The sequence below is a fragment of the Diabrotica undecimpunctata genome, chromosome 4 (assembly GCF_040954645.1).
Source record: "Diabrotica undecimpunctata isolate CICGRU chromosome 4, icDiaUnde3, whole genome shotgun sequence".
Lineage (NCBI taxonomy): Eukaryota > Metazoa > Arthropoda > Insecta > Coleoptera > Chrysomelidae > Diabrotica > Diabrotica undecimpunctata.
Window position 1 is genome coordinate 117,705,366 of NC_092806.1, and position 218,884 is coordinate 117,924,249.

At 33.2% G+C, this 218,884-nt stretch overlaps 4 protein-coding genes and 5 long non-coding RNA genes across 11 annotated transcripts in view; 6 read left to right on the forward strand and 3 right to left on the reverse strand.

The window, feature by feature from the left end:
• LOC140438362 (uncharacterized) overlaps positions 1 to 1,121 on the reverse strand; it is a 14,399-nt gene extending 13,278 nt beyond the window's left edge. For both annotated transcript variants that reach the window (XR_011950511.1, XR_011950512.1), the window contains exons 1-2: positions 931 to 1,121; positions 656 to 837 (exon numbers count right to left, since the gene is read on the reverse strand). This is a non-coding gene — a long non-coding RNA (uncharacterized lncRNA). The remainder of the gene's footprint in view (positions 1 to 655; positions 838 to 930) is intronic.
• Positions 1,122 to 9,013: 7,892 nt separating this feature from the next.
• On the reverse strand, positions 9,014 to 109,384 carry Top3beta (DNA topoisomerase 3-beta). The gene is made up of 11 exons (XM_072530078.1): positions 109,167 to 109,384; positions 108,706 to 109,113; positions 104,863 to 105,211; positions 102,822 to 103,022; positions 98,551 to 98,651; positions 47,135 to 47,358; positions 42,293 to 42,565; positions 41,394 to 41,611; positions 27,737 to 27,961; positions 24,552 to 24,707; positions 9,014 to 12,616 (listed from the first exon to the last, which is right to left on the reverse strand). The coding sequence occupies exons 1-11, from the start codon at positions 109,255 to 109,257 to the stop codon at positions 12,295 to 12,297; spliced, it is 2,568 nt and encodes an 855-aa protein (XP_072386179.1). The 5' UTR covers positions 109,258 to 109,384; the 3' UTR covers positions 9,014 to 12,294.
• LOC140439907 (uncharacterized) lies at positions 51,715 to 54,195 on the forward strand. Its single transcript, XR_011950750.1, has 2 exons — positions 51,715 to 51,842; positions 54,036 to 54,195. It is a non-coding gene; the product is annotated as an uncharacterized lncRNA (long non-coding RNA).
• LOC140439906 (uncharacterized) lies at positions 61,764 to 65,570 on the forward strand. The gene is made up of 2 exons (XR_011950749.1): positions 61,764 to 61,920; positions 65,427 to 65,570. It is a non-coding gene; the product is annotated as an uncharacterized lncRNA (long non-coding RNA).
• Positions 79,875 to 89,757, forward strand: LOC140439908 (uncharacterized). Its single transcript, XR_011950751.1, has 2 exons — positions 79,875 to 79,979; positions 89,552 to 89,757. It is a non-coding gene; the product is annotated as an uncharacterized lncRNA (long non-coding RNA).
• Positions 109,385 to 109,620: 236 nt separating the features above from the next.
• Positions 109,621 to 129,115, forward strand: Ids (iduronate 2-sulfatase). Of its 2 annotated transcripts, XM_072530079.1 has the most exons (5): positions 109,621 to 109,955; positions 110,801 to 111,284; positions 121,764 to 122,036; positions 125,857 to 126,125; positions 128,766 to 129,115. In XM_072530079.1, exons 1-5 carry the CDS (start codon positions 109,764 to 109,766, stop codon positions 129,084 to 129,086), a joined length of 1,539 nt encoding a protein of 512 aa, XP_072386180.1. In that variant the 5' UTR covers positions 109,621 to 109,763; the 3' UTR covers positions 129,087 to 129,115. The 2 variants fall into 2 exon arrangements, with proteins under 2 accessions (XP_072386180.1, XP_072386181.1); XM_072530080.1 differs by lacking the exon at positions 121,764 to 122,036.
• Positions 114,766 to 116,758, forward strand: LOC140439909 (uncharacterized). The gene is made up of 2 exons (XR_011950752.1): positions 114,766 to 115,389; positions 116,445 to 116,758. It is a non-coding gene; the product is annotated as an uncharacterized lncRNA (long non-coding RNA).
• Positions 129,116 to 146,896: 17,781 nt separating the features above from the next.
• Positions 146,897 to 217,930, forward strand: LOC140439910 (uncharacterized). Its single transcript, XM_072530081.1, has 9 exons — positions 146,897 to 147,226; positions 182,866 to 183,175; positions 183,820 to 184,030; positions 187,933 to 188,109; positions 191,593 to 191,760; positions 195,555 to 195,887; positions 195,948 to 196,126; positions 196,181 to 196,336; positions 216,596 to 217,930. The coding sequence occupies exons 2-9, from the start codon at positions 182,891 to 182,893 to the stop codon at positions 216,866 to 216,868; spliced, it is 1,782 nt and encodes a 593-aa protein (XP_072386182.1). The 5' UTR covers positions 146,897 to 147,226; positions 182,866 to 182,890; the 3' UTR covers positions 216,869 to 217,930.
• On the reverse strand, positions 211,902 to 216,214 carry LOC140439911 (uncharacterized). Its single transcript, XM_072530082.1, has 3 exons — positions 215,397 to 216,214; positions 213,004 to 213,278; positions 211,902 to 212,661 (listed from the first exon to the last, which is right to left on the reverse strand). The coding sequence occupies exons 1-3, from the start codon at positions 216,061 to 216,063 to the stop codon at positions 212,071 to 212,073; spliced, it is 1,533 nt and encodes a 510-aa protein (XP_072386183.1). The 5' UTR covers positions 216,064 to 216,214; the 3' UTR covers positions 211,902 to 212,070.
• Positions 217,931 to 218,884: the final 954 nt, after the last annotated feature.

The window sequence follows — 218,884 nt, forward strand, 5'->3', positions numbered from 1 at the left end:
ATATATATATATATATATATATATATATATATATATATATATATATATATATATATATATATATATATATATATATATATATATATATATATATATATATATATATATATATATATATATATATATATATATATATACATATTATATCTAACTACTCTCAACTGACTAGTAATGATAAAATCAATATTTAAACAATACATTCTCAATCTAGATCAAAGCTATATGCAGAATTTGATGGATTAAACAGCCAATGTGTATTTTGTATTTTGTTTTGTAAATATGTTGCTTACCTGAAAGTCATAAAATCATAATAAGTATAATATGCATTATCAAAATGTAAAAATATATTATACAAACTCAAATATAAATTTATTGTATAGGTAGAATTAATTCATTATTTATATGTAGCTTTATTGCATTATTACATAAACTTTAATCTGAATTTATGTATTGCTTGGTATTACTTACACAAGAAAAATTGTATTGTTTTACTCTATTTTTATATTTTCTTCATTTTTCTATTTATTTTTAAGCTACAATTTGTTTTACAATAAAAACTATTACAGTGGGTTAATTTTAGCATTTAGTCCCAGCACTGATAAATATCAATTACATCACATACATTACTAAACACTAATTTTACTACCTGTCTTACCTGAGTTATCTTCTGGTTCATTTTTAAGTGTTCCAAATTTACTGATGTGAATAGCTCACTTCCTATACATATTTCCTTATATTCAACAAACTCTTCCTTAATTTCAACCTTAAACTCCATAGCTAACACATAAACTGAATAAATATAGAAATATAGTTTATATGAAAATCAAGAGGGTGATCCTACAATTAAAAATGTAGTGATGTATTATTTTATGACTTATAGAATGTTTCTTCTTTAATAAAGAGTTGTAATATATTCTTTCCAAAACTCACCGATTTTGTTAATTCTAGGGATAGAAAACCAAAGTTGTGGACTAAATACTCAACAGTTCCACAGAGTTTTAAATATATAAACCAACGATGTAATAAAATCTAAAATCTAAACAATTATTTTAACCATAGATAAAATTAAAATTACACACTTAAATTTATTGGCAAAAGTATAGACAAACAAAAAAGAGGTTTATAAGAAGCGTCTATATTCTTTGGTAATAGACAAAGTGCCGATGAAATTAGCTACAAATGAGGGACAGATTTGTATTTGGCAGTGTTGCCATATCACAAATAAATCACGAAAGAGCATGCGATATAATATTAATTAATGTTACTAAACATTCTTTTTAAGTTTTTAAAAGAAGTTTAATTAATTTAACTTTATTATAATTTAAATTAACTTTAACTTTTTAGGCTTTTAAGTTCTTAGGTTTTTAAGGTATTCAGGTACCATTTCATCCCAAAATTATAAGAAAATACTCATAAAATTGAAATCTGTTGCAATCTGGCAATTAGTGTTTGCAAAGTTTTGACAATATTGCCAAGTTTATTTACTAATCCACCAAAGGCCAATTATAAATTTTTTTCTAATAAATAACTGCAACCAATATCAAAAGAAACAAATATTCTTTCGTTTGTGTTTTATATAAATTTAAAAATATTTAAAAAATACCCGATTTCATAAAATAATATAATAAAAATGTACTGTTTCAAAGCTTATTTGAGGCATAAAACATATACAAAATAAGGACATGGCAACACCGCAATCACATATTTTAGGGATCATTTGTACCTAACTTCATCGGCACTTTCTTTATACTTTTGCCAGAGAACAACCGAACACAGAGAAGCGACAGTCCTTTGAAGTTACGTGGCCAAGCCGTCAATGACAGCTAACAACCAGAAAATTAATAGTCAGTGGGCATATCACACAATATAAATTCTTAAGAGCGTAGGCGCAAAATTTCGGGCCAATGTTTTTTAAATGCATTCATTTTTTTCGAATCCTGAAAAAACTAATAAGTATTTTTGAAAAATTTAAACGCAGAAGGAAAGACTACATTATTACTGAGGGCCGAAAGTCCCTGAAAACTTCTATAATGTTTATTTTAATAAGTTACAGGGGTGAAAAAAAAAGAGAAATTTTAGTGTGATTTTTAATTTCAAATATCTCATTCAAAAAAACTTTTTGTTTATTCTAAGGGACTTTCGGCCCTCGGTAATAATGTAATCTTTCATTCTGTGTTTAAATTTTTCAGAAATATTTGTTAGTTTTCTCAGGATTCGAAAAAAATTATTGTATTTAAAAAGCATTGGCCCGAAATTTTGCGCCTACGCTCTTAAGCGAAACAAAGAAATTACTAAAAATCTTAAAATTACAACAGAACAAGACTTCAAAATTGCAAAAACATGGTTGCAAATAAACAAACTTACATTAAATTATGAAAAAACTAAATAGGTACCTACTCATCTACTTTTTGTTATATACAAAAGTTGTCTGCCAATTTTTAATTCGTTAAATATAAATAACAAAGATCATTGAAGGTACTACGTCATGTGCCAATGTTTTTCTTCTATTTCCTTTTACAATAACATTATCTTCAAAATGCAGTTCACAAATCCTATAATTATTATAAAGTGAATCCATTTTGAATAACAAATCTTCTCGTCTGCAAGCTTCTATCCACACTTAGGCACTACAAATTTTTAACAGAACATATTTTAAACAAAGAACTTTTTCTGTATTTATAAATAATACTTTATTACTTACAACTATAAGAGTATTAGTATATTCTAAGTATATTGTATGTAATGAAATATTTACCTTTTGTCAATATCTAATCTTAATAAATTTACAGTTTTCTCCTGACTAAGTCACAAAAATGTCACTAATATTGAGATATGCAACAAATAAAGTTTTAATATTTTTTATTTGTAATTCCCATTTAAAACTCCTAAATATTTTATGTACTTCGATCCATATATTTGATCTTTTTTATTTATATTTAACGAATTAAAAATTGGCAGACAACTTTTGTATATAGCAAAAAGTAGATGAGTACCTATTTAGTTTTTTCATAATTTAATGTAAGTTTGTTTATTTGCAACCATGTTTTTGCAATTTTGAAGTCTTGTTCTGTTGTAATTTTAAGATTTTCCCAATTATCGGTCTAATTATGTTTCCAACAATTTTTAGTTTGAGCATTTTAGTAATTTCTTTGTTTCGTTTAAGAGCGTAGACGCAAAATTTCGGGCCAATGCTTTTTAACATTTTTTTGGAATCCTGAGAAAACTAACAAATATTTTTGTAAAATTTAAACACAGAATGAAAGATTACATTATTACCGAGGGCCGAAAGTCCCTTAGAATAAACAAAAAGTTTTTTTGAATGAGATATTTGAAATTAAAAATCACACTAAATTTTCTCTTTTTTTTTTCACCCCTGTAACTTATTAAAATAAACATTATAAAAGTTTTCGGGGACTTTTGGCCCTCAGTAATAATGTGGTCTTTCATTCTGCGTTTAAATTTTTCAAAAATACTTATTAGTTTTTTCAGGATTCGAAAAAAATGAATACATTTAAAAAACATTTGCCCCAAATTTTGCGCCTACGCTCTTAAATCAAATATTCTCGTGTATAAAACCCTCTATATATTTTTATTTCTTAAAAATACTATATTCGTATTGTTGTCTTCGAGCGCGCCGACATTTGGCCACCATCTGTTGATTTTTTGACCTGAGCCTTCGGAGACTTGCGTCTTTCAATAAAAGAAATAGCACTGACACCAAATTTAATGTTTTCATTTTGAACTAGGTATCCCTTGGCAGACCAAAGTTAATTTTTTTATAGCTCGGACAGACACGTCGGCGTAGGCTTACTGTTCGAAAGTCAAACCAATACTATTATGTAATTAGTAATAACTAATAATAATTACAAAGCAATAGTAATTACCTGTTATTATTCTTAGGAAATCTAAATAAACTTATTCCTTTTCCTGTCACAGATGAACATCCGCGAATCGCACAAATATATCCAGACATTTTAAATATAAATTAAACTTTTAACTATAAACTATAACTATAAACTTATATATTTAACTATAAACTATAACTATAATCTTTTAACTATAAATAAATTATATAAATGGTCAAATGCACTTGTTGTGTCGAGTATTTACCATAGACGCCTACGGACTATCGAAAACAACCAGAATTAAAGAATAAGCACGTGTTTTTGACAGTAATACAACCAGAATCGGGCATGCGTATACAAAAATGGTACACGCTTTTGGACCGCTATGTCGCTTCTATGTTTTTGCCTCTCTATTGGAAGTGGAAGTGTGTTGTGTGCAGTTGTGTGCCAAGGACACTAAACACGTTTTCTTGGAAATGTGTTCCATAAAATCTAGTACATCTTGCATCAATAAAAAGTCAGACATAGATAAACTGAGCAACATTTATTGTTACTTACTGGAAAAACATCCAAAATAAAATTAATATCTACCTGTACCCACACAAATTACACTTATGTGCATAACATGTTGCATACCATTAAGACAGGTTTAAAAATTAAAATCACCTAAGATGGGCCTCTAGTATTTCTTAAAAAGAAATATAATATTAAGTACACCTAATTACTTTTTAATAATAGGATAATAAAGAGAAACGAGTGGATAAGAGAGAAAACAAAAGTGAGGGAAGTTAGACAAGAAGTTGCAAAATTGAAATGGAGATTTGCCGGACACAATATAAGACAAAAAGAAGACCGATAGAACAAAATTCTTATAAGTTGGAGACCGTGGGAATATAAACGAAGCAGAGGAAGGCCCCAAATGAGATGGGCAGATGATATCAAGAAGCACGTGGGCTCTAGGTGGATGACTGTAGCGACAGACAGAGAAGAATGGAAAAGGATTGGGAAGGCCTATGTCCAAAGATGGACTGAAGAAGGTCAATTAGATAGATAGATAGAATTTTAAAACTCGAGTTACTAAACTTAGCACGGTGTCTTAAAGATAAATATATTAAATATGTCGTATATGAAATGGTGCGAGAACGAGGCGTAATTGTAATTCGATTGCCGCCATACCATTGTGAGTTAAACCCGATAGAACGTGTGTGGGTTTAAATAATAATGAAGTAGCAAATAACAATGTTACTTTCAAATTCAATTATGTAAAAAAATCTGCTCAATAGTGCCTTCAGCAATGTGGCCTTACAGTTGTGAATAAAATGGAATAAAATAGAATGACTTCCGGTATAAGCAATCCCCCACTTGCCGACCAACGGCTTAGGGCGGACGAGTTGGTGGGTGGTAGGGCACTCTTTTGTCCTGGGGCTGAGAAACTGGCCCCAAAGGAGGAATAATCAGTGGTTTGGTCAACGGAAGAAGAATATAATAAGAGAAGAGAAGAACATGGAGAAAATATATATCTTGGGGTGGACCTACCGGTAGAGGACCCCAAAATAGACGAAACATTGCAAGCAATTAACAAATTGAAGAACGGAAAAGCTCCAGACTCTGACAATATACTCGTTGAATTCCGTAAGTACGGAGGAGAAACTCTACATAGACAAATACACAAACTAATAACACTTATATGGAAAGAAGAGAAAATACTAACAAAATGACACAAAAGTGTAATAATCCCCATCCATAAAAAGGGAGACATAACCAAGTGCTCTAATTATAGAGGCATCTCCCTATTTAATACGGCATATAAAATCTTATCGAACATCCTATTAAGTAGGCTGACACCGTTTGTAGAAAATTTCATGGGGGAATACCAAGCCGGCTTCAGAAAACATAGATCGACCATAGATCAGTGTTTACTCTAAGACAGCTGCTTGAAAAAGGATGGGAATTCAATAGAACTATTCTTCATAGATTTCCAAGAGAAGACGTTATTATAAGAAACCTAATAGACTATATATTTGTTAACAGAAGATATCGAAATAGTTTTAACATTGTTAGAACCTACCCAGGCGCTGATATTCAATCTGACCACAATCCTTTAGTATGCGTGTATAGAACCAAGTTAAAGAAAACAAGCGGAAAAACTGTAAAAAAACATGACATGAGAAAACTGAAATGTAGTGAAGTAAAAGAAATAGTCAGCAAAACAATAAATAGAAAATTCAAAGCAATCGATAATACAGCGGAAAGAACAGAAGAGGAGATAGAATCCCTTAATAAAACGATAGACGATATTAAAGACAATTTTATGAAGAACGGAGAAGGTAAGAATAAGACATGGATGACGACAGAGATTCTGCAGCTAATGGAAGAAAGAAGGAAAAACAAAAACAATAACCCTATGTATAAATCATTACAACGAGATATACAGAGAAAGATCAGAGAAGCCAAACAGAAAGAACTTGAGAAAAAATGCCAAGAAATCGAAATTCTACAAAGTAAATACGACGACTTCAATGTGCATAAAAAGGGTAGAGAAATTAAAGGCAAATGTAAAAACAGAAGAGTAAGTAAACTTGTTAATGACAACGGAGAGGTAATCGTGGACATAGAGAGTAATGATAATACTTGGAAAAATTACATACGAAATTTATTTTTTGATGAGAGAGAAAACCAGTCCGCAATACCTACGGCAACAGGACCACCTATACTAGTGGCTGACATAAGAGCAGCCATAATATCACTAAAAGAAGGAAGAGCTCCAGGACCAGACCAGATATAAAGAAATATTTAGTGGACATGAACATGGAATCCTTTTAAAAAAAGAACGCCTAAACAACATCCGCTATGCAGATGACACCGTTATCTTTGCGGACTGTTTAAACAGTTTACAGCAACTAATAAACAAAGTAAATGAAATACGTGAAAGATTTGGACTACAAGTAAACATATCAAAAACTAAATTTATGGACATCAGCAAAAATAAAATTAGAGACGCCCAACTGCTTATCAAGAATACTCCAGTGGACCGAGTAAAATAGTTTACCTATCTTTGAACAATAGGAATGGGATCACTCACAAGAAGTAAAATGTAGAATAGAGAAGGCTAGGAGTGCATTCAACAACATGGCCAAACTTTTTAAAAGCCACAACTTTAATCTGGATATAAAAGTAAGGCTCCTACGATGTTATATCTTCTCGATATTATACTACGGAGTTGAATTCTGGACACTCACTGAAGCGATGGAGAAAAAACTTGAAGTCTTCGAGATGTGGCTATACAGAAGAATCCTAAGGATATCATACGGACAAGATAACTAACGAGACTACTATGAAGAATGGGGAAAGAAAGAGAAGTGATGTATACGATTAAAACGAGAAAGTTAGAATATCTCGGACACATAATGAGAAACCGCACTAAAAACAGATTACTGAAAATAATCCTTCAAGGCAAAGTATTCGGAAAACGAGGAATTGGGAGACGAAGAATATCATGGTTAAAAAACCTGAGGAAATGGTTCTCCACAACAACTAATCTATTTAAAGCATCAGTTAATAAAATAATTATAGCAAGAATGATCGCCAATATTCGAAACCAATATGCACCAAAAGAAGAAGATAAAATAAGAAAATAATTTTTATGACAATCAATTCGTTCTAAACTCCTGATTATTTTTTAAATAAAAACCGCATGCCTTTGACTCATCGATTTCCTTTCCCCTTAAACCCGCAAAGGTTTGAAAATATGTCACTTTCTACAATTCTGGTACTGTGATATAGTGTATCTATGTGTACATGTGTACTGTGATAGACATGTGTATTACACATGTTTAACCTATTAAATCTTCTTTCTGGGCTTTCATTAGGGGCATTACTTGGATGATATGGAGGGGATGGAATCGATTAGGTTAGTTTATGTTAGGTTGGGTTAAATTTGTTTATAGGGATTTGGTTAAGTAAATCGTGAGTATAAACAAAAATAACTGGTAAAAGACAAAATGGAGCTTATGCTATAAAGGGCGGTATAAATACTAATGTACAACCTCGAAAAAATAACTCTATTATGATAGGTATTAATCAAACTTATGTAGTATTTTTAAATTTCCTCAGTATGTATTGAAATCCCCTCGTATTTGTCAAAGCAACGAAGAATATTTTCAATGTATTTCTCTTTACTTCAATTCATCTTAGCGTCACCGAGGTCGAAAATAAACCATTTTAGAGTTTGTTTATTATTTCACAGATGTGTATTTTCTCGGCATTCTTTGATCGTTTAACCGCTCGATACTGCGTTTTAAATAAATATTCCCGTTTAGTGTTTTGTTTATACCAAGTTAAGCGAATGAATTTAAAAGATAATTGCTCACTCTCGCTGAGGCGTTGTCAGCATTGACAGCTGCTTCTAGCGTTTGTGCAAAATTCTACGTCGAATTTGTATTGTTTTCTCATTCTTCGCCCTTCTCATGGAAATCTAGTGTATAGTGAAGTCAAGTATCAGTTCAATATGTGGTTGCAGTCTAAGTGAAATTTTGAAGATAACCACATGTTGCCATTGCGTTCAATTGTACCTGCTCCAATCTTTTAAGGAGGCGAGTTTTCCAGTGTCCCAAGTTGGTATTCCAGTGCCCCAAGTTCCAACTTCAATAATTCGCAGTGTGATATGCAATTTTTGTTCGTGTGGCAGAGATTTTAAGCCCAGTTCTCCCAGAAATTGTCCAGTGAAGTTTAGTTTCCACCCCCAGCATTTTTGTGTAAAACCCCAGTGCAATCCAGGTAACTTTTACGTTTAAATTTTAAAGGAAAAGTAAAAATAAACATTTTGATTAATAATTGCTTTCATCATTAAAAAAAAAATTTATTTGTAATAATTTATTTGTGTTATAAATTATAGCCCAGTAACAATAGTTGTTTCTCTTTGTTATTTTTGTATTTACTTTTGTAACTATTCAAATAAGTATTTTTGTATTGTCTATTTTTGAGTGTTTTTGTATTGTCTATTTTTGTAACTGTTTGTGGTGAGACAACAATAAATGTTTGATTTGTTTCTCTAAACCATTTCTTTTATTCATTTAAAAAAAGTTTATAACATCTTTTCCATTCAACTTTCAACCCCCATAATAATACCCTATGTGGTAGGCAAAATATTACGTTACAAATAAAGGACATTTTTTACTTGCTTGCTTGATTTATTCTTTATAATTTTTTGTAAAAAGAAAAAAAAACAAATAAACCGCAAATTTATTACCGTACTGATCAACGAATTTTCGTTATCATCTAGTAATAAATGGTTAAATAAATTAATGGTTAAATATTACATAATCCTGAGTTATCTTTAGTAAAAAGTAAAAAGCGTACTTTTTCTCTTACAATATGTGTTACCAGTAAACGTTTGGTTGATTTGGCGCGGGATAATTTTATAGCATTCGTCTTAAATATGCTATATTACATTTATGTGTCTAAAGTCTAACCTTTTTAGGCATACATGCCAAATTTTACACACAATTTTACATGACGGCTCATAAATTTGACAAGTTTGGAAAATTTTTATGGAGAAAAACGATTTTCGATCTCATTAAACATTATTATTTAAAAAATAAAACGGCAGTGAAAACAAAAGGAAAGTTGGATAAATATTATGAGACTAATGCTCCTTCAGATTACACTGTCAAATGTTGGATCCGTGAATATGGTAGTGACCATATATCCACACTGGATGAGCCACGTACTGGACAGCCCTCCAGTACAGTTACACCGGAAAATATGAAAAAAGTCCATGAAGTGATTTTAGCTGATCGTAAAGTGAAGGTGCGTAAATTGGAAATTCGAACTGCGCACTAGTCATATTGTGAACGAAGTTTTGAATATGAAACAATTTGGACCCAAACATCTTTTGGCGTCAATTGGTAACCGCTGATGAAACCTTGATCGACTATTACACACCAGCGAACATAATAAACGCATGGCAGTGGACTGAAGCGGCCAAGAGTGATTCCATAAATCGGAAAGGTTATGGCCACTGCATTTTGGGATTGCAAAGGCATGTTAATTGATTACTTTAAAAAACGTAAAACCATCATTATTGTGCATTAATGGTCAAATTGAAGCAAGAACTCAGTGAGAAACGACCCCATGTTCAGAAGAAAGAAGTGTTGTTTCTCCAAGATAATGCACCGGTACATAAGAGCGTTAATGTTATGTATTTTGGTACCGATGCTAGTGTCAGATATTCCTTAGGTTGGTAATATGTCAAGAAGGGCTGTTGTGACATGGCGGCCAGTAGACTTAGAAGTTTAGTTGTTACTGTTAGTTGTACGGTTTCAATTTAATATTGATTAAATGGTGTTCTCGTCAACCACTTATTTTATTATTACACAATATTCTGGCGACGAAGATAATATAGTTTGTGCAGGGTGAATTCGGAAGTTTATAGAAAATGGCGTTAATCGGCAATATAGAAGCATTCGGCGGGAAAGCTGAAGAATTCAAGATATACCTGGAACGAATTGAGCATGTTTTTGCGGTGAACAAAGTAACGGAAGAAACAAAAGTCTCAATGTTTATCACGCTAGAGCTAATGTGTATCAGACACTGAAAAATTTATCGGCACTTAAAACCCCAGGTGAGCTATCATATAGGAAAGTTGTAGAGCTTCTATTAGCACATTACTCACCACCTGTATCTGAAATTCATGAACGATTTATTTTTAACAAATGCAATCAGAAGATAGATCAGTCTGTTTCAGAATATATCGTTGAAATTCGTAGACTTGCGAGCACGTGTAACTTTAAGCAATTTTTGGATGAAGCATTACGAGATAGGTTTGTATGTGGGTTAAGATTGGAAAATATTCAACGAAAACTATTAGCAGATGAAAAATTGACATTTCAAAGTGCCTGTAAAGCTGGTCAAGCAGCAGAATTGGCTGAAAAACAAGTTAAAAATTTGTCTGAAGAAACTAGTGTAAATAGTGTAAACACCAATTATAATAGGACTCATAATCAGCTAAAAGTGAGGGGATACAAAAGTAATAATTCGTTCAATTTTAAAAGTGGTGAAGGTGAAGAAGTTTGCAACAAATGTAATCGTCAGCATGCCAAGGATAGGTGTCCAGCCAAAAGATAGAGATGTTTTTCCTGTCAGAGAGTTGGTCATGTTAGAGATGTGTGTCCTATGTCCAAATTAGCCAACATTGGTAAACAAAATCAAGATAATAGAGTTTCTAGTGTATATAGTGCAGATCAGTTTGAAGAGGTAAATAATGATCTGTATTTTTTAAACCAGGTATGTAACAACAGAAACCTGGGAAATTGGTTTAACAGATTCTCTGCATCTCTTTTCCGAGCTGTCGTCAACAAAATTACTAGAGCCAATTTGATAGCCAAAGCTCGATAATCGAGCTCGGCACATGAAGAAGATGTAACAATGATAATTCAGCTCATTAAGTGAGGTTAATAGTTAATGAAGTACCAATACAGTTTGAAGTCGATACAGGTGCTTGTAAGACTGTAATGGTCCACAAAATGTTTGTTGATTTAATTAATGTACCTCTAAATAAAGTTTCATTCAAATTAAATTCAGTTTCAGGTCAAAATATAGTACCAATAGGAAACTGTAGGGTCTGTGTATGTAATACAAAGGATAAATTTAATTCGAATTTAACAGTCATTGAATTAGACAAGAAATTTGTTACTTTACTTGGTAGGAATTTGGTTAAATATATTATTTCCAGATTGGCAAAATATTTTTTCTATTAAATATCTGAAATTGTCAGAAAAATCCAAGTTAATTGGGCTATTACAGGATAAATTTAAGAATGTTTTTGATAAAAATTTATGTTCTCCATAAAGAAATTTGAAGTTAAATATAAAGGATAATGTAGTACCTATTAAGAAATCATATGATATGCCATTTGCGTTGAAACCAAAAGTGGAGCGAAAACTTGAACAAATAGTGTAAGTGGGTATATTAAAACTAGTTACTTTTAATGAGTGGGCATCACCCATTGTTATAGTACCCAGGAAAACCGGAGATGTCAGGATTTGTTCAGATTTTCGCACTACCGTAAATAAAATATTGAATGTAGATCAGTACCCATTGCCAAAGCCCGAAGGTATTTTTGGTAGTTTAGCAGGGGGCACTATTACAGTATTGGATCTTTTTGGAGCATATCAACAATTACCAGTACTTGTTAAACTGTTTGTTCGGGCTGTTAGGCCATTGTCTTCTGAGATTAGTTCTCGACGTTTCGCCAACACTAGGGGTTGCATCTTCTGGAAATGTTACTGCTTGGCTTGTAAGTTGAAACTGACCCTGACTATTTGTTTATAGAACTAGATGTGTGTAAGTAAAAAATCAGATAATATTCCTCCACGTAAAAATCAACCTAACCTTTACGGTATGTTAATTTCCCTATAATAGATATTTATGTTAGTCCAAAAAACTAGTTTTAGACAAAATACGCTGCTAATTGTGCCATCTTATCTTGAGGAGCTCTGCCTCTACCCCCTCGACCTCCTCTACCTCTTCCTCCAGCTGTTTTACCACCTCGGAAAACGCGCTGACGTGAAATGACTGCGGTTTTTGGCCGATCAACTAGTCTGGAGAACTGTGGACTGCAGAAAACACAACCTTTCGCTTCATTAGAGCCTTCCAATTTATTTTTCTCCTGCTTATATTCTACTTGAACAAATTGTGAGCCACAATCGCAATTGTCTTCAAGGACTGCTACTTTTTGAGCTCCGTCAAAGAGGTTGATAATTGTATCACACCTAAAAAATAATAGGAAAATAAATGAAACGTGCTAGTATTCCAAAACAGATTAAAAATGTTACAAAGATGTCACAAATAAATAAAAATCAGATATAAAAAAACATGTAAAATGAAATTTAACGGTATAATAAAATAATGTATAGTGTAGGAAGCATGTAATATTAAAATGGCATTAAATCTAATTCTTGCAAATGAAACAGACAGAGACTATTTTATATCAACAACAGCATATATGAGAAGAGACCTGTTATCAATTCCGGAAAGGTTATTTCTCGATCAACTTTATACTCAGCAGTTTTAATTTTCGTTTTAAAATTGACCAAAATAAGAAAACAATAAAATAAAACATATCGATGAATTTGGTTGTGATAATCTTTATTCTAAATTTGAAATAAATGAATCATCTGTGAGTAGTCAAGAGACGTCCATGAAACACTGTTTAGTGCATGGACCTTGTGGGTAAAGTGAGAATACAAAATAATGAACTACTGTGGTGGTGTGGACTAAGGAGGGCCTGTGGGAGGGTGAAGATCTAAATGTAGTCGATCCCAACAATATATTGACAAAGCGCCCTATGGTCCTTACCGCTCAATTATCAGGAGCCATTTAAGAAAACAAAATCAAGACTTTAAGATGAAAGATAGGTTGCTAAAAAATTGGAAGATCGGAAAGGACCCGCAAATTCTAGTTTACACGATCGACGACCTCCCCTACACAGCAGTGAGGGCTGTTCATTTCAAGGCGTACTACAGAAGGAAAGGTACCTATCCTTAAAACTATCAGAGACATTGATGGCTCAAATTAGTCTCAAAGAGTCCTGCAGGTGAACCTCCACCATACTAAGATCGGCAGAACTTACAGTTGTTATTAAAATATTCAATGTAGCTTTGATACAAGAACCCTGGATTTATACAGGCAAAATAAGAAATAGCTGATCTGCAAAATCCCAAGGAACTCAAAACAGTGCCGTGGATGAATCTTTATTCTCAGGATTTAACGACAGTAAAGATGAAGACCATAGAGGGATTCGGTATGATGGAGTAAATTCTTGGATTAGCATATCTCCCATATGATGATCTCGAACAACTACCACCAAGGGAGTTGAAAAAACTAGTGAGAGATTGGAGATTGAGACAACAATAATTGATCATCGACTGTGATGTGTTGTGCACGATCTGACCTGGAGCAGTACAAACACCGTTAAAAGAGATGAGTCATTACTAAATGAATACCATATAAGCGTCTTTCCCATTTCAAAATACTTCAGCACCCTTAACATTAATCGTTGTTTTTCTTTAGGAATAAATTGGCGCTTTTGGCATATGTACTTTAATTGTTAAAAAAATCTAATGAACAAAAAACTTAAAATCCAAAACCTTATCGTAAAATTAAAAACATCACTGTACGACATTGAATATTGCATGTCTAGACGTCATGAAAGCGTCGTTTGCACTGAAAGACAGTTTTCAATTCGCACGATTCGAACTTTTACAATCGTATTCTAAATTACAACCAATAAAATAAGTGTATATAAATAAGTATTGAGAATATATGAATATACAGAGTTGGTATTAAGTATGGAACCAGGTAAATATCTTGACGAGAAAGAAAAAAAAACGAAAAAGACGACATTCATAAAAATTTTTATGCACGTACATTAGATGCCATATTTTTTGATTTGGTTTCACCGAAAATGTACCTACACCCTATATAATTTTGCAGATTTGTAAAGAACTTGTTATTCCTAATTCATACATAGGTACCAAGTTTGGTAGAAAAAATTTATTATTACAAGAAACAAATCACTTCAAGGATGAAGAATAGGTAAATTACTAAGACCATTGAGAATAATAATTTAAAAAAAAAACGGGCGTGGCAGTCCAGTGGGACTGCCGGTAGAAGTTATACTTGTATACACGCGTTCGCCGTTAAAAATTTATATAGGAGTCAATCTGCACAATCATTACATATGTTATAGCTATATATATATATATATATATATATATATAAATATATATATATATAAATATATATATATATATATATATATATATATATATATATATATATATATACTCATGCTATAGGTAAGAGAGAGCAGAAAGAGAAAAATAATTAGTTATATAGGTATATGGTGCATCGTTTGCTGTATATAAACATTTGACCTGTAATAGGAGTATAGTAAATGAAGGATTGTATCAATATTTTAATGAAAATATATATTTTGATTTTTATATATGTATAAAAGGAGTTGAATACAAAACAAAATTTTAAACATACTCTGCAGTAAAATTCATTGTTTATTTTGTTATTAATATAAAAATTACAATACAATAAATACACTGCAACATAATTCAATATAATATTACAATATAAATTAAAATGTAATATTCATAAGTATTTAAAACTGCCAATATACATAACTTACTTTACGAAGATAAAAATAAAAAACCAACAACTCGGATTATGTTGTAAATTTTCATTTTATTTTAAAATTTATGTTTTTTGCGTATATTACATATATTTAATAAGATTAAGGTGAGGTTTTTAAATATTTTAAAAATAAAAAAGGAAATTCATAATTGGGATTTGAACTCACAATCACCAGCGTATGAACCAAACACGTAAAGGATTTGCCAATTAGACATGACACTAACGGATTTCAAAATTGACAGTTCTCGGTAAAACAGTGATTATTTTGAAATACAAAAGAATAAAATAATTATAAAGGTTTAATTTTAAACTAGCGGACCAACTCGACATCGAGTTTTTTAAATGAAATTTTTATTTTGCGAGAAAAATTAAGAGATCAATACAAACAATATAAACAAGAATATACATAACATTCATCAATAATAATGCAAAACCGGAATGCCATTTTTAGTTCATCAAATGTCGACATGGATATCATTTAGCAGTTAATTTTGCATTCTGATCACGAATCCGGTGTCAGATTTGCTCTATCTTGACGTTTTATGCGCGTTTCGGGTCACTTCCGGTGTTGAATCGCAACCGGAAGTACATATTTAGATTCGTCTCGATGAGACCTTTCGATCCATATATACATTGTGGGGTCTAAAACTTAAAGTAAATTTTAACTTCCGGTCATCTCAAAACCGGAAGTGAATTTTTGTACCAAAAGTATATCTTGACAATCTAATACGTAATACTAACAATATTCCGAAAAAATATTTTAATTATCTAATATGGTTTTTGAGTAAAGTGGTGGACAAGAAAAGGGCTTAGCGTTTTAGTATATAAGAAAATACAAAACATATCACATAAATAATAATATTAATACATATTATATTAAATATATATATATATATATATATATATATATACAATATTATATATATATATATATATATATATATATATATATATATACAATATTATATATATATATATATATATATATATATATATATATATATATATATATATATATATATATATATATATATTGATACGATTAGGGTTTATAGAAAATAATTTATAAGTTATATACTACATAATATTAGATATTTGGTTGTTTTAAATAAGTTATATACTAGAGAATTTAATAAAAATTATTTATGTGAGGGTATTTTTAAGAAATTATCATATAATAATTGTAAAAAGTTGTATTTTAATGTTGTAAATATATTTAAGTGAGCCATGTGCATAGGCAACCAAAAATACTCTCGAAGTGACAGATAGAAATTAAGAATTATAGGGAATATAAAGTGGGGTTATAATAATATATTGTTTGAAATGTGTATTTTATTAAATTAGAGTGTTAGTTACTAATTTGAATGTTTATTCTGATCTGAAAAGCCTAAATGTCAACAAAATTATCAATGGAACATTAACGAATTCTCCAGAGTGCAGAGTGTGACCATTGTTTACGGTCGAACATTCTGGAATAATGATTATGTCGGTGGATGGAACAGATATTTTTTCGAGAACATCCATATCGAAGAAATAGAACGAAATTGGAACATGATCTCTTACCAGATGGTTCTAGAATATCCAAAAAGATATAAATACCCGTGATTTGGATTCAAGATGGAAGTTTTTAGTCAGAAGTCAGGCCAGTTCATTATGAAAGTTAGTAGACACATTTAGTTAGTGAATAGTGAAGTAAATTGTTCAGAATTTTCAAGAAGTCAGTCAGAAAAGTTTAGTAAGAAATATGAAAGTTAGTTGGAGTCAGTGAATCAGGTACAAATAGTCAAATTGTTTAATATAGTGAGTTAAATGAAGATTAAAAATTATGCATATAATTTAATGCACATTTATAATTATACACAAATAATTATTGAAGATAAAAAAAGGTATATTGGAAGAAATTAAATTATATTATGGTTGGAGATTAGTATAAATCAACTTATAATAATTGGATATTGGTATATTGAAAAGAAGAATAAATATAAATGCTGTTTGCTGGTTTGGTTGGTGGTGTATAAATGCTGGTGAAGAAAACTATATCTTAAATTGGTAGAAGCTGATAATTGGAAAAAGTAATTTCACAAAAAACAAGGATAACTGAAGTACGAAGACATTCAGTGGTGATTAGAATCTATATAGTAGAAAACAGTTCATTTAGGCATTCAGTGAAAGAAAGGTACAAAATTTTGTTAATATAATTTAGTTAGTGTCATAACAATTTCAATTTTGAAGATAGTTTTGTTTAAATTTTAGATTGTCTATAGAATTTAATTAGTTTTATAAGAATATCAATTTAAAGATAGTTTATTTTAAATTTACATTGGCTAGGTTAGATATATATATATGTGTTTTATAATAGTTATAATAAAGATAATTTAAAAAAGTACTTACAAGCTAATTCTTTGAGAACCGCGATAAAAACCCTATATATTATATTATTAAAAATACTCATTTCTCATCATTCAAACAAACAATACATCATAACAATATATATATATATATATAATATATATGTATATAATATTAAATATATATACAAAAGGAACATTTTTATTCTCGAGAGAGGAAGAGAGAGAAAATATATCTTCTGTCTCTCTCTTACTCATTATCTTACATATGTAATGGTTTCACAGATTCACTCTCATGCAAATTTCCAACGCCGACCGTGCGTATAGAAGTATAACTTCAAAAATCACTTGAAATGTTCACAAAATGGCAATCATTCATCTTCTAACAATATGCAAGTTTATTATTAAATTCGTTTGTCACTTTTTCCAACACCTCTTCACGTATTAGTTCACATTCATCAATAATTCTTTGTCACAAATCCTGCAAGCATGTTGGTCACCCCGTAGAAACACGTGATTTTAGATAACCACAAAAAAATGTAACTGATTATTGGTCCAGAGAACGAGCAGGCCACTCTATGAATCCTCTACGTCCAATCCATCGATTTGGTAAATTTGGATTAAAAAAACTCGTCAATAATAGTGGAGAGGTGCTCCAAATTGTTGAAACTAAAAGTTTCCGTCTATGAAAAATGGGCATATAAGTCTATTTTGGACTATTCCCTTTGTTAGGATTCTCATTGTTATGGCGGTTAACTGTTCCATTTAATCAAAAAGTTGCCTTATCGGAGAGCTTTATATGTCGATTAAAATCATCATCTGAAAATCATTTAACCAATTGAATCTTATCACATCACTTCATCATGAGCTCTACAATCACCATAACCCATCATCATTAATATTTTTAATCTATAACATATTTCTGTCAATTGGTGTGGTAACAATTACCTACTAGATAGTACTCGTTTATTTCTTGCTACATTGTTTTAATACAAAAAACATCTAAGACACTAGTTTATGTTTTTAATCTCAATAGACTAGTCAATAAATTAATAGGCTTACACATTGTTACGATGTGGACTGCGAGCATTTTGAACATTTGAGGTGATTTTTTTTAATTATTATTCTCCTAGTAAATTACCTATTTTTCCCCTTTAAAGTGATTTATTTCTGGTTTTAATAAATTGTTCTACTAAACTTGGTATGCGTAAATTACGAATGCACAAATTACGAATAACAAGTTATTTTAAAATCTGCAAAAATATACAAGGTGTCCCATTTAAATTATAAATATGGGGGTATTTCCGGTAAAACCGGAAGCGGAGTAGTAACAAAAAATATGGCATCAAATGCGTTACGTGCCATTGTACTTTAACTCTATTAAAAAGTAGTAAAGCGATAAAAAAAAGCAAAGAGAAGAACTATACCTCTATTTGTGAGTTATATAACCATGTGTTGCAAAAAGTTTAACAATTTTAACACTTGCTTAAAACATCATTCATTACTTAATTAAAAAATGAAGGTTTTTTGGATGAGATAGCAGTTTTAATTTAAAAATATTGCACAAACCTAGTGTCTCATACACCGCGGGCTTTAAGACCGATGAAGGAGTTAGACTTTGAGTATACTGAGGAAAACAAAGACATAGTTTTGTGAAAGAGCTCCACTATCTTCCAAGCACAAATTTATGCTATAGAAAGAGATGTGTCTGCAGGAACTAATACTACAAAAGACACATACATAGGCCCAGAACCTTTCGTTGACATAGGAAAAATCATAGCCAAAACAACGATATCGCACTTGGTCGAACGGATGAAACTTGTATCAAGTAACCACTGATACGAACAAACATGTCTTAAACATTCGAAGGCTTTTATACGTGAATCTTGAAAGTTGACTAGGAATGATTTGCGAATTATCGTAGGTCTCATAACAGGATCCTGTCGCCTCAATAGGCATATGAAAAAAAAAACGGACTGAGAGAAAATTCGGATTTCAGATTTTCTCAAGATAAAGACGAGACGGGAGAGCACTTTCTATGCAACTACTCAGGGTTGTATATAATAAGCCTGAATACATTTGAGCACTATTAACTCGAGCCCTTCGACTTCGTAGAAGTATCATTAAAGGCCCTAATAGACTTAGATAAAAAGGCTGGGCTGAAAGGACAAGTTTAAACTAGGAATGGGCCTCTTAGATCGAGTGTAAGAGTCGTTAAGCGCCCACTCACATAGAACCTAACCTAACCTAACAAACATAGTGTTCTACTCCAATTTAACCGTTGTATCAATGGAATATTTTAAAGCAGTCGTAACAAAGTGGTAATAAGCATAATGGTTGTCAAACTTCCTGTCTTATGACAAATCTCTAATGACGATCTATTTGGGCATAATATAGATTACCGGATAATTATATTCATACGATAAGAAATATAATTGAATAAATTTAAATTAGAAATTCGTGTGTCATGATACCAGCCTCGTTAATATTCATAACTTCAATGTTAGTTAAAGTCTTATCAACGTGTGGAATATTCCAATTTTTACATAAATTTGTAATGTTTATGTATTTTAAAACTTATGATAGTTTTTTAAGGTGCCTGATTAAACTGCAGGTGTTTTTTACCATTTAAACACCATAACCATCATTACCAATAATCTTGAATGTATATTTAAAGAGAAGTTATATTTAACAAAGTTAGATAGGATTTTATAAACATTATAAACAAAAACTTACAATTCTGTATATGAAAATGGAATCAAGTTACTACATATAAAAAATAAATTACATGCCTTTTATACCTAAGGGGATTGAAGTTTTTTATTGTTATTAGTGATCAGTGTAGTAGTGTCTGGGAGCTTGGGAGACTGAGACCTTGAAAGCCATGAAGAAGACATCAGAGAGGATGTCGAAAGCTCGGCGCAGTAATAATCGACGCGATTCAACCCGGAAGCCTGTTGAGATTACACACACATATATATATATATATATATATATATATATATATATATATATATATATATATATATATATATATATATAGTCCAAAGTTTTTTGACTAGTTTGGAAAAAATATATGTAAATACTTTTTTCTTTTTGGGTGTGGTAGTCAATAAAAAATAGAGCTTTGCTAAGGCGTACTATTTATTCTGAATCCAAGCTTTCGGTGGTTTTTTGCCACCTTTATCAAGGTCTACAAAGAAAATTACTATGTTGTAACAAACTGAATGGTGCCAAAAAGGCTGTAAAAAACTATAAAAAACTTACCCGAATGTAAGATTCGTGGCATAAACAACAACGTTAAATAACATGATAAAACTGAGGTTGCAACTAAACTTAAAAATGTTACTGTTAAAAAACACTTTAAAAATTACTAAAAACGTTAAAAGTTAAAAACAAAATGAAGGACGACATGTTGAAACAGTCGTCGTTGCAGGCTTGATTTCACGAGCAGAAAGAGAAAGTGAGTGGATAATTATTGTTTAAATAGTTTGGAGAAAATACAAAAAACAACTTTGAAAATAACGTCTAACAGAATACTGTTAGTGAATTTTTAGTACTGCCAACTGTATTACCAACTTGAAATTAAGCGGGAAATTAAAATTGTAAATTATAACATAAGCAATAGAAAGAAAATAGTATTTAGTAAATAGGTTTAGAAAAAACAACTCAAACCAAAACAAAACTGAATTAGTAATTGCAGTTTGATCGTAAATATTCAATTAATAATGAAATTTCAAAAAAAGGAAAGAACCAAAGAAAACTCTGAGATGCAAAATAGCTCAGTCAAAAGTCAATATAAAATTGTAAATTTTGCTAAGATTCTGGATCTCAGATCTCTTATTAAGATTGTTATTATCACTCTTGCTGATATGTACCATCTCTAAGAAAGTTCTCTTGAATTTATTTTTCTCTCTGGCTAATATTTTTACATTGTTGAAATCTATCTTATGGTCTAGATCGATAGTATGCTCTGCCAAAGCACAAGTAGGTTTGTTTAATCTACAATCACTCTTATGAGAAATAATACGGCTAGACAGATTCCTTCCAGTTTCACCAATGTACGTGGATGGACATTCAGTACATTGAATGCAATAAACAACATCTGTAGTCTCTAGAGTGGTTAGGGGTTGTTTTATTTTGCTATACAGCTGACGTATGGTTTTGATGTTCTTGTTAGCTATTTTGATATTCTTAAAGTCTTTAAAAATCTTAGTGAGTTCAACGGTTAGTTTCGGAATATATGGAAGGGCATAAAAATACACACTTGTTGGAGCAGAAATATTTTGTGCTGAGGGCACTGATTGTGACATAGTAAGTATGTTGTTTCTATTAACAAAGGGGACATTAAAAATTAATTTATTTATCAGTCTTAGAGGATATGAATTTTCAACAAAAATATTGCGTAAGAGGTTGAGATCATGTTGGAGATAATCCGGATGAGACAACCTTTTGACACGTTCTTTCATCGCTAGGACTAAATTAGTTTTCATCCTCGGGGGGTGGTAGGAGTGGTAGCTTATGAATCTATTGCTACATATGGGTTTTCTATACCATTGTGTTTTCACAACATTATCCTCACATCTATGCAAACTCATGTCAAGGAAAGGCAAAGATCCCTCCCGCTCCTCCTCGCACGTGAATTGCAAGTGTGGGTTTTGTTGGTTGAACACATTTAACGTAGAGTGTATGGAGTCTGCAGGTAGTGCCAAGATTAAGTCATCCACATATCTCTTTATGAACGGTATTTCAAAATTGATTTGTTGCAAACTATCTTCAATCAAATCATCTAAGACATAATTGCACAGTATTGGTGAAATACTGGAACCCATTGGAGTACCAAAGACTTGTTTGTAGTAACAGTCATTAAAAATAAAAACATTAGAGTCAAAAACAAAAGAAATGAGTTTTTTGATATTAGCTAAGTTAAGGGTTGTGTGTATTGATATGTCATCCCAGTGTTTCTCAACGCTAACCAATATTGTGTGTAATGGTAAATTAGTGAACAGAGACACTACATCAAAACTAACGAGCTTATAGTTCGTAGGTAATTTAAAGTTATTAATAAAAGAACCGAAACTGAAAGAGTCCTGAATGCAAAACTCGCTGTTATTACTGTACGTTTCTGTGAGAATATTAGTTAAAAAACTTGCTATGGGGCCATTAGGTGTACCTATTGAGGACACTATTGGTCTCATAGACAGAGTAGGTTTATGAATTTTTGGGAGAGCATAAAATCTAGGAGCAATTGCATTGTAAATTTTCAAACTTTTACCAACTGATTGATCTATTTGATTCTCCTTTACCAAATCAGAAACTAGTTTATTAGCCTTTTGTTGCAAAGTACACACGGGATTATTGTTCAACTTTTTATAATATTTAGTGTCAGTGAGTAAGTCTTCACATTTTTGTATATAGTCCCTAGTGTACATTGCTACAGTGACATTGCCTTTGTCGCTCTGGACAATCTTGATCTCAGGGTGATGTTTCAAAAAAGTTTTGCATTTGATATAATATTTATTTAAGAAATGGTCTTTTTCATCTTTGTTGAGAAAGTTAGTAATTATATTAGTGCATTTGGACCTCAGAATGTCCTTATCGACATTCTCAATTGGTCTTAAAATGTTTTCGATGTCTGCCAACAAAGAGGAAACTTTAAAATCTTTTTTGTTAGGAAGTAAAGCGAACTTAGGGCCTAAAGCCAACAACTTTTTAACTTCTACAGGAAATTCTAAGTCTGTGAGGTTTTTAAACCAACTCTCCCTGAAATCAATACTGTCAAAACTATCTAATCTGAACTTATTAAATTTATTGATATTGGTTCTCTTAATTTTATGAAAAAGATTGTTATAAATTACTTGTTGTCTACGTTTGAACTCAACATATGTGTAATAATTAAGTATAGATTTTGATTTGGCCTGGAGATCTTTTAGCTTATTTTCTAAATGATTAATATCAGCAAAAGTAATCTTAATTTCTAGATTGAGAGAGTTCTGCAATTTCCAAAAAGACATATTCCAAAAATTGCTCTATGGGATTAAGGTCGGAACTACGTGCTGGCCAGCCCATTGTTTTAACGTTAATTTTCAAGAGGTAGTTTCGAACTACCTAATTGCATTGTAATGCGATTAAGGAAAAAATGGCCAATATAAGGGGAAAAAGGCACTACATGATTCTGAAGACTATAAAATATATAGCGTTGAGCAGTAAGATTTCCATTATTTGATACCATCAAGTCGGTGCTTGTTGCTAATGAAATACCTACCCAGACCATAAGCGAGCCTCTACCAAATAAACTGCTATTGGTTATACACTGTGCATATCATTCATTTGATATGCTCAAAACACGAACTCGTCTAGCACACTCGTATACAAGCAAAAGCATGCCTCATCTATCCACAGAACTCGATCCCGTTCGGCTTCTTCCCAATTCAAGTTTCTTGTCAAAATTTAACCGTGCTCTACGATGATCTTTTGTTAATCCTGAATCTTGGGAAGCATTACGAGGATGCAAATTTTCTTCTAGAAAACGTTGTCGAACTGTTTCCAGGATGCCACTTGTGTTTTGGAAGCTCAGCATGCAACTATCCGGTTGGTACAAACCGTTGTCTAAGAGTGGAAAACCTTAACAAACGATCTTGAGCGGGGGTGGTGACACGGTTTCAGCCTTTCACAGCTCTTCTAGTATTTTTACCGGTTATCCTGTATCGTTCAACCATTCGCGATACTGATGTATGGGACACACCGAATCGTTTACCTAGTCAGCGATAACTCCAACCTTCTTCTTGTAATAAAACGGCTTGAGCATATTCCTTAGGTGTTGTCTTTCTGGATTCTAGTTGCATCTTAATAGTTTAAACAAAAGTATTCCGAAACACGTAAAAATCAAACCTTAAGCTGACTTAAAAGTCGATTTACCACTAATGGAGTTTAAAAAAGTACTGATAAAGATGAAAAATTGAACAGCAAACAATTGTATGCGTCGTTTAAAACGTCTTTTGTTGTTACGAGGAATATTATACAGGGGACTTTCAAAATAGAGTACAATATTGTACAACTTATTTAAATTAGTTATAATTTTCTAAAAATATTAATTGGTGCTTTAATTTCTTGGAACAATGTATACATAAATATTAGAATATTAAAGTCTTACCTATTACACCCTAACTTCCATTTCGGGCCAGATGACGGATCCAAAACTAAGACTCCATATTCACATTCCGCACAATTACATACTCCATTAGATGTTAAACTGTATGGACATGTGGGATGTGAACAAGAATTGCAGCCATTGCCTTTCCTCATATCTCTAAAAAATAAAGCATTGAATATAAGAAGTGTAAATAATGTATACCTTTTTTGTATTATTATTATTAGAAACAGCAGAGATAAAAACCATTGGAAAGAGCCATGGTAAGACATTATGGCACAGAGCTAGAAGTACAGATATACGACGGAGATGCAAAGTGGGGAACATCAAGGACTGGGTAAGAAATAGAAGAGTAGAATGGATCGATAATATAAGGAGAATGACAACAAATAGAGTAGTAAATATGCCGGGACACGGATCCCCAATATGAAGACCTCGAAAACGATCGAAAAAAACGAACAACAACTTACTGAAGACACATTGAAAAACAGACAGAATCGTGTTTACATAAAAAGAAAGAGGAAGAATATTTTTTTGGAGGACCTTTCAAGAACCCTTGAGTTCTTATCCGTTATCGATTATTACTAGCACATTTATCAGCAACACATTCTTTTTGATATTTTTACTGTGAGCAACTACTTATTAGTATATACATATTCAAAAAACAAAACTTCACACAATTTTTTTTTTGATTTGTGGTTTGTTGCAAGTAGTATATCAAATCTGAGTAATCTCGAAGAGTTTTGGAGAAAACTTTGGGAGAAGACTTTGAAATTGTACTTTTCATATTTTCATGGTATGAAAAATGAGTCTTTATTTTTTGGCAGATATAAATAATGCATCATCAATTTTTTTATTGGGGTCACTGGTTTAATCATTAAAATAATAACAAAAAAGAAGACAATGCAAACAGAAATTAAACAAATCAACACAGTAGAAATGATCTAGATTTAAAGAAGAGAAGGCGCTATTTGGTTTTAAACAAAATCAATCGCAAGCAAGTGAAATTATTGATAATAAAATGAAGTAATGATAGTAGAACAAAAGAACTGAGTTGAAAAGTATGATAAAAGTTGAATAAACATAATTCCCAAAAATCAATTAACACAAAAATGCAATACAATTTTAATAAATAATAAAAGTAATCAGTTGAGAAAATATCAAAATATTTATATAGGTAATAAAATAATGATATTAAAAGTGGTTGTATTAAAAATTGTAAAAGGGAGAAAACAATTTAAAAAATTGGACGTAATATGATCAAATTCAATTATGTAAATTAAGTTAAAATGCAAAAAATGTATATTGTCGAAGGACCGATTTCAAATAACGAATTAAAATGAGACAAAACTTATTAAATCATTAAAAACAAAAGTTATAATTATTTATTACTATACGGTCGAAGTGGCCAAATGTTTATGTAAAACTTCTTGTACAACGAAAGGCCAGCGGCGGCTCGAGGCCTAAAAAAGTGGTGAAGATGAGGACAGCTTGCCGGAGCCAAAAGGAGTTTTGGTACCTACTTCGCGCCAAAATCTCATTAAAAATTCGTTAAAAAAATGTATAGAGTTTAGGGCCCTAATAACTTGAAAACAGTTTTTTAGGGCACTTATACTAGATACGATTCGTTCTGCTTGCCTGGGGTATTTTAGTTCTGAACCTTGACATTTCATTGGGGGTTTTTTGGCGATTAAAACACCACGCCTGCTAAAACGGGTTGGTGAGTTCCGCCCACCCTGAGTCAGATGCTGATTGCAGCCGACCACTCTGGATCAGACGCAGATGTTTAAAATACTCGTTGGTCGACCATGTAAAAGAACATCCCTTTTATCTTCATTTTTCCAATGCCTAAACGGAGTCTCTAATATATTACACACCAAGTCATTAATTTAGCCACCATTTAATATAGTCTTTTGCAGGTCATCATGTAGGTCATAATGCAAGACTGGACAAACATGACTGTAGACGAATTATTCTACGTTGCAAAAGACAGAGAAACTTTTAGAAATGTCGTCGCCAACCTCCATTAATGGAGACGGCATAGGAAGAAGAAGAAGAAGTCATTAATTGGATTCATGTCTGTCTAAAATTATTTTTGTCCAAACGACATCCACAAGAACACTTTATATCCGAAATCCGAAACAAACCACAGAGAAATGTATTAATAAAGTGCACTAAACAAATAAAATTAATACTGTGACTAAACTAAACTAATAAATACTATACTATACACTATACTATATAAAAAATATGTATATAATAGACTAAATTTCAAAATATTGTCGCTGAGAGAAATTTCCGAAAAGTAGTAATACCAAATACACATCCAACAATGGGTGAAGACGGATAAAGTATTTTTAGACGGAACTTCACTCACCAGTTTTCTCAGCTATCACTAAGGATAGGCTGACGTCACGTTGCCATGGCAACCGTGAACGCTTGTGCAGATGGATTTCGCATTTCAAAAATTATATTCACCAATTCCTGAATCCTACACGGCTAGTGACACAGGTCAGGACTTGACCGTCAAGTACGTACTGCTAATAAAGCTAGTTGTCTTTTTTAATTTTTAGATTAATTAAAAGAGAATAAATAATTTATTTCAGAATTTAGATATAATAATGTTGCTTTAATTTTTTATTTATTTGTCTCAATTTAATTATATTTTTTTGGTGAACCTCACCTTCACCTACTTCACCTGGCCGGCTGCCGCTGCGAAAAGCACTTACCCTTTGAGTATGGTCTACAGTAGGAAAGCTAGTATGGTTTAGTGCCGAAGATGACCCTTCTATGGACAGCATCGCACCGCCGAACCTTTTGTCATAAGCTGCCATACACCATACTCAAAGAGTAAGTGCTTTTCCTTGTACAAGATAGCATTTATGACTTTTTATTTTATTTACATGTATACCTTTTTATTTTTAATCAATTGCTAATTTATTCAAAATCACATAAGTTTTACATAAACAGTGGCATTGTCGGTTCTTATAACCAGTTTATATTATGTTGCATGATTGTTATAAAACATCTGTACGTAAGTAGCTCTGATGCATATTTTTAACATATACAAATTTTATAACAAATTTTATATGTTCTTTACTGATTTGATCCTTTTTTTTTTAAGTGGAATAAAAAAAACATCTGTGAAATTGATCAAAAACGAAATGTATTCTGATATATGTACTTACTTAAACGGAGGATTATTATAACAGTAAGGGCAAAATACGAAGCTCTTTCCCTTGTTCCCCATGGTCCAACATAATAACTCAAAATCATCCAGTGGACACTTCAATTCCTTAAATAATTTAATAGTTCCATTTTGGGGAAGACTGTAAGTTTCATCGCATTGTGGACAGTGCAACCTCGCCGGTTTTGCCTGAATGTATTTCATGTATCTTCGACATTTACCGCATCTAGAACAGGACTGTATTTATACTTTAACCAATAGGGAACCATTATGTATATATATATATATATATATATATATATATATATATATATATATATATATATATATATATATATATATACTCAGTGACATTAGAAGTGTTACACCCAGAAGGAATTATTTCTTGAACTTAATTTTTTGGCAACAGAATGACTACATTTAAAACATGTTATGATAACAATACCAATGTTTTATCTTTTCTACTTTTTGTAAAAAAAAGTTTTATCTTTCAACTTTTTTGTGAAGAGACCGATTTGTAAAAACCGGTTCGTATAGAAATTTTTAGTTATTATTCTTGTCTAATTGTATTCAGTGCAAGAAAATGCCTCGAGTTCGAAGACAGTAAAATTACCACCAGTTAGTGATTTTGACAGGGGAGAATTATTGCGTATAGAGATATGAGTTTTTCGAATCGCGAAATTGGCCATCGCGTTAATTGTACGGCAATGACGGTTATGCGTGTCTGTCGTGTGTGGACAAACGAAGGTAGAGGAACACAAAGAAGATCAACTGGTCAACCAAAGCGTACCACAGAGCGTCAAGATAGGCACTTTAGATTACTGGCTCTGCGAGACCGTTTTGCTACTACGCGTCAAATTGCTGACTAATGGTTTTAAGTAGCAGGTAGACCTGTTAGTATGCGTAGACTATACCGTCATATTCGAGCCTTTGGACTGGTTTAATTCCGCGCACGACTAGTGGTTCCTTTGACTGCGGACCGCTGTCATCAACGTTTGAATTGGTGCAGAGAATGACAGCATTTGGTGGCAGAATGGCGTAATGTAGCATTCAGTGATGAATCACGATTCTGTTTAGGAATGCATGATGGTCGTAGGATGATAAGACGCCACCGTGGAGAGCGACGGGATATCGGGTTTGCTGTTGAGAGGCATGTACACAGAACAGTTGGAGTAATGGTTTGGGGGGCTATTGCCTATGGTAGTCCATCACTACCCGTGTTTATTCGAGGCAATATGACAGTTGCGCGTTGTGTTGATGACATCTTACAAACCACTCTATTGCCTTATCTCGACGGCCGTCGAGACGTCCTTTTTCAGCAAGACAACGCGCGTCCCCATATTGCCCGTAAAACTATGAACTTTCTATAAGAAGCTGGAGTTAATGTTTTGCCGTGGCCGCCCCGTGTTCCGGATTTGAATCCTATCGAACATGTATGGGATATGACGGGAAGGAGACTGTCCACTTTGTACCATCTTCCACAGACTCTGGCACAGTTAATACATTAAATTCAAGTTGCTTGGAACGAGGAGGAGCCACAGGCAGACATCGATCATCTCATTTTGTCAATGCCTAGACGTATACAGGAGTGTATTCAGCTACGGGGTCGCCAAAGACATTATTAATTTTTTTTTGGTTACTTGTTATTAAAAATTCGTGACAACGTTATCGTTTCATTCTTGATGTAAATCTACCATGTTGCCAAAAAATTAAGTTCAAGAAATTATTCCTTCTGGGTGTAACACTTCTAATGTCACTGAGTATATATATATATATATATATATATATATATATATATATATATATATATATATATATATATATATATATATATATATATATATATATATATAGGGTTTTTATCGCGGTTCTCAAAGAATTAGTTTGTAAGCACTTTTTAAATTATCTTTATTATATCTATTATGAAACACACATATATATCTAACCTAGCCAATGGTAATTTAAAATAAACTATCTTTAAATTGAAATTCTTATGAAACTAATTAAATTCTATAGACAATGTAAAATTTAAACAAACTATCTTCAAAATTGAAATTGTTATGACACTAACTAAATTATATTAACAAAATTTTGTACCTTTCTGTCACTGAATGCCTAAATGAACTGTTTTCCACTATATAGATTCTAATCACCACTCAATGTCTTCGTGCTTCGGTTATCCTTGTTTTTGTGAAATTACTTTTTCCAATTATCAGCTTCCACCAATTTAAAATATATTTCTTCTTAAGCATTTATAAACCACCAAGCAAACCAGCAAACAGCATTTATATTTATTCTTCTTTTCAATATACCAATATCCAATCACTAAATATATTATATAATTTTAATATTCAATTAATACTTCTTCCATTATCCAATCACCATTTATACATAACATAATTTTTAATCTTCAATAATATTTTCTTTATACTGTTTCTTAATCTTCATTTAACTCACTATATTGAACAATTGGACCTTCTGACTGACTATAATTGATCTGACTTCTTCTTACTAACTGAATGGCTTATTTCATGCTAATTCTAACTAACTTTCATACTAAACTGGCCATCTTGAATCCAAATCACCGAGTATTTATACCTTTTCAATCTTCCAGAACCATCTGGTAAGAAATCCTGTTCGATATTGTTCTATTTCCTCTATATGAATGTTCTCGAAAAAGTATATGTTCGATCCACAGACATAACCATTATTCGAGAACGTTCTACCGTAAAACAAAGGTTATATTCTGTATTCTGGAAAATTCTTTAATTTTCTATTGAGAATTTTGTTGACATTTAGGCTTTTCAGGTCAGAATATACACTTAAATATGTAACTAAAACTCTAATTTAATAAACTACACATTTTAAACAACATATTATTATAACCCCACTTTATATTCGTAAAAATTATTAATTTCTGTCTGTCACTTACTGTATAGTTAGTTGCCTATGCACATGGCTCACTTAAATATATTTACAATATTATAATTATTAAAAAAAAAAAAAAAAAACTTCTTACACTTATTATATGCTAATTTCTTAAAAATGCCCTCACATAAATAATTTTTATAAAATTCTCTAGTATATAACTTATTAAAATAACCAAATACTTTTTATATCTAATATTATCTAGTATATAACTTATAAATTATTTTTAATCACTATTTTTCTTTCTCCTATATCATATCAATATATATATATATACATATATATATATACAAAAAATATACAAATACATTTTAAAAATCTTTCTTGGGAATAGGGTCACTTAAAACTAGATATTATTTAAAGTTTTTTATTTATTCATAAGTTGACATTTCGACAGGTATTCCATATCTTTATCAAAACTATATCATAAAACGTAAATTAGTCTCTTTATGGTAAAATCCAATAAACAGTTATTAAAGTATATAAAACATTTAATATTCTTGGGTGGTTAGTCTGTTAATTCAATAATCACTTTTAAACATTTACAAAATGGAAAATAGCCGAAACGTTTGAGCAACAATCAATTGTTTTATTTACAACAGACTGACAAACCCAGGAATTAAAAAGTTTCTAATTAAAAATTCACGGTCAGGAAATAACAAATAATACAAAACATATACCTCAAAATACCAGAGAATATATCTGTACTATCTGGAAATTTGTTCCAAACATTGGATAATGCCTTCCACAGAAACTAAATCCGGATATACACCTATTAGGCTAGCTTCATTTCTTCTAAAAAGTATGGAAAAATACTAAATACATACATAAGAAATGAATACTTGACCAGAGTGTACCGCGTGAAGAAGAACAATCTGACTGTCAACCAGTCAAATCCACCATATATGACCTGCTTTGTCTTGTTAAAGATCTTAAAAACGCCATCTTGCTAATAGAAGTGGCACTATGTGCTCTCATAGACATAGAGGGGGTATTTGATAACAGCTCACTGAAGTCTATTAAAGCTGTCGCAACAGAAAAAGGTATACCACCTCCATCATCAAATGGATTCAATCCATGCTCAATACTGGGAAAATAATTATCTACCTAACAAGTAGGAGTCTTATCGCCTCTACTGTGGTGAACAGTGGTTGATAGTATTATTGCTGGTTGGATGCAAGTTGCCTTAACCTACCTAATGTTCGAAAGGACTTTCAGGAAATCCTGATAAAGCAACACTTGTTTCATTCACAAATAGGAGGGAATTAACAATTCAACCTCCGACCATGCATCCTTATAAGCTGTTGCAATCACTATTAATAGTGATACAAAAATCTCAATATGCAACATTTATATTCCACCTAGTGAATTTTTCAACCGCCGTAATTGATGAACTACTTCAACAGATCCCATCTCCCCGTATACTCTTAAGAGATTTTAATAGTCATAGCCCCTACTGGGGATCCAAATTGCGATCATTAAAAAGAAAAATGCTAGACTAATTACTTGACAATAACAATTAAAACATCTTGAATACAGGGAAACCTACAAGATATAATATACAAACAGGAGAAGCCTAAGCATGTACGATCCGCTCCTACAAACATCTTTAAATTGGGAAATCCACCCCTACTTGTACGATAGTGATCACTTTCCTCTCCTTATAACTCATCCTTTCAAAACTGCCTCAACAACTCCTTTCTCAAAATGGAAATTGGACCAGGCAAATTGGACTCAGTAAATTATGTACAGTTCTCTGGGGAGCTATTATTGGAAACAGGGCACAAAGCAGTCGGAAAAATCAAAACTCTAAAAACTCACACGCCAGTACCGTGGTGGGATGACAAATTTGAGGAAGCCAAAAAAAATACAAGCGGGCTTTCAACAAATTCAGACGATGCCCTACTATACAAAATCAAATAGAATATAAAAAATTAAGAGCTGAATCTAGCTATAAGATTATTGGCATCCGTCAACAACTCCACCCCCCTGTCTGCAATATGGGGAAACATTGGTCAACTATCTGGAAAACAGTGATAACGCCCAAATTAGTTTTTAAACATGATGACAAATCAATTCACACAACCTTAACAGAATCACAGAAACTGTTGCTGACCTTTAAGAACAAAATTCCAGCACTAACAACTACTCTCAAGTTGTCTTTAATATAAATTTAAAAATGAAAGGAAGGAGATACTAAACGCAGAGAACACGGATGCCTACATGAACTCTTCAATTCTTCAAACAAACGCTAGATTATACCTACTTAATGTTTTGTACCAAATGCTTTCACTACTTTCCAAAGTCTTGTTCATAATCATACATATGTTATCCCGATCCCTAAACCTCAAAAACCAAACATAGATCCCAAACCCTATAGACCAATATCCCTAACCTCGTCAACTTGTAAGCTATTTGAAAAGCTTAGAAACCAGCGCCTTACATGGCGTTACCTTGATTCGTTTTTATAGAGATTTTAATATATTCGTATGCTATCGCAGATAATGTATGTTTTCTAATCTGTATATAATTTTTGTGTTCGCCTCCAGGAATAAAGTTTACGTGTGCTTTTGTTATCTAAACTAAAGTTGTACATAAACAATAAATTATAATTGTATATTATACATTTCATGTGTAAATACTTTAGATAACGTACAATAGGTAAATGAAAACTTTTTTTATACATAAATTATTATGCGTGAAATCGTTTCGGTATGAGTTATTGCGTCACTTGTCTATTATATCAAAACTAAAGTAAAAAAAGTTTCCTTCCAATAAAAACCTTTAAAATAGTACCTATAGACATAGAGGGTGATGGACTTTTATTACATTATATCAGTTATTATAGGATAAGAGATACCAAAAAGTGGTTTAACAAAATAGGAGGTAGCTGTTAGCTTCTCTTATTCGGCTGAAGGAACTCTTATTTAGGTGGGGCCATGAAGCAATAAACCTACCAAATGTTTGCACTTGGCTGGATCTCAATGAAACTTATTGCATTCGATTCGTTAGAGTGCCTGGAAATTTTGTGAACAACAATGATGACGTGTAAACGAAAATTGCATTATTGAACAAGGAAAAACAAAAAATGATAAATTTGTAATTCGGAAATAATTGACGGAAATGAATTCATTATTACTACTCGGAGGTAGTCTCTTCTACATAAATGTAGACTTCTACATAAATGTAAAAGACGTTTCTGTTAGAGGCATGGTTACGAGGAGGTGTCCACAGGGAGGGGTGCTATCACCACTACTCTGGAACATAGTTCTAGATACCCTGGTTGACCAACTCAGCAGCAACGGTTTCTACACAATAGCCTATGCAGACGATATTGCTGTTCTGCAAAGCGGTAAGTTTGAGAGCACACTATGTGAGAGATCACAAGTTGCTCTTCGACTGATAGAAACATGGTGCAAGGAACACTCATTATCTATAAATCCTAAGAAAACAGAGATGGTCCTCTTTACCAGGAAAAGAAGAATCACGGGCTTAATACCCCCAAGGATTCTAAACTACAGTCTAAATTTTTCAGACGAGGTGAAGTACCTTGGTATTACCCTTGACAGGAAGTTAACATGGAACTCACACTTAGATGGTAGAGCTAAAAGAGCATATATTGCCTATGAGCAGTGCCGACGAACGGTCGGACGCACCTAGGGCCTCACGCCCAGGGTAATCGCCTGGGTCTACACCGCTGTCATTAGGCCAATGCTAACTTACGGAGCTATTGCTTGGGTACCAAAAGTGCTTCAGGCAACAGCGATTAACAAACTAAACCATATTCAGCGGATGGCTTGCATAAATATAACAGGTGCCATGAAAACAACACCAACTGCTGCAATGGAGTTGATCATTGGCATCACGCCTCTAGATATATATGTCAAAGAGGCGGCGCTAGTGGCAATGATGCGACTGCGCTCAGCTGGTGCAAACCTTGATGTAGGAATGGGACAATTGAGAACTCATTTCTGGCGGGGAGAGCTGGATGCGTTACCACTGGAACAGGCAGGCTGCGACTCAATTGAACCAAAGTTTGTCTTTAACAAACCCTACAAAATTGAAACAAGACAGTGTATGGAGACAAACGTGGCAAATGCCTATTGCATATACACCGATGGCTCCAAAATGAAAGAAGGCTCAGGATGCGGGATATACTCCAGATCACTGAACCTAAGAATAAAGTGAGGTATGGGCAAAAATGCCACCGTAGTTCAGACAGAACTGACTGATATCTCCATAGCCGCAAAAGAGATAACCCAAAAAGGTATAGCAGGGAAAACTATAATGATCTGCACAGATAGCAGACAAGCGCTATTAACCTTGAATAGACCACGTGTCAAATCAGGTTTAGTAATGGAGTGTCACGAGTCACTAACTCAAGCTTCGGATGGTAATACCATCATCCTGAGGTGGGTTAAAGGACACAATAGGAATAAAGGCAACCGCATTGCTGACCAATTATCTAGGAAGGCGGCAGGCCTAAGACTCTTAGGACCTGGGGATCTTTTTGGTTGGTCAACTACAACAATCGCGGAAATTGTCAAATGTCACTCCCATACTCAAACCGTAAAAAGATGGGAAGAAGGGAAAGGATGTAAACTTGCCAGGGTAACACTAAGTAACCTTGAGGAGTCAACATCAAAGAAGTACTTGGGAATGACCAGGAAAAATCTACGTTTTGCAGTTGGTTTTTTAACTCGTCGTTGTCAACTAAGCAAACACCTCCACACACTGGGGCTAGCAGACACACCTCTATGTAGGAAGTGTGAACAAAAAGACGAAAGCTGAAGAGATGTCTCCTGGTGACTTGTCCACCTTCCTAGAAATGGCAGGATGGACAATGAGCTAAGGGTGACAGCTCCCTGGGAGGATGCACAATGGGTCAATTGTGGCCTAAGTGGTGTGAAACTTAACTCGCCCTCTCTACTCTAGAGATACAGATACTACTCGGAGGTTTTTGGGGTCACTCGACAGTAATATCATGTCGTAGATGGTGTGTTGGCACCTGGTGCCCAGAAAGGGGCTCGTCTCCTAGAGTTTTCTGTAAATTCAATACAAAATTAGTATAAACTCGTCACTTAAAGGTTTTTGGGAATATTAAACACTAATATCATGTCTGCGATGGGCAACGGGGCACCTGGTGATTAGGACTGGCCTCGTCTCCTGAAGTTTTGTTTAAATTCGATATAAAATCAGTGAAAACTCATCACTCGGTGGTTTTTGGGGCCGCTGAACACTAATATCATGTCTGCGATGGGGAACGGGGCACCTGGTGATCAGGACTGGCCTCGTCTCCTGAAGTTTTGTTTAAATTCGATATAAAATCAGTGAAAACTCATCACTCGGTGATTTTTGGGGCCGCTGAACACTAATATCATGAGGGTGATGGTGTACGAGACACCTGGTGCACAGGAAGTTTTGTGTAAATTCAATAGAAAACCACTGTAAACTCGTTACTCGGTAGTTTTTGGTGTCGCTGAACACTTATATAATGTCGGCGATGGTCTTCGAGGTACCTGGTGCATAGGTGGACCTCGTCTCCTCAAGTTTATACATAGGAGTGCATTGGAGACTGATTGTGTATCAAATTTCCATAAAACTCTAGGAAGCAAAGTCCTTCCCGGATACAGGTACCTCACACCACATCACCGACATAATTTTAATGATCAACAATCCTAAAAACCCCTGAGTAGCGAGTTTGCTCTGATATTGTATCGAATTTTCACAAAATTCCAGGAGGCAAGGTGTACTGAGATAAAGATTTTGATATAATTAATTAATTCATAAAAATCCCGAAAGAATATTTATTATTAATTACGTACTACTTAAATTAGAACAATTAGAAACTATAACATGCGTATTATATAAGTACAGTGTGGCTTGTTTCATAATACTTTTGTTACAATTCTAGCCTTGTATACTCAGCACTTTTGTATAAACATTATTTGACCTAATAACCAATCATATATAATCAGAAACATAAAATACTTAATATAAGAAGTAAAGTTCAGTCATTTCTTCCAATACTTGTATTTCAGCCTATTCGGTATTCCTAAAGTGAACACGAACTAATATAAATAAGTAATGCTATCGATACGCTATTCCTTTAAATAACCAATAAATACATACATCACATCAAGTTTAATATATTAATCAACCTCTCCAATAAACAAGATGTGGTCCCATCAATAATAAGGAATAAGTCAATCTAATTTAAATAATTTAAATATTATAAAGGCCCAGGTACACAGGTGCCTCGGAGACCATCGCTGTCATGATATTCATGTTTAGTGATCACAAAAAGTAGTAATATTGAACTTATTTCTGAATTACAAATTTATAATTTTTCGTTACATCGAAATTTACTTTGGAAAATGTATTTTCCTTGTTCATTAATGCAGTTTATATTTGCACATCATCATTTTTATACACAAAATTTCCTGACACTTTTATGAATCGATTGCAACAAATTTCATTGAGATCCATTCAACAACAAAAATTTGGTCGGTTTTGGGCTAATTACTGCTTCATTGCTTCACCTAGTTATAAACTAATTAAAATTCAAGCAGTGTCAAAACAATTTTACATTCAATTTAAAACTGAATTGTTCATGTGTGAAACATACCTTGATAACAACTTTGATTTTAATGACATATGAACTCATTTGAACTATACACAGCATACAATGAACCCGAGATCATAACATCCATAAAGATCGGACGTCTGCGCTGGATGGGCCATGTTGAACGAATGTTGAAGACTGAAACACCAAAACATATTATGAGGCAAACACCAGTAGGAAGAAGGTCAAAGGGAAGACCCAAACTCAGATACATGGAACAAGTGGAACAAGATCTGAAAACACTTAAGATTACCAACTGGAAAAACAAAGCAAGGAACAGAACAGAATGGCGGAAAATCCTAGAACAAGCCAGGACCCAGAAAGGGTTGTCGAGCTACTGATAATGATGATGATGAACTCATTTCAAACGCCTTCTCTAGTGACAATAACAATTTCTTTATTTAATTTTTTTGTGTTTCTTTAAAAAATAAAGTAAAGAAAAATAATAAATTTAATTCATGAGATACTTATTTTTCCAATACAATGTAAAATATCTCCGAAACTATTCAGTATAGACACAGAAAATACTTAAGACAAATTAAACTACATTGACTTTAGTTTATCATGGTGATGTAAAATAAATGTGAAGCTTTCAGATATGTCCTATTTTTATAAATAACGTTTTTTGTCATCCACTATAACAATAGATACCGTACGTGAAATTTTAGATATACACACTATAAATGGTATAAACACTGCGCCCCGTCGACTTTCCACGAACCTCCGTTGCCACGTCGCTAATAATTTGTTATTATACAGTCGTTGTTTAAAGCAATAAGAGCGTAGATTTTTAATCTATTTTTGTAAACAACATATCTGTTTATACGCCCGCAGAAAAGGTTCAAATAATAAAACGGTTTCTTAATATTGTTCTGAAGCTATTTTCTTGTGGCATTTTAAATTAATTACTATTTAAATGGGAATAAGCCACAATTAAAGGTTAAAATACGTTTATTGACGTTTCAATTTCCACTTCGGAAATCGTTCTCAAAATACAAACGATTTAATTTAATTTAAAAAATACAAAATAACGTTTGTATTTTGAGAACGATTTCCGAAGTGGAAATTGAAACGTCAATAAACGTATTTTAACCTTTAATTGTGGCTTATTCCCATTTAAATAGTAATTAATCAAATGGTTTTATGGTGGTAATTCTGGACAACAGTGTGTAGATTTATTTTCTGTGTTTTTGAGGGGAGACCAATTCCTTGCGTACATTCAGTTCATAATATTGTTAAAAATTTTAAAAGTAGTTGTTATTGCCTCAAAAATTGCAGAAAATGTCACGCTCAAGAAGTGTCACCAGAAAGACGTCTGCGCTGGATGGGCCATGTTGAACGGATGTTGGAGACTGAAACACCAAAACATATAATGAGGTAAACACCAGTAGGGAGAAGGTCAAAGGGAAGACCCAAACTTAGATACATGGAACAAGTGGAACAAGATCTGAAAACACTTAAGATTACCAACTGGAAAAACAAAGCAAAGAACAGAAGAGAATGGCGGAAAATCCTAGAACAAGCCAGGACCCAGAAAGGGTTGTCGAGCTACTGATGCTGTTGATGACAAATTTGTACAACAATCTAGGTAGATTCAACACCTTCAAGTAGAAACGTTGCTAGAGAGTTAGATGTTAACAATGTTAGTGTAACGAAAGTATGGAAAAAGCACGCTTACAAAAAGAAGCAGCAGCTTTATCCAGACGACTACTTTCGAAAAAAGCAAAACAAAAATCGACACATACGGACGGAGACACATATCCCTTGCGTTGTTATGTGTTAGTGTTACTAAATGGTTCTCATTTTCTCGTTTTTTGTCTAGGAGTCTAAGGCTAAGGTGTCGGAGCAAAACTTACGTACTGTATATTGACGTACTGTATAACGAACTTTTTCACAAAAGTTGATCACCCGGTAGACGCAAACAGTAAGCACTAAGGTGTTATGGCGCATTATCATTAATTAATTCCCTTAGATAAAAATTAAAAAACTGTTTATTGCTAACGACCATATATATATATATATATATATATATATATATATATATATATATATATATATATATATGTTTAACATAAACCAACTTTATCTATGAGACCAATTGTTTCATCTTTATGCCCTCCTAATGGACCAATAGCACAGCTCCTCACTGACATCTTAACTAATGCTTATAATTTAAATAACAATTTTTACATTAAAGATTCATTTGATTTTAGTTCTTTCATTAATAATTTCCAATTACCACAAAATTATGTTTTAGTTAGTTTTGATGTAACATCTCTTTTTACTAATTTGCCTTTAGATTGAATCATAAGTAGTGTTGAAAAACATTGGAATGAGATTTCGCAACACACTAATATTGACTTATTACATTTCAAAACACTTATCAACTTTGTTTTTGATTCTAATATTTTTATATTTAATGGTGTCTTTTATAAACAAATTTTTGGTAGTCCTATGGGATCTAGTCTTTCACCCATTCTAAGTAGTTATGTCATGGATGATGTTATCAGTGATTGTATCAGTAATTCCACTTTTTTCATTCCTTTTATTAAAAGATATGTAGATGATTTAGTTTTGGCACTTCCTAAACACAAAATTCATGAAACAGTCAACATTTTCAACAGTCATAATCAACATATACAATTTACAATTCAGAATGGTTCAGAAAACCCATATGTAGTAATAGATTTATAAGCTATTACTCTCATCATCCAAATAAGATCAAAATGAACCTTATAACATGATTAAAAGAACGTGTTCTAAAACTTTCTCATCCAGATTATATACAAGAAGATCTTCAATTATTAAAAAATATTCTAATTGAAAACTCTTATCCTCCAGATATGCTACATAGGATGCTTTTTTCTAATATTGGTAATATAAATAACTTTTTTTTAATAAACACCATTTTTTGCTAAATCTCAAAACATTGTATCTAACAATCAGAACATCTATTATCATTCACTACCTTTTATACCATCATTAACACCTAAATTAATACAAACACTAAAGGTTATTGACAATATAAAAATAGCAACAAAGAACATCAAAACTATTTCATCAATATATTCCAAAACTAAATATCCTATAGACAAATTTGAAAAAACGAATTTAGTATACAGCATTAGTTGTACTCAGTGTGAGGCTGAATATGTTGGTGAGACCGGAAGAAATCTTTCAAATCGCATTATTTCTCACAAAAGTGATTGCAGAATTAAAAAACCATCTTGTGCTTTGGCAGAGCATGTAATCGATAAAGACCATATTATGAATTTTGATAACATTAAAATTTTATGTAGTGAAAGTAATAAATTTAAAAGGACTTATTTGGAAATGGTTTGTATTAGCAAAAGTGATAATAATTTAAACAAAAGATCAGAAATTCAAAATCTAAGCAAAATTTATAATTATATTCTTTCTTTATGATTTATATATAAAACTTGTAAAATGTCATATTTAATTCTCCATATATCTGTTACATTTTTTCAGACATCTGTCAACGGTGAATAAATCTTCTTCTTTTTTGTTACTAAACAAAAAAGAATGTTTAAACGAAATTTTACTTTTGGCAATATAATTGTCAAAAATAAAAATTTTATGTTGGCATTTATGACATTGAGGTTTATTTGTAATTGGTTGCTATTTTAACTTATTTATAAATTCAATTATTTTTGTATTAAAAAAATGTTTTCAAAATTATAAAAATTTTTCAGAGAAGCATTTATTAGATTAAGACATTTTAATATTAATTATTTTTAAGATGTATTCGCAGCAATTTTTATTTACTAAACTAATTTTTATTTGGTAAGTTAACAAAAATTGTTTTTTCTTTCTAGTTCAACCTTGTAAGATATTTTGTCTTTTTTATTTTTAGCTCTTGATAATAATTGTAAACACAATTAAAAGCTCGAGATTAAAAAAATAGTTAACCAATAGCCCTTTTATTGACTCCAACCCATCCAAAACAGTTATATATATATATATATATATATATATATATATATATATATATATATATATATATATATTTTATAACATAAACTAATTCTGTATATTAAGTGAAAAGAAATTAATATTAAAGTCAAAAATAATACAAAAACAATACCTTGAGTGTGCCTTCCCTGATGCACTTAAGGGTGAAAATGTTACTTCGAATAGTTGGTCCATACAATCGATATTTTTGACAAAATATTGAAATTTGAGTTTAAATATTTCAACAGTATGTTTAAGAACATCGTGGAAATTTGCTTTACCTACAGCTATTAAATTTAGCTGTTCTTCTACGGCTGATCTCATGGTGGGAAGTACTAGTTCGCCGTCTATCTACAAATATAAAGTTCTTAATATTTTTGAGACAAATTATTCCTCAATAAATGACTGAACAGACTGGGTTTTATAAAGCAAATTATACTTACAATGTATGGAACCAAATTTTGTTGAAAAATTGCTGGATTGTTGATATCAACGGTTTTTATTTTAGTTTCCAATCTATGCTTTAACAATTCCCTGTATTTTGCTGTAATTTCCCTGTATACATGAATAGTTGTTCTTTGGTCTCAGTAAATTTCCTTTATTATTCTTCTATAGTTGATATCGATATTCTTATTCTCTAATATTTTTATTAGTTGATCATGCTTTACTTTATCAAGCACCTTTGTATTAGTACATTGGTGGCAAATAGTACATTTTTAGTTTCCAAGTTATTTCTGAAACCAAATTGAGTTTCACTAATGTCAGAGAGTAATAGACATGTTGCCAACTGCTAAAAAACCTTCCCTTCCTCCCTCTCATTTTCCTTCACTGTTTTTTGTTCTGCTTATTCTTTGTTTCTTAGAGGAAATTCTCCGCATGTCTAAAGCGCCAAATGTATTAATTCAACTTAGTTTTTGTGTCCAAATTGTTAGTACAAATAAGCATCGACCGAATAAAGTATAGCGTTTAGTAGTTTAGAAACCTCATATGAATATTAATATCCAAATAATGAAAACAATTTCACCAACTTACCTTTTGATATCCATGAACTAGCACAATACCAAGAGATGTCGGTTTTAGCTTCCTGCCACTTATTACTGTAACGTAATTTCTTTGACATATGTTATTAATGTGAACTGGAATGGATGCATCGGTACCAATACCATGCTTTTCCATCAACGTAATTAGTTCAGCTTCAGTTAAGTAATCAGGAGGCTGAGTTTGATGTTCTGTAATTTTGGCCTCAGTGATTGGCACTAATTCGTTTGCCGTCAAATCTGGAAGTATTTCGTTTTTACCAAGTGCCTAGAATAATACAGGTATAGTCATATAGGTATATCAGTCAAACCATTCAGAACTGAGGTAAGCAAGATCAGAACTGCCATGTTATTAGCCAATGTTCGTAGCGGACAGGACACTTGAAGAAGAAGAAGATATCAGTGGCCAAAATAATAGAGATATATGTATGGCTACGGTCTATGTTCTCAAACAGCCAAGTGTTTTACGAGTTAAAACTGGTTTTTTACTACAACAATCTCTTAAGAAAGTAGCACCACTCAAGGCAAAGTTGTGATCAAGTCGTACTCGTAGTAGGAGCGGCAGAAATGACAAATCCGAGAAGCTTGCAAAATAAGGAGCAAGAAGAGTTACGTGCCTTTTGTACGAACACAACTTTGCTGTTGACTGGGAACATAATTAACTACAATTTTACTACAAAACCACCAAAAAACTTTGTTGTAAACCCATTGCCTGAAATCTCAAATTGCCTTTAGTCCAGTCGTCAGAGATTTGACCTCTAAAAATCATACGAACAAGCTGAATTTTGCCGAGAATGTCAATTTTGGGAGCTCAAAAATGATGCAAAAAAGTTTACCACTTTTACCCTAAGGCTTCCCGCTAAAACCTCCACTCGTAGGTGGGGAAAAACGGAAAAAATCGTTTTACCAAGAAGCTGTACCCCGTAGAAAAAAATAGATAATATAGCTAAGATAATTTTGAATAAAAATTTTTATTAGTATTTTTTGTGTAGAATTAATCGTTCTCTCAGGAACAACCCTTCTTGAAGCGACCGGTGATTTTTAATGTAAGGTACGCGCGCGAAAACAATTTTAAATAGAATTTGTATCAACTTGACGGTAAAAATTCGATATCTTTTGATAAGATAAGATGAGACATCTGAAATATGCCCAAAAAAACGATGAATTTAAACATACACATCACAAACAATCAGATGTCACAGGAACTGTTTCCACGAAAAGAGTATTAGGTGGAATTTGTATTGTGTAATCAAAAGAAGCAGTTTTCAACGTTTTAGATCGTTTGTAATGTGAAAGTTTAAATTTACCGTTTTTTAGGCATATTTCAAATGCCTCACACTTGTTGCTAAACCTCAAAACCGAAATTTCAGGCTATATGTTTTGAATAATGGCATCTAATAATAAAAATTCCATAGTTTCCGATCAATAGAAGTAATAAATATTATTGATCTCATGAGAATCGCAAAAAATGGTAAAAATCGCTAAACGTTTATTTCACACATTTATAGAAACTGTCCTTCATTTGCGGCAAAATCCAAAAATTGCATACAAAAGCTGCTCTCTTCAGCTTTAAAACGCATTTTGATTTTTGTCAATAGGATCAAAATATATCGAATTTTTACAGTCGAGTTAACCTTCGTCCTCCCACGTCGGTAAAATTACGTGGAGTCCCATGTGGGTTTCATTTGTACCACGGAGAAAAAAATGCGTATATTTAATTTTTATTATAAGGAAATGAAATAAAATCTTAAATTAACACATTTTTATTACATCAAAGGGTATATCGAACAAAAAAATAATTTTCATCATTTAATTAAATTAACTGTAGGAATAAAAAATAAATCTTAGGACCGAAAACTAGTCTGAAGTTTCTTGGCATCGGGTGCAAATTACTTCCTGCAGTTCCTGTGTTCTGCACATACAAAATTTTTACACTGCTTACAAAATTGCCTTGATTTACGATCTTTATTTCGACTACATAAGTAGCAACGTCCACTTGAAGATCGTTCACAGGCTGCTTCCATTTGCATCTTGACCAGCGCCAACTCTGGAACGGCATCTTGCATGTACTGCTTCAACGTGTTACTCAATCGTACTCCCTCATTATATGGCCTGGTAATATTTTCTTTTACTAAAGCTTCTCCTAGATTTAGTAAAAAATTACGTCTATCATCTTTTTCTCTAGATGAATCCGGGTACTTGATACACCATAAGATGTAAGCGTTCAGGTGAGAAATATCCAATATTTGGCCAAACACTGCCATTGGCCATCGGTTGCATATCCTACGAGCAGAGTATTGCTTTACCACCTTATCTGTGGTATCTATTTCGTTCGATGTTCTGTTCTTAGACTTGCGAGATGCGGGTAGTAATTTGCAAAGCCACCGATAATACAGATGACACAGATTCCCACGCGGGGTACGACTGTACCCCAAGCCGATCATAATTTATTTGTTTTTAATTTGAAACATCGTTACTGATTTTATGAATAGGATACTATTTGCAATACCCTAATGGACACAAAATAAAATTAGCCAAACGAAACAGGCGCTAATTTCAAAAATATTACAAAAAATGTGTATCTGGGGTACAGCTGTGCCCCACCCGGGAAGACGAAGGTTAATATAAAATTTATTTAAAATTGACTTCGCGCGCGTATCTGATTTTAAAAATCACCTGTCGCTTCTAGCGTTGTTTCTAAGAGAATGGTTTATTCTACCGAAAAAGTGCTAATAAACATTTTTATTCAAAATTATCTTAGCTACATTTTTTATTTGGAACATTTTTTTCTATAGCGTACAGATTTTTTTTAAAACAATTTTTTCCGTTTTTCCTCCCGTACGGAGAGGCGTTTTAGGGAGAAGCCGAGGGGTAAAAGTGGTAAACTTTTTTGCATCTTTTTTGGGTGTCAAAATTGACATTCTCAGCAAAGTTCAGTGGTATTTTCATCTCTGACGGCTGGAGTACCATGAAATAAGCAAAGAAATATTAAACTAGTTATAGGTTGTGCAACTTGACGCTATGCTCTAAGATACCATCTCAACACAAGTCAGGCAATAAGTATTGTTGTTTCTGCGAAAATGAGAAATATATACCAGAGCATACACTGTATGACTCCATATCATTCTTCTGCAAGCCTAAATTCCTCGAAGGAGGTACTCTTACACCCTTTGTGCCAAAAAAATATATTTTAGATAAAATAAGTATATATTAGTAAATGCATTTACTAAATAACTGGCGAATATTAAATTATTACTACTAAATAGAGAAACAAGTCTGGCTAATTGGCTCTGCCCAAGCCATTTTTCAGAAAAAGAAAAAAACTAGAGAAAACACGGAAAGTTCATTGATCAGTGCAGGAATTAGATAAGGAAGAAATTACTTTCACCTTAGTAGCCATCGTATTCTCGCTATAATCGTCTCATCTGTTTTAATAATTTAATTATAGTATATTAAATTAAGTTTTTTAAACTTTCCAAGCGATTCAGCATTTCCAAAGGATACCTCCAGTTAAGATAGACAAAATGCCCTTACTCCCAAACTTAATTTTTTTTTCATTGTTTTACGTTCTATGTGAAACCAGTTTTTTGGGTTTTTAAAGGTGGCACAACTAACGGAAAAATCTGGTAAAAATCAGAAATATAGTTTTGTATTAAATAGATAAAATAAAAAAAATTAGACCTGCAGCCATCTCCAAGAAAAGTTATACGCTTTTTTCGAAAAAAAATGTATTTTTCGGATATGTGCACTCAACATACGGGTCTATAACAAACAGAAAAAAAATTTTTTGTAAAAGCCTCAGCTATGCGTGTAAATTTTTTAAAATTTTTTAATTTATTGCAACCCAACGAAAAAAAAAAAAATAATAAATAAATAAAAACTAAAAAATGAGGTTTTTGGGGGTTAGGGGGACGGAGTGGCGGACTAAAATTGCGCTGTGTCTTATTTTTTATTCACATAAAACGTAAAAAATAAAAAAAATTGATTGAAGTTGTATCGATCTCAAAAAATATGATTAAACCCGCAAAAAAATCCTGAAAAAAAACAGGGTTTTTTGGGGTTTAAAGGTGTTTCACACAATTTTTGAATATCCTAAATGACCCAGTTACTTCAAATTATATATAACCTATAAAAAACCCTGATTTGATCTATTTTAAGTCTATAAACTGGAGAAAATCTACAAAAAAACAGTTTTTTTGGGTTTTTAAAGGTATCGCACCTGACGGAAAAATCTGGTAAAAATCAGAAATATAGTTTTTGATTAAATGCACAAAATAGAAAAAAAGCTAGACCTGCAGCCATCTCCAAACAAAAGTTATACGCTTTTTTCGAAAAAAAAAAGCATTTTTAGGTTATGTAGACTCAACCTATGGGTCTATACAAAATACACAGGTTTTGTACAAGCCTCAGCTATGCGTGTGAATTTTTTGAAATTTTTAAATTTATTGCAACACACCGAAAAAAAAATGTAAATGAAAAAATGACGTCTTTGGTGTTAGATGGTGTGGGGAGGTGGGTGGCGGTTTAAAATTGCGCTGAGTCCTATTTTTAATCACAGAACGTAAAAAATGAAAAAAAAATGGAATTCTGGGAGTGAGAGCATTTTGCCTGTCTTAACGGTGTGTACCCTTTATAAATAAATTGAATCAGTAGGTTGAATGATTTAAGTCATCGCCAGTGTAACATTCTACACTTCATTTGTGTTTTCCATCAAACTGATTGATGGAAACTGAACGAATATTTACACCCGTCTTCAAGGAACATACACCCTAGAAAATCTTATCAACTTCGCCATGCGTATTTTTATTCTAGAGTTTAACATAATAAAATAATGTACCTGCCAAGGCATCACCGTCGTAAATCCAGGTTCCGTAAGAGCTTTTCCAGTTACGGAAAATTCTTCATTATTTATTGTCATAAGTGCTGTGGTTGTGAGATACCGACAATCTTTGGCTAGAGTTCCGATGAAATGTCTAGTGATATAATCGTACAGTTTCCAAGAATCTCCGTCCAATTCATTCCTCGAAGCTGATTTCATTGGAGTTATAGGAGGATGGTCACCTTAAAAATAAATTAGATAATAACTATCAAAAAATATAAACTATTTTTACAATATTTCGGATTTTTAAATTCTAGCAATATTATGGTAGTGAATAATTACACTATTCTTGAATCGGAAATTTGTTAAGCGTAATTCGAGGATGTTTTATCCGATTGCGTTAACGAGTAATGAAGACTAAATATTAACTCAACGAAAACGATATACATGTGCATAGGAGGAGTTGAAAACGATGAACTAAACTTAGAAGATGAAAATGTAATTTCGTCTTGTTCCGTATATATCTATTTGGTGGCAAAGATGGAAAGAAATTGGACGTCTAAAACAGGAATCGAAGAACGAATCATACAAAAGACAAAAAAAAAAGAATAGGCGCACTTAACTAACTACTTTGATCAAAAACTATCTCTACACGGAAAAGAATAGACCTACATAACAGCGCATTTTTAAAAGTGTTGTACTTTATGGATGCGAAACCTGGCAACCCACTAAGAGAACCAAACAAAAGCTCCTTGTTCTGGAAATTTATTTTTGGCGCAGATCAGCAGGTTTATCTAGAATGATGCACGTATCAAATGAACGAATAAAACAAATTATGGACATAACCCCATCATAGAAGAAATACAGCAAAAAAAATCTTATTTGCATGTATAGAGAATGACAGACCATGACATATCGTAGGTAATATTCGATTGGATCTTCGAATCTACTAGATGGATTGTAATTTACCAACGTTCGTTTAAAAGGTTTTTAACCTGTTTCTACAATTTTTTCCTCGTTGGTTTAAATTTTGACAATTAACTGAAAATCATAAAATTTTGTAAGTTTTCTTTTCGTTCTTATTGACCTATAAAATAAAACTTATCTTTTGCGGTTTTGTAATTAATTTCATCAAAAAGTTGACATTATAACAACAAAAAGAAACCTTGTGAGTTAAAATCGGGCGACTGGGCTCAGAGATATAGCTCTTCAAATAAATGGTAAAAAGGGCTATTTTTGACCCTTTCGAGGGGCATCCAGAGAGGTCCAGGGGCACCTAGAGGGCTACTTTTTAAAGATAAAATGTGACACCTGTTGTTTTTAATATATTTGCCTAAGTTGTTGTATGTGGCGACTACCCAAAAACTTACATCGGTCAAACTGGTAGAACTTTTAACAAACGTATAGCAGAACATAAACGGGTTTTCAATAATAGGTAAACAGATTCTACATACGCACTTCACCTTCTAGGTCATAATCATTCTTTTAATGACGAATTTTAAATTCTTCGCATCCAAAATAAGGCCCTTAAGCTTCTTTATTAGAATCTATGGAAATTAACAAATTCAAAAACAGACATAACTCTGAATGACAAACTTGAGACAAACAGATCTCCCCTCTTCAACCTATTTCGTTAAAGACTATAAATTGTAAACACATCCAAAAATAGATCACTTGAGAAAGGCACTCTGCCGAAACAGCTGTTGTGATAAGATATTATAATAAATTTTGTGGATGTTTTGAAAACAAAGTTTTCAGTGTTTTATTGTTATATAAAATGAATTTCCATCAAGTAACGATCGAATCCATCACTTATTTCATTAATTTCGATTCTATTCCCCGTATTCAGATACCATATCTACTGCATTCTATTCTTTGCCATAGACATATATAAAATGTATATGCCCCACTTCAAACGACCAAATATATTTGTCAATTAGGTACTCGTATATTTTATTTACCCTAAAGAGAACTGGTTGTTAATGTTTATTTTTGATCGAATATCGTTGTATAATCATTATATTACTTTCACAAATGTAATATTAATAGATCAGCTTTCCAGTATTTGCCATAGTCTACATAGGGGTATTCTATCATAAGCTTTCGTCAAGTCCACAAATAATAGATAAGTTGGTCTATCCCTGGCCATTATTTTCATTTAGTTGGGTTATAGTGTAGATGTGGTGGATGCAAGATCGTCCAACTCGAAATCCTGCTTGCTGCTCCAGCTCAAGTGGTTTATATTAGTTTTCGACTACTGAGATACAGTGGTAGTTCTTGCAGTCTGCCTCATCTCCTTTTTTATGGATCGGAGTAATTCATCCTTATTTACAGCTTTCAGGTATATTATCTCCGTTTAGGTATCTATTAAGCTCTATCAGCATATTAACAAGCGTTGGTGTAGCAGTTTTTAAAAGTTCAGCAAACATTCCTTCTGGTCCATAGGCTCTTTTATTTTTCATGATTTTTATGAGTTTGGCAGATAGGTAGTCTCCAATGTGTATTTCTGGTCCATAAATTTTGGTATCTTCTGGGTATTTGTTGGAGTTATTCAGGTCTGGACTTTTGTAGTTCTTTTTCGTAGGGACTATTAAATATATTCTATTTATATCTTCTCTACTTAGATTTCGTATGAATCTCCAAGCCTCCGAAGACTTGCTTCCACATATAACAAATAAACTACATAAATATCAAATGATGGTGGCATTATACAAAGAACGCTACAAATTAAGAACAAGTAAAGAAACAAAAATGGAATTCTACAAAGTGATGGGAGCACAAATATTGACATGCGGAAGTAAAACTTGGGCACTTCCAAAACAAGACGTAATCAACGTATACAATCTTCCGAAATGAAATTTTTAAGAAAAACAAAAGGTTGGGATCACATAAAAATGACGGGATAAGGGCCGAACTGAACATCAACTCAATTAACGATACAAGAAATAAACATTCTTTAAAATGAAGAGATCACATTGAAAGACCGAACACGTGTCAGCGGCGGCCGGCCAGGTGAAGTAGGTGAAGGTGAGGTTCACCAAAAAAATATAATTAAATTGAGACAAATAAATAAAAAATGAAAGCAACATTATTATATCTAAATTCTGAAATCAATTATTTATTCTCTTTTAATTAATCTAAAAATTAAAAAGACAACTAGCTTTATTAGCGGTACGTACTTGACGGTCAAGTCCTGACCTGTGTCACTAGCCGTGTACTGAATCTTAGTATTCAGGAATAGGTGAATATAATTTTTAAAATTCGAAATGCATCTGCACGGTTGCCATGGCAACGTGACGTCAGCCTATCTGGTGAGTGCAGTTCCGACTATAAATATATTCGTCTTCACCCACTGTTGGATGTGTATTTGGTATTCCTATTTTTCGGAAATTTCTCTCAGCGACAATATTTTGAAATTTAGTCTATTATATAGGTATTATAGTATAGTGTATAGTATAGTATTTATTAGTTTAGTTTAGTCACAGTATTAATTTTATTTGTTTAGTGCACTTTATTAATACATTTCTCTGTGGTTTGTTTCGGATTTTGGATATAAAGTGTTCTCGTGGATTTCGTTTGAACAAAAATAATTTTAGACAGACATAAATTAATGGCTTCTTCTTCTTCTTCCTATGCCGTCTCCATTAACGGAGGTTGGCGACCACGTTTCTAAAAGTTTCTCTGTCTTTTGCAACGTGGAATAATTCGTCTACAGTCATGTTTGTCCAGTCCCGAATATTTCGCAGCCATGATTTCCTCTTTCTACTTATTCCCTTTTTGCCATCGACTCTACCCTGCATGATGACCTGCAGAAGACTATATTAAATGGTGGCTAAATTAATGACTTGGTGTGTAATATATTAGAGACTCCGTTTAGGCATTGGAAAAATGAAGATAAAAGGGATGTTCTTTTACAAGGTCGACCAACCAGTATTTTAAACATCTGCGTCTGATCCAGAGTGGTCGGCTGCAATCAGCATCTGACTCAGAGTGGGCGGCTGAATCGAAACTCACCAACCCGTTTAAGCAGGCGTGGTAATTTAATCGCCAATGAAACCCTCAATGAAATGTCAAGGTTCAGAACTAAAATACCCCAGGCAAGCAGAACGAATCGTATCTAGTATAAGTGCCCTAAAAAACTGTTTTCAAGTTATTAGGGCCCTAAATTCTATACATTTTTTTAACAAATTTTTAATGACTTTTGGGCGCGACGTAGGTACCAAACCTCCTTTTGGTCCGGCATGCTTTCTTCATCTTCACCACCTTTTTAGGCCGCGAGCCGCCGCTGGGTAGGCCCCAGAAGAAGATGGCCAAAACGAAGACTGAACAGACTGCAAGCCTAATCCTTGAAGTGCAGAAGAAGAAGTTATGTAATCGATCATAATCGAAGTTATGATGAAAATTAGAAGATAAAAGAAAGATCAATGAAGTTAAAATATTGTACAATTATGTATGTATGTATATATTTATGTGAACATTCAACTCTTGAATATTTTAATTTATTATAAAAGAATTAACGATAATTTTTGAACACTGTAATTATTTTATACTTTTCGTTTGAATAATATCAATACATTACATTATATTAGTTACTCATACTAAGTCAACCGAATCTGCGATGAATATAAATATGTGATAATCATCACAGAAACCATATTCAGTCTGATTTGCCAACAATTTACAATGGATAACTCCGCATACATTCTAGCAATCTATCTGTTTGTAGGTAAGTTTACTGTTGTTTTATAAATTTGTTACGTTATAGACCACCTTTACCTATTTCTCCTCATTTGTTTAGTTTATCTATTACTACAGACTCATCATCATCAACCAGTGTTTTAACAGTCAAACGCAATAAATTCGTTATAATGTCATGCATAAAGACGAAATTATTCTCTAAGTATGGGCCAAATTGAACAACTGCTTTTGGTAAAATATCCTCTATATACCGACGAACATTCAGGTACTACCGATGAAAAGAAGTTCAGTTCGAGATTAAAATTGAATTTGCCTGGCCTGGCAAACAGTTTTATTGAGACATCTTCTATTTCTGTTCAAGGCATCATTTTCTATTTGCCTACTATTCTTTATCCTGGAGTTAGGTCCGTCTAAATATTAAGCCAGCTTTATTTATCGATCCGCATTAAGTGCCTAAATTACTAAACTGCCTTCTATCTTGTCTAATAAAGTATGCTTAGTATCTATTATTTCACTGATATCGTTTGTCTATAACTTTGGCACTTCTTCTTACGTAGTCTATAGTCGTGATATTTCATTTTTATTTTAGTATTCCTTATTCACATTGCACTCCGTAGAAAAAGACTAAAACAAACATACTCTTAACAATAGGTTGTTTTAACTTTATTCTTATACTTTTTTCCACTATATTCGATTAAAACTATATTGGTTGTGATGCGGAGATGTTTTTACACACTTTTTGATTACCATAATAAGGTTTGGATTTATTTTTAAATCTTATAGCGCTTTTCATTATGATTTTATGTTTAGATCTGTACGTTGGGATTAATACATTTATATTCATACATTTTGTCAGATATTCTTAGGGTTCGTCTGTTTTCTTTTCCATTAGTTTTCATGTTTTTAAGACATCTCTATACTTTTGTTGAATCTGCTCCTTCTATCATACTGTCTATGCCTTGACATTTGTGTTAACATGCAAAAATAACTCATTTTGTTTTCTTGAAGCTTTTTTACCATTGTTATCCATTCTTACATATTCAATATAATTCTCAGCAGATCTGTTGGAAAACCATTTACTATAAGCTCTTTTTTCCTATGGCGTCCTCTCTAATTCTATACTTGTTGCGTTTTCCTTGTTGTAGTTTTTAATCCTTCTGATTTAGCTGTAATAACAATTTGGTACTTCATTGTTAATTTTGTAAAAAAATAACATGTTATAGAGTCTGGCTATAATGTCAACTAATAATTCTTTAATATCATAAAGGAAGCATTAAGGAAATTAAAAAATAGAAAATTGCCAGGAGAGGACAGAATACCGAACAAATTCCCAAAGTACGGAGGACCAGATCTGGCCAAACAAGTATTAAAACTAATCCAACAAATAATAGAACAAAACAGAATTACTCACGAATGGAGATCAAGTATCTTGGTGCCTCTCTTCAAAAAGGGAGACATATCATATCCCGAAAATTACAGAGGAATTCATTTATTAAACACAACACTAAAATTAACAACTAAAGAGAAAAAAATAGACTAAATGAAATTATAACACTAGCAGAAGAACAACAAGGATTTAAGGTCGTGAAGATCATGCACCGACGCTATATTTATAATGAGGCAAGTGTAAGAGAAATCATTAGAATACAAAAAACCGGCATATCTATGTTTCGTGGACTTAAAGAAGGCATTTGACCTGATCAAATTAAAGGACCCTATCCATTTATTATACGCAAGAGAGATACCTCTAGGAATAATCAAAACGATCGAAAATATCTACCAAAACAACACAATTAAAGTAAAAGTATAAGAAGAAGTAACTGACCCTATTGAAGCTGGCAATGATAGGAAGAAGATTCCCTGAATAAGACAGGAAGATTCCCTGAGCCCTCTATTGTTCAACGTTATTATGGATGAAATAATAAAAAAAAGTAAGAACTAAAAGAATGTAAGAACTATAATCGCTAAATGATAACAAATAGAGTAGTAAAGAGGGCAAGAGACGATCAGTAGGAAGACCATGAAAACGATGGAACGTTAACGTAATGTCTACAAAAAAAAGGAGAAGTAGAAAAAGAAGAATAATTCTTATTGTATTTTTCTTTTATTAGATTAGTTTTCCTTTCATTTCAGCTTCCAACTACTGAGGGTTGTTAATATTGATTAAAAAACAAAAACTAAATATAAAATAATTTTATTAAAATACTTTTGTTATTTCCAGGTTTCTTTGCCCAAATTGAAAACTCAATTCTTCCATCACTTTTTGGCAATTCAACAGATCCATTAGCTATAATCAATAAAGTTATTTCTCAACTTCCTTAATGCAACGTATAAAATGTAATATCAAAAGTTTGTGTAAATATTAAATATGTGAAAGCAAATTTTAAATTTTTTTTATATAACAGCTATTAGAAGTTTATACACAAAATCTTCAAACCGACAATTATAAACTTGTATAAGTAACTCATACTACAATCCTTCTAGCATATAGGATACTATCTCATAAGAATTACGGCGATATAAGTGAAAGTATTGTATATCCAGTGGCGGATCCAGAAATTTTTGTCGGGGGGGGGGGGGGGGGTTAGAGCTCATGCGTCTTGAGGGTGATTTTCTCCCTCATGTAAGTTATTAAGGTTGCAAAGAAGGGTGGTACAACTATAAGGGGTCTTAAACTTAAACAAAAAAAAATAATTTAAACCCACATACTCTATGACAGTAAAAACAAGTGTACAAAACTGTTAAACCAAAGGAAAGTTATTAAAATATAAATACTGAAAAATCAAGGACTGTTAATTTAAACTAGGTAACAAAGTTAAGTAATTTAAATGCAATAACTCGATGTAACTGTAAGCATTAATTAATGTATTAAACATTCCTGAAACATAACATATGGAAGACGTTATGAGGAAATTACAATGGGAAAAACGGGGTATTAACATAAATGGTTAATACTTGAATCACTTAAGATATGCAGACGACATTGTATTAATAACAGATAAAAGGGAAGAATTACAAAATATGATGGATGAATTAAATAGCGAATCAACAAAAATAGGTCAACAAATGAATTATAACAAAACGAAAATTATGACCAACCAACCAGAAGAATTATTAATTACAATTGCACAAACAACTATAGAACAAGTAAAAGAATATGTATATTTGGGACAACTAGTTAAATTATCTGAATGACTTGACTGAAATTATTAAATAATCTGAATGACTTACAGATATTAACAAATCGCCTAACAGAAGTCAGCAATAGATACGGACTAGCTCTTAACATGAAGAAAACCAAATTTATGACAATTAATAAAAAACCAATACTAAACGCTCAACTTACAATCAACCAACAAAATATCGAAAGAGTCGAGCAATATACGTATCTAGGCACCAATTTAACTAGTCAATGGGATCACTCAACAGAAATTAAACAGCGAATAATAAAAGCAAAAGCAGCATTCGTTAGAATGAGAACCATTTTCAACAGTCGAGACATATCATTAAAAACAAAATGCCGTCTATTGAACTGCTACATATTCACAGTTCTGCTCTACGGAATGGAAGCGTGGACACTGACTGTTGCATCTATGAATCGGCTCGAAGCTTTCGAAATGTGGTGTTATAGGCGCATCTTACGTATATCCTGGGTTGACAGAGTTACTAATGTGGAGGTCCTGCGTAGAATGAGGAAAGAATGTGAAATTCTCATGACCGTCAAAACTAAAAAGTTGGAATATCTAGGACATGTAATGAGAAATCAAGAACGTTACGGCCTTCTCCAGCTGATTCTCCAAGGGAAGGTAAATGGTAAGAGAGGACCGGGAAGAAGACGCATTTCCTGGCTTCAAAATTTACGAAAGTGGTATAACACGACTACCACTGAACTGTTCCGCGCTGCAATAAACAAAGTAAAGATAGCCGTGATGATCGCCAACATCCGGAACGGATAGGCACTTTAAGAAGAAGAAAAGTTAAATTAAATAAAGAAAATCAGACCGGAGAAATAAAGAGGATACGGTTGGCTTGGATATCCTTCGGAAAACTTTCCTATATACTAAATAATAGAAAATACCTTACCTACGGTTCTCAAACTTGGACGTTTACAAAGGAAAACATGGAAAAAATAGCAAAGACCCAAAGAGCCATGGAAAGGCAAATGCTGAACATCAGGCTATCAGACAAGAAAAGAAATACTTGGATCCGCAACAAAACCAAAGGTGACCGATGTATTAACGCAGGTAGCAAAACTGAAGTTGAAGTTCGCTGGACATACCATAAGACAGAAAGACGACAGATGGAATAAGATGATTATACACTGAAGACCATATAGTTACAAACGAAAAAGAGAGGGCCACAAATGAGATGGTCAGATGACTTGAAGAAACACGCAGGCCCGAAGTGAATACAAACTGCCTACAATAGAGAGACGTGGAAGAAGGAAGAGGAAGCCTATGTCCAAAATTGGACAGCAAGGGCTGTATAGATAGATAGATTAAACATTCCTAATAAACTCTATCTTATCTCGTTGGATATTCGATATCAATTTGTAAAACCCTTCATTTATTCCTTATACGGAGTGGCAACATGGACAATGGGATTTACGAGTATGAGGCGTGTAGAAGCCTTTGAAATGTGTGTTTTTTGAAGGATGCTGAAGATTTCGTGGACAGAGCACGTGAAAAACAACGAGGTGCTGAGAAGAGAACTCCTAAATATTGTAAACAAAAGAAAAACGAGTTATCTAGGACATATTTACAGAGGAGAAAAGTATGACTTTCTACGACTCATCATGGCTGAAGAATATAAGACAGTGGACACGCATGGACACCCATTCGATACTAAGAACAGCTCAAGATAGAGAGCAATTTGCTGTAGTTATAGCCACCCTTTCGTAATAAAGAAGGAACCTTAAGAAGAAGTGTAAACAGCATTTTATTTAAATTAATTTATTCAACAAAAAACATAATATAATTTAAAAATAGTTATTTCTATAATTAGGCATATTAGGCTACAAGTGAGTGAAATATTCTTTTACTCGGTATTGAAATTTTTCTCACGAATTGTCAGCAACAGCCGGCAACGAGGAGTAAATAAAAGTTCAGTGATTAAAAATACTATAATGATAAGAAGATAGGTAAATATTATATAATTTTATAAAACTTATTCTTTTCGATTATCCGATTTAGCAAATTGCTCTATGATTGCATCAACATCTAGAGACATTTCAGGATGCATCTTGATAAGTGCTAAACCAGTTAACCTTTCCTCCGAAGTTCTACTTCTGAGCCAAGTTTTTAGACGCTTAAGCGTAGAAAATACGCTCTGCTGTTGCTGCACTGACTGACAGTGTATCTAATATTTGCAGATATATTCTCATATTTGGATACAATATTTGGATACATATGAATATCGCAGTTTTCTAATACTTCTAAAATATAACCACGAAGTTTTCCATTATTTTGCACGACTCTTTTCCACTTTTGAATCCACAGTGAAAATTCTTGTTCTAATATGGAATATGCAGTTGATGGTCCAATAATATCCTGGAAGGTGTCAACAATTTTTTTTAATGCAACTTTATCTTCTGGTGTGTTATCAGTTTTAGGTAAAACAACTCGAAGAATAAATAGATTCATAACTTTCGGTGAAAGTCGTTCTTCTAAATCAGGTAAGATATTGTCTAAAAGGGGTAAATAAATAGATCTTCGGAAATATTCTTTGCAAGAGTTAACAGGTTGGTTTTGACGACAGGTTCGACCAGAAACTATACGTGGCATCTTCAATTCAATGTCTAGTTGTACAGCTATTTCCTTTACTTCATGGTAAAGTTTGCTAAAAACAGATTCAGCATTTGATCATTTATTTTGAAGAATGCATTTAGAGTCCCCTATGGCCTCAGTAGCCTTCTTCAAATCTAATTTTAGTGACTAAAGAAGACGACTAAGTGATACAGTTGTACCTAAAACATCACTAAGACAAACTATTGAAATGAAAAATTTCCTGTCCTACCACGTAGAAATTCTTTTAAGAGCGTTGTATATTTTGATTGATTGATTCGCCCTGGAACTGAAGATGACCTTCATCCCTTTCAACCCAACGATTTTCACAAATACCTTGGACAGTAGCCCCCAGTTCCTTTATTTGTATTCATTAACGTATCAGGCAGAGCTAATGCAACAACAATATTTACTTTGATATTTATTATAGATAAATTATAAAATGTAGCACACAGTCTCAACAATGATAATACATATTCAAATTACAAACAACCAATTCGTAGACAAAGCTGAAGATAAGAAATACCTAATACAAAATAAAAATGTGCTGACTTCCTGCGAAAAGTCATGTCATGTACAATGAACGAGCAATAATGTGTGGGCGGTAATTCTATTTCATCAATAATCGATTATCTTTCACTCAAATGACGAATTGACAAAATTTGAAAATAGCGTAACTCTGAATTCACGGAAGACGGGGTAGCGTTAGTCGAGGTATAACTGTATTCAGAATTGTTGATTTTTTTAAAGAGCAATGTAAAAAGGCTTCCGCATAATTCTACACTTACTTCTAGAATAAATGAGTTTGAATCAATTTAACTCTTAACTTCCTGCTTATAGGGTTGATAGGTTTTAAATTATTTTTTTAGGATTATTTGATTGATACTATATTTTGTTTGGGGGGGTCATGACCTCTCCTTTGGATCCGCCACTGCGTATATCATGTTTGTGGCTTTTGGTTCATGAAATTGACGGGTCCACAGCATAACGGTATAATAATAAAAATATAACATATTAAGTATACAACAGAATTAAGAATAAGCGTAGAAGTACAGATTGTAGTATACTAGGTTACGTAGGGTTCGATAACACGAAAAGACCCACCAAAGCTACAGGCGACAGTAGGTATCTGGTATGAGTGAATTTTTCCCTTACAGGGAGTGAGAGCCGCATTCCTCACAACTGGATAGATTTTTACACCAGTCTAGAAAACGAAATAGCTGAAAAAAAATATTACAGGTACCTGATCTATCTTAGGGGATATAGATAATGAAAAATACGTATGAGGGTACCTAGTTCGGCTCTATTTTTTTTTTCTTAGAAATAAAGGCCAAAGTCAGAGAATGTAATTTTTTTACCGTCCCATTTTTTTGATTTTATTAGAATAAATTTTTGCATTGAGAAATTTACAAGTTCAAATCCATTGATATTGTTTTAGATCAATAATTACTATGTAAGAAATTCTTACAAAATTACGTAGGTCCAGCACAGAATATTTGGAATGTTCTTTAAAAATGTCATTTCCAATGCAAGTAGTAAAATTAGATTAGGATGGATGAAATAGAGAGATGTACAGAATGGTGTGTAATAGAAAGTTACCAATAGAACGAAAAGGTAAGTTCTATAAGACTACCGTGAGACCAATTATTATGATGTGTGATACTGAAGTTTGAGCAGTAAAAAAGAATTTTGGCGTGGAAATACCAAATTACATTTTCGAAATAAAAGACGCTAATCACATTTCTAAGAAAAGCTAATCCCTGCCTGCTATTTTTATTGTTGACATACATTCTTGCATTTGTTGACATTAACGATGTTAATATACAACGAGTATATTACATTCTTGGTCGACATTCATTTCGACTGTTCGCGGTGCATAAAATCCTGAACATGTCCAGGACAAGTTTACGTTGAGGCCTGCGTCTTGAAAACTAATCCCGAACTTATTCGGAACATGTCCGGGGTATGCTATAGTTTCGCAACTGTATCCCCTCATGCCCGAAAACAGACGGCATTTCTGACTTACATTAAAAGAAGATGACGTAGAAGACTTAATAAACTTCGAATAGTTTTTTTAATATTATTTAATTAACTACGATTTTTCTTTTTCTTTATGTGAATTACATTTTATTTGATTATACTACCGCTTTGTTCTCCATTTTCGTTTTATTTTCAAAACCGATATTTACATACAATAGAGCTGAAAATTCTACATTTACTGAAATATTATTTTATCATTGTTAGGGCAAACAACAGTAACTTCTGAATGTTCAGCTAAAAACTAGTGTTGCCCAAATGCAAGAACAAGACGAGACTTAGACAGTCTTGGTCTTGGTCTTGCGCCAATACACCTGGTCTTGGTATTGCGCTCCCTGTCTTGGTCTTGCAGCAAGAGTTTTGCAAGTTTTGCAGTTACCCATTAGCCTATTGCTATTTATTAAACGTTACTTTAGCTCTTAGAACAACGTAACAGAGTAAGTACATTTTAAGCTTGAATTAACATAGCCATAATAAAGACCAACCAAATTGATAAATGTCTAAACAACTGACACCAGGTGGGGTTTGAAGCCACTATCTAAGCGATCCGTGCCTATGCTCTAACTCACTTAGCTATCTACCATGCCCCACGGAAGTCAATCTGTTTCTTAATAAACGTTTGCATTTACTAAGCTTACATGTGCTAAAACATGATTAAAATACAAAAAAAAAACAAATTAATGACATAAGCATGCCTGTATTTTAAAGAACATTATCTGGCTAGAAAGGGATTGATGGACATGATAGGCAAAAAATCCACATACATGTATCAAGGGCACAGATTTTTTAGGTGATAAGATAACAAACTATAATCCACTTATTAAAGCAAAATAAATGTTTTTACCAATCTTATCTCTACTTTTATATAAAAAATTAACTTGAAAGAATAGGTAAAAAAGCAATGATAATCAAAAGAAGTTATTTTAAATTAAGGAGATACCTACTTAATAAATACATTAATTTGCCAAAATAAAGTAGTAGGAACATAATATGTAATTGGTAATAACAAAGTTTAACCACAAACACATTTTCTTTTTTATACTATGGTAATAAGGTAATAAGTAGATTTTTTTTTACATCTAAACTTTTTCCAGAGGTTATTAAAAAGCTTGTGATATCTCCACTGAATTTTGGTTTTTCAGGAAGAAATATTTGTAATTCCTTTTTGTGAAAAGATATTAGATGCTTCCTGGCGTGTTTCTGTTGTTTATTTTCATTTCAACCTTTCTATGTAGGCACAATTTATACAAAGCAATTTGGGATGCATGAATTATTTCGAAAAACTCATCAAATTTGCTTATAGGTCAATTAGATCTATAACTCCAACGCTCACTACACCGACTAGAACTATTTAAATCTTTGTCCCTCATGTCAAATTGTAAACTTGTCACTCCGGGAACAACAAGGATTAGATGAAAAATAAATTATTACATTAGACTCAAAGGAAAGCTCAATTGGGAATGAAGTTAAGTAATATCGAAAAAGTAACTACTATACTACTAATTACTTTATGTTCGGTTACTATCCAATACCCTAAGTATCTAATAACAAACCGAGAATTATATATCGTTACTTCATTATTCTAAATACTTCGCTATTTGCTTTACACGGTAGGCGACATTATCTGTTATTAATAATTTGTCTCATTAGTTTTGAATATTAGCCGCGCTCTTTCAGCAAATTTTGTTTAACCGAATGATCTCATCGCACACTCAGCAGAAACAATTTATAAATAGTCTTAGGTCCATAAGATTTGTTTATTTAGATTCCTCCTGACTAAATTATAATGGGCAAAAAATTGAATTATTAAGTGGGTGTCCATAACAATTATATTTTTTATTAGCTAGGGTAACATATTTAAAAAATATTGATACGACATTACTTGCGTCTCAATGTCGCAATGCAAGAATATTATTTTTATGATTAGAGTGCTCTGAATACAGTGACGTAGCATATCATGAAAATTAAAAAAAAATTGTTAAATTATATTTATTATGGTTTTCGTAATTTGACATTGAATTAAAGATTTTAAAGAAATAACTTTTAATAAGGTGATAATATTGATAAATAAATACAACAGTAATAACCAACTTTATCTAGCAAATAGACAAATATTCATATTAATAATTTGAATGTGTTACATATTAATAAAAATAACTGCTCAAGTATGTCTTTAAATGGTATAAGTACTAGACCATCAGTATCATAAGCACGATTAGTTCCTGAGTAGGCAATTAGTTACAATGAAGTACTTAATCAGTTTGCTCGCTATTTATCTGTTCGTGGGTAAGTTTATTTTTATATTAGTTTTTCCGGCAACGTTTTAAATCGTCAATCCATCGTGTTGATAATATGCTTGGGTAATCATCATTTTTGTCCATTTCTTATCTGTCATTTGGGCCACGTGACTGTCTAGTTTCGTTTCAGTGTTACTATTCTCTCTTTAGCATCAGCTACTCCTGATCTTCGTCGTAGCTGGGATTTTGACGTCTTGTCTTGTAGAAAAATGGTTAACATAGCACGCTCCATAGTCCTTTGAGCCACACGGATCTTTTACACTGTTCTCTTTGTCGTGGTCAACGTTTCTGCTCCGCAAGTCAACACCGGCAACAAAAATTAATTAAAGATTTTTCTTTTAAGACATATTGGGAAGTCTGATGATTTCAAAACATGACTTAACTTTCCAAAGGCTGCCCAAGTCAGTCTGATACAACGGTGAAGCTCAACGATTTGATTATCTTTTCCTTTGCGAATCGCGTAACCTAGGTATTTTTATTATACTATGCATATATTATCACTGACGACAAGATTTATCACCATCTGGATTTTAAACATATTAATTTTCAATCACCCTTCTAAAGAAGCAAGGTAGAGCTAATTTAGAAATTCTTTAATCCCATCTATCCCATCAGCTATTAGCACAAAATCATCTGCAAACATCAGATGGCTAAGCTTTTCTCAGTTCATATCTATGCTCTTGTTAGCCAGATTTGCCCTTTTACATAGATATATATTAAAAAAGCGTAGTGAATCGTTTTGGGTGAAATTGTGTCCCCCTGACGTACTCAATAATGTACAAGGAATTTTTTGAGTTTGGCAATCACCCACTCTAACTGTGGTGTGTTGGTATATGTCTTCTTCTTCATGTAGTGCCTATCCGTTTTGGATGTTGGCGACCATTATGGCAATCTGTATTTTACAAACTGCGGCTCTAAAAAGATTTGTGGTTGTTGTGTTTAACTACGTACGTAGATTTTTCAGCCATGAAATTCTTCGCCTTCTTGGTCCTCGTTTTCCTTCTACTTTTTCTTGAAGAATTAATTGCAGCAACCCATATCTTTCGCTGTTCCTCATGATGTGACCGAAGTATTCAATTTTGGCTGTTTTTATTGAGGCTAACAACAATATTCCTTTTTGCATTCTTAATAAAACGTCCTGGTTAGTAACGTGGTCCGCATAGGATATCTTCAAGATTCTACGATAAAGCCACATTTCTTGCGGGTAGCGTCTGTGAGAGTCCAGGACTCAACTCCGTACAACAGTATAGGAAAGATATAACATCGTAGTAACCTGATTTTTATGGTTACTTTTATGATACATTGGTATATGTGTTTAATTATATTTATATACCGATAGTCAATTCGGCGTTATGTCACTATTTCCAACATTTTTTGTTAGTTTATGGTTCGAATGGCCTTTTCATAATCCACAAATATTAAAGGTAGTGGTTTATTATATTCAGTACACTTTTCTATAAGTTTTTTATTACCACTAGATGATAATATGTTCCACAGCCTTTTCTAAAACCCGCCTGTTCGCGCACGAACTGATAAAATTCCAATTTATTTTCTAATTTTAATTATTATTTGTGTAAAAAGTTTATAAATATGGAAAAGTAGACTTATGGAGATGTACTTTTTGAGGTCGATGGTATCGTTTTTTTATGAACTAGAAAAATGTCTGCGTTATACCACTGAGTTGGTGTAACTGCTTCCTGCAGACATATATTGAATAGTTTGGCAAGGGCATGCCATATTCCTCCTGAAGACTTACTGATTTTCATTTCTTGCACTGACTTCGAACTTCATTTAGTGGTATGTCCGATAAAATTTCAGATCCCTGATTAATTATTTTGGTAATGGTCAACTCTGGATACATTGCTGTCCTTTTTGTAGTTGGCTATAAAAACGCTCTACAGTGTTCATAATCTATCTAAATTTTCAGTGAATAGTCCCTGTTCATTTCTTAGTTTGTGGATGTTTTTTCTTCCAATGGACATGTGTGTTCTGTCTGAGTACTTTCAAACTTTTCTTTTCTATAACACTACATATTTCCATCGTGTTGTACCATATCAGATCAGTTCTAACCTTGTTTTTAATTTTCTTGTTTTAAATTCTTAGTTCATTTTGTTATGATCCTGATTTTCTCTAAGTGTTCTTCTCTCTTGTAGAAGATGTTTTGTGTTGTGGCTTAATTTTTTTTTTGTTTTCGGCTCGAGGATAGCATTTTTTTTTCAGCTTCTTTCTATTTTCAATTAGCTGCCTTATAATAATAATTACACATTTTGTTCATTTTCCTTTCATACCCTTCGGATATTCCTATGATTACTTGATCATCCACGTAATTCAGCGTAAATAGATGTCCTCCAACTGTTCTTGTTCTTTTCCAGTTTTCCAAAACTCTTTTTAAATACATATATGTCAAATAAAAGTCGAGAACTACACCCCTCTTGCAAGTACTTTGTTGGTTGTACTGGTTGTGAAGAGGAGCAGACATTCTTAACATACGCCTGATTTTTGTGCGTGCAATGTTTTCATTACTATAATAAGGCTTGGATTTATCTGTATATCCTGTAGCATTTTCCATATTTATTTTTAGATCGATCTTTTTCTAAATCGATAAATGCCAGATGCATTTAAGTTTTTTGAGGTCAGTTTATCTGTGTCAGTTTCCTTTAAAACAAACAGACTCTTTACTTATATTTATAGGTTTTGTCATGCTTTCCGATTTTCTTTTAATGATTGTGCTCTTCTTCTTCTTCTTCTTAACATGCCATACACCAAAGTGCGTAGGCGACTATCTCATTACTAGAATTCTGTTCTTGGCGGCGTGACACAGCTCGCCTGTATTGTGTATTCCTGTCCATTCTTTAATATTTCTTAACCAGGATAATTGTTTGCGGCCGGCTCCTCTCCTACCTTCGATCTTCCCTTGTAGGATTAACTGAGGTATTTCATATTTTGCTCCTCTCAATATGTGCCCAAGGTAACCAATCTTGCGTTTTTTAATTAATTTAAAGAGTTCTCTTTCCACGCCGGCTCTCTTAAGGACGTCATCGTTTCGAACTCTATCCACCCAAGGTATGCGCATCATTCTTCTTAATGACCACATTTCAAATGCTTCAAGTTTGTTGATAGATGTTTTTTTCAAAGTCCACGTTTCCATGCCATAAAGCAAGATGGACCATATGTAGCACTTGACCATTCTGTAGCGTATTTCGAAATGTAGGTTTTGATTACATAGAAGCGGTCTGAATTTCACAAAAGCTTGTCTTGCCATTTGTATTCGGGTTTTTATCTCTTGTTGTGGATCCGATTGGTCATTGATTGTGGTATTGACACTTAGATCTCCGTGATTGGATCTATTTTATTTTCTTGGTTGGTGTAATTTCTAGAAGGGTGCTATAGTGTTATAACCATATAGTATTGTTTCTTCATACGCCATAGTAAAGTTTTTAAATGTAATATTAAAAAAAACAAAAACTAATTACAAAATAATTTTGTTATTTCCAGGTTTCTTCGCCCAAACTGAAAGCTCAGTGATTACAACACCATTAGGCACTCTCAATTTGACCCAATATGATCCAATTAGCTTAATTAAGAACTACATTCCTAGTCTTTAAAATATTTGTTAATATATTAAATATGTGAAATTATTTTTTATTTTTTTATTAACAGCTATTAGAAGTTTATAGAAAAAATCTTAAACTGAAAATTAAGGTGGATAAACTTGTAGTTAGAACAGAACAAGATCATAAAACAACAGAATTTGCAAAAATAATGCAGTCATAAGTATATGATATGTCGGCATGAAAATATACCTAGCCGAACAAAAAGTATAATAATTATCCTTTGATTACTGAACATACAACATTTTGGTTTATGCATAAAAAACAAAGATAACTCTGAAATACAAAAAGATTGGGGGACATACCCTAGACAAAAAACAAAGCACTATAATGCACTAAATACATATGGAAAAAAAATTAAAAATAAAATCAGGTATATTTCCTTCGTTCACTCATTCAGGTTTTAAATTAAGTTAATAAAGCCTTAGAAAGAATTCTGCTTATTTTCATCTCGCCGGCACCGACTTTAAACTTTATTTAACTAACTTTAGACACTTAAAACTCGATTTCTGCTTGGCTGCTAAATGGTATTTCTTTAAATGAGAATATTAACTTGTGCACTTAAATGACTGTTACACTTAGCTGGTATTATCAGACATTTCTGATAACCTTTTTTCCAGCTTTCACCGATAAGATCACCGATCTTTTTCCCTCCGCTTTCAAACCAAAAATGTCTTCCGATCTGAAATTTCTCCCACAACGAGACACACTCTGGAGGAGTCTTAAGTGCTTTATTTTTTTAATTCGTAGTAAAAAGAACAGCCAATCATTTGTCTCCCTTATTCGGAATTGCGCAATTATTTTTTAAAATTTCTATAGGCAGAACTAGGACAAAACGAATTGAAAAGTTAGATGGTAATTTAAACACGGAAGCTACACTTCATAATATAAACAAATTTAAAGTTGTTAATCCTAATATTTTTAGAACACAAAAGGATATAAACCAGTTTCGGTTCTTAGGATTAAAAGAGTGAAAAGAAAACGCTACAACCGATAAACAGCGTCATGTTAGGACTGCAAACTATGTAAAGGAATCGGATAATAAATATAGGTACATGGGACGTACATACCCAAAATGATAAATGTGATTATCCACAAAGTTAACAGAAAATATATCTTACTATAACAAAGGAAATCAAGAAAAAGGGAGGAGTCTCAGAAAACCTGGGACAAGACAACCATTTTTTCTCAGGTGTTCCTAAAGAGACGCGAGCAAAAAATGGAGTATCTATTATAAAACATAAAAATTGCGTAAAAAGATAACTTCGTGGGAAGCAATCTCTTAAAGAATAATTAAGACAACGAGTGATGACGAACATATTGCTACGAAAGATACTTTTATCAACAGCTAAATACTAAACTAATTTATTAAGATAAGGACAAGAATGGTAAAGAAGCAGGTAATAAAAATGGAGAAAGACATATCAATATGTACTCAAAACAACTTCATTATCATAATCTTTGGCACGACAATCCTCTGTGGCCTGCTCTACGGCAGATCCTGACCTGATCTAAGATTCTGTTCGATTTCTGGCAACATGTTGCCATCTTCTGATGTCTAGTATCCCTAAATCGGTCTCAACTCCATCTAACCACCTAATTCGCGGTCGGTCTCCACTTCTTCTTTCTATAGGTGTGCCTGTTGTTTTTTTTTTGTTGTTTAATCATGTTTTTAATGAACGTTACGACATCTGGCTCACTAAAGATTTGGATAAAATCTAAATTAAATATTTTGCGCTACTGCCCTTGATCGTTTATAACTTTAAATATTTTGCTGCGGAGTATCTTACGCTCGAAAATTCCCAGATGTCTTTCATTGTTTTGGGTTAGAGTCTGTGTTTCCGTCCCGTATGTGAGAACCGGCCTCAGCAGTGTTTTGTATATAATAATTTTAGTTTTTCTTTGGATATTACTTCTGTTTCCCATTCCTCATTTGCTATAGGATCCTTAGTAACCAACATGTACTTGGTTTTGCCTTCGTTGATGACTAGACCGACCTGTTCCGCCGCCGTTTCCAATTCTAGGAAATATTGCTCAACATCTCGCTTGCTACGTCCTATTATGTCAATGTTATTAGCGTATGCTAAAGGCTGATTTATAAACTTTACGTTGGCGTTGGCGCTGGCGTTCGCCGTTGACCTTGGAGCTGGCTATCATAGACTGAATTTATAAACTTTCGGTTGGCGTTGGCGTTAAAGATCACATCTAAATTTCTAACCTTATATTTTTGATTTGGTATTATTAATTTTTGCTTGAAAATTAATACAATGGAAAATGAAAATGCTCGGCCTTTGTTAGGTGCAGTGGCACTTCTACTTTGTATTCGAGCAGCACTGAGCGTTCGAAATAAAAGACAACGTCGATACAAATGGAGGCCCATTAACCAGAACAGAAAGACAAGAGATAATTTTAATTATTATAAAAATATGAAAAACTGGGAGATCCAGCAGTTTTTTAAATATACCAGGATGCAGGTTCCAGTATTTGAAAAATTGCTGTAAATGCTAAAACCATTATTAAATTCTATCTTAAAATATATTATTAAATAAATATAAATTATTTAAACTATTTTAGTTTATAAACACGTGGAAACAGAAACATTAACAAATAATTTAGTTTGATTTGTTTGACAAACCTTGTCACTTTTTCGGTATTGCTATTGGCTGCGATGACAAAGATAGTTTTTTTATGTTCTGTGATCGTGACTACAATCCCAGAAGGGTTGGTGTATTCTGTGCTACAACGGCCAACGGCAAAAGATAAAGTTGGTTCATCTTGAACGGAACCGAACGCCAACGCCAACGGCGAACGATGTTTATAAACAGACATACGAGTTTCCCATTTGACCATGTTGTAATGTTGACCATGTTGGCGCCAGCGCCAACGCCAACGTAAAGTTTATAAATTAGCTTTAAGATTTGTATCGATCTATTGTAAATAATACCGCCGTCTCTAATTCGTGTGTCTTGGACTGCCTTTTCCAACCATCCATTCGTGTGTCCATCATTTATTTCGACTGATTGAGAATTTTCTCCCTGTATCCTCACGCTGGCGTTTTAGATAGATATTGTCTCTTGTTAATCGGATAAGTTTTTCTGATATACCAAACTCACGCATTAATTGGTATAGTACTGTTCTCTTGACTCAAAACAACTTAAAAATGTTAAATGATTACTTCCGATAAAAAGAAATATCCAAATATACGTGGAGAAAAAATCGACCATTGATTACATAGTAGAAAAAAAGATCCAAAATCTAAAATTACAAAAGGAAAAAGAGTTTTTAAGACTAGGGGACCGATCAGCGATCACTACCTGCTTAAAGCAAAGACATATGTCAAAGGTACAGGACAAACATACATGTGAAAGCGTGGAAGCACAAAAATAATACATTTAAAGAAAATATCAACTTGGCTATATGGGAACTCGTAGGACATCAAGAAAACAAAACAAAAAGCCTTATTTATGGGATGAAGATTGAACAATACATAGAAGATAAAAAAAAGTACGAAACAATTTTAGGTCGAAACTTCACAGAAAGATTGCCCAGAACAAAAAAAGAACGAAACGTAGATAATACCTGAAAGCAGATACGAACTCATCGCTCATTATGTACCTTACCCCCATCTAGAATGACATACTATAGTCCAGTCGTCAGAGATTTGACCTCTAAAAATCATACGAGTATGCTGAATTGTCAATTTTGGGACTCCAAAAAATATGCAAAAGAGTTTATTACTCCTACCCCCATCTTCTCTCTAAAACGTCCCCTCAGAGGAGGGAGGAAATGGAAAAAACCAATTTACCAAAAATCTGTACGCCGTAGAAAAAAATGTTTCAAATAAAAACTGTAGCTGAGATAATTCTGAACAAAAATGTTTATTAGCACTTTTTGTGTAGAATGAAGAGTTCCCTCAGAAACAACGCTTGAAGCGACCGGTGATTTTCAATGTCAGGCGCCCGAAATTAATTTTAAACAAAATTTGTATCAACATCTACGGTAAAAATTCGTATCAACATCGACGGTAAAAATTCGATATCTTTTGATCACTGTTCTATAGAGAAAAATAAAAAGCGTTTTAAAGCTAAGCGTCCATAGGTCTACATCGGATTAATTTTTCATACTGTGTCCACTGTATCAGCAGCGATCGGATTTGTCGACGCGAGTATGCCGGCTTATTCCCAACTTAAAATTTTAAGTTGATTTGACAAATAGATTATTATTATTAAGTACTAATTTGTAAAATTAAAAGAATAATTCTTATAATTTACGTGTTTTATTCACTTTGTAAATATTCAATTTTACACTTCTCTCAGTAACATCATTAACAACTCTAATAGGTGTAATTAGAAAAATGTGTTGTTTTTTTAACGAGAATAATTTTCAGAGTAAGATACTTAAGATATCTTGAGAAAGACCAATAAACATGAAAAATTAATAATATTTATGATATTAATCCCCATAATAAACTTATCATGGCATGTAATATATTTTTTCTGAATATACCTATATATAAAATAAAAGTTAAAACTGGGTTTTAGAGATGTGTAGTTCACCATCGAAATAGTTCAAATGAACGATTCTTTCAACTGAACTAATTGAACTAGTTCATTAATTTTCATAGAACTAGTTCACTGCGAACGATTTGCATTATAAATTGTGTCTGTAAACTTTTAAAGAAGAAAATAATGAATGAATGAGATCATATATTTATTATTTTGAGAATGGGATGGACTGACTAGTTTAAAAAAAGAAGTGTCGATTAGCCTCAGATAGATCATAATTCTTATGAACGTGAGAATAACATAAACAGTCTTATCTTAATATCATAATGGTTCGGATCTTATGCCCATGTATTGGCTTGAACGTTGACATGCTGTGTTGTTTCTCGTATTGTAATTTTGAAATAACAATTTTAAGTTGTGGTTAAAATGATTGATGCATCTACATAAAATATAATTTTATGTAAAAGTGAGAATGAATATGTGTTACTTAATGTTCCTAGAAAATTCACTGATTTTTTTTGTAAGGTTCTTTTAGAAATAAACTAATATAGATACCTATGAGTTTAAATATACGTAAATATAAAAATAAATCATACGTGAACCATATTTATATTTAAAACGGTTAATAAAAAACAAATCTTAATAATTTTTTGCAAATAAAAAAAATGTTATTTGCAAAACATTTGAGAAATAAATTTGTTGTAAAAACAACCTGTATATTGTAATCGTCAGCTATCGTGTTAACGTGTGTGCGACTGACTCCCTATATCAGGGACCCGCTCCTCCCCCGCTTTATATAACTTAGGACTAGGACAGACAGTGCCAATTTGCCTCTCGGCAAGAAAAGGCCGTGTGTGTGTGATCTCGAAAATGTGCATGGTGCGTAAGCGATAAATGCGCTTGTAAACCCGGTGTTTTGTGTTAAAACGTATATAGTTGGTCTCTCTCAATTTTATCATTTCATGTATATCTGTTACTGCCTCCCCGCACTCACTGTAAAGCTAATATTTGTATAACTCTTTATGTAACTGTCAGAATTGCGATAATTGTCAATGTTTGAACCAGCCCTTAAGTCTATTGTGTAAATAAATCGAAGGAAAATACATTTTAATTGTTTTATTGCTTCAGTGGTCCTTGATAAATATTTTGAAGCAATTAGGTGTTCAAATACGCCTCTCTTAAATGTGGATAGTTTGGCAACAAGGTTTACCCTTTCCACCATTTGTGGTCTCTTCGAACCGCATATTGTTTATCGCAATTCCTCTTCCGATTTATCTTCATAAATCAAATTAATTTTCTCTTATTTAATTCTCTTCCCGTAAAAATTAAAATAAATATCGTTACTGAGTGCTCTTCACAAAATAAAACGTATAAGATAAACAATCTCACGGCACATGGAACATTACGTCACCACGCAAGTGTTTGAAGTGTTTCCACCCAACAATCTTAGATGTTAGATTTATCGCTCTTCGAGGTGCATCTCAAGTGAAATTGCTGACAAGAAACATGTGATGTGACTATGGATTTTTATGGATTTTTTAGATTCATGTCTATTTGGTGAGTTCGTTCCAAAATATATTTTTATAATCACGGTACAGGGACATTCAAAAGTTCGAACGCATATTATTAGTATACAGGACGAGTTTATATTTCGCAGGATTCGTACAGACATTATTTTCTGAGACTCTTGTTTATTATACGGGGTGGACTAAGCTGTATTTTAGACTCTAAAATTGTTTATTTTTCGTGTATCTCTCATAGATAAATATCTCGCAAAGCTTTCGATACATCTCTAACCGCAATGGATCAATTAAAGAAACAACGCAAACCGTTGAAATCAAAAATCTCTCGTATCTCTAATTGGTTAAGGGATAACTCTACTCAAGAAACGGATCCCTTGCAGTTCCAACTCCGTCGTACTGAATTAACGAATTGTTACGCCAAATATGATGACCTCATGGATCAGATTGAGGAACTGGACGAAGACAACACTGAAGAACGTGATAGGGAAGAAATTGAAGAAAAGTACTTCTCAACTCTGGCAGGTCTTCAACATAGAATGGAGATGCTCCAACCTCCTTCACACCAGTCCAGTTCCACTTCTCCACGTTTAGCTAGTGCTAAAGTGACTCTTCCCGAAATTAAAATTCAAATTTTCTCAGGATGCTTCTCAGAATGGAGTGCATTCTATCAGCTCTTCGAGACGTTAATTATTAATAACCCGGAACTCAACAACGTCCAGCGCTTTGTTTATCTCAAATCTTTTCTACGCAACGAACCTCTCCAGTTGGTAGAAAACATCCAAGTTTTAGAAGAAAACTTCCAAATCGCGTTATAGACTCTTCGAAATCGCTACGAAAACAAATCGCGCGTAATTAGTTTGCTTATACAGCGTCTTTTGAAAGTTCCATCCTTAGTCAAAACTAATGCAAAGGCCTTACGTGAATTTTTGGTCACCGCAAAACAGACCTTACTCGCGCTAAAAAATATGAATGTACCCATCGAGCATTGGGATCTCTTATTAATAGAAATATTTTTGCAAAAAGTGGACTTTACTACTCACCGGTCTTTCGAATACGAGTTAGGGTCAAAAGATATTCCTACGCTAAATCAATTCTTTGATTTTTTAGAAAAAAAGTGTGACATTATGGAAAAGTTAAACTCCTCAGATAATAACGATAAAAAAGTTATTAAAACAAACTCTAAAACGGTTCTCTTCTCTTCGGCAAGTAATAAAAATAACTCATACTCCAAAACATGCGTATTTTGTAATAATGCTACACACACTATTTATGCATGCACAAAATTTGCTAATCTTTTCTTACAGGATAAGTATAAATTTGTTAATGAAAACAAACTATGTCGCAACTGTTTAGGAACTAAACACTTTTCACAAAATTGTTCGTCTCAACGTTTATGTGGTATATGCAAGAAAAGGCATCACACACTCTTGCACAATGACCATGAAAATAGCTCTTCTTCTAGTAGATCTTTTCAACGACAAAATCACGCAACCTCTCGCAATGTACAAAACACTTGGTCTGATGGTGAAGCCGGTCCAAGTAATTCTGTCTCTCTCTCTGAATCTCAAACCTCTCAGGTGTCAAATGTAATGACTTCTCTTTCTGCTCTGTCAATAAAGCAGGATGTTCTGCTGGAAACCGCTCTAGTCACTATTTATTCAAAGCATGGCGTACCCATACACGCTAGATGTATTTTAGATAGTGGATCTCAGTCGTCATTTGTCTCTAAAGATTTGGTTCAAAAATTAAATCTCTCTCCTTACAGCAAAAGGTTACAAATCTCTACTATCTCTGAACATAGTTCATTCTCGAACAAAATGGTCGATCTAGAAATTTTTCCATACAAAAGAAATGGTAATGGTTTCAAAATCTCCTGTGCTATTTTAGACAACATAACTTGTAGACTCCCCCAGGTATCCATAAACAGAAGTAAATTTAATATCCCCTCTACAGTCACTCTCGCAGATCCCACCTACTCTGTCCCTGGAAATATAGATCTTCTTCTTGCCAGTGACATATATAGCGAATTGTTATCGGATGGTTTAATACGTTTAGGTAAAGGACTCCCTGTTCTCCAGAACACACACTTAGGGTACATTATGTTTGGTTCTTTACCTCCTTACGCACTTCACAAAGGAATTTATCGCTCACAGTTGTCTCCTACACACTCAAATGTCTCTTTATTTGTCCAGTCCACATCTGAGGAAGATAAGCTCGATAATATAATTCGACAATTCTTCGAAGTCGAAGAAGTGACCCCCTCTGTTAAAATCTCCTCCTCTGAGGATCTGGCTGAACAAATATTCACTGAAACAACTCAAATTCTACCTTCTGGTCGGTTTCAGGTAAGGCTTCCTCTCATTTCTGAAACAGCACATAAAATGCTGGGCAATTCTTACAATATGGCTAGGAAAAGGTTTATTAGTTTAGAAAATAAACTCTTAAAACACGAAAATGTATACTCTCAATATAAAGCATTCATCAATGAATATGTTTCTCTTGGACATGCCAAAAAGGTTCCTCTTTCTCTCACAAATGTGCACTTAGAAAATAAATACTTTTTACCTCATCACTCTGTCATAAAAGAAGAATCATTAACTACCAAATTACGGGTGGTTTTTGATGGCTCCATGAAAAGTTCCAGTGGCTATTCTCTTAATGACATCCTGTTGAAAGGAAAAACTCTTCAGCCTGAACTTTTCGACATTCTCCTTCGGTTTAGATTGTATACCTATGTCTTCACTTCCGACATACAAAAAATGTACAGGCAGGTACAAATTCATCCTGATCACACATTCCTCCAGAATATCCTCTGGCGGGATTCTCCAGAACAGGACATCGAATGTCTTGAGCTTCAAACCGTAACTTATGGAACAAAAAGCGCAAGCTTTCAAAGTACTCGTTGTTTGATGGAATTAGCTAAAACTCATCAAAACAACTCCCCATTGGCTTCCGATGCTCTCTTAACAGGCTGCTATGTAGATGACATTCTATATGGGGCCAATGACACGCAAACTCTTCTCAAGGCCCATAATGAGATAACTGACCTACTCAACAAGGCATGCATTTCTCTTCATAAATGGTGCTCTAATTCAAAAATGTTTTTAGAAAATGTTTCTACTCTCTCTACAAACTCTGCCTATGTTATTTCACCAGAGAATGCTTCTAATAAGGTTTTAGGTCTCTGTTGGAACCCCAGTACTGATACATTTTCAATTTCTGTACCTCAATTATCAATAAAGGATAATTACACAAAAAGGGAAGTACTCTCTATTATCGCTCAAATTTTTGATCCACAAGGGCTCATTAATCCCGTAACTGTTCTTGCTAAAATTATTATGCAAAAAATTTGGATTTCTAAAATTAATTGGAATGACTCCGTGGATTCAAATATTTTAAATGAATGGTTGAAGTTTATAACTGATCTCGCTGCTCTCAAAGACATAAGCATACCCAGATGTCTTTTCTCATGTCATGAAATTTCTTCTATTGAAATTCACTCTTTTTCTGACGCAAGTTTGAAAGCATATGCTGCTTGTTGTTATATACGGGTTATCTACAAATCAAAAAATGTCTCGTGCTCTCTCATTGCTTCGAAAAGTCGTATTGCTCCTTTAAAGACCATAACGCTTCCAAGGCTGGAACTTATGGGTGCTTTATTGGCTAGCAAGCTCACCACAAAGGTGGTTGATATCATAAAGGATAAATTGCCCTCTATTACCTCTATAAACATGTGGAGCGATTCTGAGATAGTTTTGGCGTGGCTCAGATCACATCACTCCAGATGGAATCAATTTGTCGCCAACAGGGTAGCTCAAATTCAAGAAAATTCTTCTCACTCTCATTGGAGACACGTAAAGTCTAAAGACAACCCTGCTGACATCCTCTCCAGAGGAATGATGCCCTCTAACATACTCAACTCCACTCTTTGGTTTCACGGTCCTCAGTTTTTGCAAACATTTGACCTAAATTTGTCTGAATATAGTCCGAAGTTTAATTCTAATAAATTACCTGAAGAAAGAAAAGTTGTTCTTCACACTCGAAGTGCTCAATTTGATTTCTTTGTCATGCTTTCTGAAAGGTTCTCCAGTTTCACGAAATATGTAAGGACTATAGCTTATGTACTCAGATTTGGTAATAACGCAAAGTCTGGCACTCAAAAATTATCCGGTGCACTTGAAGTATCTGAACTTCAAAATGCCGAAATGAAAATTATAAAATTATTGCAAAACTCAAGTTTCTCCTCAGAAATTGCTGATCTCAAAGGCAATAAGATTATTTCTAATAAGTCTCTCTTACAATTTGCTCCTTTTCTTGACAAAAATGAAATGCTCCGTGTAGGTGGACGTCTTAGGTATTCCGAAGTTACCTTTGATCAAAAATATCCTCTCCTCCTCCCCTCGAAAAATCATGTTGTTCGTCTGATTCTCAAAAAAGAACATCTTAGGCTCCATCATGCAGGTCCTCAGAATACTCTCTCTCAAGTTCGCCTCAGATATTGGCCCTTGAATGGTCTACGTGAGATTAAGAGGATAGTCCACGAATGTCATGTTTGTTTCAAGTTTAATGCCAAACCCTTAGCTCAAATCATGTCTGATTTACCTAAGGAACGCTTATGCTCTGCTCAAGTTTTTGCTCATGTAGGTTTGGATTTTGGTGGTCCCTTTCTAATAAAGGCCTCTAAACTTCGTAAAGTCCCTTGATAAAGTCATACATAGCTCTATTTGTCTGTATGTCCACACGTGCGGTTCATATAGAATTAGTCAGTGGGCTCACAACAGAAGCGTTTCTTCTTACTCTTAAGCGCTTTATCAGTCGAAGAGGTCTCCCTCAGACTATATTCTCTGATAATGCGACAAACTTTCTTGGGGCTAAAAACCAGTTATTCGAACTCTATAATTTCTTGAAAAATAAGGAAACTAACTCTTCTATTCAGGCATTTTTAGCCTCCTCTCAAATTCGGTGGAAAACAATACCACCTCGATCTCCTCATCATGGAGGACTCTGGGAGAGCGCTATAAAGAGCGCTAAACATCATATCTATAGATTGTTGGGCAATCTCAAAATTACATTCGAGGAATTCAGTACCGTACTTACCCAAATTGAAGCCGTACTTAATTCTCGGCCCATTTGTGCCCTCTCTAATGATCCCTCCGATTTCACATATCTTACCCCTGGTCACTTCCTAATTGGAAGGTCTCTCACCTCGCTACCCGACCAGGAGTATACATCTATCCCGGAAAATAGACTTAGCATCTGGCAAAATCTCTCTAAGCTCCAGCAACTTTTTTGGAAAAAGTGGTCGACTGATTATCTGAATCGACTTCAAAATCGTCCAAAATGGTTTCTCCCATTCAAAAATTTAGAACCCAATGACCTTGTGTTAGTTAAAGAAGATAATCTCCCTCCTCTCTACTGGTCATTGGCACGAGTGATGGATGTCTTTCCGGGTAAAGATGGCCGAGTGAGAATTGCATCTGTTAAAACTAAGGATGGGATTTTCAAACGCACGATAACAAAATTGTGTCCCCTTCCTAGTGAAGGATTATGTTAATGTTATTAGGTTTAGTACTTTTACTCATATGTTGTTTGTATACTATTACTCATATTGTTTTTTTTTTATGTACTCTTTTCTTTTTAATGCTTTTTATAATGTTAAAGCTAGTGCTTCAACTGGGGGCAGTATGTTGTAAAAACAACCTGTATATTGTAATCGTCAGCTATCGTGTTAACGTGTGTGCGACTGACTCCCTATATCAGGGACCCGCTCCTCCCCCGCTTTATATAACTTAGGACTAGGACAGACAGTGCCAATTTGCCTCTCGGCAAGAAAAGGCCGTGTGTGTGTGATCTCGAAAATGTGCATGGTGCGTAAGCGATAAATGCGCTTGTAAACCCGGTGTTTTGTGTTAAAACGTATATAGTTGGTCTCTCTCAATTTTATCATTTCATGTATATCTGTTACTGCCTCCCCGCACTCACTGTAAAGCTAATATTTGTATAACTCTTTATGTAACTGTCAGAATTGCGATAATTGTCAATGTTTGAACCAGCCCTTAAGTCTATTGTGTAAATAAATCGAAGGAAAATACATTTTAATTGTTTTATTGCTTCAGTGGTCCTTGATAAATATTTTGAAGCAATTAGGTGTTCAAATACGCCTCTCTTAAATGTGGATAGTTTGGCAACAAGGTTTACCCTTTCCACCAAAATTTAAAACATTTAAACCTAAACATACGATCGAAAGAAATGGTTCCAAACCCGAACTACTTGTACGGTAGTGAAAGAGTGAAAGACTGACTGAAAACCAAAGAAAACGCGCGGCCGGCGCCGAGCTTGTGTGATGATAAGACGAGACATCTGGCAACCAGTTATGTTAGGGTTGGATTTCGATTTCGGTCCTACAAATAGTTCTTTCGCGAACTAGTTCACTGAACTAGTTCATTTTTGTGAAATAGTTCTCTTGAACTAGTTCGTCTAAAAGAACTAATAAGCACACCTCTACTGGGTTTACTTCTTTGATTACGTACAAAAAGTTATAGATTAAAAATAATTAAAAATATCAAATCTTGTATTAAAAATCTGGGGAGATCGAACACCTCAATAAATAATAAAATAAAATGTAGAATGGATTCTTCTTCTTTGTTCATTTGCATAATTAGGGTGTGCTAAGTTATATACCTCTCTTATACTCTTGCACAAATGTAATTAATTGTGATGCGTCCATAATGCAAAAACAGGTGTTGACAAGATAATCGTCAAATGCAAATAGCTGTAGATTAGCTCCCACTGGACCTTGGGATCATGCGAAATTGCGAACAGCGAGCAGAGTGCGTTTACTGATCGACACTGATCGGAATTCCGTATGACATCATCGGCACACATCGCAAAAGTTGCCTCTAGAAGCAACGGTTCGGCATTGCCGATGAAGCCGTCCGTACGATGCGGATCAGTGGACTCAGTTACATAAGTTTTTATACAAGGCACACTAAAATCCGATGCGTACGATGCGTCCGATGCGGACCTGTGGACGCTTACCTTAAAGGTGAAGAGTGTAACTTTCGTATGCACTTTTTGTATTTTGCCGCAAGTGAAGTCAGTTTTTATAAAGGTGTTAAATAGATAAACATCGCGTGATGTTTGTCATTTTTTACGATTCTCATGAGGATAATAAAATGTATGACTTTAGTTATAAAACGCAGACATTACAAACGATCGTACGTCACGGGAAATAACTCCAAGAAGACGGTATTGGATGGAGTTTGTAGTTGAAGTTGTGTAATTGAAAAGAAAACGTTTTAAACGTTTTAGATCGTTTGTAACGTGAAAGTTTAAATTCAGCGTTTTTAAGGCCTATTTCAAATGCCTCACATTTATTGCAAAAACTTAAAACCGAAATTTTATGCTATAAGTTTTGAAGATTAGGCTCTACGTATGGAAACTCAATAACGACTGGTTAATGAAAGTGATAAATTGTATTGATCTCATGAGAATCATAAAAAATGGCAAAAATCGCGCAACCTTTATTTACGACCTTTATTAACACCTTTTTAAAACCGACTTCATTTGCGGCAAAAAAAAACAAAAAAAAACCTTGTATACGAAAACTACTCTTCACCTTTAAAACGCATTTTGATTTTTGTGAATAGGATACTCTGATCAAAAGATATTAAATTTTTACCGTCGAGTTGATATAAATTTTATTTACAATTGATTTCGCGCGAGTAACTGACATTCAAAATCGCCGGTCGCTCCAAGCATTGTTTCTGAGAGAACGGTCCCTTCTACATAAAAAGCAATAACAAACATTTTTATTCAAAATTATCTAAGATATATTTTTTATTTGAAACATTTTTTTCTACGTCGCAGCGTACATATTCTTGGTAAATCGATTTTTTCCGTTTTTCCACCCCTACGAGGGAGGAGTTTATGGGGAAACCGGAGGTGGGAGTGGTAAATTTTTTTCCATATATTTTGGAATCCCAAAATGGACATCCTCAGCATAATTCAGCTTGTTCGTATGATTTTTAGAGGTTCAGTGGCATTTTCGTCTCTGACGACTGGAGTACTATGAGATCACGACTAGAAATAAAGGATAAATAATTTGGAAACAAAAAACACAATTCAAATAATTTTTAAGGGCTATTTTAGTCCACAATAAATTAATATTATTATTAATAGGAATCCTTAAACTCAATTTACGTCAAAACTTTAACCAAACAGTTGATAAATATGAAAAATATTAGGAATATTTATATAAACCCTATTAATTATTAATGTAGATGCCTAATCACTAATTATATTCAACAAACAGTATATAACCGAATTGGCTTCAAAATTACCATTACTACTTCAAAATTATCAAAATGAAGCCATTGGTTTACTTATTTGGCCTTTTCCTATTTCTTGGTAAGAAATTTATTAGTCTTTCAACTACTATTTACTAATATTAAATATCATTTCCTGTCCCTCTATTAGAATTATTCAGTTCTAAAGTCTGTTAAAGAGTAGCAGAGTAATACATTAATCTTTAATAGGCGTACCAAAATATTTTAGGTAAAATTATCATGATCATCAGTCCGTTTGAAGTCCACTTGATGATATAGGCCCCGCCATTTGTATCCAGAGTGCAGTATGGATCCAATTTTTCGTCATCTTTGCAGATTTTCTTACTGTCGTGTAGGTGGTCTTCTTCTGTTTCGTTTATCTATTATTGGTGTCCATTCGATTAACTTGCGTGTCCATCTTCCCTACTTCATCCTTGTTAAGTGGCTAGCCCTTTTCCATTTCATGATGTAAGCTCTTTCCACAACATCTGTAACTCTGGTTATGTGTAATAGGTCTTCGTTTCTGATCTTGTCTTTTATTGTTTACTCCTATCATTCATCTTTCTTTGTGCTATTCTTAGATTTGAGGCAATGTTTTTTTTTGTTAGTTACAGTGTTTCCACACCGTAGATTACTGACAGAACACATTGATCGAAGACTTTCTTTAAATACATCTTCTTCTTCTTAAAGTGCCTATCCGTTCCGGACGTTGGCGATTTAAATACATAGTCTTTAAATATGTTTTGAAGAGCTCCATATGCTGCCCATCCATGTGCTATTCTTCTTGATATCTCACCTAATTTTCTACAGGCGGTTTCCAATTCTTCTTACATGGTGTTGATTTCGCCTAGGTCAGCTCCTATCAAAACTATGTTATCAGCATAGCTTAGTGCAGTCTTCTCCCGCCATTTAAAAGCACGTTCTATGGCAGTTAAAAAGCTTTGGCGATAGTGCGTCGCCCTATCTAACACCTTTTTGAATTTTTATCTCGTTAATGCTTTAGTGTAACTTTATTATGTTTGTCGCAATTTCCATAAATATTATGTACTAATCTGAAATAGCGGCTTAGCAATGCAACTTTCACTTAATGCTTCAATTACACTATCTAAGTTTTACCGAGTCAAACGCTTTGTGCAAATCTATAAATACTAATACCAGAGATCGGTTACATTTTACGGATTTTTCAAAGAGTTGTTTTAACGCTTGCATGTGGTCGCTGGTGCCAAACTTTAATCGAATTCCTGCCTGTTCTCTGGTTTAGTACAGGTCTAGTTTTTGACTCAATCTTGTTCTTATGAATAGCACACCACTAAATTTAGATAGGTACTAAATTTAAAAGGTGAAATTTTTGGTGGTTATAAAAATAAATAAAAACTAAAACCTATTATATGGCTGAAATTCTAATCAAGTATTACTTTTGTCAAGATGACCTGTATAAAAAAATGGTATTAAAATAAAATAATTTATAATGGATGTTCAGATTTCTATGTCACTTAGTGTACCTGTGCAGTATTTGTTTTTTTTTCTTTTCTTTAATTCACTTTATATATATATATATATATATATATATATATATATATATATATATATATACACACACACACATATATATATATATATATATATATATATATATATATATATATATATAATATATATATATATATATATATATACACTCGCGATCATAAAATCCGGGTCGTCTTGAAAATTTCAAGTTTCTTAAATATTTTTGCCTCTGTTGCAGTAATAACCTTTTTTTTGGCTAATGTATTTTTTATTTGTCATCAATGTTTGTTTTGAAAGAAAAAAAATGGTTTATTATTGTTTTTATTGAAAAAACAGAAAACAAATCAAATTGTTGATAAAACAGACATACGAAAAAAAAATGGAAAATACAGAACGTGATAAAAAATCAGTGAAATTTCAATGACCAATATCGTGTATTGCCTCCCCTTGCTCTAATAACCTCTTGCAGACGACGGGGCATACTCTCAATTTTTCTCCGGATTACATGTTGTGGTATGTTATTCCACTCTCTCACTAACAAATCCTTAAGCTCCTGTGCGTTATTAGGAGGAGGTGTATGGGTTTGAATACGTTTTTTCAAATCGTTCCAGAGATGTTCAATGGGATTCAGGTCCGGAGACCTAGCTGGCCAGGGTACCCTCGTAATTTCAACTTCGTCCAAGTATTACATACTGATTCTGGCAACTTGCGGTCGCACGTTGTCCTGCATAAAACCGGCGTTTTCTCCAAGCCCTGTCATGTTGGGCATGACATGTTCTTCCGGAATCTCCGCAATGTACCTTCGTGCAGTTAGGGACCCATTTTCGATGAAGGGTAATTCTGTGTGGAAGTCGGAAGTTATACCTCCCCAAGCCATGACCGAGTCTTTACCAAATGGCATTCTTGGAGCAATGCAAGCTTGTGAAAATCGTTCACCGGTTCTCCTCCAAACTCTTACACGTCCATTGGATCCAGTTAAGCAGAAACCGGATTTATCTGAGAATAACACTTTGCTACAATCGTTAATTCCCCAATGCGCGTATTGTCGAGCAAAAGCTAGTCGTGCAACTCGAGGCACCCGGCGAAGTGGCGGTCCTCTAGCCATTACCCGAGAAGATAGTCAAGAAGAACGAAGTCTTCTTCTGACTTTTGCAACACTAAAATTGCGATTTCGTACTTCCTCTAGACGATTTTGATGCATAACCTCAGTGGAGGTCCGGTTTCGTAAAGCCTGAAACACAAGGAAACGGTCATCTAGTACCTTGGTCGTTCTTCTTCGTCCAGAGCCAGGTCGCCTGGTTAGCAAACTTGTCTCCTGAAAGCGTTGAAGCACTCGTTGAACCGTAGAAAGGCTTACGCCAACAGTTCTTGCGACTTGCCGTTGAGTGTGACCGTCTTCCACAAGTGCAACAATTTGTGCCGTTTCAACAACAGTCAAAGGCATTTTTGTCAAAAAATAAACACTAATAATGGCACTAATAAACACTAATGGTGGCAATAATAAACGTTTGTCCATTGCATTTGAACAGAAAGTCGAAGTACAAACGAGACATTTAAAACAAGCGGAGTTACAGGTAGCGTTTATTTTGGGAAGTGTGCACTTTACCGCGAAATCGGCACTATTGGAATTCTTTGTTACAAAGGAAATCGCAACAATTCTCAGAAACATGGATTAGTTTGTATTTGTGTTATTATTATTTACGATAAAGCTCGTTAAAAATAAAATATCGGTGATTTTCAAGGTGACCCGGATTTTATGATCGCGAGTGTATATATATATATATATATATATATATATATATATATATATATATATATATATATATATATATATGTGTGTGTGTGTGTGTGTGTGTGTGCGTGTCTGTGTGTAACATAACGCTTCGTATCATATTAGTTTTTTAATCTATAAACCGTCAATCAGGCCTTGAAATGAGGTTCCACTACCTTGAAATAGAAAAAATAATCTCTGATTTATGTCTACCGTTTTCTCCCTCTTCTTTTTTTTGCACAGTACTTTTAGTCTTAGTTGAAAAATTTTATGGAAAATTACGAAACATACCATGGGACGCTAAAATAACAAACAAATATACTCGAACAGGATGGAAAAGGAAAGTGTAAAACTCTCTTAAAAATCTTTAAGTAGGTCGAGATAAGAACTGATTTCTTTAAAATATATTTTACATAATATATGGAAAAGCACATGATTCGAGGTAGTATTTGAATACATTTTAAATTTATCCTATTATTATTGTTAGTGCTATCATATTTCATAAATATTTATCTTGAGGAACCTGATTAACTAATGAAAATACCGTATTTTTTAGTTAATTAGTTCATTTAAATACTAAATATGAATAAAAAAGGAATCATGTTCTTTTTTTGGAAGACCTTGAAATCATCAAAAAAAAAAAACAAAAAAGTCCAAATTGTGTTAATCGCCATGTCTCACTCAATCAAGACTTCCTCCCACTCCATCGCCAATTATTCTCATAACCCACATCCTTAATTTACTTCTACAATAAAATTTACATTTATCATTATTCGTTCGTCAATTATTCATCTTCCTTAGTTCACTCCAAAACCTCTTCTCAATAGATCAAAATCTCTATCTTTACCCACTCCTTTCTATTTAACCTACATTTCAGGTCTGATCCCTATATTTAATGTTCTCCTTGCTTCTTTTCGACACAATTAATCTTTTCAAAACTTCCTCTCCTCACAATTTTTTAAAAACATCACATTTTTCATTTTATTTTTAATTTTCAATTTTCTTTTTACTTAAATTTATCAGAATCATTGCAACCATTCTACTTTTGCAGCTCTTACACGTAAGGTCTATATACACCAATAGTCTATCAACTTTTTCCACCCACCTCAAGCTCGTGAACTTATAACTTATCCTTTTTACATTTCTTATGTACCTAGTGTTGCTTTATAACAGATATGGCCTTTTCTCCTTAAGTTATAAGTCGAGTCCACCTATCACAAAAACCACCCATATATCTGTTTAAACAAGATCATCATCTTTTCATTCTTTCCATCCCTCATATTACTTTACTTATCCATATAGCTCCCTCAGGATTTGGTTTTCGGATCTCTGGAGACCCCAGCTTCCTGTAGAGTCTTTCCTCTTCTCAACAACTTTTCAAAATTACTCATTCTCCCTTTTTTACTTAAATTTAACAGAGCCACCTACAAACATTCTACTTTTGCAGTTCTTACATATCTTGTCAATATACAACAACAGTTTATTAACTCTATCTATCCACTTTAAACTCATGAACTTATAACTTATCCTTTTATACTTCTCATGTACCTAGTGTTGCTTTATAACCGATAGGGCCTCTTCTTCTTAAGTTATAAGCCGAGTAACGTCGGATCAACTTATTATAAAACTACGTTTCAACCATCAATTTCTAATCGTCTCATATAGTTGTTAACATAAAACAGCTAACCAACTGTATCCAATAACACATAACCAGTTATTTATGTTCATGAACTTGTAACTTGAGAATTCTTTTATATTTACCAGATCGCTCCATTAACCTTTGAGTGACTTTGAGTTTCGCCTTTATCTATTTCTTTAGTGTCCTAAGTTTAGCTGCCGTATGTCATGATTGGTAGTATACACTGATCGAATGATTTTTTCTCCAGGTGATCAAAAGATGCCCAAGTCAGTTCCATTCTTCTGTTGATTTCTGGGAGCAAGGAGCCAGATTTATGTATTAATTGTCCCCTCGTCTACTGTCTCAAGTGCAGAGTTGTTTATTATTGCATCTTGGACATCCACTATTTCATTTTTAAGCCAACTTCATTCTTCTTCTTGTAGTTCCTTCTCCTATCGAAGATTGGCTATCATCACAGCTATCCGTACCTTATTGGCAGCTGCTCTGAAAAGATCTACTGAGCTGCAACTATACCACTCTCTTAGGTTTCTTAGCCAGGAAATTCTTCGTCTTCCTATGGATCTTCTACCCTTGATTTTACCTTGCATTATGAGCCTTAATATCTCATATTTTGCCCCTCTGGTAATGTGGCCTAAATATTCCAGCTTTCTTGTTTTAATGTGCTTTATATCCTCGCAATCCCAAAGTCGAGAACACGTAGCATCTTAAGGTTCTTATCCCCAGTTCCAAAGGAAGGTCTCGATTAACAAACATTGTTTTCATTTTTATAAATGCTTGTCTTGCAATTTCAATGCGTGTCCTTATTTCTTTACCTTGGTCATTGTTTTCATTTACTCAGGTTCCAGATATTTGTAGTTATTCACTCTTTCTACTTGTTTTCCCTCAATATCTAGCCTCCTACTGTATGTGCTTAGAAATAATCATGCTCTTGGTGTCGTCTGCGATCTTATGTTGTTCAAGATTTTTCCGTTTATTGATATACCCTGTTGTTCCTCTAATATTGCTTCCTTAAAAATAGCTTCGCTGTACAGATTGAATGACAATGGGGACAGCACGCAACCCTGTCTAACACCTCTTTTGATTTCTATAGTTTCTGTATCCGCATTTTCGATTCTAACCTTTGCTTTTTGATTCTATTACAGATTGACAATAACCCGTATATCTCGACTATCCACATTCTTTTCTTTAACAGTTTTACGAGTTTCTGATGTCGTACTCTATCAAAAGCCTTTTGATAATCTATAAAACAGACATAGAGATCCTGGTTCATATCTAGTCGTCTTTGCACGAGAACGTTAAAAGCGAACAGAGCCTCTCGTTCCTAGTCCTCCTCTGAATCCAAACTGGGTGGTATCTATATATTCTTCTATTTTTTTGTATAGTCTTCCATGTATTATTTTGAGAAATATCTTAAGTGTGTGGCTTATTAAGGAAATTGTTCTGTACTGGGAGCATTCTGTCGCATGTACTGACTTTGGTAGTGTTACAAACTTGGACAGCAACCAAACTTCTTTCTTCGTCAATGCATTTAATTAGGCTCAGTGGGTATCAGATCTGGACCTACTGATTTTGCGGTCTTTGCATTTCTAATTGCTTGTTCAAATTGGCACATTATTATTTTCGGTTTCCAACTTCATTGCTAGCTGCATTTAGTTCCCTATAAGTTAATAAACAATCAGAACGATGTCGTCTGCAAATCTTATGTAGATGGCTAAAGTATCTCCATCAATGGATAGGCCTTTGTTCTGCCAGTTTATTTGGCTGAATTTATTTTCTAGAGTTACAGTGGCGAGCTTTCGTGAGATTGCGTCTTCTTGTCGGACCGCCTCTGGTAGTGTCTGTCAATGCATTGGTTGGTCAAAGCTTCTATTATTTCCTTGGAGGATATGTAGAATCGAAAGCCGTCTCAAAATCTATGAAGGTAATGCTAGCGGAATTTCATATTCTTTAGCTCTACTCATTAATTCTCGTTGCCATCTATTCCAGCTGCTTTACCGCTTTTCAGTTTTGTAATTATCGATGCTACTTCTCCGGAAGGACTTCTAGTATATCTTCTTGGTTGCTGATTGCTTCTTCAAGTGTTTTAGGGGCTTTGTATAGTTCGCTGTAGGAATTTAGTCACGAGTTATATTATTTTATTTGTCTGTACTCTGGTGTTTTCGTTTGTTAAAGCAACGATTTGCTTCTTCCCAATGACTAAAGCTTTTCTTGTTTTCTTATATTTTTTTTCTGTGTTCTATTGCATTTTCTACCAGTCTTTCATTGTATTTTCTTACGTCTTCCTTAATATTTTTCCTTATTATCTTACAAAGTTCCGTGTATTGTATTCTATGTATCTTGCTACTTACTTTTGTATGATTTTGTATGCTGTATGAAACAGCGTAATTCTCCGGTAGTTTACACATTCCACTGATTTCCTTTTTTATGTAATGGTACAATTATGGCAGTATCTATTCACTGCGGAGCTGCTTGTTCACTCAAACATTAATTGATACCTCATCTATTGAATTCAGTAGTGAGTCTCCCCTTCCTTAATCAGCTCAGATGCTATTTGGTCTGATCCCGGTGCCTGGTGATAATAATAATACCGATTTTGATGAGAATGGAGCGGTGTTGGTTAAGGGAAAAATCGGTCATGACCTTTCTTAATGTTGGTAGAGGTTGGTCTTTGTCGTCGGTGGTAAGAAAACAAAGATCAGGGTTATACTCCTCTTCAAGCTACAGATCTAAAATGCCTCTATCCTTGGCGTCCACTTGGCTGACCACTCCAAAACGGACAAATCATTTTTGTCATTTTCAGAGTACTTCCATATCTCATGGTGACTGTTAAAATCCCCTACATATACGCTGGGTGTTCTAGGCCGATTTTCTCAGTTTACCTCGTGGATGTTGTTCTTGATAGAAGTGAACTTGCTACACCTTATGTTCTATCGTAGGTAGCACAAAGTAGATCATAGCCTGGGATTTTTTCCTCTTGAACTCAATTGAACTTCGTTTTCCGTATGCGTTTCTTGTATTGCTATCAGGTCGGTATTGTTTTCTTTTAAAAATTTGTGCAAAATTTGGCATTTTGCTTTACTTATGCCTTCTTTATTAACTTGGCAAACTCCTACAGTGGGTCGAGTTCCTTTGTCAATTGGTCTTTAAAAGGTCCATTTGTTGCAGGGTCATCTTAATAACTTTGTATGACTACAACTCATCTCAGGGATGGTGAGTTGTAGTCCGCAAGAGATGAGATTTTTTTTATTAAAAAAAGAATTTTTTTAAAAATTCTCTCGTTTGTCCAGAAATAAAGCCGACTTTACTTAGTAACAGGGCAATTACTTAACACATACACAATGCACAATAAGCAAATTGGCTGCAGTACGATAAACAAAAAACCAGTCAAGTATTCTGTTTCTTCTTTGTTTTTCTTCCATGCCTAGGACTTCTTAAAATTACTACTTAAAATTGTGGTTATTTCGCATTAAAATAGTAGATAACTCAATAGTTCAACTCAAAAACTGATTCATTAATTCAGTATTTTTAAAAATACCCTAATACTAATAATGGAGGGCCATTGATAGCAGTAACTATTGAAGATAGGTAGATAACAATACAATAATGTTTAGCAATATAAAATTGAAACAAATACACAAAAATGTTTTATGGTAATAGTAATTATATTTTTTTTTCAAGCAAAATTGTTTTGTATTTAAATTTATTAATAAAAATTTTTCATTATAATGCGTGATTTTTTGTAATGCGTGATTTTTTGTCATTGCAGTTTTCTTCATTTATATCTGAACAGATATACAATGAATAATCTTATCATTTCATAATTCTCTACATTTTCAGCTATTCTGAAAATTCGGCAACGCTGTGCAAAAACGTCAACGTAAGTAAAATTGAATGACGTGCAACGCACTTATAAAGACACGACCATTAATTAAGATTCTACGTATTTCGTTTTTTGCTGGGGTAGTGTTGATTCATGAGGCAGCTTTTTATTAAATATATTCCATGAAGCGTTGAATATATTTTTTCTTCTTCAAGTGCCATCTTCGTTCCGAAGGTTGGCGATCATCAGGGCTATACGTATTTTCGAAACTGCTGACCGAAACAATTCGTTGCTGCTACAGCTATACCTACAGCTATATATTTTTTACTAAATTTTAAGTGGATTCTTTATATAATTCATCCTTACTGACATTTTGCAAGCTCTTAAGAGGTTCAAATAGGTTTTATAATACATTTGTACAAGTTTTAAAATAGGCTGTAAAATAGATTTTATAGGTCCCTGTTGATGGTAATTTTGGATATTAGCTCCACTAACCCACAAAACTGTCCTATTTTAATATTTTGTGATATTTACGGAGTTCATTTTGCTTACTTTCGCTTCTATTTCTTGAGTCAGCTTTTTAATTAAGGTAATTCTGTATAAATGTACTGATGTGATCTTTAATACGGCAATTAAAAAGTTTATGGCGGATAATGTTGCAGTTTTCGATGCGTTATAAAATACTAGAATTAATCATTAGAAATGAGCATGTTGTGATGAAAGTCTGCTGATGTTTAACTTCAAAATAGATATTTACGACACAGTATTTCAGCTATTATGTTTATTAAATTCGAAATAAAAAGTCATTTCCTACATTTTTTGAAAAAATCGAACTGATAAATTTTGTAAATTTACTTTGAATTTACTTTACGTTTGTCAAAAGTCGTTTAGGAAAAAGTTTATGATTTATTTTAGGTTATTTACACTACAGCGAAAGTAACCCACTAATAAGGTTCGATAAGAATCAAAAGATGGACAGGAGCCAAGTTCCAAAGGAAATTTTACAGGCACACCCAATGGATCCTATTGGCTGGTTTAAAATAACGGGTTCCTTTGGTAGCTATAAACTGTGATAAAAAATTAATATCTAAGATTTTTTTGTAATATATGATTTTGAAATATTTTTGCGTTTTTTTACCTTTTTAAGGATATTAATGCAACAAGAACTAGAGCGTCTAATAGAATTAAGATATTTCTGAGAGAGAAAATATAATGCAGAATAAATACAAGCTAACAAGCTTGAAAAACTTACGAGTTTATATAAACCACGATTTGAGTAAAAAAGAAAGGAAAATGTAGAGCATAATAACACAAAGAGCAATCAAGAATGAAAAACTGGAAAATAAATAAAAATGGGAGTTAGTAACATAGCAACAGAAGGAAGGGTATGAAAATGAAATAGAGACAATGAAAAATTAGAAGAAGCAAAAAAAAAATATTAGAGCCGATAGGACTGATATGAAGGAAACGACCCAAGCAACGCAATGATCACTGGTTATAAGTTGAAAAATATAAAGAGGAAAAATAACAGAAAGGAGGTAAAAAGGGAGCTGTTAGGGAAAGTTAAAAAGAGAAAATAACTAGATGATAACGAGATGATACCAGCGACCTGGAACATTAAAGGGTTTTTTTATGAGTTAACGTTTAAAAGCTAACCAACGAGATAAAGAAATACGAAATATATGTTATGGGTTTACAAGAAACTAAACAAATGGGAAATTAAATAACGGAAGTTGAAGGCACAGCGCTATTTAAAAGTGGAGGGAAAGACAAGATGCCGAGAACAGGTTTCCCAGTTGCAAACAATTTTAAAGAGAAAGTTATGTCTTGTAGCAGAATGTGAGCAAACGAATGAAGGAAGAAAACAATATATAAGCATAATTAATTTTCACGCCCCATCCTAGCAAAAAGATGATGAAACAAAAGACAGACTACATACATCTACAGCACTACAGCATCTACATCTACCAAAACATGATATAAAAATAGTAATCGCTGATTGCAATGCAAAAGTTGGGAAACAAGCTATGTATAACGTAGTAGCTGGAATACATAGCAAGCAAGAAGTGACAAATGATAATGGCTAAAGACTAATCAGTTCTGTGATAGACAAAAATATGGTGGTGAGGAACACCCAATTAGAACGAAAAGAAATACATAAGGGAACTTGGATATCTTCTCGTGGAAGGACGGTTAACCAGGTTGATCACGTAATGATGGAAAGAAACCGAATGAAATTTATAAGAAATATAAGAAGTATGAGAGGACTCGAAATGGATTTGGACCATTTTCTGGTTAGAGCTGTATGTGGAATGGCGCAAAGATAAAACACTGAGAAAAACAAATTCAAAGAGAAATATCGATGTGATATAGAAGAGCTAAGCAAAGTGGAAATAAAAGGAAAGTATATCAATGAAATTAATGAAGGGCTATTATCTCAGAAAGACGAAGAGAAACTAGGTAAGAGCAAGTGTAGCAAACTACAAAAGAGGTGATAACTATAGCAAATGATAAAATTATTCCACAAAATATCCAAAAGAAAGCACAGAAGAATTGGGTTGATGAATAAAGATTAAGACAATTGGCACTAACATATAATAATGATTGTATGAACCAGAGTTACAAAGATCAAAGAAGAATAATGAAAAGAATATGTAGACGACAGAAAAGAGAATATAACAAAAAATTATAAAAGATATAGAACACAGATTTCCGAAAAAATAGAGTCGTTTTATCAAGAAGCTAAAAAAATTGAAAAGGGATACCAGAATTACAATTCATACATGAAAAAAGATAGAACACTCATGAGTGAAAAAGAATTAGTGATGGGTATATGGCAGACATATTTTAGTGAACTTCTGAACGAACAAAATACATGTGAATGAAAATTTTCTTAAGAGGATGATGGAATAATAATAAAACTGCCTAGTGAAGAAGAGATTAAAATTATAATCAATGAGCTCAAAAATAACAAAAGACCGGGAGAAAACTAAATAGCTGCGGAAATGCTAAAGAATGGAGGGGAAGAACTACAAAAAAGGATGTATAGCCCTATCAAGAGGATATGAGAAGAAAAAAATATGCCTAAAGATTGGACCAAAGCTTTATTATGTCCCATATACAAAAAGGGGATAGATTGGCATGTGAAAATTACAGAAGTGTTTTTCTGTTGAATAGTTGCAAGGTATTAGCCAGGATGCTATGAGAGAGACTCAACAGATTTGCTGAAGATAAACTAGGTGATTATCAGGCCGGTTTTAGTTAAAAGATCAGTGATAGATCAGGATTTTACACTAAGAGAAACCCAGACTACCTGCTATGAACATAAGGTAACCCTTCGTGCATTGTTCATAGATTTTAAACAAGCATAGGATAGGATAAGAAAGATTAAAATGTATAAAGCACTAAGCTCCTTGGGCATACCCGCAAGTTAGGTTAGTAAGAATGACTCTGAATAGCACACGAAATCATTTAGTATGGAGAGGATTATCATCTGATGAATTTGAAGTGAACAGAGGTCATACAAAAGAAGATCCGTTATTCACGGTGCTTTTTAATTTGGTATTGGAAACAATAAACAAAAATAGTCGAGTTAAAACCACCGGATCCATCTTCATCAATGTCTGTTCGTTGATAATCTTACTATTCTAACGAAAACAAGAAAAGAATTAAGAAATGTTATAAAAAGATTATATTATAAAAGGTTATTATAGAAGAGAAAGGTCAGGAAGAATGGGAACTGAATGACAGATTAACAAAGGAAAGTAAAAAGATATAAAGTCTCAGACCACTGATAAAATCCAAATACGTATCGAGAAAGATAAAGTTAAGGATACATAAAACAGTAATAAAGTATGGTAGTGAAGTATGGACAATAAAAATAAAACAAATACGGAGAAATTGGAAGGATGAGAAATGATAATGCTCAGAGCTATATATGGAGACAAAAACAAGGTGGAAGGTTGGGTTCGACGAACAGTGAGCTAGACGAACTGTATAACGAACCAAGCATCCGTCGCTGCATAAAGGCACAGAGAGTGAGATGGACGGGGACGTGATGAGAATGGAAAGGAAGAGGATACCAAAGAATATCCTAAAACGGGGCCAATCACGAAAAGAAGGAAAGGGCTGCCCAGACAAAATTGGTTAATAGTGTAATAGAAGATCTCAGAAAAGAAGGAAAAGATGGTTGGGAAGAAATAGCAACAAACAGGAATAAATGGAGGAGAATAGTAAGTCAATTTAGTAGACAAGGAACATGATGGGCAAAAAGCAACCCCACTTTATACGAGTTTTGTAATGTATAAGTATTATATTAATTGTATTTTAGTCATAGTTGAGGTCTAGTTTAGCCCTGTTGAGATTTGTAAGTAAAACTAGTGTAAAGGACCAGCAAAATTATTGTGCGTCCGTAGTAGAACACGTACATCCTAGATAACGCTTAGAACTGCTACATACTAGCAGTCAGATAGTCTAAAGATCTACTGGTTACATTCAACGTTTAAAACCAGTTCCTAGCAAAATTTTTAAAAAATGATAGTGATGAAATGATTGAGCCATTTAACCCTTTGAGGACTAGTGATTACCGCTGCTAACCACAGATTAAATTATTTTTCTTTATGTTCCTGCTGCTTTCTCACCAAATCCGTTCTGTATAATTGGTTGCCTATGTACCTAACAATTGTATTTCAGTAGCGATTTATACATATCCCGGGTCTTCTTCTTCAAGTGCCATCTCCGCGGCGGAGGTCGACAATCATCATAGCTATTCGGACTTTTGAGACGACTGCTCTGAAAAGTTCATTTGATGTACATCCGTACCACTCTCTCAGGTTGCGCAGCCATGACATTCTACGCCTCCCTATGCTTATCTTTCCTTTTATCTTTCCCTGCATAATCAGTTGGAGCAAGGTGTACTTCTCTCCACGTGTAATATGTTCGAGATATTCCAATTTTCTTGTTTTAATTATATTTAAAACTTCTATTTCTTTATTCATCCTCCTCAGAACCTCTGTGTTTGTGATGTGTTCTGTCCACGATATTTTCAGAATTCTTTATACACCCACAGCTCGAATGATTCCAGTTTTTTCATTGATATATCCCGGGTAAAAAATTATTATCGTCATATTTACAAGAATGGTACATTGACAGTGACATACTCGGTGTCTTGCTTTGTGTATTTATTTATTTCGAGTGTTTTTCTTATAAAAAAGCGTCTCAAAAATGTCAGGTGGGTAGTATATTGTTTAGAAAATGTAATAATAACATAAAAGCAATAAAAAGTGTATCTTTTACCTGCACGTTTTATTGCCGGTTTTGATTGGTAACCACTAGGCACTTGGACTTATTTTTTTTTTCTAGAATCAAAGACACACTTGTCCGAGACTTAGAAAATATGAATTCACTCCATTTTGAGGCATTAGAATAAAATACCAAGTGATGCTGTATCAGTGACTTCAGATTTTTAAAACGTGATGAACTATGAGCTGGAAGTTTTAGAAAACAGTAATCCGAACACAGAAAATATTGTTCCTCAGCAAAACAAAGATGGGGAAAGTGATGACGACTTGCCTCTGACTCAAAGTCAAAGTAAACTCCAAAAAGAGATCATAAAATGGGCACTTGACGTTTCACACGTGAATCAAATCAAGGAGTTTCAGGAAGAAACTAGACCAAATGTACCCGAGACACACATTAAACACATTGTTTTCCAAACTAATTTGTATGTTATACAAAAAAATGGTGGTATTAATAATTTTGTGTCAACGACCTGTGAGGAAATAAAAATATTCTTGGGAGTCAATTTGCTCATATGGCGTAGAGGGCTGGACACTCAAAACGAGGGATATAAACAGATTAGAAGCTTTCGAAATGTGGCTCTATCGCCGTATCCTAAAAATACCATGGACAGCGAAAATCACAAATATAGATGTCCTTAAAAGAATAAAACAAGAACGCCAACTTTTCGAAACCATCAAGAAAAGGAAAACGGCGTATCTAGGTCACATCATGCGAAATGAAAAATACCAGTTCCTCCAACTTATAATCGAGGGTAAAATTGAAGGCAAGAGAGGAATGGGACACAAGAAAATGTCCTGGCTCCGAAACATAAGGCAATGGACAGGGATTAACGACATGCAATCTCTGATACATATTGCAAGAAATAGAGAATTAATGGAAAATGTGATCGCTAACATCCATTAGTGGATTTGCATCTGAAGAAGAAGAATTTGCTCATGATTCTGAAAAAAAAATGCCCAGTTTCAGAGACTATTGGTCGTCAAAAGAAGAAATAAGAGATTCCTTTATCAGCAGTGTTATTTCCAGAGACCGATTTTCCTGGCTTCCTAGTAATATTCATCTCAATGATAATTCCGTTGAACCGAAGAAAAATAAGCAAAACTACGATAAACTCTACAAAATTCGAGCACTCGAGGAGCATGACTTATGATTCAGCCATTTAAGAATGGTCGCTGTAAAGTATCTAGAATTTTAAACAAAACATATCTATCAAAACAATTAAAACAATTTATAAAGCGACCATTCTTAAATGGCTGAATCATACGTCATGCGCAGTGGACCAGTGAGTCATTGAGCGCGTTATTTAAAATTTTCCTATTCGGAAATAATTTTTCTCCTTAACACTTATTTTTTAATCAAGAATAAAAAGTATTATGTGTCACGTACTATTATTTACCAAAATCTGAAAATATTAAATCAAAATTTAGAAAATGTTTTAATGATCCTTTATATTAACATAAATATTAACTCTTAATATAGCATAATATAACTCTTTTTTACGAATTTTGGTTTTTTTCCAGGACAGAGAAAAGATTAAATAAATATAGAATTGTAGTAAATCATTTTGTATTATTTTGCAGGTGTAATAATTTATAACTAATAAATTACAATTGTGAAAATTGCAAGACAATGATTTTTTTTCAATTACTTAAGATATTTAATAGAGCTTTTCATCATGTAACAAGCGCTGCGTATTCTCCATATTTTTCGTACCGATTTGATCAACAATTGAGAGGTTAGGTATCATTACTTGTCAGAGATATTTTTCTTTGTCAGAGATATTCTACTTTTATATAAATAAAGGCTTGGAAAGTATATAATATAATATGTATTGTCTTTAAATGATCTATTATATCACTCTTATTACTCCATAATGACACCGCTACGTTGTTCCTTTTCGTGCAGATATCACAATAATAATCAATTAAAAAAATTGATTTGCTAATTGAGGCACTTTATTCTTTATTTCCGTATTTTTTTCAATAACTTTACCTTCTTAGTATTTTTTTATCTTAATTATGTGTTCCCAGGTACTATGTTGTTATTTATATTACTAACACCGAACATGGTTGTTTACACTAAACAGTAAGAAAAAAGATGGACGTAAAAATTTGTGATGAAAAGACCTATTACAGTAAAACCTCCCTTAACCGAAACCTTTTTAACCGAAACATCGTTTAACCGAAACGGCTGACAGTTTCAATAATTTCGTCAATAAAAAGTAAATGTTTGTAGCAAAACGTAAACAATTCCGTTAATTTCACTCACCAGTTGATGTCTATGTGTGTTGGGAAATCACAAAAACCAAGAGCTCTAAAAGATATTTCCGAAAAGGCATTTTAAGGTATAGAAGCCAAAAAAGTTCATGGATGTCGACCACTTTATTTTTAGAATGGTTTGAAAATGAATTCGTCTCAAGTGTAAAATCCTTTTTAAAATCAAAAAACCTTCTCATCAAAGCATTGTTGCTTGTTGACAATGCGCCCTCACCCTCAAAATCTACAAAATGGTGACAATTGTCAGATTTTTGCCACCGAATATCACAAGCTTAATCCAGCCGTTAGACCAGGGAGTCATAGAGACATTCAAGAGACATTATAGAGAAGGCATAGTGGGCCAAGATCAAATCTTCAACTTTGGAAAACTGCTGGAACAAACTTTTTGATAAGATTTTGATTGACGATTTTGAAGGAGAAAATGGTAAGAAAACAACAGAAGAAATTAAAACTTTCATTAAAAATTTGCCGGGACATGACGAAATTAACTAAGAAGAGATACGTGACTGGTTAGCAGCTGATGACTCAGAACGTGAATTCATCGACCAGGACATCATTGATATGGTTCTTTATCAAGACATCCTGAGCATATCAGATGACGAAGATGACGACCCAAGAGGCAACAGGCAGCACAAGACCGTCGACGAGATTTCCAATGCTTTAGAGGAAAGAATTTTATACAGTAGGCCTAATTAGTTAGGGACACGACTAGATTCTTAATTTTTGTTGTCATTACATAAAGTTTTGTCCTTTTCAGATTGCTTTACGTTTCGTCGATCAATCGAATGAGGCAAACTCATGACGTTCTGCAAATTAACGATGGAGGGAGAGAGAAACATTGTTGTCAAACGAAAACGCAAAAAAAATAGCAGAATTTTTTAAAAAAGCATGTTACACTTGTTCATTTTCCTTAATTTTATTACTTTATTTTGGATTTACTTATTAGAAAACATTACGAAATCAACTCATAGTATTTTTTAATACCAATACTTTGATCAAGAATATTATAAAAAACAATGTTATTTTTAACCGAAATTCTTGTTATCCGAAACGGCCTCCCCCCCAATTATTTCGGTTAACGGAGGTTTTACTGTAATTGCTGAAAAATCATATTAAAATACACTATTTTAAGTAAAATTTTGTAGGGAATCCAAATCAGTGATCAGAATGGCATTTGGGTTGAGAAAATAATATTGCCCATTCAAGTTGTTACGATAAATGTGAGTCATACCCTAAGCGGTAAACAAGGGTCCCCGCTTATACCTGCTATTGGAACTTTCCAGATGAGGATCGAATAATATCGTTGGTGTCCCGGTCAAAGGTTAACGAAGCAGGCAGAAATTTCTAGATAAACAAATCAGCTATAAAACGGACGATTTGAGATTTAAAAGGACAGTCGAAAACAAGTGTCGATTAATAAATTGTTCGCGCGGCTATTTAACTTGTAACCGGTGTGGATGTTTTAAATAAAGTATATAAGTGTAAATAAATTAATATTTAAGTGTCTCTATGTAGATTAAATAAATAAATGTATGTAAATAAACTCATAAAGTGTAGAACATTTTTTATAATAAATAAAGTCAATAAATTAGATTTATAAAAACAGTTCAAAGTGAATGTAATAACATTATGATATAACAGCTGTACTTATTTTTACCTTAAAGTATATACTTTTAAACAACTTTTCCTAAATTTTGAAAGAAAATAAAAAAGATATGTTTTTGAGATGATTTAGAAGAAAGAGTTTTTCGAAATTCCTGACTTTTTCTTGACAGTTGGGCTAATTTTAACATCGGGATAGTGTTCAGCTAACAATTTTACATCGAAAATGTATTTTTGGATATTTTTTTGAGCATCTAAGAGCACGCGATGTAAGAAAAATATGTTGTAAAATAAGGGAAAAAATTACTTGGAAAAAATTTAATTACTTACATAGACGGCTATTTTCGACCCATATTTTATAGTTTATAATACGCCTGTAAAATGTAAGCCAAATCGAGAGGGGCTCGCCTGACCCACGCGGAATTACCCTGTTACAGGCTACGGAAAATTAAATTCCAAGTCATATAGACATTTATAAGTTTACATTAAATGTGTGCTTAGATTGTGGGGATGTTCAACTACTAACCAAGTAGATCAGCTGCATATTCTTGAAGTTTATTACGCCTCATTCTCGATTTCTGACTATTTTACTTTTAGATTGGAACTGATATGTGTATGGATACATATATGAAACGTTTTGTATCAAAAGGGTGAAGTAAAAATATCCTTGTTTTTCTTCTTAACTCCAGTATATCAACTCACTATATACTTCATATTTACATCATTTCCACTTACCTGCATCATGTCCTGATTTAGGTCTATTGATTCCACTTTTCAGAATTTCTTGAACTTCCGCTCCCCACTCACTGCTGTTCTGTTGCTGCTGTAAAGTACCACTAAAAATATAGACAACACCAATTAGAGGATAATACAACAAACAATAAATATAAAGCGGACTAAGTAAATTGCCATTGCTATATCGTTTAGATTTTCTATTTGGCCTAGATTGCCAATTACTTATTAAGTTCTTCTCAGACCCTTCTTTCAGTCGCGACGTATGTTTGAGGTATGTCGATTACTAGTGCGTGAAAATTGACAGTTGTCAGGATTGTATTAGTCAAATGTACACTTGTTATAAAATTAAAGTAGTATTTTATTGCTTTGTAAATGCTGGAAGGGAAAGTATGTATATATATATATATATATATATATATATATATATATATATATATATATATATATATATATATATATATATATATAAATATTAAGGTTATTAACCACCACATATCAAGTGGTGATTCATGAGGATGCAGTCTAATTGGCCCACAAGACAAAGAATACTTGACTTACTGTCAAGCTTTCGAATTTATTTTCAATTCTTTTTTAAGACATCTGTTGATAACAAATAAATATAAAAATTATGTAGTTATAATAATTAATTTTCTTCCTTACTAGTCGTGAGATTACAGATAAGTTTGACTTTACAAAACGCACAAACACACACATATTAAAATTTTTAAAAAAATGTTAGGTTGATTAACGTACATACAGTTATTTTATGTGGAAAGCAAAACCAGTAACAATAGTTTTTATTATTATTAATTTGATTGTCGATGAAAAATAAATTAGTCAGTTTAGCTTAAGCATATATGAATTTTTCTAATGTTGGGATGTCGATATAAAATGAGATTATGATGTTATGCCAATTGTTTGTTGATATGTTAATATGTAACAATAAATGTTACTTAATTTGTCAAAACCTGATTTTTAATTTATACATTTTTGGTTTTTCTGTATATGTGTCATTTCTACAAATAACCGCTTCTGTTTATTTGTCTCCCTCTCTAGAATTGAAGCTTGTGAAAAATTAAAAGTGTGATTTAGATTAATGGAGTGGTCGGCCAATGCACAAGCTTGCGATTTGTTTGTTATTATATCACTTTTGTGAGAAATGATTCTGCTGTGTGATGTACGAGAAGTTTCTCCTGTATAAACCTTATCACAGTCGGATTATTGCAGATATGAAAGCCCAGAACAGCCTGGGCTCCAGGCTGTTCTGGAGCCCAGAACAGCCTGGGCTCCAGAAACGCCGAAGACTAGGTCCTTATGGGCCTATTCCGTATGATAGGGATGATACAATGGACCTGGTCCTGACCAATAGACCTGAATTAGGAGGTCTAAGTCTCTGAAGAGCTCATAAATGGGCCCTGTCCCCCTCTATCATAACCATAATAGTATGATACACCATTAGAAAGGACAGGGGGTAGCGAATAGCTTGAGACAGAAAAAACACAATGATGGCATCATATCTCCCTTGTTATTGGTCCGTTTGGACCGTTTGATGCGTTAAATGAAAGGGGAGGATATAACGAATAGATAAAGATAGAAAAAAACAATAAGGCGACTACCAAACGGGCACTACAGAGCATTTTCGTTATAATTAACGTATAGCGACATACCAGATATCATAGAGCACTATGGATACAAATAGATACAAAAACTTTAAGACAAAATTTGATTTATTGACTTAATTAAGGCCTCTGCCTGAGCATAAAATAAACAAGTGCTCGAATACTAACACGCGACATAGCAAATGAAAGGGGAGAATATATCGAATATATTAGGAAATAAAAACAAACAAGGCGAGTACAAAAAGGGCAATACACAGCATCTTCGTTATTAATGAACATATAGCGACATAAGAGATATCACATGACACAATAGATGATAATAGACACACTGTAAGGCAAATTTTCTTTATTTACCTGAAGAAGGCCTCTGACTTAGTACAAAATAAACAACTAGCCGAATCATATCATATGACACATCCAATTAAACGACTTGAGACGTACAGTACAGATAATGTATATAGCGTGTCATCAATATATATATATATATATATATATATATATATATATATATATAAATGTTTTTGATGGGTTGGAGTCAATAAAAGGGGCTATTGGTTAACTATTTAATATCTCAAGCTTTCAATTGTGTTTACAATTCTTATCAAGAGCTGCTAAAAAAGACAAAATATCTTACAAAGTTGAACTATAAAGAAAAACATTTTTTGTTAACTCACCAAATAAAATTAGTTTCGTTAATAAAAATTGCTGCAAATACATGACAAAAAGAATTAATACTAAAATGCCCTTATCTAATAAATTCTTCCCTGAAATTTTAATAATTTTGAAAACATTTTCTTAACAAAAAAATAATTGAATTTATAAATAGTTTAAAGTAGCAACCAATTACAAATAAGCCTCAATGTCATAAATACCAACTTAAAATGTTTACCTTTGACAATTATATTGTCAAAAATAAAATTTTATTTATAAATTCTTTTTTGTTTAGTAACAAAAAAGAAGAAGATTTATTCACCATTGATATATGTCTGAAAAAATGTAACAGATATATGGAAAATTAAATAAAAATGTGATATTTTTCAAGTTTTATATATAAATTATAAAGAAATAATATAATTATAAATTTTGCTTAGGTTTTGAATTTCTGATCTTTTGTTTAAACTATTATCACTTTTGCTAATACAAACCATTTCCAAAAAAGTCCTTTTGAATTTATTACTTTCACTACATAAAATTTTAATGTTATCAAAATCCATAATATGGTCTTTATCGATTACATGCTCTGCCAAAGCACAAGATGGTTTTTTAATTCTGCAATCACTTTTGTGAGAAATAATGCGATTTGAAAGATTTCTTCCGGTCTCACCAACATAGTCAGATTCACATTGAGTACAACTAATGCTGTATACTACATTCGTTTTTTCAAATTTGTCTATAGGATATTTAGTTTTGGAATATAAAGATGAAATAGTTTTGATGTTCTTTGTTGCTATTTTTATATTGTCAATAACCTTTAGTGTTTGTATTAATTTTGGTGTTAATGATGGTATAAAAGGTATACGGGCATTTTAGTATTAATTCTTTTTGACATGTATTTGCAGCAATTTTTATTAACGAAACTAATTTTATTTGGTGAGTTAACAAAAAATGTTTTTCTTTATAGTTCAACTTTGTAAGATATTTTGTCTTTTTTAGCAGCTCTTGATAAGAATTGTAAACACAATTGAAAGCTCGAGATATTAAATAGTTAACCAATAGCCCCTTTTATTGACTCCAACCCATCAAAAACATTTATATATTTTTTCCAAACGAGTCACAAGTACTTCTTTTTTCTTATATATATATATATATATATATATATATATATATATATATATATATATATATATATATATATATATATATATATATATATATATATATATATATATATTGATGCCACGATAATAATCATTTAATACGTCTCACGTATAGTACTTTCAATAAAAGAGTCAAGATATATTATTGTTATAATCACTAGGCATTTTGGCCGCAACCTCACAAATCTTTGGAAGTTTTACTGTATTAGCCGGTCACAAACAACTTGATGACGGATCAGAAGTGCACCAGAGCATAAAATATATTTACTTTATTTTACATATAAGAAGTTTATTATTTTAAAAAATTAATTAGTGACTGTAGATTGCAATTGATTTTTCAGTTGAACTGAATACTACATTTTTTTGTCGAGCATGCGTACTTGCAATTTTGCACCAAGTGTAATGATTCACAATGTTATATTATTACTATGCACTAATTCCTCCAGTTTCGATTTTCCTTTTGATCATATCACTTGTATGAAGTCAGTTCGCTTTACAGTATGACTTCATATTTGCGCAGTAACGTAGGAACGACTCTAGTATGGATATCAAGCAACACTTCTTCATAGAAGTGTTTTGTCACTCTTTTAACATTTTGTAATGAAGAAACGTCTGTAGACTATTAAGGCCATTTTTAATGATAGAAATGATACATTGCTTTGTACGTTTATAGGCAGTGGTCTGGAATTATTGATGGTCAAGTGAAGCCCGGAAGAAATTATTCGATGCCGTGGCCTACAAAGCATGGAACCACTTATCATTGTTTACAAGTTATTTTTGTCATAGACAACAAAAGACTGCTATAATATAATGAATAAACAAATCTTATACTTACTACAGATCGAAGTTATCTGGATATTTTGTAGTTTCAGTTCTAGGATAACTTATATACCCTTGAGTGTACAACTTCTCTGCAATCTGCATAGCATGATGGGGTCCCATGCCTAATCCAGAACTAGCTACCCTCATTAATTCAACAGTATTTAATGCTTGTGGACGAGGCTTCACCTTTTCCTTTGATGTTACACTTATTACTCTAAAACAAGCAATCATATATAACAATTCAAAGAAAAGCAAAACATGTTCATCTTTGATTATAATATAAAACCATAACAAAATAAATACAAATCTTTCTTTAAACGATTTTCTTAAAGTCAGTAGACGTATTTATAAAAATAATTGATTGTAATTACATTTTAACTACTGTTTGAAGTTTCGATTTTAAAAAAGATTATTTTAAAAACTTGTGCGAAAACTGTATAACCAACAAGTTGTTAGCTGGTTATGTTTTTTTCCAGTGATATGGTAGAGCGAGGATATGACTTGCGGTGAAGTAGATGAGCTCGGTTCCGACATATTGGATAGTACTTCTTGGCAGAGTTGTTAGATTCTCTGTTAGTTGTCAGAACCAAAACTAAGTTAAATAATCGAAGTTTTGGTGGAAGAAATTTACATAACGGTATCGTAAATATAGCTTGAATTAATTTGAATGATGATTTGATGAGAATACTGAGAAGAATTACAGGAAATACGCTGATAGATCGAAAAAGAAGTTAAGACATTAGAGGAAAATGTAACGTACAGAGTAAAAAGGAATGGACACAAAATAGAAAAAAAGAATGGAATTACCACATAAGCAGAATGGAGGAGACCTGTCTCGTCAAAATAGCAAAAGATAAGTCACCAATCGGCAGAAGAAGTATCGGACGACCGCTCAAAATATGGAGTGACAACCTTCCATAGAGGTATTAATCCGCCAATGAACAAGCAGAATTACTTATAAAGAGGAAGAAGAAGAATAAATTATACATGAAGATGACATTGAAACGGTTGGAAAGTTTACATACCTGAGAGTAGAAATTTATGCCGACGGATCAAAAGATGGAGAAATATGGAAGAGAATATCGCAGGCAAACAGAGCTTATTTTGCCCTATCCCATATATTTCGGCCTAAAAATGTCCACCGAAATACAAAGATGAGAATCTATAAAACCTTAATTCGACCAATAACATATTATGACAGTGAAGCATAGGTCCTGAAAGAAACATCCAAAAGAAAACTCGGCACTTTCGAAAGGAAAGTACTGAGGAGAATACTAGGACCTGTGAGGGAAAACGGAATCTTCAAAAGTCGATACAACAACGAGCTTTATCAACTTTATAAGGAAGCACTACTGTCAGACTTCATTAGAATGCAAAGATTGCAATGGTCCGGACATGTGATAAGAATGGGAGAGGATAGGCTACCAAAAAGAGCACTGAATGCCAGAATGCAGGGAAAGAGACCGGTTGGAAAGCCAAGAAAGCGCTGGGAAGACACAATAACCAGCGACGCACAAGCCCTTTTAGGAGTCCGTGTATGGAGATCAGCCACAGACAAGCAAGGGCGGAGGCAAAAAAGAAAGGAGGCCAAGGCTCAATTTGGGCTGTAGTGCTGTAGAAGAAGAAGAATTGCTAGAAATGGAATTAAGATGATTAATGCATGTAGAAATGGAACCAAATAAAAGAAGAAGGAAAAGCATAGAATGAGTTTTAAGAACCAAGTGAGGAAAACCTAAGAACATTAGGAATATGAAACTAGACAACTAAAGTGAAGAATAAAAATGAAAGGAAACTAATCATGGAAAAAACCAAAACCCACAAAGGGTAATAGAGTTAACGCTGATGATGATGATGATTATGTGATTAGGATGATTGCATAATGTGGAAGGTAGAGAATTTACTACAAATTTTAATGTAGTAAAAAAATATTATTTGAGATAGTTAGATAATAAGGGCAGTATTCTAGAATCTTAAAATGTTATAGGAGAAATTCCATATAAAGTTTGTCAATCTTATGGATTTCACTAAATAATAAACCACAAATTAATTCTTACTTTGCCTCTTTTTGATCCTTCACCAATTGCAAGAATAAATTAGCAACTTCTTTGTCAAAGCTACGGACTCTATGCCAATCCAGATACATCTCTTGCCCATCTTTACTTATTGTTGTGACCTGCAAACACCAATATGTCTCTGGTTTGAAAGTTTGAATTGCATCATGGCGCTGTACACAAAATCCAAGTGTTGGTGTTTGACAAGGACCATACGATATTAAAGTGGAATCTAAATCACCATAACGCCCTTGGAAAAATTTTGTTTGAAACCTTGTGAAGGCGCAACCAATTCTCAAATCCAGTTCCTGTCTTGCATCAACACTTCTTGCCTCATTTTCATTTGGATGACCTATGATAAACAGCAAGAATAATATTATAAGATTCTGAATGTCAACATTCTTCTTGTATGAAATTAGGGTATTCAATTAAAATAGTTTTATCAAATATCATCTAAAGAAATTATATGACATAAAAAGTTTGCTTTTGTAGTCACCACAGATGTGCCTTTAAAACCACTATGTTATTTCTTGGTCTCTACTAACTTGATCAAATTGTCAAATATACCTATTAGTTTAGAAATAATTGGAAATTCTAGATTTAAACTTTTCTTATGACAGTTTTGAAAAATATTTCTTAAACATTTGAAATCTAGCTCCCATTTCATTTTAAAAAGTGTTTCACTAACCCAAACTTAATAATAAAACATGCATATTAGCAGAACAATTTCAAAACTTCCATAAAATACCTCTTTCATGCATTTATATAAAACTATATCTCTCTGCAAATTTTAATAAGAATTTGGATTTTTTTTGTAATTTTTATTATGTCTTATATTTTCAAAAAAAAGGTTATTTTAGGGAAGAATAGAACCTTCATATATATAAAAGTTACATTTGACCAATGAGTAGAAAAACGGGATGTGGCACTCCGAGAGTGTAAGCTTTCTTATCATCTATAGTATTTTTCATATAAAAATGCATGCACGTCATTCAAGATTTATGACGTCAGAACCCCACAGCGTTGCCAAAACATCAGAATAGTTAGTAAGTGAGGAATTTTTAAAATGTCAACTATTTGTCAAACTATTATATTAAAAGTAAATACACTTAGTTTTAAGATTACTGCAACACACTTAAATACATTAGAAAACATTTTAAATACAAAATTATATATTCTAAATTTTAAACTTACCACTTTTAGAGCATTAATAATATAAACGTCCCGCCATTATTTCTTGTTCAAAATAATCTATCTTATATGAAAGCCTATCAGCTTTCTACAGACTATTTAGTTGTTTTGGCATAGCACAATCACAATACACAACAATAATTAGTTTTTAACGCTATTAATCTAAATTTAATATGTATTTATAAATTCAATTTATTAATATATAATATAATATGATCAAATTGTGTAAGAAATCAAAACATAAACAAAATTCTTACTCTAAAAAAGCGGCAACACTTTAAACAATTTTACCACACGCTGAACTGTCAAAAAATTTGAAGTATTTTCGTACCAATTGTGTACAATTGTCTAATATATTTAATTAAAATTATTATTTTGTGGAATATTAGACTTAGAGTTATTTCATACAATTTATATTATTAATAATAACAAATGTTTTTGGTTATTTAATAAATATAATTTTAAAATTACCAATATAATGATGATTACATTTTTCTGATTATTATACCATGTTGACGCCTGTGAAAGATCGAGCAGTTCCGTAGGGGTGTGGTATTATTAGCTGTGTTAGGAAAATTTGAACTCTAACGTTGACGTTTTGAAAGTTTTAAATATAAGTGACGTCACTTTATATAAATTGTGACGTGCACGCATTTTTATATGAAAAATACTATATGCGTGGAGTGATAGTTTTTAATTTAATTTATTTTATTTTAACACACATGAGACTGCCTTTAGTCTGAGACTGAGTGTGTAGTAGCACGATATGTCGTTTCATTGCGTTTTAGTCGTTTTTATCTTTTCATACCTCTGATACTGATCAACACATTCTGTCCACAGCCCGCGATAAGAAAGCTATGTTCCAAAAAATAATCTGTCAATTCATTAATTGAAATAGAGGTAGGTATATAATTCAATAGAAACAATAAATGGGGAAATATACGTAGGAAATTAATCATTAAACGAGTTTGTAATAACTAAAAAATAACAGAGATAGTTTCTGTTCACTATTATTTATAGAAGTAATGAAAATGAAAAAAAAAAAAAAGAACTGGGTAGGCCGCAAGTAAGTGGATACTGGAATGGGAACCGAGAGATGATACCTACTAGGGTAGAGGTCATCCACCAACACAATGGACTGGCAATTAAAAACATTGCAAGAAAAACTGGATGTTGGAGAAACAAAATTGAAACAAATTGAAAATTATGAGGAAGATCTATGTCCAGCAGTAGATAAAGGAAGATTAAATGATTATAAACAAATATGAATGCTCATAGAAGGATAATTCTTAACAAAAAAACATCCCTCCGTCCAGACAATGTTAAAATGTAAATAAACAAGATTTGTAATCTGGTATATAAGACAGTGATGACGAAATTCTGTGCACAATTTATACAAAAATCTGGCAATTATTATAAAAACACAATTTAGTTAAGTGGTAAAGTATACTGCTATTATTCTTATGAACCTGGGGGCAAAATCCAGAATGTGTAACTCTTTTTTCCTTATATTACAGTATTTTTATGCTACATAGAATGTATATAGAATACATAGAATAAAAAAAAAGGTTTTCGATCTGGGTTTTGATAGTAGGTCCATAAGAATAATAGCTGTGTGCTTTACAACTCAACCAACATTGTTCTGAAGCTATTTTCTTGTGGCATTTTAAAGTAATTACTATTTTAATGGAATAAGCCACAATTGAAGGTTAAAGTAAGTTTATTGACGTTTCCATTTCCACTTCAGAAATCATTCTCAAAATACAAACATTAATAAATTAAACAAATTTTCTTTTTTGTTACTTGGTAAAAAATTCTTCTAATAATTTAATTTTATCTGACTCATTTATATTGACAATTCAGACATACATTATACATTTTAAAGTAGACAACTTTAAAATGATATTGCCAATATTGCTTAGTTGCGCTCCTGGGGCGACTTTATTGTAAGATAGTTAATTCTATTACATGAAATCAACTATAACTTGAGAATATCCTTCAGAAAAAAAATCATAGCACTTAATCAAAAAGACAACCACATGCAATGATGACAGTAAAATTCTCCTGTTAGTGATTCCATAGTAAATCATGAGGAAAAAACCAGGAAAAAAAACCTCATACTATCCCTACATGGTAAGTATTTCGTTTTACATTTAGTTTACTCTCAATAAATACCAAATTCTGATCTATTCTGAACTATTCAAATACAGAAATTCAACTAAAAACCGCGTTGAAACAAGTGCCTGTTGTTGTAAGTTTACAAACTACCATTAACCAGTGTTGCCAGATGTCAATAATAAATGTGTACCAAGAGCTATGTTTGTTTGTTTCTAAGAAATTCATAGCAGGAATACATAAACATATTTTCAGATAGGTGTATCTGTTTTTAAATGTTTTTCATATAGCAGAGATACTCCAAGGTTTAGATTCCTATCTAAGAAATATTGAGATACATGGCTTTGTTATTAAAAAGAACTAGTTATTTTTAAATCAAGGATTCACTTATCTCAAAAACCGCCAAATTGGAGATACATTTATCTGTTACTAAGGGTACGAAATGTTGTTAATAATTACAAAATGTTGCAGAAGGTATTGTGCTGATAAAACATGCTGAATACAAAATTAACTTTAATATAGAAATAATAAATACCTCACCTAAATTATTAAAAGCAGCTTTAATGTCTTTTTCTGTAATTGCAGAAAATCTAGCTCTGTAAGTAACAGTGGGAGAAAATACATTTCCCATAACACTGTTGGATATAGCTCCCATAACTTCAAAGCAAATATTCTCCCCCTCTTTGTCACAATCAAGCCATAAAACAACATTGTCTGAGCCTTTAGATTCCTGTGCTAAAAATGCAGGCATTTTTAACTTTGGCATTGCTTCCTTCTTTTCTATAGGACAAGAAAACAACTCCACAGGGTCTACTCTATCCCAACTATTGTATTTACTTATAAAATCTACTCCTAAGACATGACCACAAACAGAAGTCATTTTAAATTTTGAGGGAGCATTCATGAAAACTCCTACCCATTCGTGAACAGAACAAGCTCCATTAAAACCTAAAAAATATAATTTGAATATAAACCAATTTTTAGATGTGCTCCCTATTTACCTTTGCGTGTTGTGTTTTTGCCATTGCTTAAGATAGTTGCCAATGAAGCCGCCAGTGAGGGCTTCTCTGCTACCATAAATACAACTTTCATCTTGAAGATTTATTGTTTCATATCAAACACATTTTTTAACATAAGTTGATTAAATCAAGTCTAAATTTAAAAATTATAAACATAACCCCCAAAATTTTAAACGTCATTGAAAAATCTTGAAAATGGGACTGTATAGGAAACCGACATTCGTTAAATTGATTATTGAATTTGAAAACATTGGAATAAGTGAAAGTATGTAACCCAATGACGTATTTTATAACGTCATTTGTGTAACCGATAAATTTTGGAATATCGGAATAAGCTACAAATACCAAATAATCTCCAAACCAAACTTTTCCAAACACAATTAAATTACTATCTAAAAATAGGCAATACTAATAACACACCATATATGTATGTAATTTTTAGTCTTCACTAATTCTAGAACACCTTAGAATCATGATAATATTCGGAGATACATAAACTGTAATTGATTTAAATGAACAAGCAATCGATTGCCTAAATTTATTATTACGATATATGTCTGGTATTTAACACACAACAAAATGTTAAAACATTCACTGGTATTTTTTACTTTTATTGTAAGTACTGCATTTTCAAAGAGACCCAATGTATTGTTTATTGTGGCGGATGACTTAAGACCTAGTTTGAAATCTTATGGGGATAAAGAAGCTTATACACCACATATCGATAAGCTTGCGGCTAATAGTTTTATATTTAAAAACGCATTTGCCCAGGTAAGTGTTTATACTTATTAGGTATATCAACGAATGTAAGCGCTATATTCGTTATTAACATTGCATTGTCTCTAAAAATTAACGTTTTAAGTACCTTAATAATTAAATTCCTATAATAAAAAATTTTAAAATTTGTTTTTATACAATATCAAACAATATCTACAAAGAAAATCTATTATCTATCCAAGGGCGGGGAATATAATTTAGGGAGGGTTCATGAAAAATATAATTTTTCATAAAAATTATATGCTATTAAATAGATACCTATGTTAATTTTTTGATAGCATTTTCACTTAGATTTCTTAAGTGTTATTAGGTCTTCTCCATGTGATTTGTGGCTCTTTGTTTCTAAAAATAGCGTGCTTATATTCTTTTAGAAGTAAGTAGTCATTTCATGATCTTTGAATATGTGTGGCTGTTCTTCTGTTCTGTAATCATCAAATATATCTTTGAAATATTGTTCCCGTATTTCTTTTTGTTTTTCATGGTCTAATTATATTTTACGTTGTTTTCATTTGTCATTACAGATAAATATGTAGGTTTTCATAGACCAACCATTTTGACCTTCATGTGTAGGTAATTCACTGTCTTTATGTTTCATTTAAAAATCTTCCTGTAAATTTTTCCTGCATCCATTCTTCCTCGGTCGATATTATTTGTTTTCCAATTTGTCTATTAAGTTCTTTATATGTTGACGTTTTTGTTTTTACCAAGCGCCTTCTTTCAGTCAGATGTACTTCGTTTGTTATCCACGATTTTCCCCGCCTGAGGACATGTTTGCCTATGATTTGATGTGCTGTGATTATTTTTATTTTTTATAAGAATAAGCTTCATTATGATTTTAGCAAGCTTTATGTGCACCAAGCAGAAATTCTCTCTTAACCAGTAGAAGGCCGGACAGCCTTCATCTATACGATTTTTATAGTTACTGGAGACATACTGTTGGAAATTTTACTACACTACCTCAACATTTTAAAGAAAATGGATATTATACGCATTCAGTCGGAAAAATTTTTCATCCAGGAAAGTCATCCAATTTTACGGACGATTTCCCATACAGCTGGAGTACGAAAACATTTCATCCCAAAACCGAGGCTTATATTAACGCCAAAGTATGTATCGGTAAAGATGGGCAGCGTCACATGAATCTAATTTGCCCAGTAATACCAACTTACCAACCAGGCGGGACTCTACCAGATATGGAATCATTTGCGGAAGCCCTTCGATTTCTAAAATATAAAGATCAGATTACTGGTAACAGACCTTATTTTCTAGCGGTTGGATTTCATAAGCCTCATATTCCTTTAAAATTTCCACGGTGGTATCTTAGTAAGTATTTTTATTTACACTAACTTACAAAACTTAATTTTTTTTTAAGATGACATACTCGTTAAAGTATGAAAGCTTATAATATGAATAATTTATTGATAATTATTATTTATTATGACAATTTATTCAAAGAATGGAAATGGAATCCAGTTATCTCAATTTGACGGCACAGATAAAAAGTATTGTTCGGCAGAGATATGTCCGTTTTAGTTAAATTTATACCCAGAAAGACTTTCAAAACAGCATTAGAAAACTATTCCCGCTTTAGCAATCTGTTTTTTATCTTGCGTTAGTATTCCTTTTTTAATCTAGATCCTAAATCCTAAACTAAATATATTAAAAAAAATAAACGTTAGAACTAACGAGAGATATGGGATAGACTTGTTCACAATAGTAAAGTGAACAAAGCTTCTAAGACATATTACCAGAAACCGTATATGTTTATTGAATTAATTATACAGGATTTGAACTCCAAGAAATGGATATATACATATATATATATATATATATATATATATATATATATATATATATATATATATATATATATATATCAGATACACGTGCTAATTCACACGCTATTTCCACTTATCTTTATTGCTTCGGCAAGGTCACTAATATTTTGTTTATTAAATTTAGTGTTAATACCGCTAGCAAGACACCTGTATTTTTTATACTAGCATTTAAACATGTAATATAAAATAATACATATATACATACACATACTCTTTCCTCTTAAACCATAAGGTGTCGAGGGTTGTGCATCTAATTTTTGATAAAACATATCATTCGTTTCAGTTATGTGCTATTCTGTTCATTTTGTTTTGCTTCCTGTCATGATTTGCCCCTACTTTTGAGTATTTTTGTCATATCGCTCTTCTCTATTGGTTTTACCTTCCATACTTTCTTTACTGCCTGTTATCGTTCACCCGGAATGAATGTCCAAATCAGGACAATTTATTTTCCTATATTGTGTCTAGCAAAAGTTGAATATTTACCCTTTCCCTTATTTCGCTATTTCTGATTATATCTGATTAGTATTTTAAAACTTAATGTTCTTTTGAGATGGTTTAGTTATTTATAAGTGCTTGTCTGTATCTCCATTTCTATTGGGTCTTCCGTCTATTCTTTTCTCGTTATTTTCGTTATCTGTGTTTTTAATTTACATTTAGATTGTATTTCTTTGTTTTGTGGTTCCATTTTTCTAAGTTGAACTGCTTTTCTTTTGGATTTCGCTATAAGCACATAAAGAATAAACAAAAAAGTTTGGAAAATTGGGAATAATTTATGCTATAATAGCAATTGAGTTGCTAGGTTTTATTGTATGAGCTTCTTCTTCTTTAAGTGCCGTCTCCCGATCTGAGGTTGGATATCATCATGACTATCTTTACTCTATCTACTGCTGCTCTGAAGAGTTCTATAGAACTGCATTTAAACCAATCCCTTAAATTCTTCAACCATGACACTCTCTCTCCTTCTTCCTATACTCCTTCCTCCTTTTATCTTTCCCTGTATTATCAGCCTTAGCAGTTCATACCGCTGTCCCTTCATTACGTGTCCCAGATATTGTACCTTTCTTATTTTTATTGTGTTTATTATTTCGCATTCTTTGCCCATTTCTCGCAATACTTCCGTGTTAGTTTTCTTCTGTGTCCAACCTATTCTCAGCATCCTCCTGTAACACCACATTTCAAAGGACTGTAACTTATTTATGTGTTCTTGCTTTAATGTCCAGCTTTCAAGTCCATATTGCAGTATCTAAAACAAGTAGCATCTCAGTGCTCTTACTCTCAGTTCTAATCTAAGGTCTTTGTTGCAGATAATTGTTTTCATTTTTACAAACACATTTCTTGCTATTTCTATCCTGGCTCTTATTTCGGTTGTTTGATCATTATTGTATGAAATCCAGGTTCCTAGGTATTTGTATTTTTCAACCCTTTCTATCGGTACATTTCCCAAATGTATGTTTGTTGGTATATTTGTTTTCTTGGTTATTATCATGTATTTGGTCTTTTTTATATTCATTTTTAGTTCATATTTTTCACAGAAACTGTTTGTTTTGTTTAGCAGTAATTGGACTTGTTCAGCAGAGCTTGCCATAATCACGGTGTCATCTGCATATCTTATGTTGTTAATAGATCTTCCGTTAATTATTATTCCTTCACTTTGAGATAGTAATGCTTCTTCAAAAATGGCTTCACTATATACATTAAATAGTAATGGGGACATAATACATCCCTGCCTAACTACTCTCCTGATTTCAATTTCTGGACTGGGTTCGTTATCTATTACGACTCTGTGATTCTAGTTATTCCTTGTATAGCGATCCATGTTAAAATCTAAAAAAAAAATAATTATTTAGATAATGTAATACATACCTAAATGTTTACCTACACTAGTAATTTTTTTATACTCTCAAACTTTTTTAATAATACCTTTATATTTAAATAATTTGTCAAAAGCAGTTTTACCCTAGGTAGATAGGTACCTAGTAAAATTACTGAATCGGCATTAAAATATTTCATAGGTTAAAATGGAGACGTCCCCGTTTTGAGCTACCCTTCCATCCCCATTTGACCCGCTCATATAACTTAATTAAAAAAACATGGCGTATTGAAGCTAAAATTTTAAGATTTTTAAATGAGTCTATCTATTTATCCATATAGCCCTTGCTGTCCAATTTTGGACATAGGCCTCCTCTTCCTTCTTCCACGTCTCTCTATTGTAGGTAGTTTGTATCCACTTCGGGCCTGCGTGTTTCTTCAAGTCATCTGACCATATCATTTGTGGCCTTCCTCTTTTTCGTTTGTAACTATATGGTCTCCAGTGTATAATCATCTTATTCCATCTGTCGTCTTTCTGTCTTATGGTATGTCCAGCGAACTTCCACTTCAGTTTTGCTATCTGCGTTAATACATCGCTCACTTTTGTTTTGTTGCGGATCCAAGTATTTCTTTTCTTGTCTGATAGCCTGATGTTCAGCATTTGTCTTTTTTAAATGAGTATTATATGAAAATATAGCTTAAAGACAGTGGAAACAAAAGTCTCCATAGCGAAATTGATGATTTCAATCCTACCTTGCTAACACCAGCCAACACTGCAGGTTGAGATCGTAAATAAATCACAAAAAATCTTGGATTTACTGTACACAAAGCAAACCTCGACTACTTACTGCAAACTGGTTCTATTACTGACATTTTGAATGTTCTCTTAGATGACTCTCCCCTATTTTTCGGTATTATTAGGTAGGAACTTTTAATCGTTATACTTTTTCTAAAACGAGCATTATTAAAAAGGCATTAAGAAAATAAATAATAATTCTAAGAAGAGATCTTTAAAATGAAAATTAATATTAATTTATTCAATAAATGTCTTTTTATTCACATTGGTTTCTTGAACTATGACCTGACTATACCTACTGGTTTAAAATTTTTATCTATTTTATATTATTATATAAACGTCAGCAACATTGACTGATGTCGTTTTAAGTGTACCTACACATTCATTTAGTTAGGTAAAGGTAAAGGGTAAGGAATAATAAAGCCAACTGAATTTTTCGAATTCATGTTGCCACAGAGAGCATTAATCTATTTTTATAAGACTTGAAGTGATATATAGCACCCCCACATAGAAATACCAGAATAATAAGTTTTGATGATAAAAACATAGGGATTAATTCAAATTTTCCAAGATGCAGCCCACAAAATTAGGCCCATTTGGAAAAAATAGAAATAAATCCCACCCTTTCTCTACGACTATGCTTTTTCTTTCATTTCAAATATATTTTATAGGTTATGTTATGATGTTTTTTAAAAAAAAATTTTCTCGATTCTAATTTTATGAGTTTTCTACAAAATAAATTGATTAAAATAAGTATTGCTCAATAAACATTATGAAAGGCATTAGAAATATATCTGCTATTAGATCTAAATTGATCTCGAATCCTGTTGAAGATATAACATCAGAAAAAATGTTGAAAACATCTTTAAATGGTGATTTTGCAACACTAGTATATGAAAAAATAGGCGCAAATTCTTATGATTTAATCCACACAAACATACCTGAAGAGTACCACGGACAAGGACTAGGAACAGTTTTTGCTCATGTAAGTAAAGTTGATTTATTACCCTTAGATATGTATTTTTCAAATTATTTATGTATTGTTGATGATAGCAATGTAGTTACCTACCTATTCTATCAATCTTGTTGAAATAGTGTTTATCTGTTGACATGAACAATAGTTCCTATAATCCCATGACACATTTATATCTAATTGAATATGGTTCTGTTGCCTTTCAGCAACTGGTCAATGAGTATAAGCAATGACAAGGGTCAAGTTTTCTATTTGTATGAGCCAAAGTAAATCTTTTGGGCTTAAAAATCAAAATTCAAATACAAAGATATTAGTAATAAATTGAAACATATAACCTGTTCATATACTTAAATGTATAATATATTGACAATTATGGGAACAATAGAAAGACGAAGATATGAGATGAGATGAGAATTTTGTTCTAAATGTGTTGTAGTTGCCATACGATATATAAAAATGAGATGAGATCATATAACAATAGTAATGTATAGAATTAGAATATAGAAGTATATAGAATCAAGGAGACAACTGGAGTTGTACATCTATCATCTATCACATCAATATGCTGGTTTACAATGTACACTCTGTCAAGAACGATTTGTCCAAAAAACAGGTCATAGTCAATAATTTCTATGTGTTCCCAAAAATCCTGCTTGAACGGAACCTTTTACGAGTTATTAGAGGGTTTAAAACAGAAGATGACCTCCAGCACTGCTTCATACAATAGAAGGTTCATATTGGCTTCTGTAAAGATGTGGAATGAGAATATATTCAAGAGGAAACATAAAAGAAGTATAAATAAATGTTTAATAAGGGTGTTTACTAATAGTCTCGGAATTTAATTGCCAGATCTCATACATGATTGTTCCTATATGAAAAAAGGATCCCAATTTTTATATAAGACTGATTTCACATGCTTTCCTGCTTTCAGTTATATAAATGATATATCTTAATTTGTATCTGTATTCAAACATAATTAAGTATATAATTAAATTGAAACTGTATATACGTATTTGAATTCTTATATTTATACTAAACATTAAGGATAACTATATTTTTCTTTTTAGAAAATCTTTGAGCATTTGGCAAGTAAAAATATCAAATTTAAGCTGACATGTGAATTTTTGGAAAATGTATTCAATAAAAGCGGTCAAAAATATCAAGATTACTTGATTTCTAAATAATGTTTTTAATAGTATGTACACCAGAGAAATGGAACAAATCAAGTAATAGTTGTAATAGGTTAAATAGGTTTTCATAGATCAAAGTTAGCTATGGTTTTAGGTATTTTATGTAATATTGTTTGAACAATTTTTTTTATATTACTCTTAGAAATATATATTTTTTTATATTTGAATATCTATTAAAATTGTATATACTATCCCATATTTTTTATTTTTATGTTTCAATGGTGTTTAACTTAAAAATGACATTGATTTGGAACTTAATCCCTTTTGAGGAGATTATGTGCCAAAGTGTCAATGCCCACTATGTACTCATGATCACTCAAACACATCAAATGCGCGATTTTTCCCAGTTCTGACGTGAAGCCATCAGTGTGCTTTTGACACCAAATTTTTTATTGATGAAGTTGAAAAAAGATGATGCATCTGGAACATGAAGTGTCCTGATTACAAAAATAAAGTATTAAAAAAGTCTGCTTAGCAGGAGATTGCAGATATTTTTGCAGGAGAAAACAGTACAAAGAAACAGAAGATAGCTTTAGGTAAATATATGTAGTATAGGTACATATTGTTAAAAAATTTATTTAAATCACGAACGAGAGAACGAATCAGAACGAGATTAACTCTGGAAGATTATGAAAATCTTAGAAGAGAAGAAAAGAGAATGTTTAGAATAAAAAAGAAAGAACAATACGAACACGCTCTAAACGAAATTGTTAACCACCACAATGGAAAAGACTCACGCAAATTCTACCAGCAGATAAACAGCTGCAGAAAAGAATTCAAACCCAAAATAATAGCCTGTAAAGATAGGGACGGTTCTATAATTAGTAACAAAGAACAGATACTAAACAGATGGGCGGACCATTTTGAAGAACTGCTTAGCGGCAACCACGAAGATGGCGAGATTGAGGATCCCATGTTTCAAATGAATGAAGATGATCGGCAACCACCCCCCACCGAAGAAGAAATTAGAGAAGCCATCGCAACACTGAAAAATAATAAAGCTCCCGGTTCGGATAATCTCCCTGCCAAACTTTTCAAAAATGGCGGCGACCCGCTCATGAAACACATGCATAAACTGATAACTGCAATCTGGCAACAGAAAGAAACAGCCACAGACTGGAAGTTAGGTGTACTGTGTCCTATACACAAAAAGGGAGACATGATGGTGTGTGATAATTATAGAGGCATCACTCTACTCAATATGACATATAAAGTGTTGTCCAACGTATTGTACAAAAGACTCCTCCCCTACGCCGAACAAATAGTGGGAGGATATCAGTGCGGTTTCCGTCCTAATAAATCAACAACGGACCAGATATTTACAGTGAGGCAGATCCTTGAAAAAACCCTAGAGTTCGGCGTCGACACTCACCACATATTTGTTGACTTCAAAGCCGCATACGACTCCGTTAATAGAAATAAACTTCTACTTGCTATGGTAGAATTTCGCATTCCGTTTGATCTTGTCCGGTTAACTGAACTTACACTCACAGGTGCAGAGAGCATGGTAAAAATCCAAAACGATCTCTCAAGACCCTTCCATTGCAAAAATGGACTAAGACAAGGGTGATGGACTATCGTGTCTCTTATTTATCTGGCATTAGAAAAAATAATTCGAGAGTCGCAGATTACTACGAATGGTACTATCTTTAACAAATCAGTACAAATTGTCGGATACGCAGATGACATAGACATCATAGGTAGGTCCACAGAATCTCTGACTGAAGCATTTCGGTCGTTAAGAGCATCTGCACACAGAATGGGACTAAATATAAATGTTCAAAAGACCAAATATATGTGTTGCACTAGGTCAAGCAACCCGACACCTACACGAATAATAATTGTTGACCTAGAACTGGAAGGTGTTGACACCTTCATATACTTAGGGTCGCTGCTAACCAAAGATAACAACGTCAGTGAAGAAATCAAAAGAAGAATAGTGCTCGCCAATAAGTGTTACTATGGCTTAAGAAGACAGATGGCCTCAAAAATGCCTAGAAAAATTAAACTGATTGTATACAAAACACTAATAAGACCAGTGCTAACATATGGTTCAGAAACTTGGACACTAACATAGAATGACCAAGAATTGCTCAAACGTTTTGAGCGAAAAATACTAAGACGAATATATGGAGGCATAAAAGAACAAGGTTTGTGGCGCAGGTGTTACAATTTTGAGTTGTATAGAAGATTTGGAGAACCTGACGTTGTAAAATTCATTAGGGTAGCACGCCTCAGATGGATAGGTCATGTAATCAGACGAGAGGAAGATGCCATAGTCAGAAAAGTTTTTGACCGAAGAGGGCCGATCGGACAACGAAGAAGAGGAAGACCGAGACTTAGGTAGCAAGACAACCTAGAAAATGATTTGAAGTCTATCGGAATTAGAGCATGGAGAAGAGTTGCCAGAGACAGGGGCGAATGGAGGATTGTTCTGAAGAAGGCTTTGGCTCATAAAGAGCTGTAACGCCACTGATGATGATGACACCATACAGTCTTGCCATGGGAGCATGGTGCTTCATAATAAGTCTGTTCTTCTCTGAAACCATCTTGAATTCTGACGTAATTTTGTAGAACGCAGCAGGCCAAAATAATTGACTCAGAAAAATCTATGTTAACATTTAGGGATCTATGAAATGCTCGCCACTTGTTTGTTATTATTCCAAACGTGCATTCTATGTAGCGGTGAGCCCTTGAAAGCCTATAGTTGAAGATTTTTTTTTACATTGGTAAGCTGCTTTCCTACGTAGGGACCATCGTCAAAGCATCGTCACCAACAAATACATAAGGTAAACTAGAACTAGTGTTATCGGTTATTAAAACAACGATAGATATACAAAGCAATAGTTCGCATCACACACAGCTAAAAGAATAGTTGTAGTTATGGTAAAGATGTCCAGTACCAGAAAGTTGCACAATTATGATATACTTCACGTCCACTGCTCCTAAGCAGTAAGGTAATTTTTTATATGTAAGGAATTAATTGCTGATTTCTTTCCATCTTTCTTCTGAGATAAGAAGCATACATATAAGTTTGAGAACTCTCCACTAAGCTGAGCATACTATATTTGAGATTGTTGATTTTGGAGTCAGCAAACGAGGTTCCTGTTGTCAAATACCTAGAAAAATATGAAAGACCTGTATTTTTATGTTTTGTAGTATGCGAAGTGCAGATGCCTTTAGTAACACACCTGAATAATAAAAACAACCGCTAATTTGTGCGTTAACCCTTTTTTGTTTTAGGAACTATGTTGCAGAAAAATGGGAAAATGTTCGAGACAACTTTGCCAGGGCACTAAAGGAACAAAAAACTTTAAAATCCCGTTCCGAGGCAATTAACTCAAATCCATAAATCTTATTTCAACGTCGTAAGTTCCTGCAACTTTCGATAACCAACAAAATTACAAGCAACTCATAGTAAGAAACAAAAAGTTTAAGATGAACCCTGTTGAACAGCAATCCATAGACATTTTAAATAAAAATGTTGCTCTTAGGGAACGAGGATCAACTGGAATTTCAAAGGAAGACAAACTATATTATTCGTCTTTGTATACGGAGCTACAAAAAATACCTGAACATGAACGGATTCGTACAAAAATACATCTTTTAGAAGTCGTCCAGAGGACTCAAGAATTCTACAACCCTTCACATATTCGTCCATCAATACAAAAAGCTTCACCGGGCACATTTGTTACAGCAGCCAATCACCAGTAGCAATCTGTGTTAGTAGGATCAGTCCTCTCCCCATCGGACAGCAGTGTTTCTCAATATAAACTCATGCTTGTCTGATTTTTTGCCTGAACTAATTCAAATGAATAAATAATTTAATGTTACATCGAGTTTTTCTTCCGGTGAAATCACATCCCTCACTACATCGTCCCTACCATTTCCAACTATCGAATGTGAAAAGAGGTACTTTTCAGGAGAGGAAGATAACTCTTTTTTAAAGAATCCTAAATCAGCGCCTTGACAAATGGAAAACTTTTTATATCTTTTATATTTAATGTTTAATCCTTGTTAGATTAATAAAGAAATTAAACTGCTTACCGTATTTTTCTTTCAAAAAAATCAGATTCGTCACTTTGCTCCGAATTGAATTTATTGACGAAGTTGAAAAATATTTAAATTAATGTTTTATTCTTTTTTCGTTGCCAGTGATTTTATCCTGTTAAATATTAGTGATATTCGTTTTCTCGTAGTTTAAGTTGTAATATAACATTCTGTGGAAACCTTTCTATCAAATTGCCATAATGTGTTTTGCCATGTTTTAGTAATGTAATAGTTTTTAAGTTTATTTTTTAGATCTGGGCATATAATGGCTAGTAAACGTCTGTTGAAGATATGCAGTATTACTGAATTTTTCAGTAATGACAACAAAACTACTATTTAACTATGTAAACTACGAGAAAGCGAATGTATTTAACCTTTTAGGGAATAAATTCACTAGCACTTAAAAAGATTAAAACATTCATTTAAATATTTTTTAACTTCCTAAATAAATTCAATGATTTATTGATTAATTTTTAAATAACCCCGATAAAAACAACAAAATATCTTGAAATACAGTAAAAAATAATTCACGTTTTAAACAAACCATAACATAACCTTAAAATATGAACATTCGTAGTAAATATCTTAATACTTTGATAGACCTCACAAATTCACACGCAACAAATAATACCAATCGCACAGAATGAATGTTCATAATCAAAAACAATATTTCCAACTTCTTATGGGATAAATACACACATATTAGAAATGTTAAGAAAGGTTTTTAAAATCCCCGACCATTGTGACGTCAGACTTAGGTAGTCCATTAGCCCATAGTTAATCTGTAATCTATTACAGGATGCACCTACTATATTCTTTGTCTTCTTTGCTCTACCTTGTATCTACGGTATAACAACCAAAGACAAGTTAACTCTTACAACTCCATACTCGCACTGGCTACACTAGACTGATTCATTTTTTTTAATAATCGTAAAACGCAGCGTTAAGCCTGTCATGTGTATAATGTGTATAAACACATTTTGCCAACGCGCGTTCATCGTCCTTATGTATACAATGTCTCAGCCGTCTTGTATCTACTACACTATGTCAGAAATAGTAAAATAAATAAGCAAACAGACCTTTCTACCTACGCTTTTTGGATATTTGACAAGTTCGGTCGATAATAACCTAAAATATTTATTCCAGAATACCATCCGATCAATAATGTATCACTTCCAGCTAACAGATGGCGGCCAACATCTTTACCTACTGTGGCTTGGAACCCATGGACAGATATAAGAAGAAGAGATGATATAAGGCAACTGAACGTTTCATTCCCTTTTGGACCCATGCCTGATGATATCATAAAAGAAATTAAGCAAGCCTATTATGCTTCAGTGACATATATTGACGATTTAATTGGAAACATAGTGTCATATGCAGATAAAGACACCATTGTGGTGTTGACTTCGGACCATGGTATTTTTTAAATCTATATCTAAAGTAGTTTTGTTTTTAAATCTATATTTTTCTTACATTAAGTAGTTTTGTAGCGCGTATTTTCCCCTTATATTTTCTGTTTATTCTTCCCCCTTTTGACCTATATGTACAGGTGGTCTGTAATGTCTATATGAATCTGTATATATGCATTATAGTCTGTTTATGTATAGGTTCACATCTTTTTATTTTTTCCCGGTCGTCTGCTAAAATCAGATCCGTTGTTTCTTCCCCTATATACATATATTTTGTTTTTTAAGCTCATCCACAGTTTTGCTTTTTGGTATTCCCCTTTTAGCTTCCTCGTCATGTATGATAAGTATTCCTTGCTCTATACCAAAGTAATATCATTATGAGTGGTTGGTGAGTAATAGGTCTTGGCCTGAACAGCTAAAATGTGGCTCTAAACCCAGCTTGTTCAACAGGAACCATCTCGAAGAGACGCTTGCTGATTTTGTTAAAGATTAGAGGTTCTAGTAGCTTATATGTTTCAGACGGCAGAGCTTTTGGTCTGTAGCTCTTGGGACTGTCGGGTGGTTTACCTGGTTTTTTACCTGGTGGCTCTTGCTTTAAGGGATTTAAGATCTAAAATCTCTATTATAGGTTTCTTCGCAAGGGAACAGCGCTTCCCAGTTTTCTTAGTAATGTCCAAGTTTTTCTGCTCGATGTTTGGAAGTTCAGGCTCCTAACAGTTTCTGTCCACATTTCCTCTCTCGCTGCATCTAGGCTGTGGATTAGCTGTGGACTTCTTGATCACCGGTTTCCAGAAACGCTTGGTACATGTCTTGGCTGTTCAAAGGAATATATTGCTTGCGGTAGCATGTATTAGCCGTGCTTATTACAGCACCATCCAATCTTTTGTAGTTTTTGCTAGTGGGGGTATCTATTCTAAGCATTTATCTAGTTCTATGGAGAATTTAGTCCAATTGGGTTTTTTAAGATTCCATCTTGGTCGTGGAATGGAAGTAATTAGAGGTATTTGTGTATCTGCCTGGATTATAACTGGGCGATGCTGTCTGTGTAGAAAGTCAGAAAGAACTTTTTGTGAAACTGCTAGGGGTTAACCGTTGTTATCATTCGAAACGAAACACAAATCAGGATTAGATTCCTATTTCCAGGCTGCTGATTTAAATATAAAACCTGCGTCCTGCTCTGCATCCACATTGTTCTGCTTCTTGTTTATACTAGACTTCAGTTATTTATTTTACTTTTTGCCTAGAATTTTTTAAACATTGATTGAACATTGAGACTCTGCCTCCAATCCTTCCGGTACCGCGCCGATCTTTTCCACTTTTTTCGTGGCCTTCCTTTTGGTCTTGCGCTCTGCATTTTACTATCTAGGGCTCTTTTCGGTAATCTTTCGGACTTCATTCTCACTACATGGTTAGCCCATCGAAGTCTCTAAAGTTTAACGAATTCTGAGATCGGTGCCTCTTTGAACAGTTGGTGGAGTTCATGGTTGTACCTCCAGTTTATTTATTGATGTTAAAAATCCCACGACTTTTCACACCATGCTGAACACGGATGGCAAACTGCTAGAATCAACGGAAGATAAACTGAAAGAATGGGAAAACTACATTAAAATTCTTTTTCACGACATACGAGAAGAACCAAGATTGGAAAATAACAACGAAGGGCCAACAATTCTGAAATCTGAAATCATAAATGCAATTAATCATCTTAAAACAAATAAAAGCCCAGGTCCAGACGGAATATACCCAGAAACGTTAAAATTAATCAGCGAAGAAAATATCGAAATATTTGTCCTTTTATTCAATCGCATTTATGGTACAGGTAAAATACCCCAAGATTGGCTGGAGTCAATATTCATCCCACTACCAAAAAAGCCAAACCCACAACACTGCAATGAGTTCCGTCTGATAAGCCTTATGAATCATGCAGTAAAAGTCCTACTAAACATCGTACATAATCGTATCTATAGAAAGTGCGAAACAATCATCGGAGACGATCAGTTTGGATTCAGAGCCGGCATGGGAACGAGAGAAGCCCTGTTCAGTTTACTAGTTCTCGCCCAAAAATGCTACGACCAACAGAAAGATATATTTATATGCTTGATAGACTTCGAAAAAGCATTTGATAGAGTTAGACACGACCTACTATTAGAACGTTTGCAAGAAGTAGGTTTAGATGGAAAAGACATCAAATTCTTAAAAAACTTGTACTGGAACCAAAACGCCAGAGTTAGGATCGAAGGTTCCACATCCGCAGAAGTAGAAATTAGGAGGGGAGTTAGACAAGGATGTGTTCTGTCGCCTCTGCTGTTTAATATTTACTCCGAGTTTCTATTTAAAGAAGCACTGGAGGATTCCAAGGATGGAGTAAATGTGAATGGCGTAAATATCAACAGTATCAGATACGCCGATGATACAGTGTTAATTGCGGATTTCGACTTAGGTCTACAATGACTCATCGACAAGACCAACTCGACCTGTGAGCAATTTGGTATGAAAATAAACATTAAAAAAACCAAAGTGATGTCAATCCGAAAAAACCAAAACTTACCTCAACCTTGCACAATAAATGGGCACATTTTAGAACAGGTCAATATATTTAAGTACCTGGGATGTTGGATCGATAGCAGCCTAAATCCTGATCTAGAAATAAGATCGAGAATAGAACAGGCCAGAAAATCTTTCGAAAAAATAAAAAAACTGCTTTGTGATTCTCGAATAAAACTCGAAATTCGACTACGTTTATCAAAATGCTACGTCTGGTCGACTCTTCTATATGCAGTTGAAACGTGGACCCTTAAAACATCAACCGTAAATAAATTGGAGGCCTTTGAAATGTGGATCTACCGGAGAATACTCAAAATTTCATGGACATCGCATACTTCAAACGAAGAAGTGCTGCATAGAATAGGCAAGGAAAGAGAACTTTTTAACACAGTAAAAGTTAGAAAAACATCATACCTAGGCCACATACTGAGAAATAATAAGTACCAATATGCCCAACTTATAGTGAAAGGAAAAATCGAGGGAAAGAGAGGCCTAGGAAGGAAAAGACTATCGTGGCTCAGAAACATCCGACAAGGACAGGGCTAAATTTTGAACAGCTAATAAGAACAGCTGAAGATAGGGAAGAGTTTAAAATTGTAGTAGCCAACCTCCATTGAGGAGAGGGCACTTTAAGAAGAAGAAGAAAAATCCCATGTTCCACTATTGAAGTGTTTTTGTTGTATTATTGCATTTATAAAATAACTTGGTTATCATTTATGCCATAAAGTTTTTCTGAGATTAGAACTTTATCAGATCTGTCGTGATATTTCTTGGTTAGCTTGATCTTGACCTTTTAAGTAATTTATTTTCAAATCCACTAGTTTTTCTTGTATTTCTTCTCAGTATTGATATTGGTTTCGATTCTCTTCAAAAAGTTTTTTATAATATATTTTCCACTTGGTTTCTTTTATTAGTTCGAAATTATTAGATCTTTTCTAGTATTCTCTGATGTTTATATATTATTATGTTTATAAATTGTCATGTCTCTGTGTATAGTAACTATATACTTAAAGCTTCGTAACTCAAGGGCTTTCATAAATACTATGGGTTGTTGACAGGAATTTGTCTTAAAAAGTTCTTTAAAATAAGGCTACAAACCGAAAGAATAATTTTATGGGCCTTTAGATATTTTCCTTGCACAGCAAGCGTCACGTCCACTAAATCTTGGTTCTCTAATAATAAGTTGATTCTAGATTCTTGTGGAAGATGTTCCTAACATAATAAAAATTAACTTACAAAAACTTGTTCTAGCTGCTTTTCTACAATATCAGTTTTACTTTTAGGTTGGTCAATTGGAGAACACGGAGAGTTTGCTAAATACAGCAACTTCGATGTAGCGACCAGAGTTCCTCTATTAATTCATGTTCCCGGACTTTCGACAACTGAGGTAATAGTTGAAAAGCCTGTTGAGTTAGTAGATATATTTCCGACCCTTGTGGACCTAACTCAAGTGTCTAGTTCACTAAAGACATGTCCAGAAAAAGCATCCGAACTATTATGTACGGAAGGCAAGAGTTTAGTACCCTTCATGGTCAAGAAAAAAGGATATAAGGTAAGTGGCTTAATCCTTTATAGATGTTTTAAATATAATGTTTATACCTTTTAACTATTAACTCTTCCTCTCTCAAAAAAACAAATATTAATTCTATTTTAACTGAATGTCACGGTTTTCTTTTTGTCCATCGATATGATATCAAATGAATTATCTTCCATTAAAGTCGTCACAGAAACGCACCTCAAAAATATTGACAATATGAGTTTAAAGACATCTACTTTAAAATTTATAATAAATATCTAAATCGATATCAAAAAAATTGAGAGTATTCTCGAGAATATTCTCGATAACGAGGATTTTCTGAGAAAGACCTACCAAAAGTACCAAAACCAACGCAAAATCTAAGATCTTATTGAACATTAACTAATATAAAATGTAATGATTTATGTTCCATATTCGTAAACAAATAAAAAAATATCATTTTCTCAAAAGAATAAATAATAAAATATAAACTTGTAAAAAAAATAATTTGAGTCAGAAAAAATGTCGAGATCGCTATTTTGATCCTGCGATGGACGACTTCAACCAATCACCATAGTCAGATTCCAATACCATTCTCACTGCTTCTATATATTCAATGGTAGTGCAAAATAGATGTACACTATTTTTAAATTATGGGATGTAAAAGTAACTGTTTATTGCTGATTTCTTGAAGCATCTTCTGGTTTGTGGAGTGGGAATATTACATCGATTGTGTAATAAAATTTGACACACAGGCGTCTGGCCTGAGGATTGGAGAAAGAGCATAATCATACCCCTACATAAGAAAGGTCCAACACATAATTGTAACAACTATAGACTACTAGGTCTAATATAAGACGCCAGTAAGGCGATCCTCTACATCCTGCACCGTCGTCTAGAAAACTTCATAGAAGGCCAGAAGTACTAGAGAACAAATCCTTAATATAAGAAACATCATAGAAAAATCCAGAGAATATCAGATCCCGATATTTATATGTTTTGTTGATTATACAAAGGCATTTGATAATGTTAGGTGGAACATATTGACTACAATGGGTGTACCTAAACACTTGACTCACCTTATTAGCAAACTGTATCAAGATAACCTGGCATATAATCGAATGGACGGATACCTATCTGACGAATTCGCTTTAAAGAAAGGAGTACCCCAAGGATGCGGCTTATTATTTAAATTCTATTCAGAGTTCATAATGTGCAGTCTTGGATGGTTTGGAGGGAGGAGTAAACCTAGGCGGTGAAGGGAAAAGTGGTATAAGTTACTTTTTTTTATACAATAGAGAAAAGTGCCACAGTGGTGTAGGTTATAACTCTTCTATTTGCTCACAGATAGCAGCACAAACTTGACAGTCAAATAAAATCTCTGTTGTAATCGAAGAAATAGTGGTGTAAGTCAGACTTACACCACTATTCTTTCATGCATATGGCAGATGTTTAGTATTTTGCAGTTGTGATTTTTCAATACAATGGATGACGATAGTTTAAGTGATGTGAGTGATGAGTGAGTACTCAGGAGATGAGAGGGTACCTTCTGATTCTGAACAAGAAGAAAGTCCTGGTAAGTTAAACTTACCAGTACTTTCGGAGTCTTAGGAGTATTGGAAAATCGTTTTCACGAAGGGATTTCTGTCTAGACGGATTGGCATGACGTGGATACAAGTATAAATCCCCATGCTAGTGCATTTGTCGTCTGCTTGTTTTGCAACGTTTAGAAAACACAGATTTAGGTTGAATTCTGAATTCGTTTTCCGATTTATATTCTCATTAGTAGATGTCGCTGCAGTTCTGTTTGTAAATATTTTTCAAATATTTATCAGACATACATTTATAAATCAATCCTAAACCGTTTATTTGATTTTTAAGTTATTAACTCATTAAAAAAACTCGAGGCAGAAAGTCCTAAATTTGGACCCAAAGTTAACTACAACAAAACCAAAATCATGGTTATTGACCACAGCAACAGTTTTCTGAAACTCGAACCATTGCGGGATGCGAGGTAGTCTCGTCTATGATATATCTTGGAGCTCTAGTTAACAACACAGGCAGTTGTGAACCTGAAATTTGAGGAGGCATTCAACTAACAAGAGCAGCAATGAGCAATGACTGAACTATACGGGGTCTGGCGTGATCGTCACATTACTATGACAAATAAGAAGAGACTCGCTTTAACTCTGGTCTTTTCCATATTTTCCTATGCATGCGAGACATGGACAGTCAAAGCATCAGACAGAAGAGGCATATACGCTTTTGAAATGTGGACATGGACTCCACGTGAAGTTGCTGGTCCTGAGACGATGTGTCTACGAGGACCTGATGAAAGCAACTTAGTTGAGTTCATGAGTCATACGTCGCCATGTTACCAAATCCACTGGTAACTTTAACAGCATAATACTTAATACCATATAATGTAAACTAAATTTAAACCAACAATTTTTAACGGGTTTTTACCCACATATTTAGTGGCTCAATACATGTATACCTAGTGAACTGATGATGGAACAGGGATTCCGAAAACGTTTTGTGATATAGACCGATTGGGTTTTTAAATTATATACCTTTTATAAAGGATTTTTAATAACATTTTTTGTTATATATGGTATACAGCCAACTACAGGAACTTAGATTCCTTGTGGATTATAAAGTTTTTTCTTATTTCAGCTACTACCATCATTATCTGCGTTTAGTCAATATCCTAGACCGGGTCCTTTTCCAACGAATGTTCCAAACAGTGACCAACCAAGACTTAAAGATATCAAAATAATGGGATATTCCCTCAGGACCGAGCGATATAGATATACCGAATGGGTAGATTTTTCCAAAGAAACATTCAAACCCGATTGGAATACTGTCTATGGTAGGGAGTTGTACGATCATGCTATCGACGCTTTTGAAAATCACAATCTGGTAGATAGAGATGAACTTAAAAATGTTTCAAAGTATCTAAGAAATAAGTTAATATTAGGTTGGAGGCATGTATAATTATTATGTCAAATATATTTTTAAACGTTTTTGTTATTATATTTTAATGCACCTACTGAATTTTTTATCATAAATATGATCATATTTCCCTGTTGTCCCAGGGATAACACTACTTACCTAAAAATCGGAAATAGACTATCAAAGCCAATAACAGTAACTAAAGGACTAAGACAACGATGCAGTATATATATTGAGGCAGCCCTCCAAAATTGGAAAAACCACTGCCAGGGAAAGGGAATCCCCATAGGAAATGATTTACTGTTCTTCCTGAACTTTGCGAATGACCAAGTCCTCCTAGCTCAAGATTCTTATGATCTAGAATTTATGATAAAGCGTCTATACAGAGAATATGTAAAATGGAGGTTACAAGTCAGCACGAAGAAAACAGAATATTTAGTTATCAATTCAGATGCAAGGTTTGAAGTGTTGATAGACTAGGACGTGGAAATCAAACAAGTGGAAAAATTTAAATATTTAAGTGCACTCATTGATAAGAACGGCTTGAGGGAAAACTAAATTAAACATCTAATTAATTAGGGATGTAAGATTGTAGGATGTCTGAACTCCTTATCATCGGATCGCAACATTTCCAAAAGGAACAAAAAAATAATAGGGCAAACCATGGTTGAATCAGTTCTTTGTTATGGCTCTGACGTATGGACAATTAATGCAGATCTGAAGAGAAGATTGTTGGCAGTTGAAATGGATTATTTGAGAAGAATTACTAGAATATCAAGGCTGGAAAGAAAGACCAACGAATCTATAAGAAATAACATGAATGCTACAGAATCGGTCATTGACAGAATAGAAAGAAGAGGTTTAAAATGGTTTGGACACCTATTGAAAATGCTTGACGAACGTTGGCCCCAAAAACTTCACAGATGGAAGCTACTGGAAGAATAAAAAGAGGTAGACTTCGACGCTGATAGAATGAAGGAATTAGAAGAGCGATTGAATCGAGAGGTTTGGAGGAGGAGCATGCTTTGGATCGGGAGGATTGGCGGAGAAGAATGATACGGCGATAGCTGTCTCCAAAATATATTGTATATATATATATATATATATATATATATATATATATATATATATATATCATATTTGATTTATTATGAGTGGAGGAAAAGGTTTAAAACGTAGTAGAACAAAAATGGAATATTTAGAATGTTATAGCATGAACTTATTTATTCTGAGGGATTTACAAGATGTATAAAAAGATGTGTGTCTTTATTGAAGGTTAAACTACAGTTTCCTTTGGAAACTAACTAACTGATACTGATTTATCTCAGTCTGCGTATAGGATAACATAAGCATATTAACGTCAACCACCATATTAACATTCCGATAAGTCGCAGGTGGCTAAAATCTCCCGCATACCCCATATGCATCACCGTAGAGATTGTGGCTTGTTATTTATGGTTTGTATGGGGTATGTTATGTGTGTTCATTTAAAGATCAAGTTACTACTACATATAAGATGGCGACTTGGATGGTGAAATGAGTGTGACAAATAGTTTTAGGTATTCAAGAGTCTATATATCTAGGCGCGGTATTCAATAGAAATGGGAAACAGGAGATACATGAATTTACATGCATGCAAACTATCAACTATAACAATTCACCTTTGGCATATTGCCTGAACAACCTTTCTTATCTACAAGATTTTCTATCTACCTTGATATATAATGGAATCTACTCTTTTTGAGTAATTATTCTTATGGGGATGTTAATTCATCACCATTATAAATAAGTAAATCAGAGATGGAAGAAATAACCAAATCCCTGAAAAAGGGAAAATCCCCTGGTCCTGGTGACATCCCTGCAGAATTAGTGAAAGCCGGTACAGACAAACTCCAGGAACAGTTAATGAAACTCTTTCAAGACTGCTTGAATGGAGCCGAATTACCAAAAGAGTGGAGATTATCTATCATGTCAACTATCCACAAAAAGGGCAGCAAGGATCAGTGTGAAAATTACAGAGGAATTGCGGTAAACAGCACAATAAGTAGGATGTATGGGAAACTTATTAAGAACAAAATAGAAAATGACTATAGAGATTACGAAGCAGAGGAACAAGCTGGTTTTAGAGCTGGGCGATCCACAGTAGACCACCTGTACTCTATTACGCAAGTTATTGAAAAAAAACAGCCGTCAATAGAAAAGTTCACCTGATGTACGTAGACTTACAAAAAGCATATGACAGTGTACCCCTAAGTAAACTATGGTCAACCCTACAGCAAACCAACATTAAGCATGGTCTTATCAAAGCAGTCCAAAGTCTGTATAATGGAACGACTGCAAAAATTAAAACTGGATCAAGGATATCTGAAGGATTTAAGGTCACGAAAGGACTAAAGCAGGGTTGCTGTATTTCGCCTACCCTTTTCAAAATTTATCTGGAACAAGCACTCAAGCTGTGGAAAAGAAAATGTAATGGCATGGGAATTCCTCTCAATGACGAGACTACACTGTACACCTTATGTTTCGCTGATGACCAAATACTGATTGCTCAGGATCATGACGACTTGAGTTACATGACTCGGAAGCTAATAGAAGAATATAACAAATGGGGTCTCGAAGTCAACATTAAGAAAACTGAAGCCATGTGTATTGGAGGGACAAAACAGTCCATTATATTAGACGATGGGGTAGAAATTAGAAACTGTGATGAATACAAGTACCTGGGTATGAAGATAACTCAAGATGAAACACTCGATGCTGCTATAAAAGACAGAAACATACAGGGTAGAAAAGCCATATCCATGATGAACGGAATTCTGTGGGACCAAACAATATCTAAAGCGAACAAACAACTCATATACAACACCATACTTAAAAGTGTAATCACATATGGCAGCGAAGTTTGGCAAATGAAACAAAGAACAGAGAAACTGTTACTAGCAACAGAAATGGACTTCTGGAGAAGAGCAGCAGGAAAATCAAGAAGAGATCGGATACCAAATGAGAGAATACGTGAAATGATGGGAGTCAAGCATACAATAGTTGATGACATAAAAACAAAACAGTTAATATGGTACGGCCATGTACAGAGAATGCCAGATGACAGGATTCCAAAACAGATTTTGACGTGGACACCACAAGGGAGAAGGAAAAGAGGAAGGCCGAGAAAAAGCTGGAGAGAGGGAATTGAAAAAGAACTAGAGGAAAGGGAAATCCCTCCAGGCCTATGGCTGAATAGAGAAGAATGGCGGTTAGGAGTCGGAAGGCGTCGGAGAACGCTGTAAACCGATAGTAGTAGTATATTATGTGTTCACCGAAGCTCTGTTTGGTGTCCAGTATTACGCCCAGATATTTGACTTTCTTGACAGGTAGGATATTTTCTTCTGCCAGAGTGAAGGAGGTATGCTTTCTTGCTCTTGGACCGTTGAAGATTATAGCCTCCGTCTTGTGTGTGACTAGCGTCAGTTTTTTCTTCTTTAGCCACTCCCTAACTAGTTCAAGGGCTGTGTTTTTTTATCCATTATGGGCTCATTCTTAAAGTGCTCTACTTTATCTAGATCTGGTGTTATATATTCCAATAAAAAAGGATATCATTTACTTTTTCAATTTAGTCACTTTTGTGCCTCTTTGTACACCATGTACTAGTACCAATATAAGGCCAGTATAAGATTATTAGACATTCGACACTTGATCGAAATATAACTGAAAAAGAGATAGGCCATAGATGAGATGAGGAGTAGATAACCTAAAAAACTACTGGGATTCGAAATAAAGGCGCATAAAAAGAAAGAAATGAGAAGCCTGTATCTAACATTAGATGTCTCAATGTTTAGAGAGAAAGCATATCCAGAAATATTACCAAAAAAATATAAACGCATATGCGTCTATATCCTTTGATATTATTCTAGTATTTCTTGATGAAATTATTTTCTTATGTGATTTACTAATGAACAATTTTAAGACACAAGGTTGCGTTATGTGTAATGAACGATTTTTTTAAAAAACCTTACTCTAAATAGAATACTTTATCTACATAACAAATTGTAGGTATTTTAATTTTCACTGTTTTACACTACTTGGCAACTAGAATGGTAATTGAAAATAATAGTTATTACTACGACTTAACTTATATTATTCCTCGATTTTATTGTTATCTTAATTAACATACAACACGTATAATTACCACAATACCTTTTTTAGTTATAACTTATCAAGGTTTCTGCAACAATTTATTTGGAAATATTATTTTTAATATAAAATAATATATTGTAGTTATATTACAATGCCCTTTCTACAGATTACAGAAGTATTTTTACATGTATAATTCAGTTGGGTTATATTAGAGAGGAACTAAAAATCCATCTACTAAACGAAATCGGAGGCTTATACTTACACCACCAAAATACGAATTATCATTGCTGTTGGTGACGAAAAATTAGTTAACGTATTCAGAGGTGGAAGGCAACTGCCAGGAGAGGAATTCACACAGGCTAACTTAGGTACTCAACATTCCCAGAGGTGCCACGCGAATACGTTAAAACCATTCTACAACTGCCCATATGAAAATATTTATTCGGATCGTCGATTAGTATCATATTTCTTTGGATGGTTGGGGTTGCTCTTCTCGTTTTTTCTGGGGCACAGTGCAGAGTAGAGGTCTAGGTGAGTGATAAGAAGTAGCCTTTCTTTGAAATGTCTTTGAAATTCGAACGTTGTACGAATTTTTCGAAATATTTTTGGACAGAATATGGATTCTTCAAACAGTATTAATGGTTCGGTTTCACTGCATATTGGAAAAAATACCAAATACCTAATTTATTTTTGTTGCTCTTGGATTCGTGTTTTAAGGTAGCGAACAAGTTCGCTGATGTATACGTGGCCACGCGACGTATACCACAAGAAGGGAGAGACGGTGGAGAATTTTTAACATTAGGAGGAAATTGGAAACTTTTCCTGGGTAGTCAAAAAACGTTTCTGAAACGTTCTTTGAGAAAGACCTTGATTATTCTATCTGTAATGCGACGAAAATGTGGAAGAAAGACGGCAGGTGCAGGAGGAGTAGAATCTGAGTTAGAAGCATGTGGATGTCTATAAAGTTTTATGTGTCAATGAGTAATCTTTTGATTTGTGGACTTCGAGTAACCTTTAGAGATAAGTATCTTTCTTGAGCTAAGCAGATAGGGGTGTTCTTGTTTAAGTTTGTCGCGTTTTGAGATAAAAATGGCCCGATGATGAGAATTAATTACAGAATTATTTTGGATGGTAGTGTGCACAGACCGAGGTTAGGTGATCTGTGGTAGTGTGTAAAAAGTACCAAATGACCAAATTGACTATTCGGGCTAGGAATTTTGTTTTTTCTTTATTATTTGTTTCATGAACTGTAGCTTCAGTTAATAATAATATAATTTATTTTTCCTTAGAAAACAAATTCCTTTTCAACAAGGAAATTCTAGTTAACGTTTTTTATTGCATTATAGCAGTTTCATTTGTTTGGGTAGACATGGTGATCCGAGTGGGGACCGATCAAAACCGCGATGATTTTTGGTGCTGAACAAAGATTAGCGTAAGTAAATCAGGAGACGTATTTCATTTTAGAGGTGAAGAAGACACTTTAAATGGTGGAGTAGGATTCTTTATACATACAAAGCACATACAAAATATAGTTCAAATTATCATCATAAGCCCCATGATTGCATATCTCATCTTCAAACTAAATGCAAGATCACCTTAAGGTGATCCATACATATGCTCCAACGACTACCCACTCGGATGATGAAATTGAAGAATTTTATGAGGACCTAGAAACAGCGTGATTTTAATGCGAAAATCGAGTTTAAATAAGATGATCCAAAAGTAGCAATGTGTAAGTATAGATATGGCTAAAGAAATGTGCGAGGGCAAAGATTGCTGAATTTCTTACACCAGGAAAATTTATTCATGATGATTTCTTTTTTCGATAAAAAGCCTCAGCGTAAATGGACATAGATCAGCCCAGATGGCAATCGAGCTAAGATACTATTAAATGTCAAATTGGAGAGAACAAAGATAATCCTAAAAACAAGAAAAAAGAAATGGATTCTCCCAGAAAACAACAACCTGTATGAATGTATATTAACCAGATATATACAAGATTTGCAAGATGAAATAGAAGATGTAGATCAGGCAAATGATGGTATAACGAAGGCTCTAAAAGAAACGGAAGGGGAGTGCTGTCCGACCGTTCTGACCCATAAAGAAAAAGTAAGCCAAAATACCAAAGAGCGAATAGTTAAAAGAAGACAGGTGACGAAAAAATCAGCTCCAACTACACAATATTGTGAAGAAATGAAGAAATTAAATAAAGATATCCACCGGTCTATCTGAAAAGACGTAAGAGAAAATAATACAAGAGAAATAACTAAAATAATTCAAGAAAACAAAAGTTTAAAAGTTTTGAGGCGAAATATGAACAACATAGGCATCAAAAATATGTACAAAATAGAAAACAAAGATGTAAACATTATTACTGATAGAACCAAAATTCTTGAGGCTGTCGAATCCTTTTATCGAGAAATGTATGAGAGCACCAACGAAAGGCAAGATCAGCCCCTGTCCAAAATCACAAACCAGGAATCAGAATTAATGCTAGAAATAACTCCATACGAAATGCATCTACCAAGGAAACACTCCTTCTCAGTGGAACAATGCAGTCATTATTTTATTACACACGCAAGGAGACATAACAGATCTAAAAAACTACCGTCCTATCAGTTTGCTTTCATACATATAAACTTTTCACAGAAATTATCAAAAAAAGACTGGACGTTAAATAAGACTTCTATTAGCCTAGAGAACAAGCTGGATTTAGATCGGGATACAGCACCAACAACCACTTCTTCTTCTTTAAGTTCCATCTTCTATCGAAGGTTGGAAATCATCATGGCTATGCGGACTCTGTTGACTGCCGCTCTGAAAAGTTCTGCACTACTGCATTCAAACCATTCCCCAAACAACCACTTACTAATGATAAAAAACCTGATAGAGAAGTCTGCAGAATACAACAAACCATTGGCACTGATATTTGTCGACTACGAGAAAGCATTCGATACCATAAGCCATAAGAAAGCATTGACAGAATATCGTATAGACCATCGCTACACTAACATAATCAAACATATCCACCAAAATGCCACAGCTTCTTCTTCTTGCAGTACCGTCTCCTATCGGAGGTTGGCTACCATCACAGCAATCTTTACTTTGTTGGCTGCAGCTCTGAACAGCTAGCGTAAGACTATCTGAATAAGAATAATATGAACAAGATTAATATGAACAAGACGCAAATAATGACTAATCTGGTGCTAAATCGAAATATTGCTGTTGATGGAAGGGATACTGTGTAGACTACATCGTATAAGTACTTAGGACATAAAACTCTGTTGGGCAGAGATAACCAGATATGAGAGCTTCCACGTCACTTAGGATTAGCCTGGGCAGCGTTTGGTAAATTAAACTATGTATTTAAATCGGATCTACTCATATGCCTCTAAAGAAAATCTTTGACCAATTTGTGTTACCTGTACTCACTTATGGAGCGGAAACATCAACACTCACAAAAAAAAGTAGTGAATAAGATTCGCGTGACTCAGAGGGCTATGGAGCGCCATATGTTGGGTGTCTCTCTGAGGGACCGAATCCCAAACGAAGAAATACATCGTAGAAGAAAAACAACAGACGCCATCGAAAAAATCGTGTCGCTAAAATGGAATTGGGCAGGACAACTGATGGACAAAACGTATTGTCGAATGGAGACTAAGACAAGAAGCAATACGGAGCAGAGGACGCCCACCAACTGGATGGACTGACGACCTGAAGCGTGTTAGTAATAACTGGATGCAAGCTGCAGAAGACAGTGGGAAAGAGCTAAGGTAGACCTATGCCCAGAAGTGGACGCATACAGGTTGATGATGATATGGTATGATCATGTTAATTGTTAGTGGAGATAACTTCTGGTGTCGTCATCTGGTTCCTCAAGTATAGTGCTAGTAATGTTTGTGTGACTGTTCACCGCTTCAATTGGATATTGGATGGAAATATCACGTGTTGTTTGGTTTAGTAAGCCTCGGGATAGTAAAAAAGGCTAACACCGAACTATATAATTCCAGGAGAAGGATTATATTGATAGTCTCTCATGATGCTATTACTGTATTCTTTAGGGCTTCTGCGATATTCAATAATATTAGTCTCTCTAGAGGTGTGAGTCACCAATTTTATAATTTTATAAATAGTTTAGTGCTAAGCTGATCTGACTCATGACGGTATCAAACTTTTCACTTGGTAAGTATGTATAATGAAAATGCCTGCCAAACCTTGGATATGCCAAATCGTATTCCCTGATTTTTCGTAACGTTTGTGATAATACTCCTCCGGGAGGAGATTCTTCCCTTTCTTGAGTGAATAACTGCTTCTGATTTCGCAGATACAATTCTGCACTGAATGAAGCATTTGAGACCAGGGCACCCAGCATCTTAAGGCGTTTATTAATGTTCATGTTTGCACCATATCGAGAGCATAATCAAAATGTATGAACATTATAAAGTGATATGTTGCAATGATGTGATTTCACGATTACTTATCTCACTGTGTGAGAACGATTTGTTCTGTTGTTTAAATGTCTTCTAATCTAGAGGATATTCTGGCGACAAGCACATATTAGACAAACATGAGATATTAAGGATATAAGTTGATAGTTCTTAAAATTTTGTTTGATTTTATTCATTTAAATAAGACGTTACCTTTTTTTTCAATCTGACTTTTCTGAGTCACTTTTCTTTATATGATTATATTGAACAATGTTGTTATGGGTCTCGATCAGCTTGTTCTGGCCAGTGTTAGGTAACCAATTCTCTCTGAGCTGGGTTTTTATTATTCACTTTTGAATTATTATATATTGAATAACTATTTCTTCTTTTGTTTTAAATATTATAACTATTTCTTCCCAATGATAAATTCATTGGGAAGCATTCTACTTGTCTCGATAGTTACGTTTGTATATTATATCTATGTAATAGCGTTGTCCTCATTTACAGGGCTGAATTTTTTTTTGTTCCTAGTTAGTATTTTATTGAAAGCTGTGAGCTCTTTATTCTCCGGTATAACCTTTTCTATAATTTTATCATTTTCCGTTCTGCCATCTACCCTAACGTTTCTTCTTATCTCTTTGTTTATTTTTTAGTTCTTTTATTTAGTGATATCTTACGTATTTGTCTGTAATATTAGGTATTTCGTTTCTTTTGTTAGTTTATTTTTTCATACTTTCTACTTGTGCTGTATAGAATATAACTAGCTTCGTGAAAACAAGTAGGTACATACATTAAATAGAGTCATATAATATAGTGAAATAGAAATATACTAGCGGACCAACTCGACATCGAGTTTTTTAAATGAAATTTTTATTTTGCGAGAAAAATATACAATATATACAATGACCGGAAGTAAAAATATTTTTATCAATAACTCAAAAACTGTAAATGATAATTTCGTGAACTTACATTTTTTAACTCTACGTTGAATTCTCTATTGATTTGACTAATAAAAACGAAACCGGAAGTCGACCTCAAAACCGGAATACAATTTTTAGTTCATCAAATGTCGACATGGATATCATTTAGCAGTTAATTTTGCATGCTGATCACGAATCCGGTGTCAGATTTGCTCTATATTGACGTTTTATGAGCGTTTCGGGTCACTTCCAGTGTCGGATCGCAACCGGAAGTACATATTTAGATTCGCCTCGACAAGACCTTTCGATCCATATATACATTGTGGGGTCTAAAACTTAAAGTAAATTTTAACTTCCGGTCATCTCAAAACCGGAAGTGAATTTTTGTACCAAAAGTATATCTTGACAATCTCATACGTAATACTAATAATATTCCGAAAAAATATTTTAATTATCTAATATGGTTTTTGAGTAAAGTGGTGGACAAGAAAAGGGCTTAGCGTTTTAGTATATAAGATCAAATGAAAACAATACATAAATTTGAAGTGAAGTATGTGAACGAATTGCATGAATTACATATAAAAAACTAAAATAGCTGCACAACTTAGTAGTAACAGGGGGAATACTTAAATTTGATCATTACCCTTAGAAGAATTGATCAAAAAAAAGATACAAATATTAAGCGAAAAATTGATACAAATAAGCTAAGGCGATTAAAAATTGATTGAAATGAATGACCGCATTAAAGTAGCCATAAATTTGTAATTTTCCATTGGGATGAGAATCAATAAGAACGATTCAATAAAGTGTTTGAGGATGCAATGAAAAGACCAGAGATGTAATTAACCTCAAATATTGCCCGTTTTATAAGCTAATAATGGGCAATGATTAGTTTAGGGCACCCATCAGAACCAAACTTATACCTGACCTGATATTTAACATAAGCTTAAATGGTGTCAGAGTTGCCATATCTTCAGTTTTTTCATACTCTCACATAATATTATAGAAATGCACTAAAATTATATAAAAATTCATAAATTTTAATTAAATTAATGATAATAATTAAATGCATATACAATAAAACAGTGGCGGATCTAGAAATTTTTGTCGGGAGGGGTCATGGGTCTTGAAGGTGATTTTGATATGAAGGGGGGTCATGGTTCTTTTTACGATTGATATGATTTGTGTCTCATGTAAGGGAATCATTTTCTCAATAATTATTTTAAACAATATATTAAATAAATGAGAAGTTATTTAAACCCAAATATCCTACGGGTGCAAAGAAGGGTACAACATTAAGGGGTCTTAAACTTAAAAAAAAAATAATTTAACTCACATACTCTATGAGAGTAAAATCAAGTGTACAAGACTATTAAACTAAAGGAAAATTATTAAAATGTAAATACTGAAAAATCAAGGACTGTCAATTTAAAGTAGGTATTTTAAAGACAATTAATTTAAACCCACCTATCCTATGGCTACAAAATCAAGAACAAACCAAGGATAAATAAGTATAAACCAGTTAAGTAATTTAAATGCAATAACTCAATGTAAGTGTAAACATTAATGAATGTATATATTAAACATTCCTAATAAACTCTATCTTATCGTTATATCCGATATTAATTAGTAAAAACATTAATTTATTCCTTATTGCTATACTGAATGGAAACATGGACTCTCGGAATTACAAGTATGAGGCGTATAGAAGCCTTTGAAATGTGTGTTTTTCGAAGGATGCTGAAGATTTCGTGGACAGAGCACGTAACCAACAACGAGGTGCTGAGAAGAATGGGTACTAAGAGAGAACTCCTAAATATTGTAAACAACAGAAAAACAAGTTATCTAGGACATATTTACAGAGGAAAAAATTATAACTTTCTACGACTCATAATGGAAGGGAAAGTAGAAGGAAAAAGAGGTCCAGGAAGAAGAAGATGCTCCTGGCTGAAGAATGTACGAGACTGGACAGGCATGGACACACATTCGATACAAAGAACAGCTCAAGATAGAGAGCAATTTGCTGTAGTTATAGCCACCCTTCCGTAATGAAGAAGGAACCTTAAGAAGAAGTGTAAACTGCATTTTATTTAAATTAATTTATTCAACAAAAAACATAATATAATATAAGAATAGTTATTTCTATAATTAGGCATATTAGGCTACAAGTGAGTAAAATATTTTTTTACTACTCGGTATTAATAAAATTTTTCTCACGAATTGTCAGTAACAGTCGGCAACAAGTGGTAAATAAAAGTTCAGTGATTGAAAATATTATAAGAATAAGATAAGTAATTATTATATAATTTTATAAAATATATTCTTTGCGCCTATCCAATTTAGCAAATCGCTCTACGATTGCATTAACATCTAGAGAAATTTCAGGATGTACATTGATGAGTACTAAACCAGTTAACCTTTCCTCCGAAGTTCTATTTCTAAGCCAAGTCTTTAGACGCTTAAACGTAGAAACACTACGCTCTGCTGTTGCTGCACTGACTGGCAGTGTAATTAATATTTGCAGAAATATTCTGATATTTGGATACATATGAGTATCGCAGTTTTCTAATACTTCTAAAATAGAATCAGGAAGTTTTCCATTATTTTGCACGACTCTTTCCCACTTTTGAATCCACAGTGAAAACTCTTGTTCTAGTGTGGAATATGCAGTAGATGGTCCAATAATATCCTGGGAGGTATCAACATAGATTCATACCTTTCGGGGAGAGTCATTCTTCTAAATCAGTTAAGATATTGTCTAAAAGGGGTAAATAAATAGATCTTCGGAAATATTCTCGCAAGAGTTAGCAGGTTGGTTTTTATGACATATTTGATGAGAAACTATACGAGGCATCTTTAATTCAATGTCTAGTTTTGCAGCTATTTCCTTTACTTCATAGTAAAGTTTGCTAAAAAAGATTCAGCATTTAATCTTTTATTTTGAAGAATGCATTTGGTGTCCTCTATGGCCTCTATCTATAGATTCAAATCTAATTTTGGTGACTGAAGAAGACGACTAAGTGATACAGTTATACCTAAGACATCACTAAGACAAACTACTGAAATGAAAAATTCTGGGCTCCTAATAGTTTGCATTATTGAAAATGCATCAGCTGACATTTTACTGTCCTTCCACGTAGAAATTATTTTAAGAGCGTTTTATATTTTGATGATTGATTCGCCCTGGAACTGAAGATGACCTTCATGCTTTTTAATCCAAAGAGTTTCACAAATACCTTGGACAGCAGCCCCCAGTTCCTTTATTTGTATTCACTAACGTATTAGACAGAGCTAATGCAACAACAATATTCACTTTGATATTTATTATAGATAAATTATAAAATGTAGCACACAGTCTGAACAATTATAATACATATCCAAATTACAAACAACCAATTCGTAGACAAAACTGAAGATAAGAAATACCTAATACAAAATAAAAATGTGCTGATTTCGTGCGAAAAGTCATGTCATGTACATTGAATGACGAATTGACAAAATTTAAAAATCGCGTAACTTTTAATTCGCAAAAGTCGGGGTAGCATTAGTAGAGGTATTACTGTATTCAAAATTGTTGATTTTTTTAAAGAGCAATGTAAAAAGGCTTCCGCATAATTCTACACTTACCCCTAGAATAAATGAGTTTGAATCATTTTAACTCTTGACTTCCTGCTTATAGGATTGATGGGTTTTAAATTATTTTTTAGGATTATTTGATTGATATTTAATTTTGTTTGGGAGGGGTCATGACCCCCGTGACCCCTCCCTTGGATCCGCCACTGCAATAAAATTAAGTAAACTGATATAAAAAATTAATCGTATTAATTAAATTACCATATATAATAGAAATTCATACAAATTATATAAAAATTCAAAGATTTTAATGAAATTAAAGATAATAGTTAAATGCATATGCAATAAAAACTTCTATGGAAATTTACAATTCATGATTCACAAGTGTCATTGTAGGGGTTGACCATTCGTACCTAATAATGCTAATAATAAGAAGGTACTAATAGACAAGATGTGGAAAGTGCTGTCAAATAATTGACAACATTTAACTGCATTTAAAATAACAGAAAATATTTATGAATGCTGTTTTATACTTATTCAAAACTCGTAGCTTCTCATAACACAAATTATAATTTCGTAAAAGTAACTTAGATTTTAAACCTTCATATACATTTTACAAAAAAAAAATATGGCAAGTTTTATACTTATTCAAAATTTGTAGCTTCTCATAACACAAATTATAATTTCGTAAAAGTATAATTAAAAATTGGTTAAATGATTCTTAGACAATTTTATATTTATGGTACCTACTGTATAAACCTCTTTCACGAAAAATAAAACTACAAACTGTGTCACTAAAAATAACTTGAAATCAGGTCAAAAAGCTGTTTCAAGATTTAACAGATGATGTTACATTCCTATCATTAAATTATAAGAGCAGAATTTTTTTAAATAAGACGTTTATAAATGTTGAAACGTGAATTAAAAGCAATGTAAAACTGTTTATTATTGTATTAATTCGAATGCGCCTTCCGAATTGTATCGTAGCATGCAATAAAATAAAACAGCTGTCTCCAATTCATTGTTATCCTTGCTTCCCTGCTCATCAATAGTCAGGGAGGCGGCGAGAAATTATTATCATGTGTTAGTGCATACGTCAGTTATTACGATATAAAGATTATTAAGATAAAATCTTCTACTACTGTACTAGATTACTTAATTGAAGGTTGCCGTTTAATGTCCCTTTTATAAAGAGATACGTGAACGATCTAATTCTTGCACTCCCAAAAGACAAGATCATGGACACAGTCATTGTCAAGATTTGCAATTTACAGTAGAATTAGAAAATAACAACAACATACTATTTCTGGACATGATGGTGCACCGTGATATATACAACGTTCTAAAAACAGAATGGTACAGAAAGCCCATGCGTATTAATAGGTTTATTAATTACTTTTCAGTACATCCATTTACGATGAAGACAAACTTAGTATTAAATATGAAAAATAAACTTATAATCTTGTCACATCTTGAGTATAGAACACCTGTTCTCACAAAATTAAAAAGGATCATGTTGGAGAATTCATTTCCAGCGAATCTTCTGAACAGACTTATTTTTGGTGCTTCAAAAGGTCTCAACAACAAACAACCAATTAACGGTGTACCACTCTAGGTATAACATACATTCCAGGCTTAACAAGTAGACGTTTAGAGAAGTATCGAATATCAAAATTGGAACCAGAAATATAAAAACAGTATCTAAGTTAAACACTAAACTAAAAACACGCTTGAACATTAAAGAAAGCTCTAATGTTGTGTACTCTTCACCCTGCAATAATTGCAACAAAGTGTATATTGGAGAGAAAACCAGGAACACGTTGGGAAGATTAATATCATACAAAAGTGACATTGTGACATTTAGTCACGATAGATCACACTCCAAACTATGACCAAGTAAAAATATTGGCAAGGGAAAGAAATCACAACAAAAGATTGTATTTAAAAATGTGTCTAATTAAAACCACACAGAACACATTGAAAAACGAGCATTGAGAATATAAGTGCTATATATAGTAATCTACTACCAATGAAAGAAACATTACATATCTAAAAGCCACATAAAAAGTAAACAAAAGCCAGGAGGGGTTATTCCAAATTCAAATGAAATCACGTGTTGTTTTTTTGTGCTTGGTTTTTACCTTCTTCAATAGTAAGAAAAAATCTGTTGCTTGTTTAATAAATACTAAGAGAGAGTAAAAAAGAACAGCTCTCTAGATTCTATGTTATATTCTTAAATTAAATTCGTTATGTTATGTTACGCTGGTAGTTTTAGAATAGCATCCCCACAAGGGTACGGCTGTATATTAATAACAACTGTATTTTTTATAATGTAGTTATTATTTTCAGTTCGTTTTTGATAATGAGTTAAATTAACTCGAAAGCTCAAACAAACCTTAAAGAGTTTTACTTAAACCCCACTCGATGATTGCAAAACCCAATACATCTGTATGATATAGGATATATATGAAGAAAAATGAAGTAAAAGACTCATCGATGGCAATTTAAACAACCTGCAAAATTTATATTTTTACGATACTCATTCCACGATTCTGGAATCCTGTACCAGCTAGTGGATATGTGCCATATATTTGGAGTCACTTATGGTTGACTGTTTCAATTTCTCTCCTACAGAGTCTACAACTCAAGTCTTCACGAAACAGTCCCATTGTATGCAAGTGTCCCTTAACTGGCGCATGTCCAGTAAAGAAGCCTGTTATGACTCTGAGCTGATTCCTACTTGTTTTTCACAGTACTTCAGCAATATTAGCACATTATCCGTCTAATATACCGTGAGTTGTATTGGCTTCCGATCCAGGCTTTTTTCCGGTCGCGGTCGATACTTTTTGTTACTCCCACGTCTAACTCTGGATCGAAGTATTTTGTAGCTGATGCTCCTGTGGCTACGTGTGGCTTTCATTGACAAATATATTCCCCGATGACCTGTAACCCATACCAGTGTAACGCTGTTATGTTCCGCTAGTATGTCAAGTTCGTGTCAGCATTACCACACTAACCTAGAGTCCACCTTATGGTTTATGAGAGCCCCCATCGCTGTTTGTCTATCTGAACATGTATTGGTCAACATCAGTTTGAAAGCTCTTATATTAATTTCTCATGCACACTGCAGTATTGCCAAAATCTCTGCCTAAAATACATAGTTATAGTCTCCTAGAGGAATAGAAATGTTTAAATTTCCAGCACTACCGAATAGTCCTGCACGCGACCCTTCTGCAGTTTTAGACCCATCCGTATACCAGTCCCAACCCTGCAGTCTGGGTCGAGAGTTGCCTCTGCCCCATCCGTCTCGTGGATAAATGTCCACTTGGAAAGGTACTTCAGGCTTGTATCTGGGTGCCTATGGTCAGAAATCATCATCTATTCGATATCCCTAGTTTTATTTATTATGTTACTATGTCCTGATCTAACCGGTCAGTTGATCAAGGTTTTTCGCAGTCTATAATATTCCATCCTCTATAAAATTACATCAGACTTATCGGCTGTAGGTACTTATCTTTTTCCTAGCCGATTTTGACAGGATTCGGTATAAAAACCACCCTTGTAAGTCTCCATGCTTTTGGTATGTTCCCCAGTTCTAAGCAGCTGCTAGCCTGCAGTATCACACATAATTTTTTGTACAGAAAATAATTTTCCTTCTGTAGAAGTATTGGATAAATGATTTATATGGCTGCGTTTGCGTTTATTGCCCATTTGATTTTTTCGTGGTTTCTCCTTTTTCTTCTTTTGCCACACGCCAGTTTTCCCTAGAACCATGTCATGGTATCCAATCCAGTCTGCAATGTGTCTAGTAGTACCAGCTTTGTGACTCAGGAAAGTGCACCGAAAAAAGTTCTTTCAGGGTCTCTTTACCATTCTGTGTATTCACAATAAAAAAAAATTTAAGCTGAAAATTTTTGTTAAGATTTTACCGAAAGATGATGCATCTACCGTTCCCCTAGAAAATTTTTTAACTTGCTCCAAATTTCGTCGTTTAATTCATTCATTGGTGCAAATATCAATTTAATATGATATTTTTGCAAATTACAACTGGTATCCGGTATCAGATAATTAAAGGCCAGCGCACATGGCTCGAAAATGGCACCCAGCAGACCAAATGAAGAGGCTGGTGGGAAAATCCCCACATGAAGCCGTCCATATGGCACAGGATCGCAGCCAATCTATCGAACTAATAATTTTTAGAGTGTCGACTTAGCTTTAGGTTTAAGTAATATATATAAATATATATATATATATATATATATATATATATATATATATATATATCTATATATATATATATATATATATATATATATTTACATATATATATATATATATATATATATATATATATATATAATGTAAGTATAGGTATTTATTTTTGTCTCACTTCATTGATGATTCATTTTATTTTCATAAGTAGCAATTTCCTTTTGACATCGCGATAAATGGTAAAAAACAAAATATTTTCCGTATCAACTGATAAAATTTTACAGGAAGTGCGAACTCCAGTTTGACGACGATAAACTTTAAATCTAATATGATCCTACCCAGCGGTTTTTGTATATCGACTCTTGGACTATAAATAGAAAGCAAGAGGAGGCCCGACGCTGCCCTTAAAGAACCTACGTCCTTCAGTAAAATAGCAAAAAGTGCATTCGAGATGCACAATACAGAGTGAAAGCAGTCGTGAAAGTTTTGCAAATCCCGTGTAAGCTAATCGGAGGTGTGTTGCCTACGTAACACCGTGCCGTGGCTATTTATAACTACTCTAAGCCGACCAACACAGATTAAAGGATGCCACACATCGACAGACGACAGTGTTTAACCACGGAATTTCACCTTTAAGCTACCTGTCTATAGGATCGAATCGTTGTTATCAGTTTTGTTTACTCGATTCCACTCTTTCAGATTAGGAATCGGAGAAATTTGGACTTTGAACTTTGGTTAAAGTTAACTCTGCGAGGTTTTGTATGTATACACCATACAATTAATTATACAGACTATAACTTTATTATTTTAAAAGTGAACAGACGGTTTCAGAGAAAACACCACGTATTTTAAGATTTTGTGTTGTTGCATTTTTTATCTTCGATTTCACTCGGTTCTGGTTCAACTGTCATTTATAGGGGTGAGTTTTCTTTTGTTTCGTTTTGTTATTGTTTGTAGGAAGTTTAGTTTTGAACAGCAGATGGCGCATATTTTATTTTAAATTTATAACATAATAATCACATTTTTCTTAATAATGCGAGCTGTTTAAAACATTGGTAAATGTTTATATTAGTAAGGACCGTTGAATTAGTCTGAGAGTTTAGTTGTTGCTTGTTTGTTTTATTTATTTTTTTATTTATTTATACGAAAATTACAAATTGAGGTAGAATTTTTTTCTTACAAGAATTTAAATCATAATTAATAAAATATAACAAAGTCTAAGTTCTTGTTTACACTATAGGGTATAGGTATTACGAACGTTGTCTATATGTTTCATAATTAAATCACCACCTAACATAAATGCCATAAATAAATTAATGTTAAATTATTTTTCACTGATCTCATATCAGACTGTGTTGGGCTGAATCTTATGGACTGGATACACGTGGATAATTTACTTTTTTATATCTATGAACGAAATTTGTGTATATATATATCGAATTCCCTTGCATTTTATGACGACAAATTTTTTCGCATGTGATACGAAAAGGTGGGTCAAAATGCCCTTTTTTAACCAGTGTGACTTTAAAATTTAATTAAAAAAATCAATGTTTTACTTAAATCGCATAAAATTGGCTGAACGGATTAATATAAGCCAAGCATAGTAGTCATTGTAAAAATTTGAAAACCAATATATTTTTTTAAATTCTGTCAGGTGATTGTACATTCCCGAAAAACATTTTTTTCTACAAGAATCTAAGGAAATATATATCATGGATTTTTAGTTTTCAAAATCGGTAAACAGGCCATTAAAAACAAAAAAAAACAACAGTAACTTTATGATTATTACAAAAAAATACATTTTGAGATCAAAATTAGTTTCAATTAACGTTTTCAAACTTTACTTGAAGTATAGTATATATTACGTCTGACTAAAAATGATGTCTGCTTACAACGCTGAGCGGCTGCTTTACAACGTTTAAAAATATTTCTTGGCCTATAAAGTCAGTATCTTGCATATCTGAAAAGATAAAGAATTGATCATTGCCGACTTTTTTTCGCAAGAAGTAGGTAGTTAAAGATTGCCTTGCTCTAATGTTTTCTTGACATTCTTTGCTTCCATTGTCTTGTTTATTAGTTGTACTTAAAAGCATTTCAAGTACTTAAAAACGTTTTTCGAGTGCAACAGCATTAAATATTCTTTTTTTCGAAAGAGCTATTTAAAGATTTAAAAATGAGCAAATCTAATGACTTCTTTCATATAGGTAATAATATGCTCTCAAGCTAATACAACAATATGATATACCACATGAGAGGCAGGTCCTTCGTAGCCATGCCTTCTACAAAAATATGGTTTTCTTGTTTTACTGATATCTTTTATTTTAGATGTCATGAGATGCCTCATATAAAATTCAATTCCAAATTCTATCGGGTTTATTGAAAACATCTAATTCGGTTAGTGTGTTAAAGAAAAATCAAAATATTTATTTATCATAAATGAGTCAGCCATTTTTTAGCGTACTAAGCCGATTGACGTTTTTTATTAAAAGTTGTCGACATTTAAAAACTCAATACTAATCTTCTCCAGGTTCGTTGAAACATAACGGAGTTTTAATACGGTTCAGATTATATTAAGACTGTTATTTTTTCCTTTATTCAATAATAAAGATGATGCCCTTTCTCCTGTTTGATTCTTGGTTCGTCGTCTGCCAATCAGAATACAGTTAGTAGCATATGGCCTATTATATACATGAGAAACTTTTCTTCTATAGAAAATGTCACACCGAGAGTGCAGTACGGCTAATATAGGAATGCACAATTGCCGGATTTCACGCCTTGTGCTTGGCGATACAAACAGGTCCAAGTGGTAGTCACAGAACCGTACCCAGATCTCTACGCCGGGCTCTGTTATTTATTATAAAATAATATATTGATAAAATAATTGCCTTCAAGTAGCCAAATAAGAGACATGAATTTGAATAAAAAGACCTTAAGTTTCTAGCGAGAATTTTATTATAAAACTGTATACTTTATTAAACTAACAAATGTATTTTAAATTACATTTCTTGATAGCTATAAATATACCGGGTGGATCCTCCGGTAACTCGATTTCCGTGCACCCAGCCCAATATCCAAGAAAAACTTTTTCTTTTGTAAATATGTGAAAAATTATCAGGAACGGGAATATCGAAAAAGCTTTGCACATTTTTTAATCCCGGCGATGTTATTAAAAAAACAAGTTGCGCACTTGAATCACTGCGAAAAAATAATCGAGGTTACCTACTCACAGATATTCAATTAATTATACTAAAGTCGTCCTCTACATCCGAGATGTCGGATTCGCTTTCGCTACTCTCCCCTGTGTTCGCGTGTATTATCAATTGGTATACGTCATCTTGCAGGTTGTCCGCAGTCCACATCTCAGTTTCCGTTTTCTCAACAACATGAGTAACATAATTGCGCCAATTTTGCTCTGTGACGCGTGCGAAACCGTCGTCGATCAACTGGCGTACCTCGTCGTTTTTAAAAGTGGTATTATGGGTACCTAAATATCGCTTAACTTGGTTCCACACCATTTCTATAGGATTCAATTCGCAGTGATATGGAGGAAGCCTTAAAATATAAACATTATGTTGTGAAGCATACTCATCAAGATGATACTTATCGTATTGATCTTTAAAAGCACGCGCTGCTTCTAATAGCTCGGATTTCATCATCAACACTCCTCGAAAAAAATGTCTTTTTCCACTAGCCATTCCTTGATTGCAGCTTTATTCCAGGAATTGTTAGGGAATCTCTCTTTTTGGGAGTGGTACGATGCATTGTCCATTACAATGGCATTCCTGCGACCATTATTTGGTAAATTTGATATTAATGTCTCCATAAACCACGACTCAAAATATGCGGCATCCATTTCATCGTGATAGTCGCCATCATTTTTCTTTGCCAGAAAAACACGCTGTGTGCCAGGAAGGAAACCTCCTGAAAAACCTGCATGTAATAAAACATATCGCGGATCTCGTTTAGTAGGTGCTTTTAAGCCAGTACTTAAACCTTTGAGAAAAGCATCACGACTGTTTTGTATCGTAGTATCGTACCATTCGTAATTTATAGATTGGCCAACATTAACCCACGATTCGTCCAAATATATGATATTGCAATGGTCTTTTCGCAAACGTCGTATAGTTCTCAAATAATTATGGCGCCAATGAATAATATCCTCTCGCTCCACCATGATGCTTCTTCGGCCACGTTTCTTATAAACAAATCCAATATCTTTCAGAAGTCTGTATAAAGTAGAAAGAGACAACGGCTGTATATTCTCATTACCTTGTATGAAGTTATTTATATGCTTTAAGAATGGCGGCAAATTTTTCATGAAAAATTCACAATGAACAATTCTCCGTAGAATACTTTTTACACCCTCGTCATATGTGAATATTCTAGAATTTGATTAACACACTCGTTTTTTACGTTTTTTTGGCGATTTCAACGTTCCACTCTGTTCTTTTTCTTTTTTGAAATTGTAAATGCTTCTTTCGCTAACACCAGTCATCAACGAAGTACGTCTTACAGCAGCACTTACATTAAGTTGTTCCGTATTTTGTAAAAAACACAACACATTTAACACTACGAGTTTAGCGCAACCGTTAAATAATTCACCGGATTTAAACTTATGGGACTCCATGCTCTCTGTTGAAACTCGGACTAAATTTTGAAGTGTAGTTTCGTTTTCCAAAAGCACTTTCACCCCCTACCCATCCTTCGGATGGATAGGGGGTGAAATAGGGAAAGCTTGGAGTTTATCAAATATTAATTATGACAAACAAGTTTATGGCCATATTTAGGTGATTATGTTAATGATGGTAATTTGTAGCAGAAGTTTTACAAAAGAAATGAAGACCTATTTATAGAAACAATATAACTGTATTTTTAATATTTTACATACAATAGAAAAAATCTAATTTCTATGAAAGAATTGAAAATTTGAATATTATATATAATATCTATAAATAATATCATTTCCAAGTTTCCAAATTCTTTCCTAGAAATTATGTAGGTTTTTTCTATTTTATGTAAAACATTAAAACTACAGTTATTGTATGTTGTTCTTGTAAAGAGGTGTTCAAATGTTACTCTTATGAATATGATTCAATTGTATATCTCATGTTGACGTTTTATATGCAAAATTCATAGTTTTCGTTGTCAATAACTCATCAACGCCTTTTTATTCTACTGTGTACGTATACATGATATAAAATATTTTACTCGTACTGCCGGCAAATGCATTTTATCCAAGCCGGTCCTGTGAGACAATGAGCAATCAACAGCTGGAGAAAACCGACAACCCTGCGCGTTTATTCTCCATAAGAAAAGCATTGCCGTATCTTACCCGTACTGCACTCTCAGTGTGACATTTTCTATAGTTAAACCACCTAATAAGTCTTAATTTACCGAATGCGGGACATTGATATTAACATCAACTTCCACGAGTTGGTTTTCTGTTTTAATGTCTAACCATCTTTCCATTTTCTAAAAAGGCTTCTTGGAGAAGGAGCAACCATTCGATTACATTTTCCCAGTCACGTGTAATTGTAGAACGCACGTTTCCCTGCCTGCAATTTTAGACAAAAAACCATAGATACAGCTGACTAGATCCCGCAAAACAATAATAGGCAATAAAAATAATATTTATAGTATTCAATTATCTTATGTTTTCTCACAATTTTATGAACCAGTTTTACTTTAATAAATGAGTTGATGATAGTGTGTTCTTCGTGTGCTTCATCCTCTAAGGACATTGGTGATCATCACGGCCCATTTTACTCTGTCTGTAGCAGATCTAAAGAGTTCTATTATTGTTTTTCCACTCCACTGCTTTATATTGTTCAACCAGGACGAGCGTCGTCTCCCCTGTCGTCTTTTTCCTTCCACTTTCCCTTATATCACCAATCGCATCAACTCATATATTTCATTTCTTAGTATATAACCAAAGTAGTTCATTTTTCTTTCATTTATAGTCTACAGTATTTTTTTTTTCTTTTTTCATCTTTCTTAATGTTTCCGTGTTTGTTATGTGTCGTGTCCATGATATTTTCCACATTCTTCGATAACACTATATCTCAAACCTGGCAAGTCTTTTTTTAGTTGCACCCTTAATTTTCCAGGCTTCAACTTCATATAAAAGGGCGGATAATACGTAGTATCTCAATACTCTAGTTCTAATTTTGATTCCCAGTTTTCCATTTCATAATGCTGCTTTCATCTTATTGAAAGCGCTTTTGGCTATCTCAATGCGTCGTTTTATTTCAAGGCTGCGCTCCCATTGTTCATTTAACGCATATCCCAAGTTATTGTATCTGGGTACTTTCTCTAAAGCTTTTGCTTTTACGTAGATTGTTTCGTCTTCAATCTCGTTCTTACTGACAATCAGGATTTTTGTTTTTTTTTGTGTTCAGAGCCATTCCATACTTCTCGAAGTACTGCATAGTGCGATCAACCAAAATTTGCAGCCCTTCTCTGCTGTCCGCAAGGAGTATTGTATCTCTGCGTATCTGAGATTATTCACTAGTGTTGCGTTAATTAATATGCCTTCATTGATGTCCTCTAGTCCCTCTTTAAACATTTCTTCTTAGCACATATTAAAAAGTAGAGGCGATAGTACACATCCTTGCCGTACTCCTCTTCTTATAGTTATCTCTTTAGATTTTTTTCGGTCTACTCGTATTATAGCTTTTTGATATCGGTATAAATTTGTAATGATTCTCAATCCTGATCATCTATTTCTGTGTTTCGTAATTATGTTTGCCAGCCTTCTGTGTCGTATTTTGTCGAAGGCTAGACATATGAATACGTCACCAACGCAGTCCTCACCACACTCTTTATATCGTTCCTTTCAGCCCTTCTCCGATTTTTTTTATCACAGAATACCCCACTCATTCACTTCCAATTAAACCAACCAGCCTATATCCTGTAGGCAATTTCTCGATCCAGTATCCCATTTTCAGTTATGTAGGAGCCAATGTATTTAAATTTTTATGCTCGTCCTAGTTTTTCTCCAAGCAATTCGATTTATCCAACCACTTCTGCTACTCCCAACCATATATACTCCGGCTTTTGAACTGCTAACTTCCCTCTTCAATAATCCTTCTCCATCTCTCCAACTACTCTTTCTCCATGTTTTTGCTCTACTCTGGTAACACGATATCATCAGCAAAGAACATTGGCCGAGGAGCCTCCTCTCATACCTTCTCTGTCAGTATATCCATAGCAAGATTAAACAGGTAGGGACTCAGTGCAGAGCCTTGATAGAAAGTCAAAGGTTGCTCTATGTTTCCCAAAAAATCCTTAATGACAAGTTTCTGTTCTGCAATAATTTTAATTTTTTTTGTATGTCATGGTAAGAATGGGCCGTAAGTTAAATATACTGAGTGGCAAAAAAAAACATATATTTATCCGATTTTTATAATTTTTGGTACATGTTCAAGAGCTGCTAAAGTCTGTGGAACGTGTTGCAAATTCAAAATATTATGTTCCAGACATGATCAATTGGAGACAGATCAAGCGATCGTCTAGGCCATGGTAAACGGTTGATGTAATGTTGATCCATAAAGTTTAATGATTCTCTGGCAACATGTGATCTGTCAGTGCCTTGAAAAAATGGGTTTTCGGCGGTGTTTAGAAATATAACGTGGTGCTGTCCTATTGCCTCTGATGAACATTAGTGGTGCCACCATAAGTAATAACACCCCATACCATAACTCCCACGGTGTGGTGAACGTGCCGCTCTCTGTCAAACTGCGGATAACGTCTTTCACCACGTTGCCTTCTCACTCTTGCCCAACTATCGTGCATCCCCAGACAGAAGCGGGATTCGTCACTAAAAAGCATTTTGATCAATAAAAAAAATAACGCTTCACAATTCGCTACACGAAATTTAAAATTTAAATGACACCGTAAATTCAATAAAACTGAATGATTCTTTATCACCAAACAATTCACGCAGCCACCAAAAAAACTTAACAGATAAACCTGAAAATTTTATCGCTTGTTGTTTATGGCAAGATAAGTCGATATGTAAAAATTGATGAATGTTCATAAAAATAAGTAGGTATTTACTTTGTTTGTCACTCAGTATAGTTGGATAGATTCGTTTTTGTTTCTGTCAACACTTCTTTGTTTGATAGTGTTCTTGGACGATCTGTTTGCATATTTATTTTTTATTTCCTTTTACGCTTTTACTTTAGTTTCTTTTTTCATATTAAACTTGTTACTTCCGTTATATATTGAAAAATTTATGTGTTTGCATAATTTAAACGTGGGTAGCTCGGATATGATGAAAATAGTCAATGTACCATATCTGTGCTTTTAGATATTCAATGTTAACGTTAGAACAATGTGCAATAATTAATTCTATAAACTGTTAATATTTGCACTCAGCTGTTTATATTTTGTCCAAATAGTGTTCAGTCCACTATTTAGTATTTCAAGGTGAAGTTTATAAAAAAAATATGTTTGTAGCGACGGGATCATTGACTCTTAACGTTTAAAATTCGAAAATAAACGAAATGTAGAATTCATGAAATAGAAAGAAATAGAGACGGAAAACCCAAAAATACACACCATAGGCGGATTCAATGGGGGAGGGGGCGATGAAGTGGCGGGAAGTGATTTAATTTTTTTTTAACTTAGCTTAAGTTGTATTAGTAACTTTGAAAAAGCAACTTTAAGGTAAGTTTTTACTGGAGCGTCTGTTGCGATCATCGCTCAAAGATCGCGGTGTACCGCTTGTGCAGTCCGTTACGGTGCCGTTTTGACTGAAGCGTCTGTCGCTGGAGCCTCTAGCGTCGATCGTTGGCAGAGCTGGTCCGAGAGCAGACCCAGTCGCAAACGCTGAGCGACTATAGTGGCTTGTACATGTGATTTTGAGTTTTTTATGTGAGAGATTCTCTTCTGGGGACACTGGATATATAATATAATTTGTAGATGAATTTTTCATATCCCGTTTTACTAAACTTAACACAAAAATCAAACTGAAGTTCATTCAAACGAAAGAACCGTGAAAACTTAACATCATCTCCTAATAAATGGTTGAGTCATTAGAAAAATATGACGAAAAGTCAATAGCAAGTGCTGAGTGACTATAGTGGCTTGTACATGTGATTTTGAGAGTTTTTTTATTTGAGAGATTCTATTCTGGGGACACTGAATATAGAATACAGTTTGTAGACGACTTTTTCATATCCTGTTTTACTAAACTTAACACAAAATCAAACTGAAGTTCATTCATTGCAGGTTTTTCAAATCTTGGAACACTTAACATTTATAACGTTTTTTCGTCCCCTCTTTCTTCTGCTAGCAGGCATTTTAACAATAATTGTATTCTTTTACATACTCTCGAAGAGATTTCCAGCATATTATTATTCTACATATTATCGAAGATTTAATAAGAAGATTAAGTCAATAGCAAGTGCTGCTCATATTCTTGCTGATAAATACTGTGTTTTCTGTTTACTGTTTTTTCAATGAAAATTCAACTTCTGCATATCAAACTGGAGAGCAGAATTGGAATTGTGAGAAGCAAATTGGCAAAGAGAACAATACGACGTTTCTTATGATAGTATAAAATTATTAGATTTTGATATCTATGCTAAAATTCATATTTTGTTGAAAATTTTAAATTTTAAATCATTTATCAATATGTTATTATAAACTAAGTATATAGAATATAGGTAAAACACATAAAGATAGGACGTCTAAGGTGGGTGGGCCATGTTATGCGGATGGAGCAAACCGACCCAGCTAGAAAAACGCTCCTTGATAGACCTATTGGTCAAAGAAGAAGAGGAAGACCCAGAACAAGATTCCTAGATAACATCGATGAAGACATGAGAAATATGGAAATACGTGCTTGGCGGAGGAAGGCGATGGATAGGGACGACTGGAGAAAAATTCTTGGGGAGGCTAGGACCCACACAGGGTTGTAAAGCCAAAATGATGATGATATAGAATATAGAGTGGAGACCAAGGCAAGAAGAAATACGGAATAGAGGACGCCCACCAACTAGATGGACATTCCACATAACATTTTTCCACAGTATGTTTTCTCAATGTACTCTCGTCCGGTAAGGATTTATTAAGATACTCGTATTTTTCGAAAAAGCATTTAAAACTAGGGTTATTAACTTTATATAGAGGAATGTTGGATGCAATCATCATCTGGCACAAATCAAATTTAAATGCGTCTTCCTCCTTTTTTTTTGAACTGCTTAAACTATCCCGCAGAGATATTTGGGCTAACTTAGAGGAATTTAATTTTTCCAAATTACTTTTATGAAGTGGGGTTCCACAATGTTGGTCAATAAAGTACTTTTTTCTACTTGAAATCTGAGAATTTAAAAAAAAATAATTAGAATTCTAAAACCGCTTTAGAATTTAGTTATGTTGTGGCACGAGAAAAAAAGAGAAAAAATAAAACTTACCGATTTGCCGCATGGTTTACAAAATGCTCCATCTCCTTTTAGAGAAAATTCCGAATAAGGTGCGATCCATAGCCTTAATTTAGATGTCATCTTTTCACACAAATGTCTAAAATGTTTTAAAACGTGTTCTTTGCTTTTCGGTATACGCAACAAAACTAAATTAGGATATAGCAATTTGTGACTAAACTCTGATACAATAACCGATTGTACAACTGATAATAAACTAATAAAGCTTAGGGATTTCCAAATAGTTAACCCTCAAGTGTCGATCAGGTACATTTTCCTAGAAATCTGTTATATAAACAAACCATTGATATTTTATTATTGACCCAAAATTTTATTATAGAATGGTTTAGTAATAGAATAATATCATGGGTAGTACCATGAGATTTAAAAAAAGGCACAAATAGGCGGAATTTACGAAAAAAGGCAAAAAGTGCAAAAAACAATTATAATAGGCAAAATAGGCAAAAAAGGCATTTTGCCTATAATCCGAGCTTTAGTCATTAGCATAAAGGAGGATATTTTTGGATCTGTGCAAATTTTTCTATAAATTCTTCTGAAGATACTGCCTGGATCAATTCAAATTCGTTCTCTTCAGATTCATTAGACGTTTTATAGTCTGATTTTTTAGATGCAGTCTTCACTATTGTTACATTCTTGAAACGGTCGGACTTAAATTCTATATCTAATATGTCAGATAAATTATCAAAAAGGTGCTTTAATTATTTATCTATCAATTGTCTCTTTTAGATCCTGGATGAATGAATTTATCTTACAGTACAAATAAAACATAGTAGAATGTATCTAAAAAAACATTTTATAATTATATACATTTAAAATATAATTGAACAATAATTATTCACGTTATTTTAATTGACTGCTGATAACAATTATCAATAACAAAAACATCAATAAAATTCGATATTCCATATATTATAAACCAATAAAAAATAGTTAAACAGTTTGGGTCTTTAAAATGAAGATAAGCTAACTAATGTGATGCTTGCTTTGCCTTTTCTTTTCCTCTACTGATCCTATTTTGACTCTAAAAAACATTTTGAAACATTTTGGCTTCAATCCAAAGATCCTCAAGACAGAGAAATATACGCTAAATGGAATAGAGAAGTTAAAAAAGACGTGGATAAGGCGAAAAATGTAAACTGGGAGGCTAAGTGTGATGAACTGGACAGATTTATGGGTGGAACAAAAGTGGCACAAGCTTGGAAAACATTAAAACAGTTTAGGAAAAATGAGAAAAATGAAGACATTTCTCTCATAAAGTTAAATGAATGGGAAGAATATTATACGAAACTTCTGAAAGAGGATAGAGTAGAGTACAGATGGGAAAAGATAAAGGAATTAATAGACAACAGAGACGAAAGACAGGAAATCCCTTTAATAACATTATCTGAATTGACGGAAACCTTAAAAGAGGTTAAAAACGGAAAAGCCGCAGGGCCTGGAGACATTCCCATAGAGCTGGTTAAATATGGGCCGACTGCACTTTTAGAATTAATAGTAGACCTTTTCAATAAATATATGTGTGGAGACCAGGAAATTCCTAAAGATTGGAATAAATCTTATATAAGCTCCATATATAAGAGAGGGAATAAAAGAGACTGTTCCAATTATAGAGGTATTAGTGTGACGAGCTCTGTGGGCCGGTTGTACGGCAGAACATTAAAGAAGAGGGTTGAAAGACAGATACAAGATATTGAAGAACAAAGCGGCTTTCGTACCGGGAGATCCTGCCTTGATAATATATTTATCCTACGACAAATAATTGAAAAGCGTGTCGAAAGAAGTAGAGAGACCCATTTGGTAGTTATAGACCTTGAGAAAGCATATGATAGTGTCCCGTTAAAGAAAATGTTTGAGGTCCTCGAAAGGTCCGGATTGGATTCGACGTATATCCGAGCGATATATAAATTGTACGAAAATGCAGTTAGTTGTGTAAAAATTGGAACCAGAACCTCAAATGAATTTAAAGTCACTAAAGGCTTAAATCAAGGATGCTGTTTGTCACCGACACTCTTTAAAATATACGTCCAAGAAGCATTGAGGAATTGGAGAAATAAATGTAGATTTATGGGCTTCGAAGTGGGACAAGGAACTCTGTATACATTGTTGTTTGCAGATGATCAGGTGGTGGTTGCAACCGATGAGGAAGATATAAATTATATGAATCGAAAATTATTTGAGGAATATGCCAAATGGGGGCTTACTGTAAACATAAGCAAAACAGAATATTTAAAAATTGGAGGAAATACCACAGATCTGAGGCTTGAAAACGCAGTCATAAAAGGCTGCAACCAGTATAAATATCTAGGAAGCATCATATCAGCAGATGGCAGAGTTAAGATAGATGTACAAAACCGAATAACCCAAGGGAAAAAATGCATCCGAATACTGAATTCATTACTATGGTTTAATAAAATAAAGATGCATACCAAACTTCGCGTATACAGAGCAATTGTAGAACCAATTACCACATATGGTGCCGAATGTTGGACGATGACAAAGAATGAACGAGATAAAGTAGACGTTGTGGAAATGGATTATCTTAAAAGGTCATGTCGAGTATCGAGAATGGAAAGAATCAGGAATGAGGAAATACGAAACCGTACAGGAATTAGAGATACTCTTTCAGATAGAATACAAGGAAGGCAATTACAATGGTATGGTCACATGATGAGAATGGAGGAGGAGCGGTGGCCAAAGAAAGCCTTAATGTATGTTTCGCCAGAAAGAAGGAAAAGGGGAAGACCACCAAATTCCTGGAGAAGAGAAATTACAAAAACAGTGCAATCTAGAGGCTTAGAAGAGGGAGGTTGGAGAGATAGGAAAAGATGGAGGCTGAAATGCGGGAAGCGGCAATCGCCGTAGGACCCCCGTTATATGATGATGATGATGACATTTTGAAACAAAGTATCTTATGAACCAATAAAGTTATTTTTACAAAAACAATTATCTTCTTTTACTAAGAATTTATAGAACTGTCCTCGTATATGAATATTTGTTTTGTACTAGCGATTAGAATCACAAGTTGCAGCAGATATCAGATAACGTTCGCATTGTGTTAACAGTCTGTGTTAACCTTTGGAATTTGCTCTATGTAGTGAACTTAAAAAGCACTTGAGATAGATAAAAACAATTAAAGACACAAGTATAATAGGTTCTTAAAAATATTATTTCGATCACGGCTTTCAAGTTTATAGATACTTGTATTACATAAATATTTTTATAGGTTCCGCAAAATCTACATTTTTAGAAATATAATGCCTTAATGGCCGGTATATTCTTAATATACATACTGTATCTTCATAATATCTTCTGTTAATACTTATAGCCTTATTCAGTTTAAATCTTGAATATGTTTCCTGTGTGAGTCCATTTCAAATAGGTAAAAAGAAATAAGAATAATAATCACATTCAATTAATTTGACCACCAACGACCGGTCTCACATACCATAATTTGCTATGCATTTTCAGGTCAACAGTACATGGTAAACTAAATGCTGAAAATATAATAACCCGTATTAGGGTGCTGTCTAGTACAGAATATACAGCAATTATGCCAATATTATATGTGTGTAATTATTATCAATATCATTATCAATAATAATAATTATCAATATATTATTATCCATATAATACGACTTATTATATTTTCAGCTTTTATTTTACCATATACCGTTCTTTTTACCTACTTATTTAGTCTCTTTAACCACCTAAATAAATTTTCCTTTTGATGTTCTTATTGAGGATATTTTTTTAACCATCGCTTTCATTAGTCTTATATTCCTGATGTTTCCAAATTTATATGCTTCGTAGATGATTATATCCATAGTTTTATTATCCATATTTGTAGTGTCACTGCCGTGATATTATTAAAAGCCGTGATAAGTACCTGTTTCAAAACTACACAACTTTAGCTACAAATTCCACCCATCGCCGTATTCGAAGCATTTTCCGTGATGTCAGATCGTCTGTAATGTGAAATTTTAAATTCAGCGTTTCTGGGCATATTTCAAATGCCTCATATTTGTTGTCTAAACTCAAAATCGAAATTTCATGTTATGTGTTAAAAAGATTAGGCTCTACAGCGACCGGTAAATGGAAGTAATAAATTTTATTGATCTCATGAGAATTGTAAAAAATGACAAAAATCTCTCAACGTTTATACGCAGTATACATTGATTCAAGAAAATATCCCGATAACCTACTGGTACAGCAATTACTCCTTCAGCCGAAAAGAAATTGTCTCATTAACAAGAATAAAATTTGGTCCTGCATCATACCCAGCCCAACTCATCAAAATAAGAATTATAGCAACCGATATATGCAACAAAAGAGCCGATCTTGACCACATATTCCTAAAATGTAGAAAACATATTACTCACATAAACGACCTAATGGAATCTCGCAAAAATTATTACTAAATTCCCAACAAATATAATTTGTCTTCTAAACGATAAAAGAAAAGAAGCGTAACTCTTGCTTAAAATATTTTTTTCTACGGCGTACGTTTCCCCCCCTACGAGGGAGCTTTTAAGGGGAAGCCCGGGGGCAGGAATGAAAAACTTTTTTGCATATTTTTTTGGATAGACTAAATCCAACAAAATCCAACCAAAATTGACATCCACAGCAAAATCCAGCTTGTTGGTCTCAATTTTAGAGATAAAATCTCTGACATCTGGACTATACAAGAATATCCATGTTCACTATTAACTGTAGGTATTATAACGTTTCGAGAATCATTTGTGAAAAAGTGCTTTCGTTAGAATATAATAAAGTCGTGTGTTTATATAAAGTGTAACTAAAACATTCATTATCATTCTTGGATCCAACCCCTTGGGTTTTATAAACCTTTGTGGGTCCTAGTCTCCTCAAGAATATCTCTCCAGCCGTCCCTATCCATCGCCTTTCTTCGCCAAGCACGTATTCCCATATTTCTCATGTCTTCATCGATGTTATCAAGGAATAAAATTAAATTAAATAGAGATTTTTGATTAGTCAGTAGATAATTTAAAAATTGTAAAACAATATAGACAATGAAACAATTTAATAGATCAGTTCTAGCATCAGCTACAAATGTACTAGGTACGTATACTCGGCGTCAGTGCGAGGAAGACACAATATATAGTCGTGCTGCGGTACGCGTCGAGCGCGGAATGTTAACAATTAAAAAAAAGGATTTTGCAATAAAATAATTTTGAAGAACACATCAGAATCTTGTACATGGATATTGAAACTTTACTTTAAGTACTTTTTAACTTCAAAAACGATTTTTTACTGAGTTCCAGAGCTTTGAAAATGACTTATTTCGCGTTTTTCAAAATTCAAACGCTTATTATAACTCGACAACGATCAACTTTGGGAAAAGGAACTACAGATCTTTTTTGTTCAGAATCACCTCCCATTTAAGGGAGGTGACCCGCAGAGCTATTCAGAGAATGGCTGCGCTGGGGAGGATAATGCCTAATATCGGTGGACCCAAATCAGAAAGGAGAAGGGCGCTTCACGGTGTTGTGCAGTCTGTCGTCCTCTACGCGGCCCCAGTCTGGAGTGAGGTGGTAAAAATACCAACTTACAAGAGGCTCATGGTACGCGTGGACAGAACTAGTCTGCTGCGGGTAGCATGTGCCTACAGGACTGTGTCAGCTGTCGCTCTGTGGGTTATGGGTTATGTAAAGGAACCGGTTGTGTTCCTTTACATGTGCTGGCAGGTGAAAGGGCCAGGATTCACAGTCGTAGGGGGCGGAACATTGGAGATCGAGAAATGAATGAGATAAGACTGGCCGAGAGATTAGTTTTAATCGGTCAGTGGCAACAAGAGTGGGAGGCAAAGCGTGATGTGGCGGAGTGGACGAAGTCACTAATCCCGAACCTTCGAAGCTGGGTGGACTGTGGGCATAGGCAGCTGGATTATTATCTGACGCAAATGCTCACAGGCCATGGCTTCTTCCGCAGCTACCTTTTCAGGTTTAGAAGGGCTCAGTCCGATCAGTGCCTTTACTGTGGTTTCTCGGATACTGTGACACACACACAATGTTGGAGCATTAGCGTTGAGCGGATGAAAGAGAGAAGTTTGTAAGAAGTGTAACTGCAGAATGTTTGATTCCGTGAGAGAAGTGGTGGAGAAAATGATGAGGGATGAGTGGTGGTGGACACGGATCTACAAATTTATCAGGGAGCTGCTCTCTTCAAAAGAACGAGAGGAGAGGGAACTCGCAACAGAATTCTAAAACTAGCGAGTAGCACCTTGGTGAGGTTTAGACTGTCGTAGGCCGAAATAAGAGTGAATGAGAGACAGACGAAGCGAGACAGATGGCAGCCTCGCTAAGGCAGGGGGTTGAAAATCTTTGGTAGTTCGTGTGGGTGTGGTTTTCTCAATGAATGTGTCGGAGAAAGAATGGGAATCGGGTGATAGCATGGCATCAGGAGAGATGTTTGCCTTAACCGGCACTTCCATCCTGATGTCTGGTGTGACGGAGGAGAGGTTTTTAGTTGGACGCCGACCGTCTCGGGGTGGTGACGGGACGAAGTGTCAAAGGTCTAAATCACTTGGGCATCTCGCCCTGCCACAGCTTCGTTAGGGTATTTGGAACCCAACACTACCTGTGTGAGTCACAGGTGTCTGTATGCAGATTTTCCTTCTTCTCTTTAAAGATGTAAAAAAAGGTAAAATAAATGCATTTTATTTTAAATGCAAGCGTTCACTGTCAGTGCTATAATCTAGACAAGGATACCATGAGATGGTCACCCTTATGAACGCACCCTAAGTGTACGTAAAATAAATTCATTATTTCAAAAATTCTAGCGTTCACCGTCAAAGCGCAGCGCCCAGCCTCGAGCCAGGCATCGGACCATAGACTTGGACCATAGTATTCCAGCTTAGTATTTTTTCGCCCTCGACCCTAGTACTATACGATTGACACTACGAGGCGCCGACCACCGAGCCTCGCTCCGACCATCGTATCAATCGCCAGGTAAAATAAATGCATTATTTTTAAATGCGAGCGTTCACTTCACTGTCAGTGCTATGATCTAGGCGAGGATACGATGAAATGGTCTCCGTAATGAACGCACCCTAAGGTGCTTAGCTACAGGAGAGGCTCAGAGAGTGTCATTCCATTATTCATTCCCATAGTTTGTGAAGCAATTTATAAAACACTTAAAAATGAATATTTGAAGGCAAGTATTTCGTGAGGTAGTTCGTAGATAGATTATAATGAATATTACCTATATTACTTATATTTAACTAACAGATTAAAACTTTTTTTAGAATGCCATATTCGATAGGGTAGAATAAATAAGAATAAAGTTATTTATTCCAAAAGTGTGAATAGCACAATAAATATCTGATGTAAAATAAAAATCAAATTACTTACCCAGTTTTGCATGACATTGTTGTTTAAAGGACATTATAAGAAAAAGCGGATAATCAACAAATCAAGCTAGAAATGTGTGGGAAAAAATGTTGATATTTCAAAAACAGAAAACAGCTGATCGGCATGTATCCGTGAATCCGTGGCCATCAGTAATTATGACATTTGCCATTCTGGAAAAATCAAACTTCCTACAAATTTTCCTAGACTTGCATTAAAACCTGACAACATACTGCGCATGCCTTTAGGTAACTTTCTTGCGCCTTGCACGTATAATTGCACGATGTAAAACGGACTTTAGGCTGCAATCACAGTAGCGTGAAACTCAGCTGTTTGTATAGTTCAGTGTCCTCCCGCACTAGCATACTGAAATCACACTGAAATATTATCCATGATACGATGGTATGCTAGCGCCCAGCTTGTTTACGTGTCCCCTAGCCAATTTTAAGCATTTCCTCGGCAAAATAAAATAAAACATGCCGCCAAGATGAGCTCCGTAGCCTTCTTCATTGTCGAGATATAGCTATGACTATGCTAGCTTTACCGTAAAGTTAGCATAATCATTGTTTCTCGGAAACGGCTGCAGCTATAAATTGTTTCTTGGAGTAAAACTTCGGCAATAAATTAGCAGTCAATTCCTTGCCGTTCACTTTTTCGCCGATATTTCGGTTTTTTCAGGGTGTGTTTGGAGTTAGGAGATGATGGGGTAGCTAAAGTTAGCATACCCACAGTTTCTCTCAAACGGCTACAGCAATAATTTTTTTCTTTTCGCAATAAATTAGCTATAAAATATAGTGTTGGTCTGAATTCGGCCTTATAAAATGGATATGCTAACTTTACAGACATAAAGACCTCAGAGAAGGTGACTGGGAAAATAGAGTACTGTCAAGGACGAAAACAGCGAGCTCATAATGGAAAAAAGCCAAAGAAGAAGAAGTCTGGCACAGTAGGAGTCCATATCCTTCTGGCCTTCTTTGTTTACATTTTGATTCCTCTGTCTATTTATGATGTTTTCCGAGTACTGTTCTGTAACTGTTGCATACCTCAGCTTTTTTCTAGCCTTTAATGTTGAGATCACTCAGCAATGATTTGAGTCTATGTTTGCGCCTTCTGAAGTTCATTATGTCTGTTCGATGTCTTGAATCTAATAAGATAAGATTAATCTGACTCGATCTTCCATGCAGGTTACGTTGTGCATATTCTTGTGTTCAAAATAAATACCAGGGACTGTTTGGTGCTGCTGATAAGTTTATCAGTCGTAACCCATTACCTAAGACATTATTCCGTTAAAAAATCCCATTTTAGCGATAGCTTAATTTTTTCGTACCAAATGCGGCATTTGTTTGAAATCGACCGTTTAGGTGCGATATATATCTCTTTATCTATAGTTATGTCAAGTGTACTTTGTATTATATTTGGCGATATGTATACATTTAGTTTTCTCTCACATATTATTATGTTAACTCTATAAATGGTCACGTTTAAATATTCCCTGATTCTAGTTTGACTGCTGCCTCATCACTATACTACACTCTGCTCTTTTCTTTTTAATTTTATTAAAAATTTGACCTTTAATTGTACAAAATAAGTTAAAACTCTTATTTTGATAAGAAACAAATATGTTTTAACCAAATATTCAATGTTATTGTGGAACTTGTCTCACTGATACTCTAATCTCTTGTCCCAATTTAAAATGTGTGTATATATGTGTACTGACTGTACTTGTTGATAACAATGTTGTGTTATTTAAGTTATAAATATTAAAGTGAATTAAAACGGAAAAAACGCGTACTGAATATTTGCGCTACCAATTTTGACATAATTCCGAACTACAATTTTTATTTTACATAGCATAATCGTAAAGTATGCTTGTTTAAGGTAACGGATAACATAAATTATAGCGTAGGTGATACATTATGTTTCTAAAAAATTATGTTATGACTTAATATATATATTTTTAGGTGTAGATCCGTCATGACCTAAAATTTCGCTCAACATTGGACTTCGGAATTCTCAGTCTTTTGATTCGCGTAGATCTAAAGCAATATTTTTATTTATCTTCTATTTATCATCTTTATACGACGCGTCGTCTGATATATTCAGTACAATTTGTTTAGCGTTTTACACTCATCCTACAGCGTTGGTATATTGTGTTCCCTCGATTTTTCTATTATCTGTTTCTGAATTAATCTGTTCTATATCTGCTCAAGCGTTCCTTTTCGTAGTACGAATCCGCATTGTTCTTCGTCTATGCCTGGAAGTTTTTAGCCGTTAATCGATTATATGTAACAGAATTTTGCTTGCGTGAGGATTAAGGCAATGGTTCTGTAATTGCTGCATACGGTTAGTGATCCTTTTTTATGAATAGGGATAAAGGTTGATTCGCACCACTCATCAGGCCATTCAGCTGTGATCCATATGATGTTGTACATATCCAGTAATACATCTATGCCAATCTAGCCCATTGCTTTTAGAATCTCCGCTGGTATGCCATCTTTTTCCTGTCTTTTTTTTGTTTCTTAGTTGGTTGAGAGCCTTCTCTACATCTGCTCGTAAAATGATTAATTCTACCTCTTTCAATAATTTTTAATAAAGGTGCTTTTCGAGATTTACGATTGGCAAAGATGTCTATAAATTTCTAAAAATCGCATGCTCAATGCGCAATGTTGCTAGGCCAGTTAACCGATCTTGCTTCATTGTAGATCTCATAGCATTTTTTATGCGAGAAACGAAAAAGACAACTAAAGATCTTTCCGCTTCTGCGACTTTCACCCGTAATATGCAAAATATTCTTATAGTTTATTTTTATGAACGATAGAGTAATTAGCATAATTTTAACTGGTAGCTCCGATCACTCCATGGGCGTGCTCAAGATTAATTGAAAAATTACTTTGAATAATTGTAAAAAATAAATGAATTATTTCAGTGTTATAAAGTGTTATGTGTATGTAAACAAAAGTGACCTCTTTTATCACACACTATATTAGAACTGACTGGCCTACATTAAAAAGGGTTTTAAAAAATTCACATTTTTTTTAATTTTTAAAAATTACAAAAGAGAAAAAGAGTTTTTAAAACCGTCTAAGGTGTGTTAAATAGATGAATAAAAATATTAATATAAAACTTACAGCTACTTGTTACAAATCCAAATCAGATTCAGAAGATGAACTTTCAGAACCAAGATTTATAATAACTGGCTCGATCATTTTATCATTAATATTGTCCAGCTTCCACATTTTTTCCTCTTCTTTAATAGTGTGATTTACTGCCTTTTCCCAGTTTTCAGGTTTTACATTATTTACGGCCTCCAAAAACAACTGTTTAACATCATGAATTTTAAAAGTGGTATTTTTTCTTGAAACTTCACTCTTTATCTGTGCCCATACCAGTTCAATCGGGTTTAATTCACAATGATATGGTGGGGATCTAAGTACTGTCATTCCACGATTTTTGGCAATTTCATCAATTTCGTATTTTTTAAATTTTTCTTTATGAAGGGCACACAACGAATAAAGTTCCTTTCTTATAGATCCGGGATGGTACGTAATATTTTTTGAACTCAGCCAATTCTGCAAGTCTTTTTTTAACCACTTGGTTGTGGGCAGTCCTTCTATAAGTCTGGAGTGATAACTTGCATTATCCATTACTATTACACAGTTCTTAGGAAGAAGATCTATCATTTGTTCGAACCATTCTTGAAAGACATCAGCGTTCATGTCTTCATGGTAGTCACCGGTACGAGTTGATTCAAAAGTTAATAAACCACCTTCAACAAAACCGTCTGAACTGCCAATGTGTACTATTATCAGCCTGCGTCCCTTTCCTGATGGTGGGTTTAAACCAGTAGATAAGTTATTTACATAAGCGTGCCTTTGACTTGTAACAGTTTCATCCTGCCAAAATTTATTTGGTGTATGACCCTCGTTGATCCATGTTTCATCAAGATAAAATATTTTTCTATTTTGGTTTCTCATTTCCTTTATGGTTCTTAGAAAATGTCTTCTCCATATGACAATATCGCTTCTTTCTAATAAAATAGACTTTCTGGGATTCTTTTTCCAGCGGAAGCCTATTTCTTTTAAAAGTTTCCATAACGTACTTCGACTCATTTCTGGGTAATCCTTATCATCTCGAACTGAGACAAGAACTTTATCCAATGTTGGAAATTCTTGTCTAAAGAAGAATTCATGCACTTTCCGTCGAAGTCCTTCTTTAAAATAATATTCTATTTGAAATTTTGGTTTCCCTGGAGTATTACGTGGCATTTGAAAACTACCACATTGCTCTTCTTTAATAACTCTGTAAATCGTAGATTTCCCAACACCAAGTGTACTGCTAACTAACTCAACGGTCTCATCAACACTTTCACATAAACGTTTGTCTGTAAATGATTTAAAACAATTAAATATTAATGTTTTTTCATTAACTGTTAGAGGACCAATTTTTCGGCGTTTACACGGCACTTCCAAATTTTCCATAACACTAGTATACACAATAAACTGCACCTTGCAACTGAAGTACCTACTTTTAGTGAACTGTTAAGAATTTTGAATACGCCACTTGGACCTTCCTACAAAATGGAAAAACCCACTATCACATTTTCTGTGGAATAAGTTTAGAAGGTAATTATCTAGTCAATTACTGTCGTAGATTCCTGGAATTAAAGAATTAAATGTTTGATTGTTGAAACCCTTACTTCGTGGAATGCACTCATTTCAGATAAAATAAAACGTTTTATTTTATCTAAAGAATTAAACTTTATTTTGCAAATAGGTAGGTACTTATTAAACTTTTATTGGTTATATATAACCAATAAAATAAACATCTTACATTTCTTGCAAATTCATTAGTACCTGTTAACCTCAATCACTCCGACACTGGCAACCTTATTTAGGGATTAGTAATTCTCACAACTATTGTATTCTATTCTGCTCCAACCTTTATACCTGGTGGTCATACTCAATTTAAAATTGTTTTCCTATATACTTCTGTAAACTTGTTGACAAATATCTGTTTTTCATTGAGTCACCCGTATCAACAGTTTAGGGATTTGCATACATAATTTATTGTTTTATTACTCTCTCATACATAAAAATACACTATAACGCAATAACGACGTTAGGAAATAATGATAAAGCTCGCGCAATATATCAATTTTTTTTTTAATTTTGTCGTTATTGCCATCTTAATAGTCTGAAGCCAACTGCTTCATACTAGTTAGGTGTCATATTATCAAAGCTGTCTCTATTTTAAATAGCAACCACCTTTTGTGGTTTGCACTACTTTCGTGACGTGGAATTCTACCATATAACTTTCTATAACCAATTTTTTGTCCCCAACAAACAGCTAATATATAATGCAGAACTTTGTGAAAGGGCGAATGTCGACATGAAAAACAAAAAAGAGATTTTTTCCTATTACTCCATACTAGCCAGGCAAGTAAAATCGTATATCCATTGGTAAAAACGTTTTAATATTTACATACGATTTATCTCCTACTTGAGGGGCCACTGTGTCATCTTGTCTATTATTTTATTAGTTAGTGCATCGGGCTCAGTTTCCATTTTTTCCTTCATTTTAAGAAGAAGATGAACTTACAAATCCCAAATTTTTAAGGTTTGTTTTCCAACTGCTGAACTTTTTTTTTTCTTCTCGTATCTTTCGTTTTAGAGTACCCGATTTATGATGATATAACATTTTTATGGATAAATGGAATTTCTAAAAAATGAATTAAAATTCTAAATTTTTACCTAAAATTTGAAGTATGAAAATTTACAGTTGTAAACACTTACCTTTATAAAAACAAAATGAGCATAATATCCCGTTTAGACTGACAATATCCTCTTTAAACATACGAATATTACGTGTACTGTATCGATATTTGTAACTTAATGTAGGCAACTCAGCAGAATGCAATGCAGCAATTTGTCTATCGGCGTATTTTGTCTATCAGCACAGAGGCCAGGCGCGATTTTTAAACAACAACAGGATATCGCAAAGACATTAAAACAATAGAAATATTTCAAAATAGAGGTAAAGGTCAGATTAAATATAGCCGAGTATTAATTAAACTCATTATGCTCATAAAGCTCATAAACTGGATACACCACTGCACTGCAAAGGCATTGCAGTGGCGTACTACCACCTGAAATGGCTTTCAAGGAAAGAAGTCACTACCTAATAGCCAATATATATAAGGAAGCCAAAACAACAATTAAAGTATATGAAGGAACAAAATCAATATAAATAAATAGAGGCGTGAGACAGGGTGACACAATATCACCGAAACTTTTCAGTCAGGCTCTGGAATATATTTTTAAAAGATTAGAATGGGAAGAAAAAGGTATAACAATTTGTGGACAACGCTTGAACCATCTAAGGTACGCTGATGACATCGCATTGATAACCGATAAAAAAGAAGAATTATTTGAAATGATGAAAGAACTGGACGTAGAAGCTGGAAAGATAGGCCTTAATATGATCGAACAAAATGAAATAGAACAAGTTCAGGATTATATATATCTGGGTCAAACTATAAAACTTAAGAAAGAAAACCAAACAGCAGAGATAAAAAGACGAGTTAGACTGGCATGGGCGGCATTTGGCAAACTAAGCTACATTCTTAAAAACAAAAGATATCAACAGCATCTTAAGACCAAAGTATAGAATCAATGCGCACTACCTGTTCTCACTTATGGTTCCCAAACGTGGACATTTACAAAAGCAAACATGGACAAAATCATAAAAACCCAAAGAGCAATGGAAAGACAAATGTTGCACATAAGACTAATGGATAAAAAGAGAAACGAGTGGATAAGAGAGAAAACAAAAGTGAGGGATGTTAGACAAGAAGTTGAAAAATTGAAATGGAGATTTGCCGGACACAATATAAGACAAAAAGAAGACCGATGGAACAAAATTCCTACAAGTTGGAGACCGTGGGAATATAAATGAAGCAGAGGAAGGCCCCAAATGAGATGAGCAGATGATATCAAGAAGCACGTGGGCTCTAGGTGGATGACTATAGCGACAGACAGAGAAGAATGGAAAAGGATTGGGGAGGATATGTCCAAAGATAGACCGAAGAAGGCTAATTAGATAGACGGATGGACGATTTCTTTTAAGGAATTTAAAGTTCATTTCTCTTAACGGACTACCAAAAAACTGACCCGATAATTTTGGCGGTCTAGTTTATTATCTATTTCAATGGTTTTTCAGAAGGGAATTTCATTTCTAAAATAAAAACTGTGAACTATGTCTCGAATCGTCATCGACTTTTCTATTCTCTTTCCGCCCCGTGTTCCTCTTCTGTATCATTTGAAAAATAGGTTCTCTTTATCCTTAAATTATGGTAAATAGTGAACATGGACACATGGACAATGTTGACAGGATTCTCAGAAAATATTTGCCGAATACTTGAACTTAAACTTAAACCAGGCGAACTTAAACATACTATGATGTCATTATTACTATGATCCAATTAAATGTAAATTATAATGTCAGTGTTTTGCCAGTGAAACCTGATTTAAACTAGCTTTTCCTGCCAGATTTAAAATATGTGCTGTACTAATTGTACTAATATAACACAAAAAAAGAAGATAATTCTGTCGTTTTACTGCGATATAAAACATTTTGAATCTAATCTATTAAGAAACCTATTTTTCACTCTATATAAGTGAACTTTAATTAACAGTTAGAAGTCATTAATCAAAGGTTCAAATTCTGAAGTGACTTTATCTGCAAATTAATAAACAAAATGATTAAAACAAAATATTTGTTCGCTTATAAATACATACTTGACTTTTTTAAAAGATATATTTTTTATATCTCAACATTTGTTTATGTCTAGAGATGCTATAAATATCCTGAGAATTTTTAGTTTTGAAAATTTTATAAACTTCAAACGAGCTGTTATGAGATTATCCTTGGATAGCTCTTGTTTTATGGGTTGTTTTAATATACGTTTTTAATTCACGCAGGAAATTATCCAGTTGAAATAATAATCTATTTTCTTTCCGATTAGCTATAGGCTTCTAGAGCTTATTTTTTGTTACTAAAGTCTGTAACTAACAGTAATTTTCGTAATGGCATTCTAAACGTAAAAATATGCCGAAGCTGCATTATTTTACGAGGTATAGTAAATAATTTGTTTGTATCATTATTTATGATATATAATTTGTTTTTAAAACGAGGAAAATGAATTTCCTGTAATCGGCTGTATGCCATAAGTCGATTCCGTTCTATTCTATTCGATTCCATTCGATTTGATTCCATTCTGTTCCATTAGATTCCATTCAATTCGATTCCATTATATTCTATTCGATTTAATTCCATTCTAGTCCATTCGATTCGATTTAAATCGATTCTTTTAGATTCCATTCGATTTTATTCGATTCGATTGGAATCGATCCGATTTGATTCCATTCAATTCGATTCTGATCGATTCCATTCGATTTCATTTGAATTGATTAGATTCGATTCTGATCGATTCCATTCGATTTCATTTGAATTGATTAGATTCGATTCCATTGGAATCCATTCGATTTAATTAGATTCCATTCAATTCGATTCCATTCGATTAAATTATAATCTATTCGATTCCATTCGATTTCATTCGATTCCATTAGATTCGAATTGATTAGATTCGATTCCATTGGATTCCATTCGATTCGATTCCATTCGATTTTATTCCATTAAAATCAATTCCATCAGATTCCATTCGATTCTATTCGATTGGATTCAAATTGATTCTTTTAGATTCCATTAGATTCGATCCCATTCGATTCGATTGCATTATATTCCATTCTATTCGATTTTATTCCATTCAAATCGATTCCATCAGATTCCATTCGATTCTATTCGATTGGATTTAAATTGATACGTTTAGATTCCATTAGATTCGATCCCATTCGATTCGATTGGATTATATTCGATTCGATTCCATTCTGTTCCATTCGATTCGACTTAATTCGATTTCAATCAATTCCATTGTATTACATTCGATGACATTCGATTCAACCCGGATTGATTTGATTCGATTCCATTGGATTACATTAAAATCGATTAGATTCCATTCGATTCCATTGGATTCCATTCGATTCTAGTCGATTCTTTTTCATTCGATTCGTTCAGATTCCATTCGATTCGATCCCATTTGATTTTATTCGATTCGATTCCATTCGGTGTGATTCAATTCGGTCCGATTTGATTCGATTCCATTAGATTCCTTTCCATTCGATTCGATTTCATTCTATTCCATTCGATTCAGTTCGATTTTAATCGATTCCATTCTGTTATATTCTGTATCATTCGATTCCATTGGATTCGATTCGAGTCCATTGGATTCCATTCGATTCGATCCCATTTGATTCCTTTCTATTCTATTCGATTCCATTTTATTCCATTCGCTTTGACTCATTCGATTTCAATCAATTCCATTCTAGTACATTCGATTCCATTCGATTCGGATTGATTCGATTCCATTCCATTGGATTTCATTCAATTCGATTCTATTTAATTCCATTCGATTCCATTAGATTCCTTTCGATTTTATTCGATTTAACTCAATTCTTTTCCATTCGATTCCAATTGATTCGTTCAGATTCCATTCGATTTGATGTCATTTGATTTCATTCGATTCGATTCTATTGGATTCCATTTGATTCCATTAGATTCGGTTCCATTCGATTCAATTCAAATCGATCCGATTTGATCTCATTCGATTCGATACGATTATAATCTATTCCATTCGTTTCGATTCCAATTAATTCCATTCCATTACATTTTATTACATTCGATTTCATTCGATTCCAATATATTCCATTCTGTTCAATTTGATTCATTTTATTTTATTTTGTTTATTTTATTTTATTTTATTTTGTTTTATTTTATTTTATTTTATTTTATTTTATTTTATTTTAGTTTATTTTATTTTATTTTATTTTATTTTATTTTATTTTATTTTATTTTATTTTGTTTTATTTTATTTTATTTTATTTCTTTTAATTTAATTTAATTTAATTTTATTTCAATTTGGTTTATTTTATTTCACAAAAAAATACGTATGGGACTGCGTTTACTACCTCACGTAGTTTGGGATCGCACTATCTGTCGTTTCATTGCGGTTCATCGCGTTTCCTTTGGTTTTATTTATTCAAATCTTTGTGTGATCCACCGCTTCGTCCGTAGCCCGCTATAAGAAAGCTCTGTTTCCAAAAACAAAATTAATCTACATTGAATGTGACAAATGTGGCTTACACTTACGCTTGAATAAGAATTCAAATTGTTTCTTTGATTTTCATCAATAAAAATATAATATTTCAGCAGTACTTAAAAGTATTTTAATAATATACAGTTTTGATAAAAGCACCTTGTATAAAATTTTATACAATACCAAAAATGTTGTGACAATGAAAAACGCATAAATTTTTTTTAAGTATTTTAATTACCTACTTTTTTCTAATGTAAAATAAAAAATTGAGCACTGTAGGGTTAATAAGAGCATATTTGAAAGTGAAACTTTACCACAAGATTACCACATTATAAGCTCTTCTAAAGAAGTACAAAGCAAGAAGTTGTGAAAATCACCGAACAATATCCTTAATGAGTCACGCTGCAAACATATTTGAGAACCATATTTAATCGATTTCAGGGCAGGTGTGTTAGAATATCTAAGTTGCTCCCAGTATGGCTTCAGAAAGGGAACAGGAACATACTCGAGACACAATAATAGAATTAACTTTATTGGCAGGAAGCTTATATGCTTGTTACGTTGATTACAAAACAGCTTTCGACTGCGTGAACGATTTCATGCGAAAACATTAACGATTAATCGAGGTATTAAAAAACGTAGGACTGGGCGAACATAATATAGCCAGTAACATATATTGGAACCACACAGGATGTGTTATTATATGTATATTACGATTATATAAATATAAAGAGAGCAGTTCACCAAGGGTTGTATTCTCTCTCGCTTGCTATTTAGTGTATGTGCCGAACACATTATCAGAGTATTCCCTCAGGAAATGGTCTATCTATACAGCCCTTGCTGTCCAGTTTTGGACATAGGCCTCCTCTTCCTTCTTCCACGTCTCTCTATTGTAGGCAATTTGTATCCACTTCGGGCCTGCGTGTTTCTTCAAGTCATCTGACCATTTCATTTGTGGCCTTCCTCTTTATCGTTTGTAACTATATGGTCTCCAGTGTATAATCATCTTATTCCATCTGTCGTCTTTCTGTCTTATTGTATGTCCAGCGAACTTCCACTTAAGTTTTGCTATCTGCGTTAATACATCGGTCACTTTTGTTTTGTTGCGGATCCAAGTATTTTTTTTCTTGTCTGACAGCCTGATGTTCAGCATTTGCCTTTCCATGGCTCTTTGGCTCTTTGCTATTTTTCCATGTTTTCCTTTGTAAACGTCCAAGTTTGAGAACCGTAGGTGAGAACAGGAAGTATACATTGGTTGAAGACTCTTGTTTTTAAATATTGGGGGTATTTTCTTTTTCTTTAGTATATAGGAAAGTTTTCCGAAGGATACCCAAGCCGACCGTAACCTTTTCTTTATTTCTCCGGTCTGATTTTCTTTATTTAATTTAACTAGTTGTCCCAAATATACATATTCTTTTACTTGTTCTATAGTTATTTGTGCAATTGCAATTATTAATTCTTCTGGTTAGTTGGTCATAATTTTCGTTTTATTATAATTCATTTGTAGACCTATTTTTGTTGATTTGTTATTTAATTCATCCATCATATTTTGTAATTATAAGTAAGTGGAAATGGTATTTTATAGAAATCCCCAAGAGCATATTTCAACCTATATAAATGCAGATGGCCTATTAGACCACTCCAAAGAAATTAAAAAGCGCATCGACATAGTAAGATCTGACTTTATGAACATGCGTAAAATGCTTACTTATAAGATAAAAAATACTCAAATGTTATATATGTTCTTTAGAACTATATTGATGCGAAACATGAACACTGAAGCAAGATGACATCAAAAGACTAAACATATTCGAAATGTGGATGTATTAACGGATGTTGCGAATAAATTTGACAAGCAGTAACACTAACGACGATGTATGAAACTCGTTCATAATAAACATCAATAAAATTATGAAAATGTCGTACCATGGGCATCTAATGCGACCTGGAAAGTTTGAACAACTTCAAATAATATTAGGAGGAAATATCGAAGGAAAAATTAGTACCTATAGGAAGAAATAAAAAATCATGCTGCTTAACATACTACAACAGGAAATCAACTAACTGATCAAGCTAGGACTTGCAGAAATTTGGCATATTAATCACCAACATCACTTGAACGGTTTTACGCATATCCTTGATATGGCTAATTATTTTAGCTACTTATCTCTGCTTACTAGGTACCGTGTAAAGCAATAGAATTTAAGGCTGAACAATGTCAACACATTTCAATTTCCAGATGAACAACCATTGATAATTTCTACATGTATAACCATAAATAACGATAAGGAGGACATGCATAATCATAACCAAAGATAAGAAGGATATGTAGTACGTAATAAGGGGAAAACTTATAACAATTGGAATGAATTACGTAATGTGTAAATTAATATAACTTGGAATGTTTCCACTATTTTTCTATACATGGCAGTCATCCTCCAATTTGCAACATTTGCTTTTTGTAGATCTTTTAGATCATATTTACATGCCTGTAACAGGTTTGTTCGTTTTCACCCTCTTTCATTTTCGTCTTCACCTCTTGCAATTCTTTCTTTTCTCTTCCTTTATTTTTTGTTTCGTTTATTTCTTGAACCTCACGCTTATTACCGGTTACGTCAACCGCTAAACGTTCAAATTTCTTGAATTTTTGAAAACTTTTTATTTGTTTTATCTTTAAATCTATTGATTCATTAAGATTGTTTTATTTATTAACAATTTTGAAGAAGTGTGAGTCGAATCAATAAACTATAATAATTTTTCTAACCATACTTCTATTAAATGAATAACGGGTCTTAAACAATTTTAATCAAGAACAATAAAATCATTTATATTTCAATGTTTCTCTGAATTACTTCATCAGTTTATAGATTTGCCAAAGGATTAATGATATAGATAAAGTTACAAAAATATAATAAGTTATTTACACTCCATATTCCAAAGGTTCAGAAATACACTTAGTAAACACATTTTTTGGCTGCCAAAGGTTATCTCGAGGGAAATAAATAAAAAATAATATAGAACACACCGGTACATCAATCATATGAAAAGTATGAAGTTTGCAAAAAATACACAGAAAGGTTTTCGATCTAATTTATTTTTATGGATGAATGAAAAAAATCATAAATAATATATACTTTCCGATAATAATTGTAGTACAGTTTCTATGGAAATGTTTAAATTTCAACTATGTCTATACCGGAGCAAACTGGCCCAACACAAAAGTAAAGGATCATAAAAGGATAGAAGTACAATAGAAAAGGGTCTGTAATGGCAGAATAATTTTAGGTGTACATACTGAAAGACACATCAATGAATATTTAATCCGATAGATTGTACGGATATTGTGGTATAATTTATATTTAAATGGGAATAAGCCACAATTAAAGGTTAAAATACGTTTATTGACGTTTCAATTTCCACTTCGGAAATCGTTCTCAAAATACAAACATTAGTTTAGTTATACTAATGTTTGTATTTTGAGAACGATTTCCGAAGTGGAAATTGAAACTTCAATAAACGTATTTTAACCTTTAATTGTGGCTTATTCCCATTTAAATATAAATTAATTTAAAATGCCACAAGAAAATAGCTTCAGAACAATATTGTGGTATAGTCAACGAATTAATCTAGAAACAAAACAAAAGCTTACCTTGTGACGGATACCTCTATTAGACACCAGAATGAGTAAATGGCAAGTTTACTCTAAATAAAAATACTTATATTTTAATAAATAAATAACAAAAATAATATTCACTGCTATACAATGTATACAATAAATATAAAAACAGATCCTTGTAAATAAAATCGACGGGGCAGCGGGCCGACGTCAATGCCGCTAAAAATAAATATTTGCGCACTCGGATGGGTGAGGAAAAGTACGATCTTTGGTCAATACCCAATAACCGTTGGAGTGGATGATCACTACTCAGCCCAGAGATGATTTTCCATAATCAATACTCCGAATCGAACTTTGTTCTCTCTTGTGGAGTGGGGCATACAAAGAAAAGGCCAGCTATTCGAAAGCCATGCGAAGCGATTCAGCTAAGAAGATAAACAAGAACCTAGAATAATTATAAAACTGTGAGAGATCGAGTAAACACAGAAATCCAGGCAATCAAAAGACATTTATGGTTGAAATATTCTATAGATATGACTTGTACGAAGGTCAAAAGAGGGTAAGGGGTATGCTTCTTTCTTCTATCTTCTATCGAAGGTTGGAAATCATCATGGCTATGCGAACTCTGTTGATTGCCGCTCTAAAAAGTTCTGCACTACTGCATTCAAACCATTCCTTAAGTTCTTAAGCCAGGATATTCTTCGTCTTCCCACATTTCGCTTTCTTCGGATTTTGCCTTGCATAATAAGTTGTAGTAATGCGTATTTTTCCCCTCTCATCACATGTCCTAAGTACTCAAGTTTTCATCTTTTGATAGTTAATATTATTTCCGCCTCATTTGGTATGCTACGAAACCGTAAAATACCAGTTGTACAAACAAAAACAATAACAACAGAATCTTGGAAGAAATATTTTCACACTCTTTATAATGATCCACATACAGACGCGATTGTAGAATGGGAAAGCCAAAATGAGTGCACTAAAGACGAAAAGACCCAATACCAGATGATACTAAGAGGGAAAGTAGAAACAACAATGACCAAACTGAAAAATCGAAAAGCACCAGGATTGGATAATATTAATAATGAACTCTTCAAATATCAAATACTGTGGTGACACATTAACGGATGAAATACAACTTTATTTAATAAGATATTTAAAATGACAAAGGTGCCAGAACAGTGTAACAAAGTGGCAACTATCGCAGTCTTAAAAAAGGGGAAAACAGATCTACAAAACTATAGCCTATAAGCCTATTATGCACAGTTTCAAAGCTATCTAACGAAAATTTTAGCAGACGAAGTCGAAAAAGATGTTAAATAAAATAAAGTTTGCTTCATTTGCTTCATTCACTTTACGTGAGCTTTTTATAGGTTAAGGCTTGCCGATGTTTTGAAACTCTAAAGGAAAGAAATTTAAACCAAAAAATAATTTACGTTATTCGACAATTAAACAACATGGGAACAGCACTTTTATAAAATAAAACAATAAGCTGTCTAGCTGTCCAACAAGATACCACTGTCAAGAGGAATAAGGCAAGAGGATTCTACAATTACGGCATGTACATATTATGCAAAATTATTAAAATAATTTCAGAATTTTAGGACTGTACCATAGGTGTGGTTCAAAACAATTAAGAGAGGTAATTAAATGTTATATAGACAATAGCTAAATCAAGTTTATAAAAAGCTTACCAATATTACAGTTGCATCTACACGCGGTATTCACATAAGCAGGTTTCCTTTATCACATAATAGGTTTTTATTCGCGGTCTTCACACGCGGTTGTTTCTCGCGGTATTTTCGCGGTATTAATGAAGTTTGCTTCATTTGCTTCATTCACTTTACGTGAGCTTTTTATAGGTTAAGGCTTGCCGATGTTTTGAAACTCTAAAGGAAAGAAATTTAAACCAAAAAATAATTTACGTTATTCGACAATTAAACAACATGGGAACAGCACTTTTATAAAATAAAACAATAAGCTGTCTAGCTGTCCAACAAGATACCACTGTCAAGAGGAATAAGGCAAGAGGATTCTACAATTACGGCATGTACATATTATGCAAAATTATTAAAATAATTTCAGAATTTTAGGACTGTACCATAGGTGTGGTTCAAAACAATTAAGAGAGGTAATTAAATGTTATATAGACAATAGCTAAATCAAGTTTATAAAAAGCTTACCAATATTACAGTTGCATCTACACGCGGTATTCACATAAGCAGGTTTCCTTTATCACATAATAGGTTTTTATTCGCGGTCTTCACACGCGGTTGTTTCTCGCGGTATTTTTTCACTGTATACACGGTATTGTTTATTTGTAAGTAGTCGTTTATTAAAAGGGGCGGAAAAAGCGATTGTTGTCTATGGGAACCAATATCAGAGAGGTGATAAACAACGTCTCTTCTATACGGGAACACAAATCTGAGAGGCGAAAAACATTTCTATTCGTTACGGGCACCAAAATCAGAAAGCGGTGCAAAAAAAGCGTCTGTTGTCTATGGGAGCCAACAGTCAAGAGAAATATTTTTCGTCTGCATTGTCAACGAATGTGTTTACTTGGTTAGGGGTAAAAATAGGTAGGAGGAATTATTAGTAAGGAGGGTGGTAATTATAGGATTTGATACAGTGAAAAATATAATATTGTTTTTCGCCTGTGAAAAATTGAACTGGGATAGTCTCAGCCCAGTCCTTTTTATCGTCCTTATGGATCATATTATCAAAGAAATGAAAACAGCAGGAAGGAATTATCTCTCGAGGACGTGTACTGGTAATCGTGATATCGTGTTTTATCCGTCTCCGAAGATCTCTGTCTCTGGTTATTTCTTTTAACTAATGTCTTTTACATTATGGTCGGGAAGGAATTATAGAATGAAAAGTAAAGAATTAAACATAATTTGCTATGCTGATGACGCGCTTATAATATCTAAAGATGAGGACAATCTACAGAGACCACTATGGAGGTTTGAAATAGCAGCAAAAGACTTAAATAATATCAAGAGAACCCATATGATGTAAGTTAGCAATTTATAATAAAATAATCTATAAATATCTAGGCACTAATATTACAAGCAATTTTCAATCTAAAACACAAGCGATAACAGCGGCTAGGGTATTAAGGTTTCTCCGGGATGTAATATGGAGAAACAAATATATGAGCATCGAAAGAAAACATGAATTTACAAAGCCTGTGTAAGACGTTTTATGACCTACACCACAGAAACATGAGCAGAAACAACCACTACTAAGCAGTTACTAAGAATGATAGAGATAGAGATCCTAAGATCAATTCTTGACAAAACACTTACAAAATAGAGTCAGGAGCAGCGATATTAGGACACTGTGTAACATCCAAGACGTTGTAAAATGGTCTAGAATCAGAAAAAGAGCACGGAGAGACCACGCTGATAGAATTGGTGATAATAGACTTGCAAATATTACACAGGAATAGAAACTGAATGCTAACAGACCATCCGGAAGATCCCTAAACGCTGATATGAAAATTAGACATCGAAATCTGAATTTAGGCGAGAACTTTGAAAAACTAGACATTGTCTTAAAATATAAAGAAGAAGAAGAAGTCGAAAACAAAAGTAGCACAAACATTTATTTTTTGTTTAGAAGAAACTTAAGTCAATGAAGGTTATACCATTAACAAACTTGGACCAGATAAAAGTAATAAAAGTGCAGTTGAAAATTTGTCCACAGGACCTCGGCACATGTAAAAGTAGTTTCAGGTAAATTGGCTGAAACTTTGCAGAGAGGTAGCTTTGGTCATGCTGATCAAAAGTTCTTATTGCTCTAAGACTCAGAAATTAATTGTGTAAGTCCTTCCGAGGTGTTCGTGAGGGTGACAGTATCATCGGCATATCTTATATTGTTGATTAGCCTTCCGTTAACTTTAATGCCTTCTTGGATGATTTCCAGTGCGCTCTGGAACATTTCTTCAAAGTAAAGGTTGAAAAGAAAACACACCTCTGGCGTACTCCTCTTGTTATGGAGAAACTACTGGACAGGTTTTCGCATATTTTGACTGAGGCTGTCTATTTCCAGTACAGATTTTTTATTATTTATTCCCCATCTTTATTTAACCATGTTCCCTTCAATTATTAATTATACTGACAAATATGTGTTACTACTACATGTATGACCCAACTATACAACCACTACTATTCTGAAGCTGTTAAAAATACTTGTTCTCTATTCAATTTTCTTGATTTTCTTGTTGTAATTCTCATTTTTCACTAACTAACTTTTCGTCTAACTACTTATATTTCAAAATGCCTAAATTTCTTATTATAATTTTCAATTTTTTCAATATAAAAATATAGAGAGGATACAATATTGAACATAATATTAGAATGTAAGAGAGTATTAAACACCTCGTTAAGGTTTTTTTAACGAGTATCCCTGTGAATTTGAAGTAATTTAAGCTTATAGCTACTTTAAAATTTTGTCTAATTTAATATAATCAGTTCATTTGCATCCCATCCATTGTTTAGCAAATATCCTGAGTGTTAAAATCGATGTACACTTTGTTTAGTTTGATTGTGAATGATTATGTATATGTACTATCAATCGGTTTTTTAATTGCCTATTGTTTATTTTAAATCTAAATTTGGTACTAACTGAATTTGTCAATCTTTTATTTATATTGTGTTTAAAAGTCTACTTTGTATGTGTTCAATAGTACTGATAATAGGCTTGTGAACTGTTATATCATTGTCTAGGTACAATAAAATCTGTTAAAAAATCTTCTGAAACTGAATAAATGTGAAAGAGAAACGGAAACAAAACAAAGCCTGTTTTGTAATATACTATTATTGAAGGTTTTCTTGTAGTCTAAAAAACAAGCCGTAACACAATCTAGACATTTTTTTAAAAATATTGTCCTTACCGATTTTTTTTTTGTTACAGTTATCTTAAAGACTGAAACATCGCCATGCTTGCCAGAAACAGAATCGCTTTTTTGATACAAAACTCGCCGAACGGAATTATCGCACTCCTTCCAAACTCTTTAGGAAATAAGAGAACCTACAGTGTCCAATTGAATAACCCTAGAAAGAAAAACGTAGTCCGAAGCAATGAAAGGCTTGGGCAGTTTGTGAGAAACCTTGGAAGTGGAATTGTCAAGTCTCCACTAGGAGACAGTGAACCGATACCAAACTCAAATTTAGTAGAGTATGTATTTGGAAAAAGTGACGAATGGGGCGACGAAATAGCTGCAGTAAGTATTTGTTAAACTCATTTTACTTTTATTAGAGTAGAGATCCATGACCGGTTTTTGTTACGATACGATTTATAGAGCGTATAACTGTTTATGGTGACACTTTATAGATTCTTCTTTATCTTCTTGCATAAAGAGATCCAAATACTCCTTAAAAATCATGCCAGAGGGTCAATCTACCCAGACAAAGTGAACTTTAAGTGTAAAAGTTATAGTTAAGCAGTAAGGTTAAGTTGCTAATGCTAAACATTATCTACAGCAACACACAGGAAGTCCAACAACTTTGGTAATTCTTCAACAAATTCTGGATAGGCTAAATGAAATGGATGATGATGATAGGATATTTACCCTTGAAAAAACACTTAAAAAAAACAATACAAAAATAACTTTTAACGTATTATGCAAGGGAACTAATGGGCACCTGAGACAGTAACACAATACATGCGATTTTTGTAAAATAAACGATTTATTCGAAACCAAAGAGTAATTGTGACTAAGGATAGTGTAGAAATTACCAAGTAGTCAATTTATGATAGAAACAAATTACTCATTGTTGAGTATAAAGAAAAATCTCTTTGCATAGCTAAAGTATGTCTTATCATTGATAGCTAAATTAAAATTCTATAAATATTTTTTCATTTTAGACATGTGCGGTATCAGGCAGAAATTATACCTTCAGTATGCTGAGGTTTCTCGTCAACAGATTTGCTCAAGCAGCTCTATCTCATTGTGCAATGAAACCGAGAGAGGTAGTTGGACTTTTATTACCGAATATACCTGAATTTGTAATAGTATGTCATGGAGCCATGGAGGCCGGACTGGTAGTGACTTTCGTTAATCCTTTGTACACACCTGGTAAGTCAAAATATTTTTTGCCCAACATCTATCAATCAATCAATCAATCAATAATGTATTTTTATTTCCCATTAAAAAAATACAATTTTCTCTTTTAGTGACATTTGTTCTCCTTGGCACATGCCATCAGGAGAGTTGGCAAACTAATATTATTCCCTAATTAATATACAAAAAATTACACTAAGGCTCATTACATCTAACAAGTTCATTAAAATTAATAAAAAATAAATTAAGTAAATATTCATATAAATGTAAGTAATAAACTTAATGTGTATATCCTACTAAGTAGCACTTCGCCCTAGACTAAACAGTAATAACAAAGTATAACAGTAAGGTATATATTGCATTTAAAATGATTGAATGTGTCCCTTAGAGGGGGTGAAAGCTGTTGATATAATAATAATAATAATAATAACAAGATAGTCAAGATAGACAAGACAGATAAAAAGATAATAGCTATTCGCAAACAAATTATTAATACTAATTTTAATATTTTAATACTATTGAAATAACACCATGCTAATAGATTTAGTAATTAAATAGGTTCACTAACTCATACCTATACGCCCATGCTTCCCTACAATAACCTGCTAACTCAGCCTTTCCCTGTCTCATCATTGTAACTACTTCCACTCTACTAAGTTCATGTCTACCCAAACACTTTAACCTAATATGTCTCAACACCGAACATTTTCCCAAAAAATGTATCACATCTTCCCTTTCCTTCGTGTTACACATTGAGCAAAACCTTCTTTCATCATTTCTGCCAGGTCGATCATTCAAATATAGAACTTCACATCTTAATTTGAAGAGCCATCGAATGTCCCCAAAATTTTCCATTTCCAGTAGATAATGCATGTTTACTCCTTCTCGCAGTTCTTTGTAGTGTCCACAAAAATTTGATTCGAGGGCCCTATTCTCAGCCTGACGCTGTATCTCCTCCTTCTTTTTTTCTATCATATTCTCAATCATACTAGGCCAGCTTTCTCTCCATTCCCATTCACACCTTACCTCAATTCCAAATTTGTCTCCCATGCTCATCCAATCTTTCCACCAGCCACACCTTGCTCTTATCATTTCTTTCAAAAGAAATTTTGGCAACCTATCACTCGAATATCCTAGTATTTTTTTAACATATTTTTGATGTAAATTCATTGTATATAGGCTGACTCTAGCAATACCTGTCTCCAAATCTAATATAAAGTTAGGACAATACCTTGGACAAGAGAACATTTTTTTTATATAAAATCTTCTGATTATTTCCACCTCATCGTACTCAAAAAGACCCCATACCTGAGACACATAAGTCAAAATTGATCTTATCACCGACTCATACACTGTTACTTCAGACAAAAAGGGTATATCAGCCTTAGACACTAACCTACTCCAAGCCGTGTGAATCGCTACTTTTGCCAAACTCTGGCGCTTTTTTAGATGAGCTTTAAACGACAACTTGGGTGTTAGTTTCATTCCCAAAGAATGATAGTTATTCACTACCTCTAATACTCGATCATTCAGCTTCCAAGATTCCCTGATCACACCACCTCCTCTTCTGAATACAAGAATTTTGGATTTATCTAAATTGATTTTTAGATTCCACATCCTACAGAATTTTTCCAGTTCATTACAGTCAAACCATTCAGATAGACCTTCCCTTGAGCAGACTGCCGATTTTGTACTTGCGAACATACTTTTTAACAAATTCAGCACTTTAGTAGATAATCCTAAGCGACTCAACTTGTAAAAAAGGGCCCATCGATCAACTGTATCAAAGGCAGCACTAAAGTCCACAAAAAATGTATAAACATTTTTTACTCCCCGTGCATGTTGGATGTTTACGATACTCGTAAGATTAAAAATGTTGTCTATAGTTGAGTAGCCAGTTCTATATCCTGCCTGAAACTCATTTAAAATGTTATTATTTTGTACCCACGAGGTAAGTCTGGTTAAAGTCAATGCCGCAATGAGTTTGGTTATTGCATTTAAGAAGCTAATACCTCGATAACTTTCTGCACTTACCATATTTCCTTTCTTATAAAGAGGAAAAATTATTGCATCATAAAATCCCCGAGGAAAGTTTGGTTTGACGAAAAAATTATTAGCAAGCACAAGTACAAGCACTTTTCCGTTTTCTGGAAGAAACTTGTAGAACTCAGCAGCAATTCTATCCACTCCTGGTGCTTTATTTGGTTTTAAAGAATCCAATGCTATTTGAAGTTCTTCCATACTAAACGGCCGGTCTAAATGTTCATTGAGGATAAACGGTTCTGCATACAACAGAGGATCTGCTGTTATCTCCGTATTCAAATGTCTTGCAAAATGTTGCAGTAAACTATTTAAGTTAACACCTTCTCCAATGGCCGAACTTCCAAACTTATACAGTCCAACAGCCTTCCAAAATTCTTTTGAATTTTTAGTATTTCTTAAACCCAATGCAGCAATCTTATAAAATTCTTTCTTTTTAAAGTCACAAAGGTGTTTGTATTCCTGTTTAACATTCCTGTATATGTTTGTTGCATAAGTTGAGCTAATTTTTCTAGATACTCTGAGATATGACATTACTTGCTTCCTCTTTCTTGCGCACTCACCATCAAACCATTGCTGGCTTTGTTTCCCCTCCTCCTTTGCCTTAAAAAGCTTACATTCTCCCTTGTGTGCTGACTTTTTTATACATTGCTGTAGTAACTCTAAAGTTGTCTCCGGTTGATCAGTCCACTCATTCACCCTATTAATTTCACAAGACATTCTTTCTTTATATTTTTCCGAATCAGTTTGGGTCCAAGTAATTTTAGGAAGCAGTGGCAAAACTTTACTCGTTGATCCCTGACCGTCATTATCGAAGGTCAGCTCCACTATTAGAGGCATATGGTCAGAATAATATTCACAACCTATAAAAAAAATTTCTACTAAATTTAACATCGGTCTTGATACACCTGCAAAATCTATGACAGAACTGCCTAACGGCCCTAAGAATGTGTACTCCCCCTCTATATCGCCTTTTATTCTACCATTCAAAATAACTAAATTAAAGTCGTCACATAGTCCAATTATCTTTTCCCCATGATGATTAATCAACTTATCTTTAGAAACTCTCCTTTCACTCAGGCTTGTCCTTCTGTATACCCCATCTTCATCAAGCTCATCACCTAAAATCCCTTCCTCCCCCAATCTTGCATTAAAATCACCTACAACTAAACTATTTTCAACATTCTGATCTAAATTTTCTACTAAAACCCTTTCAACATTTTCAAAACACTCCGCCCAATACTCTCCTGGCCTCAGATACACTGGAATAATGCTTACTTTTTCATCACCTACTTTTATATCTATAATCATTTGACCATCCACTTTCCTCAACTTATGTTGTATCTTATGATTAACACCACACAACCACCCTCCACTCGCTCTACCAAAATTGGAAAATCTCACAGCTGTCTGTGTATATAACTTATATCTATTATTAAAAACCTTATCAGTAAATACAGTTTCTACATGCGTTTCACATAATATAAATATTTCAAAGTTACTTACATATTTTACAAATCCTATTTGATTAAGTTTTGATTTCAAACCTGCTATGTTATACATAAGTATTTTTATTGTGTTCCAACTCTCATTACCAATAGCCATATTACCAATAGCCATTCCATCTACCATCTATATAGTAGACCCAACATCTACTATTATGTTTGGATCTGCAACATAAAGGACCAGTAATGCTATTTATCAGCTGAAGTGTCCCCTTATATGAATTTTGCAAAAAGGCTTTGACGTATAAATTTGAGAAGGACTTTCTTATATTTCATTTTGTTGTCACACCATTCAGTAGAATAAGTGAACTTGGCATTTGATCTTTAAAAATACTCTTTTTGGTTTTATATACGTTTTATTTTATTTTTTAGATGAAATAAAAAGGCAGTTCCAGAACGCTGGCGTTAAAATGATTATCACCGTACCATTATTATTAGAAGTAGCGACAACGATAGCTCCTTCATTAACAGGTTATAGAACTACAGTTTGTATTGGGGGAGATGACGATGTAACAAAGAATGTAAATGGATTAGAAAGTTTACTTAAAGGTGATTATTAATTTATAGTTTGGTTATCATAGGGTGTAAATTGTATTGCTTTTATAAGCACTCTATATAATATCTAGATAATTAAGGGAAAAAATACTTATTCAATATACAAAATCAACAAATGCAAAAGTATTTTTTTATTTACTTTTTACTTTAAATGTATTATTTAATTATTAGAAGGCCATGAATCTAAACTTGGACATAATTTTTACAAACATTTTAAAATAACATTTTCTTGTATATCTAAATTCAAAATCACTTTCTTCTTCAGTATTAATTAATAATTATGATTTTCCCTATCTACCACTTAATATTTTATAAGATTATTGATTAATAATTTTATGTGATGCACAACCTTTAGTGAAGAATAATTTTTTTTTTCGTGAAATTATTAATAAAGAAATTTATCATTTTTTGACATCATCAACATGAATAAATATGAACCTTTTAAAACGAGTAAATCGGTACTCACCTGAGGGACCGCAGACGTTCGGATACAATTAGCGCCTCTTTGTAAAGACAATGACGTCGACTTTACTAAAGTAACAAGACATTTACTTAACACAGACACTACACATTACTCCCCTGAAAGTTATAATCTAAAAAAATCATTATGAAATTGACTGGCCAGTTGGTTGTGAAAACCAGTGCCAATAAAACACAAAACACACACACACACACACACACACACACACACACACACACACACACACACACACACACACACACACACACACACACACACACACACAAAACGAGTATAAATTACATCACATAGATATTATGTTAAATATATGCCAATATCACTGTCGTCTTTAAAATTGATATTTTGTATATTACTCGTATATGTAGGAAAACATGAATTCTCAGCTTTCATGCAGACTGCATTTTTCCAACTATTCGCATCAATTTTGAGTACTTCCTTTTCAATTAAATGCAGGACACATGCATTTAAATGTGGCGAAGTATTATTTCTTCGAACTCTTGACTTAGGTTGATGCCACATATGTTCGATTGGGTTAAATACACAGTAATATGGTGGAAGTCTTAAAATCGTATGACCCATATTTTCGGCATAATTATCACAAAAGTATTCTTTTTTCAATGCGAAACTTTTTAAAATGTCCAATAAATCCTTCTTAGTATTATCTATGTGAAAATAGATATCTTTGTCATACAAGTAATTCTGTATTGTTATTTTCGTATCGCTTGAACTGGGAATTTTATTTAATTGCCTGCTATGATATGTTGCATTGTCTATAACTACAACCCTATTAGGAGGTATGTTGGGTATTAACTTATTTTTGAACCAGTCTTCAAATATATCTGAAGTTGTGTTGTCATGGTAATCGAGACATGAATCACTGATGTTTTTAGCTGATAGAGATAAGGCATTTTTAACCCATCCATCGACTGATCCAGCATGGAATATTGTTATTCTTTTTCCTCTATTAGAAGGCGCTTTTGTTGAACAATATTGACTATTATCTACCCAACCTTTAGATGGCGTATCGTGAGTATCAAACCACGCTTCATCTAAATAAATAATAGGTCGATTCTCTCGACGATACTGTTTAATTTTGTTTAAATATTCCATTCGCCATATCCGTAAACGATTGGATTTCATAAGTACCTGTCTTTTATCTACTTTTTTGTATTTAAACCCTATACGTTGCAAACACTTCCAACCAGTTGTTCTACCGCACTTAATTTCAGTGTTGTCGACGTGAAGCCTGTCAACTAATATATCTAGTGTGGGTACAATTTGTTCTTCATACAAGGCATACACTTCGCGACGAATAAGATCTTCATCTGCACGATCGAGCTTCCGAGAAATACTGTTATCCCGTCTTATTAATCTTGGTATAATAGGATTACTTACAATTTTTCTGACTGTGGATAATGGTTTTTTAGTCAAAGTTGCCGTTTCATGTAAGGCTTCGTTACTGTCCATGTTTTTTTCGACAAGAGTTTGAAAAACATTAGCATTAATTTGTTTTGCATCAGTAGATAAATGTATTCGTTGGCGGTGTTCAGGTTCTAATGAATGAGATCACCTCCTTGTCGATTTGCTTCCGGTTCATTAACTGGCGAAATTGCCCTATTATCCTCTGGACTCCAGAGACGCTACATTGTTTCATACAATAAAGGTACATTTGACTACGTGGATTCACCGGCAAGTGTACACACTCTAAAAAAATAAACACTTTTATAACAATACTCAACTAATTTTTTGCACAAACTGAACACTCAAACGACTTTACAACCAATTCTGCTTGTTTTCTACCCACTTATCTTCATCATTTTATCTTGTCCTTTATTATTAGTTGTAATATACGATACTGGTTATATTTAAGAATGTGATCTAGAGAGGAAATTTTTCGACATTTTATGATTGTTAAAAGTTTCCGAATATTATTAGGCCTCTGGCCAATTTATTTCTTTTATGCCACAAGCTTTGGAGTTTCTTTAAAAAAATTGTAAGAATATAAATTAACGACTAATGGTGAAATAAGGCATCCCTGCCTTACTCCGCGTTATATTTGGAATTCCCTACTTGTATAATTGCCAACTATTACCTTTGTCTCCTGTTTCTAATATACATTTTTTACTACTCATATGTCTGGATTATCAACCCAATTGTTTTTTGTAATATTTCAATTAGCTTAGTATGTTGTACTATCGAAGGCATAGTAAGGTATGTATGAGGCGTCTCTTTGTTGATCACTGCACTTCTGAAGGAAGAAGTTAGCCTTGCGGAAACCAAACTGTGTACCGTCGGATCCACCTTCGTATTTATTTATAATTAGACCATGTATAATTCAGAGAAAGAGTATCGCTCATAAGTCTGTAATCGTTGTAATATCGAGGTCTCTGTTCTTTCGGCAGCGGTACAAATCTAGATATTAGCCAATGTCAATATTGTCTTTGTTCATTAGTTTAAGCAGTTTAACAGGAATATTATCTAGCCTATCTTACTTCTGGCGGTATAATTTCTAGACTTTCTTAAATCCGTATTATCCGGTCTAGGATCTTATTATTCCATAATGTAAGTTAAGTTAGGTTAGGTTAGGTTCAATATGAGTGGGCCCTTAACAATCTTTCCACACATCTTAAGAGGTCTATTGTGGCTCATCACTAGGTTAAAGCTCTCCTTTCAGTCCAGTGTTTTTAACAAAGTTTATTATGGTCTTATGTGACATTAATCCTATCCAACCCTGAGCAGTTGCATAGGAAGTGTTCTACGCAACTGCCTCACAAAATTTACAATCCTCACTTTCTGTCAGTCCGATTTTTTCTTCATAATGCTTCATAATGTTTGGAGCACCTCTTTTAGTAAATTAAAAATAAATGGATGGCCCCATTTAATGGTCAATATAACTCATTACATATATTTAATCTGATAATAAGACAATATTGTGCATTAATCTTATTTCTACATTAGTTTGAAATATAATTATCTAGTAAAAATATTGATTTCAGCTGGATACGAAAGCGAATTGCCAGGAATAAACCCTAGGGAGTTGGCGCTACTTCCATATTCCAGCGGGACCACAGGATTGCCTAAAGGTGTAATGTTGTCCCATTATAATTTAGTGTCCAATTTAGTACAGGGAGACAGAGATGATTTGATAGCGAGAAAAACAAAAGGTTAGTATTTCACCTATCGCTCTGGTAGTTCTAGTTTATTTACTTATTTTCTACAGTGGGTGATTGGAAATTTTAGTTTTGTTTTTAGAAATATAATTGAAATAATTTCCTTATTATAGCAATTTTTGTTTTTCTTCGTTGCTTAGTTACATTATTTGTTTTGGACCAGACAATTTGCTTTATACCATAGTGTTAGTGAAGTGAATGTTATTTTTGCTTAAAATTTCTTCATGTCATTTATCTTAAGTTTCTAAATCTTACATTTACCTGGGACAGATAATGAAAGTTAACAAAGAATATCAAACTGCCGAAATTACCAGAAGAATAAGGTTAGCGTGGGCAGGATTGAGAAAACTGAGTTGGATCTTGAAAATCACTAAAATAGAACAATATTTGAAAACCAGAATTTAAGATCAGTGTATCCTCCCTATACTCACGTATGGTTCACAGACGTGAACACTCACCAAGTCTAATATGAATAAAATAGTAAAGGCACAAAGAGCGATGGAAAGATTAATGCTCGTGGTGAGACTTGTGGGATAGACAAAAAACAAATAAATGGATTAGAAGCAAAACCAAAGTAAAAGACACAGGAGAACATGCTGCCAAATGAAAATGGAGCTTCGCAGGATACAATGCCCGACCGGAGGATAAAAGATGAAACTACGAAATCCAACAATGGAGATCATGGTTAGGGAAAAGAAGCAGAGGAAGACCAAAAATGAAATGGGCTGATGACATTAAGAATATTGGAGGACACAACTGGAAGCAAGTGGCGCAAAATAGAAAACACGATTAATTTGGGGGAGGCCTATGTTCAAAGTTGGATTAATTAAGGTTGAAGAAGAAGAAGATCTAAATCTTGCCAATGTTCAGAATAATATCATTCATTTATTAGACAAATTACCTCATAGTCTTTTTGTTTAATTGACTGCTACTGGTAATAATTGATCTTATTTGCTAACCTTACTATACTATAACAACTTACAATTGAAGGTGATTCATTATTGGAAACATCGCACTTAAAGTGACCAACCCATATTCCCGTTATCAACAGAGGCGTTCAAAAATAATATTTTAATTATTTATTAGTTTTGACAGGTATCTTATAGTTGTTAAAAAAAAAATAAAGTAAAATTTTATTATTATTATAGAGTGCCTAATACAATACTTATTATATTCCACTTATATAGAAGGAGAACTACAAAACAAAGAAATAATTACCTAGGTTATTCTTATGAAGTTTCAGAATCCAGCGACTCATCCGAAGAGGAATCCCCAGTCACACTTAAGTCTATTATTATTTTGTCGAAAACAGTGTTTACCATCTCGTCCGTCCAATCTACACATTTTCTCTTCTTCCTTGATCACATGGGCTATGGCATTAGCACAATTTTCTTTCAGTATCCGTTCCATTCCGAGTTCTAACAAACGTTGGATATCAGAAATTTTATAATCACGTTTTCACGAGCTACGTAACCCTTTACTTGAGCCAAGATTTATTCTATCGGGTTTAAGTCGCAATGGTAAGGAGTAAGTCCCAAAATGGTGATGTCTTTAACACGAGCCATTGTTTCTACAATATACTGTCGATATCTGTCACAATGCTGTCTAATGACACTTATAATCTCAGCCTTAACCATGTCCTCGGAAAATAGAATTTCTTTTTGTCCTAACCAACTCTGCATGTCTGCTTTTCTGGTGGCCATTATTGGCAGATATTCTACTAATCGGGGGTGATAAAAAGCGTTATCCGTCACTATTACGGAATTTGGCTCGACTAGTGAAAGAAGTGATTCAAACCATTTTTGAAAGTATTGGGCCTAAAAATTAGTGCACTATCGTTTAAAAAGCCACTCTCACTACCTATATGGGCGACAATCATTCGTTGCCCTTTACCCGTTGATCCTAGTAAACCTTTTGATAAACCGTCCACAAATGCTTGACGATAACTCATTACAGTAGTATCTTGCCAGATCTTAGATACTGCGTGACCAGCGTTCACCTACGTTTTGTCCAGATGATAAATCTTTTTATGGGCAAAACGAACCTCTCTAATAGATCAAAGATATCTTCGTCGCCATGGGACTATATCTTATCTTTCTGTTAAGACAGATTTACTGGATCTTTTGACATATATAAATTTAAAATCTTCTTTTATTATTATCCTTAACGTCTCTTTACCCATTTTTGGAATGGGGTCATTCTCCATTATCTTTGTCCTAATGGATTTGAGAGTTGGCGCTTTATTTTTTAAAAAGAAAGAATGAATAGTAGTGCGTACAAATTTTTCCTGGTACTCGCCCAATTCAATTTTTTTTTCTACCACGACAATGTACTTTTAGAGCTTGCACAATCTCAGTTACCTTTTTTTCACGTACAATGCGTTCAATTGTCGACACGAATACTCCCGTTAAAAATAAAGACTGAGCTACGGCTTCCACTGTACGTATTTTGTAAATTTTCATACACTCTGCAGACAATCTGCTTTTCTTCTACCGACATAAACTTCCGCTTTCTTTGTACATTACTACGACTGCTAAGGCCATCTTAATGCTATAAAAAGAATAAACATCAATTATCTTATTCTGCTATTTGTCTGTTGTTTACTTACTTTAAAAACTATTTTAAAGATAATAAATGTGTAATAAAGTATATTTAATAATATTACACACAATAATTACACACATTCACAAGAAACAGAGCACACAACGCCTATGCAGATATGGACGCTTGATGATGAAGAAACTGAACGAATAACGTTTAGAGATTAAGTGAAGCAAAACGTAGTTTAACTAACTTTATTTAACTCGAAACTCACTTAATTACAAATATCACAATTACTAATTACATTAATAATTATTGGTTTGACAACAATTAGCACTGATGCGTAGAATCGCTAATAATAATTTCAGAGCCTGCTCCTGCTCACTTATATAATGATTAACGAATTATTTCGAAACAGCTGACTGAGCGAGATTCAAATGATCGAGAACTCTGAAAATTCTCTGAGGTCATCCCTATATCGGAATTTGTAGAATAATTTAGGCAACGGAGAGAGTTCTCGATTTCTCTAACGTACAGGGCCGCAATCAGGGGTACCTGACTTACAACTGACAACAATATATAGAAAATGTATTTAGGTACTTGTATAGAGCAAATATACAAATCATTTTCGAGACCATGTGCTGGAAATGAAAATAATATTGAACGAAAAGATATTCTTGAAAAAAACAGGAATTATATGTAGTGATAGATACAGTAACAATAAACGAATATTTTTGTAAGATGTAGAATTGAAATTTCAAAAACCTTCTATGCAACATTTACCTTAACATATAAATACGAACATATAAAACATAATTTTTTACTAAACAAATAATACCATACTAAAATTCTGCCTATTTAATTTATTTTAATTTAATCAAAAATATTCAAATGTTATGTAAAATCATAAACGTGTATCAAAATTAAAGAATTTCAATACTTACTTATGCTTTCAAATCAGACAAGAAATATACAAGAAGATATGAACATCAAGATTCTAAGAAAAAGAAACCCGAGGAAGACGAAACAATCAGATTCAGAATTTCATGTAATAATGTGATTTAAGATAAACAAATGGTTTCCTTCCAGTCACCGTTAGTATCGAGTAACAAAAGCAACATAAAAAGAACAATTATCATGCAGAACTTTCTTTACTTATCTATCTAATATCCATTAGAAGGAAATAAAGTTTATTCTTTCCTTTCATAAGAGAAACGATCGAATCATAAACTTTTGATTATTTTCAGCTGGAGAACGCCACAAGGTCCTTTCTGTACTACCATTCTTCCACATCTTCGGTTTTAACGGAATTTTAAACATAGTTCTTAGAACCGGCAATCACATGATTACTATACCGAGGTTTACTCCCGAAGACTACGCTAAAGCATTGGAAAATTACCGTCCATCATTTCTCTTTGTTGTTCCTTCGTTACTTCAGTTTCTGGCATCGCATCCTGCCATCACTAAAGAACATTTAGCCAGCGTGGAAGGCATTCAGTCTGGAGCAGCGCCTTTAACGGAAGGACTCTTGCAGAAATTCAAGGCCAAACTTGACAATCCAAATGTAATGATCAAACAAGGTAACCGATGTTAAACTATAATTGGAAAAAAATCCATCATTGATAATATTAATTATTTAGGATATGGAATGACTGAAAGTTCACCGGTGACCTTTATAATGCCGAAAATGACACCACCATCAAAAATTGGCACCATAGGAGTATTGTATCCCAGTACTGAAGCCAAAGTTGTATGTTTAGTGACGGGGAAAACGTTAGGCACCCATGAATCTGGAGAACTGTTAGTCAGAGGGCCACAGGTTTGTATTGTTGGTTGTGGATTATTATTTTTTCTAATATAATTTTAATTCTAGATTATGATGGGTTATTTGAATAACGAGGCTGCTACCGCTGAAACTATTGATAAGGAAGGATGGCTGCATACGGGAGATGTAGTTTACTATGACGAAGATGGGTATTTCTATATTGTAGACAGGTGTAAAGAGCTTATAAAAGTCAAAGGAAATCAAGTAAGTTTACATAAGAATATTTATTCTTGGTTAATGTGATTGCTAGGTAAGATTTGATTTTTTGAGAAAATAGAATTTGAGCAAGTTTTAAAACATAAAAAACTGACAAAGTCCGTTAGTTTAAGACAAAAGACGGATTTATGATTTCTGGATATTAAACACCAGAAACCTGAATAACTCTGTGAGAGATTGCGTAACCAATCCCCTAGGAAAGGCAGTGACAGGGCTAAAAGGAAGGGAGAAATGGTCACCCGAAATGGAAGGGTCGCCCATACATGAAACACTGACACTGCTATGACATTCGACACTGCTACGAAATGAACATTATTACCTCGGAATGGGTACAATTATCAAAACAAACAACGCAAGCCACGGACTACTTAGTTGGTACCGACCTGATAAAACAAAAGAGCGATAAAACAAATAAAACTGTGATATGACGTGACAGAGATTCAGAAACTAAGGTGGACGGGCTTTGATCAATACACAAGGTCAGTAGAGGTCGGCATAAAAAATGATGGGGCTGTGTAATAAATGAAAGATTTAAATCAAAGCTGTTATGCTTTAAACCAGTTAATGAAAGAATCTGACTTGTAAGAATAAAGTGTAAATGGACCAATTTAACTACATTCTCAGTTTAAGACGCACCGGTGGATGATATAGAAGAATTCCACGACTCTCTAAATCAGTTGTACATAGAAGTTCCTTATAGTGACTTTTAAAAGCAAAAGTAGGCAAAGTACCTGTGGCAGGAAGACATAGCCTACATGACAATACCAGTGTCAATGGATCACGTTTGATCGATTTTGCGACAAGTTGCAGCTTACTTATCAAAAACAACCAGTTTGCTAAGAAAAATATCCATAAGACAACTTGCAAATTAAATTATGGAAAACAAATAATCAAATAGATCATTTTTTGATTGGCGGAAGGCATACTAGCAACATAATAAGCCAGATGTAGGCCAATAAGTATAGTATAGTAGAAAAATGAAGTGTAGCGAAACTGGAAGAAGAAGAAAGACGAATACAATACTAACTAGAAATAAAAAATAGATTTTATATTCTGGAAAATAATGCCAATGAACGAGAAGATATAGATCAGAACAGACGAAAACACAAAAAAAAGTGGTTCGATCGAGAGAGAATGTGAAAGAGTCTTAAAAGGAAACAAGTAAACGTGCATAATATAACAGCGAGAGGGAGAGAGAGACGCAGCTAGAAGAATACTAAGATACTAGCAATAACGAATAGAAAAGATAGAAAAAGAGCATAGACACAATCAAAATAAAGTATTCTACAGATAATTAAGACAACACAAGGCAGGCTCGTATCTAAGGACAACTAACTTGGTCAAAGATACAAATAAAGAAATTCCCACCGCCGAAAAAACATAAGGGACTATTAAATGGACGAAATAGAAATAAATCCACTAACCTACAAGGAATTAGCAATGCTTCAAAACCCTAAACAACGGAAAATCACCGGCTTTGCCGTTATAATTACAATCCAACAAGTAATGGTGAAGGCCTAGAAACAAGAAATAATACAAAATAATGGTCTAACGCTATGCTACTACCATACGCCGAAGAAATAGTTGGTGAATACCATTGTGGCTTCAGGCCTGGAAGGTGGACAATTGATCAAATATTTACTCTTACATATTTACAATTAATCGTCTGAAACTATGGTAAGCAATATTTGAGTTGCGTGTACATTAGAAATTTACTGCGATATCGTGAATTTATGTAAATCTTTGTTCAGGTTAATAAGAATAGGAGGAAAACCATCAAACGCTTTCTGCATAAACTATGGACTAAGACAGAGATCCGCTGTCCCATTGTTACTTAACCTAAAAATAGACTGACTATAAAAAGGTGCAAAGATGCAGTCAGAGAGGATCTAGAGAAAATGGGGGTAAACCAGTGGGAAATGCTCACCCTTAAAAACGTGGTAAAGACTCACAAAGAGTTGTAACGTCATTGATGATAATGATGACGAAACTCTTTAGTTTATGGGGTACATATATATATATATATATATATATATATATATATATATATATATATATATATATATATATATATATATAATAGACAACGCAGTCTTTGCATCTCTTTCTAATGGACCGGGTTCATCGACCACGTGATCTTCCCATTGGTAATAAATTAATAATCTAGGCACAGCATAGATTTTTTAGATTTTTTGTTCCTTATGCTGTGATTTATGTGGCAATTAGGTGATCTCTGTTTTTGTATAATTCGAACCATCCATTTAAGAGATCATTAGCCATTTCTAGACTTTTGGTCCACTATCTATTCATTTTCATTAAAATAAGTATGTTTTGTGGGCTTTGGCAAACGAAACTTAAAAATGGATAACCTAAAGAATATAAGTAATTGTGACTATAACTAAACTGTTCTTAAATGGGTGTAATCAATCATATTAAACAGAGAAGAAAGCTGTAAGATAAAATTAAGGTAAGTAGAACAGTAGCACCAACCCTAAGTTGGTGCTGCTGCTGGTAACACTTAATAAAGAGTGAGCAGAGCTAAAAGGTAGGAGAAATGTACACTTTGAATCCGTTCAAGCTAAAAGTTGTAATATTTTGATAGAAATGTTCAAAATAATCAGAATCATAAGAGAAAGGAAATAACAGAAAAAATTACACAATTTATGGCAACAAATGATCAGTGATCAATATTGTTACTCTTTAAAATAACTTATTCAAACACCAACAATATTACAATACTTTAACTCAATAACAACTATAAACTTCAAAATACTACTGTTACTAACTGTCAACTTTTTATGTTTATATATATTTTCTGACATTAAAAACATTACTAGATAGTTCAGGGTTTCTCGATGACATCTTGATCATTCTAGATTTCTTTAATAGGCCTTCTTTTTCGCCAAGGTACTTTTTCAATATGGAATAAATCTCAATAAATAATCTAAATAAATCTTTCGTAACAATATATTTCTAGAGAATGGTTAATATATCATTTTATGTATTTTAAACGAAAGGGGAGTATATAACGAATATATTAAGATAGAAAAAACAAACAAGGTGACTACCAAAAGGGCACTACACAGTATTTTCAATATTAATGAACATCTAGCGACATACGAGATATCATAGGGCACTATGGCTAAACATAGATTTAATATAAGACAAATTTTGATTTATTGACCTAAAGAAGGCTTCTGGCTGAGAAAAATAAACAACTGATCGAATTCTAACATGTGACATAGCAAATGAAAGGGTAGGATATAACGAATATATATATATATATATATATATATATATATATATATATATATATATATATATATATATATATATATATATATATATATATATATATATATATATATATACCGGTATTTAGTCGCCACGCCCTTCCGGTAGGGATCATGGAGGAGTGACACCGAGCCGCAAGCCCTTATCTCTTGCCGTACTGCTCCACCATAGGCCGATTAGACACCAGCATATTCTAGTCTAAGCCGCAGATTCGTTTTAGAATTTTAAACTGCTGCGTTGACCCTTTTATTTTTCCGCACGCCGTGCCGGGGCTTGAACCCACATCCACTGAACCATTCGACAGAGAAGCGAATGAGAATCGGCCGCCTGGCCCGCTTGGCTATCTGACCGACATAACGAATATATTAAGATAGAAAAAACAAATAAGGCGATTACCAAAAGGGCATTACATAACATCTTCGTTATTAATAAACGTATAGCGATATACGAGATATCACATGACATTATGGATAGTAGTAGACATATTATAAGGTAAATTTGCTTTATTGACCTGAAAAAGGCCTCCGACTGAGTATAAAGTAACTAACTAGTCGAATTCTAGCATATAACACATCAAATAAAACGACTTGAGATGTATACTAGATATAATGTATATAGCGTGCCATCAAAAAAATATATGTATACAGGATAGGCAAAATTACTAAGTTGTTATAAGTATGACCGTTCAAAGATACGAGGGGGAAGAGACTTTTGGCTAGTATGTGTTTTTGGTCGAGTTATCTTGGTACTTGTGGGACCAAAATGTTTTTCAATGTTTTAACATCTCTTGTGAAAAAGTAAATCATTTGAATTCAACTTTGCACATTGTACTTTTTATGTTCTGTCTGTATAAAGGTTTTACTCGCAAACCCAGAGCAGAATACCCGCAACAAAAAAAGCGTAGAATATCGTATAAAGTCTCATATAAGTGGTACAGCTCCACCTCTTTTAAAATTAACTGTAAAATATAATTTAGTTACAGTTTTCACACAAGTCCTGAGACATGCGCTGGAGTTGCTTTTAACGGCTGTGCTGATTGATAGGAGAGTATTTAATGTCTCTGGCAGAAGCCATGTTAAGAGGATGTTAAGGGTCTATGGGACCGAACATCTTCGTATCATTTCTTGGTTTCCTCAGTTTTCAAATAATAATAACTTGGTTTTTCTCGATATATTATATAGGGATATAGACAGTTACTAGACACTTATTAAAGATAGTCGACCTCTACAAGAATGTCGTCAAGACCTGCATCTTTTCTTATTTTACCTTTGGTTATTTGCCTGTTTAACTCTTGTGTGTTGAAGGAGCTGGCAATATTGGTTGTTTCTTCTTCCTCATTTCTAATTATTCTGATACTTATTTTGAAAGGTTTCTGTTCAGGCTGGTTTCAGGCTTCTAGGAGCTGGTTAGCTATATTATTGGCGGTTATAGACGCATGGCCCGGAGAGCATGTATAATCATGGTTTAATCTTTTCAGAAGTCCCCATGCTTTATGGATACTTTTGCCCATGTCTAAATTCTCAATTTTCTTGCAATTGGTTTCATTTAGGATAATTATAGCCGCTTCTCTTTTTACCATTATGTGGTATAAGGGTATTTGAATATATATATATATATATATATATATATATATATATATATATATATATATATATATATATATATATATATATATAACCAAACAACACAGTTTATTAGGGTTGCAGTCAGAAAATTGGCCGGGATGTTAAGGAAACACTCTTGTGACTTTTTGTCTAGCTTCCGGAATGGTTTTATTCCTTTTTCAAGACATAGTCGTTGAGATTATTTATAAAAGCATAGACACTCAACATTAATAACACACACATAAAATAGTGGACAAAATACATTTTAAAATTCTTTAAAACTTAGGTACAGATAGTAAAAATTTTGTTTGTCATCTTTTACTGGTGTGTTTTAACATCCCGGCCAATTTTCTGACTGCAACCCTAATAAACTGTGTTGTTTGTTTATATTGACAGTCACTAATATCCAGTACTCCCAATAAAAATAGTAATTATATTAAGATGTCACAAGAAAATAGTTTCAAGTTTTGTATTACTTTGATGACTTTTTCCTCTGTTGGGATGTTATCTTTCTCTCTTTTGTCTTTCATGCCTTCGAGTTGGAATTATGCTTCTTGCAACCCCATCTCATTTCTTATATTTAGTTTCTCCCCAAAAATTTCTGCTCATCTTTTTAGTATCTGGTCCTGATCGCCAATGTTTTCTTCTATTCTATTTCTAACTATTGATAATCTAGGTTTAAATTCGTTTCTGTTCAGGTTAACTTTCTTGTAGAATTTTCCCGTTTTCATTTGTATGTTATGCTTCTCCAATTCTTTCAGTTGGTTTTATATATGATCCATCCTTCTCTTCAGTATTCGTCTTTTGTCTCGTATCAGCTACCTATACTCTTCCTCTACTTGTCTCGTTCTTCGTCCTTGGAGCCTTGTATAGGCTTGATTTTTTCTTTGCATTGCTTGTGCACATTTCTCATCGTACCAGTCCGACGTTGTTTTTTCACACTTTTGTCTTCCAATCACCTCAGTTGCTACCTCTTCCAATATGGTTTTACACTGCCTCCAAGAGTTGTTAACATCTTCAATTATATCACCTGTATAGTTCTCTAGCTTACCTTTCAGATTTTCCTCAAATCTCTTAACTATCGCAGAAATTTTTAACCCTTCTACGTTAAACCTTTCATCTTTAACTCCTCTGGCTTTTCGTTTAGACTAGGTAGTAGTTCGAGTCTATGTTTGCCCCTGGTCTTGCACATAGGTCTATGATATCGCTGAAATGTCTTGTGTTGACCACTACATGGTCGATTTGATTTACTGTATTCTCATCAGGTTCTCCATGTTCCCTTGGAGTATATATATATATATATATATATATATATATATATATATATATATATATATATATATATATATATATATATATATATATATAGTCTTTCGTTGATAGTTTGGAAGTCGTAACCTTCTTCTTCTTAGCCTTCTCTCGTCCATTTTTGGACATAGGCCTCTCACAACTCCTTCCATCGATTTCTATCCTGAACAACATACTTCCAATTTGTTGGAAGTCTATTATAAGGTTTTTCACTCTTTTATTGACTATGAGGACGATGAGAATATCAGAGTTAGGTTTTTCACTCTTTTATTGACTATGAGGACGATGAGAATATCAGAGTTCTATCCTCCTGGTTAATCGACCTAAAAGCCAAAGACAAAATGAGTCAGATAACAAAAAAGCATACAGATCGTTACGAAAATCTGTTAGAATATGCTACAATGCAATTACTTCACTCGAGGAATCTTTTACTATGAATAAAAAAATTGGACAGGAATAATAAAGACAATTAAAGCCACACCATAATTACTATTTACTTTATTTAAAAATGAAGTATAATACGTTAAAATAAGAGAATTATTTAAAACTTAAGTTTAAAAAAAGTATTATTATCAAACTTATAACTACAACGCCAAAAAGAAAATAATAGTTGAAATATTACTCATTATTTCAAGAGATCATTATATCCTTATAGTTTTTGGTTTTATCGACAAATATATATCCAAAAGAGAAGAGAAACATTACAAAACGCATTGAAATTTTAAGACAAGAAAAGAATCATGCTTTTGACTTGTTTATTTACAAAAATTATTGTTATATACCTATATTTTTACATCTTTATACTTAGTGGTATTAGGATATTGACCTATAATTAAAAACATGTTTATCGATATTCCAAACATAGCGTTAGCAATCTTTGATTATCCCCAAACTTTATTGTTAGATTGAAATAATATACATTCCCCGTTTATAGACAAATGCTTGAGATGTGTTGAGAGTATAATCAAGTCTTACATCAGATATTTTCAGATTTCGACCAGACTTATGATTCAATTAATCATCTAAGACTGTGGAATGCAGTGTTTGAGTTGAACATACCTAAGAAACTAGCTGCAGTAACTCAAATGTGTGTAAGTAACTCCTTTGCTCAAGTTAGAATAGGAAGGAAAACATCAAGTGCTTTTAAATGCAAAATATCAAACCAGACATAGCTACTAGGGGAGCAAAGATCGTTCTCGCCTTTGTTGTTGACGCAGATGCAGTAACAAAATCAACATTAGAAGTTAAAGATATTTTTTCGAGCATTGAAGCAGCTGCATTAAATATCAGTGAGAATAGTTATAGCCTTCACTCCAGAAACAAGACCTGATACCACGAAGATTAATGGAAACGTGTGAAATGAAGGAAGACGGAGATATCGCAGAAAAAATAATACGAAATTGATAATGTAATAGAAAAATGTGTAACGACTGGACACTAGACAAAGAATAGAGGAGTGGAACAGCCTCTTATATAGAATGAAAGAGTACACACTAGAAAAATTTCTCGAGCTAAATCATCAAAGGCCAAGCAAAAAACGTAATGATAACCTGGACATTCAATATGAAGGCGCCCGAAGATGGAACAGGCCTAAGTCGGTCAAGAAAGCAGAAAAAAAAGCAATTAGCACTTGCTTTCTCCCCTGTTTTCAATATTCTTTCAAATCCATTGTGAAAGTAGATTAGACAGCTTAGTAGATTTTTAGTTTAGAGTACAAATACAAAGTATCTCGACGGCGCCATTCTAACGAAATCAAACCAAAAATCGAGAAAATTAAGATTTGGTTGCTTATATGTGATGTATTCACTGTCCTTACATAAGAAATTGAGTCCTAATTAAACTAAAAGTAACGAAAGAGGAAACATATGTTCTAATCATACAACTCTTACTACAACTTACTACTTGAGTTGTTTAAAAATAACCAAGCTGTAACACAATATGAGTCTGTTGTTTTGCATTCTAGGACATCACTATAACTATCAGAGTTAAAAATAAAACCGTAAAAAATTTCGTTCAATCAGTTTCTCCTGTAGACTTCAAAGTATTTTCGTCAATGAAGCATCACATCAGACAACAAATACTCGTTCGTTTGGCGAATTCAGACGTAGACTGATTAGTCGTAATGATGCTCCAAGAGCAGGTTCACCAAAAAACGGCAGTGCTGAGAAAGATGTCGATGATGTACGAAAGCTTATCTACGAAGATCGACATGTGACGTATCGCAAAACAAAAGCATCACTGGTGAGGAAATTGTGTGTACAAAAATAAGTTGGACACCGCATCTATTAAAACAAGAACTGAAATCAGTTTTAGAGTAAGTTGGTATCAAAAATCCCCTAGACCGCCCCAAATGTAGTTACTCAAAAAACGTGTACACTATTGTGAATGATGATGAATCGTAGATTCATACGAAAAGTAAACGCCAATCGTGTAAGTGTCCAAAGATAAAGAAAAGCTGACAAAAATCATCCTTTTTGTGTTTTTAAAAAGATGGTCGACATTTTACTCCAAGGTATAGGTATACAACCATTTGTTTGGAGCAATCCATGGATGAGTTTCGAAAAACAAATCTCAAACGAATAATTTTCCTCCATCAAGGATAAGTTCGCACACAGCTTGCAACACATCGATTTTTTTACGCAACAAAACGTCGAATTGTTAAACTATTCTCTCCAAAGTCTCAACCATTTTTTACTTCTGCGTAAATAAAAAAAAAACACGTGGATTACTTGTTTCCAGAGGAATATAAGTTTTGGGCTAGTTCAAAAGTTCATTAATCTTCGTTGAAAATATTTCGAAACGCAATGAAGTATTTAAAAGCTATTTAGTGTTTTATTTGAGTCCTATATGAAAATTTTAAACGACATTATGTATACAGAACATACGAAAAATAATATAAGGATATCATGGATGTGAAATCGGGAAAAATAGTTTTCTCTACCAAGTAGATTAAGAAACAAAATTTAAATTTTCCTTCTAATAGCCAACATCTGAAACAGATTAGTACGGCTAGAAGTAACTGATTAAAATATCCTAAACAAAGAATGTACTAAAATGCATACCGTTGCTTACCATAAAATACAGCAATTGTAAGAATCAACAAAATAGTAGCCATATACATAACGACAGTAACGAAATATACCTGCAGGCAACAACCACTGTCAGATTACATACTAACTGTAATCGCATAAAAATAGAACGGGGGGTTAGACAAGGAGACCCAATGTCACTAAACTTTTTAATACGGTGCTAGAACATGCTTTTAAGAATTTGGATTGGATGACAAAGGGAATAAAAATAGATGGAGAATATCTAAACAACTTACGTTTCGCCGATGATATACTTATAATAGCTGAAGATCTAGGTATGGCAAGAGAGATGGTACAGGAACTCGTTGTGGCTACAGAAAGTGTAGGTTTAAATATAAATATCTCGAAAACAAAAATCATGACCAATTTGGTACCCAACCAGAACATCAGTATTGGTGGGAAAGAAATAGAACTCGCAGATAGATATAAATACCTGGGACATGAAATTATGATTGGCAGGGATAACCAGACTCATGAACTGAAGAGAAGAATCGGCCTTGGGTGGGCAGCATTTGGAAAACTGAGAGAAACTTTTAAAAGTGAGCTGCCCACATGCCTAAAGAGAAAGGTATTTGATCAGTGCGTCCTCTCAGTCTTGACGTACGGAGCAGAAACACTTACCTTAACAAAAGCAGCAGCTACCAAACTGAGAGTCACGCAGAGTAGAATGGAGCGGTCCATGTTAGGAATAACTCTGCGAGGCAGAATAACCAACGAAGACATCAGGAGAAGAACCGGAGTGACTGACATCATCGAGAAGATAGCCAGACTAAAATGGAGATGGGCAGGACAAATAGCCAGAATGACAGATGGGCGATGGACAAAGAGGTTATTGGAATGGAGGCCAAGGGAAGACAAGAGAAGCGTCGGTCGACCACCTACAAGATGGACTGACGATTTAAAAAGACTCAATAAAAACTGGATGAGAGCGGCGCAAGATAGACGGGGTTGGAAACATGAGGAAGAGGCCTATGTTCAGCAGTGGACTCTTGAGGCTGGATGATGGATACATAACGACCACAATTCTAGGCGAAATCCGCAAACACTTAATAAACAATTTTATCCGGAATAATGATCGATAACAGCTGTAATGATCATTTGAGCTGTAAAGACAGAACACAACATTGGAGAAGAATTTCCTAATTAATAACTTAAAACAACCTACAATCGCGAATAAAAGTGATTATAAAACGAACTCCTCAATTTTGCTTATTGTTTTATAATTCTTTCTCTTTCTTTGGTAACTTGTAACAGAGGATCTAAGAATTAAGCTGTATTTACATAGCTATCCTCTGAAGTTTTAAGTGCAGCCCAAATTTAGATTGATACACTTTTTTTTGCAATCTTACATTGGAGGAATACCACATAAATAGTTAAAATTAAAAACGTTATCAGTCTGTCCGATGGATCTTTGCACATTTATATCATACACGAATTATTTTTTATTACGTTTCTTCTCCATACACATAACCTAAAGTCATGAAATTAGTCATGAAATTAGTCATGAAACAGCTTGTCCCTATATAACACAATACATCACACAAAGATAGCAATATGACGGATTGTGATTGATTTATCCATTGGAAATTTTAAGTTTTGTAACTGAAAGTGCGTTTGTAGTAATTTTTATTTTAGTGAATATACTGAATTTATAATTTTATTAAAATTATTATATTTAATGTACGGTTTCTTGGGGGTAAGTATGTATATATAAGTATAATGGGAAGTAATAGTCTCTAAACTCATTCATACCTGATTCATAAATTGACATCTTCTAATTTTTAAGTCAACACCGTGTAACAACTTGCACTGAACACCCAATAATAAGTCTGATGAGTCAGGTTTTAAAGATATTCCTGCGAGTAATACATAGTAAGGATATAAGAGTTAATAATTAGTATGTAATACTAATTTCGGATTTAGGAGTAGCTTGGGTACGAGAGAAGTCCTGTTCAGTATCCAAGTACTTATAATATAGAGATGCAGAGATATAAATCAAAATGTATGCATCTGTGTAATGGATTATAAAAAGGTTTTTGACAAGTCTGACATAAAAAATGCTAAAAATATTAAAAATAGCTCGATTGGACGAGACATACGAATAATTACAGCTATTTTTAGGCATCAAGTGGCAAGAACTATGCAATGAAATAAATATAAAATGAGTAGTCTCACTCCTCCAGTATACTGTCTTATTACTTTTCTCTGTAATTTGTATTCAGTGGAAATATTTAACGGAACTTTAATGGAGACAACAAAAGACATTGTAGTGAATGATATAACCGACAATAACGTTAGATATGCGATGGCACTGGCTAACTGCAGTGAACTTCCAAAATCTAATGAACAAAATAAACCAGACCTGTAAACAGTATTGATTAAAACTCTAAGAAAGTTAGCCAACTAAATCACATGCAGGATGACGGTATTAGAGTCGGGAATGCAGTACTGGACAGAGTCGAGAAACTCATGTATATCGGCAGTAATATCAATAAGAGCTGGGTTTCAACTGAAGAATTTAAAAGCCGAGTAGAATAGGGAAAATGAGAAACGTCATTTGCAGTCACGATTTTAGTATTGAGCTTCGAGTTAAAATAACACATTCTTATATCTTTTTTTATGAAACAGAAACGTCAACTCTAAGTGAAGCCATATTTAAACACTTTTGTGTTTTTGAGATGTGTAATACAGATGGCTACGAAAGATACGCTAGGTGGACAGAGTCAGAAATGGGGTTTTTAGACAGCTAAACTAAACAACACATCAGTCAATATATTACACACAAGTTTGAATACTTCGGGCACATTATGAGCATCCTGAAAACTATGAACTTTTGCATCTCATCATATTGGGAAAGATCCAAGGCAAAAGAAGACTTGACCGATTATAAACATGCAGTCAATAAAGACATGATGACAAATATAGTAGCCAACATGATACCCAACGATCGATACTGGTCATGGAACTAGAAGAAAGAAAAAGAATTCTTACATCGACTTAAATGTTTTGATTTATTTCCTATAAACACGTTTGTGCAAAGATCCAGTGGATCAGTTGTAACCTTTCAATTTTCAGATTCGATTAAAATACAGTCTTTTGACAATTTTTTCTCGTATCTGAATTTTTTTTATTTTCCATATATATTATAATTGTCATTAAACATTGTAAAAACTATGATGCCAGGGTACCTGAGGTGTATATGGTTAACAAACATTTTATGATAGATCTACATTCATGACTTCTCTTTCTGAGTTTCCTAAACTCTTTTACAAAGGTGGGCAGCAGTGCTGACATATTTGCGAATTATTTGGCATACAGCAGAAGATAATACCAGATGAAATGGCAAGGAAGACAATATTAAAATTACAAGACTGGGTGAATGAGGACTTGCAAGAATTGTTGAACACTGCTAAATATAAAGAAACTTACAATGCTTCAGTTTGTGAAGGCTATAAAAAAATATTGAAAAAAAGAAGTTTTATCTTTCCTTATACAGTATAAAAATCTAGAGACAAATATATGTATATACGAGACTACACAAGCAATTTGGTACTGTACTTTACAATCAAAATACACAACTGAACTAGACTGAATTACACCTTATTTTAATAAATGTTTATGTACAAGCATCCATCTCTTTGGCTTATCTCCCAAATCTGTTAAAAATAAACATTACCTATATGTTTACAAAAATTGTATGGAAATATAGGCTTATACCTATCGACTGACTCATTTAAAAGATCATCAAGATTTCGGTGCATTTCAATAATCAAACAGAGAAACCGAAGTATTTAACGTATCTATGAGTGAAATATAAATAATAATCCACCCACTCACATTTCACCTACGCTGACTTCAGTATGTAATCAGATACGAATTTTTCAACTGGTAGTAAGCGTTTTCTCTGGATAAGTTCAGTAATGATGATGTATTATAGGGAAGTTATACAAAAGAGTGGCAGAGTTAAATTAGTCATATATTATCTTATAAATAAGTTCATTTCTCAACAATATTAGTATGCCCACAGTGCATACATTATTCATGTTTACATACTAGACTAGAGGATCATAACAATGTCTATACTTTAAAATTTTAGTATGTTTTAGTTTAGTATTTAATAAAATCGAAAATATATGAGCCAGATAATTTTATAAGGTCTAAAATTCAACCAGACACTCTCAACATTGAATTCTAAATATCAAAGAATACATTTGAGGAGGTTTGGATTGAATACTTAGAACTGAAAATCATATTGTTATATCAATAATCCTTAAAAAATTTTCAATAATTTTGTTAAGAGCTAAAAGAAAAAAATATTAGCAGCGAATAAAGCTTATTTTGCAAACAAAAGATTACTTAAAAGCAAAACACTGACTAAGAAAACTAAGATGAACATTTATAACACCAATATTATTATATGCAGCAAAAACAATGACGATGGTTAAAAAAGATGGAGAAGACTTAAGAATATCAGAGAGAAAGAGAAAAAGATTATGAGAACCAATCAGAACAGAGCAAAATGAATATAGAAGCAGAACAAATGCAGAGATTAAGGAAGAACTTAAGGAAGACATCGTGACTAAAATAAGGCAATGCAGAGTTAGATGGTTAGGTCACATTTGGCGAGCAGGAGATAAGGGAGTGACATACGCAATGATAGAATGGAATCCAAGAGGAAGAAAGAGAACTGGAAGACCAAGATCAAAGTGGCTGCAAGAAGTTGAAGAAGACCTCCAAAGGGCAGGAGTCAGAGAATGGTGAGGAAAAACTAGAGATAGGAAAACATGGAGATATTGTCAAGAAGATAACATAAACAAAAGGGACTGATCCACCCAAGAAATAGGATTTATAAAGCATTCGCGGTTTAACTCCACGCTGGGGTGTATAGCCATTATATATATTGTTAAGAGGTCCCTCGACACCTAACGGTAGAAGAGGAAAGGTTATGTATGTTGTATGTTGTTAAGAACTTTGACATTTCTTATAAAAATTATGTTTTTTAACCAGCCTTCTTTTGCTATGCTCGCAGGCAAGGAAAACCGAGCGGCATAAAATATGAATTTTCATATTTGCTCGGTTGCATGTACATGCACCGATAACTGTACAGTTTTATCACATACACGCTAGGGCTTGCCTGTCGGTTATGCATGCAAGGTTAAAACCATCATGCAAATCCTAATGTGTATGGCCTCCATTAGATCCTGAAGTTCAGGTATATTTAAACAAATTTTAATAAACAATGCCAAAGTTATTAACAATATTCAAAAACAGTGATTTTAATGTTTATTTTGCAATAACTGTTTTGTTATTAGCATATCTTTGCGAATCTTAGCAAAAGTTGTCTGTTGACGTCAAATCAAATCTCTAAATAGACAAGTTTTTAAGTTATGAGCAAAATAATGAGTTTGACGTTTTGATTCTTTATTTAAAAATAGTTACACTAAAAAATTCTTTTTGTAAATAAGTTCCTAAATAAGTCTTTTTGTATTATACATTTCAACTGTCAAACCCGTCTATACAGTTGTGTCAAGTAAAAACCTAACTTAATTGGCCTAATAGGTCATTAAACATTTCTTTTTTCTGTTTTCAATTTTTCATACTCAATCCGTTTCATGTCATATAGATCCAGCCTGAGTCCGAATACAACAATTTTTCTTCTGGGTTTGGGCCATTTCTGGTTTAGATGGCGCAAATGTGGGACTCACTCGACGTTTTGCTCCAATTATATAAAGCCTCTTCAGGGGCAGGTTTTCTAAACTAAACATAGTCCAAGTCTGGCAGACAAAAAATTGTTAAATTTTGTTTTATTGACTATAAAATATTGCCCAATCGGTTGAATCCCATCATTATTGCTGATAATTTGGAAAATAGTAGTAACAATAAAATTAATTACCTTTCAATGGTGGTTGCAACATGTTAAAACAAGACAAGTGACACCTGTTCTCCAACATATTAATCTGATAGTCTTCATTTGAATAATTTCAAATTGAAAATTTCATTGAACTTAAAAGAAAGACAACTGTGACTTTATCTAAACTGAAAAAGTATATCATCACATACCAAGTTTTGACTTGATATTTTGACTCCAGGGATTTTCATTAATTTTTTTAAACATAAATAGAACTGAATATTTTGTGATTGGATTATTAGATTAATGTTAATGAGAGAGTGTTCAGAGATCTCAGTTTTTTTATTGGCACGAAAAAACTATTCTATTAACCTCTTATATGATGGATTATTAAAACAGATTCATAAACATTGAGTGTAAGAAATAAAAATTTATTTGAAAAATTCACCACTTATATCTTAAGGTATCATAAAAACGAAATTTTTCCAAATGATGATATACAATAAAATGTTAATGTAAAAGAGATAAGACAAAAACATGAATGCCTTGTGTTGACTTATTATACATACAAAAAGAAATTTATGCTAGAAATGGTTCTACAGATGAACTAGGCTCTTCAGTTTCTGACTTCTTATCCTGACTGACATCTACTTCCATAGGAGACTCTTCAGATAGCTCTTTGTTGTCAGATAGATCATTGGTGGCAGCATCTGCATCATTTGTTGTTTCTATCTTTTCAGATTCACTGATTTCTTCTTGTGGTAATTTTTCAGAGATATCTTCTTCCTCTTTCTTATCATCAGTTGAACTATCTACAATGTTTTCCAATTCTTCAGGTACAGGGACATCTACTTCTGGGGCAACAGGAAGCGTTTCTTCTGGAGCATCTAACGATTTCTCAACCACCACTTCTGCTTCTTTATCCTCTGTCTCCACAGCAACCTGAGGTTCTGAGATTTCTGGTAGTGATTCTAGCACTTCTGGTTCACTTGGACCAGGAGTTACTTCTTCTGTTGATATGTCTTCAATTGGTGTTTCTGTTGGCAATTCACTTGTAGATTCTACCTGTGAAATTTCAAACTGTGTTTCTTCTATCAATGGTTCCTTGGGTTCTAATTCAGCTTCAGTAATTGATTCTGGTTTTTGTACTTCTGTTTCAGTTTGCTTAGGCTGAAACAGATACAAAATAATTCCTTTAATTAAATTAAAAATTATAAACGTTAAAGTTACAATAATTAATAAAAACTCAAAACAAGTATAACCGAAAAAATATAACATAAACAAGGTTGTCATCTACAGCCTAATGTAATTGATCTCATTTTAAAACTAACAGTCCAAAGTTGAAATCCTGTTAGAACATTGTTTAACACTCTAAACAAACCCCAATTGGATTAAAATATGTTAAGTTTCAGGACAACAAATTGGAAAAAGTAGGGAAAAGTGATCATTTAATACAGTGATATATTAATGGAGAATCAAATTAAATAGAGAAGTAGAATTAAAATGACTTACCACATTGGTGGTATCTATTGCGACCTCTAAGGCTTCTTCAGCTGGTTGCTTTTCTTCTATAGGTGTAGTTTCTTTAGCTTCTGGCACAGATGCTGAACTTGAAGAATCACTACTGTTACTGTCTGTATTGCTATCTTCTGAAAGGTTCTGATAGGCACCTTCTTGAGGTTCTATAGAAACAAATGTTTCAATTGTCTCTTCTGTACTTGTGCAAGTTATTACAGTCTCTGGGGTTTGTGCTTTTGGTTCTTCAGCAGTACTGCTTGAAGGTACTTCTAAAAAGAGAATTTTTCATAATTAAAACATAAATTTACAGAATTCACAGAATTTACAGAATTCCGTGGGTTAGTAGTGGAACCCACACAGTTTTACTTTTAAGAAAGATAATTTTTTGTTAGAAATGATTTGTCTTCAATGTTTGAAATAAGGCATTAACAAAAACGTTAACAAAAACTATATAGAGCAATATGTTTGAAATCAGCATTCTTTCAAGTTAACATAAGAAATAAATAACAAAAAAGATGACAAAAATAGGAAAAAAATATAAATATACACTATAGTATAATTTATGATAAATTACCTAAAAATTAGTCGTAAAAGAACAAAAAAACTAGAGACTAATCTAAGCTGGAATTAACAAATTACAAAAATATAATTATTTTTGTTAGTTCTTGTGTTTTTATTTTCATATCCTACTTTCTGAAAACAATCAGTGTGGAGTTTTGGGAATATATTGTGAATATACTGCCAAAAAATGACCAAGTCAAGTTTTTAACAATTCAACTTCACTGAATTAATGGCAAAATATACCAGAAGTCTGCTATGTCCAACGATATTTTAATATTAAAATAAAATCTATCTTTAGGGACACATTTAGAACGTTTGAATTATATGTGATTTTTGGATATAGACAGAGAAGTTCTTTCTTTCTCCCCCTTATTAATTTCCATTCAGCCATATTTTCCATTCTGTTCTATTTCCTGGGATTATTTTCAATTCCTCCAGTGATATTTACTTAACTTTTCCTGCCTCTACTACTAGCTATATCCATTTTTTTCTTTGTCTGCCTCTTGTTTTTTTTACGACATTCTTCGTGGTCTTTTCTTGTACTTCTGTTGGGTTGCATCCTCATCAGATGCCCATACCAGTTCATTTGTCTCTGCTATTTTACTGATTATTGGTACTTGAAGAAAAGTTAAATTTATAAAACTTAGTGATGTTTACAGTATAACCACTATATGTTCATAGGAAAATTTTGAAGATTAGATTCTGTTTGTGAAAAGAAATTAAACAAACAGACAGTTCAAAAACAAATATCGATTAATGATTTGGCAGAAATAAAAAAATGTTTTGAACTTGAATATATTTGTTATTTAGTAATAAAATTAGGCATTTAGGCAAATTAGATATTTATATTTAAATAAATTTAATAACAGTTAAATAAGTCAGACATTTTTCACATTTGGTCCCAGTGAAGAGAGCCTCAAGTTAGCAGTCAATTTAATTTCACAGAAAAAAATATTGCGTTCGCAGTGTTTCCATGTCCTTTGTATATGTTATATGCTTCAAATACAAAGAGATAAAACTTTTAAAATGTACATTTTTATTATATTATTTTATGGATTCTGCAATTTTATACCTTACATAAAACATTAATAAATTAATATTTGTTTCGTTTGATATTAACTGCAATTAATTATTAGAAATTTTTTTTGGCAATTGCCCTTTGATAGGTTAGCGGATATATTTGGCAATAGAGAACCCTCAAACCACCAGTTGCCAGATCGCAATAGATGTCTTTTTAACTTTATTATTCATACCAATATTTTACTATTTACTTTTTCTTTTTTTGGTAATTGTTAAGTATTAGTTTTTAAATTTCTTATTGCTTTTGATTGCATATGTTTGATTTGTAATGTAAATTTCAACACTGCCAAACACCAAAATTTCATTTTGTCAAACCCATTTGACACTATCTTCACTGGGCCCATCTGTGAAAAATGTCCAATAAGTCTCTTCAAGCAGTGTTGGCTATTAAATAAAAAATAATTGGCAATTATTCTTATCTTATCATGGATGGTCATATATACAGATAGCCAGTTGAAATAGTTTTTGTGTTAACTTTTTTTAACATCTTTTAATTAGTTCTTTTGTTTTTGATAATTTAGTTTAAGTAAATATTGAAACTCACAACTTGAAACAGCACCACAACAAAGAAATGTAATTTGTGTACATTTGATATACACTTAATGGAAATCAGCCATAAATGTTGATTTATTTTTCTGATTTTAATTATTGACTAACAAAATACATAATAATGAGAGAATACATGTAAATAACTTCTTTTACTGATTCATTATTATACAAAAATTATGATTGATAAAGCTTATTACCTGTTTTAGTTTCTTCTGTTTCAAAACTAGTTGCCGCCTGTGTGGCTGGTTCCATTTCACTTTTTGATAAGTCTTCACTCTCCCCATTTTTGTATGAAACAGGTACATCTTGATCATGTCTGTTCCAATTAGAAGGACTTTCATCCATGTCTTCAATGTTAATGTCGTGACTAGAATTGCTACTTTCTGGTAAATGTTCTGACTCTATACCATTCATAATACCTTCTTCCCCATTTTCAGCAGATCTTCGGCCAGGCTCTACTGTGCTTACAACCAGAATATTCTTTTCCAACGCCCTCATGTATTTGTCTATTCTGCTGTATTCTTTTCTAGGCGTCGTGAGAAGTTCACATATCCTTTGGACTGTGAAAGGGGCCGAAGCGAATGTGTCGAGTTTCTCTAATATAAAATTCTTCATCATATCATAATTGAACATTTCTACGTTAGGACAAGGTGGAATATCTACAGATGGGCAAGATTCGTAGAAGTCCGTAATAACATTGATCAGCTTTTCTCGGAAAAGAGATTTTATTATAGGCCATTGGTAGATAGGATTGCCTGTTTTGGCGACAAAACACAAGTACTCTTCTAATTCACGTGGAATGTCTTTTGGTTTCATTTTTGAAAATTCTTCTAGACTATGAAGAATTTCTTCCGGGTTTTCCATTGTGGAACACTGTGCAATATATTTATTTTTAATATCAAACTTATCGAGTAACAACAAAAGATGCACCTGGGTAACGTCAATGAGGAATTTAATTTGTCAGTTGTCATACGCCAATTTAACAGGTTACTGTAAAATTTTACTGATTGTAGTGCGACGTTGCCAAGCTATTAATAATGTATGTAATACGTGTTGCCTAAAATTGGAATAAAAGAATAAAATAATAAAAAAAAGTAATAAAATTGGAATAGCAGGATATGAACACAGTTTAACCACAAATGGTTATTTTTTTATACTATGATATGAATATGTAATTTACTATAACTACAATTTTAATTTAAAAGTATAATTTTTTAAATTTAATCAGTTATAGAAAACTTATTCCAATATAATAAAGCAGATTTTACAATATGAGAAAATCCTTCTACTTTAAAGAAATATATTATGAATAAACTAAAATGGCATACTCATAAGAACTAAATAGATAATTTTACTTTCATTATAAATATTAATTTTTAAAAAACATTTGTTATAGGTATCGCCGACAGAGCTAGAAAATCTCATAATGGAAATAGAAGGAATTGCTGATGCAGCTGTTGTGGGAGTTCCAGATACTCTAGCAGGAGAGGTTCCTAGGGCATATGTCGTGCGACTTGCGAATGCCAACATCAACGAAGAAGATATTCAAAGATGGGTGAACGGCAAAGTATCTCATTACAAGAAATTAGTAGGAGGTGTGAAATTTGTCGACATTATCCCTAGAAATCCTAGTGGAAAGATTCTTAGAAACGAATTGAAATTAAATTGAGTTTAATACTAAACCTATTGATGGATGAATATTATGATATCGCAAAATATTCGTTTATTTTTGTATGGATGGAAGATTGAAAATGTAATTTTAGAAAACTGGACTGCAATTAAGAATTGATAGTTTAAATTAAAAAAGAGATTTAAATAAGATAAAATAAGTGTTGTGCCCTGTTTGATACTGTATCGTATTGTGTTTGTCTACTATTTTGATGGTGTAAAATCTTCTTATTTAATTTTTTAACATCATTCAACCTTCAAAATGTCCTAAAAAGAATTTGTTTGCGACAAATTGAAATTATAAATTTTATTTATTGGGTCTATTCTCAACATTGAATACACATTTTTCTTTTTTTTGTTTCCTTAATGAGCCAAAATCTTTAAAATTTAATTTTATTCATTTTACCTAATATACTTGATTTTATTATACATTTTTTCTTGATACATTTTTCAAAGATTTTAATCGTTTTAGATATTTCCTAAAGTTAAATACTTAGGTATGTTGTGTGTCTTTAAATTAGGAAGATCCTTTCCTATGCCTTTAAATATGTACCTGCATTTCTTATAGCAAGGCAGCTTGGGGAGAAATTGTATGTCTACTTCTTTATTGGTTTTATCGTTCATATGCTTTGTTTGTGGCTAATGCCCTAATAGTATTCCTTTTAAGCGTAGCATGTTCTAAAGATTAGAAGACACTTATCATATAAGATATTCTTCTTTTATAACACCCAAACGTTTCTGAATAATTTAAATCAAATGTATATTTTGTTTAATTGAAATAAAATTGTTAGTTTTTTTTTAGGTGCGCTGATGTATCTGTATAATAGCCTAATAGTGTAAGAGATTTTAGAAATATATTTTAGTAAATTTTACAAAATTTAGTCGGATAGTTTGGCGAGTACTTGTAAAGCTATATCATCTTTTGCAGCATAAATATTTTAATAATTTATAATATTTAATTTAAGAAAATATGACGCAAATTGATGATACTTATATTGAACCTTGAACTTATTGTTCTCTGTAATTATTTTTAATAACTTTTTTAATAAAGTACTTATTTTTTGCTTAGTTTTTGTTACCAAAATTCCCATTTGAAAGGATAAATAATAATAATAATTTTTCAGTCGAGAAAACAACAAATAAGAAATCTCCATAAAGAGCTTGCCACTAAACAGCCACTTCTTCTAAGTAACCAACTACCTTATGTTAAATATGTTACCTATAGGTGCCTATAGTTTAAACAATGCCTATAGTATGCTTAAAAATGACAAGTACAGGTTATAGTTGGACTGGGCTGTGTTAAAAGGCTAATCAGTGGCATATAGTAGAACGGTTCTTATTCTAATTAACAAACTAACTAGAGAAACAACGCTTGTGATGGCTATACCTAACAACAACAACCTTCGTATTAAATATAACGATAAAATCGCCAAGTATAATCTTCAGGTACAAGTAGACAAAGAAGAATGAAAAGTGTCCAGACGACACCTAAAATTCTCACAAGTAGCGGTGAAGTCCTTCTGAAGATCCTTCTAGAGAATATTAACCCTTAACCCGAAACATAGTACTTTTATTGCTAATGCGAAACATATGGTCTATTGGACCAGTATAGGTAAAAATTGAAATAAATCAAAAACAAATGTAGCATTTGAAGAGAAAAACAAAATATTAAAGGGTTTATTAGGTATAAACGAGCAAAGAAAACTTATTCATACATAATACTTACATAAAACAAAATGTGTAATATAGAATACAACATTATTAGGCGTAATTAAGTAAACAAACATATATATTTCTAGATAAACCAAAAAATATACTACAGCTACCTACTAATTTTGAAGACAGGTAACGCAAACCCTTCTCTACACTCCAAACAAATGGCATTTGAGCAACGCACACATTTATAATTTGTCTTCCTCATTTTTGATGATGGACAAATGCTACACAATTTTCTTTTGGGAAGCTTATCATCTGAAACATTGTCGCCGATATTCTCGACAGCCACTTCGGGATTTAT

What these genes read in the sequence shown, in the direction of transcription:
- Top3beta (XM_072530078.1), bottom strand. Translation starts at nt 109,257, where the DNA reads ATGAAAGTTGTATTTATGGTAGCAGAGAAGCCCTCACTGGCGGCTTCA. An exon ending in AGCTGCTTTTAATAATTTAG is followed by an intron (nt 105,212 to 108,705) that starts GTGAGGTATTTA and finishes TGTTTATCATAG; the next exon opens with GTCATCCAAATGAAAATGAG. An exon ending in TGGAAGTTAGGGTGTAATAG is followed by an intron (nt 12,617 to 24,551) that starts GTAAGACTTTAA and finishes ATTATTTTTTAG; the next exon opens with GTGTGATACAATTATCAACC.
- Ids (XM_072530079.1), top strand. Translation starts at nt 109,764, where the DNA reads ATGTTAAAACATTCACTGGTATTTTTTACTTTTATTGTAAGTACTGCA. An exon ending in TTAAAAACGCATTTGCCCAG is followed by an intron (nt 109,956 to 110,800) that starts GTAAGTGTTTAT and finishes TTATGATTTTAG; the next exon opens with CAAGCTTTATGTGCACCAAG. An exon ending in GGTGTTGACTTCGGACCATG is followed by an intron (nt 122,037 to 125,856) that starts GTATTTTTTAAA and finishes TTTTACTTTTAG; the next exon opens with GTTGGTCAATTGGAGAACAC.
- LOC140439910 (XM_072530081.1), top strand. Translation starts at nt 182,891, where the DNA reads ATGCTTGCCAGAAACAGAATCGCTTTTTTGATACAAAACTCGCCGAAC. An exon ending in GGGGCGACGAAATAGCTGCA is followed by an intron (nt 183,176 to 183,819) that starts GTAAGTATTTGT and finishes TTTTCATTTTAG; the next exon opens with ACATGTGCGGTATCAGGCAG. An exon ending in TAAAAGTCAAAGGAAATCAA is followed by an intron (nt 196,337 to 216,595) that starts GTAAGTTTACAT and finishes CATTTGTTATAG; the next exon opens with GTATCGCCGACAGAGCTAGA.
- LOC140439911 (XM_072530082.1), bottom strand. Translation starts at nt 216,063, where the DNA reads ATGGAAAACCCGGAAGAAATTCTTCATAGTCTAGAAGAATTTTCAAAA. An exon ending in AACAGAAGAAACTAAAACAG is followed by an intron (nt 213,279 to 215,396) that starts GTAATAAGCTTT and finishes TTCTCTTTTTAG; the next exon opens with AAGTACCTTCAAGCAGTACT. An exon ending in CAATAGATACCACCAATGTG is followed by an intron (nt 212,662 to 213,003) that starts GTAAGTCATTTT and finishes TATCTGTTTCAG; the next exon opens with CCTAAGCAAACTGAAACAGA.